Source organism: Dromaius novaehollandiae, chromosome 3, assembly GCF_036370855.1.
Source record: "Dromaius novaehollandiae isolate bDroNov1 chromosome 3, bDroNov1.hap1, whole genome shotgun sequence".
NCBI classification, from domain to species: domain Eukaryota; kingdom Metazoa; phylum Chordata; class Aves; order Casuariiformes; family Dromaiidae; genus Dromaius; species Dromaius novaehollandiae.
Window position 1 is genome coordinate 42,913,902 of NC_088100.1, and position 288,358 is coordinate 43,202,259.

Below are 288,358 nucleotides of genomic sequence, written 5' to 3' on the forward strand. Positions count from 1 at the left end.
TGCTGTGTGTGCACTCAGCCAGTCCTTGAACCAGAACCCTGGGGGTGTATAGAAAGCAGGTTTACCAAGTGAGTCAAAAGGGAGCCTTCTACTAATAGCTGCGCTAAGCTTCTCTCAGTTTGAAGTCAGTTATTTGCAAGTCTTACAGCAGTTCTTTGACAAGAGAGATTTTTTTCCTGCAATGAAACAAGAAACACAGCCGATGCTAATAAGAAGAAAGATGCTACATTTTGCCACACTGAAATCATGTGTCTGTTTTATTGCATTAGGCTCACTGCTGTTAAGGATGTCACTAGTGCTTCAGTATGGAAATGTGACTTGTATCAGGACTTGAGAGGGGGAGAGGTTGAGGGGTTGCTTTTTTTCATGTAATTAAATGGACGCAGTCATTATAGACTTTTAAAACAGGACAAAGAGCATCTGTCTTTGTGACCTGATATAATCCAGTAAAGACTAGAAGCCCAAAGTATTCACTAGAGGAGCACTATACCTGTCAACCTTATTTGCAGCAGTACTATGGCCAATAGGGAATGAACAATCATGAAAGTTAGAACCTACTGCTAATTGCCTAAAACTGTCCTTTGAATTGCGTTTCAGGGCCCCTGCGAAAGCTGCAAAGAAATGTGGTGCCTTTGTCATAGGAAGAGATGACAATTTTTTTGATTTGACACCTTCAGTGACATAAGGTGGTTGGATTCTCCACCCTACTCTCATATTTTGCATCCACTGAAAAGCACCTAAAATATGACTGTGTTAGTTAAATTTTTTCAAAGCAAATAAGTAATCAACTCCAGTCTAAGCCAGATTCCCTTTCTTAATCTTTGGCCTTGCCCACCTGACCAGGAGTATACATATTAGAGAAAAGTAGGAAGCTTAACCTTAGGGATTTGATTTCTTTGTTGCTCTGGCAAGATTACTACGCATTCTCCAAGTAGCTAATGTAAACATAGGAAAGGCATTTCTGAACAATACAGCTGTGACAGCAGAATAGATATGAGTCTAGCTTCTCCTTAAAGGACTTGTTCTGCTTAATGAGCTGCAATTTTCTCAAAAAAACTGAATGAATTAGCCTATGGTTATAAACAGATTTCTGGTACCTACCAGCAAGGACTTTTATGACTATTTTGATGTTTTCCACCTATCCATTTAGGAATGTTCCTTAGTGCCACTGTTATGGGTGTTTGCTATAGGCCATCTGATCAGGAAAAGGAAATAGATGAAGCCTTCTACAGACAACTGGGGGTAGCCTCACGATCACAGGCCCTGGTTCTCATGGGGGACTTTAACCACTCCGATATCTGCTGGAGGAACAACAGAGCAAGGCACAAGCAATCCAGGAGGTTCCCAGAGAACATCAATGATGACTTCCTGACACAGGTGATGGAGGGGCCAACAAGGAGAGATGCAATGCTGGACCTTGTACTAACAAACAAGGAAGGGCTGGTTGGAGATGTGAACATTGGGGGCAGCCTTGGCTGCAATGACCATGAGATAGTGGCGTTCAGGATCCTGCGAGGAGGAAGCAGGACAAGAAGTAGGATCTCAACCCTGGACTTCAGGAGAGCAAACTTTGGCCTCTTCAGGGACCTTCTCGAAAGTATCCCAGGGGTTAGGGTCCTAGAAGGAAGATAGGTCCAAAAGAGCTGTTTAATATTCAAGGATCACCTTCTCCAAGCTCAGGAGCAGTGCATACTAATGCGCAGGAAGTTGAACAAAGAGGGCAGGAGACCTGCATGGATGAACAAGGAGCTCCTGGCAAAACTCAGGCAGGAGAAGGAAGTGTACAGAAGATGGAAGTAGGGACAGGCCACTGGAAGGAATATAGAAACGTTGTCCAAGTATGCAGGGATATGACTAGGAAGGCCAAGGACCATTTCGGAGTTGAATCTGGCAAGAACAAGCAAGAAGGGCTTTCTAATATCAGCCTTACCAATCCTGTATGTGGATATAAAACTCTTAGAGATATGTATTTTATATTTCTCTTCTTTGCTAATTTCAGTCAAGGACAGCAAGAAGGGCTTCTTTAAATATATCAGTAACAAAAGGAAGACTAGAGAGAATGTGAGACTGCTACTGAATGGGCCAGGGACCTTGGTGACAAAGGACACAGAGAAGGCAGACATGCCTCCTTTGTTTCAGCCTTTACTGCTAAGACCAGCCCTCAGGATTCCCTGACCCTGGAGACAAGAGAGAAAGTCTAGAGAAAGGAAGACTTTCCCTTGGTTAAGAAGGATCAGGTTAGAGACCATTTAGGAAAACCTGACATCCACAAGTCCATGGGCCCTGATGGAATGCACCCACGAGTGCTGAGGGCACTGGAGACGTTTTTGCTAGGTCACTCTCAATCATTTTTGAAAGGTTGTGGAGATCAGGAGAGGCACCTGAGAACTGGAAGAAAGCAAATGTCACTCCAGTCTTCAAAAAGGGCGAGAAGGAGGACCCAGGGAGCTAAACGCCAGTCAGCCTCACGTGGAAAGGTGATGGAACAGCTCATCCTAATACCATCTCTAAGCATGTGAAGGATAAGAAGTTGATCAGGAGTAGTCAGCATGGATTCACCAAGGGGAAATCATGCTTAACCAATCTGATAGCCTTCTACGATGGGATGACTAGCTGGATAGATGAGGGGAGAGCAGTGGATGTTGTCTACCCTGACAGGTGGGGAAGGCTTTTGGCACTGTCTCCCATACCATCATCATAGGCAAGGGACAGTGAGAGGGCTAGTAAGGTGATTATGGGACTGGAGCATCTCTCATATGAGGAAAGGCTGAGAGAGCTGGGACTATTCAGCCTGGAGAAGAGAAGGCTAAGGAGGGATGTATCAACGTGCATAAGTATTGAAGTGAGGGTGTAAAGAGGATGAGGCCAGACTCTTTTCAGTGGCGCTCAGTGATAGGATGACAAGCAACAGGCACAAACTGAAACACAGGAAATTCTGTGTGAACATGAGGAAGAACATTTTTACTGTGAGGGTGACAGAGCACTGGAACAGGTTGCCCAGAGAGATTGTGGAGTCCCCTTCTCTGGAGATATTCAAAAGCTGTCTGGATACAATCCTGGGCAATGTGCTCTAGGTGACCCTTCTTGAGCAGGGGGGTTGGACTAGGTGATCTCCAGAGGTCCCTTCCAACCTCAACCATTCTGTGCTTCTGTGATTATGTCAACTAATGCTTAAATACTGATCTGGTGAGTGGAATAATATTTCTGTTTTTTTAATATATATTTATTTATTTACTGAAATTAGAAAAGAAGAAAAATAGAAAATACAGATCTCTAAGAGTTTTATATCTGCATATAGGATTGCTAAGGCTGATATTAGAAAATTGTATGTGCAATTCCAGTATTTACAATTTTAAAAGTATGTTAAGAATTGGAAATGAGGTAGCTAAATCCATAGAAATGATTTACAGTCTAGAGAAAATATCTTACAGGGAGAGATATAACGGCTTTCTTCTGTTCAACTTAAAGTAAAAAGATGTATTTTTAACACACGAATATCATCATAGGTGGAAAATATAGGGTACTGAGGACTTTATAATCTAGTAAAGAAAGGCGTAACAAGATTTATGTCTGCAAGCAGAAGCCAGAAAAATTCAAATTAGGAATGAAGCATTTTTTTAAAACAAGTGAAGGTGATTAATGAATGGAACAATCCACCAAAGGAATGGATTCTCTGTCCCTCAACATCTTCATATCAAGATATGATGCTTTTTTGGAAACTATGCATTTACTGAATACAAGGTGTGTTTTAGTCAAAAAGGGATTGTCAGTTTCAGTACGGGGGTAAAGGGAGAAATTTAATGTCCTATAATAAATGAGTGAGGCTATATGATCCAGTGTTCCCTCTGGCCTACATTTTGTTAATCTGTTTTCTCTCAGATATGTGTTTAGGGAAAACAAAAAAGATATACTTCTATTTTATTAAGAGCATCTTCTTAAACTAGATAAGCATTTTCCCCCCTTTTTTTGATATACATAGGCTGTATTTGAGTAGAAGTAATAAAACAAAACTGAGTTTTGGTTTCCCCAAACCAGAAACCAGTTCAGAAAATTCTTCATCTCTTTGCTCACACAGAATGTCTTTTTATGTGTTATCTATAGAAAATTATTGTCTGTAACAATAGTCATAATACAAGCAAGGTTTTTATTTTGTGAAACACTCTCCTCATTATTGCATAAAATCTTCCAGTTTAGATGTACATTCAATAAGATCACAGTTTGAGCTGCAGCTGACTTCTCACATCATTAGGTTTGCTAAACCTCTGCTGTGTTTGTAAGCATAGCCACTGTGTGGAGGATTCAAAATGATGAAGATAGATCATGATGGCTGGGATGTTCTAAAGTACATTACAGCATTGGCCTAACTCTGATTCATTTGAAATCAATTGAAGTTGTGTTATTGGTATCATTGACAGTACCTTCAGGTCAATGCCAAATGCTTTTAATAATCATAAGCGATAGCTCTGCAACATTTTTCTTCTTTCTGAAACATGGTATTAAATGCCAGTAATGTATTAGAGGGAAACTATGAGTAACTAAGTGGGAGCATTTATTGAATTAAAAGGAACTAGAGAGGTGTGATATGATGGCTAGCACAATCAGTAATACCACACTACCTCTCTGAGATGGAAATGACTATTATTGTAAGCACCAGAAAAATATTTCTTTTTTTTCCTGAATTTTAAGTGGAAAGACATGGAGAAAGTTACCACCGCTAATTTGACCTTGCTTTTTCCTATCATCTCTAATGGTCCGCTATACAACCAGCAGGAGAGATAATAAGACAGAAGCTTGTCACCGTAAGAAACCCAAATTCTTTTAAAGACAGTTGATAGCTCTAATGATACAAGTCAAGAGAGAACCACTGTCCTATTCCTCTCTGCTTTGGGTGTTGGACACTCAGGTGTAAGAGAAGATGCTATCAGATGCTTAAAAATTGTTCTATGTTTGTGAACTTATTTTTTTTTTGCTGCTCCCATCTTCTTGCTAACTGACTGTCTCTTTAAAGTCAGTTCTGGTTCCAAGTCATCCCAGGGAAACGTTTGATATGAAACAGAGAAATTTAGGATCTGAGCTTTCTAACATAAAATAAATACAGAATCCTTATCTACAACAACAGAAATCCATCAACAACAAAAATTGGAGCTACTTCTGTCTATTTTCAAGGTTTAATGAAGGGTGACATTTTTATGCTTTACAGTTCACTTACACAGGTAAAGATGTTCTGATCAGCTGTGACTCGCTAGGCCATAAAAGCATAAAGAGAAATTACTCTGCAGAGAGACAGATAATGTGCAATCTATTTAGGAAGAGCAATCAATTGCATAAGAGCTTGATCATTGATTATAATTCATCTAAAATCTAATTTAAGTATTCCATTTGAGAGGCAAAATTATTCTCTCAAGATTTTTCTGTGAAATTCATTTTTTTGGAAGTGCCCAAGTCACCAACAAACCTAAAAGTCTTGGCTTATGTTCCTAAACAACCTAAATACATCTGAAAGTATTATCCAGGGATATTCAGTGAGTGCCTTTTCCATATTTGTTATATATTTCAGTTCAGCTTTTTTTCTGTAATATGCCCGTACTGGGAGCCAAGTACTGCATACTATAAACCTTTTGTTATTGCCAGGGCAAATATAAGAGGTATTTAATAGTACTCGGAAACCAATTTATATATATGTGGCAGCATAAAAGAATATATCTTTGCAGCAAAGACAGCATGTTTTAAATAAAATACAAATAATAAGAATACATGGTAATAAAATGTCTGGAGGGAATGATGCTTCCTTTTGATCATTTTTTAGCTCAAGCTATCCTCTGAATCACAAACAAAACTGTCTGAATTGCTATTCTGTGGTCTGCTTTCGCTAGCCTCATGGTCAGATTTAAATACTCCAACTTCTTGTCAGCACTTCAGCTGAACACTTCCGTTGCATCCATAAATAGCAGTTGTGATAATCATTTGCTTACATTTTCTATCAAGAGAAAAAAATGTCAGATGTTTCCCTGCATCTGGGGTAAGGGACATGGGGGAGCAATGCATACTGCTTTCTGCTGATGGTGTTGGGCTGGGATTAATGATAAATGATTAATGAACAGATTAGTCAAGCATCCATCGGGAATGGGGAAAATATATTTGGAACAGAAAGATAATGTAGGTGACTCCTCAAGGTTCTTTCCAAATCTATCTTCTATTGTTCTATGATAATATATAAGTCCTTCCCCTTTTGTTGTTAGGCTTTTCTCTAAGGGCACGTCTCTATTCAAGGTCATTTCTCTAGCATGATGTGCCCCATGATTATTCTCCTAAAATAGTACTGAGCTGGCTAAAAGTGGAAGTATATAGGCCAAAATTTCAGCTATAAACTAGGGTGTTTCTGCTGGCTTCCCTGGAGCTCCTGCAGTTCATAGCACCAGAGGATAAGGCCGCCGTACTTCAACTTTCATCTCCAAAATGTAGTGAGCTCGTTCTCAATATTTCAAGTGCCAGTGTGGATGAATTCCAACCCTGGAAACACATTTGAACTGGCAAACAGTAAATGGCTGCCATCAGGCATAAGCACTTGTTATATCAAGGCTTTGGCACATTATTTATGGAAGACTTATTCTAATGAATTCCATCCACACCTACCAGATGTGCAGTCCAGGAGTATGCCAGCTGTTTACCAGAATATTTGATGTCCAACACTACGATGAGTATAACATGACATTCAATTTTAATGTTGCTGAATAAGGAAACTTTGTCTAAATATCCTGTAGAAAATGAAAAAAAAAAAACCCACAATGTTCTCACATATCCAGATTTGAAATATTAGTGAGATGTAAGCTGGTCCGGCCCTTATGAAAACACATGCCCTTCTGTACACATAGCCAACCCCAATCGCATCTGCACAAGGCTCTTTATTACTCATAACAATTAAAGCCTCATACATAAAATCTCTGGCACAATAAAACACCGAAAATGGTAAAGCAGTAGGATTACTTAAGTAGCATTCACCATTATCTGTTTATTTAAAGGTATTTGCAGGAACAGAAACACAATATCTAATAATGACTAACAATTTCAATTCACGTTGAGAAGACTTCCTCTTCACTAGGGATCCTGTTAAAATCAGTGGTACGTCTGACAAATTCAGGATTTTTCAAACATATGGGAAGATAGCAGAATCTAGTTCTGAGTTTTTTTATTATGTTATACTCAGGGAAATAGGATGGGGATTTTTTTTTTTTTTTGATGTAACCACCTCTTTGAATTGGGGGTCCATCTTACAACGTTGCAATAATTTAAAATAATTTAATGTTGTACATTCAGTTTCTTGGGCAGGAGTATTTTACTTTCAGCTTAATCAGTTCTAATGTCTTGGCTTCATGGGCATTGTATTCATAAATACCAATGAGAAGAATGATTCATTCTGTAAAGATCCATTTAAAACTGGGAGTGAAATGAAGACTTCTTAAAAGTATTATGCTTTCTGGGCTGAAAAACATTTGTGATAACCCATTAGGCTTTGTAACTACATAAGATATTGACATATCAGATTAAGAAGAAACACATTGTGCTGGTAACAATCTAAATATTTTCAAACTTCCCGGTTTTTTTCAAAAATATAGTTTCTCCATATGTCCCCATGTACATAATGAAAAATACTACCAATTCGCACAAGAATTACCTTTGCTTAGGGAAAAATCAAAACATGGTATCAGTTCATTGCACTGTTTTGTAAAATAGGTGTCTTTTTTAAATTAGCTACAAAGTAGCCCTTTTAAAAATTCCATTTCCTTCAAACTGCTCATCAGATTAGGACCCACTAGGTCTCGATCTCAGAAAATGAGCATTGGCACACAGTTGATCTTTTTGTGGTTCCAATGTCACTAAATATACTAACATTGCTTGCCCAGAGCTGTGATTTAGTGTATTACTATCTGCTTCTCTGAACACATATTGTTAATGAAAAAGTAATTCTGCTGCTGTTGCTACTTCATTGAAAATTCTAGTTTCTGACTTTCCAGCTTGATAGTCCTAGAAGTATAGCATCATCACACGATGTAACAATATAGCCATATGAGGGGTACATACGTATTGTGGTTATTCAGAGATAGGGCATGAAGAGATTTATAAAATATTTATGTTTTATTCGACTCGTAGAATAGTGATAACGCTTGTAATCTATTCTTAAAATCTTCTTTATTTCCCTTGTGGGCCTGATTCTACACCAGACTCATAAGGTAGCATCTTGCAAAACAGCTTCAGATCAACATTTTTGTGTTAAAGTATACTATTCCTGGGCTTTTATCTGTAAAAGCATTGTTAGAATTCCTGCATTTCAATGGTGTTTGATAGGTGGACAATACTCGGCAATGTGTATCAACGTCTTTTATTCTTCTTCTGGTTGCAAATATGTATGTGGAAAAAAGTGAGGGATCTCAGCAAGAAAAGTGTCTCCCATTGTCAAAAGAGGATTTCCTCACCCCTCGCTGAATGAGCTTTATTCATCAGTTTTTTTTCCCACTGCACTGCAGCACTGGTCCAAAATTTATTGAAGTCAATAGGCTTTGAATTGGTTCCTAATGTTCCAAGGTCATGAACATCTTTTCTGTCTTTGGAGCTCATTAGAAGAACAATATTGTATATTAAAATATTTTAAACTAAAAAAAGTGTGACTGAAGGTAAATTTAAATTCATTCATTCAAAATTTAGTTAAACCATAAATTTTGCTGGTGAAATTATTCTTCATTCTCCAGCATTGCTGACTCAGAATTTAGCTCTACCGCAGATATACCTCCTTTTCAGTCATGATTAAGTATTTCTGTAAGTAGAATTAATGCAAAGTACTTTAGGTTGAAACATGACATTCATGATTTCAGGTGTTTTGGAAAAGATTATGACCTTCCCTACTTTGTTGAGCAAGGAGCACTGTGTATTTCCTCAGGAAACGTGAAAAAAATATGTATGCTTGTAAAATGATGGAAGAAAAACAGTCAATGCATTTTTATTGCTTGTGTTTTAGTTAGCATAATTGGCCTTTTAAGAGCAGGATGAGGCCCATGTTAATAACTCGGGGGGGGGGGGGGGGAGGCATCAGAACAGTGTGAAAAACATCCTTGATGGTATTATTCGAGAGTAGAAGTCTGAGTGAAAGACGATTTCAAAGAAAAGGGGCAAGAGAGAGAATATGAGAACAAGAATACCTGTCAAACGAAAGGTATTTCCTAGCGCTAGTATTAGTGCAGTGATGTAATGAATTCCTGATTGTCTCCATCCATTTCAGCAGGTTGCCTGGAGACAACTTAACCCATCCTAAAGACCTGTAAGGATCTGTATCCAAACACAAAAGCCTCAAGCTCACTTCAAACTCTCCAGGAATATTGGCAGACAATCCTTATTTGCTAATCATGCCATATGCAGGTAAAAAAAGTTGCCAGGAGTCAAGACCAGACAAGAAGCATCTCCCAGTCAATTATGTGTTTGCATACTATTCATTTTCAGAAGCCAAACTTGAATAAATAAATTCTTCTGCTATTTGTCCCCATCGACTTTATTCAGTCTTAAAAATGCCAAAGCTATCCCTTTCCTAAAACTTTTCTCTTTGGACACATCACCAGGCCTCTGACAAGTAATGGCAGCTCATCATTCATTCTCATTTCATTGGCAAGTACATCTGCTGACACTGGCCAGGGAAAACTGAAGCTTCCTGTCCTCATAAACTTTGCAAGCATGTGCTAGAGAGGTAGCATACTCTCCAGTACCGAGATATCGCCAGTCATCACGAAGAATGTAGTATAAAAATAAAGTAATGAGTGTAACAACAAATAAGAGGGAATGTTGTATTTTGTCTGACCTTAAAAAGTTCTTCTGACTTATCCTTAAAGTGATTATGTAAGGTGATACAGTTTAGTAAGCTTGAGTATTTTTTTGCTGCTTCATGGTAGAGACAAAGTTGACTTACTAGGTCTATTGTATCACTGTGCATTTTAACTAGACACAAAATTGTTGTGATCAGTAGGAAAGCACTTAGCCTTTGGGCAGTAAGATATGTAGTGTGGACATAAATTTAGTGCACTTGAAACCTGAAAGCAGGCTCACAGCTTTAAGGCATATCTGTATAGATACAACCAGCACTTCTAGGAATTGTCACCAGGGAACTGTGTATATGTGCTTTTATCTAGTTTTTATCTAGCTATTTAAAACAGCTTTATCTTTGTGTATACATGTATGTATGTGGTATGTGTATATAGAGGAAGAGAGAGAGAGAGGGAATATGCTCTGAGACTGAACAGTCACAGTAGAATTTCATAATCTTTTATTAATATCTCATCATTTGCAACTTTTTCAAATGCAGTTGTATACCAAAAATAATAATAAAAAAAAGGAAGAGGCTCTGTAACTATTTTTATAAGACCTTAGAGGAACCCCTGTATTCCATAAAAATGAAATAATAATTTGATAGAAAATGCAACCCTGTTGATACTTCAAGGGAAGAATTTATTGTATAGTCTCTGTGTAACAAAGACAAAACTCTCATTCACTTGTGTGTTATAAGAGTGAGCCGCAGCTTACTATAGAAACGAAACATTCTCTGGCCATTTATTTAGAATGTAGTATGTCTCTTTTCTTTGTAAGCTAGTCATATAAACATCATGGTTCTACAAGTAAAAGTATTGCCAATGAAATATAAGTTGTGTCAACTCTAGCAAAGACAGTTAATCTTGTTTAGAAGCAGGTATGTATTAAGCCAACTGTAAACCAGCTTTAACACAAAGAGCAAAGTAACGTACCTGAAAGTAACCTCACAAGCAGGGGTATGGATCAGGACTCAGTTGATACAGTCTATAGACTTAACCAGCACCCACTCATGGATGGGATAAGTACATTCATCCACAAGTCAACACAGATTCTTCTTCAATATTCTTCCCTTTTTTGCTCATGTAGAGGGAAAGAGCTTTATAGATTTGCAGATCTTTACAGATTTGCTGATGAGAAAGATAGATAGATACACAATTTTTCATTACCATCTAGCCTCTTGGTACCAATCTCACTTCTTTCATTAAATGTGCAGCTGATTAGAGATGCACCTAATGGATTTAGGAACAGATCAGTAAGGAACTACTTCCTTATTTGTTTATTTATTTTTAGTTGCTGTCTGATACAAAATAAAATTATGTTCTAAGATGATTCAAAATGAAAAATATTTTTCTTATATGGTGAAAGTTAAAGCTTAAAAAATGTCCTATATCATTCAGGTCAACATTCAGACTGCCTAATTCCATTTAATTTGATACTCAGAATTTTAGGCATTTATGTCTAAGACCAATCTAGTCTGTCTAAGCTGGTGACATGAAAATCTGGACACCTTCAGTTTAGACAATAAAATTCCTTATGTGTTTAAACCTAAGCTCTCGCATATGTTTAAAAGCACCTGGTTCCTGCCTAACCCACTTTATTCATAGATAGACTGGGAAGCAACTAGATTCATTTCAAATTTCAAATATGTTAGATTTGATCTTAGCAAGGCAATATGTTCAGAAAGTCTAAAGTTTCAATTAAAAGCTACAGCCAGATGAAAAATCTTACTTCAGTTAACTCTGATGGTTCAAGTGAGTGCTTATCCAGAAAGATACAGATGTGGATTCTAGCACTTCTGGCTTGAGAGGGCTTCTGCCACCAGGAGAGGGACTTATGCACCAAACAGCAGGTGAGGCAGCAACATGCTTTGTCTGCCTCGCTCCTGTTGAACAGGAGCTACTCTGGAGAAAAGCGTGTAAGAATTAGTGGTCCACAGAGCAAGACAAGGAGTACGGTCTGTAGTCTAATCCTTAAAGTACTTGCTTCAGGTTAGGAACACTCCAGCCCATTTCTAAAGAACAGTCACATATTTTAAAGAATGATTTTTTAATATAAGAAAAGAATCATTCCTTAAATAGATGCTAAAATTTAACTCACTACTTTCTGTCCGTACTCCACCAAAGCGAACTCTCTACCATTTTCCCAAAGTCATGTTCAGATATATGCTCTAGGCTACTGTGCAGAAGAAGGGTTTTGTAATAGGATTACCTCCTTGTTTTTAACTCCCACAGCTGAGTTAAAATAAATTGGCAGCCACAACTTAATTCTCCAAAGTGCAAAATTATGTTGACCAGTCTTGAATGTGCTCTGTCAATGGTTTCCTAGCAGAGTTGTGCAGTCAGCTCAAGCAGATTGTTTTCCAACTGTTTTCTAGGTTTTGCCTGGGTTTAAGATGTAAAGCTATACAGATACATAAAAGTAGAAGCTAGACTGGGAATGCAGAGCAGGCAATCATCTAGGTACCTGAGGAATGTTCATTTCAAGCACTAATGTATCTAGATGCTCCAGCTCTGGTGTCAGTTGAATGTGGATTTTTAGGATCATAAATTTGTACCATGCCTACTTTACAGCCTCTTTTGTGCTTTACCTTTTGAAAATATTGGCCAGAGCAGTAAGAAAAAATCTATATTGTTCGCTGACATTTATATCACTATACTATTAGAAATGTTGATTAAAGTGATTTTCTTGCTTGAATCTTGAACCCTTTAATTAATTAAATATTTTTACCCTTTTTATTTCAAATTATATAATGTTATATAATCATAGATTATATAATGTATATAATGTATGTATGTATGTAACATATGTATGATATATAATCATAGATAAATAACATGTTGGCTTATACATTTACTTACAAGAAGATGTTGCTGACCAGCAATTTTGGCTGGAAATTGTCGTTGAACATTATTATGAAGACGAATCTGAACAGAGTTGAATAACTCCAAACAGTTCAATTTGATGTTTAATAGACTAATGTGTAAATGTCTTTGATGAAAAGTGTTTTGCTTTCTCTGCAATCCCAAACCTGCAGTCACTGAAAACTAGTACAACTGCATTTAACACACTTAGTTTCAGAACTGGAAAAAACTAGAGAAAGATTCCTTTATAGAGATTTAGATAGGTTCTATTCTAAGTTAAAAGACTTCTTCTAATTTAGAAAACATGAGCTTTACTTCAGAAGGAAAGGAAGGGCTCAGAGAAAAAGCCCCGACATATCATGGTATAATGCACAATTGTCTTAATATCGTCAAAATAACATGAGAATCCACTTGAGGATTCTCTGCTGAGCTGCAAAGGCTTGTTCACCAGTCACTAGACATTCAAATGGAAGAAAGCAATCCCTTGTAAGATCAGCTAAAAGGCTGTGAATCATTTCTCTTTTCATCTGACAGACTTGTCTTGGACATAGAATGCAGAAATGGATCTGAAAAATAACAGAAAGCTACACCTTTACGTTTGAAAATGTTATACAAAATTGTAGAAGTCAGGTAAGGTATCACACTGAACTGCCCCTCTAATTGCCTCGCCTTAGCCACCACACTAGGTTTTACTGAACTCCAATATTATGATGTGTTCTTCTGCAGAATTTGTTTGTGCAAATAAAATGGAAAGCAAGGATAGATTTATCAAATACATGAATTCAAAGCACACTAAGCCATTGTGCGATATTCTTACCCAGAACAAAACATGGCCTGGGATGATGCTGCAGCCAATATTTCAAGCAGGCTAGTGAGGCAGATCAAGTATGGGCACTGGTTCCCAGCTTCCTAGTCATTCCTCCATTTCTTGAGATATTGCTTCAAATGTCCTCATTAATGGGGAGACAGTGGAGAGAGAAACATCTCCTCACCTTTTTGTTTATGCTAACTGTGGGATTTGGAAACTGTTTACATGATGGGCCCAAATACCTACGCTAATAAGACTACACTTTGCCCTCTTCTGTTATTCAGGGGAATATTCAAAACCACTTAAAAACAGGTGCCTTACTTCTTTGTCTCCATAACCTAGCAAGTCAGACCATCCAGATTAGCTATACAGTCACTGAAGGAAGACAGACGCCTCCATACAGCAAGGCAGACCACCTCTGATAGCAAGCTAATAGAAGTCTAGTGGAAGTATTCTGAATGACTCCCACTGAATCACTCCGAATTTCTATAGTTCACATGAGCAGCAAGATAGCCTAGGTTTATAGCCTGGTTTATAAGAATAATGAGGCCTTTAAAATAGGTAGTGAAAATACCCTGGAAGGTGTCTGTTTCGGAGCTTAATTCTCTTACATAACTATAGGTGCTCAGTGCAATAGGAGATGTCCCAGGGACCTGGCTGGCTTCCAGTTGCTGCTCCAGTGGGACAAGTGTTCCACAACCATACATCATATCTGTCAATCCTCTGCTGATGTCTGCTATACCCTTTGTCTCAAATGGCTCTAGAAACTTATGTTTAGATGGCTGAGCCCTTAATGGTCATCTTGTCTGTTTATGACTTGGCTGCAAAACTACATTACTTTAGGTTTTGCAGTTAGTTTTTATTCCCCTCTCAGTGGTGGCTCATCTTTGCTGGCCAACTCACCAGAGGACTCAAAGCCAATGTGCCATCATTCTGACCTTGGTTTTGTTTGTGTTTTTTTTCTTACAGGCTGTGGGTGAGCGAGGTTCTAGATGCACAGCTTCTGCTTTCTGCCCTGGAAGCGGCCACATGTGGGAAAGCCTGTAGGAAAAGGGGATTGTAGTTTCTTGTTTCACTGTACACCATTATACAGCTATAAGTTTGGACCTTAAATGATTAGAATGTGTGTTACACATGTCTGCAGGCATGCCTTCATAGTTCACTTCAGAAGTTAAAAGCTGCTTGACGTCTATATATGGGATACACTTTTTACATTCTTTGTACCATTGGCCTTAATCCAGTTCCCTGCTGTTAACTTTCTCTCCCCTTCTTGAATGCTGGAAACATTTTCAGATAATGTCTTCTGATGGCTTACTATCCCTTGTATTTCAGTTCAATCTTGAGCTTAAGAATCCTTGACCACATAAGCAGTTGAAAGTGAGAGAAGGTCAAAGAATAGGGGCAGAACATGGGAATGTTCTTTCCTACAATGTTACCTGCTTATTTTGGTATTGTGAGGTATTATTTTGTATATCTTTTCCAAAGCATTCTATGGCGATCCTAAAGTAGAATATTATTCACAGGCTCCTCCAGACTTGGAACTAATTGTCAGTTATGGGTCCTTTTAATTAAACCTAACTTAAGTCTAGAAGTCTATGTTGTTCTTTTTCTTTTTGGATCATATTTTTACAAGAGTAAAGCTTTAGGAGATTTCATGGAAAAAGCCTTTTTTATAGAAGGGGGAAGAAAAGAATAAATTGAATGAATTACTTTTGCAAACAGATCTTTGATTACAGTTGATGCTTTGGGAGTATAAACTCCTCTTAAGACCAATAAACAATTTGCTATTACTAAGCTGAATTCTAACTCTCAAGCTGCTAATTTTAGGTAGAAAAATTGTTTTCATTCTTAATATGCTTTTCTTTTGCTTATGTGCCTTTGCTATCCTTTGCTGAGTGAAAGAGTAAAAATGTGCTCCATTCAAGCCTGAAAAGATAATTTTACTATTTTTTTCATCTTTCAGTCAGTATTTGTTGCCTTATTTTCTCTTTAATTATTTTTTTCATATTTGAATGAGAGATTAGGCAAAATAAATTCTGATATTAACACTAGAGTTATCTTATGTGATCTTAATGGAAAATGCTTGCTTTAAATAGGATTTTTTTTTTCAGATGGTTATATATGTATTATAGGGAAAAATACTGAAAAGAACACAATAACAATGAGTCTTAAAATTTGTGTTCTTCAAATTTTCAGTGTATCTCATGAGATCTAAGTTATTTTTCAGATATGCTGAGCCTCCATTACATCAATAAAAGGATAACCTTTGAAAACCATAAATAAATAAATAAATAAACAAATAGATAAATAAATTTTGGTTGAAAGATGTGATCACAGTAATATAGAAATCAGTTTTATACCCTTTGCTTTTATAAACTTCTCTTTCTTCAGCTATAAATCAGGAACAAATAAATAAAACTAATAAAAATGGAGTACTTAATTACGGTAACTAGGTGTTGCATGTGTTTAGAATAAGAAATATTCTTGTATATAAGATGTCTACTTTTTTATTATATCTGCACAGAGTTGTCATGAAGATTAGTTTGCTGATGTTTGTAAAGATCTTTACAAGTGCTAAATGTTTTCTAGTTATTCCTGGTCGTACAGAGGCTGACAAATTTCTGGTTTAAGAAAAAGAAAAAAAAATAAAAAAAAAACAACATATGTTAGCAAGCTATTTATCCTAAGAGAGAGTCTGGAAGGCTGGAAGGTAGAGCTATAGAAAAATGATTTCCTGACACATTCCTAATGGACTGGAAAGGACCACATACCTCAAAAAGAGAGTACGTAGCCTGGGAAGGCATTGTGATTCAGGCAAAGAAAGAAAGACATAATCATGGAGCTTTTTCTCAGAGTAATGAAGAGCATTGCAACCTCTGCCGTGCACTCCTACTGTCTGTGGTGGCAATGCCACTGTGCGCATATCATCAGCTACAAAACAGGTGAATGGAATCACAGCAGGCTGAAAGAGCCCACAGTACTTGCCCACACACAAGCATCTAGTCCCGTTTGAGAAGCCGTAGTCCTCCACCTCCCTGACCTCCAGCTGCTGCTGCAGCAGGGCATGTGTTTCCCATGGATCCTGTGTCATATCTGCCAGCCCATGTAGATGTCTCAGATATAACAGAGCAATAGCACATCCTACATATCTGAGATGTTTGCACAGGCTGGCTGATACAAGACCTGTGAAATACCTGCTTCCTGGACCAGTGGGAGATCAGGTATCCCAGTGCCCCTAAAAGTGCCTCCGGACACCTGTTTTTTAGCAATATCTAGGTATCTATCTAAGATTAGCTGAATCATTCAGCTCCACTAAGTGTATTAACAAGATTTCTGCTGAGTGTAGCAGGATCTTACTGTCTACAGGTGATGTACAGACCTTAATGTTGTACAAACACCTACATTTAGGTGTCTTAATCTCAAATTGAATCTCACACAAAGAGTTTCTTCACTGACTCCATGATGATATCCAGTACACAGAGTATTTAACACCCTCTTTGTTGTTCTATCATGGTAAAAGAGATAAGTGTTTTTAATAGTGCTCCCCTATGTGGGAGTTTTTCCTGCTGACTGCTGGCAGAACTGTCCTGCACAGCAATTTCTGTTTAGCTGACCCCTTGAAGTTTTTGTGTCATCTCCAAATCTGTTGGGTCATATAGCTTTTGGCTGCCCTGCATGAATCTCTTCCTGATTGAACCCCAGGACATGTATGAAGTCAAAGGATCTCACAATGGGTTCCTGGGCGCTAGCCATGGTGGTATTTTTTTTTTATTTTTTTGTGCAAAATTATCAGCTGTAGCATCTTTGATAAGACTACAGTTGCTTTCAGAAATGCTGCCATATTCCTACACGTATTGAAAACATTTCTAGAGGTTCCATTCTTCTCTTTTTGCCCAGCGTTATCTCATCAGCTCTTCTGAGCTTTGAGTTGACTCTTGAGGCTACTTTCAAAATGACTTTATGCTTTGCTCATTCAGACAATATTTTATAGAGGTCTCTCTTCTAATGATTCTTTCCCAGACACGCCTGAATATGATGGCAATCTTTGGCTAATTATAAGATAATACATCTAAAACTATTTGGGACGATATAGCTGCCAGAATGGATAAGTCCTACATTATGCACTCTTGTCCTGTATTATAAAAGACTCTCCTGGCCATCCTCCAACATTAAAGAGATGTCACCTGAACAGAAAAATTGCTGAGCAATGGAAGCAAATTGTAAGACAAATTGACTACCACAGACGTGAACTGCAAAGGTGGGGAGAGACTGCAGAACTGACAAAAGTTGGGTATTTGCGAATATGTCTGCACATACTGCAGAACAGCCAACATCATTCTGAGGTGAGCACACTCCTGCTTCAGGATATAAATTCATAAAATAATAAAAAAAAAGTTATGTGCAATGGCAAGACAGTAACTAACTTAAGGAAATTTACACATCTCAGTGTAAATGTATCTCCAATCATCTTGTTAGTCTTTATACACATATAAAGTCTACCTTTGTTATTACATGTATGTGTGAATAGAAAGGAAATGATCTCATTTTATTTTTGAAAGATAGACAATGAGCAATCATCTTTGTGCTTGCTGTAGAAGACGTAAGGTTGAGGAAGAGAAATCTTCCAGAAACAGATGTAAGACTAAAGACTGGTGTGTAGAAAGAGTAATGTTAAAAATGCTGAGAAAGCTAAAGAATGGAGGAAAATATTTTTTTCTTCTCTTTTGCTAACTGAAAAAATTCCAGTTAATTAGAAGGGGACACAAAACCTAAAAGCCAAAAACTCCCAAGTTCCAAACCTGCCTCTGAAAGTAACTTTGCTATAGCAGAGGGCAATTCACTTAACCTCTCTCAGTTTTCCCATCTGTAATTTGGAGATAAGTATTTATTTGCCTCATAAGAGTGACATGAGAAAAATTAGTAAATATACGTCTGAAGCTTCCATGTTGAAAAGTGTTTTGATTTTTAAACAGGACTTGTTTATTTTGTCTTATGCGTCTTCAATGTTTTTCCTGTGGTTGGTGTAAACACAGTTGTGGTGTCAGACATTCTCGTCCAAAAGCCTCCCACAGGAAATTTTAAATGAGATTTAAATTAACCAAAGGGGATCAAACATTGTTCCCTGAATGTAATAATATCTGCCTTTTAGAATTACGGAAAAGTAATTAAAAAGTTGAATATAACAACTCCACATCGTGTTTCCTAGTTCATTCTTGCATGTAACATTTCATGCAAATAAGATTATGTTGTTTAACTTAAAAATTACTGGGCCAGATTCTCAGCTGAACTGAAATCAATGGAGTGGATTTGATTTACACAAGCTGTGGGTCTGATCCATGACATTTATTTAGCTTATTCAGAAGTCTAAAAAAAGAGAGAAAAAACGTTCAATGTAATCCTTTCCCCTCAAAGTAAGATTATAGCTATGGGGGGTTTTTTAAAGCAATGTTGAACTGATGAGATCTATGCAAAACCACAAAGAGCTGGAGTTCAACTTAGGCACAGCTCCAACAAAGAGTGTGCCCACTCCCACTGCAGCCACAGAAGCCATTGTAAGTCACAATCCCATTTCTTTTCCTGCTTCCTTTTACATCCTAGGGGTTAATAATTTATAACTGGAGAGGCTCAGCATTGAATACCTATGCTCCCACTGTGAGCTGGTTTAGTTATTCTGGCTAGGGAAAAGCAGAGGTGAAGTAAAGCTCTGTTCGCTCCTGAAGCTGCTGTGACCATTCCTCCATTTCACATAAAAGAACCCGCATCCAAGGTTTATAGTAGGGTCCAGCAGAAGAGAACAATATAGACAACAAAACAATCTATATACTTTGGAACAGCAGCAGCAGATGTAAATGACATCTGAATGAGGTATGGTAATTTCCTTGACTTCATTCATCATATAACACTAGTTGAGAACCAGGCCCAGAAATGATGGATAAAAATTGGTTGAAAAAAGTTAATTTGGTGCTGGCCATTCTCCAACTTGCCCAGCTTGTCTTGTTATCTCCAGATTCTACTGAAATTGAAGGGAACATTATCATAGAGATTATGGAGGGAAATAGAAAGTTAGGGTCAAATTCCCTATGTCTATCTAGAACTATAAATCCATTTCCAAATTTGGTTTAATAATTACTGTGACTTTAATTATCATGATTTATTGGAAGAGACAAGGAGATCCATATTAGTCAGGTGGGTGACAGAGATAGCAAAAAAAATCACATTTTGGTTTCTAGCAAATGAATAGATTCTTCACTGGCCACATGTATTTTTATTTCACTATCCAGTGGGATATCTTAAGTATGAAGAATCATCCTCATTAAAATGTTCATCATCCAAACATTTCCTATTTCTTTTTTCTTTTTTAGGGAGGTCTCTTTTTTTTTCCACTAGTGTGTATTATCATTGCTGACAGCTAGAGACAAGTACAACAGTTGGTGTGTGTAAGTATTATTTTGTGGAACATCTTGAAAGCGTTGTTCTTCTTTTGCTTCTGCATAAAAGTTGCTTGTCCTCCTAGATTAAATTGCAGTGGGGAACATGTATGTTTGTACATTAGTTGATAGTGAAAAGCGGGAGGGATCCCAAATCCATTAATTGAAGAAGTGAAGATGCAGAGTTTGTATTCAGAAGCTCCTCAGTGGTTTTCAGAGTCATTTAAAAGGAATGCCTACAGAAACAGATATCGCTAGCTCAGGAAAGAGTGAGGTCTAATGAAACTAATACGAGATGCGGACACAGGGTTTCCTAAATTCTAATCTATGTTACCTTGACTTAAATTGAAGAAAATTAGACAGGTATCTGGCCAGACCTCATTTGGAATATACATTTTTGAACATTCTGAGGATTTTTGTGTGTTTCACCTACTGTGTCATATTTGGATTAATACAACTAGAATATTTGTTTCTCCAAATTAATCAGTATGTCCACATGATCACTCTTCAAAATCTTAGGATTTCTTCATTTCATAATTGTAGAAAATCTCTGTTGGAAAATACTTCATGTTAGTCTTACCCTATAAATAGGAAATTGCACTGGGCATGGTTTCTACTGACTTGCATGTCAAGGAGTATTTTGAATGTAAGTATACTGAGTGCTGCCTCTGACATTTCATTTCCCTAAAAAAGCATTTATTCTGCTAGACTGTGAATTACAGATGCAAAAGGGATGATATCTGGGCTGTGTTTGAACTGGAAGACTCAGAAATGCTTCTGAGCTTGGAATGCATGCTCTGGCCATGCCCCATACCCACTGCCTCCCTCTGTACCTTTGCTGCCACAAGAAAGAAACTGGATGTACAGGCCTTGGTTCTGACCACGTCTTCATGGAGCTGGCCAGCCTGATCCATCCAGAAAGTTGTCATGGTTGTTTCTGTAATTTGAAGATGAATGAAAATGCCAAATAAACAGAGAGTAAAATTACTTGTTTATCCACACGACAGGGACATAGAATATTTAGCTCTGTTTCTTCAGATTGCTGTAAGGTACCAGTAAAATAATTTAAACTTCTTGGTGTCTCAGAGTTCCATCCATAAATAGGAATAGCAATAGCTTTCTCTTAGCTTTGTCTTTTCTCTGTATTTAAAATGTTACCCTAAGCATCTGTGTCTAGAGGAATGTGTGCTTTCACACATGTGCATGCAAAAAGCTAACACAATAGGGCTGCAACACACATTTTCAGAAATAGAAATAGATAGAAATATGTATTAGCATTAGAAATAAATTATTTTTGTCCTACTATAACAAGTTCTGTTGTAATAACTGAGACAACTCTGACCTCATTAGCTAGGCCCACGTTAGCAAATTAAACATAGCATAGACTTGTGCAATGATGCTCAGTCAAGTATACAGGTTTCTCTAAGGCCTTGTAAATAATCACCCCTACATGTTTGTGGAACCAAACTCTCCTCTAATGGCACTGCATTTGCTTTAGACAAAAATAATAGAAAAAAGTTTTGTGTCTCTAAAGATCGTTTATTATCTTCCTTGTCTCTGAAAGCAGTTTTCCCTATAGCCATCATAGATACAAAAATAGTCAATGACTATATCCATACCACCTACTAGAGGTGTCAAATATAATCATTACAGTTACTTCTATACTCAAAGTCAAAATAGGAATGAGAATTTTGAATCATCTTGACTAAGATTTGCACACCTGGCTGGCTCTACTGTCAATGAAGAGAAAAATTCCAATAAATAAATTAAGCAAACAGCTTCTTTGGGAGCCTAACTTAAATATCACTCATGTTCTCTCCATTGACTCTAGAGACAGTATATAAGACAAGCTGAAAGATTTGTTCCCTTGAAATTTGTCATCATGATGTTTGACTGAAACACCTCTAGAAGACCGAATACTGCCTTTGAGTTTTGTTTGAAATCATTTCTTAATAATTTGGTTATGTATAATATGACTCATTTGAACTGGCACCTGACAAGTGCCCAGTTCCTGAGACTTAATCTGATCAGGCAATTCACTGGTATGCACCGGAAATAACAGTACATTTATTTTCTTATTTGTTGTAAAGCAATAATTTTCTTCAATACAAAATTATTTGTATTTAACTAAAAATATTTTTAAAAGTTTAAAGGCCACTGCCATCTCTCTTCTTAATTTTGCTCTTAATAGCTTCACTTTTTAGAGAATCACATAGCTCCTTTGTGTCTATTTTTGTAGAGTGCACAATATTGTTTGCTACTAAAAAAGAAAAGTTGGATGGTTGATCCAGCTGTTAAATCATGTCTACAGTGTATCATAAACAGGCCAAAGAAATAAAGCAAGAATCTAATTGACCAGTGCTTGGATAGTGTGTGACATTATATGGATGTTTTAGCTGGCTTTGTAACATCACAGAAATCTATAACTTCATACTTCATGAGTCAGAATCAATAAACCTGCCATTACAGTCTCCAAAATCAATCTTGCCTTACATGTTACCCCCTCTGTTAAGTCTTCCTATTTTCCTTCTACTTTCCAGCAAAATAAAATAAGCTGTTTTGAGAATTTAGTCTTTTGTGCTAACTAAAACATGAATTAGAAACAGGGACTCTGTCAGCAGTCTCACTTATTGCCCTTTTTAAGCCTGAGTGCTGAAATGAACATACTCAGTGTTGGCACCTGCATCCAAAAGGGGGTTCCAGTATAGCTGTAGTCCCTCATTCCTCTCGCATATTTTCAGGTCATTGTAGCTTCAGTTTGGCATTATCAGCTTTAGGAAAATGAAGGTTTCAAGTAAAGTTGAGAAGCCATGCCCTAAGTTATTCCATAATAACTGAAATTCCTCTCTTCTTCCTTGTGAGAACTCATCTTAACTCCCCATCACCAATACTGTGATCGCTGTCTTTTGCCATCCCACTGCAGTTTCTACCACTGCAGTTTAGGACTCCAACATTGTAGGCACTATCCCTCACCTACCATTCTCCTAAACCACATATCCAGACTTCTTAAAGACCTCAACTTGCAAATGTCATTGATCTCCGCTGGAAACTTCATAAGCTCAGTCACTGGAAAAGAAATGTAGGACACTGCTGTCATTCTAAAAATGTTCCTATAGCAGTTGTGTCATGAGAATGACTTGTGTGGTAACTCTTTGACCTCATAGCATGTGCTAAGTGATTTGAAATTGTTACTCCTTTACGAAGGAGGAGTAAGCTACTTTCAGTATCCTGTGGAGAAAGAGCATATTCATGTTTTCCCTAGTTATCAAAAAGGAAAAGAAAAAAATGGGAACATTACAAATATTTAAATGACCAAAATGATGATAGAAACTGCCTCTATGTTACTGTCACAGGGAATCCTGCTGGTCACTCAATTTAAATCTAGTTATTTTGCTGCCAATGTCTTGGCTGGATGTCAAAGTATCTGAAGGGGTCATCTCCAAGGAATTATGTGAATGATATATAAGAAAAAAAAAATAGCAGGTAAAAGTGTGGTAAAAAAAATTACCTGTTTGAATAGGACAGGCCAAATACTCAAAAGCAGATGGACAAGGGGATGACAATGATGATCTTTGATTTGGTCTTATTTCCGAAATGTGTCATTTCAGTATTCTTCACCAAGGCAGTTCTGCTAATAGAGCTAAGACTTTAGCTTGCAAAATGAATACACAAACAGTACATTTTATACACTGCATAGCTCCTGGTACTTACCGAACCCCAACAATCTGAATACAAATCTCTTCTGAGCACAGATTTCATGTATTTTCCTCATTATTTATTTATATTTCTAAATAGGTTAGACACCACTTAGGATGTGGTTTAATAACCCTGGCTCATACAGTTGAGCTATTAGTGCTCTTGTAGAGAGTATTTTGTGGCATTTATTTTGCTGCGTCAACCCACTGGAGCACTTAACAGACGTTAGTAAATGAGAAGTCTGAGAAGGGAAGGAGAACAGTTAGCAGGTGTCATTCATTTGCAGAGCTGCACTTGCTACACATATCTAAACATGTAATCTGAGAGAGATATTGGCTTAGAATGGCAGATAACAATGAAATGATGATGATGTATGACACAATTATTTTTTCTTGGCATATTTTCACAGATTCTGGCATCATTTTTGCCCATTTATGGGGAGAGCAGAGCAGTTCCTCCACACAAGATGCCATGTCATCCTTAATTGGCTTCTTTAATCTCTCCAAAAAGGGGATATGGATTCTTTCCAAGATTAATAACTGTACATCTGTTAGGATAACAGTGAGGCAGATTTGTGATCAATAGACCTACACATGTATCTGAAGAGATCTGTGGCACTGTATGAACTGAACCATGTAATTATAAAAAATGGACCATTCTATGAGTCATCTGTATTTTGATGGGTTTGATTCTGCTGTGATATTTTAAATGCTCAAAGTACCACTGTCACCTTGCCTTGCCCTGCCTTGCCTTGCCCTGCCCTGCCCTGCCTTGCCTTCCCTGAATGGGAACTTCCTCAATAGCAGCTTATTAACTAGAAAGAAAGGCTGCTGAAAGATAAGTCATAAACCATGGTTTCATATAGCTGAAGAGACTATAATGACTGAAAAATAATAGCTGAGCATTTCACCAATTTTTGAAGTCATCTCTCCTGTTTGGTAGAAAGATTGCCTTGAGCATGGCCCTGCCTCTTATCATCTCTGCCAGCATAGGCTGTCTTCCCTTCCTCTAATTGTCCATCAGTAGTCCTGGGGTTGCTACAGAAACTTCTAAAAGTGAAAATAATATTGACAAATATTTCTAAAAAGTTTAAAGCTTTCTTTATTGTGACAGCATCTGAAAACAAGGGAAAATATGATCCTCGCTAGTCAAATTTAAAGAATCATCTCTGATGGCGACAGAACTTGAAAGAGAACTTGGACCAGCCAGTCCTTAGCAGACCACCATCAGGTTTTGCTTTAACCAGTTTTTGGAGGCTCTTCAGATTATAGAATATTTTTAGTTCAGATGCTGTTTGTTCTACTTTCAATTGCATTATTACAAACTGTAAATGCAAGCACAGAAAAGGAGGGAACAACATAAAAGTGTACATTTTAACAGTAATATATGAAACAAGATTAACTTAGAAAACTCACCAGAAAGCTTGTTCTCTTAAGTAATGATGTAGTTGTTCTTACGCAGATAAAATTTCCACTGAAGTTTATTTTGCCTGAGAAAGAATCGAGGAGAACTTCACAGGTAACTCATTCGTGCTACCGCTTGGTATGAATCCTTACTTTCTTGCACAAGAGAAGGAAGTGCTGCCAGTAAAACAGATTTTGTCCCTAATTCTGTAGGGATGAACTACTTGTGTACGTTGTGTACGTTGGATTAAAAGTCTCAGTGCAAAGAGAATGAAAGGAGCTTGTAGACCTCAGTATTACCCTTTCCTGCCAAAGCACAAACCACCACTAATTGTTGCCACCAGCCTTCAGTAACTTTAGATTTTTTTTCTCAACAGTCCATTAGGAAAGTGAGAAAAAGCCTCTGAAAGCAAACCTCCAACATTACATGCATGTAGTAAAGACAATATGGACAAGCAGTAGCCATCTGTTTCCTTCAGGAGACCCATAGGTTTGGTGAAAAAATGGTCAGCATCTGTCTTCTTTGTACAGGAGAAAGAGGTAATTACATTTTTTAGTCCAAGGGTGCAAGAGAAACTTCATGTGTTTATGAACTCTGATGTTCCTTGTGGATTATTTTAGCCCTGAAAAGAAGGTAATTTTTAGTCTCGTACAAACATGTTATGTCATTAACAATGACTCATCTGCATGTACAAAGCAATAATACTTCAGGAGGAGGTGAAGAACAGGTCTAACTGAGCATTCTGCCACTGTTATTACTTATTAAATAAAATAGTATTAAGCTAGAGAGGTTTGTCAAATTAGAAAATGGTAAACCTGATGGCATAACAACAATAAGAAAAGGGTCAATGAGATAACCAGCACTAAATAATAATAATTTTGTTGTTGTTGTTATTTTTGGGTTTTTTTGTTTGTTTTTCCAGTAATACACAAGGAGGCTTCTCAGGAAAGGCTAATCTTTATCATCTTGTATCACAGCACGGGGAATCTTTCATTTTTTTGCCAGTTCTACTGATACCTTGTACCAAGGTTTGATAAAGCCTTAACTACTTTCAAGAACAGCAAGTATTTGGTCTCTGCACATTGTTTTTTTGACCCTTTGTGGAGGCCTGCTTTTAACTTATAACCACAGTTCTTCAGAGCTGTATATCAGTTTTCCTGTGATTGAGGGAGAATCTCGATGAGAGCAAAGTTTCATCCCTTCTCCCAGAAGATCTGGCTTTTTTCAAAATGTAAGTTATAATGCTTCGCATGTTGTCCCTGGCAGGAAATTTTCCAAGCAAAATGTCAAGATTTGCAATATGAAAACAGTTTCCCACCTATTGAAATTGCAGTGGTGAAGACATGAAAAACATTTCACTTGCCACAGAAATCGTACGGAGAGATTCTCTTTGCCAGTGGTAGGTTCAGATTTATAAGCGCTTGACCTTGGCTAGCCTGCTCAGGAACTTAAAGGTCAGCATGGGCTTAGATGCTATGTGAAGGAGCTGACACCTACAAAGACTATACTGACTTAATTTTTTTACTTAACAGCTATAATTTGTTCTCTCCTCCTCCACCTTTCCAGAATAGTATCCCTGCATGCCTTTGTGAAAAGATAAGCAGTCTCTCTTCCTGATTCTCATCCGGGAAGAGTTAATGTTTCCATTCTTGCCCCTGCATCATTTTGTCAAATGAGCCATTTAAAATGACATGCAAGAGCTTGAAGTTAGAAGCTCTCTAAATTATGTATTTCCAGTGATACTGCTCTGCACAGCTGTGTGGGAGACATGAGCTTGATTTCACATCCCAATCTCATATTCCTGCTCATTTAAACAGAAAGGCCATGAATAGTAACTTATAATTAATAATCCTCTCTAAGTTGTCATCTCTCTCTCCCCTGAGATAGATATTGCTTTCCCCATCAGCACAATACACACTGTAAAAAAAAAAAAAAAAAAAAAAAAAAGAGAGAGAGAGAGAGAGAGAGAGAAGAAAAAGGAAGTTGTGGATGATATTTTCTTTTCTGTGGTGTCCCTTAATAACAATTTATTGCTTTAAGTCTAAGAAAAACCTGTGGCCATAAAATGAGCTAATATGCCCCCCACACACACCGCCGTCGCAAGGAAGTTGGGTCTGATATTACTCTATATGTTTTGTTACCAAGGAACATATTTCTTGGACCATTTTTAGGAGTGAGAGACGGAGTTTTGATCTGACTTGTGATGTCCATTCTTAAATTCCAGCGTTAGATATTGGTCCTCAGCACCAATGGCTGCGATATCTTACAACTGTGCAACCAGGTTGTGGTGGGAGAAACTGTACTCTGGAATATAGAACAGACCCAGAGTAGACCCAGCACCACCTGGAATGGGAATATCATAAGTGCCAATATGTTACTGTCTATCCTGCTTTACTGGAGGCCATCAAATCCAAAGAAAACTTTGAATCTGTATTTTTAATTCGCTTTCAAATTACTTGTGACATTGAATGATATTTCTTAATAAGCAGATGTCAACACATTTGAACACTGCAATATGACTATTTTTAAAGAAAAAATGCTGTTTAAAATCTATATATAACACATATGTATGCATACATATGTGTATCCATGTCTGTACAGATCATAATGATGTTTTTTATTAGCAGACTCATTCTTACTGCTTTGCCTGCTCCACAGCTGAGTTTCCAGTGAAGATATCTTTGCTGAACTTTTTGAGCCATATAACAGTGAGATTCCATATGTGTAAAACAGTCTGCCAAAGCACAGTGAATTGCAAGTTTGGGAATTTAGTAAAAACATCATGAAATTTCAGGAAACATTTCATGAAAAAGATTCAATTTTTAAGAACCATTGCATGCCCACAATATTGTAAATTTTTGTGAAAATGGTGATTTGAGAAGAAAATACATAACTGTAACATTTTGTACAATTTTGATTGTGAAAAGAATATCAGTTGATCAGATAATTCTAAATTTAATGATAACATACAAATTTCAGGCAAAAATTAGTGCACTTTTAAGAATATTTAGTGCTCTCTTACTTTTGCTGTCTTACTTTTCATTACAAGGTCTCAAAGTGTTTTATAAACATTAATTAATTCACACGTGTTTCTTCATCTACTTCAGATGAATAAACTGAAATTCAGAGAGATTAAAGGGATTCTCTATAATAAAATAGTAAACCAGTGCCAGAGCTGAAAGCAGAATTCAAGAGTTTGGATGAGAAGACTGTATTATGCAAAATTTTCATAATGAAATAAAAAATGGCTTAAATACAAAGGAGATGATTGGTTGCTATAGATTAAATAGTTGGCTCCACACTGGTGAAAACAACCTTTACATGTTAGTGAAAATAAAATTATCTTTGTGATGGAAGTATTCAAATCACATTTGGGACTCTTTTCCAGTAATAACATGCCTGTTTCTGGGTGAAAATAGATCCTTGCACCTTAAAGAACATGTGAGAATTGATGGGTTTATATATTCACATCTATGTATGAGTGCATCTAAGAATATATTTATACTTATATATACACATATCTATATATAATGGATAAAATCATGTTATTGAAACTACAAATATAGTAAGAACAATGGAACTTAAATTTTACAAATCAATGACATTTTTCATGCAAAACTACACAAAATCAAAATGGCAAATTTAACCCAGCTGTAGTTCTGACCATGAACCCAGAAACAGAGATCAATATGCTGCATTATTTCATCTGATGACTTATTTCAGTTTTCAGATAATTGAGCAGTTGTTTTGTAAAAGCTATGATTTCTTTTTAGAAAGAGTATTCGTTCTGAAAGCACAGGACAAAATTAAAACAATGCAGTGTGTTTTAGATATTTATTGTTTTCTATACGGACAATAGCAAACCCCAGTGAAACCTTTGGTGAACTCAAAACAAAAGTAGAACAGCATTTCACAGGCTTTATGATATTTTTGTTTCTGGAGGCTTATTTGGTTGTATTATATCTGGCATTAGTTGGTGAACAGCTAACAACATAGCACAGTGGTGACTGCACGATGCTGTCTCTGTTCTCACTGTGAGCTGGGCAAAGATTCCTATTTTACGTACCCTTAACAATTTGTTCCAGTGGTGGAAAAAAATAAACTAAACTTGTCACACGCTGACAACAGTGAAAATAGTATTCATCAAAAAATGTTTCTGTCTTGTTAGTTTTGGAAAGTTATCTAAGAAGTTAGATGCGTAAAGCAGACGTCGTGGTGATTGTGCGGGGTTATCTCATTGAGGCCTCCCAGCATCAGCTCAGCACCCAAGTGCCAATGGCTTTAGCCAGAGATATTGGGTAAGGATTTCACTATGTTGCATTGTGAGCTCCCTTGCACCTTGTCATTTCAATCTTTCACACATTTTGCTGTTTCATATCTCAGTAAAATTTCATCTTCCCAAGCAACGGCCAGCTGCTGCTGGAATATAGCTGACACCTTGACCTTGATCCCACTGAAGTCAACAAAATGATTTCCACTGATTTCGTCCGGACCTGGATCAAGGCTTTTGCGTGGAACAAAGCTCATTTCATGCTGCCTTCCGTAATACTCCCAGCAAAGTCTTCTGCCGTACTCTTGGCTGGCTAGCAAACTCACTGGCAAATTCCTGCATGCCTGACACAAGCAGCTGAACACAAGTCATTTCTGACCCACCTGCAGAACTCAGCAAAAGCCAGTAATACCACTTTACTAGGGTAGGAGAATGAACAAAACTTTTTTTTTTCTTTGCTCCTGCCTGTAGGTCTCTTTGCCTATCTAATCATCTAGTCATTACAGTAGAATATTTGATAATATCCAGAAAGAAAGTTTGATACCAGTTCCAAGGATCCCAGGTGAGTCTTGTTCTATAGAAGCCAGGAAATATATTTTTGGATATTTCTTTTGTGATGGCCCTTCCAATCCTGCAAAGAGCAGGAATGTAACCTTCTTCATGAGAAAATATTGCTGGTTCTGGAATTTACATGTTTCCTTCATTCATGTGAGTAGAATTCATCTTGCCTAACCTTCATTCATCCAAAAGCTTAGCCACATCACCTGGGATTTCTTTTCAGTCATGAGAGAGAAATGCATGCATATGGTACTAAAACAGGCAACTCAGATAAGTGGAATAAATTGCCCTCTAATGAACCTTGTCTTTTTGCATCAATTATAGTGCCTAGATGATTAATTTAGACTAGACACATAGATTCTCTGTCCCAGTATTTTTTTTCATCAAAAGAGAAATAAGGCCTATTCTAAACACAAATTCCAGTAAATCTGTGAACACATAGTTATGTTCATAACTAAAAGCAAGCTTAGAGATAAAATATATAACATACACATACATACATACATATATATATTTGCATACATATGCATATATACACAAATATTATACCCACAACCACTATGTCTGTGACAAAGTTTTTCAGGTGACTTTCTACAGCCAGTTATTCTGTTTCTCCAAATATTTCTCGTTAACCTATGCACTTTTTGTGGCCTTCTAGGTATTTCAGTGTTAAGAAAATGACATGAACCATTCAGAAAGTAACATGGTAAACCTGAAATTGTTTTCTTTTTCAGTTAGTCTGCCTTCAAAAAAATGGATTTAACTCACCTTTCATCTAGTTGTTGGTTTTCTTCCTTGCTGAATTGTATTGTATTCAAAAATATTAGCTACATTTGATTTTAAAATTATTTAAAATCTCAGGATGTTTGCTTTCAAATTTTCTAATACTCAGAACATTTTAACAAACATAACTTGCTTCTATTTTTACTGTTGTCAACAGAAAAACTATCACTGTATTCATTTCAGTGATGCCTCTGTTCTTAAACAGCCATAATAAGGTCTCAAAGTTCTCCTCTTGTTAAGAAAATTTTCATGACAGTGGAAGAAACAGCTCATTAGTAGGATGATAGAGAGGGCCAGTAAATGCACTGTAAAATAGTCATCATCTTTACTTTCAAATTGGTATTAATTTTGTACCAGGGAAAGTGATCTATTGAAAGTGAATTTATGCAGTAGTTTTTCATTTTCAGTTTTGTATTTGAGTTAGATTTGAATCTGACATGCCAAAGAGCTTCTGAGACAGTGCAGCTTAAAATTTCCTGTAAATGTATTTAAATTCAAAGCATGTTGCATTTTTTTCAGCTTGCCTTTTTCCTCCAGATAAATACTAATCTTCTACGAGATTGTTATCATTACCAGTAATTGTTAACAGTAATATTGTTAATACTAATTAGCAGAAATGCTCCTACACCCAGAGAAAAAATAGGCATAGCTAAAAATACAGGCGAGGTGCTTGTTAGGAACCTGATCAAACAAGCTTAATTATGACCCCCAGATAAAGGGACTGCCATTAAGCCATTAAATTATCACAGATAAGACAGACTCTCAGTCACTGTCTGATGATAAATCACAGCTAACAACAGCAAGGAAATCAGAGCTTGAACTGTTAATCCTTTTGAGGTTTGTGATGAGCACCAGTTCCCCTACTGTTTTACATCTATTTATATTGCACTCCGAACCCCCAAATGGCCTCTGCTTATCTGCAGCTCTAGATAATTTATGCCTATTGATGTGTCACCTCGCAGTGGAGACTGTTATCAGGAAAGAGGAGTTTTAGGAAATCTGATCCCTTGAAATGCTAATCCTTGGGACATTACTGCACATAAACAAGTTTTCTGCCATGATTTATTTTGTTTATTGGTAGCAGAGATTAGCACTTTACGATTGTCATTTCAGACAACTATTTAGCTTGGGAATAAAGTGATTATTTAATCTGCAGGGTTTTCATATTCGAAGCCATCCTGAGTCTAGCAGTCAGATGGCCAGATAGTCATTTTTATTTGTTTGTCATCTCCTAGAAATATTTGTAAATATTTTTTTAATATCATGAAAGGCTGATCTTAAATGTCTTATCCCTTAAATCCCAATCCAGAAAAGCATCTATATTTCTGTGTAATTGTGATCATGTTCTTATGTGATATTGTTCTTATATTATAGGTGTGCTTATGTGCTTTGCTGGAGCAGACTCCAGCAATGCAGTAAGTGCTCTCTGATTTGATTCAACTGTGGTGGATACTTTCTACACTGAAATGCTAACTGCTGAGAAAGGATGTAGGATGTAGAATTTTATTAACAAAGCTTTTCTCCTGTCTTAATACTGTTGAACTTCTGTGAAATCTTATCTTTCAGAATTTGTTGGGGCTATTTGGCTGGTAGTTAAATGTCTTACCTCTTAGTCCAAAAGAGTATCCCTAAATGAATAACTTCCAAACTCTCCAAACCCTTACATGCCTACTAGTGTAACATAATGAAAATTAGAATTGCAGGCATGTAATGTTGCTGAAAATAGGTGGACCAAATACATTGTCTCTATTTCTAGTTTTCTATTTCCTTTTTTGTTGTTGTTGTTCTTAGGTTCAGTAGTCAGGCTGGATGAGATCACACCAAGTGACATGACTGATTACTAGTTAGCCAAGAGTTCTGATGGTAGCTGTTGGTGGCAGCTATTGAGATACAGTACCATGTGTCACAGAGATAAGGAGAGGTAAGAAATTAAGTTGACCTTGAGATTTCATTACATTTGATGTCACCTAATAGCATCAGATATTTTTAATCCTGGTTACATTCTCCTTCCCAAATCCATTCCCATTGGCGATCACGATAAAAAAGAAAAATGTGAGTTTGAACTTCCACGCTGTTTTTTTTTTCTTTGGGAATAGTTCAGTATAAAAATGCACAGGAAGGATTCCTAAAGGGGAGACAGTGGGAAAGGTAGTGCTCCCTGTTTTCAAGGGTGATGGAGGAACAATTTCATTACATGAAAGTGCGTATTTATATATAATCTTCAGTTTTTGCCCCAAGGCTGAAATTTCTGTGTCTCCTGGGGGAATGCAGTTAGTCAGTGATTCTGTTAATCTTCCCTAAAAGTGGAGAGGCATCCGTGTGTGTGAATGCATGTGTGTGTTTGTGTGAAATAAAGATATTCTAAAAATAAAAGCAAAGATGGACGCAGAGACAGTCAAGCAAGGATGCAGGTTACATGTCTGAGTGCTCCTTTTAGTTGGATTTGGAAAATTACATCTTTACCCACACCAAGACTTCTGTGTACTTTCAGTTCTGACATTATGCAAAGGCAAAATTTTCTTAAAAAGCTGTTAAATCCTGAAAATGTCCCCAGTTTCTGGAGATGAGACGTTTTGACTGGCCTGTGGGCACATGTGCACATGAATGCCTGTATCTATTGCCTGTATGTGAATAAAGTTTCTGGTAAACTTTTAGCAGTATCTTTTTATTTTTCCCTATGAATTTGATCCAGATTTACAGAAATACTTATTCACTGTTTTGGTGACAATTAGAATAAGATGTCACGTATTTCTCAGTTCTTCCTTTTCTTTTTTCTATTTAGCCATTTAAATGGATTTACAGTTAGTGAGCAGTGTACAGATAGAATATTATATTGAATAGATTAGTATGTCAATTCCTACATTTTTATTTTGTGGAGAGGGATGATGCTAATATGTTGTCCTAGCAGTAGACTGTCTCATCAACAATAGTCCACTCTTACCTTTTCCTGTGAGCTTTGCCTACCATTTCTGTAACTTATGCTTAAACTGTAAGTTTTCAACAGATTTTAGAAAACACTACAACATGAAGATTTCAGAAAAAAAATGTACTCAATATGTTTTTACATATTACTTGGCAAATTCTTGACAGTATCAAAATTTTGCAATAAGAAAATTGCAGACCCTAAATTTTCTAAAGAAATTTCTGCTGGCTCCAGTTATTGGGATACAATTTTAAAATGATGTTATTCTTCTGGGAATAGTTATTTCAATGGTGGATTAGAACATGGTTTGAAATATTTTTATCCCAATTAGTATTAATTATGTTTGACAATAGTGCATCTTCTTTTAAAGTTTTACACAGCTCAAATTTAATTAGTCATGTAACCAACTCTTAGCATTCACTAGAAAACATGCCTCCAAACTGATCATCCCAATTTGCTTTCCTTAATACGCCAGCTTTGATAAAAATACTTGCCCACTGGCTAAAAGTTTATTTGTTATGTTAAAGTGCAGCAGAGAGACTGCCCGTTCTACACAAGAAGGTGGAGAGTTATAGCAAAAACATATGTATGTATGCATTTATAAGAAAGAGAGCAGTTGAGCCTATATTAAAAAAATCAAAGAAAAATCACTGACTTAGGCTGTTCCTTTAGTCTAAATATTTTTTTTCTATTTCCTCAGTTTGTGGTAAACTGAGAATTCCTGCATTTCAGAGCTTTAGAAATCAATACTTAAAAAAAGTCAGATTCTTGTGAAGTGTTTTGAGTGCCCCAAATTCTGGAAATCTTGGTGCAAAGGTATATTACAGGAAAAGTTTTCTTTCTAAAGAACTAGAGAAGACCTTTTCTTTTTTATTTAAAGAATCCATCATTCCTCACTTCCCAAATTTTGGGGTTATGGATTAGAACCAAAAATTTAACTGAGTCCATCTTTCAATAATGTAAGCGTAACTGACATCCAAATTTCAACTAAAAAGATACAAAATTTTAAATAAAAACTGAAACCAAGAAGCAGTGAAGAGATGCAAAAACAAGTCCATGTGAAGGTAAAAAAAAGGGCTAGAGACTGTACTGAAAAAGAGTGTGGACATCAGGTCTTTGAGTCTACATACCAAGAAAAGAACCAGAAACAGCTGGTGATTTGGCTTGTGAAAAAGCAGTGAGCATTCCTGAAAGGGTGGTGCCATCACAGTAGCAGAACTGGCAAAAATACGCCAACTTTAAGTTATTGCTTTGGAGTGTCTGACTGCGTTTAAAACAGCAGCCTTTCTACCAGGTCTCTCCTTTGTTTCACCGAGTCATGACTTCTTGGTTTTGATGTATTAGATTTGACTTACTGTTACCTGGTAACAGTGCATAAAAATCCACTTTCTTGGCCATTTTGGCATTGTATGTAATAATGGCTGTACCAGCCTAGTACTTTCCAGGAAAGACTGGTTGACCTGAGATTTATTAAGAATTTTCCTCTAATCACAGATTTCTGTTCACTTTCTTTTATTTTATGGCTGCCTGCCTTTGTTACTCAGTTAATATCCATCATATTAGAAAAGCAGAACCCACTAATGTTAATGTCAACTATACAAGGAAAAGAAAATACTGAAGCAGAGGGGAGTCTGGGCCAACATACATGTCTAATAAATTGAGAAGGTAAGAAATTAATTATGAAAGTGTGAACTAGCCCACACTTAATATAGGTACTTAGCAGATCATTCAGAGTTTAGTCATTTCTAAAGTAGTGTATGGCAGTTTAATGACTGGCTGGTCTGTGGACTCTCTTAATTTCTGATTTATTAGTTCCTAAAGCTCTACTGATTTATACAGAGGAAGGTTTGCATGATCTACACTGTAATGAAACAGATAGAAATTCATAACATTATCTCTAGCAACATCAAAAATCTCCTCTGACAGCTAGTTCTTTTTTGTCACTGGCCAATTGAGTATGGCTATAACTTTTGAAATAATTATTTTCATAACTACAAAAATATACCCTGTACTGTATGTTACTGTATTTTTTTAACATAGGCAAGCGAAGAGGTTTATAAAAATAAATAAAATAAACACACTCTTCATTATTCCTTTCAGATAGCCAAGATGCAACTTAGCTTGGGAAACTATACATGTCAATCATCACCCACTTATTTCCCTCACTGTGTAAGATTTCTGATATGTTATGAATACTAATAACTCACAGGGTTTACTCACCTGCCTAGAATTACATGCTGTCAGTATTCATGTACATTAGCATCGGTCCTGGCATAATCCTTGTGTAGACAGAGAATTGGTTTTGGAGATTTACTATGATGGCATTTCAGTGAAGTCAAGACATGGGCTAAACAGAAGTGATTCCATTTTACACAAGCAAATTTAACAGATTTGCAAAATCAAATTATTTTCACTATCTTCACTGGTATTATTGTAACAAAGACCCCAGCTTAGACCTACAGTGGAAATAGGTGGTTGACTACAACTTTGGATGCTCACACTGACAGTATACTTCCTTAAAGTCCACTCAGTTGTCTCCTAATCCTGGAAGTTCAGTATTTCCTGGGCTAGAGAGAAAGAAAGGGATTGACACCTCAGCATGGTAGTTTGAACATACACATTAGACGCTAGAGTTCACTGCAAGGAACAGTGCAATAAACAAGATGCACAGCTACTGTGGGAGAGGTGGCCTCACCTCACAACACCCTATAGTCCCATGCGTAAGGCAATGTTGAGAAAAACACCTGTATCATTACACTCATTCACTTGTTTTGTTTTCCCTATCTGGCTGTTTCTCTAGCTCGCTTAGACTGTTCCCCATTCAGTATCTCAGCGCTAGTAGATGCTACTGTTAAGCACCCAGATGTCCTCTTCCGACATACAGAGAGGCACCTAATCTGGGATTATGGCTTCTATGAGGAGTCAGGACATCTAAGAGGCTAAAGGTTATTCCTAAATGCACTTTCTGGATCTAGCCTTTGGCAATTTTTTATTCTGAGGGTTGTATAACCGGCCTGTCAGGACTGATGGGCAATAAGAAGGTCTAAATTCTACTTTTAAGGATTCCAGTTAATAAAACATAAATGACACTAGCTTGAAGGCCTCCCTCCCCCACCCTGAAAACTGCAAAAGTGAATTACATCAATTGGGCACTTAAGTGTGTGCAATGCTTCCTGGATTCTGAGGCATGAATTAAAACAAGGGATTTAAACAAAAGTAATTTTATTAATAGTAAAGGTAAATATGACAGCTAAGAACTGTCAGATGAGAAAACCTGATACAAAATGATTCTAAAAAGTTAAATCAGAAGCTGACTATGAAGAAATGCAAAATGATTTCACAATTTTGAATGCCGCTGGCAATAAAGTGGTGATGAAATATGATAAGCACAAAGAAATGCACAAGGGAAAAAATAAGCCTAACTACATATACACAGGCAGGGGCTTTGAATTAACTATTGCTTGAGAAGAAAGAAAACTGGAGTTAATTTTAAACAGCTCTTTAAAAACATCAAGTCAAGCACTCAGCATCAAGTAAAAATGCCAAATAGGATATCTGGATGATTAAGAAAGAAACTGTAAACAAAAATAGAAAACATATATATATATATATATATATAATATCACTGTATAAATACACTCTATCGCTATATCACTGTATAAATACATCATACACTCTTATGTTGAATAGTTCATGCAGCCCTGGTCATTCCATTTCAGAAAATAGAAAGGCAAGACAGAGAAAAAAAGAGAGACAGAAGGAGAAAGTAAATTCACAGGATCTAGGACAAGTTCAGACTATTGAACCTAGTGCACCCCTTGATTTAGGAAGTGCTTCAACTGTGCATACAGGATATAGGGCCCTGACAGTTTCTGGAAGTCAACAGTTGAAGCTGTCCCTAATCAGTAGGGGACAGGGGCCCCTAATCAGACCTGTTGTTATTCAACAGGGCAATGCCCCTACAAGGCCAGGACACCTGCCAGGTACATCAGGTAGGTGGACTTTTGGTTTGAGTCAGAGCAGCTATTCTTACTTTATACACAACCAAGTATCATCTTTAAAAAGCTGATAGCCAACAATAGGCAAGGACAGACTCTAAAAGTATAGGCAAAGTTGGGGGGGGGGGGGGAAGATCAACTAAGTATGCTTTCCTTTACTTTACCTTTACTTCACTTTACTTTTTGTTACTCTTTTTTTCAGCCTTTTTCTTGTAACACTGTGTCGCTACTTAGGTTGCTGGTATTAAATGCCTGCCTAAATCATGCTTCCAGTTCACTGTCCAAACTCAGATGGTAGGTCAAACTGCAGTTTTCAGAGATTCTGATACTTTTACCAATCGAAATGCTCAGCTTTGGGTAGCAGAGGGAGAGAAGGTGCCACACGGTGGTATTGTCTCCCAGTGCCAATGGGTGCACACATTTTCCGTATCTGCTATCGTGCCAGAAGCAGACAGAAAATTTAAGTAGAATCCCTGGGCTACTGAAGTCAATAGGAGCTTGGCTAAAATATAATACATAGAAGTGATCATTATGTTTTGATATTGCTTTATGTTGAGTCTATTATTGCAAAACAAGGTGTATGCAACTGATCACTAAAGAAGTCCTATCAAATATGTAAAAAATGATATGTTAAAAATTCTGTATGATAGGGAGACACTATGACACAGCTTTTCTTTTCTTTTTTTTTCTTTTTCTTAATGATACAGGGACTTTTATAAACCTTTTGACTTCAATTAAATTCAAGAAATGAATCTAAACAGAGTAGATTTTATAAACTGACACAATGATTATATGATTTAACTGTAATACCCTCATTCAGTAACAGTGTAGCAAAACTACTGAAGTGGGCCTAATCTTTTGAGCACTGGGCCTTCAAGAACTGGGCATTATGCAAACTGTGTACCTGACACTTCCTACAGTAGCTGAAATCTCTACATTGAAAGAGTAGGTCCTGTAAACCTCGTTGCTAAAATGGTACCCTGAGATGACAAGAACTTAACTAGCTTCAGCCAAGTTCAAACTGCAGGCAATAAAAAGTGTATTTGGCAGCCTCTGCTATCTGAAAATCTAATAAGCCACCATATCTTCAATGATAGACAAACTCAACCAGTTAAGGAATATCGGTACTATTTCAGCTATGACTTTCAATTGTCTCCTCCTCGCCTGGATGAATTATTTGAATCCTATCCAGATTCACCAAGACAGCCTTAAATGAGGACCTTGTCTCCACTAGACAATGCTTAAATCATTCTGCTTCTAGAAGAGACTAAAAGTGGGCATCATATTCATAAGGTGTCACAACAGCCAACCTGGTATCACTCTGGTGTACATTCAAGATGAATGATTCATGCAAAGCTGCGTTAGGCTGAAGGAGAAGAACAATTTATCCAGTGCTGCCCTCTAGAACTTACAAGAAAAAATAGAACCAGTGAGTACCTGTAGTACCCTAAGCATCAACACTTTGCAGTCAGAAATACCAAGCATAAAATAGCTATATATGCCAAAGTAATAAAATACTCTATCACCATAAGCAGACTCTGAACTGTCATACCAATATATTTTCCACACTCTAATTATGTTTAAAAACAGTTTCACTGGGGACAGAAAGATCTGAGGGTTTCCAGAATGCTTTCTCATAAATTTTCCCAGGAAAAATGGAAGAGCTGTGATGAGGATTTAAATGGAGAGATAGTCTGTTGCAAAAAAGTGACTTCCTGTAAGCATATCTAGTTAATAATTCTTAAAGAAGTTGGCAATATGCCTTTTCTCAGGGAGACATTGAAACTAGTTTTTGCTCTTTGCAGCCCAATCAGTAGAGATGTCTGATCATAGAAGCAGAGGAGAAGGAAGTGAGGAAGAGATGAGACTGGCCACTTTGTAGCTTTCTTACTCCTGAAGAATTCTTATCTTAGAATTCAAGGTAGTTTAAAGTGTCTGACAGTCTGAAAAGGTCAATTTTCTACTGAAAAAAAATCCAATTTTCCATTTTCATTCTAGAAAAAAGAATTTTCTAGAAAATGTCAGTTGGGAACAATTAAAGTGATTCCCAATTTTATTATAATTTTTGATGGAAAGTTATAAAATGCATTTTGTCAGTGATCATAAAAGCCCTTATCTTCTTTTGTAATATAGAAATGATTATATTCAGCTTTGAAAGAAACCACCCCAATATTTTGCTTCCATGTTTCCATTTCACTGTAAATGATTTCTGCTTCATTCTGATTTAGAATGAAAGGAAATTTTTAAAAGTCCTGAATTATTTGGAGTATTAAAATTCTATTTCTCAGCAAGGCCTATATGTAAGCAATGGCAGAGACTTCCATTGATATGTCTGCAGGAGAAAGGTTAGCAGGATGCTCTCTGGCCAGTTGCTACCAGTAGCAGCAACAGTAGGAGTAAGTCTATGTTATCCCAGCTTAAACTTCTTCCCCAGCAAACCTTTTAGAAATATTTGTTTTAGCTGCTTCTCCTTCTCCTTTGCTCTTTTATATACATATTTTGTGTATAAGAGAGGAGCTAGAAAGAAGAGGGGGAAGCAGGGTGAGGTTAGAATGAGGAGCTTCCAGGGCAGGCTTCCGGGGCAGCTTTGCTGGTTCTTCTCTCCCTAGCAGCATCACCATGTCCTGCTTTGCCATCATCCTGAAATCATCTTGCTTTTCCGATGTAGTTTTTCATTCTTGTCATTAGTCACAGTCCTCAGTTTGTCAGCTGTGTGTTCTGGCCTCTCCCATACACCTGTGTTTACTCTTCCTCCTGTTGCCAGTCTGTTCCTCCCTTCTTCTCCATTCCTCTCCATGCTGCTTTTCTACATTTCCATCCTCTAATCCCAACTACAGTCCTTATGTGCTTTAAAAAAATGCCTCATAGCGGTCATTGTGCCTCCAAACCAATCTCATGATCTTATGGTTATAACTCTTGTTCTGCTTCCCCTTTCTGCTTCCTTTGCCTCCTGCCATTATGTCATTTCTATTCAGGCTGCCATCTCTTCTGGAAAGGGATTTTTCTTGTTCTCTTTTTTGCAAAGCACTTGGCTTGTTTTTGGTTCTGTCAAACAAATAATAACAACAGATATGAAATTGGCAGTACAGCAGAATCCTGATATCAGGAAGTAATAGAGGCAAATTAGACTATCATTGTCATTGCCATGTATACACTACTACTTGATAAAAATTCTCAGTGACTCACTAGGTAAACAACAATAAAACCAAAGATCCCCAAGCAAACATCTCTAACATGAAGAAAATGTAGTTGTGTTTCACACTGGATCTTAATGAACCACAGGGTTATACTTGATAATTTCAATACTTGGAATAAAGGAAATAAACAAATGAGGTGCAGCAGTTTTTCAGATGGGTGTTTGGGTATTAAATTAAGGATTGGGAGAAGATGCAGATAACGCTTTAAAACAGAGAAGCGGAAAATGGTGGAATGGGTGTGTTAGTTTAATTTAAACTCTACTTAATCAGAAAAAACATACACATCATAGTTAGATTCAAGCACAGTAACTACTATTAAGGTAGAATCTCCTTTAGTTTAAATGATATTATCAGAAGCTCTCAGTATCTCTGAAGAATCTTATAAAATAGTTTAACTGACTTGTCTCAGTCATTACCTGACATTAGGGCACCAAAGACTATGTTTATATTACTTTTGTTGCCAAAAAAAACCCAAAGCTGAAAAAAAAAAACAGAAAAGGAAAGGAAAAAAAAGCTGTGGATTTTACTGTACATTTAGTGACAGGATAGCCATATGAAATCTCTAAAAAAAATATAGCTTTAGGACTAATGGATTTAGGCCAGGATTTAATAAAAAATATTACACATATGGTTAGCAATCGCCTAACTAAATTATTTGAAAATTCTTGAGAGAAAAGCAATTTATTACAGACTTTGAGACAGGCCAATGTAACACTAATACTAAGGAAAAATAAACCAGCAGAGGATTGTCCCCCTACCACACCAACCAATCTTCTTACAGTTGATTCCAAAGTACAGGCTGTCATTCTGGCACACAGATTACATTACTTAACAGTGTGAATCAAAGGGAAGATTCTCATTCAAGAAAAGAGTATTATTAATACATTGTAATAGGCCATACATCTCCATCACCAAACTGGACAAAATGGGAGCAGATGTTTTATGATATGCCAAAAAGAGGATTTGACAATATTAATAGCCATACTGTCTGAGGTTTAGCAAAAACAACTAGAGGAAGCAATCTGATGAATTTTTCTGTCTCTACGTAGTGTCTTATGGACTAATTCTACATGAAGGCAAGGTATTAACTAAGCTAGATCTCACTTCTATTCTTTTTTTTTTTTTTTTTTTTTTTTGGCACCTGCTGTTTGAAACCCTACTAATGCAAAGAATGCATGAGAAAAGAATGTAGCAAAAAGAACTCTGAGAAGAAATCCTTTGCAAAAGGAAGACGTATTTTGACTCTGAGGGTTTAGCTTTTTTTTTTTTTTTAAACCAATTTGAAGGCAAGTAAGTCTTTGAATTAGTAAAGTGATTGACATGTGAATTTATTCCAAGGTGAATGATAGTCACAAATAGCACTTAGATACATACCTACTCACAAAGGTATTTAAAACCTCAGGTTACATTTATATTGGCTATGCCTGTACTTTATCATCAGCTTCAGGATGAAGGTCTACAGCTCTACAGATATTCATGAGATAACACGTGTATACCCTGGACACTGGCATGGCTTTACTCTAGGCTACACCTGGTTCTTATTGCCAAGGACTGGTTTCTCCAGAGCAAAGACCAGGTGCAAGCTAACAAGTATGAAACATCAACAGCTGGGATATTGGAATCCCTGAGAGACACATGGTAAATCAGTTTGATAATTTCCTCACATATGTATGACCTACCTATATTCACTATCACTATGCTTCGTTTCTAGCTGCTTTGCTGTACAGTGTCATTCAAAGTCCTGTATTTGTTACCCTATCTTTCCTGGAAGAATTAGAAACCTAAATCTGAGACTCTAGAAAACAAAGGCCAGTCAGAGACAGTGGCTGACAAGCAGTGCTAAGGTGAGGATAGTTCTTCAGTTCCTGGAAAGGGCAGCTCTATAGCTGGATTTAGTACTCACTTCTCCCGACTCTGATGCATGCCAAAGCTGTATCTGTAGTCAACAATGGGGAAAACCCAGCACCCTAACAAGTTACCACCCACACAGAAAGGAAACCCAGTGAGAATGAGTTCTCAACACAATTAGGAAGCATAGGGTCCTGGGTATGCTATCTTGCATCCTGGCAAAAATATGGATGTGTCCTTAGGGAAATGTTTTCAGGGATTCATAGCCTCAGGCCTTCTCTGAAAGTAAATGCCTAAATCCGCCCTTTCAACAGGAAACACACATAAGAAAAAGTCAAAGAGATCAATAGTTCAACAACTACAAAATGATATGGGAAGCCCAAACTCAGTGAGGTTCCTGCAGACCAAAATATCTGCTTTTCTGGGATGCGACAGGATACTCAACCTCTTCCATGGAAATACTCCATTTTACTTAAAACATAAGGCTCCTAATTCCCAGATGAGTGACTTAAATATCAATTTTAGAGTCAGAAGAGTCATTTTTTGGCAAAGGAATAGTGCTTCAGGAAGGGAAAAGGCTGTACTGGTATAGGGTGCAGGAAGGAGTTTTGGATGCAAAATCCCATGGGGGCATACTGCCCAGCCTAATCAACCTTTCCCAGGCAGTGGCTCCTGCTCAAAGGGTTTGGTAATATGTGCGTAACTTCAGATCCTCTCCCTTTCCCACACAGAGGTTAAAAGTGGCACGTTGGCCTTCTTGTACTACCTTCTCAAAGCCCAAAACTGGTAGGTCAGACTTACTCTCACCACGCCTTTCTCGCCCAAGAAATGAGTCAATTTTCCATCTGTATCCCCAGAAAAGTAGTAGGTCATTCACCAAATCACAAAATGTGAGCCTTCCTAGAAGCAGACTTGGAGGCAAAAGGATGGTGGATAGGTGTTGCATTTATGTTAGCTGCATATCTTGAACTGTGTGTAGCCATGATTCAGCTGTCAATAAGTATGAGGGCAGCCAGACTTTCTGATATTTTGTTCTGGCATTTACACTAGGTGAGGAGAGAAAGGGAGTTCACTAACAGCTGGACATCACCCCTGTGAAATGTCTCCATAGTTTCAGGAAATGGCTTCTGCTCTTTTACATGATATTTGTCTGCTCGCTAATGCTCACCGACCTTGACTAAATTCTTTAGAAAGGAATTCCATCACCAAAAGACCTTATATATGAAAACGACAAAAAGAGCAAAATAGAACTTAGGGACTAGGTGCTACTAAATATAACATTCTGTTTAGCAAAAGTGTGCTGAGATGGCTCAATGACAGACATGCCAATACACAACTGTATGCTAAGATATGCGGTATCTGTTTTCCTGTTATCTAAAGAGAAGCATTATGAATTTAAATCTGGAAATTCAACCGTAAATATCTTGTAACTACTTGTAAAAGGGTTATGAAACATATAATATCCATCCTTCTAGGATTTTTAATTTAAATAACTTGACAACATCTGATGTAAAAAAAAAAAAAGATAAATTCAGCTTCACACAATACTATTTCCTATTTTACAAGTATACGAATAGTATTAACTACTTTGAAGACTTACTTTATAAAGTCTTTTTACTACTTTTGCATAATTATTAAGATACTTTCCTAAACTGAAAGCAGGCAGTATTTCTAGGGAATATCTTCAAGCTAAAAATGTAATTTTAGTATAAACTAAAGCTTTGTTTTCTTTATTTTCAGCAAATAATTCAGAAGTAGATAACACAGGAAAAGCATTAGTTTCCATATGATTTTCATTAATTCAGCTATATTCATCTCATAAAATCTGTAAACCAAAGATTTATAGCAAAAAAATGAGAAAAGACTTTTACCCATTTGATACGAGAAGTATAAAATCATAGAAGATAACTATTTCCTCCCCTGCCTTGGAAAAGTCCCATCACCAGGTGTTTTGCTTTATGTCATTCAGCTCCCAGCACACTTAGATTTTTCTACCCGTAAGGAGGTTTGGTTGTTATTTTAAATATACCCCATTAGTTGGTATCATCAGTGCTGATGGTCAGTTCATTTGTAAGCTTGGCTAATTCAGCTATTTCATAGAAAGGGGAGCTGGAAGGAGCTTAGCAGCAATACTCAGCAAGCAGCAATAAACAGCAAGTGAGTACAAGGGTACAGAGCACTCACACACTTACAGAAATCCCAGTGAATTGCCTAATGGGACTTATTGTCACAGTAGTACTAATTGTTTCTTCCTCATTGTCCTCCTCTACTCTCCAGTAAAGCATGGGTGCAGCTAGGTATTAAGGACTTATGTCTACTGGGGAGAAACGCAAGTAGAGGATATTACAAAATTTGTTTCCCTCCTTACGGTGAGCGAAATATCCCTCAAAAGCCAGGGGCATCCCTGCACAAGGAAACAAATATAGAGACCTGGAGAGGGACTTTGTTGTTGATACTCAAGTAACTACCACAGAAAGTCAGCTACTGTCGTGGGGACTGGAATTAACACCTCCATGTTAAGCAAGAAGTTGGATGGGGAAAGAAGCAATTTAAGCCTGAATTTTGCAACAGGCAGCAAACAAGGTATCTGGGATACTTTTGCCATTAGTTAGGAAGAATCAAAGAGGATTTGTCTTTTGTACAGGTTTAGCTAGTTTTAGGCATTGAGACAAATATTTCTCTTGAAAAGAACACTATAAAGAAGTGCCTGAAAACTCAACTCAACTCAACTCAACTCTCCTCTCCTCTCCTCTCCTCTCCTCTCCTCTCCTCTCCTCTCCTCTCCTCTCCTCTCCTCTCCTCTCCTCTCCTCTCCTCTCCTCTCCTCTCCTCTCCTCTCCTCTTTTCTTTCTCTTCTCTCCTCTCCTCTCCTCTCCTCTCCTCTCCTCTCCTCTTTTCTTTCTCTTCTCTTCTATTTTCTTTCTCTTCTCTTCTATTTTCTTTCTCTTCTATTTTCTTTCTCTTCTCTTCTATTTTCTTTCTCTTCTATTTTCTTTCTCTTCTCTTCTATTTTCTTTCTCTTCTATTTTCTTTCTCTTCTATTTTCTTTCTCTTCTCTCTTCTTTTCTCTTCTCTCTTCTCTCTTTTTCTTTTTCTTTTTCTTTTTCTTTTTCTTTTTCTTTTTCTTTTTCTTTTTCTTTTTCTTTTTCTTTTTCTTTTTCTTTTTCTTTTTCTTTTTCTTTTTCTTTTTCTTTTTCTTTTTCTCTCCTGCTCTTGGGAGTGGATTAGTTGGAGTGCGTAAGGAAATTATTTAGTAAGGTGCAGCCTTCTCTCCACAGGAGCAATCCAAGAACACTTCTCCATTGTACTGAAGACCAGAAATACTAAAAGAAAATCTTCATCAGGCTGGCCCAGTTTCTTTCTGTAGGTATGTGGTCTGGATTTTTTGGCCCTTTTTTTGCTTCCTTTCCAGCAGCCCATGGGAGTGCAAACACTGGCTACCAGGGAAGAAGACAACAGTTATATTTTGTGTGGCATAATGTAAGGGAGGACTTAAGGAGCTAGTTGAATAAAACAGCCAGGAAGATTTGTGAGACCTGGGATGAAGTGGGCTGAAGGTGAGGGCCTTTTTCACCTCAAATGTCCTGAAAAGGAGAAATACAAAGATTGCCCCCAAACCACCTGCTGCTCCCTCAGATCCTCTCTCTTCTCAGCCTCTTCTTTCCCACGCAGCGAGCCCCCTCATCCCAACCAATTCCATTCTCCTCTTTCATCTTCTGGACCCCATCTTAGTCTTCCACTGATCCCACATGGAAATGCCACTACTGCCACCACAAAAAACAAATGCATAAATGTGGAGAAGTCTTGGCCTAATCTGCTACAAAATTAATTTCTCATTTCTTTACCTTATGGACTCATACATTTTGCATTCATGGTCTATTTTCAGTGACAGTTACTGAGGATATCTTCTACCCAGAATGCACAATAGTTTGGTTGAGTGTTTTCTGTGGGTGTGAAAGCTGTAGACAAATCTCTGAGGATGATGATGATAAACCCATCTCTTTCACTTTCTGGACAAAACCCTAACTACCGTTTAAAAATTGACATTTTTGGGTGGCCTTCAAGAGGTATCTGAATGATTTTGCTAAAATCATTCCAAGCAAATCAGATTTCTCATGCAATTTACTATGCACAACCTTGGTGGGAGAATACATTTAATTTAAACTATGATTTAAAAGAACACCTTGCAGAGAACTAATCTGAGATTGCTGCACTTTCTTATTCGCAAAATCAGAAAAAAAATCTTGCATTCTTGGCGTACGCTGGTTAGTTCCTGAGAAAAGGAAATTGAAGTATGTTTTCCAGCAACTGTTTTAAGGATGGACATGTAGCCCTTCAATAAGCCAGTGAAAGCTGACATGGTAAGACAGACTGAATAATAGTCAAGAAGTTGCCTGAGTAACATCTCTACAGACATGAAATGTGAAGAATCAATGTATCTACATTCTTTTGTTTCTTCCTCAACTTGTCCTCTTTCAAGTGAAATGTGAATGCCTTGCTAAAATAAAAGGATAAACAGCCTTTGACTACAGTAGTCTTTTGATTTGCCCTCTCAGTGAGACTGCAATTTGGAATAGGAAATTAGTTTCTTAATGTATGTGATAAACCCATGTATTTCATGGTAATTCTAAGGAAATAACCAGAAAATTTCTATTGAGCTCTAGCAGCCTTCTGAATCTTTCCCTTTTTTTTTTGGCAGAAAAGAGGAAGGCTTTAGTTATGCACTTGGGGCTATACTCTCTCCAGTTTATAACTGACCTGAAATAGCTCAGAGTTTTGGAACTCTTAACATCACTAGCATAGATTAGTCTTTGGGTATAACTATGGATTAACCATTGCACATGTTTTCCAGTTAACTATATTATGATTCATTAGATGAAATCTAAGTTGTAGTTTTTCATTATTAGCATTAATTATTACTAGCAACACTGTTCCACAATTGGTTATTTGGTTTAATTAAATACAGCAGCTTTGACCCACAGATGAACAGATTTTCTGTTCCGGATTTAGCTCTTCTGGCACTGGGAATTACGTCTTGTTTTGTCCAAGATTCATTTGGCTGGCAACATGAACTTCATATGGTTGTATCTCATCTTTTTCACAGTCTATCAAGACATCAACTATTTTTTGACTTGTGATTCTTTCTTGGTCATTCTGATTAGACATTAATTTCACCCAATAAGTATAGTATCAGTGCTAAAATATGGTATCATTACCCTAGATTTAAAGAAAACCATTCTAGAATCCTCTGAGAGTAAATATCATCATAGTTCTTGTTTTATTTTCAGGCTTTTAATGTAAAATTTTCCTTTCATGTTTCTTTCAAGTCTGCTTGAATGAGCTGTGAATTACCAGTTGCTTTCCCATCTGTCTCAATTTAGTCTCTTTGACGAATTCCAATCTGGCCTGAGGAAAAATCGGAGCACTGAAACCACTCCACATTAGATTATTAGGTATATTTTATTAACAATATGTCTTTACATAAAAAAAAATCTTGATGTTCCTTAACTTCACTGCCAGCTTTTTGAATGCCTTGTGGAGCCCTGCAACTTAGTCTCGCACTTTTAGGTGTCTTCACAACCCTCTTTTTCCAATCCCTGTCATTTTCTGACTTTTCATCAGGTGTGAAAGTTTTCCTTTTCAATGTTTAAGCTTTCATAATCTCACTGCACATAATCTACAAGGTCTCTACAGCACCCAAACTCTAGATGATTCTTTTCACTTTCAAACTGCACAGTCTTTACTCATCCACAAGGTGCATTCAGTTTCATGGGTGTCACAGACTCACTAGTTTGTCCCTCAGCCTGTCCCAGCAGGCCTTACACTAAATGTGTGTTTATTATCCGAACTTAAAAATCTTGCAAAACCAAATCCAGACGGAGCAGGGGGGGAACCTCCCAGCAAATGTAGCTTGCATTCTGCCTCTACTCAGTTGTAAGAATATTGCAGATTTTATGCCTATGGTTTAATCTGTTATGTTATATGCTTCAGTAAGCATATATTTTTCAAAGTACTATATGGAATGTATTACTAAAAAGGTGAACTCAGTCATACTTTGGGTTTCACAGCTCATTTGTTGGCTTGGGTTTTTCTTTGCTTTTGTGTTCCCGCCTCCTAAACCTTTTGTATCCTCTCCCTCTCCCCCCAACCTTGCTTCCACAGGAAATATAATTAGAGGACTGCCTATTCCTAAGTAAATGAAAGGCTGCACTATGCAAATTATAAAGATCCTTTTTTAAAAGTAATTGTTGGCTAGATTTGACAGCTCTTAAGGGAATAGTGGAGAAAATATCTGCTGCTGCACAGATTTTCTGTTTTACTAGAAATTAGTTTGAAGATAAGCCTTTTAAGTAGTCTTTTGAATCCAAAAGCTATCATCTATCTGCAAGTGCACTCCAAGTAAGTGGGGAAAAAAATCTCCCATTTCTACATATCAGCTAATTCCTTAGAAGTATGATCCCAACAGGTCCTAAACACACACAAATTCTATTGCACTAGATGCTCAGCAAACCATAGCTTCAGCTGCCTGAAAATCCTTGAACCACCTGCTTCCAGAATTATTGTTAGGTAAGAACTTATATTGTACTTTTCTTCAACTGTGCTCGGCATTCTGTCTGGGAACTGTTCTGTTCTCTTCCAGAGCACCCCAAATGACATTTGTTCAAAATCAAAGAAAAAAGTACTAAACAAGTCATAAGCAGATCAGTTTCTAAGTGCATACCAGGTTTTAAGGGAGTAAGCATTAGTTGTAGAGTGTCACATATATTTTTAAAAGGTGAAATAAACCTTTTTTTGGATCAGCTGGCCTTCACTCCTCACATGCAGCCAGTGGGCTGCCACATTTGGTTATTTGGTAAAAGAATGCCAGCCGAACCTGCCATTGTGGCAGTCTGTCTCTGCATCACTTACAGTTACGGTTGAAGTGACAAAGTCATCTTCTTTCAGTTAGTAAATGAAAGTTGCAGAATTTAGATCTTTCTCAGAATTACTATATATGAATTATTTAGAAAGTTAAGGACTTTTTTATTTTTTTATTTCCACTACTAACCAATAAAGGTAAAAAAAATGTCAACAACAAAACCAAACCAAACCCCTTCATCCCCCACATAAAAGCAATAGTTCTTGTAACATTCAAAACAGTGGAAACTATTTACCGTGTATTACTATTAGTGGAGAAAAGCAAATTTAATTTAAAATAATTTTTTCAAATTCCCTCAGTGGATGCCAGATGACTCTAAACAAATATCAAAACCTAATTTTTAAATGGAGAATAATGCAGACACAGCTCGATGATGGAGAAATTAAGGGCAACATTCAATTTTAGATAAATTTAAGCATCTATGCCTCCTGGAGATTTTTACATGACAAGGCTTTAGATAAACATGGTTTTGTGAACAGCAACTATCATATCTGACCACATAACGTCTGGATTGAAGCAGTATGTCAACAAATATTTCAGATTGTTTAAAATATTAAATAACTGTAATTTACTAGGCAGGTCTTCCTTGGAACAACCACAAAATTTATCAAGAATTAATACCCATATACAAAGAGCATTTAGATGATCTGTTACAAATCTCTGAAGAAAAAAAAAAATCTCTCTGTGATAAAGCCTATGACACTTAGCTTGAGGGGGAAACTCTGTAGCAGCCAAGGAGATATAGAGTAGTAATCATCTCACCTAACTAACTATCTAAACATTAGATGCCTAATTTAAACTAATCATCCAGGATCCCTCTGCAGGCAATGAAGATAAGCATTCCCAGAGGGTGATTCATCCCGCTTGTCTCAGACATCTCTCTTTTAGATGCTTGCAGATGGATAAACTCAAGAAAGATCAACCTCATTCATAGGCTGAAATTCTTCACAATTCCCACGTTCAACAGAATTAAGTCAGAACTGAGCCCACAACCTTGTTTCACCACTCAGCCTGCAATTCCCCCTTCATCTCCACTTTTTCTTCAGCTCCTCTCATGAACACCAGCTTTCTCTGGAACTTTTTCTTACGCTCATCTACCTTTTCCTGGAACTTGGGGAACTGCAACCAACATCAACATGTTGCTGCTCCACCACTCACAAATTCTTTTACATGCATGAGCTCTAAATTGCAGTAATGTTCTGAATAGATAGACATGACAGAAATATTGATATTGATTGTGCTTTCCCAGTCTACTCTACCACTTTCAAATGTGTACATATCTGTAGCAACATTAAGGCAGTCAAGGTATATAGATGAATGATAAAATACATTTACTATTCAAAGAAGATGGCTTAAATCAAATAAGGAAAAATAAGGAAGAAATAACATTAGGGCCCTCACTTGTACATGTGCAAGCCTAAAGATAAGACACCACACATGCTTTGAGGCCTCTGTGCTTCAGAATATTGAATAAATCCTAAAGGTGAAGCAAGACCTCATGTATTTAGGGTTTGTGGGTTCTCAGCAATACCAGCATTGCTGCATTGCACCTTTAATCACCAAGCCCTTAGAAATAATAGCCAAGATTTGTAAGAAAGAAGGTTTCTGAAGTTAGACACCTAAATTCATAGTTAGGTGCCTAAAGAAGTAGCAAAACTGACAAGCACCCTGCGCAGTTGTTGGTCATGGTGACCCCAGTAGCGAGGCACTTAACATATGTTATAACACAAAAAGCATATGTTATAACACAAAATGGATGCTTAGTAGTTAATGATGGTCCAATGGCTACTTTCAGTGCCTTGGATGAGTGCTTGTGCACACTAATTTCAAAACTGGGCGTGCAGTATACTCTGCATTTTGCTTCTACAACATTTTTAGAAAAGTAATCTTAATCATTTAAAAAATCATCTTGAGCTGCATACATGAAAATAATTCCATTTCTACGGAATGACAATCTAATATGAAATAAGAATATTCACCTTTTCTCTTACTCTGCCCGAATCCAGGCAATAAATTAGGCTTCTCAGCATGACTGTAAAGTGCTGTGAATTGTATAAACAATCATATATGGACACTGAAAAATAACCCTTATGCACATTGCATTATAGTTCCAAAAATATATTTACAGTCTATTACAAAGATTACAAATGGAAGTGTCTATGTAACGGGATTATGCTAACTAAAAGCTTTTTACAGATTTTCTTCAACAAAAGCAGGGGGACAAAACTTAGTATAACCAAACTGATTTATCTAATGAAACAAATAAATAAAATGTCAAATATAACACTGTACAATGATCTAAAAAGAGGAGAAAAAAGAAGGGGAAAAATGATGCCTTTAAGTTTTTGATAACTATCTTTGGTCCTAAATGTGGGAAAACACATTATGTAGCACTGAATATACATGTTCGTTTGTGATGCTCTGCAAGTAAAATAGAAAAATATAGTGCATTTTCAATGTATGCAGAGCTCACTACACATAAATGTGTGTACAAAACAAGACAGTATAAATAAAATTTACAAGTTTTACAAAGGAACATTTACAGGGTTTTTTTTCGTTTTTGTTTTTTTTGTGTGGATGCCCACATTATCAAACAAGACCAATTTATGACTGATCCCTGGGATCTTTCTCTATCAAAATCAATAGAAGCAGCCCAATTCTCTTTGGAAGTACAGCATTTCATTGCTGGGGTAGTTCACAATTTTCAGAATTTTTTAAAGCATTTGTCTCTGGTTCATATACATTCCTGCAATATCTGTAAAGACACACTTTGTTATTGCTTATGGTAATTAAATATTTTAGTCAAACAAAATACATATATAAATAAAAATGGTGTAAAAAGGTATTTCATTGAACACGCTTGCTTCTGTGTTCTGATGACTCTGTGTGTATGTGTCTGTGTGAGCATGCACACGCATGATTGTTCAGAGCAGCAAAAGCTAGTAAAAAAACATGAAAATTTTGAACTGCCCCTCGCCTCATGCTCTATAGTTCTATTATAAAATCTACATCCTTAGTCTCACAGCTGGACTGCATTCAACTTAAACTCATATAAAATATCTGCCAGCTATTTCTCTCAGATTTGCTAATGCAGAGTATTGAAAACAATGTGATGTGCTCAGATTAAATGGTTCAGTAACACTGAAGAACTGCACCCATGTTCTGAGACACTTCTACAATCACTTGTCCATTCAATGCAGTGCCTCAGCAGGTTTACAGTTTCTTAGAATATATCTTGCTTTAACTCTAGTCCATTAAAATCATCTTGCAAATGATTTGCTAAAAGTGCCTAGAACTACTTAGGGGTCATTATTGCTTTTCCTTTTTTTTTATTTTTTTCTTTTATTTTCTTTTAAAAGATAGTATATGTGTAACCTTAAAAAATTCTTTATAAAATATCAGAGCTCTTGGCAACTTGCATTTTCCTGACTCCCTGCCAATTAGCTAGCCATGTCAATACGGTACTGATTTAACAAAGGAAAATGGCACAAAAGGATACCAATGTTCGGACAGATATACATTGCTTGGTCATGCTTTTTAAATTTCTAGGAACTCAGAGAATCCTTCAGAGGTACCCAGTGTAGTAATGCGTCATAGAATTAGCACTAAAAAGGTCCAAAGATATAAACATCAGACTAAAAGAAAGTCTTTATGAAGAATAAACACAAATGATTAAAAAAAGGTTCAGAAATCACAGATTTAAGGAAAATATTTTGTTGAATTCAACAATAATATCATGATTTTATCTGACAAATATATTCTTTTTTAAATTTTTATGTACATTTAAAAAGCCTATTGGATAAAAAGGAGGTTAGAGAGCTCAAGGTGTTTGTATGTTTATTCAGGTAGTACTTTGTTTATTGTCACTGCTGTTTTCCTTGCCACCACTGGTGGTTCCTAATTCCCTTTTCATAAATTCTGGTGGCACTTAGGAGTTCAAGTCTGTAGGTGCTTCTTGTAGCTCTTCTATTCACTGCAGGAAGGACCCAGGAAATCAAGTGTCTTCTAGCAGCACTTCATATATACTGAAGGCCAGTGCTGTTCTCTCAGTCTGTCACCTCCCTCATAAGGGAGAAATGTCTATCACACTTGGATGCCAGTGCCGTGTAAATGTAGCATTTGTGCTCTCATAGTCTGAATGCTGCTCATGATTTTCTTTTGATGACCAACCAACGTGATCCCTAAACTCATCACATCCCTGGGGAAGATAAATGCGTACATTGTTAATTTCTCAACTTAGATTGCTTTTGTACGGTATTCAACTGTGACTTAAAGCTACATAGTGGTCTGGGCTACAGGTTTCTAACATTGACACTGGAATCTCAGCTCAGCATTGTGAAGTTCATATAAGCCCTACTGAACTGCTCAGTGAGGAGTGTAAATACAAGGCATGTGCCATGTCATTACACTGCATGTGTCTCCACATTTGAGAATGAGGCCAGTATGTTTTGCACTATGATAATCTTTTACTATAGTTTTTAAGGATACTCAAAGAGAAATCTCTCTTGTAAAATACTTGGGAAGCTTTCAGGATAAAATTATGTATAAATATAAGATTTTGGGGATCATAGTCTGCTTCCTAAAGAGATGCCTAGAGAGACTCTTTGCATATTGACCCATACCCGTCATGCAACCGAAAGAGGGCCAACTGTCTCAATTCCACCACTACTGGTGCTACCAACCTATTAGAAGTTGTGGGGTATGGTGATGTTTCCCCAGCTATAGGCAGAGACCCCCAGTGATATTAGGTGGATAGGAGTGGGGTTGCAAACTTGAGTGTATTGTTTCAGATTTGCTTAGAAAAACACTGCTCTGTAGGAGGAATTACAAGTGTTTGGCAACTATCAGGATAAGAACACAGTGCCAAGAAGACCCATTTAAGATGGCAGTACCAATACAGGCCATGCTTGCTTTCAGGAAATTGTTTTGCCCCTATAGACTTTTATCTTCATGTAAAGTCATTTCCTGCATGACATAGCCCCCAACCAATTAGAAGAATATTCCACATCTTCCTAGTACGTGTCTGGAAAAGGCATCAACTAGGTAGTGGAGGCAAAGTAGTTATTTTCCTATACATACATACTTTCAAATGGGCCACATTCTCCCTCAAATTCTAGCCCCTTGATATCATTTCAGTTGATCAAAAGCAAGGAAAAAAGTAACACCACACATAGGTGGCAGAGTATTTGTCCTTTTATGGGATGCTCTAACATAACATCGTCAGTTGCTAAACCAGCTGGTTTAACCCTAAGTACCATCTTTGTACTCAGGGTAAAGTTTTAGAGTTGAACATTGTGTATTTTTTTATCTAGACGTTCCCTATATGCAAGTTAAACATGCCCAGTACTAACTTACTCAATAGTCATCCTGGCAACTGATTCAAGAGAGTTGTAGCCTGCTGCTGTGAAATTATCCTTATATCTTTCCATCTTAATAGCTTGTAACCATTCGCCTACGGAGCAGAAAGTGGTAAAATCGGGAGTGTTCTGGTCCAGAAGAGGGCTAATTGGTCTATGGAGAAGGAAAAAGGAAAGTAAGTTGTTTCCAAAGAGAGCAAAACATCAGGGAGTATTTAGCAAGGTCAGAGTCAAATAAGTTTGGGGTATTAAAATACTTAAGGAGAAGAAAGTAATAGGCCTTTATACACAGTTTAATGTATTCTGTGAATAGCTCTGACTATTCTGTAGCTCACAATATGCATTTCCTAAGCTTATTCATGTAAAAGATGAAAGGTCACAGTGAGCAGTATCAGCCTACTAGACTATCGTTACTAACAGAAAATCAGTCTTATTACCTGTCATGACAGCAGCTGCAACTATTGTTGTTGAATAAAATAAAGATACTATTCTTTTAAGCATTTTAGAAAATATAATTGCAGCTATTTCCATTATTCAACTGGATTAGACAAAACAAGGACAAGGAAAGAGCAGAGACACAAAGTAAGTTGCTTAAGGTCACATAGCAAATCAGTCAGGAGCAGAACTAGGAGTGGAACACAGGCCACTTGATTTCCTAGTGCAGTGATCTAGCTAGTGGATCAAAAGATTACCATGATTAAATAATTCACCTATATTATATGAAGAAGCCATTAAATGCTACACTATGAAATCCAGTGTGATGCAATCACTAGAAGAAATTAAAGCCAGAATACTAAAGGTAAAAATCTAGAGTTTACAGTGTAGCAGTGTTAAAGTACATTGGCCAGGCACGAGTAATATTAACTATGGTTTCTACTCAGCAAATCCTAGGGCAAGGAATGCATCATACAAAATTAAAATAGATGATGATCCATGCCCTCAAGCCTTTACAATTTTAAGAAGCAGGAAAACAAAGACTGCTGATGGTGAGAGTACAGAGTGACAAGCGGACAGTGGTTTACCGAGAAGCGTGCTAGGTCCATGATATTTACTTCCTTTATTTTGGTTATTTTTAACAAAGTCCTTTTTGGTTTTGTTCAGCGTGATACAAAGAGAGGACGAATGAGGGAAGGGAAGAATAGGAAATAGGAGGAAGGAAGAACTGAGAGACACATGGAAAAGTGTGAACTGGAATCAGCAACCAACCAAAACATCCAGAACCAACCCACGCTCACCATCATATAAACACTTACTAAAGCTTTTCTTACCTGCTACAGGTTCCCAGTGGGGTTTTCAAGCTGTTTGGGTTCCTAATCATTTTGTCCAGAATACCAACTATCTGCTCAAACTTTGGCCTTTCACCACGTTCCTTCTGCCAACAATCTAGCATCAGCTGGTGCAGTCCTGCTGGGCAATCCATGGGTGCTGGCAAACGATAGCCTTCTTCGATTGCTTTTATAACCTAGTAGCCAACATAATTAATCATTTTTCATCAAGGGAGCAATATTTAAGGAATGCATATTGCTAAGCAGTTCAAGAAAAGCAATACACTGGAATTTGCCATCAAACTGTTGCAAAAATATGAGTCTGTTGTTTTGACACTAGCCTTCATGCTTTCAGATAGCACCCCTGATTTTATCTTTGGGCTTGCTAAGCATATTCTGCTATGTGTGCACAACATAGCTAAATTACCTAGTCAAATGAACATCAGGGAGCAACAATTAAATTCAGCAAGGGTGCAACAGATTGATAAATGGAGTTATTTCAGAAAGCATTATTACTCGCCCCAAGGCTTTTATGGGAGAGTGTGTGGTAGAAGCAACTGATTTGTAAATGGATAGGGATCTATGCATGCACATATAAAATCCAAAAAGCCTGAAGATATTATAAAAGGATCCCAGAAAAATGTTTATCAGACAGTAATTGTTAGGGAAGAAAAGTTGTGTTCTATGTCTAGCCACGTTACATTAGCAATAACATAGCACAAACTTGTCATATGAGTGAGGAAGGCCTGGCTGAAAGGTATTTTAATATATCATCCAAACATAAGGTTAGATTTAATAAGAGATGCTGACAAGTGATGATATGATCGAAGGAGAGCATAAACGTCTGAACCAAGAATTACACTCACACATGGACTTCCTTAGCCATATCCATTTGGATTTAGCTGAAAAATAGAAATGGCTAAAGTAAAATCACAGGAAACTGCTGTAAACCTTGAGGGCAGGATAAGAAGGCACATCATGAACCAATTCAGATAAGAAAAGCTTGTGAAAAAGGGCTAAAACACTGTTCATGAGGGATTTCAAGTATACTGACATTGACTGACACAACAGTATTAGAATTGCTAAGGAAGGGTGCTTGCTCCTCAAGGTGCGTAGGATTGTTTTCTCTCTTGGTTTGTACAGAAGGTAAGATCAGAAGCTGTTCTGGGCTTAGCCCTAGGAAATATATCTGGTATGATAAAGAAAGCTGGTGAATATGCAGAGTTTAGTGAAATAATAACTTCAGATATAAAATATTCCATAGGTTGTGTGACAAAAGTGCAAAAGCAGTGAACTGCAAAGTGAAGAGAACGGCAAAGAATACAAAATGACCTTCAAAAAGCTGGCTGAAGAAATCCACGATTGTATCAAAACCTTCTGCAGAAACAAAGTTTTGTGAAAAGACGAAAGAGGAAGCATAGCCCGGTAGCAGGGCAGTTATTCCAGGTTTGTGTCACAGAATATCAGTCAACTTTCTGGGCCCCAGTTTTCTGTACATGTAACTATGTTTATCTATCTGTACATTTAGAATTATAGTACTTTTCTACAACACAAAAATGATGGAGAAATACTCAATTCCTGCACTGATATCAACACCTTGAAGAATGAGTGTGGTGACCTTTCAGAGACAGTTAAGTTGTCTGTTGGATGGAGTGGGGAGAGATGGTGGCTACAGGAGAACAGGGAATTTGGAAGAACAATCCTATGTATGAGAGAAAACATTAAAAGTAAAATGCAAGATCTTTTAGAGTAGTATTAAGAGGGAGAAAAAAAATCACACTTAAAAGTAGCAGTGGATAAAAGTGAAAAATATGCTACAGTTTGTATAGAAAAAATGATGTGCTTTGGAAAATAGATCCAGAAATTTCTGATGGAAGTTAGTCTAAAAAAAGACAGTATTAAACTCACCGTTGCATACTACATATGACCCAATACAAATGAAGCAGTTGTTTAACAAGTCAGTATCCCAAAGACAGCCAATGAAGAATGTAAAAGAAAACTATTTCAGACACCACCAGCAGCAACACATCACCACATTATTCAAGGGACTTAGAACTGATAAACCATCTAGACAAGGCTATATCCAAGATCATAAGAGACAGTGAAAACAGAAATAAGAGGATCATGAACGGGACTTTTCTGTGTTTTCTATGTTCTGGAGAGAAACCTGAAGAAGGGAAGGAATTAAGGAATTAAGGTAATATTTTTAAGGGCGCTGGAGAAACTATAGAATCAGCTTCTGTGATGTATATTCCAAGCAAAACAAATATGAAGAATGAAAATGGGAAATATAAAAGAAGGAGTTTGCTACAGAGTGAATGGCTGGCAATATCCAAAAAACTGAAAAAAAATTACTAAACATCAATAAGTTTCTTTTCTTTTCCTTTTTTTTTTTTTTTTTTAAGTTTCTACAAAACTTTGGCATTGATGGATACTACCAGTGTCTACTATGCTATGGAAGGGGGAGAAAAATTAAAAATTAGGTGCTCAGAGATAATGCATGAGAAAAATTTTCAGAGGGATGCATGAAAATATTTTTTAATAAGCAAAGCTACAAAATGAAACACAGCTGGAGTTCTTACTAATGGAATTGATTTATATTATTTACATATGCCACAATTCTTCAAATTGCCAAAATGACAAAATTCTTCAAATTCTATTTTTGTCACAAAAAGACAAAAAGGAAACACCGTTTACTTGAGAGTCATGTATGCTTCTCCCATAATTAAGGTATCTGAGGGTGTGAAGCAGGTTAGAAGAGGGCCAAGTCTGCTCACTGTATGTATTGGTTGCCAACAAAGAACAAAAAGGTCATAAAAAAAGGGTAAATGGGCAATACAATGTTTTGTTTGCTGTATCACATTGCTTTTGGGTATGTAATAATAACAATTAATAACAATAACAATAAAAATACATCTAAGAGTCCAGCAAAGAAAACCATATGAGCCTAAGCTCTTACTCTTTTCCGAAAACTAATCCACCTCAACTCTAGGGTCAGTAATCAAATGGGAGCTAGAATTAGCAAATATAAGAACTTTAAAAGAGCAATAGGGTTAAGTGCAGCAGTTTGAATGTTCCTGTTATCAGCACGGATTAAGCAATTGGATGCTCGGCGCTCAGAGAAGTTAGGGAGGGGTTTGTATTGGCCCATCTCTGCAGGAGAGCTTGCGGGATGAGTGCTCGTTTGGCACACCCCAGCTCATGCATCTGCTAAAAGGAGGATTTTTGCTTAAAGAGAGATGATTGCGTTGCAATGTAATTTTGTACCCTTTATCTAGAGCAATATAAAGCAAGAACAGCAATAGAAAAGAAGAGAGGAGGGATTAAAGAAATGCCATCCTAAGCTGCAAACAAAGACATTTTTTAGAAGACTTGATCTAGTCCAGGATTATACTCACATCCAAATTTAGCAAAATGATGCACTTACTTAAGATATACAAACTGCCTCAGCGTGTATGCAAAATTAGAAGAGACATATTTAGCACTTTTGCTTCCAGTTAATTACTCCCATTGATCATTGCAGAGGAGAATAAATAACTAATGATAAACTGATTGTAAATTGCTCCCTAATATATTTGTCCATGGGGTTGGTTTCAGGACATGTGTACATTTTCAAAGGTATATTTCAGGACACACTTGCATATCACAGCATATAAGAACATTTTAAATTATTTTACCAAGCAATTGATACATCTTTCATCCATGCAGTATTTAAGATTATAATGTAAAATGCTTTAGCATTTAGATAAAACAGCAAGAAGTTTCAGTTAGTTATTTTATGAAAAAGGTTAATTCATATGCTTGACTTGCTATTTTCAATAGAGAGGAAATGCTTTTCAAAATCTAACATAAATTATGAAGATATTGGAATTTCTCCCCCCATTTAAAAGTGTTTTCCTTATTGTTCCTTGAAAGATAGGTAAGGTTTGCCTTTGAGGCCTCTTATATTCCTGTCAGACTTCTTTTATGTTTGAATCTAGTACAGAAGGAAGATGTCAAAAGAAATGAAACTCTACTGGGTGTCTAGGGAATGTAAATATTTCTCTTTCTCTGCCCCAAGGACTTGTTTGCCCATATTTTGACAGTCCATGAAATCTTTGACACTGAGACCTGTCAAATATTAACAACTTTGCACTGTGCCAGACTGACTCATCATTTACACTTTTATCTTTTTTTTTAACTTTGATGTCGATCATTCAATCAAAAGATAAAATAAAAAAAAACCCTCAAGCCTGTGACCTGAGGAACTTTAAAAGAGAATCTTTCTGACATCTTTCTCACCTGCATAGCTTTTTCCTGTACACTTTCTATATTAATAGATACTCTTGTCAGAAATGAAGATTAACACCCATCTGCTCTATTACTGATGACCTGTTGCTTTAGGTCATATTTTATGCAAACAAGGATATTCTTTAATCAGCATAATTAACTTGAAAAATCCAAAGTAGGTCATTAACTGCCACTCAGCCTTTTAGCAACTTTTTTCAACTGATTAATCATTGCTCTGAGGTCAGGGACCTCAGATTTTTTTTTTTTTTTGAAAAAAATAATTAATTAGCTAATTAAAATAAAATAAAAAGTATAATAAAATAAAAAGCACTTATTACTATTTTTGAAGATACAGTTTTACTTTATGCTCATGACAGAAACCTGCAACATCCACATGGCAGAAGAATGATTTAGAGATTTAGATGAAAAGTGAAATCTGTGTAATTTTTCATTTTGTGAGAACTGTACATTATTTTGATAAATCTTATTCTTGAAATAATACTTTGTATAGTGAAACATAAGTGTATGCACTTATGGATATGTAGTTCTTGGAGTTTTTTTAATACACAAACAGACAAAGTACAACCTACATCTTGATTTGACATGTCCCAGTAAGGCCGTTCTCCGTAAGACATCACTTCCCACATAACTATTCCATAACTCCATACGTCGCTGGCTGATGTAAACTTGCGATATTGGATGGCTTCTGGAGCTGTCCATCTCACTGGAATTTTTCCACCCTGTTAAAAAAAAAAAGTATTCTTTTTTTCCCCACAAAATTTCCATGGCATTTTCCTTAGAGTATATTCATAATTATTTCCATCAGCATCGAAACCAGCACTTGTATCATTTACTATAGTTGACTGATTGTAGAATTTCAAAGGATTTGAAGACAGTTTAGGCTCTTAAACACTTGGACTGTAGAAGCTTAGACACCTGCCTAAGATAAGTTGGATGTATTTCCCCCTGGAAATGTTTCTCTCTCCATAGATTTTGAGGACTGCTTATATGTTTAATTTGGGGTAGACACTTCACTCTTGCCTGGCTGAAATTAGATGAGGGGAAGCTCATCTTCTGCATACAAATCCCATTCAGTCATCTGACAGCTCCTCCACAATCTCACTTTGAGATCTTAAAACTAGGACCCCACTTAGAGCCCCCTGGCAGGAGTGATAGCTGTGAACGCCGGTGCAGTTTCCCGGATCCCTGCGCCTGTTGGGACAGATTCCAGGGCCCCTCCTACCCTCAGCATGAGAAAATAGGTACAGCAGGGCCCCAAGGGTGGGAAAGCAGAGCTGGCTCAACAAAAGAATAGAGAGCACAGTGTGCCCAATGAATGGTTATTTTTAAAAAGGGTCCCACCCAATCAAGGGAAAATACAGCAGCTGAGCTTTGTCATAGCCTAGCCTCCAGCTAGTTAACTTTTTGGTGAGATAAAATCTAGTCTGAAAAATAGTAATACCCTACAAATATTTTAATTGACTCCTATTAGGTGAGATGATTAACATTTTTGTGGGTAAGACTTCCATATTTGTTCAATTAGAAGATCACAATGAAAAGAATAATGAGGATACTGTACAAATAATGAGGATGCTATACTGTACAAACTTTTTAGAACTTTACCAAATAAAAATGTATGCTCTTACAAAAATATCAAACTGAGCAAGTTTTCTGCAGAGACTCTTTTCCTTTTAATCCGTAGCATTTCTCAAGCAATTAATGTGTTTCTCTTATCTGTGTTCTCCAGAAGATATGCTTCTTCTTAATAGTGACATCTCAAAACCATTCTAAAATATCAATTTCTCTTACGGTAGTAGTGTAGACGGCCTCCGGATCATCTTCTATAACTCTGGAAAGGCCAAAGTCTGACACTTTACAAACAAGGTTGCTGTTGACAAGAATATTGCGTGCTGCAAGATCCCTGTGTACATATCCCATATCGGCCAAATATCTCATTCCAGCAGCAATTCCTCTCAACATTCCCACCAGCTGAATGACTGTAAATTGCCCATCATGTTTCTAGGGGGAAGAAAGGAGAAGCAATTCTTGTTAGTATAGATGAGAAGAGAAATAAAAATTAGTTTCACAACTTTAGCTATCTAGTTAGTTATTACCTATGTGGCAATTCATCCTGGGGCAGTGAAATTCACTTCAAACAAGGCTTTGTTTGTTTCAGACATAAAACAGTGCATCCAGTTAAGAAATGTATCAGTAGCTAATGTACTGGAAGAGAATGTGCTAACCACTATATAATTCTGGTTAACTTACACTAAGTCTTTTTCTAAGAGAGTTATGCAGGCTTTATAAGTCATTTTACATTTTTGTTCTTGCACACATAGTAAGGAGATTGCTGGGCAGTTCAGAGCGTGCACTCAACAAATGCTAAGCTGTTGTGAACTTGTGGGGTTTTTCTGCTTTGTCCTTTTCTGCAGCATTCCTCTGTTTTTCTCTGAAAAATCATTTAGGGATTCTTGGGTAGTGATTTCCACCATGCTGAAAAAAAAAATACTACTCCAAAAAGGCAGAAGATAGAGCTTCAGGTATCACTAGTGAAAACTCACCATTTCTATACCACATTAAATCATTTAAATCCCTAGACTGTTTTAGCGTGATCCTGTCAAGTCTTATGATTTCTGATCTAATTTTGTTGAAATAATTTAGAGATTTGCTAGCATTTGTCAAATTTCCTCTCATCCTGAAAAGCACTTTTATTGCATTGTTAATAGCAGGGGTGTGTGTGTATACATGCGCATATATATATAAAAATTTTGTTATACATTTTATTTATTTATTTATAAATACATGTGCATTCACACACACACACATATAAAATCACTTTAAAAAGAATATGTTTATATATATATATATATACACACACACACATATATATGTATATTTGTTTTGGTACTCACCCTAAGGAATGCATCAAGAGCCCCATTCTCCATGTATTCTATTACAATCATGACTGGTTTCCCTACAAGAAAAGAAGGTGCATTTCATTTGAGAAACTATAACATAAATGTAGTGCCTTTTTTGAGAAAACATATGTTATTCCTTTGAAGGGCCGAATCGTTGAGACATGAGCATTTCTGAATCCTCCAGCACTGTTACTGAGCTCTAATAAGTTCTGAAATGTCTGCATGGAACATGGTCATGATTCAGAAAATTAAACCATACAAATCAAAATGTCAGTGTGCTCTCTTGACTACTGCTGTGTGAACAAGACTCTGGAATAATGACACTTCAGATAATATGAAAGGACATAAGAAACCTTATCTCCCTGCATGGTCTTTGAGGCTAAATGAAACTAGAAAAAATAATATATTTCAAAGTACTTCTTCTTTTAATCGTGCATACTTCTTAATTTTTTCCCCAGGTTGTAGCATAAAGTAAGTATTGTTTTAGTTAGTTATGCATCAGGAGAAAATCCATTAAGAGTGTGCAGCCTGTTTCTAATTTGAATCTTTGACCGTGGATAAACTGAAGTAATTTCTGCCATTAGGTTATTATGTGACTGACGGATCAAGCCCCTACTTACCTCTGGTAACAACCCCTTCTAAGTGAACAACATTGGGGTGGTCAAACTGTCCCATGATGCTTGCTTCACACAGGAAATCTCTCCTTTGCTTTTCGGTGTAGCCAACTTTCAGAGTTTTTATGGCTACAGCAACATCTCTCTTGCCAGGAAGCTTTAGACGCCCACTGCACACTTCACCGAACTCTCCTAAAATGAGGTAGAACAACACTGAATTACTCTGACTATAATATCACCACCCTTTCAGGCCTTGATTCGACCAGCTGCCAATATGTGTGTTTAAATTTAACAGATGAATGTTTGTATTTGAAATGGATTACTTACGAACACAAAGACAGACATCTGCTTTACGTGATCTGCTGACTGTGTACCTTACGGAATAAACACTTCATGTAAAACCAATGTAGGGGACTATTATTTGAATCTTTGCAAAAGATCTGTTAGTTGTTTCTTTTTTTTTTCAAAAGTAGAAAATAAAAATGAAGTGGCTTTCATAAGAAAATACTGTTACAGAAAAAACTAACACTATTTCTAAGTGAAAATGTCATTCTGTTCTACATGGTTTCCTTGCTATCTTTAGCTCCATGTTTTCATTTTTTTTTCTTATGAAAGGCACCTCTTTTAAAGCTGCTTTTAATTTAACACTGTTATGGTGTTAAATGAAGCACTACATTACTACCTTCATGCAGGATAATTTATTTTGTAGATTATAAAATGAAAGGCATGACTTATAATAATTTTGTTAAATTAAACAAACATAAGCAAATGATGTGATTTTCTCAAAGGCTTCCAGATTAATAGACAATTGGAAATTGGAGAAGAACTTGAAGAAAAATGGCCAAATAGCCAGCAAGAATACCAAAAAAGCCTCAACAATGCTAACTTGGGAGAGAAGTAAATGGACTCCATCAAACAGAAAAGAGCAAGGAAGAATACGAGATGTGGATCTGAATGGTTATATCTCATGATTATTGAGTTTAAGATGGTAAAAAATTTAAGGATTATCCCTTGCCTCACAGTAGTGTCAGAAGAGAGAAAGACAGACCCCTATTCTGTAGCCAGGAAGAAAAATCTCTTGAGATATATAGAAGAATGAGGTAGTAACATATTTTACACTGATAAAAGGGAACCATATATTCAAAAAGGGAAAGACTCACCACAGAATATTTAATAGTCTGGCACTTGGCAAATTCATTGGAAGTACAAAAAATATAGGGTCACATTTCCTCCAAACAAAATCAAGTGGGAGGCTGAAAATTTATCTCATCTCCTGCATACCTGCAGAGTGCCTCAACACTAAGCTAACAGAGTATACGCAGGTATGCAGACACACCTACATCCAAGACTTGTTTTAGGATGAGTGCTGAAAAAAAATGATTAAGTTGGGAAAGACTGACATAGAGTATTTGATTAGAGAATCCCCTTGGGATACAGCCTGGGAAACCTGGTGGGATCAGGACTTAAGTGAACATACGCACTGGGAAGAGAGTCTAGTTGGCAATAGAGAGAGAATGATGCCTAGCAACAGCTTAAGGGCCCAAACAGGCAGGTAGATGTTAAAGTGTCCTAATGGATGAGTTCTGAGAAATCTTGTTTAAGATACCATCACCGCTCCGAGACTACTGTTTTACTGTTAAAACTCACAGCAGAGCTCAGAGATGGAAGAAAGCATTGCCTGCCCTCAGCTTCTTAGATCACACTTCCTCCAGCCCAGAATAAAAAATTAAATAACTTTCAAGAGTAGAATTTTGGCCAGATCTTAATATTTCCTACTGACTTGTTTGGGCAAATCCTTACTCAGCCTGGTAGGTTTTATGACTCTCGTAGGGGATGAGTGCACACACAGTCGAATTCCTCTCCCTCATTCTAACATAGCTGAGTAAAAGTCAGCTCCAACTGCCTCAATATACTGCTGCTAACACAGTATTTTACCTGAACTAACCAGCTGCACAGAGAAAGCTGTTTCTGTCTGCACAGGGGTGACACTAGGCTACATTATCTTCAGACACTGGAGATACGGTCTGATCATCTAACTGGTGGTTATGAATTGCACAAGGCAGAGACATACATAACATTTTGCTGCTGGTCTGCTTATGCTCTTCTGTGGAGTTAGTCCAGGGTGGACAAGATAACAGCTTGGTAGCTTAACCTCCCTCCTGCACTTCATTAGCAGTTTGGACAACTATTAATGAATTCACTACTTGCATCACTCACAGCCCCTAACCACCAGAACTGACTACAGGATAGCAATTTTCTTTTGCAAAACTTCCAAAATTGCTTTTATTCCACAGTGAAAACAAGACGTGAGTATGTGAATGTATGTGTGTGAGTATGATACTTCTCAGCCAGGTAATTAGGGCTCTTGGCATGGAAGACACTAAGGCTAAACTCCTTTCCAGTTCTCTATAGTTTGATTTTGATTCATTTCCAAAAGCAGATCACTCACACTCAGGCAAAGCAGAAACTTGAATGTGTATGTTATACATTTCAGGCCAGGATGCTAGCCACTGAGCTATAGAATATGTGTCTTTTACTACCTCCAAAATAGTATATTTAGCTGAAATGATGCCCAAAGATGGGAGCATTGCACAGCCACAGAGCCACTAGCTCAGCATGTCAACAAAGAGGAGGCTAAAACCAAGGGTCTGTGGTGTGAGCAAGGACTCAACATAATGGACACCAAATTCTGCATCTGACAGGTGGCATCAGCAGGATGGCAACGAAAATGTTGGCAAGGAAAGCACACATCTATCATGCAAATTGAGCACAAGCATATTTTCACTCTGCTCGTCTGACAGACACATAGTGCTACTCAAAAGTTGATGTGGCCAGCATTGTTGAGGCATATTGAGACTCCGCTAAGTGGCTTTTCTGGTGCTGTCACTAATAAAAATTCTGTATTCTTTGATGTATGTGGTTCAGCTGCTTCTTTCAGTCTTTTACGTTCTGTTGTACCTGGACTACCTTTCATTTCACTCTTCCTGGCTATCTACATCAACAGGTTACAGCCATAGCCAAACCCAATGCACAGTATGCTTTCACCATAGTAGTGATGTACTTCTAATTAACTTTCGTCAGAATGTCTGCTGACACACTTTAATTTTCTGCTAATTTATACTCATGAAAATCCAGAATAAATTCAGCTGCAGTCAACAAAATTAATACGGTGGATTTACTCTGTCATAACAGAGAGAGTAGTTGTGTCTTAAGCTGTATCCTCTTTGCAACTGAAGCGTTTTCAGCATTTTGCTCAATGCATAGGCAAAGTCCAACTGAGTAAATCTTCGTGCTCTGAACTGTTGCAATGCTGATAGTTTTTCAACTCAAAGCAAAGACAAAGTTCAGTAATTTTGCTATGATAATATGGAATTTAAATCTTGTAAAACTGTGTATGTATGAGAGTAAAACTGTGTATCTATTAGAAGAGATGTTGCCATCTTAGCATCACAAACATGACTAGTTAAAAAGAGCTGGATTCTTATACCCTTACTCATCTCAAGTAACAACATACTTAAACAATGTTAATTTCAACTGTGCTGCTCCTCGATTAAGACATGATTCAACATCAGTGAGGTTACTCTAAAGAGGCATTGTGAATTCTAAGTGTAAAGACTTTTTTTACAGCTTAAACTATAATATTGTAGAGATATTCCTCCTTCTCTTTTTAAATAATATTGCAGTATGTAATTTACAATGCATGCCAAACTACAGGGTGATTTTAAAAATATTTTACTAATACTTTTATAAAACAACAGGAAAGCAAGAGAACATTTCCTCCAGGAATCCAAAGTATTTGATATTTTTCTTACCCACAGAAACTTAATTTCACTACGTTGAGTAGTGCAATAAAAATGTCACATATCTTATTAATGCAAACAAATGAAACTGCCTTTTTAGAGCATGAACACCATGCCTTAAGTAGGTGGTAGACAGTTCAAGAGGAAGAAAAGCAATGTAATGCCGGTGCAATTACAATCAGTCATAGGAAGTAAAACAATAACTTTTTGTATTCATAAAATATCAAAAAGAAAAATGGTAGAACAAAAAAACAGCCTTAGGGAAGATTTTGTTATACAGAGACAAGATCTTCTTAGTCTCTATACAAGATTTTGTGCTGCAACCAGTTTACCTTACCCACATGAGGAAAAATTCAGAGGTCAAAAAACTGTCTTAGAAAGGAAAGTGAGTAGAATTTGTACCGACACCTAACCCCTTTACTCTGACAGTAAATAACAGGCAGAAAAACTACTTTTCCAAAAAAACTGTTTTACATTTTTAAAAGCAGATATGGAATTAGAAACCCACAAGCTTTCAGTGCCAAGCAAGCCTCTTCATTTATTTGTTTTTTTCTGTTTGTCTGTTTGCTTTTTGCATTTTAGAAGCGAGCACAGCTTCATTGCTCTTAACCGCCCCAGTAAATGCAAAAAGTTCTTCTATACTTGAGGCATAATTATTCGCCTGTCATTATGATGTATGAGTTTCGATCCTGGCTAAATGGAAAAGATGAATAAGGAAGCCACAGCAGCCTTACCTGCACCAATCACACGCTCAATTTTAATACAAGAGGCATCTAGCTCCTTGGCGAATTGATGGACAGCTCTATTTGGGTCCTCGTAGGTTTCAGGGTCAATGTAGGTTTTGGTGCCTGGAAATTTAACTGTAATGATGTAAGAAAGCATGACTGTGATGAAGCAAAGGTACTTATTGTGCAGCCAGCCCAGGATTTTCATTATGCAGAGTGCTCCCTGGAAGAGTGAGCCTGCTTCCACACTGCCCGGGTCACAACAGCTTTCAGAGCCAACTTTAGTTTAGGCGTCATCTGCGAGTATGCTCACACAAATGCACAATCCCATCTCTAAACACGGCTAACGTTAGCATCTGCATCTCTGCCTTGAAGTGGAAAATGTAATAAATATTAAACAGTGTTCAATGGATAAAATGCAATGGTTGAGTGGGAGTAAAAACAAAGTGGGGGGAGGAAGGTGGTCTAAGAGCAGAAGGGGAGGTGCAACTTTCTTTCCTGTGTAAGAACATATCTTCTTTTCCCCGCTTGAGCAAACAGCATTTCTTTACGTTATCCTTGCCTTTGAGAGGGATTTGAAGAGCTCCTCTACCTTTTTCATTTTGCTTTAACTATTTAATGCAATACTATTTACAGACTATAGGAACAGTCAAGCCGAGCTATTCATAGCTGTTAGAATTTATGCTGCTAGATATGTCTCTCATACTGGAATATGAACATGAGAGACACTTGTGGTCAATTTGTAAAGGCATAGGAAGAGAGAATGGACTTTATGGGTCAATCATTCCCTTGTTCAAGCACCTAAGTGAATAATACAGAGAACCTTGATTTCTGCTCTCTTTCTTTTTCCCATATAATGCTTGGTGTAAGGGAGGAAGCAGCATAGATCTCTGGCCAGCATATGGTTTTCCCCTTAGTTTGCTGCTGATTCAACAAAATTATTAACCCTTCTTGTTCAGAACTTCTGGTGAAAGTAGAGCAACCCTAAAAATCTATAAAAACCAAACAATTTTTATGAAATAAATTTGGCTCACAAGCATTATAGTCCTACGTTTTAATTAATTCAGTGAATTAAATCTCAATATGAAAAAAAAGCAAGATGCCTCTTGATGTACTGAAACACAAGAATTGGATCAAGGCAATACAAAACATAAATAATTTATAGTTGCTTTGTAATCTATTGACCATAAAATATTTTAAATTTGAAAATATATTGAAAAATGGCATAGTAATCATGTATTTATTTTTCAGATGGTATTACTGACAAAAAACATTGTAAGAAGGAAAAAGCTAGGGAAATTGTTTGAGGAATCAAATTACATCCACAAAAAATTATTCATGATTTTGCCCAGATGTTATTGTCCGTTGTGTTATGTATTTACAGATATGTTCTCCTAATTATGCAGATAACGCTTCAAATATTTAAAGTGATAAGTATTTATTTATTTAAATCAAAAAGGATCAGAGAAAAGGGAAGAAAACAGTAGGTTACCCTGCTATTACTGAGCTTTCAGGCAGGGAGACAGAGAATGAGCCATCCTCTTGTGTTTGTGATAAGGGCCCTGGACTGGAGGTAACCTTGTGAATCTCAAATGGGCCTCTGATGGTTCTTTATTCAAGCTGTCATAAAACATTTTGACAGGCCAAACCTATCTTGGCATACCAACGTGAAATAGTGCTCGCACGGAATCGAAGACATTGTTAGAAGAAAACGGGAGGAGGAAACAAAATGTAAATTGGAATTGCTTGACTAAACTCCTCCATTGTATTTATATCTTTAAATGTAGCTCTGGGGGCCACAGAGAGTTGAGGGGGATTGAAAGAAAAGATTTGATATTCTATTAAATTCAGTACTTTAAAGCCTAGTTAAATCGTTACTTGTAAATTTTTTGTGAAAATCTAGTCTGGTGTCTCAGCACATAGGAAATCGGTGTCCATAGCACTGTAACCGAGCTGGTGACCACAGCACCATATTTCATCTCATTCTGTATACAGTTATCAAATAAAATTAATTACTAAGCTTTAAATCAACAGATGGTGAAAAAGTGACTAGGTAAAAAGTGACTTTTTTTGGTATTTGGTGCCATGGTTTTAAAAAGGCTATGTGTATTACCTGTTCTGATTGATTTGCTGCATAAGCAGATTTCTCAAAAGAAATCAAAATAGGAGAAACAAACACTTATAAAGACTCAGCATTTCTGGATCAACTGCTAAACATTAAGTAGCAGCTTTTGTGTTAATACATTTATGCTTTCCCTGAAACAAAAATGTCCACTGATAATGGATGGGGGAAAGTCCAGCAAGTTTTTTTTTCCTTTTGTTGATACACTCCAATACAAGAATACATGGTCAATCTTTTCCTTCAAGGCCATAAGGGGATTTAGAAAGTGAAAGCAATAGCTCTTCTGAAGATGTGAAAAGCTTATAATGCATCTACAAGAGGCAAATTTCAAATCCATCACTCCCAGAATAGCAACATTTAAGTAACACCAGATTTTTGATGAATTCTTTAAAATCAGATGCACTGTACATGACACGATAAATAATTCTTATCCCATTATTATTTTCCACCTTTCTTGTACAGCTTATGTGTTGATTGACTAAAGCTGCAATGATGTCACAACTTAGTTTAATACTCTCTGCATTTAAAAGAAATGATTTAAGTAGCAACACACCCAAATGCAGGGAGCACGAATAAATTCAGGCTGAACTGGTTTTGCCAAGGCAGAAAGGAGAAACAGAAAACTTGATCTGATTTTGACTGGAGCTTTGGCTAGAATTACTAGTTTAGAGAGTTGTGCATTAAGAAGATGCTAAAAGTTCATGTTTAGCGGCTACTTCATTCTCTCTGTGATATTACATCCTGATGATAGCTTATGATTTTAACAAATGTAAAACAAGATAAACAATATTTCTTTCATAAAAAATTCTGATAGGTTTAAAGTACAGCTGCAATTATTGGTAGACAAAGGCTGCTAACAGCATAGCATGACTAAATAGTAAATTCTACTGATTTTAGAGTTATCAGGTATGGGAGAATACGGGGAACCTGTGCATTGTTTTTTTATCAGAGCTCATATTCAATTTAATTCTATTACTTGATTTTGCAATTTTCGATGTCCAAAACCTTTTGTACTGTATTTCCTGAGTAGATCACTGATTCTAAAACAATTTTGAGTATTTTTAATTTTCCATCTCAAAATGATATTACAACTGAAATGAGGAAAGGTTAAAAAAAGAAAGCTTCTGAAACAAAGTTTTTCTGTAACCCTCTAACAATTTGTTCTTTCTTAGTGCAAAAGCCCTCCTCTCCCCTTAAATTCTCAACTGTGATTGGCCCAAGACAGATCTATTTTACTGAATTTTCCCAGGGTTCTGGTATAAGCTCAGATATATGGTTTAAAAAAGAGAGGCTGTGGGTGCTATTCCTCACTACTTGGCAACTGATTCTAGAACTGAGAACAGTAATTAAATAGCTGAGCTTTCTTTTCAAATTAAGTATTCTTTTTTTTTTAAGAACAGTATATTCTGCAGATATCAACACTACAGTGTTCACGGTTGCAGAAAACAGCTTTTGAGCAGAACACCGTCATTGTTGGAGTGACACAGTAACCCTCACTTTCCTAATCCAAAGTTTGTCTGAGGTAGAGATCTTATTTAGCCAAGGACCTCTCAATTACTGCATCTCAGAGGGATCATTAGGAAAGTGTGAAACATGTATTCAAAAGTAACCAAAGGAAAAAAAATGCAAAAATGAGAATAACAGTATATCATACAGATATATAGAAATAAACCTCCAGTGTGAGCAATGTTGATTTTAATCTGCATTATTTTTGTGTAGGTCACATTTTTACGGTTTTAAACTTCTCACTTGCTATCTACACAACGTTTTGAATTTCTTATGGCTTTTTCTTTCACAGAATGTTGTTTTAGTATTGTCTATGTTACTGCCAATACCAGTCTCTTATAATTGAGTTGGGAATTCCTGAAAGGGGAAAAAAAGGCAAAACACTTACAATGAAAGTAAAGTTCTTCATCCCCTTCTTGATCAGCTTTGCTATAGCCACAATGCCTGAAAAGAAAGAGGACAGTTTTACTAGTAAATAATGATTTACTTCCTCACATCTAAAGCTCTGCCAACATCAGTTTTGCAGGCTAGGATTTTCAGGCACTGAGCACCTAACTTCCACAGGCCCTTTAAGAGTTTGAGCTATAATTTTCTCAACAGCAGAGTTCTAAATAAATCATGAACAGTTGTATTCAAAAGGCTTCTGTATCAAATACTAGTTGGGACAGGTCCTGAACAGAAAACCCTACTTCTGAAAAGCTCCTATGGATAAAACAGTGGATTAATGAACTTGAAAGCGGAATGCTATTTTACATGAGAGTTTTCTTAAACTCACTGCCGTGCCTTTTTTTCTTGAATGTAGTGTCATTTAAAGGCTGATCAGATAAAGTGAAACTGAACAGAAACTGGAGCTTTGAGGATCCCAGGTGGAGAATCTGCTAAGGGCTCCTTCTGCTGTACACTTACATACGACAAAAAGAACCTCTTGATTTAAGTGTGCCCTGCTACAGTAAGTGGACTAACTGAATACTTGATAATGGGATCTAAATGTATATTGTCACGATTAAGCATTATTTCCATTTCAGTTTTGCAGATTACCATCCCAGACTAGGCTCTGCCTGAAGAGTCCACAGCAATGGGGTCAGATATGCTTATGCCCACACAAGGTGCAGTACCTTCTCCCGATGATGAATCCAAAGACCATGAAGACCAGAATGATGGTTCCTGCCACAGCAACTACAGCTATGATAATAACAGGATTCTGTTCACTGGAAACAGCCGTGGCTACAAAAAGGGCAAGGAATAGAGATTAGCTCAAAATTATTCTGTATAAAGGAACTGTCAAAGGTAAATTAACCTTCATGAATTGCAGATTGTTGGTTTACCTTTTTTGTTGCCTGAAACTATTAAACAGAGACTAATGAAGTTAAAGAAAGACATATATAAGAAATTCACACAAATGCTGGATGAGCTAATGATCACCTGTAGGGAATAAATAGGAGTTATGCTGGAATTAACTTGGTCAAGGTGGTAGAGCCAGCAGCTGAAAGCCAGCACCAGTAAATTCTACTCCCTCCTACTGTTTCACCAATATATCCCTATAAAGGGGGACAGAAGGAGAATAATCCCTGAAGAGCTCTGCAAGGGCCTCACCCCTAAAACTGGTTGATTTGACTTTGATTGTACCCCTATAAGACAGTATGTTAGCTATAAGAAGAAGTTTAAGATGAAACACTAACTATTTTTAGCACATTAGAGGATCCCTATGTACACACATTTCATAGTTAACATATTTCTATATCTTTTGCTTTTAATCATTGTAAATTGCTAATATTATTTATTATTTGTTTCCATTAGCAATGAAAAGGTACTTCCACATTTATGAGAAATTTTCCCTGTTTCAAGGAATTTACACACTAAAAATCCACACATTATTTGTTTTCTTATGCAATTGTCAATGATATTAATGTATGAAAATGTATGCATGTCAGAATAATGTAAACTGAGTATGTAAATGCTTAGCCTGAGAAACTTCAAAGTTTTTTAAAAATGTTGTTTGCCCATCATCTAATGTGGGCAGCCATATACTCAGTTACATTACATGAACACAGCTCTGCTGAACTCTATGGAGCTATACTGGTCTGTAACAGTGAGGATCTGGCCCAAGAGACTGAGAATCAAGGAGGAGACATCAGGCAGTGATGCTGAAAAAAGGTACTGTCGAAGTGAGTCATTGGGAAGCAGCAGAGTGATAAAAGCAAAGCAGGAAAAAAAAAGATTGATTAACTAAATTTTAGATGGTAGGTTAATACAGTTAACTCCTGGTAATGTTAACTAAACAGGAATGTCTACATGAGAATTTTATGAATTCCACAGAATCAGGTTCCTGTTGCAGATTTCATAGGTTCCCATAGAAACACACAAAACAGTATTTTCTTTGCCCTGTCTGGGGAGAAGCAACCCAATCAACATGATTTATGTTGTCACTGACACTGACCTGTACCAGCTGGTTCCCTGAAAAATGTAACAAACCCCTTGATATGCTACAAAGATACAGAATATTCTGCCTTGAGGGGAAATTTCCTCTTAACCTCACCCCTCCCCCTGTTTTTATTTCCTAAGGAAACATTATAGTTTTTCTGTATTCTACCTAGTGCAGCTGAGGAGTACCTCATTACTCATACCAGTCTTTAATCTGGAGTACACGGAAAAGAAGAATGCTTACCTTTGAGTATCTAAGTTTTTGAGATACTCGGGTCAGCTGGATCCTACTACAGGCCTACATATATCTTGTTTGTGGAACTTGTTGGAAATTAGTGGTCAGTATCTTGTGCAAGAGTGTAGGGGCATGAGTGATACCACTCAGTGCCTGTATCATTCTCAGCCCATCAAAACAGAGAACCCCAAGTATGGGAATATCAGATTCACACACAATACAGCATTTCCTAAAACTGTTCCATTCCTTCTTTGAACCTCAGTGCAAACCTCATTTGGAAACCAAGAAGAGGTAGCATACTATCACAATGGTGAGTGTGTGAAGATGCAGCCATCTAACAGTCTGCAGTAATACCCACATGAGCTTGTCACCTTATCCAGCAGCCAAGTCAAGTGCATAGAGGCTGACATATGTGAGTGGGTTGCTCTGCATAGCTCACAGATTTCGGATACTGGCACATTCTGGAGGCAAGCCGATGATGTCATTTGGGCTCTGGAAAGTGTTGGGAGCATGCTGCACCAGCCAACTGGTAAGATAGGTGGGATGTGATGAATTAGGTATTTTTACATCTTTGTGAGGGAAAGGCCTAATAGTAGGTCTGGTTTGATAGGACCTACAAGACTTCAGTGACAGAAGTCTAAGACATCTGCTTTTGTTCATGTACTCATTCTGTGCTGTTTCTCCCTTCTGTGGATGAACTCAGGCTGTTAGTTGGTTTAAGTGGGATTCAGAAGCCAACTTTTGGCATGTTCACTGTGGTTTGGCAGAAATAAAGATGCTACAGTAGTCTTAGAGGAAAGATTTTCAGATCTTTCAGAAAGAGTTTTCAGTGTCTCCATAGCATAGTTACCTGTCACTAGTGTTGATACAATGGTAGTGGTAGGGGACCAGCAGCAGGATAGGGAAATCTGCCCTTACATTGGCTTAAGCTGCACTACGACTCAGAGGGCAAGAGACGAGGAACTGCTGCTTAGGCAGTCAGCTACAGCTGACACCCAATATGACATAGTGATATCTGTATATGCAAAGAAATGAGGCAATGCTTTCCTTAGAGGAGTCAAGACTACCTTCTATGTACACCGTTGGAGGGATGGGGAATGTATATCCAAACGTGTCTGGAGGATTCAAAAAAGGAGATTAGCTATAAAAGCTGTGCTGATCCTCCAGCAACATTCTTTCATGCAAGCAATCTAAAATGTATGATTTACAGAAGAGAAATCTTGACAAAGTGCACCATGAAAACTTCAACAAAAACATGGATTTATGTAAACTAAACATTTTTTCTTTTATTCTTTATGTCTTCTATAAAGATTTGTAGTAGTGTTGTTTACTTCAGATATTAGAAATAAATTTTGCATTTGCATATTGCTTCAACCTTGCTTATTTAAAGTGATTCAAGGCACCTGACTAAAATCAAAGTCATCTTCACTCCAGATTGTGCTGAATCCTTTTCATTTAAAAGTGAGGCATTTAACAAATGCTTAACTACCCCATCAATTTTTTTAGACTGTTCAAAGGTACTGGTATGTTACAGTATTTTGAGATAAGGTACCACCTGTCTTGCCATGACTGAAAGCATCCAGGAGGGCTTTCTGTCATTCAGCAAAATTGCTGAGAGCACTCCCGAAATCTGTGTGTCCCAAGAGAGCTTGTCATAGAAAGGTTTGTATGTATGAAAGGTGAGGTCTGAGGTTTGTGTCTCTATGCTTTGTATACATCCAGGCTTGGCTGAAAACCAATAAATTTTCACAAACAATTTCACAATTGGTTTGCTATTGAAATTCTGATTAAAATAAGTCATCAGCATTTTTAACTTGAATGCATTCAGTTATTCTTGTTGCTTACTTTGTTTCATATCTAGAACAGAATATGTATCCTCATACTTTATTGGAAGAACCAAAAGCACAGACGCCTCTTTAGATCCACTGGCTACAATTGATTTAACATATTTTTGAAATAATTTGATGAATCAAAAGAGAAAACTACCACTTAAGTGATACTCCTTAGATTTATGTGTTCTCCCTGAAAGACTTCTGTCTCTACTAACCAACAAGTGAATTACAATGATGCATGTACTTTGATCAGTGAAAAACACAGGGAAATATCTTAAATATCTTATAAATATCTTATATTCTTTTTTTACTGTAATAATTTTGAAATATTTACATAAATACATATGTGATGTTCAACGATTCTTGTGTATATATACATGTATTTAATATATATATTTCACATATTAAATAATATTAATATAATGGATGTAGCTCCTTCCACACTGGAAAGTGGCCATACAGTTTCATTCACAATACAGAAGCTTGAGAATAATACAAAACTCTATTCAGTCAACATGACTAACCAAAAGACATTAAACAGTTAAAGTGCTTGGAGAAATTCAGGTAGGTAACATGTCTGCCTGACTGTGAGGGTTGAGCACTCTCACTATATACTTTTAAAATACTTCGACATCTTTAAAAGCTATGGTCAGAATCACTGGAATAATGAGGAGCCAATGCTTCTTCACTACTGTAGTATTACACTGGTTTACTGCTCACCTCTGCAGTACTTCACATGAAGTATATTGCCTAAAAATGATGCACGAAAGGTCTTCCTTTAAAACGTTAACAAAAAACTAATTCGATGGGCTTGCAAGATCTGATAAAACCACAAATAAAATGTACTTACTTGCATAAAACAAATAATTCTAAAATAATTTATTTGAATTTACTTTTTTTTTACTAACATTTTAATTGTTTCTGAAAGACATATATGGGAAATAGAGTATGCTCATCCTCTGTGGGAATTATATGCTATAGTGTCTCTCAAGAAAATGGAAAACATGCCACTTTTAATTTTGTTTCATCAAAGCAGAGAACATGTTACAGGGTATGTCAAAACACAAAGCTAGTCTATGATGAGAGAAAAATTCTGATGTACATACTGGTCTAGTGTTGCGTGACACCTAGTATATCCCTATTTTATATTATGCAGTTTTTCATTACCTGAGTACACAGAAAGGGTACATAAATATGGCCAGTGATGCATTTATTCTAGTTTTCCCAATCTTCCATATACTGATCAAACTCCAGTTGAAACTGTTTACTGTTTGCTAATGTTAGTGGTTACTGGTATGTTTTTATTCTGTGTATAAAGAATTCTCCGGTAATTAGGGACATGTCTGGGAAACATTTTGGTCAGCCAAATGCAAACCACTATGGACAATATATCAGCTAATTGCCAGAAGCATATGACAGATAATGACAGACTTTTCATTTGTTTGCCAGAAAATCTACTCAAAATAAGAAATTACTTCAGTCTGTATCTCAGTTTCCCATCTTCTAAAATGGAGATACTGCTCCTGACTTCCTTTGTAAAGTGAAATTCTATGGGTGAAAAGCATAATATCAGACATAGAGTGAATAATATTATTATTAATATTTTATTGCTGCTATTATCATAATTACTATTTCAATTATCACTATTTGATGTGCTATTATTCACCATTAATAGCTTTTTATATTCTGTGTGGAAGGAAGGTTAAGACCTACTGTGTGTTAAGAACATCCACCAATTGTTCATGCAGCACCTGACTCTAATCAATAAGACATTATGGCATGTATCTGTGCCTTAGATATTCTGCATAAAGCACAGAGACCAGACTTGGCAGTCTATGGCCTTTAAATGTGTAGGCTACGTATTCCCAGCTCCAAACTGGCTGACCTGTTGTCAGAGAGGTCAACCTGAAGTAAATGACCCAAAACAGAGTAACCAAATTTTAGGTCTGTGACAGAGCCCTGAAGCTGCCAGGGACACAGACAGTCTGGGTGAGAGAGCTCACGGCTGTCAGGTCTCGGTGACCCAGGAGTTTCTTAAGACCCAAAATGTGGATTTTTCTGTAACTATGCAAGCATGCAACTGCATGGTCAGTGGGGAAAAAAAGGTACCAACATGATTTTTAGACAAATAAGGACACATTTTAGCATCAAAGAAAGAACGAGCTCTCACAAAATGTTATCCCACTGCTGAAATAACAATGTCACAGCCATAGAAGCTTTCTCTAATGTATCATACTGACCAAATTCATACATTGTTTTTTTCCATTATGAGGGTTTTAAAAGCGTGTTTTTTCTATACTTAGGTTGCAACATGAGCCTTAAAGAAACTTAGTATCTTTGAGAGCTCTGTTTCTTTAGCAAACTGACATGAAACTGGCCAGTGAGATCAAAAGAAACTAAGGATGGACGTGGAGATAAGACACACACCATAAACAAAACTTCACAAAAGGTTTTTTAGGAAACCAAACAAGAAAAAAAAATTGACCTGGAGAAGCCTTTGTGGGCTGAAATCTCCTCTTCTAGCCTCTCCTCAGCTATTGAAGAATCTAGCAGAGCCACTATTTCACCATTACTCACTTCTCTGGTGGGGAGGAAGAGGTGCGTATTCAAGTGAAAAAATCATTTGCTTTGTGTTAGGAGGACATTAGAGAGGAAGAACCTGATATGTCACAAATCTTTTCTGTCTAATTACAAGAATATAATTAGTAGTTCTATGGTAAAGCAACTAATTGAAGCTCATTCTTCAAAATACAATAATAAAAATCCATTTTCACATAGAATTTGGATGGACAGTTCAACCAAATTAAAACCACTTAGCATACTTGCTATTCTTTGTAGTTTTAATAATATTGCTTATGACTCCTCTCTTTTTCATTTTACTTACTGCTTCTACTGAAAATGTTAATTGCCTATAAATCTAAATGTTTACCTGTGGCTTCTTCTAGTGTAGCAACATCCAATCTGGGACTATAATTTCCATAACCAGCAGCAGTAAAAGCACGAATCTGGAAAACATACACTGTTCCTGGTTTTAGATTATTAATAGAAGCTGAAGTGGCCTTGGTTTTCACTGTTGAATAGGTCCTCTCTCTTTGATCCTGGAAACAATAAGGCAAAAGATTAAATAACATTTACAGGTCAGATTTTATCATGATTGCAGATTAGCAACAGACAACTGGTCTGGGTAGTTTATTTCAATTTGTTGAATGCTTTTTTTCCCCAACATAAAAAATACAGCACACTCTGAGGAGTATTACAAAACACTGTCACTGCAATGAGGAGTCCTTAAAGTAACATAAAATTTAAATAGGATGCTCATGCTGTCAGTCTTAAAACAGCCAGGCATAAAATGAGTGGTTTTTGGGCTCTGATTACATTCTGTAAAAATATGATGAAAAAATAGCTTGACCACAGCTTTCCTGGGACAACTGCGGGGTCTAAACAATTCAATGACAGGAAAATTTGTTCTGTCATGGTCAGAATACTTTCCCTTGTTGCCTTCCAGCACCTTCCAAAAGTTATTATGGTGCCAGTGTAAAACTGACTGGATATTGCCTGAATTCTGGTCTTTGACTTAGTGAAAATGCTTAGTCTTTTCTCTGGCTCCTAGTCTTCTCCCAAGTTTTGACTCTATGGCATCAAGTAAAACCCAGGGAAAGAAATTGAGTATGTAACCCCCAGATTTTGAAGCTGTATGATTACAAATCCTGTGGGTAACAACTCACTTTCAAATGTTGCAAAAGCTGTATCACAGACCATTATGGTATTCAAACAGCTCTACTTATTCATCAAATTTACTGGTCCAAATTATCCTTCAGCGTAAATATGTGCAGCCCTGTTGATTTTCAGTGGCGTATGCAACCCTGATTTGAAGGGCAGAAGAGATGAATTAACCAACCATCTGAATGCATCACATGATCTCAATGCAAGCACGAGCCATACGAGGCACTGCTCATGAGACGGATAGAGAAGGAAGGAATAAATCTGTAGCTGATTTCAATAGCACTTTGCCAGCTTAAAATGATGGAAAACCTTCCCCTTTGCATTCAGTGTAGCAGCAAAGCCTTTTGCTGAAATATAGTGCTCCATACAACATACCAAATTTCTTTTCTAAGATGCAGTAATGGCTTCTCCTGAGCCTTGCCTGTTCTGTCATTTGAGCAAGGCTGTCAGCCTGGGTAGCAATATTTTTTTCATGTCTTCTCTAAGAAGATTTAAATCATCTGTAAGTGAAGACCATGGTGGAATGTATGTTGGTATGTGAGAAAGAACAGGAACACTTGAGAGATGTGAAACAAGTGTAAGAAAACAGTAAATAGTAGTATGGGTTCAGGATTGCAAAGCACAGTGGAATTTCAGAGTTTGGGTTTTGATGCATAATTGAGACTTGTCCAAATTGCCAACAATTCTTCGATTCAAAATAAATAAATAACAAAGAAAGAAAAATAACCTAAGCTAGAAACCTCACAAGGGAGGCTTACTTTGGAGATTTCTGGCAGTTTCAGTTCCAGTCCTAGCCAGAAAAGAGAGGCAAAAAAATGCTTATCAGAATATTTTGGAACCACAAAAATGTTTGATTTGATTTTGGCTCTAAAAGAGAGTTCTGGTCTTTTTTTTTTTTTTTTGAACTAACAGAACAAAATGAGAACTGCTTCTCTCATCCTGAGCAAGAAGCTTAAGAAGTATGTTTCAAGCTAAACTACATTATTTTGGAAGGAAGGCAGACATTTAAGTATTTGTGTAAAAATTATTTCACTGAATTAAAGGTATAAAGTTCTGTTTATCTGTGAGTGTTTGTAGAATGCGGACCTTATCCTCTTTTATTAATTTGACTGAAGTATAATATTGGTAGCTTTGTTTCCCTTACAAAAGTCTAATACCAGTTCTTGTGCTTTGCAAACACGGGAAACTGGCAATGAAATTCTGCTGTTTATTTAAAGTAACACAAATTCATAGACAAAAATAATAAAATCTATATTCCAAAAGTTAGTATACATGAAAAGTGTTTTTTTGTCATTTTTATGTTATTTTCCACCAGCTATTTAAATGGTTTATTTTATTTTAACAGACAAGAAAGTACTGTGCTTATAGAAATGAAAAATCTGTGGGTTTTTTTGTTTTTTGCCAAGAGAACAGTTTTGTCTTTGGTAAATATGTAAATTTTCTTATCATGTTTGGAATTCAGTTTTGTGTGTGTGCGTACATACTCAAGGGAGATACATTACCTGCCAAAAATAGAAGGACTCCTTTAAAAAGATTTGTAGATATCTTTACATATCTGGTAAGTTTTGTCATAGTAGTCATTAAACAGAGTAATTTAAAACTGGGACATAGCATCAACATATAAGCATTTTATTCCCTTTCCAAATCATACAAAGATCTTTTGATAAATATATTTTTTTGTAATTCAGCACTGAAAATTAGATGTGACACTTGATATTAGATCCAATCTGGTCTGAATTTGCCTAATTATATGTTGCCTAGTAGGTGACATACCCTTTTCTCTTTTTTGACTCTTTTCTGATATAGAGATATTAGACCTTGTTTTCAGAGATAAAATGTTTTCACAAGAGATCACAGAGGAGTGCCTATGTTCATTTCTTTATATTTTAGTGGTTTTTTTTTCCTTCTTCTTCTCCCAGACTGTTTCATAAAAAATACGAATACTTTACATGCTGCAGCAAATTTCTCAGTGAATCTGGAGGAGCAACACTTCTTCCAGGTCCCAAGACAAACATGTAGCTGCAAAACCTGCCTTTATCCCACTTTCATTCAGCTTATGGTAGCATGTGGCCTTACTTATATGCCTGCCAGATTTTTTTTTGTATTATTCTAGAATACTCAAAGTTATCAAGAATGAAGCCCCAGACACACTGAAATCAATGGCAAAACTCCGACTGACATCAATAAGATTGCAATTTCACTCTACCAAAAATAGAGATCACTTCATCAACTATCGAGAAGCTGCCCTCAATGCATTACTGTGTTGAGAGAAGAAGTGAGAAATAAATCTCTCATTGCTGGGAGTTTTTCAAAGGGCAAACAAGGAATATTTATCAGCTGAAACTGTAGGAAGTGTTGTGGAAGTTTTCAGACATAAGTCTAAGCTGCCCAACTCATAAGGAAATACCAAATGTAATCAAGAGCTCTATTTGATGTCTCATCTCAGGATTCGAGTTATACTGACAAAGAAGGAAATGGAAAAAACTTCAAAAACAGTGTAGAAGAGACAGGAAAATGGTTTCTCATGTTAAAATTTCCACTGTCCAATTTAATAATAGAAAAATCAAGAGGGAAAAAAAAAGGTGACTTCAAGTGGATATTTCACTTTTTGGATAGCAAAATACAATACATGGAACATATGATAACCATAATAAGTGCAAGAAATAGTTAATAGATGATTATTACAAACAAGCAAAATCACTGTGGCTTTGAAAAGATCACAGCAGACAGGATAGATGACAGGACTGTTATGGCTGTAATATGGCTCCACAATTTAGCGAGCAAAGAGCACATTGTTGTACATTACAGATAATCTTAGCACTTACTTTCTCATAATACTTGATTTCATATTCAGTAATGACTCCATTGGGATGTTCTGGTTCCTGCCAGGAAAGCTCCACACTCCGCTGAAGCACTCTCTCTTTCATTACTCCGCTAACTTGCGAGGGAGCTGTTTGGACAAGATGTGTCAATAAATAATAAGCAAACTTGTTGGATCCCTAAAATCAAATGTCATTCCTGATCCACCTCATGCTGAGCCACTTTCATTAAGGTAAAAGAAAGCACCTTTTCAAAGCTCACAATTCAACAGCTAATGAATATTCAAGCAGGACCCTATTGCTGTTCATAAACTATAATAGAAATCAAATTACAGTGCAAACAGCAAAAAGTGGCATTGTTCAAGTTAGTGAAAAACTGGGATTTATGGGATAGGAATGACAATTAAGCAAATGATTTCTAATTAAGCTAGGAAGGTAGATTTTTAGATTAATTTTGTGTTAAATTACAAATCTAAATATTTATTGCATATATTTCTGAAATGCTTGTAAAAATAAATAAGGTGTATGAAACAAAATCACATTTTAGGTGGATTTCATATAGTTGCTTGCAATTCTGCTTAATAATAATCTACTGTGTTATTTTCTTACGACATGACTTGGTAGTGAAAACAACATTGTCAGAGACTAAAAACCTTCTTTTCATTCATTCAAACCTTTCTAGAACACTCCTTCTTTAGAGCTGAAATTTCCATATGTGGCCTTGTTGTTTTTTGAAAGTCTGAGAAAATCTAAGCAGTTCTTATGAAATAAAGAGGTGACTGTCCTACTCCACTCAGTCTACACGGAAGCATGTACATGTACACATGCAAATGTACACACAGAGTTTCCTACTATATGTCACCCACAAACAGGTGCTTTTTGAAATTAAATAAAAAGTACACAAATTATAGAGCCAGTGACTCTCATTTAAATAAGGTTAATAAATAGTGTAATAAAATGTGAGTGATTGAAAAAGTAGCTTTCTTAATCAAGTTATCTTATAGTTAATGAAAGGGAATGATGGAAGATTTTCTGCTGACAGGTTCTTCCAAAGGAGTCCCAACATGACATGTTTCTTCAAAAATATGCACTGTATATATATGTATACAGTGCAGAAGTTCTCTAAAATTTTAGCTGTTTAAAAGAGAGCCATAGGATTGGAACTAAGCAGGACTTAGTCTTGTCCTCCTTCAATTCAGCGGAAATAATTCAGTTAATTTCAAGGCTGCTCATGCAAAAGATACAGAGAGGATCTGATCCTCATCCCTCTGCAGTTAAAGGAAAATTTACATTTATCTGTTTAGAAACATGATCATATTCAGAGAGCAGATTCAGAGACATGAATCAGATAGATCCATATATAATCCATAGACAGGAAAGAAAACAAATATAATATATATATATATTTATATATATATAAATTTCCTTATATCTCTTTCCAGTACAGAATCCACAACTTTGAGAAAACATTCTCAAATATTTAAATCTTTCTCTAGGGAAAAAAAGAGCAGCCTTATTTCAGAACTGTATACACAGCTTTCACTCTGTAAAATGAAGTAAAATCTTCAGATAAAAAAGAATTCTTATCCCATTGATGAACCCAGTTCATTAGAACTACAGGTCCACCAATACAGATTCTTTTGCAGAACGACACTTTGCTGCAGGTGAACTTGACTTTCTCTTTTACCATTCACCTCAAAGTCTAATTAGAGTAATTACTATTCTAATATTCTTATGCACACCCACTTTCTTCTATCTAACTTAAAGAATAAGGAAATAAAACATCTAGAGTGCAGATTATGTAGAATTAAGGATATAAACACGATAAAAAAGCAAAAATTTGTACAGCATGACCAGGATAATAATCCTCTAAGACATTTAAAATTTGATTGTTAACTTTTGGGGTTTTTTAATTGAATTTATTTATACTTCATGAGAAGCTCCAAGAATCCATGGAAATTAAAAATATAAACCATGCATGATAATATTTATTATGAATTATTATGTCATATATTCAACATAATCAAAGTTGAAGACCCCTTAACGTAAGCTGCCTAACTGATAAAATCATAACACTGTATCATGCAAACACCATGACTGGATAAAGCATTCTAAATCCAGGTTCTCTCTCTCTTGCTCTCTCGCATTCTTTCTAAAAGCTTTGAATATTTCTACTCTTTAATTAGTGGAATATATTCTTTTTTGTAGCTAAGAGTCTGGAATGCAGCAAACCAATTTACTCTGTCTAATATTCTTTGCTGTGATTAACTAGTTGTCTTTGTCTAAATATGTAGCACAGCATCCTGGCTGAATTTCAGAGAGGTCATTATGTTTCATGCATCATGTTCTATATCATCCAGATAAATGTTTTCAAACCGTTAATTTTAGATTTTTATATGTCCAAAATCATTAACATTTATACTTACTTGAAAAAAATTTGTATTACTTAGGTCACTGGAAATTGTTCTCAACATTCACTGCCTTTTGTTTTAGCATACCAAATTTTATCATTCTGTTGGTCATAACATTTATTTTTCTTTTAAGCAGTGAAGCGAAATGAACTCACTTCCTTTGGAATTAGTTAACTTTGATTATGTGGGGAAGGAATGGGGATGCAGAGAAAGAGGGACAGAGAAGGGGGAAGATGGTAACAGGGGAAGTGAAATATTCCATACCATTCTCATTGAACATCTGTACTAAGTACACCACAAAAAGGCAAATTCCATTTCTTTAGGAAATTCAAAGAAAAAGAAAATCTCAGTGATTTATTGACATGGCAAGGTAGTGTGCAAAGCTGTCTTGAATAAGTTAATTATATTTCCTATTAGTTAATACTCTTGTTTTCTTTCAGGAAAGATCAGATTAAAAGAAAAGGATTTTTTGTTATTTTGTTTGTTTGTTTTTCCTGTAGTTAAAAAGACTGTGCTATATTTCAGAGGCAGAAGAACCCACACGAGGCAGAAGAGAGCCCAGCCATGCAGACTGTACATGTTGCTAATTCCGACCTTGAGTCTGGATCTTCCTTTAGGGCTCTGAAGAGAATGATGCTGCCTATAAGCCCCATACTGGATGATATTCCTAAAATGCAGTAAGTTACCTTATTTTGTCTCACACTTTGAGCCCTGACATATGTCAGGGGAAGAAGAGAATCATCAAATGGGCTGAAGCCAGAGTGTCCTCCTCTGGCAAGTACATCAGCCTATTGTTACTGTACAGAAATCACCGTAAATGAGAGCAATCATATTGATGTTAAAGGCTAAATATAAAAAAACTATTGTTATCCTGCCTTTTCGGTTGTATTTCTTGATCTATGCTTAGGGAGAGTGTATATGTCAGGAACATTTTGTTCTTTATTCTAGTATAATCATTTTCTCCATATAGTCTCCGCATCTTTTTTTACAGCCTGTTTTGTAATCACATGTTTATTTCCTTTGGCTTTCTGACTCCTCTTTTTAAAACTATAGACCACTTCCCATTGCCTTCCCACGTTAAATAATGAAGAACCAGTATATGTTTTTGTAACAGCTATGTTTGACTGAGTTTGAAAATGAGTTAAAGCACGCAATCCATTCCTAAATAAAAGCTAAAATATGGTACTAAATCAGAATAAAAGATACATCAGTAAAAATAGATCCAAACAAAAAATACCACTTTTTGTGCCATTGCTAGATAAAATAATCATAATAATAAATAAAACCTTTTTCTTTTTTTTTTTTCCTTCAGTAATTTGGTTCTTACCACAGGTTCCATAACAAACCTGCTTGCAAAGAAGGCATTTCTTACAGCATTTCTAGACAACTAAGTACCTGGTCCTGAATGATTCGAGCATGTTTAGTCCCCACAGTATCACTTCAGGTTACAAAGAAGCATCACTTGTCAGAATCATTATTTCCATAATATATTACACTGGGGAATATGGGCTGTTCAAAACACCATTTGCTATGAACTTTCTTTCTGATATACCTCGTCTCTTCTTTTTCTCCTTCCTGCTGACACAACATCCAATGCATCAAACACACGCAGCCTCTCAGGGCTGACTGGCAGATGTACCTACACATGCTGCATAAGAAAGTACTTCGAGAATGACAGGCCCTCAGCACACTCATTCACCTTTTTTAAATGCTTCAAATATACCATTCAGCAAAAGGAAAAATTGATTTTTCACTAGGTTTCAACATCATAGCCACAGAGAAATATAACTCTGCTGGGCTTTACCAATAAAGCCTTCAAGTTATATAGATTTCAAGCTGGTCATGATTTTCAGATCAAGTTATAGAAAATGTTAAAACTGAAGTGTCAAAAAGAGCAGGATATTCCAAGGAAATATTCTGCTCCAGAGAGAATACTGCATCTGGTAGGCTGATGTGTTACATTCATAATGCTAAGCCAACCATACGGTATATTATTAATATGTGCAAATATTTATATACAGAAAACTGCAGTGATTGTTTTGGAAGGCATTGCTTTTAGTCCAAAGTTCTGTGAAAATGTTATTACGCAATATCGATCATGCCTTTTATCTCTGTCCTTAGCTATTCCATGGTTCTCATGCCTGTCATTTTCCTTGATCCAAAGTGTATTTTCCAAAATACAAAGACACACAAAATAAAATATTTTCCAATTTGCATTAAGCTAAAAAAGTATAGAATAATAAAACAAACAATGTAAACTAAAATATCAAAACATGGGAAGCCAGACATTCACATGTGTAAGGAACTAGGCATTATGCACCAATTTCTAGCACAAAATCAATTGTAACACCTTTTTCATAAAGGAAAAAAAAAAAAAAAAAAAAAAAAGCTTAGCAAAAGAAACCTACTCAGCCATTTCTCTCAGATTTCCTAAAGCCCTGCATCATGAAAGTGCCTCAGTTCCATCTAGCAACATCAGTCATGGAGACTTCTCATCTGATACATTTTTTTAAAACTCTCTTTAGAAATAGCATTTCTAGACACTAAATCATTCATGTCTACAAAACTGTTAAAATTTCTAAGGAATAAGGGATTCATTTCTGCTGTCCTGGTTTGTACAAAAAGTTTCCCAAAATAAGGTGAGTAAATTCTCTCAGTACAGGACCAAAACCCATATTAATAAATGTTATGAAGTCTGTTTGCATCTCCGGTTTCATGATTTCTTATAGAAAGACTAATGAATGAATGGGCTGACAGCCTTCCTTAACTATTTTTTATAGTGCTTTATTTTATAATAGCAATAATGTGCTTAGTACAGTTTGAGCTTTGTCCTGTGCTTGCTGAAATCAGCAGTAACTCTCTCACTTACTTTCATAGTACAGGACCCTTACAGCACTTACCAAAGGACAAAATCTCTTGGCTTTTTGCCTCTTTTCTTTTCATATCATGAGGATATGCAGCAATTATTCAAAAAACATTTTTTCACAAAGCAGGGAGAGATCAATTTTTATACCCCTGTAAAACTGAATCTCAGGGCCCAATGTAAGTTTTAAATTACATGAAGTATTAGCAACATTTTTTCTACAACAGCTTTCTACAGCAGTTGGGAGGTGCTGTCAGTATTCAATGCTGAAAGGGAACATTGCTAACAAAAGCAAATAATGGAAAAACGGAGATAACAGAGTCCCAACAGCTATAACATACTCTATTATTTCTATTTAAATGTCATAGCTGTCTCCTTTTTAGGAAGGATTTTTTAGACAACGGAGTTTCTTTGACTGTACATTTATTTTAACTGAGACTGGAATCTGGCTTCTTACAGACAATGAACACAAAATGAACCCAAGCATATGTATATGAAAAGAGTAGCAGGGAATTATACTGTTGATAGCTCCTAAGCGGTTGTTCAGGAAGAGAATACAAAACTCCCTGTACTCTGCTACCAATCCTGCATCAAGATTACCCAAATGGCACCCTTCAGCATTGGCTTTCTTACTAATTTGCTCCCAGGAGAAAAAGTATAAATGAAGTCATAACCTGTTTTTCCATCACACTGGTTAGTTTTTAAAGGAAACTTAGGCATCAGGATTGCCTTGGTAGATCAGAGCTGCAGGCAAACATATTATACCACTTGAAGAACTGCAGCCACAGCAATGAGGAGCCTGGGGTCAGGATGTGGAACCACACTGGTTTTTAAGCTGGTCTGAAGCAACATGCCTCAGGATATCTGCCCACGCTGACTTATAAGGATGTTACTTAAAATAAAACCTTGACAAGGGTTTGCAGGTACTGCATACATTTTAAAACTATACAGTGTAGATGTTTCCCTTATTTGTTTACTGGGTTTTCCGTAAACTTACAAGGCATTTGTGTGAAAGGAGAAATAATACATTTCAGAGTACCATAATATAGCAGTGCTACTCAAGCCATAACAGAGATCTGCATTAGCTTGTCCTTAGACTGCTTGGGAAAATTTGCCTACATTTATCTTCATATTTCCACTACTATGCAAGATAACTTTCATACTATTTTGTATGATAATCCATGCAAAAAAATCAAGCAAGAATATGACAGCTCTTAAACCGAACTTTTTAAAATGGACAGATGGAAATTTATAGCACTTCCTTTTTGGTTAAAATGTATTTCTCTGCCCTCAGTTAAGTCTCCACATGACAAAGCAGCCCATGATAAAAGGTTATTGAGTACCACTGTATTATGCCATTAGTACCTATTGCTTTGGATCAATGACAGACAGATTCCCCACTGTGTTTACAAGCTGCAGCATTCAAAAAGTGACCCAAATAAATCAGATATTTTACACTAACAATATCCTACTGAGAAGCGATTTTAACTTCCTCTCTGACACACTTTACTTTCTGGCTCATAAATATAACACAGCGTGCTTACAATGCTCTGCAAGCCATGAGCAGAGGCACACACAGCTCTCGGGCCACTTGGGGATGTGAGGAGTAGAGGGTAACAGGCAAGGTAGTCAAGTAATACTTCACTGCATTACTCCATTACACTTTTTTGCCCTTGCTTTTGTGGTTGAAACTCTTAAATTACCTGCTGATCTATGGGGAGTAACAGAAACAGAAGTTATCTGAATACAACTGCAAATCAATTAAGAAATACAAGAAGCCAAAAAATGAGGAAAAAGAATCAATACATTGTCGTCTCCCCTAATATTATTATGAAGTTCTAAGAAAGCTTACACTTAAATAGCATTCTTATCAGATTTGTAGTGATTGACTAATTTTCTGTATCTTTTATATTTCTGATACATTTAAAATAGTTAATGGTTTGGTAATTCCTCTGTCAAGCCTGTACTCACTCACTGTGTCAGCTTTCTATGCTGCCAACTATGGCAAAGTTTTGGGAAGGGAAACCAATAAAAACAAAGAAAAAGAACTTACCAGAAACAAATGAAACAGTTTAGAAATATCAGGGCTGACAGTTTGTCCATCATGTCTTTTTTCTGGTCAGAGTCTACGTCTAGACCCATCCTACGAACTCCCCTGCTTCAACTGCCTGACATTTGGTACGAATATTACTGTCATGTCTGTATCCCATTTCTTCCCAAACTGGCACGTTGGGCATCAATCAGTGCTGAACGGATGCTGAGTTGCGTAACAAGTGACAACATCGGCTCCCAAGGTATCCACAACTCTTGCTTTGTGAATAAGTTTTGACACATCAGGCACAAACCTGATTCTTACAAATGTGTTAGAGCAACAAACCAGCCTTACAAATAACAGAGAGGGGCTTTTGTTCTCATGTAGCATTTGTTTCCTCTCAGAGAAGAAATATATCTGTGCTAATTAGATTTTTCCTTTGTCCTGCCTTTTTCGTGATTCATCTTTCATAACTTTTCTTTTTTTTTTTTTTTTTTTAACTGAAACATCTGCCACCAGCCTTGCACTAAATCCTTGGCACACAACTATTACTCTTCATTAAGAAAAACAAAACCCCACAAAACTCCTAAAGCTGCTCCTTTCTCTGGTGAGCTACTTGGTTGCTTTATGTTCTCTTTCTGTCTCTATTCGTCTCTGCTGACAACTGTCAATTACAGACCGAAATTTTAGGGAATCGAAGGATAGCGCACAATTTACAAATACTTTCCTGTGGAAGTAGACAGGTGTAATGACTGAGACTGTTTGCTGTAATTGAATTTCATGCTGTCATCTACTCAGTCACAAAAAATTGTCAGCTTCAAGGATGTTACTCATGGAAAAAAGCCTTAACACATCCTCGTTGCTACTGCCTAGCTAATACTGCTATCCAAGTTTAATTTGTCTAAAAGTTAAAGCTATGCTTTCTGCAATAAAACATGATACCAGGTGATTAGAATTGTGGCTTTGGAGGCCTACAGACTACTATGATTATGTTTATTAGTCTAGGATGTCCAAGAGACAGTTGAATAAATTCCAGCCTCATAATAACAAAGTGTTTTGTTTCAGACACAGCCAACAAAAATCTGGAAAGAAAGTGTCATGCCAAAAACTAAAAACACTTGATCAAATATTAACAGAACAACATATAAATATTCCATAAATATGTCAGCAGAAAACAATAATTATCACCGTGCCAGAGGTTTGATCAAACGGCCTCTTTCAAACACACAGTTGTTCAGTGGAGAAAAAATATTACTTTGTTAACATTCCTAAAATGTGTACAACTTCTGTTTCAGCCTTCCAAATTCATGCGAAACACATTATAATGGTACTGCTAAGGCCAGGCAGATTTCTGAAAGCAGCATGGGTGGTATTTCCAGAGAAAGCAGCAAGAATGCCTTGCAAAAAGGGCTTGCAGCTCTTCATGCTATGAGCCTATACTCTTTTTCCCAAAGAGTGATAAATTTCTGTTATTTAAGGAGATGGATAAATATCTGTCATGGAATCTCGGTTACAGTGAAAAATATCAGGAGTAACTTGCCTGAAATCAGCGAGTATTTATATATATAGGAGCGGCACTCATGTCCATGAGAGGAAGCTCACGCACAACAGTCAGCTTAAGACTCCCTCGCTCAAGGCTTACTGAGGAAGCAGTTTCAGTGACCACAGCGATGTCACTCCTGTGGATAATTGCCACTGAGGTAAATAGAATATACAAAATTTCCCTCAAAGTATTAAAAAAACACATAAATTCTGACAAAAGAGAGAAAATCTGCTGGATACAATGCTGGTCTGAGATGCCACTAATAACAAAATAAATCATTTTGGGGGTGTGCATGACCTTTCAAAAACTAGCATTATGAAAATGCAGAAGGAAAAGACATTACTTTAGGGAAAGGTATCTTGTAAAGTGAAGGTGGTTGATTGGCTTGAATATACAGCATAAATTAACAGCTACCTATTAAAGTGTTAATTATTTTAGAGAAAATACACTGATTTACTTAATAATAACATATACAAAACTTGTTCGAAAATGTCTTAATTTTTTAATATATTTTCTCTTTTTTTGCAATAAATAATAATAAAAAAGTTACAGGAATAACACATTACCAGGACTCATGAAACTATATTAGTATTATAAATTAGCATATTTTTTAAACAAAATGAATCTCTACTATCCATTGAGGAGAATACATTCTAAATTTGATTTTCAAAAGACTTTAAACATTCTTGACTTTGAGTAGACATTAGTTTCTAAATCTCCTTATTTCTCTAGAAATTTTTTGTTTGTTTGTTTGTTATTTGGGGACATGCTTTCATTCAATGCTTCTCCAGCTTCTCCTCAAAGCAAAGCCTTGCACAGAGACTTGTCTTATGCAAAAAATATCAGATTGGAAATACATCAATCATTTAATGAAAAAAAATACCCTATGTGGTTTTACAAGCTGCACAGAATCATCATCTTTTTATGGACTTTCTAGTGGCTTCACTTCCCTGAATGCAATGAGGCTCTATAGGGAACCCAGGTTCTATATCTGAAGGTTAACTTCTTAGTGAGTTAGATTATGAAAATGTCAATTGTACAAATTATAAATCCATTTAGATTTCTGATTAGTTCCACTTTTAGCATAGTACTTAGGGTTTGATTATGACCTCCCACCAATTATATTTTAGTTTAGCTACATTGATTTTAGCTAAGTTATCCTTGCTTTATACCAGTGGAAGTAAGTTCAGAATCAGGTCCTAAGGGTAAAGTAATTAAAAATGTAATTACCACAACTGATCATGCAGCATAGCTACATCATTAATTGATTACATTTTTTTTCAACAAAAAGATTAAAATTTCTCTTTCAACTATGCCAAGAAAGGTTTTTACTTTTTTATTTCATAAATAGTTCTGGATGGGATCCAGGCAATCTAACTTAGGCACCTTGGTGCATCTACCCTTTAAATGATGACAGCTTTCCTAAATTAAGTGCTTAAGTCCCCTGAATAGCTTTGCTCCCTGTAACAGAGAGGTAAGTGCATTTGAGGGATCCAAAAGGAGCTCCTGCCTATTTAAACTGAGACCCCACGGAGACCTCTTCATTTTATGGCCACTGAAAAACTTTCCCCACTGGCTACATAGGGAATTTATGCACTGATTTGAGAAGAAGTACGTTACCTGGAACACCAAATAAACCTGACACTTAACATTTACACACTTTTTAGGTGAGGTGGACCCTTCGTCTTCATATGGTATCTAGAATTTCCTGCTATTCCTAAAGTTTCCTTGTGGATTTAAGGAGGTGATCTTTTAAGCATCTTAAGGCAATTAGTCCCAATTCTGCTCTGACTTACCTCTCATGCAAATCTGGTTGCATCCAAGTTTCTAGGTACAATAGCATAGGTCTAATTCTTGATGAGCTTAAAGGTACTTTAGCAAGCTGTTAGCTAAATGTGTAACTACTTACAAAACTGCAACTTCCCAATTGTAGGGAATCAATTTAATGATGAAAATATCCCTAAGTAGACTTAAAGTGTAAATCAATATATTTAGAAGAAGAAGATGAAGCAGAAGAAGAAGAAGAAGAAGAAAAACCTCTGGATCTGATTCTCTTTTTATTTTCAATGGTATAAATAAGCAGTGACTGCACTGAATCCCTGGAACTTAATCACTAAGAAATCCAGGATGAAGGAGATTAAAACAAGGATCTTAGCAGTAAAAGAAATCCACACATACTTTTAAACAAAAAGGTTAAACTTAAAAAAGAGAAACTTAAAAAAAGAAAGAAGTTGCTTCTGTTTTATTGCAGAATTACTCAGTATTTTGGTAAAATAAGCAAACTGCATAAACATCCTTGAACAGCTTATTGTGGATCTATTCATCTCCAGTAATAAGCTTTAGATCCAACTCTTCATTCCCTCACTCATATTGAGCTCTCCATATGTATTGGGAGAGTGTGGGTTTGGTCTCTTGTTCAGACTGCACACTTCATGGGCTGTCCTGTCAAATAAAGTACGGAAAAATGGTGTTTACACATCTTATGAGTTTTCTCAGGCTGTAAAAGATACAGCAAGAAGAAAGTAAAACTGGAATGTCACAAGAGAAATGAAACTTAAGTCATAACCACAGCACTATGCTGTGTTTTAAAGAAAATAATCATTTTCCTACACAGACTGCGTAGACCATTTTTTACTTACTATTTTTCTGTGAAAGTCTCCACGTCTACAGTAGAAATTATTGCTACATATGTGTAACTAAGCACAAAAGTGGTATTCACCACTGACTTTGAACAAATAAAATTTAGTGATTCTAAGGAACATCATCAAGTGCAACACATTTTACATCAGTGAGCATAGTTTACAATACGGTTCATATTTAGACTAGTCAAATAATATGTGACCATTTAGACCAAGAAAGTATGAAACATCAGAATGTGCAAGAGAGTATCTCAAATTTACACAGTATGCAGACTGAATAGGACTATATCCTCTGAGTATTAGTCCATTGCCTTATTCATATGAACAGGCTCCAGTGCAAATATTTATACTCATGAGTGTATTATAATGCATGCATTAAAATGAATATACTTCAGGATCATGGACATCTATAGCCTGTTTTCTTAATGTAAATGGTTACAGTACTGCTTACTGTATGAAATGAAATATATATATAGGTACTGCAATTTTACATGATAATAAATATTATGAATGCGCATTATTTTCCTGTAGATATGTATGTAAAAAAACCCTACCTTAGAAAGTAGCTACGCTAAAACACTTAGAAACTCCTCTCTTGGTTTCTCAATGATAAAAATGCTCATTCCACTCATTACCCCATCATAAAAGGTTCTCTAGCAAGAACCAGAGCCCCGCTGAAAAAGGTGGAAGAGTGGAGAGGTTATTAAACTAATCAAAGCTGTACTGCACACAATCTTCGGCATAAGAAAAAAGGCAAAAAAAGAAAAAAAAAAAAAAACTTGTTCTCTGAGTGTGCAATACCTACCTGAACTGATCCCGTGTGATTTTTGCACCTGAGGTACTTACATTAGAAGTTAAGATTCCTTAAATTTCTTTTAGCCAGTGGGGAGAGAAAGAGCTCTTTTGGGTGATTTAGATCTTCTAGGTTTTTTGCTTTTTTAAAAAATTCTGTTCTAAATGGTTAATCTAGTATTTGTTGCCTGCGGTAGAAATATCCACATTTTTACTTCTAGTATTTGTGTCAATGTATCAAAGCTAGAAACTAGCCTCCCCATCTTAAACCTTTGCGCCTACACAGTAGGTGCCTAATGAAAAACTCTCCCAAGCTCCACATCTAATCAGGGAAAGGCACTGCCTTTACAGGCCTCCAGAGAGACATCCTATCTGGTACAGTTCAAGCACCTAACTAAAGAGACAGGACTTCCCTTGGAGGGACTTCAGAAGTCATCTGTCACTCTTCAAGAGCTAAACGAGGCATGTCCTTTAAGAGCACTGGTTTAAACAAGCTTAAAACTTGTGATCATACGTGATGCACAGTGAAATTAGGCAGCGGAACTCTACTTCCTACCCACCTTTCTGCTACCATCGTACACTTTTCTCCAGGACCCTTAGAAAGCACCCTCATTCTCTAGGTACAAACGAACCTTTGATTTTCTTTAGATAGTTTCCACAAGACTGCATTCTGCAAAACACACTATCCGTATAAGATCCATACATATACACGATAGATTATAATTGTGACTAACACAGCTTTGCATGGTGTAATAGGCAAACAGCTGGCCTGCTTTTAAAGCACAATAACCATGTATCTGTGGCTGCATGCTTTACTGGCTGACTTTGAACCGAAGATAGAGGATCACCCAAAATTGTGTTTAAACCTTACATTTTATTGTATGGCCAGCCTATCCAGTCGACATACAATATCTTAGTGCTAAGTATGTACTTATCCTCCCCTTCTTAACTCTGTGGTAAGCTGCTGACAAATGATCCTAAAGAATTTTCAAAAATAAAAGAGAATATCAGTATGGTATTTTAAAGTACTTAGAATACATACAAGTTTTTTGTTTTGATTTGTTTAAATTATAAGTTCATTTCAAAAAAATGAGAAGAAAAGGAATCTGCAACATTTTTACATTTACAATCCATATACAATATGGACTCAATTAGTGTGAAATCATCCTCTTTGTTCCTTTAGCTTAGTTTTCATACTAGTCCACAGCTCCAGGAATATGGCACAAGAAGGTAGAAGAAATGAGTACGGAGGGAGGAAAAAGTGTGTTTTTTTTGCAAACAGTGCTCCTGAGAAATCAGATGTCTGCAACTGCCTCATTCACTTTAACATGAAGAAAGCACAATTTAGAAAAACTCCTGCTCAGTCCTGACTGTATAAAAGCATGTGAATTGCCACGACTGGTCTTGTATACTGGCTCAGTACTTCCAGCAGGTCAGGAATTTGAGCAATTGGCTGGAGTTTAAAGCCAGCTAGGGAGCTTAACTGGTGGAAACAAGCCATTTTAATGACTTACCACAGTCTCTGAGCAAGTTAAGCTGTCTGCATAGCTACAACCAATGACAATGAAAATAAGTAAGACTAAAGAAATTCTCCTTACCTATAGAATATCAATGTTTATCAGAGGAACTTTATCTTGTTCTTAACAAGTTGAATTGTGCACAAACAAGATCAATAAGGGAGGATGTCTTTAAAGCTCCACGGCTGCATACTGGAAATTGCTTTGAAGAGTTGGCTGCCTGTGCTCATGGAGAGTTAGCAAACTGTCCCTGCAGGCACTGGTGACATTAGGCAGCTTAAAAATACACTATTTCACTTGAAGCATATCTGACTCATTCTATTGGCATAAACATCACATGTTTAGCATTAACCACTTTTACAACCTGCTTTACAAATATATTGTGTTTCTTTTTCCAACGGCTGTCTTCTCTGTTCTTTTGTTGCTAATATTTTGCTTGCTACTTTTGCCTATGACAGTTTGACGGTTATTACCTTAAGACATTGCAGGTGTTCTTTATTTCTTTTCAACTAAACCATCTAGATACCTAAAGCATTTAAGGAATTAACAGATAACTAATTTTTAATGATAAGCCCTAAGAGAATAAAGCCCAAAGGGACACAATATATGTGTGTCTGGCTGCAGAGACACTTAGTTCTTCTTTAAATCCAATAATATTATTTTTTAAGCTGAAATGAAGAATAATCTAATCACTGGCACTTCCTAACATGGCACTGCAACACTCTGGTTATAACAAATGGGACATGCTACCCTCTTAATTAGGCTATTCATCAGAGTGAAAGGTGGATCAACAGTACTACCATTTGCTCCAAATACAGATTGCCAAATTGTCACTGGTTATCCAGATAATGGCAGACCTGCAGGAATGCTATTTTTGCTTCATCAGCACCCTTTGGTCTATTAATTCCAGCCCAGACAGTAAATATCCCTTTTTCTATTCCTTCTCTCCACAGCAAAGTCCTTTTGCCAGAAATCATGACTTTGGAAGAGAATCATTTCCCATGAGAACAAAATTCTTGAGTTTGAGGCTCAGAAATGTCCACAGGCTTACACCAGTTTTTTTCTGGATAGTCACAGTCTTTTCTGAAAGGAAGTTGGATATGGACAGTCTTCTCTTTCTCTCTCCAAAATGAATCAGACAAAATAGGAAGAAAAGTCAGCCTTCCTCTTAGATATCTATTATCCTATTATCTCCTTTCTATGAATACCTGATAAGATTGGCCTGAATTATTTTCTTCTCTGCAGACCTCTTGTCTTCATTCTACCTTCTGTTATTTTGTTTTGATCGAAAAGTAAAACATAGCATTGACTCAGGTACCATTTATGTTATGTTTCATGTAGCTAAACATAGGTGCTCTGAGCTTTAAAATAAAGTTATGGAATTTGAGTAAGAAGTAGAGCTTAATGAAACTCAAATTCTACAGAAAGAGTCTCTGCTACAGAAGAATTAAGAGAAGGGAAAAGACAAACCTCTTAAATAATGCAAAACTAGAGGATATAGGCCTTTTTCTTCTATCACACCCCTTGAAGGATAGGTATGAAAGGTGACCACAAGTTACATGTAGTTTAGAGCAACCTCAGGAAATTATACTTCTAGGTTTCTTCTAATCTTACTGCAGAGAAAAAGATTTTTCTCTGTGATCTATGCTTTTAGAAGTTGAAGCACAGTATGTAAAGCAATGCAAGTAAAACAGATATATTGGTGTTCAGTGATCCATTAAAGCGAGAACTCTGTTTGAACAGAGATTGTCCAGATTTGGCTCTTGTTGACATACTATCATTATTTTCCATCCTTTTAATTTTAAATTGTTATTTTACTTTAAAATAATAAATAAAACACTGTAGCACTCATAGACCCTCTTGGTCTCTGTCCAGTGACATGAATCTAGCCAGTAGAAAGGACCTAGAGTACTTGTTGGTGTCCCTCAAGGGATGGGAAGGGAGGTGGTATGTACTGCTCAGGAGAGAGAGGCTGTGAGAGCAGGATGTCTGCCAAGGGCTAGAAAATCAAATTATATGTTTTAATCATTGGAATCATCCAGCATAGCATTAAATCACAGATCAAAAAGGCAAAATTACACTACTAGAATAAAACAGTGATCTTAATGAAATACATTTTTGTCCTCATTCTTTTTTCCTCCTGACTCTTTTGTCACAATATTCAAATACCATTTTGTTCTAAATAATACCTATGTCTTCTCTTTAAATTTTTTTTAAGTCTCAAAAAAGTCATTTTTCAAATTAGTTCTTTTGAAATTGCCAGCCTTAACAATGGTTTATTTAATGCATTCAGTAAAATTATTTCTTTCTTAGATATATACTTTTTTATTTAGCGATTTGGTGTTTCCATCTTTCTTCTTACTTTCTAAGTTTATTTTACTATTCTTGTTCTTTCGTAGCCCTGAGGTAAACAACAACTTCACCTAAGTATCAAGATATGGCTTTTTAACTCAAACTCCCTGCATGGTGACAATAATGCGGATAGGTTTTCATTCAAGACATATGGCCTGACACTTTTTTGTTTGGTCAGCTTGTTAATTTTCTGGTCTGATTTATTGGAACATCAGTCATGAATGGAAGCTAATACACCTGTTTTGTTTTAAACTGCTCACAAGTGCAAATAATCAATAGTTCAAATGACTTGTGCATTAATGCTGTTAAAGAAACAAAAAAAGTGTTAAACTGATCACCCTCTAATTATCTCATCTCTATTCAGGCAATGGCAGCATATTTATAAATGCTGTTGGATTTTTGTATTGCCAGGATATTGATTTTTGGCAATTAACAGATTCCTGTATCCTGAAAGAACACTATTCTTCTCTGAACTGGAATGATACAGATCTCTGATTATGAAGTATAGATGTTCTTGGGAAAACACTGTAGTTTTCCATTTCAATGTATTACTATTTGTGAAAAAATATTGAACTAAACCTCCTGGAATAATTATTATTCCCCAAACCACCAACAAAATAAAAAGCTCAGAACAAACAAACAAGCATCTATCGAGGTGGTACTGATAATAAAATAAATGGCTACCTTATGTTTGCCTGACAAAGAAAATGCCAATGTTCCTATGTGAAGGGGTTTGCAACACAGCTTTCATAATAATAAGGCTCTACCATAGGGTGTTAATATGTTATAAACTAATTCTCTCCTTCTGATTTAAACCTTTATAAAAAATTCCACTTAAAATGTATATGTTCTATGGAATACTACTTTTGAAGTGTGTTGCTTAAAAAAAACACAGAAAACAAGAAATTTCAGTACTAACAGAAATACAGACTTCTTAGATGTTAAAGAATTCCATTGAGAAACCATGTTTACAAAAGCTCCTGGTTTTATTTTGTATTTTATCCCTAGAATTAAAGCTGAGCAACTAAAATACCTTGTGTAACGGCATCTGTACTGGTGACTGGAAGGTGTCTGGGGGTCTCATTCTCCAAAGCTGATTCCAGACTAAAAACCCTGGGTTCATCACCATGCGGTATTAGGCACTAAGTGAAACACTAACTGAGAGGCATTAAAAATAGGCCTTCATCTTTATCTAGAAAATGTGTGTGGCTGAACTTGCACAGATATATTGTCCAAGAGGAGTTCAGAAAAACACAGTGTTTTGATCAAAATATTATCTACTGGGCAATTCCAAACTCGGTTGTACAGGGGTGGGCCAAACTTTGTCACAAAGGTCAGTAAACTTAGTGTACATGATAAAACAAAGCAAAATAAAATCCTGAATGAGAGCCTAACAGAAAAGATTATTCAGACTGGAATTAACAGTATTTACTTGTCCAAATTTTGATTTCCTTGCTCCTTCATACTTTGATCTGGAAATGGTGGGAGCCCCTTTTAAAACAAGGGGAGGGGAGAATTCAGGGCACTCAACTCACAGTACTGTTCCTGCTATAAGCTGGATATGTTTAAGTAGAAATATCAGTCTAGTGGTATATACTGAAGAAATGCAGAGAAAACAAGACTCTGAGCTTGCTGCCTGTCTCTTCCAAGCAGGTTTCTCTTCTGTCCATCACCTTGAGCTATAGCTCAAGGAGAAAATGATCCTGCCATTCAAAGGAAAATCTCTAGTAGTCATTTAATTGCTAAAAGTTTTGGTTTTAGCCTCTGAATAGTTAAAAGCAAGAACATAGTTCAATTCTTCGCAATATATTTGTTTGCAGCACAGTTCTCATTGTCATGAGAATTTTTCCCTGGTAATGATTTCTGTCAATTACACCAGAAATATTTCTTCTTTAAAAAAAATGTCAAACAAAAATGATAAAGTTTAACCAATGATTTTTTTAGAAAGAGCATATATATTTCTCTGGGGTATTTTTTTTCCTTACAGGTTTTAACTTGAAGTCTGGGTGAAATGTGCACATCATCAGTCCTCCAGAAAAATGATATTTTAGTTACTGTAGATCCCCAAAATATGCTGGGTTAAACTTTTCCAAGGCCCCCAAATTTCACATAACACATACATCAACTCCACCTCAAATAAAGCAGCACATATCCAAACAGCTTTTGACTGTTTTTCCTAGTCTAAAGTTCAAGAATTGTGTAATGCCTTCTCTGCCGTGTCGAAGGAAAAAGAAAAAAAAAAAAGTCTATGGCAGAAATTTAGGAAAGAAGACATGGGAAATCTTGAAGCAACAGATGAAGATTTTCATGTAAAACGGTGGAAAGGAATCTGAAGAATCTGTACTGTTTCCCAGACAGAGCCATTGTAAATTCCTCTAATAAATGAGCATGTCCTAATTACTCAGGAAGCTCCAGAAGTTATAATCATAAACCTGCCCTTCAGACTAAGGACATTCATCTACTTTACCATGCAATACTTTGGAATGAGCAGTAAACAGGTCATTAGCATTTCACCTTGTTTTTGGCAAGGCTTGCCAGCGCTACTTAGAGTAAAAGCTTTGGGGTTAGAGAACATTGTTTTATATGTGTATCCAATGGCTTATGTAGTCAGACTGAAGCCTGATGGAAGTCTTCCAATGCTGTTCTAAAAAGGAAGGGAAGGGAAGGGACCAGACTCACAGTATTTCAAAAAAATTAACAGTGATATTGTCTTTCACCTAGTTTGGTGTCAAAGTCTCATACGGCCCTGCAGATGAAAGACAAGTATACTTCCAATAATAAGGCAAAAAATTCTCTTTGCAGAACACGATTCCATGGATTTAATAAGGCATATTCATAGTAGAAAAATAATAGAATTATATCTACTTTTCTTTGCTTTATGCATCACTTCTCGCTATTCTCTTCATTTATCAGAATTAGCTGTGCGTAACAGGACCAACTACCTCTATTTCCATCTCGGTTAGCAGGACTCAAGCCTGCAGAAAAGTCATAAAGGTGATTTGTGACATCGCAAATACATTTCAATGTAACAGGTCTTATTATAAATTTTGGATTAAAGATTCCTTGAACAATAAGCCAGAAACAGGTGAGTCACAAGCAGAAAAATCATGAAAATATCTGGAAAAATGTATAAATGGAACAAGAAATGGGATAAAGGGGATAGGTCATTTTGAGTCCCAATAATAGCATGCTTTCCTAAAACATGTACAAGTGCACCGTTGTTTACATGTCTGAGAATTTGTATTTAATTTCTCTAAATATTTAAAAGGGACTAGCAGAATTACCTTTCTTATTCTACCATTAATAACCAGTAATGTCAATGGTATAAACAAGACAGTGACATTACCAATAGTATATGGTAATGCCAATATCAAAGTAATAAATACTTTAATATTACAGTAATGATTGTATTCAGTAGCTCCTACAAGCTCCCATATCTTACACGAACAATGTAAAGGGCATGGTAACATATGTTCAGTATTTAAAATTTTCCATTATCCTCTGCCAAACAGGTCATGAACATCTACACCACACTGAATAAGGCACACCTTCATAAAGGGTGCATGGGTGACATGGACAGTCCAAAGATTTGCCAGACCAAAAATGAATTTCATCAGAATACAAAAAAATGAAAACAAACAAACAAACAAACAAACAAACACTTTTTCCTTGCCAAAATATCAACTCCTTATTCTTGGTCATTTTGCTGCTAGTGTGGTTCAAAGGAATACATCAATATAAGTAAGTCTTAAAAATGCATTTTACCTCTTCACTTTTCACACAACACATGATAAATATTTTACTTCAAATGTCCAGTTTTCTTCTTTCACAAACTAGTAAGCAAAAAACCATAAATCCCATCAGTCTGAAAAAAATTTCTCCAGAAGGCTAAGAGCTGTAATATAAATGCTTAAGCAACTGTTAGTACAACTATTGACCTTGCTCTATCTTGCTTTTGTCTGCACCCACATCCAGTCTAGGCTTGTCATGAAACTAAATATGCTTAAGGCAGCTTTAGCTTTATAAAACCAGTTTTACTTGTAGATTCGTGGTGTCAGTCCTGCGGTAACAAGTGATTTAAGCTTTTGTCATTTGAGAAGTACGTATCTCCATGGTCAAACCAGCAATTTAGTATAGTAAGAAAACCTTTCTTCTTAATACAGAAAGTACAGAAAGAACAAACTTGCCATGAACTAAAAAAAAAGGTCAAAACAAAACAACTCCCCCCCCCCCCCTCAAGTTTTAATAACTGGATCCAGTTATTCCTCACAATGAGTCAATTGTAAAATGAAATAAAATGATGCAAATCAAAAGTAATAATGATGGAATCTGTTAGCTAATGAGCTTTACTTGCTAATCCTGCAGGGCTGCTGAAAGGAAAGGTACTTTAGAACAAACAAAAGCCCACCATATTGTGCAAGGAAAGATATGTTATAATTAACCCTTACCAAGGGAAGCACTACTTGCTATCAATTTATGAATTCTCTTAACATTAGCTAGATTTCAAATACTGGTGTAGTCTCTAAACGAAGAGAAATCTGGAAATGCCCTAAAGTAACCCTAAGGAGTATTACATCTCAGACACCTCCCTGTGGGCCAATGCTTCTCTCTCTCTCCTACCAAGCTTTGAGGCTGGGGTGAAAAATTTGGATTTTTACATCTGCCAAAATTTCTCTACAACTATTTTGTTTTGACTGAGTAGCATAGACGGGGGAGAAAGAGGAGCACGCAGAGGAATGGAGTTGCTTAATCAGGCTTTTGAGCCTGATGCAGCTGAGGGATCTGGTTGTGTGTGTGTGCAAAGAGAGGGCCTGGAACGGGAGCCCTGATCCCAGGCAGCAAAGCGTGGGAAGGCAGGGCAGCACAGCCACTCGGCTGGGCACAGGTTTCCTTTGCGGTCCTCATCCATCATGCTCTATTAGTGCTTCAGTTATCTAATAATACCTCTTAGTATGTCTGGCCTTATAAAAGCTATTTCATTTGGAAGTTTACAGCAAACTTAGTTAAGGAACTATTTTTAGGCTTGACACTGCAGTCCCTATTCCGAACTAATTGTAATAGCCCTGCTGCTGTTTCCTGCCTTCCTCTGGCAATACGCTTATTGAAGGTATGCTCCTAGACAAGAACGCAGTGGTTTTCATGGGAACCTAGAGGGGATTAAACTATCCCTCCTATTCTTTACCTCAGGATGATATCTAGGTTACAGCATAACACAGAAAAGAAAAACAGAGAGTTTCTTACAATACAAATGCAAATACAAATGCATTCTTGTGTCCTCACTTTGCTTAGACACGCCAGCTACAACAAATTTTCATGATTTCTCTGAGCTTCCAATATTACAAGCAAGATCCTAAGGGAAGGAAATCTGTATGTGTCAAGCTATCAATTAAAATATCTACAGCGACAATAAATGTGTAAATTTTATTAAGTTCTTCATGACATGTCTCAACTTCCAGGTTAACACTGCAAATGAAACTACATGCTAGTCAATTTAAGAAAATAGTGTACAACTACTGCTATAAAAAAATACACACCATTTCTTATGAGCCTTCTGGTGTCTACTGTCAGCGGTATCATGCTTTCTGGAAAGCAGATTTATGCACTTTTGAGAGATGGGAAGCGGGATACATTTTTAAAAGAGGATGAAGACTCTGTATTCATGTGAAAATGTTGAAAACCTTTCCATAGCTCTTAAATTTCAACATTTTCCCTTATGAATACGGGCAGGGATTTTTCTTCTTCTGGTTAGGATTTCATGTCAGACAGCATAAAAGAATAAAGTGAGAGAGAAGCTTTCTAATGGTATTGTCTTAAAAAGAGAAACAGGAAAACAGGATTGGAGGCACAAAGAAAGTTGAAGGGGTGGAAGTATACAGTATATTCTCTATCTTTCATGAAATGGTCACTCTCTTGAAGCCTTTGAGGCTTAATCGCTAATGAGTGATGTGCCATATGATAACACAAAGCTTGATCTCAGGATCTACCCACACCAAACCTTTATTGCTCCTGAAAACTACAACCTATTTCTAAATGGCTCTCTGAATGGAGCTCAAATACATTCTTCATCACTGGCTTTGACAAGTGCAAGAGATTTCAGTAAACCCAAAGAAAGGCCTGCCCAAGTACTGCCCTTTATTAGCAGCGAGCTTTAGAAAGAAAAATGTGACTTTCATTCCCCTTCCAAAGCAAATCAAAACTAATCCACTTTTTTTTTTTTTTTTTTTTTTTTTTTTTTTTTAAGGAAAGGGAAAAGGGAAGGAGGAAGGGAGAAAGGGCAAGGGGAAAGAGAGAGCAACAAACCTCGCAGCTGTGGGAATATTGACCTGCAGATTAATCTAGTCTAATCTGCAATAAATTCAGGATATGATTTGCTTCAACCTCATCAATGATATCAGTTTGAATTTTACTTTATAAGTCATTCAGTCATTCTTCAACAAGATGAATGTCTGGCAAGATTCCTTCCCTCCCTTCCTCCTGGAAGAGATTACGTTTTGAAAAGCTTTAATTTCTGAAAGCCTTCAATATGCTAAAATATGGGCTGCTTCGAAAAGCAGCTTTAGCTCTGTATTTCAACAAATAAAGTCAGAGTGAATACACAGAAAGAATGAAGATTTACACTCACTCTCTCTCCAGATTACTGTGAGCAAAAGATAAATAAATAAACTCCAAGCCACCCATTTTATATGTAAAGATTATCCTGTTACTTTGCTGAAATGTTAATTCTAACAGAAAATATCACAGAGATTGTTTGTTAAATCAGAGCTTTGCTACTGATGTTTCCAGGAATGATACTTTATAGCTAAATTCACCCTGATACAACTCTGGGTTATGCTAGATTTGATTTTGGGCCACTGTGAATCAATCATTTACTTGAAATGAGTCACAAAGCCAGAGAAAGGGTTTTATGTTTTCAATTTTTGTTGTTTTTTGTTGTTATTTTCTTCCTGAAGGATAGCACTAGTAGAAAATAAATCATACTTAACAGTTATCCCATTCTAAATAAACAGTTTCAGTTTCTAATTCTGACATAGTTTAATCTGATGCTAGAAATAGGTAGGACAGGTAAACATACTTTTAACTAACCCGTCTGTCCGTGACTACTTTGACAAGCCTCAGCTCTGTAAATTCTGAAAGACGTGCTTAACTTTAAACATACAGCCAATTAAAGTCAACGAGATTTAAGAATATGCTGACTTTTGCTTACCAAGTTTGTTTGTTAAATGATTTTGTGGGATCAAGCCCAAAATAAGTAATCCACCCATGGCCAACTGCCTACTTTAAATCTATTCCAATACCATCCCATACTCTCACTTCATTTAAAAAGAATGAAGACAAAATACATCTTGCAGACAAAAGTTTAAAAACTGGAATGCATACAGGTGTGAATTCAGACTATATATATGGATTTCCCCTACTTTTATTTTAACTATATGTAACCAATGGATGCTAAACAAACTGTGCTCAGGCCAATTCTTGTTGAAGCTAGTCTGTGTTTACAGGTGTATCCCAGAGTACTTGCAAATACTGTATTCAGCATTGCTTTAGGGCTCTGCTGCACTCCTCCTTTTAGTAACTTGGAGCCAAACTCTCACTGAAGGACCACTTTTCTTGTAGTTTGCTTCAAGTCTGCTGCATTAACTTCAAGGTGAATTTTCGTGAGCTTGGTCCTTCTTTACTTTTCTCTTTCAAGACTCCAGATTTAGAAGCAAGAAGAGTGGAGTCTTGGAGGCATCTTACATACAAATTCTTGGGAAGAAGAAATGTTTAGGCCCAGAATCAGAATCCTATGAAGCTGCCTACTAACTTTTCATTAAATAGTTTCACATTTATGAACCCTATCTAAGCAATAAGATTCTGTAGAATTTCCTGTATAACCTGTGCATAGTACTTCTATTTTGGCAAGAGGTAGTTTGTAGACAAAAACAATCAATCTTTTAGTAATCCTATATACTATTATTCATGCATATCATGTGTACATATATCTATTCAAATAAGATCTTAGCATTTGTGTGTATGAAGTCCTAGATGCTTCAAGTTAGATATATGTAATTAGTGGACTGTTTCTTCTCTCACAGTCAGAATTTGGACTGATTTTGAAAACTTCACTTGGGTATTTATCTATGTTCTCAAGGTGGCTCAATATATACTTTAAAAAAAAAGCACACACACACACAAACAAAAACAAACAAACAAAAACAACAAAAAATCCAAGCTATTCTTAAACCACTTAGGTTTATAAAGAGTTGTCTTCATTTAAACCAGACTTATTTTGATTCAGTTCAGCTGAAGTTACACTAGGAAATTTTCTTTTACAATAGTGACAGTGACTACAAAGGGATGTATACATATATATAAATGATGAAGAACATGAGTATTAGCTATATAAACATATATACATACATATAATACATAGTTTACAAAATCCTTGCTGTGAAAATTGTGCAGGTTAGTCCTGTATCATAACAATATCTGTGGGATTCCTGGGTTTACACTCTACAAATGTGTGATCAGATTAATTCTCTTCTCCAGTTCCTTTCCCAAGCAGATTTTTTAAGATGTGAAATTGCATTAAACACAATAATTTAAATGTGTTTTGAAAATATGCTTTAATAATACATGGAATGTATTGTCTAAGTTCTCATGACAAACTTCCAGAGGATATGACCAATAATTTGGGGGGGTTAGCTTTAAAAATGTTCTTCTTTCACTGAGAATGGGGGAAAAAAAACTAGTTTCTGCATTTGTTATTTTAGAGACATAATTATCTACTGTGAAATCTGTTTGTTAGATTTTAGAGCATAATTCAGTTTTGTCCTGAATACCATACTCAGAAATAGTTTTTGTGTACATTTGTTTGTCTTTTAACTGCTACACACTGAAAAAAAAAAAAAAAAAAAAAAACCTAAATACAAATTTTATGAAAAGCTTTTTTAAACTCTGTTCCCAGCTCTAATCAAACCCACACGGGCTGACCTCTATGTCATGGTGTAGCCAATTGATTCTGGCAGCATAACATGCTCCGTCCCTGGCAAGATATGTGATGAAGTCTTAATATCATAATGAGGGCCCTTGGTTGCCAGTGTCAGTAACGTTTCTGGCTTAATTCACTAGTTCAAATATTGTACCTGGCTCATAGTTCTCAGGTAAATCAACACTAGAAGTTTTTATAATGTGAAGTTAGATTTCAGTAGGTGTGGTCTTTTTGCCTTGAGTAACCTGAGGAAACCAAAAGTCATAACTGATATTCAGACCCAGGGGGGGGATAAGGACAGATATGGGAACATTCCTAAAGTAGCAGGCTATAGCTTTATTCATTCAGTATGCAGGATATGGAAGAAGATCCAGTACAGAGATAACAGGGCTCCCACCTCCTTGACTGTGTCTGTCCTAAAGATTCAGATTTTTAAATTGTCCCATCCTTTTACTTGGGGAGAACAGAAGGTATTCAAGAAGAAATTCAATTGTCAAAATCCTTTGGTCTATGCTTCTCTCACAAGAAAAAAAAAAAAAAGAAAGAAAGAAAAAGAAAAAGCTCAGCTACTGAAACACCAGGTCTCCTCCTGCAAGAGGAGCCTTCATTAGACACAGCAAACATGAGTCACAAGCTGAGCTAACTAAACATTTATACCAGTCTGGTTATTTGCTTCTAACTAACAGCTCTTTGCTCCTCCTCCTACATGTCCCCAGGAGAAGAAGGAAGAGGAGGGGAGAGGAGAGGAGATGAAAATACTCTCTTCATTGGGAAGTACTCTCTTTAAATCTCAGGAAGAGGATTGGTCATAGCTGCAGCAAGGTTTCTATGTTACAAGTCATGGGAATGAGACAAAGAGTCATGGAGATACTTAAGAAGAGTCACAGTTCAGAATACTGAAGTGAAAAAAGCACACCCCTCTCTCTCCTCTCTGTGGTCAGCCCATGAAATGCAGAAATCCTTTGCAGCAGGCAAGTTTTCCCTTGAAATGCCAAGTGCATGCTCCTTGCCTTCCTCCAAAAAGCTTTTCCTCAGATGAGTACCAATCAGTCTCCTGTCTCTTAATGTAGGTTCAGATACTATAGCAAAACCAAAATTGTTAAAGTTTCCTGCACTATTAGTTCAAAAAGCTTTACATAATGCAAACATTTGAAGAAGTAAACATGTTGCTATACCCCATAAATTGCTATATTTGTACTAGAGAATAGATAATTGCATATCAGAGCAAACTTCCTTATTATGACTGGAGCCCTCTGATATTTAAGAATAATGTAGTCAGGATATGTTGAGAATAAATTTATTTTGCTGTGATGGCCAATAAAAAATACTTCTGGAGTAAATTGACTTTAAATGAAGAAAAGAAGTACCAGAAAAAACCCAGCTCCCAAACCTGTAAATATATTACTCTGAGGCTGAGGGGAAAACAAAACAAAACAAAACAAACAAACAAAACCCTCCTTTTAATAATACTGGTTATTGGATTTATTTTAGTTTGCTATAGAGGAAATGGAATTCTTTAACAGATGGACTCCTTACATTTAAATTTTCTATTATTCATTTTCACCAAATGAAAATTGTCTGCTACTTTTGAGGAAGAGACTATTTTAGCTAGAGAACAGAGACTGAGGAGCAGCTAAGACCATATCATAGAGTCCCAAAATAGTGGCAACATTCAGGACTATAGACTCAGCTGAATTTTAGCAAGGACGAAGGGAGACAGCTGCAATTGGGGTGACTTAGGGGCCAAAACAGTGCCTCAAAAAAGCAAATGGAAAACTGGACAGCCAAGATGAACTTCTTATGGAGGCTGGAACTTTGAGAAGCTAAAAATTCCTAATCACAAAGATGTTAAACCAGACACTTAGCGCTTCAGGAGAGACACTGCTACATTCTCTTACCTAGTGCTGGTACAAGACTCTAACAGCCCAGGACCCCGAGCCTCTCCAACATCTCTTTTATTTCTTTAGAAACCCTCCTTTAGATCAGGTCTTGCTCAAAAAGAAGCTTCAAAAGCTTCTATCACAGTCAGATATTTTCTATGGAATAAGGATATCATGTTCTGTTTGACTGATGGAATGAAGTTGCCTTTCTTGCTACCATGTACACATAGCCTGATCAACATCTTGCTTATCAGTCTTAGTTCTTCATTACAAACTATTCCCTTTGAGATGCTTCCCAAGTCCCTTTAGATCTTATTTTGAAGATCTGAACTAAAAATAGACTCATTTTACCCTACTTTCTTTTTTATATCTTTTAAAATCCAGGTAATACTGACTTTTCTGTTCACAATGTATACATATTTTAAGAAACACCATTTCCACTGAGTTGCAGCTTGATTTACAGATTCGAATTTGGAAAGTTCTCTATCCTTAATGGAACAGGCAAAGATAATCAGTCAATGTGTCTCCTTTCCTGATCTATTTCCTATATCTTTTCTGTTCTTCCTATGTTTGGTAATATTTTGCTCAATTTTTGGAGTTTCTAGGAGTCAGTAAATAAATCTTACCTTTCAAATCATCACCACATTTATGACTGGAAAGAGATCTCTTATACCTCTTTAAGTTTAATGCTCTGATAATGGTGTCATGGTTAACATTATGTGATCAGCATAAGAAGATGCAAAAATCAGGGAGTTTGCCCCTTTTTCTGATTGGAAGATTTTTCTAGAAATAAATGTATACATCATTATTTTATGACCAAGGATGACAGGAATCTGTCTTTCTCTTGCTAAATAAGCTTTTTTCATTTCCCCTTACTTAGGTAAAGCATAGTAGATATATCCAACATCCCTAAAATATCCAAGGAGGAGTCGCTAAACTATCTTTTAGGTAGGAGATAATTGTTGCCTAGGAAGCCTGACATTAAAACTGCTGTGGTGAAGGGTTAGGAGGGAGAATTGACAATGGGAGGGGAAGGAAGTGAAGGAAGCAGTAAGGAAACAGTAGGAAGCAAGCCCCAAACCCCTGTAGTAGGAGATAAAGTCCAAAGAAGGGTATTTTTATAAAATTGCTTTCTAGAGCAAAAGCCTTCTAGAGCACTGATGGACAGATTTCTGCTGAAGGCAGGTTTGAAACAGCACATCCTAAAGAAGTGCATACAGCCTCACTCATTTTCCCTTCTTACTGTGTTGGGTTATGGCAACACAGGTTTTTCCAATGGTGCAGAGAGGTGGAATATATCCAGCAAGTTACAGTTGCCTTTTTCTGCACCATGTGCCAGCTGCAGAGCTGAAGGGGCCAAGATGCTCCTGAAGTCTGTTCAAGTTCTGAGAGTTTCCCTTGGAGAAGCTGCCCTGTGAGTTGAATAAACACCTGCCAACATCAATGCAGTGACAGAGGGGCTAATGCTGCTTTGGCTGTGCATACAACTTTTTCCGTCCTGATCTTGGCCTGGTCTTGGCTGCCAGATGGCTCTTGATCCACTACTTGGAGGATAAAATGGATGGAGAATGCAGAACAGGTGAGATAAAAGACAGAAAATAAAATTAACACAGGAAAGTAAGAATAGAGATGAAGGGATTTTTTGTTGGGGGGCGGGGGGAAGGTATTTCCAGGTGTCTCCTGAAAATATAAACCATATATCCCGTCAGTCTTCCCTCTTCTAACAGTTTAGCAGAATGTGATGTGTGTGTATACTTTAAATAGACAGCCCCACAAGAAAGAGTAATTACATTATAAATTAGCCACCAAGATCACATTAAATAAGCAGTATGATCCAGCAATTAAGGAACAAAACTTATAATTGAGATGGTTGCATTCTAGTCTACATTATTCCAAAGATTTTCTTTAAGACCTTGGGTAACACTTGACATGTCTTCATCACAAATGCTTACTGCAACATGGGAAAACAATTCTTACCCTTGTGTATGATTTACATTAAGATTAGATAATAATTGCTACATCATATTTTTCACAGTGATTTTCCTATACTTGGCATGTGAACCCTATAAGGCACATCTCTGTGAAAACATGATGTAATTATTGCATTAAACAGAAAGGTCATTCATTGATAAGAACTTTTTTTGAAAAGAGAAGACTATTACTGCTATTTGTATTTATCAACAATGGCCTAGGCTATGAGATTATCCTTGCATCTCTACAGCCGCCAGCAATTTTTCTTCTCTCAGAGATGACAACCATGAAAAAGATTTGCTTTGTAATACAAGACATTCTTATGATTTATTTACTATTATTATTTAGCTTTTGCAAAAACTATATTAGCAGACTATATGTTCCATCATGACTAATTAGTAACAAATCCATAACTCTGAAAACATAAGATTTGTTAATTCATTATAATTTAACAAACTGATTTTCTAATTGCAGCAACAGGAGCAGATAGGAGCAGCTGATTCCAGAACCTGCAAATGAATGAATCCATCATGCCATGATTGGTGGGTTGTGAAAAGGCTGTTTACAATTCTAAAAATCTTTGTTTATTGAAGCAAAGCAAACTATGCTAGCCAGGGTGCAGAAGGGGCTTCCTTCAATTCCGTCCTAACTTACTTAAACAATTATTAACTTTTCATTTTATGTCAAATATATCTTACATTACAACCCCACGTGATAACATTACAGCAACAACACAACAGATATTATATTTGAATTTCAGTCCAATAAGACTCCTGTGGAAAGATCATTCACTAGGCCAAAATGAATGACCATGAATAGAGAAACTAGATGCAGGAATACCAGTTTCAAATATCTTTAAAACAACTTATTCTTTTTGTACAACAAAATGCACACACAACAAAGACTTTCTACTTTTATGCTTAAGAATGTCTATTTCTTTTCTTCATCGCAACGTATAAATTGAGATAAGCAAGTTGCTTCAATCTGGCAAATGGAGAGAAATGAACAAAACCTACAATAAACAAAATGGCTACATGAAAGATCAGATTTTCTAAGGCTGTCTATGATTCTGGCTTCCCAAAACACAAGCAAGCACACTGTAAACCAGCCACCAGCTTACCCTTATAAACCAGTGAACAGTGGTACACATTAATTCCACCCTGCACTTGCCTATATCTTCTGCATTTAAGAGAAGTACACTCAAACTCTGGTAGCTCTGAAGAAAGCATGGGATATGAAGACAGCAGTGTATCAAGGTACAAGCAACAGGAGAAAAATGTGCAGGTTTTGTTTTATCAGCAACAAGTTGAGATATTCATTAGAATTTTAATTAGCATATTGGTTTATCTTATCACTTGCTTTCATTGTTTTATTCCAGGTAGACTCAATTGCCCACTGTTGTAACATTAATGTCTCTATAGCAATGGTAAGTGAAGTATATCAGTATATATTTGTAAAAGTAAAATAAATTGTCATGATTACATTTATGCAAAGCACTTTCTTCCTCAGAACACATTCATATTCATTTCCTTATGCATTGCTATATTAAATTTTAATCTTCAGTTCCTAATCATAACAAACAGATTATGCAACGGCTTTTATTGTTTCTCTCTTTATAATAGCTAAACCTTCCAACACTCCAGTCCATTTTTCTTACTAGCGGTCATATATGTCCACATATTTATAAAAGCCAAGTGAAATATGATCATTTTCCTAATTTAGATAATTCTTATTGCCTCTGTTGTGCACTACTTTGGAATACACTTTTGATTCTGATATCTTCCTGAAAAGCCTAAATCCTGCTGGCATGCAAAAACTCACATTAAGAAAGATATGGTCCTAAATCTCAAATATACATTTCCTTATATATATAGACTTTAATATTCACCACCAGTTGTTAGTGAAAACTGCATCTGGATTTAGCTTAAAGTCCATCTGCTAAATTTCAATCTGATGTACGCCATGATCCATCATGAAAATAAATTAAAAAGATGCAGCTGAGACCGGAAAATTCCTTTTTTTTTCACACCTGCCCTTAACAAATACTGGTTTATTAAATGCTGAATTTCATTAGAAGAGAGAATCAAATGTGTTTTTAATATGGCAAAGTTTTAGTGAAGGTGTATATTGATTTTATTCCAAATGTATGTTATCACATCCCCCCTTGAAAACAAAGTTCCAAAAGATAGGCTTCATATGTCTATACTATGCCTTGGGGATGAAGACCAATTATATTAGCTGATTTTAAAGAAGTTCTGTTAGTATACAGAGCATTTTAGTCCAAGTTCATTACGCAAGGCAACACATCCCTTAAATTTTCATTATATTTAGATGTCACATAATATAATTTTCATAATTTAGTGCTATGATGAATATATATATATATTTAAAATCAACATAAAGGTCAAGCTGAAAAATAAAAAAAGTGGGATAGTCTTTCCAGTTATCAGATTTATCTTACTATACTAAACTGCATAAATGTTAGTCTAAAAGTATTTTTTGACCAAAGCTTGCATACTTGTGGTAATGCTCAGTGTTCTGGAGCCAATATGGTCCAACACAATTAGTAAAGCCCTGAGACAGCATTAAAATGCTAAAGGGCAAGATAAGAATAAGCTTAGTGACTTATATGTCCCCAAAAGAATCTGGATTTCAGCTAGGACATAATCCCATTTCTAAGGGGTTCCACATGTTTCTGCATACAAGAAACTCTATTTCCCATCCTGTGGAATTAGCAAGAGTCAAATATGTGTAACAAACCCATTGCCTTATAAAACTTGATGGTTGTTTATCTCATAAAGTATTATTATCTCACCATCATTAAACTTGTATAATTATAATTTAATTTTATGCTATCATCCTGTCGTCAGATAAGTGAATTGGATGTATGCATTTTAAAAGGGACATCCCCAGTCTGAATGTCTGAGTAGTGGTTGTTTTTTTTTTTTTAAAAAATACTGTTTATATTTGAAATGTCTTTAAATGCTATTACTTAATTTTCGACAAAGCAGAAGCACAGCACTTTGATTCTGTACATGCTTAGTTTTTTTAGAAGCACAGTTCCAAGAAATGTAGGATTAGGATGCCTTTCTGGCATGTTTTCATTTTTCCCAGGCTGGACTATGACAGAAATTGGAAAGAGCCCCAGGAGATGACAGCTGAAGGGCTCTTTCTGTATTATAGCAGGCTCCAAGGATGCCCTAAGGTAAACGGAATTGCTTAGAGTTTGCACAACGCTGCGTGCTGTTATTTTGTTATTGAAGGAACCATCACATTTTAGTACACTGTGCATTCATGACCCACTGGCAAAGAGGTGACAGGCATCACTGGTCATCTCATAAAGTAGCTTGATTCCCTTCAGATTGTCATTTATAATGCAGCCATTTCATATGCCCAGAGAAATACTTTTCTCTGCTACTTATGCATTGACAGCAAATGGAGGAGCCTACTTTGGAACATCAAATGCCAAAAATGAGGCAAAACTGCTTTGCTGTCTACAGGATAGAAATAGAAGTGAATAAATCTCACTTCCTGTATGTTACGCCATCTGTACGGGAGCAGATCTCGGCTGTGTCAGCATTATGGAATACTGTGTATTGCCAAGATGAGAGAAACATGCTCCATTTTTTTCAGAGTCTAAGATGCATCTATGGTATCTGGGAACAAGTTGCGCAGGAAGAATAATTGTACTGGGAAGAAAACATTCATTACTTAACTATTTGTCCTTTTAAAAATGTAATTCCAGCAATATTGTTGAAATCAAGAGTCCAAATTCAGGCCTGATATAAATGTGTGCAATATTCTTAACCTAAATAGAGTCATATCCCACATTTTGCACAAGACTATTGTATGGCCTGGGGCACAGAAATAGTAATCTTCTGTCACTTGCATACATTAAGGCTGTTCTAAGGAGATTTAAGTGGAAATCCACGCTTGAAATGAAGTTTTCAATGTGTGAGTCTGTTTTACTCCTTTAGACTTCCTGGCACAGGGACTCTCCCTTACTGTTTGTACACTAGCCTAGCACAATGGGACATCAAGCCGCATTGTGTGCATTAGACACAACTGTAAAATCGTTATAGTCTACACATAAATGTTCTCTTTCTTCAGTTCCTCACTATTCTTGCACCCTCTCCTCTACAAAACTTCTAGATGAACATTCTCCACGAAACAAGAGACTACGCTGGTAAATATGAACTATGCAGATTCTGAAATCGGCCAGCAAAGCATACATGATAATCAAACATTAGCAGATGCGTGCTATTTGCTAACTAGGCCTTAAACATCAATATATCCTGGATTATGCTCTGCACTCCTCAGGCTATTTATTAAAACATAGTGATAGTAAATGTTTACCTATTTTGACTTTTTTTTTTAATTTTGATTTTAAATGTTTAACTTCCCTGTGGATTAAAATGATTCCTATGAGGCCGAAGTATGGAAAATAAAAGAAATTTGCTCCTTACTGTTCAAATGAAATATCACCTCAGCTTCTAGTCATTGCTGCTTTTTAGCATCTTTGAGCCTGACATCAGTTTTGGATGCAACTAAATGCCAACTATCCCGATAAACATGTACACTACCAGCTGTGGCTCCATCTGCTCAACTAAAAATTTTTACACCAAATCTGCCGGTGAAAAAAATATATTGTTTTTGGAGTTGGTTTGTAACAACTGAAATATTAAAATCTTAACTCCAGGTGGCCCTTCACTTTTCTATTCCTCTGATGAATATATTTAGGAGAAAGCAAAACCAGCTATTTATAGTTTGCCTCAAACTCAAAAAATCCAAAGGAAAGAATTTGGTGGGGGCGGGGGGGAGGGGAAAAAAAAACAGGTAAAGGAAACAGAAATCCAGAGCTGATGAAACTTCAGCCTGCTCTCTTCTAAAGCCCTTGCCAACGCCTACATGCCTGCAAGACCTGACCGACTCACAGAAGCAGATATAAATAGCTCCCTCATCCTCTGTCCCACCCTTGCGATCAATGGTACCACCTCTGAGGCAGGCAAGGCTGATGTCTTCGTCAGACTGTTCCCAAAGTGTTATGGTTTTCAACCCAAAGTTGAAACTGGTACTTTAGTAAACTGGTATGACAGCTGCAGTGGTTTAGAGCCTGCTATGAAAGCAAAAGATACCCCTCTCGTGGGAGTGGGGGTGCCTGCAGAAATAGTAACGCCTAGCTTTAGTACCAGAAGCCAGAGTCCTACCTTTACTAACATGAATAATCTGAATTGACTTCCAAATATACAACACAGTCTGAAACAATAGCGATGTACATACCTTTGTACAGCACAGAGCTCAAACTCACTACTGTTAATATCTCCTTTTTGAATTTGAACATCCAGATTTTACTGAGCAAAGAAATACAAGTTCTGTAGAAAAGGTAAGGCAACACCATGAACTTGGCTCTAGTGTGAGCTGCTAAAATCACATAACAAAGTCTAGTGCAGTAACAAGGGGCCATCAGGACCAGTACCTGCCACTAGGTTAGGGCAATGATCTTAATATACCAAGTCTGAGCAAGGACCAAGTTTTAAATTGTACTAAGCCAGTGCATTTTGCTTTCCACTCCCTTGCTGGTAATCCAACAGGAGGTATGGAGCAGCCCAAATGCTATCAAGGTAAGGCCCTGAGCAGCTACTGTGAAACAGATAGTGCAGTGGCTAAGCAGAAGGAAAAGACTAATCCCAGCCACAAGAATCTCAGACATATATATGTTTTTCCTGTTATACCTGCCAGGGCCTGTACACTGCTCCTTCTGAGACTCCTTGAATGCACATGCCAGAATTCTGAGATAATTGTGCACCTTCACGAACAATAGATTGAAAATAATGGATACCAAATCTATGTGACTTGAAAGACCAGATGATTCAGACTGCCATTTGCTTTGTAGAGTGTCATCTTAAAAGTAAAACCAGAACAACTCCCCATACCCAGTTGGGAATTTCAAACACTTGGAATAATATAAGAAGTAGAAAAACAGCAAGATAATGGATGAACAGAGTGTGTTTTGGGTTAAAATTCAAAGACATCCTAGTGGAAACTTAAGGGGGATGAAAAGGTCTGATGCTTCTGTAATGAAAACCAAGAGTAATTTTATTGAAGTTAATGGAGTTATGCCAAAATTTTCATAGTAAAGAGAGATCAGACCCATTTTGATATGAAACACTCCTTGACAACTGAATAAATTTCTGTTTTAAAAAGTTAAATTTTATTTTGGATATTATACCTTCTTCTGTTCTATTAAATATGTTCCTTCCAAAAATGAATGAAAAAAATTATTTCTACCTTTAATAATTTCTTCTAATTTTTAAAAAAATACACAGAAATTTGATATAAGTAGATGTGGCAAGCTATTAACAGTTTAGACTCTTAATTAAGAGCCTTCTGAACTTTCTTGATACAGTATTCTTGTGATATCAGATTTCCTTCTAAGTTTACTCTTACTACAAAGATATGGTAGATAAGAAATCTAGAAAGTTTTTCTAAATGCTGAAATTAAATAACACAAATGAAAACAGTCAGGAGAAAGGGATCCAAATTCTGCATAAAGATTTAGGTCCATGTATTTTATTGCTTCTGTTTCACTCAACACTACCTTGCCAATCTGCACTAAAACAAATATATCTATCGAAAAAGAGTTTTAGCTAGAAAATTACATTATATTGAATAGTTTTATTGCCTATCAGTTCTTATTAGTTAATATGATTAAATTCTGGAAAATAAAGTCTATCTTTCTTTCCCTTCAAGTTTTTGATTCAAGAAACAATTTCAAGAAATTTCAATAATTTGTGAGAGACCAAAGCTCCAGAAATAAGCTAAATATTATGTAGCTGTGTGCAGAGGCACAAAACATATATAACCCACTTCATCAGCTTCTGCATGTTGAGATTCTCCAAGAGAAGTACTATTATCACAAGTCAGAGAATAACGAACAGTGGAACATGAAATGTACTTTACAAAAACAAAACACTTCTCCCTCAGTTATGAAGAATATAAGTAAGATCAATATCTAGAACTGTGTACAAACAGATGGTGTTTTCTATTGTTCAGTAGGCAGCATCTCTGTAACAGTGATGAATAATATTAAGAACAAATAGTCAGGTCATAACTTTTATTTTATTATTTTGGTATTTAGCTTCAATGTAGATATTGCATTGTTGTCTATGTCTGTAATTTATGACAAAACAAAAAGTAGTCTAGTAGCTTCTCCAGAAGAAAAGCTTATGAGCCATATAATCCAACAAGTTCTTGTAACAATGATTTCCAGTCTCTATTTTCACATGCCATAATTTGACCTAGTTTCACTGGAGTCCTTTGAGCAGTATTCATTTATAAAGCTGAAGCTATTTACAAAGATATCAAATGTACAAATATAAATATTAAGAGTTCACATGCTTTTTCTTTCAAAAAGGTCCATAAACTAGACTGTTCTATCAAGGTATGAATGCCGAATTGCACAGTAGCATACATTCCTACCACTTGTACAAAAACTACCATTACTATACCATCAGTTACAGTTTTCTCATCCTTTCTCAAGAATTTGAAGAAACAGTAACAGAGCATCTAAGCTCTGTAGAAAGTATCTTTTTGTTTTAACTATGTATCTTTCTGTGTAACTGTGTAAAGATAGAGGCAAGTCCAAGAAATTTTTATCACACAGGGAAATATGGCAATATTTTGAAAGCCGTCAGATCCTTTGGGAATTAATTTCAGAGGCTTTGGTGCAACCTGTACTGCTGTTCTCTCTTTCCTACAGATAAGCCTTATATTTACTGTGAGGAAATCTACTGGAGGACTTCCAGCAGTGAAGCTACCACACACAAGGGCTTGAGATAGCCTTTGAGATATCTGGGCCCAGGCCAGAGAGTCTTGAAGATAATGGTGGAGACTGAAGTTAAGCCTAATTCTCTGAAAAGCCAGTGTAAGGCAGTCTGATGTGCTCATGGTAGTCTGAGTTGCTGCAACCTTTTGTACTAGATAAGGTTCCCTAAGCAGCGAGGGCTTTATGCTCAGGTATACTGTGTTGCTGTGATCCAAAGGAGAGGCAATAAATGCATGAATAACTGCAGCCAGTTCAACATCCATCAGGATGAAATAGAGTTTCTTATCCAAACAGGAAAGACAGCTTTATTTACGGATGTTGCTATGTGGGAGCTTTAGTGCCAACACAGAATACAAAACTGCTCCTAAATTATGGACTGTAGTGATCAAAAGAGGCTGTAATATCTTTGACTATAAGATATTGTACTGGGTCTGGAAACTCACTGACATGTCTTCTTCTTCCTATCAGAACCACCTCTCTCTCATTTGGGTTTAGTTTCAACCAACTATTCTTCATTTCTGAGCTGTGTTCTTGCATTAAATTTCCATCACAGTGAATCTAGAATGGTTACAGGTCATGAACTATAAATGGAAATGCATATGATCTGCATATTTCTCAAACATACCATCTGACCTGTTTACACAGTAGGTGGATATAGATGTGAAAGAGGACTATCAATAAAACTGATTCTTGAAGGACATCAGAATGGAAAGCAGGAAGGCACCCTGCGCTGACTACTTGTTGGATGTGTTTGTCTGGGAAGAATGCCAACCATCTGAGTGTATTACTTTGGACCCTGCTACCTCTCTCAAACAAGAAAGTACTATCTCATGATCGACAGTGTTAAATGACTCAGATATGTCCAAAGGGATGAGGATAGATGTCTGTCCTCACTCTACTGACAGGAGATTACCTATTATACATGCCACTAAAGCAATTTCATGCCCTGGTTAAAATTCAGATTGTGCTGGATCCAGAATTTTATCTTAACTTAGTTAATGCAGTTGGCCTTTGGCTAGCTTCTCTATGAGCTTGTGAAGAGTTTTGCAATTATTGTGTGTCTCTATGTGGGGACAAAGAAAGATGATTACAGTTAGCTCTAGGGCGAAATGTGGAAACTGTTACAGAGCACACGGAAATGTTACACAAAGGTTTGGGACAGGAAATGAATAGCTTATCCAACTGAAGCTACAGGGGGAATGACAGCGATGTGAGACATAATTACTCAAACTGCAATTTGTTTGGGACACTGAGGTTAACACCTCTCCTCTTACAAATTGTGCCAAGGCTACAGCTGACAGGACTTCAGTTTTATATCTCATTTGAAAAGCATAAAATCCAATGGCAAAATTCTTTTTTTTCCAGAGAGAACGAGGGTTCAACATAATACAGAAAAAGAGAAATATCTTCTGAATCCTTCTTACTGTTTCTTTCAACAACTGGATTCTCACCACAGGTAGTCCATTCCAGTAGTCACCCAATATAACCCTCCTCAGTCTGAGATGTGACGAGATAACAGCTTAAAGTGGTATAGCTACAGACCAAGTACGAGTCAAACATTTGCATAAGTTAATCAGAAAAGACTCAGTCTTGTCAACTAACGAACTACCTAAATAACAGCACACAGTGAACTAAACACTAGAGAATTCATACTGGAAAAGTTCTAGGTTGTTACTTCAAGCTTAAACAAGAGTGATAAGTAGAAGAATGCAGGTTATCAAAACCCATATAAATACACACACACACAAACACACACAAAAGATTCAATTTTTTAGTGTTCAAAAGCTGTACAAAAACTTATATGCCTTAGTGGGATTTTACTGATCTTTCAAGTATGACAGATCAATCTGTTAAAGGGGGGAAACAAGGATTAAAGAGACCACAATGTTTTAAACAGCACTTCCTTTCAGAGCTCTACTTTTTGAAAAATTAACTATGATCAGCAGCAGAGAAATGCATTTTCTTTTCTAATTAAGTTTGGAAAAATGATATACAATTAAAATAAAGATATACTAATACATAAGCAATTCATATCAATGCCTGAATTTTCAGATGTAGCTTCTACTTTTCAATTCCTTGTTTTCTGCATCTAAAAGTGTGATTTTCAGATATGCTAATGGCCTACAAGGCCAGTGGCACTTAAATTATGCACTCAGACCCAAAAAGTCTGGAAGGTGTCTGCTTTGTTCTGTGCCTGAGACCTGCCTGATCTTTTCAGTGCAAGGGTAACGTGTCTCATAGCCACAGCTTCTTGCCAGAGCCTTTGAAAGGAACAGTTCCCCACAGCAATCATTGCTGAAAATCAGGCCATGGGTATTAGTCAGTGGGCATCCAGCATTTGAAGCATTCAGAGAAATGGATTTTGAAACTTTGGTCATATTTCTACATCATTGGGCAATTATGTCATGACCTAATTAATAATCACTGTAACTTTGCAGACCCTCCTCCAGGGGTTCCATGCAGAAAGCAAGTCCTACACAGAGCAAGTTAATGACCCGTTGCAAAGTACCTCCCTATAATGGGATTCAAAATTTCATTTTAGCACCTTGATTATGAATGATAGGCTTCCTCTTTCATTGCCAGCAAGGTGCAGAGTCATTAGCAGCACAACATATGAAAACAGAAGCTTTTCAGTCATTAGATGGGTAACATTAACAGAGCTAGGATAAACACAGTCTTCCAAAGAGGCCCTTAAACTTGGACACTATTATTAAGACTATACTATTATTAATATCTGTAGCAGAAAACTCTAATATCATTGAGTTCCTGTATAGCACACAGTGAGTAAGGCAAAATTTGTTTAAAATACATCATAAGAATAAGTTACCATTGAGGATCTTAAATTTTGTTTCTGAGAAGGTATAATATAACCGTTATTATTTTCATATTTGAAGTTATCTAACTGTAGTACAGACACATAATCAAATGAAATATCCTCTCACGCATTATAAAAAAAAGTGTTTTGATGAAAAACAGTGAAGTCAGAATACAGTAAAATAAACTTTAGTATCAGTGTTGCAGAACTTACAGATACTAAAAGGTTAACAAATGTAACTTTCATTTAAAAATAAACAAACTGGTGATAAGTTTTTGCTCTCCTTCTAAATTTACACTGTCCAATAAAACAATACACACTCTATGCTGTATCAGTCTTGACATCAACATTAAAACAGCTATATAAACTGCCATAATTGTTTATATATCCTTTCCAGCAGTTTCAATGGGAACAGTGTCCTACTTGTTTCTCTCCCTACATGCAGCTATTTCATCATCTCCAGTTCACATATCATTTACTAAACTTCTCTGGTCTCAACAACGGTTGTCTCTGGACAGGATTTCAGGCTCTCAATCCCACATATACTGCAGCACTTAAGTAAAGGCTGAAGGAAAGCAGCTGTTTTTGGCTAACTGGCTCGCACAGCTTTTCATGAAGCATGTTGCTTCTGAACCCTTCTCCTGTGGCACCTGACTTTCTACATGCTACATGCACAGGGAGTTTATTTCATATTAGGCTTGATCTCTTCTAATTATGGGCTGCTGATGAAACAGTCCTGTTCCCCCCTCTGCTCATACCCATGTTTCCCTGCCATATCCTTTACATTAGATCTAGGAACTATGCAACCACAATTAAGCATAACAGGAAACTGCTCCTTTACCTGCTTAACACTGGAGTCTGCATTATGAACGAGGGACTCACCATTTAGGTCCTTTCAGGCACTTTATATCTCTTCTTTTTCACCTGTATAAGGGAGCTAACTGGCACCGCCTTAGACAGAATTAAGCTCCTTGTTTGGGGTTTCTCCAAGCTCTCCTGGGATACTGGGGCTGAAGCAATACAATGAAGTTTGGTCCTGATGGAGTCCACACTGCACCCATATTGAAGATTGTAAGACTTTTTGTTTTTTTGTTTGTTTGTTTGTTTGTTTTTGAAGAGATCAACTTTGTGCTTTTTTAGAAGCAAATCATTTGGTGGAACTCTAAGATATAAATGGTTGCCTGCCTTATTTAAAAAGCAAATTCATCACTGACATTAATTAAGTAACTGACACTACTAAGCTTCAGTTTCAAAATTCTCTTCATGTTTTTCTCTTCATTCTCTTCATTTTCCACTTGAAGAAAACAAAGCAATCACAATAATATAGCAGCTTATCCCACAAAAGTGAAGAATTTATTTTAAACTCTTATAGGAGTCTGAGCCTCTTGTATTTTACTCTCACAGTTAATCTCTACAGATATTACAGTATATTAAATCTGCACTACAGCAATATCTATTTTGAGCTGTTCTGTTATATATATGTTCATGACAAGAGAAAAACAAAACCAAAAACAACCCAAGAGATGTTTCATATGCTGAGGACATTAGAGTGGTTCCGGTTTAATTTGCAACCTGTTATCCAAGTCCAACTGCTTTTAAATTTTGCAGTAAGAGACTCTGATAGTACTTCAAATTTATACCCTCTAACATAAAATTAAGTATTTTATCCACTGTAACACTTGTAATCACCATATATTACTTATTTTTTTTCCAAGTGGATTTAATAATATAATTAGTGTCTATGGTCACCTAACACGATCATTGAGTGAGAGGTCAAAATACATTTTAAAATGGCAATTTTAGGCGTTTTTATTGTGAAATTACATTTGGGATGATTCAGCTCAGTAATCTATAAATCTGTATAAAGTATTTGTGGCCAGGTTTCCCAACACAGCTTGTATTTCAGTGCGATCACTGGGAAGCAGCAACTATAAGCAGTTTTATGTTTACAGTTTCTAGAGTACAACAAAATAGTTAGTATTCTAACTGGAAACAGATATGTGAAAAATCATGAGCCCCAAAATGAAAACCCTCAGAGAATTCTCTTGAAAAAAGTTAAAACAGGTGAGGAAAAACATTTTCTGGGATTTTTAGTATTTTGCATATGTGCAAATAATAATTACTGATATCTATAAAGTCATTAACAATATTGTTAAACAGAAAATAATACTATTTGCAATTGAACAGATTTAAAAAAAATCAAAAAAGGTATTACCTACGCACTTCAAGGTTAAGAGAGTAATGTATTCATATGGGTCCCTGATGATCAAGGTAGGATTAACATATTTTCACCTTCTCTAATAGAACTGCTTTGGTCCAAAATACATTGTTCTGCACTGTCGTGATGCATGGCTCATATATAGAAATCTGACAGTTTAGGAGTGCATTACGGCATTACATTAAATTGAGTACATTTTTGTACTGCATTGGAAAAGATAAAGAGGCCATAATTTCTGTCTTCTTTTTAAAAATAATGGTTTTGCTCTATTTTCTCACTAAGATGGTAAAAATTTTAGAAAATGTGGTATTTACCAGACTGGTAAGTTCTACTCAGTCTGTTTCAAAACAAAAGTGTGGAAGAAGTAACTCTTTATTTCAAATATAAATCCTAACTGCTTTACAAGGACATGGACTATAATAATTATTAGAGGTGCAGGTTAAAACCCTCATATAAAACCCTTATTCTACAAGTAGAATAAGAGTAATTTGAAAAGCTTTGGAATTTCACCTATAATTGGACCATGATGTGTCAACTTCTGAATGATAACAGTAAAGTTAAGTACTTGTAAGTGTTTTACAGAACACCATCAGTGATGAGGAAGGAGGGAAAGAGAACAGGCAAGGAGAGGGGCTTGAGAAGGGAAAAGAAAGAGGACTAGAAATATATGACTGAAGCTTCATGTTAGGACATACATTTGCAAATGCTCCTTACTCCCATGGTGACAGGATAGCACAAAGTTTGACAGAAGCTCCTGAAATGTGGAAGGGGATTTATTTAAGGATTCTATTTTTAATAAATGTTTGGGATTGTTCTAATACAAACCCAGCTACCTTATACATATTGTTAGCACACTGTCCAAATCCCTGAAATGTCTTTCCCCTCAACAAAAAGCCAAAGGATGTTTCTTAAATACTTTATATCAGTTAAATTTTTTCCCTTTAATCTTGCACCCAAATTTCTCAAAACCAGGAAGAATAAAGAAAACAGCCCTCTCTAGCTCCTGTTTCCCCAGTAAGATGCATTTAAATTGCATGATGGAGAAGAAAAGCAAAATGGTAGTGTTTGGGCAGAACACAGGAACATATATGGGAGTCCTTTTAGCACAGGACCCAGATAGGCTGCACACTGTAAGCTTCAGCTCAGCATTTCAGCTTCTCTCTTCCCTTATGGTCAGATCAACAAAAAGTACCAATAATGTGGGGCACCAGAGTGGACAAGAGACCACAGCATCACACTGGAAATGTCCGAGGTAGGATGCTGGCTACAAAAGCATGTGGAAAGGGAACCAGATTAATAAGGCTTGATAGTGCTGCCTTTGCTCAAAATAATCTGCAGCTGTGAGAAACTGTCCTTAGTGTTTGTACCTCAGATCTGTTCTGTGGTTACCCCTTTATTAAGGGTCTGAATTTGCTGAAGGTCTGTGGGTTTTTTTCTGGATTACAAATGACTTTTTAGCTGCCTTCTAAATCAAAATAAAAATAACAAAATTGGTCCCAAAAGTTTAGTATCTTCTGTTGTTCTTTACACTGACTGTTCTGATCTTATAAGACCATCAGATATAAAATTGTCTGCCCTTGGATCACTACAACAGAAGCTAAAAAACTTATGCCCATATGTCTTGCACTTTAATGATTGTTGTAATGTGGCAGAAAGGTGACACCTAAGTTTTAGAACACTTATAATATAAAACAAACCTACGATCTTTCCACACAAAGGATAAAGAGTAATGGTGCTGGTCTCCATAAAATTATTCCTCTCATTTGGAGTAGTGGGGTGAGAAAAAAACATGAGCCATGACAGAGCACTTTAATGTGACCAGTCTTGTTATTTTAGAGTACTGGATGAACAGCTTATTAACTGCAATAAGAACCAGATCTTCCCAGATGCAATTAGGGAACTCATCATTGCTACGGTTTAAAAAATGCTGTATTAAAGACCTGCTTTTGTCCCATGGGAAACTTACCTAGAACGGTGCGGAAAGATTCACAAGGCTTATGTTGCCAAAAAAATGTCACTGATTAGTGATAAAAAGCAAAGTTCCAGCAAGAAAAAACTATTTCAGGAAGGTCATAATCTCAGGATTTTTTAGTAAGCAAATGCATTATTAAAAGTCCTAAAGGGCTAATACTGCTACCTGCATGCTGTTTGAGTACATGGATATTCCTAGTGAGATTTATTCTCCTCCACATGTGAGACTGGTAGCAACTAGCAGGTACTTGGTGCATCTTCCAGCAGAACTGCTGAAGAGCCAAGCTTCCTTAGATAGCTGGTGGTATGCTGGATAGTCCTGTTTACAACCTCTCTTGCATTATAGGTCCCAGAAAAAATATTATGGGACAGAAAAGTCTGTCAAGGGGCATTTACAGGAATTCCAGTCAAGAAGAATTGGCCATTATTGAACAGGGAAGATCAATAGCTGTAGATTAACATGAAAACAAGTGCTTAATTCTATTATCCATTTTAACAGGAAAAGAAGAAAAAACTGCAAGAAGATAGATAATTTTAAGCTATCTTAGTACTTTTACAGGCACTGGCAAAACAGTCTTTGAACATCTTACAGTCACTAACAGATTTTTCTTCACAATGCTCCTTTGATGCAAGGAAGTCCTATTATCCTCATCCTTCACATGAAGAACAGCAGCACAGAGAGAGTAAGTCATTTATCCTAAGTAATACAAGATGCTTATAGGACTGACTGTGAAATTTATCATGGATCTCCTGAGTCCCAGCCCAGTGCCTTAACCAGTAGACCATTCTTGTCTTCTCAACAGACAGAGCTGCTATACAGTACCTTAAATGCCCTCTCAAAATGGCTATTTCTTATATGCTTTTTGTTTTATCACCATTCTAAAAGAGTTGTTAAAGCAACAGTCTATGAGAAGGCTTCAATTAAGCACTCTGTATGTTGTCTCAGCATAAACCATGAAACTTGGGAACACAAGTACTTTTCAGATCAAACATTATCTTTCTCTTCAAAGTTAGCAGTAAAGCTAAAGCTTAACAGCTTGGCAGCTGGCAGAGAAACTTCAAGTTCTGAAAATGACCATTCTTGAATAAAGTCTTTTCAAGGGTTTTTTTGAAAGCTTTTTAGATTTCTGTGACAGAAAAGAGTTACCATACTAGCAGTACAGAAACACGAATATATGGCAGGAGCCATTCTGTAAATACCAAAATATGTTCTTTCCTGGTAAACTGTGGGAAAAATTGAAGAGATCAGGTTATCATTTGGTAAAGCTGCTTTAAAAAAAAAAAAAAAAAAAAAAAAAAAAAGGCATTCGGGTGATTTTTCCTTGTTACATTCAATGAATGGGTTCAGTTTGAATGGTTCACTAGAAAGTAATTACAATGCATATTAAATATGTTTTTATTTTAACTTGCTGGACATTAGCACATTTCAGTGCTTTTTTCAACCATGTAATTCAAGCTGCAGGAGCATCCATGGGACTGACAGTCATCGTTCTAGCACACTGGGCTAGTGTCTGTCTCTAAAAATTTAAATTAATTAAAATATGATATTTAAAGAATAATCTAGTGAAGGTTATTGCACTATAGAATTCCTGAAGTTCTCTCTTTATCCAGAGGATATGTACAGCACACGTCAAGAACTTAAAACTTTCCAGACACTACCTTCACCTGAAAGGATCATGACCAAAAGTGAAAAGTGTACCAGGTCAGGCTTCTTTGATCTTACCTTCTCTTTTGGGTGACTGCCAAAAGCAGTGCTTACAATGATGTTTATGAAAAGGAAAATGAACTGAGATCATCATTTAAATTCCACACAGTTCACAAACAACTTTCATATGGTACCAATTTTTGGTCCCTGCCTGGGTTGACTGAATTTGAATTGGTGACCTAAAGGTGAAAGATTTTGTGTTTCAGCATCAATCTCCATACTATTCATTGTTTCCTTTTTCTGAATTTCAAAGTGGTAGAAGTGAAAGTTGTATTGTTAAACACAGATAATTCTACTTTTCACCCAGTTAAATATTTTCAGATTTTTTCTCTTAAAACAGTTCTAGACATAAGCCACAATTACACCAAAATTTCTAACATATAGAGAATTCATGCACCTCTTTTAAATAAAAAAGAATATTTTAGCAGATAATCTTTTTATATATATATTAAAGAAGTCTTTCAAACTGCAAAGAAAAAGTGGTGTTGCAAGTGCACTTGTGCCTTTGTAAAACTGTCTGCTTATTTTGAGGGTTTGATGCTAAAGGTATCAAACAGCCTGGTTCAGCTAACTTAAAATGATGATGACAAAAAAAAATTCTATTAAGTTTTGACAATTTCCTTCACAATTTGTCATACTTTTTAAATGCAGTTGGACCTTTTTCTAAGCCTCCAATTCTATTCTTTATTCAAAACATGACACTTGACTCACACACATGTTCTTATCAGCTTCAGCAATAAACCACGTAAATATATTTTTCATACTGTAGAAAACAGACCTGTGAAAAATTCAGGAAATTTTGAACAGAATTTGGATTAAATGGTTTCTTCCAAAATCTGAATTACTGGAGTTCAAATCCCCCCTAACTTTTGAAATACTTTTCCTTGAGGGTAGAGGGAATTGAAAGGAATGAGAAAAGAGAAAAACTTTCAAAAATTACAAAGAAATTTCCAAAATAGACATAATGTGTCTAATGTGTAGAAAACTAAATGAAAGAATCCTACTATGCGTTTATTTACCTTTATGTATTAAGATGGTATTTTTTGTTCCGCTTTCCAAATACCTTAATTCTTCACCATTTTTAGCAAGACAGAAATGAGAAAAAAGAATAACCTCTCCTACAAATGTATTGTCATGTTACTTAGGCTGCTGGTTCAACAGCACATTTTAAAGGAATTCCACAGAGGAATGAAACTCAAACCTGAATGCAATTGCAAATCCCTAATCTCAGACTGGGAGGAGAAATACTAATTTGCCCTCTTTAGTGGATCAGTTTTACAAAGTAACTCTTTGGCATATAGAGTTCATACTACAAAAGCTATACGTTATTCAAGGGCTAAAAGTTACTGTTTTCTTTTCTGTACCTAGTTTCACAACCTTATAACTACTTCTTCAAATACTGATTGACTTTTATGATCTGGGCTATTTTAATTATTTTTGTATCAGACACCATTTGCTATGAGTGCCCTTTTCTGCTTTATATTGTACAAGCCTCACCAACGTCAACCAAAGCAATCTGACCACAACGCTCTACATTCTTCCAGACACACTAAAAAAAAAAGAGAGAGAGAGAGAGAGAGAGAGAGAGGGAGGGAGAGGGAGAGGGAGAGGGAGAGGGAGAGGGAGAGGGAGAGAAAGAACCTGAGGGACCCAAAATTTGTTTCATGGACTATTTGGTTTAACAACAGACCCAATGCCCATTCAAGCACATATAATTCAGAAGGCCTGCCTGCCAGCAATAAAGACTGAAATTGGATACTTTGTGAGATTAATTACCTAGATAGGGCAGGATAATGCTAGTCAAATGGGAAGGTAATTAAAGTGCACCTTCCATGAAAATTATTCATTGCTGATGGATCAGGTGACAGATAAATCAAAAGGCACTTAAAAAAGCCACAGGTTAACTTGCGGAAGGCCTTTCCTCCCTGGAAGTCACAGTAACTGCAGCTCTTGAATGTGGCTCCAAGGAGTTGTTCCCATCATGAGACAAAAGATGGGACTGTAATGCAACCTCCGAGAAAGAGGAACCAGCAGAAAAATTATCAGCATTGTGCCTGCAGACAATGGGGCAGCTAGAGTGGAACCAGTTGGCTGGCAGCTTTCAGATCAGTATATCGCTCTGCTTTTATGCCATCAAGGGGTATCGCAGCCGTAAAAGGCAGCAAGTGATGAATTAAAAAGTTGACTAGTCCCCCGAGTGCAATCCTTATAGATCGAGGATATGCTGTGGTAATCAAACGGGGTTATAAATTGTGTACATTGAATGGCACAAAATGTGTCTCACTTCATCACTGTTAAATCAAGACTTCCTGAATTTGTCATTAACTCTTTAGCTTCAATATATTTACTTAAACACTAAAAGTAAGAGAAAGAGCTTAAAATAACAAAAGGGCAACTGATATTACCCAGTGGGAGATACATTCTAATGAAGATCACTGACTCTTACTTTCTACAACTACAGGGCTCAGACTGCACTCCTCCTACACTAAAGCTCCCTTCGAGATATACTGAAGAAGTCGAAAACATTCAGATATAGATAAATATAGACAGCTTGTGCAAATTCCTCAGTATTTATTCCCTAATTGAAAAAATAAGGCTATTTACATGAGTAAAGATTTCCCAGATCCCAGATTTTTACAGAAAATTTCAAAAATACCTGTATTTTGGATTTAATATCTGATTATTAGAAGAGTGTGAAAAAGGATAATTGAATAATTCTTTTATGTCAACATATATCTCATATGTCTTATATCTTTTTACGTCAACAGTTTTTCTGTGGGGTCTTTACACTCTAGGTTGTGAGATTAAGATAGTTCTGGCTTTTCCATGGAAGTTAAATGGAAAGAATTTTTGGACCAACCTTTTTATCTTTAAAGACAATATACCCACAACAGAATCATTTTCAAGGGCTTGGAAATCCACCGGGGTTAAAGAAAAACTTACCACTGACTTGAATCAGAGCATAAACAGGCAAGAAGGCAAAGGTCTTGAAATGGTCTATTTAATTTCTTCTGCCAAAAACATATTAAAAGTTTTCTCACATTTTGAACAATATTTTTTTTGCATGTTTCATAAATAAACACATTATAAAATATTTTTTGAGTCCTCTGAATGTGTTTCTCTTCCCTACGCTCCACAGTGGGTAGTGAAAACGAAAGTTTAAATGAGCACTGAAAGCTGATGTTCAGAAGTATGAATTCCAAATTGAAACCCTTTTCATGTGCCCTTCCATACAAGCCCTTTGACATTTTAGAGAATTTCTTCTGATGCAGATCATTAGTAGGTGGAAAATAACTGATTTCACTGTAAATGAAAATCTGTCATTTTATTTTCTCCCGATTTATTTGTAAGTTATTACCTTTGATGTACTCATAACTTGCATAATATGTAAGTTACCTCTGGACAACTCAAAAGAGATAGACAAAAGTCAAAACTTTAATATGAAAAAAACCAATGCTAAAAACAGAAATACAGACTTAAAAACATTAATAACATTAATATAAAAAAGAGACTTTAAAATATACTGGATTTTGAACTTCACTTGAACTATCTGAAAAAAAAAATTATATTAAATTTGTTGGTTTGTATCCCTATGGTAAATGTCTCCTGCAATGTGTAATTTTCATCAGTATTTTTCCACATTAAGAAATACAGTGAAAAGATGAGTCCGCTGCATTATTAGAATTTTATTTCATTACAGGCTAGAAAAGTGAATTGTACTCTTTTGTTTTATACACAGCTCTTGTCACTGCCTCCATGCAGAATTTTGCTGAGTATGCTTAAGCACATAAAGTTTCATATACATAACGGTTCTAACTAACTTCATTAAGGATTATTCTGCTTTACCCAAGTACAGAGCTGCAAAATCAAGTTCTCACATTCTCACATTGGTTTTACAAGAGGCTTAAGCACCTTCAGAGACATAGTTACAGAGAAACTCTCAGTTAAAACAGATTTTCCCCAGAATAAATATTCCAACTACCTTCATACTTGTAAGAATTGTATGAAAATGTTCCTTTTCTGTTTTTAATGTTTAAACTGCAGATTTAAAATGTCTGTATGTCTGTACTTTTGTTCATGCATATATATTATTAACAGAGTCAGTGGGCTTCGATACTGCTTTCCAGGAGGTGTTGCTGACCCATTTGCAAAACTCTGGAAATGGATGAGGATGTCATTTAAGTGAGTTCAGTCTTTCCTCTTAAAAAGATGTTATCAGTTAGTAGTCATGCACACTTGTTGCTATTTCTAAAGATCTGCCAGTGCTGGAGCATTAAAGAGCTCCCTCCCGCTTCCCCCTGTTGTCTGTCTCATGCTCAAAGCTCATATGGGACCACTAAGAATCAGCAAGGCTGTGGTGTTTGCAACATGTTGATGACATATCTTGCAAATATCTGGAAATGTAGTTCAGGACCTCAACCATTTCCTAGCTGAGGGTGGATTATAGACAAAAGAACAAATTCAACTAGATAAGATGGTGTCTCAAGAAGCAAGCAATGGATGGAAAGGGTAACCTTATTTCTGACACTGGGCATTACTGTTCCCACTTTGGGAAAATATTCTCTATCCACAAGCATTTATAAGACTATGTCACACAAAGAGGCCGGCTAACCATCTGAACCATAGTTGAACCATTTTCCCCAGGAAAGGAGTTTTGCAGATTTTATACATAGTTTTGTCACTTTGAGATTAGCCTATTGCAATGTTTTCAAGAAGTCACGTTTTATAGGCCTCTTAAGCTATATATATTTTTTTCTAGTAAACTAAACATGCTGTTAATTCGTTAGCACGGCTAACACAGCTCTGGCCCAGCTAGTGCTCCTCCAGGTTGGAATAGGCCGAGAAATGTCTCCAGCAGGCAATCTCGAAGTGGCCACAATGTTTTGCCACATAAACAAGTTTAGCTTTGTGGGTGTGAGCTGTGCCATGCCAGCGACGAAGAGTGAGTCCTGGTCCCTTTCATATAGCTTTTGTAAACTGGGAACATAATATTAGCATCTTTAGGGTCTCACTGTCTTTTATGCTAGTATCCAAGCAGTATTGTTCTTTAGCTATCGATTGCTAAATGGGATGAGACTTGTCTGCATGAGAGATCACCTCCATCCCCATACCACTGCAGCAGTCAGCAGAGGTGTGAGAGGTAGTTTTCTCTTTGGCATCCAGAAATTATTCTCCAAGGTATCATGAATGCAGTAATACTCTGGGAGCCTGGGGTACCTGCTAGGGCAAAGGTGGAGGAACTGCTCCCTGGAGGACGGTCAGAGAGTTCACTTACACTGATTTATCGCTCATGGAAGGTTATCTGTTTGTAATTATCCTGTGCCACTGGATGGCTAGGTTAATTTATTACTTAGACAAAAGTATATAACACTGATGGGTGGTCATTGCTGCATTATTGTAGGTAAGATAAACTGTAGGGCACCTACAGTCATCCTAATGGGAGCTAATAACTGGTTTTAAAATGAAGTATGGAACAAATATTTTGTTTGTAAGGTATTTTAACATTAATGCTATAGACTGTAATCAAGTGAAATATCCTTATCTTAAAACACACCTACATATGAATATGCTTACTAAATATCTCAGTTAATGCAGTCAATAGTAAAAGACTTCACAGCTTTAATAACATGAATTACTAAGAGGACTGGGAAATTGTTTTTAAGGAGTTTTAAAATAGTAAGAACAATACATTATTATTTGCTCATTTGTTTAGGATTTTCTTGAAAACAAAAAGAGTCTTTTAAATATTTAATATTAACACTGTGGCAGAAATCAACATGTGCATATGTGTGGGTGGGAAAGAGGGAATTCATGACATCTAGCTTTTGGATATTAGTTTAGGTGTCTAAATAGGGAGGGTAATCTAAAGCTTCCTCTATAATTAAGGATGAGTCAATGCACAATTCCTAAATTTGGCTCCTGTTCTGAATCAATCCCTAAAGAAACCTATCAATCTCTGCCGACTACAACAATGAAAATATCCACCAAGATTTAAATGCTAAAGTTTAATGCCAACATCACAGAGCAGAATGTTTAGCCTTAAAATGCTTCATATGATTAACTTTACACAATGAGAAGAGTAATGACACTTCTCCCTCTTCCTTACTAATTAAGCTACAACACAAAAAAATTAGAACTCAGGGTGAAATTTTGATCTCAGCTACACAAGGGAATATCTGGAATAATTCCACAGGAGGTCCACAGAGACAGATCATTAGAGTGTTGGCTCTGAAATGTTAACATCCAATTCCTCATTTCACAGGCATGATTAAAGGCTCTATGAACTTAAATAGACTCTTTAGTGAAGTAAATGGCATTTCTCCATAAACACCAGGGTTTACTAGCTCTGAATCTGGCCTGCTGACTCGGCTGCTGCTATCTGAAAAGAGCTTGAATACTACAGAGAAAAATGAGCATTCCATGATGTGTCAGGAAATTGGGCACTAAAAAAAGAGAAATACCTAGACAGAGCCAGAAGAGGTCAAAAGGAGACATGGTAGATAAACTCATCAGCAGATATGAAAGAGAAGACATAGAAACTGAAGGGTCTGCTTCTGTAAATGCATGCATGTGAGTAGTAAGCCTGGATACAATGGACAATTGTGTGCAACGAGCTGCTGAAATGTAGGTAGAAGTTTTGGAGAGTCATCCTCAAAAAGGAAAGCTAAAAATTATAGCGACAGCACCTGACTGCTAAAGTCTTACAGCTGGTTTCAGAGGAAGTGATATGTAGCTTAAAATTCTGAAAATGTACTAAAAGCCTAGAAAAAAAGGGAGACAAAAAAGATTACGCTACATGTATGTATGTGTGCGTGTGTGTGGGCATTTCTCCCTCTTTTTTCCTCTCTCTCTGTGCTAGTATATGGCACAAAAAAGATGGAAGAAAGATAAGAAACATCCCATACTGCACTTCTAAGATTTCTTTCATTAACATTATAAAAATGCCAGATGTTCTATGAATATTTATGATTTTCTGTGCTTCTTCTCATGTGGAATTCCTGTAATGCCTAATACATGATTTAGTTCATTCAGTAAGGCATAGGTCTTCATTGGATGGCTAACTTCATGTAGAAGCCTAAGACTTCTACCTTTCTGTCAAACATAGTTAAAACTGGTAAAAAATGTTGACAGAGGACAAAGGAGCTGAAAGAAAATTAACCAAAGAGATACACTTATAACACACACACATAACCTTGTATCTTTAGAAAACCGAACTAAAAAATAACCCTTTCTTAATTTGCATCTATTTAATACTAAAATGGTCTGACTCATATGACTTACGCTGCTTGCTGTGTGTATTAGCTTGAAAATTAAAGTGAACATATGAAAAATCAGCAAGTTAGGGAGTTTAAGCTACAGTTATTAAAGCCTGCTTTATCTTGTGGGTTGCAATCACAGTCTTAAACTATCTTACAGAAACACAAAATGCAGTTTATAAGATAGAATTTAGGACATTTGCATTGGTCATACAATACAAAGATTTCTGTGTCATTATCATGAGCATGATTTAGCTGACTTATGTCCACCCGCAGACACAGTTATGTAACACTTACCTCATACAAATGGCCCTGTTCTTGATCTTCCCTAATCTTCTGTAGTTAATGACCAAATATTGTTAAAAATTGGGACACTAATTATCTGATGTCGACACGTTACGGATAATTAAGAATTGCTTACTCTGAAGCCAGGCTAACTGTTTTTCACAGGTCTCCTTCTCTTGTCCTTGTGTCCTCAACCAGGCAAGCAGCTACAGCTTTATACGTACATCTCTGTCACGTACTTTGTCACCGAACATACATCATCCTTTCTGGCTCATCCCCAATTAATTTTGCTGGCTTGCAGCAATTATCTCTCCCTTTGTGACTGACCTCCTGGTAAATGGAGTGCATGATGGCTGGGTAATTTTTTCCTGTGTATTTTACCACTTAATTGATCCTTGTTGGTTGCCCATCATAGGATATACTAAACTTAAGCCATAAAATGGTTGAAATTAAAAGAAAGGTGTAACCATGTTTTAGAAGCTGTAGTTGGCAGCTGTAAAAATCAGATCTTGATAATGTTCTCTCATTTACCCTATTACTTGGATCAGTTGGTTAAAGCTGCTAATGATCCTCTTGGATCAATGTCTTTTGCTTGTAGCTATAATTTACTGCATTGGTGGATTAGTACAGATGTTTTCATAGACAGCTCTGCATCATTCCACCAGATTGCTGTCTGCATCAAATTTGCTTCTATTCATCACTAATGAAGCAAAGAAAAAGATAATCAGCATCTACTATCTTAAGTATTGAACTCAGGATAACACTTTTAGTGTTGTCAATTTGCAGCTTTCAATCATGGCTTCCTCAATAAATTGCCCTGAGAATTTCCCGTGGAAATAGATCCAATGACATATTTCCCTACACCAGGGAAAGACTACAGAAATGTCAAACCATATAAAATAGCTCATACACTAAACAGCAGTAAATATCACTGTTAAATTAGGAAGGTATCCTATGCAGTCAAGGCTGTTTCTATCACAAGCAAAGTAGAAACTGCACAGAGCAGCAAACTCTCAGAGATGGAAAAATCTGCCCAGACTTATTAATTTCCTGGACTGTTCTAGAGCCTGGAAAATCAACTGTCATCTATGGAGATGTCACAGTGGAAAAGGTGGCAGTGGTTACTACTGTTAGGGAAGATGTTTCCCCTTCTTATTATCCCAGTAGCATCAGAAGGATCAAGCCCAGCTCTTTACGGAAACTTGTTTTACCCTGATTTTCCAGCCCAGCTCAGCTATCTTCCCCACTCTTGCCAGGGAGAGAGAGGTGAATCATTCATTTCTGGACCATCAATACTTCTTAAATTGCCAAAAGACCATGGGCCAAAGCAAAAGATTTGTACTGTTTAGCCAAAGCTCTATTCTTCCTCCACAGAAAGTAGGATTGTTGGCAGATGCAACAAATAAAAAATAAACAAATGAATAAAAAACAATCTGTCCCTAAAAAGCACTGCCAGAATCTCCGACTCCATTTCTAACAGGAACAAAGCAGACTGGAATTACGTTGCCTTAAAATGCTGCACAAATCTACTTGGCGCCTCCTTCTAGACAGTTAATTAGAAGACTGAACCTCAACACCAAGTGGTGGACTGGACCTTGCTTGAAGAAAGCTCTTGATTCAAGGCATTCTTTGTCTCTTCTTGCAGTGCATTTTTGGCATACAAACTACACTAGCTGTGAGATCCAACACAGAGCTCTTCCAGCTATTAAACAGGCATTAGTGTGAGCAGTCTCTCCCATCTAGAAGTCTCAGATTTAGCTGTTCTATCACTAGTGGAGAAACTTCTTTAGCTCTCCCTATATGAACCATATTTTCTCTTTTAAAGATTTCCACAGGACTCATTACAGTGGGCTGGCTCTGTGCCATGCTATCATCAAATGCTTCACCCTGTAAAGCGTTACAGTTAAAGAATTTTATAATTTACCATATAGAAGCTCAATTAGGATTTAAGCTATGAGAGTATTTATGCATTTGCAATGGTGTCTTTCAGTAGTGATGTTCACTTCTCACCTAAAAGTAACTGTGCATGTAGAAGGTTCTGTTTATGTTTCTGTTTCTTTCTTTCTTTTTCTTTTTCTTTTTCTTTTTTTTTTTTTGAAGTAACAATGGGACACATTCTTCAAAAGGTGTGAAACAAAGCATCAAATATTAGGAAATTCAAAGTCAAAACTTTTAATGTCTTATTTAGCAATAAATAGGATCCTACTCTTTTTCTCTGAATTTGTTCTTTCTAGGCAACCCCCTCTGCCCTCCCCCCACACAAAAGCAAATGAAACATCTTAATAAATTACACTATACTGAAGTAAGATCTTATAATTCACAAAGTGTTTTTTGTTTAGGTTAATTCAGACAAAGTATATATTATTCTGTCATACTAATATGAGTATTTCACAGTTTTGTTCATTGAAGGAGTTCAAATCTATTTTGTAAATATCGAAAAACAAATCCTCACCACTCTTTCATGAGGCAAGATAAATGTTGCTGTTATTAAGCTTAACCAAAGAAATCTTCAAGCAAATCTATGACAGAACCAGAATAGACTTTTCTTTCTTTTCTTTTCTTTTTTTTTTTTTGGCCAGGTTTTTGCCACTGTACTTCTCCTTTACTTTTAGATTTAAATATAACCGTCAAAGTATTTTGCCTAACACAATTTCCCATGGAAATTCTAGTTTCAGAACAGGTATTTATCTGCATTTCAACATACAATCGTTTTAGTCAGAACGCTATACCTTTGGCCAACATAACACAATCAATACATTGATTTCATGAGATCCTGCTGATGGTGTTCAGCACTTATTTAGATCCTGCATCTAGACAACATATGACAGCTCAAAGGAAGGAAAAAGGGAAGGTGTGGAGTCACAGTTCTGCTGCCAAAATCAGAGGTCTACCGAACTGTTCCTTCCTCGCACATGAGATAATTAGCTACACTAAACTGTGTATCAGTGCGTATAAATGTATCAAGTGATTTCTTGTCTTCACACTGCAGGTATCTTTAAAGTCTCTGAGGTAGAGAAGCTCTTCACAGAACTAAATATAATACTATCCCCAAAGAGTATAATAAATCTCAAAGAGTATTATTTTGTTTCCACTCAGTTCACAAGGGTTTACGGGCATGAGAAACAATCCAACTATGGATAAAGTGAAAGAAGACGACCAGCATATTTATAAGGAGCTAAAATAATCCACCCAGCAGGAGCGACAAGTACAGCCCTTTAATTTTACAACTCTTTCTGGAATTGGCATAGAAAATGTGATGTTATCATTCATGGGTTTTTTTTCTTTTCAGGGTCAGGATTATTTTTTCATGATCACTTTTAAGGAGACAATTTGTGTGAGTCATGAACATCCCTGTATTTGTAATATTAAAACCAAAAGTATCCCCAAGCCCCTTCTGTCACATTGGTAAAACACTCTCTTCTTTTTTTGGCTAAGTTTTACTTTACGCCATTCAGTTTTTTCCTTGCATGCACTGTTTTTTGTCATGTAACTGGTGAAAGTCTGATTTAGTGGAGCACATTTGACTGTGGTGACATAACTTGCCATTTCAGTAGCTCAGCACATGGGAAAGTAACTGCCCTACTAGTGGGCTGTCATGCTTCTCCCAGCAGGTTATTACTAAACATTTAACAAACATAGCATCTTGATCTGGCTGTTTCTAATTCAGAGCTTTGGTTGTGCTAAAATGAAGGTTTACACTGTCTTTGTAGCTGGAGGCTCTAATGTAGTTTCCCATTATTTTTATTTTTAAATATTGTAAAATTCACACAGGCTCCACCAGAAAAGCTCACTTTGTTTCTTGGTAAAAAAGATTATCCCTGTTTCTATAAAAACCCTGCTACAGTAAAGTTGGACAGGGAAGAGTTTTGAATCACATTTGAAAAAACACAACAAATTACACTTCTAGTATATTTTTAAAACAAGCAAACAAACAAAAAGGTAATATGAAATGATATTCAGACAGGAATTGATGTACAATAAAACTTTGACCTGTTACAGGCACTAGCAAAATGTGGTATGAAGTTAAAGTTTCCCTTCAGGAGGTGACAAAGTGCCCATTGCTTTGGTTCCTGTGCGTTCTGACAGGGCGTAAGGTTCAAATCCTGCTCCTATTGAAGTCAATGACAAAACTTCCATTGACTTCAGAGGTGCAGGATCAGACCCTAAGCAACACAGCTAACATCTGCTTTCCTGCTTTCTCTCCTATCTTTCAGAGAGAAATATCTACCTAAATGTAAGAACAAATTAATTACCATCAAGGAGATACCCTGCAGTAATTTTTCAAAAAACATATTGTCATTTCAGATTTCTATATGCATACATGTATGTATGTGTGTATGTGTGTGTATATATATATGCACATACAATGTATAAATATATATATAACATTATCATAAATGTCTAAATATCATATGCCATATCACATTTTATCTTGTACAGCTGATTCTTTTGTTGTGAAAATCCCCCAAATTTATAACATTTAGTACGAATCTTATAATGATGCCCTAACTAGCAATTCTACAATATCTCTATAACCTTATGCATTTTACTACTTTAAAATATGACCTGATGCAATCAGTGAATGAACAAACTGCTTTCCCCAAATCTGATGGTATTTGCTATACAGAGAGGAATTCTCAAGTTTTTATCCGTCAGCTTAATTCAGGCATAAATGCAGTTACCACCTCCTGTCAAAATATCTGTAACGTTAGTCTGCGGTAATGTGTCTTTAGATCAATAGGCAGTTTTAGTTCCACAGAAATAACCTAATCCATTTTTTAAATGTACTGAAAAGACATGTTAAAAAAACAGGGGAGTAATAACTACCATATGTAATTCATTTTTAACTCTAGTTTTATCCTTTTTCAGTTGGTGTTCATGGAGTGCAGAATATTTACAAAAGAACTACGCTGTCTCTCTACTGGTCTAGAAAAAAGTAAAAACAAATTAGAATATATCACAAAGATTATTAATAGTAAGAACTAGCAATAATATCTTTGTAATTTCCATTAAATAAGCCAAGCAAAATCATAACCCAAAGTGCAATCATCATAACATACATTTCTGAGAGCCACAGCTTAACGCAGGCGGTTCAGGAATATTGGTTTTGAAAGGTGACTTTTATATAAAAGAATTCTACCAGCTCAACAGGTGGAACAAGTTTGGTCAAAAAGAAAAGAAAATTATGATTTTTGTAATTGGAATTCTTTTTAAATGAAACATTGTTTTGAAATATATATGCAGGTGGTGTAACCATGTAGGAAAGCTGGTCTATAATTGAAGGTTAGAAGATGAAGCATAACTCAAAAAGCACAGTCACTAGCAGGAAATCAAATGAAACGTGAAGCCACAAAGGAAGTCAATGGGAAATGAGAAAACATGAGCATAAAGAGCTGAACACTGAAGCTATTTGCAATGTGCCATTACGTATCACCAGAAGTGAACACTGGATGGAATGAGTAGATGAAAGTGGATGAAAACAACCTGGAGGCAAAATTGGAAGACACCAAAACCGTTGGGGAAAGGAGAAAAGCGAGAATGGATCTAGACCTGTGAAGGGCTGGTCAAAGCACATGGGAAAGCAAGCCTTGTACATCTTCTTGATTGCTGCCTTCACTGTGGGACAGCTTATTGCTAAAGGAAAGTCAGCTTCAAGTGAGACTGACAGGGAACAGGGAATAAACAGATGGTCAATAGCACAGAGGCTATGAAAGAAAAGACTTTCAAAAATGAGTGGAGATAACTGAGAGCAGGGGAAGCTGCGAACGGAAGCAATGAAGAGAGAAACGATCAACAGCAACAAGCAAAGGAGAACCTAGAGGAGGGGAAGACTGTCAAACATCTTCCCACTTCAGAAAGACTTCAAAAATGCCGAAGAAAAGCAGAACCAGAACCAGCTTTACAGAAGAGATTACTGTGTTTCCTTTATGCATTTATTCATTTCTTCTTGTTATGTAAACCAATGGTAGTGCTGCAAATAGAGATGACTTCACAGCATGTGATGCTTTCTCTTCAAGTCACTGGCATTATGGAACATGATTCAGATTCTTCCCTCCCTTCCCCCTCCTTTTTCTTGATATGTGAGTGTCAAGATCTGGTTTCTGCAGGAAAAAGTCTGAAAAATAGGAACTCTAAGAGGTCAAAAAAGAGAAACCAAGTAAACAAATGAAAATAAATTATTATTAAAGACTCAGGATTTTTAACAGCGAGTCTCGATTTTGGAACTGAATCAGGGTTTTTAACCACTTTAAGTTGTCAGCATTGAGTGGATCTGAATGGGCAGCAATGAGCTAATTGTGCCGTAGAGAGCCTTTCCCATACTGTGAAGAGGGACATATTAGGAAGTGCTCCTTGCATAAGAGTGGAGAGTATATCTAGGAGCAGGCATTATATTCGCATTTTCATTTCTCACGTTTGGTTCAGTTAGTAAGATGTCACGAATCTCATATCCACTTGGATATGCCTTTTCTTCTCTGATAGCTATAAAGACAATTTAAACTGGCTCAGGATAGACACTAAAGTTTTCTCAAATGCTGATAAAGAGTGGGATTCATCCAACTTATCTTAAGTTTTCCCAAAGTTAAGTTAGGTTGGATGAATATCGTCCTCTTTCAGAGAGCAGTCCATTCAGATAGGCTGCAGAGGAAAGGATGCAGAAAGATAGTTTTTAAAACATGCAATATTGCACTATCAATAACAGATCTTTACAAAGCATCACGAGAAAAAATATAAGATTATTATTAAACACATACATTTTTGAAGGATTTGAAAGTGCACAAATGCCAAAATCTGATGGATATTCCTGTATTGTGACACATAGCCAAGTTCATTAGTCTTTTGAGTGCTGTAAGGAAAAAATGGAAAATGTGGAAAGGAATATGATGGATCAAAAAGAATTTCCAGTATTGCCTAAAGGTGAATATCCTATTAGGGAAGTCATGAATTTTATCTTCAGTAAATAATCATTCAGTAAACTTGCAAAGGTTGTTTATCAGCTGTTTGCCAGCTGCATCTCTTCGGTACAGTCACCTATTGTAACAAGGGCTGAGTCAGATTTAAACCTGAATTCTACAAGGATGCAGGGGTTCACACAGATCAACTTGCAACACTGGGGTGTCATACTGTACATTTTATACGATGATGGATAGGCAAGATATGAAACAAAATGGTTTACTCCTTCAGGGACCTATTTCAGTAAATCTTTTACCTCTGATTCTGGCTCAGTCTTTTCATGCTTTTGTCAAAAAAACAAAACAAAGCAAAACAAAAAAAAAAATCGTGGTTTTGGGCTGGAGCATACAAATACGTCCCATAATAATTGATAGCCTAGTCACAAAGACTTTTGAACACAAGCAAAGAATAGTGGTGTGTCATATGTATATATGTGAGCAATGTGAGCAATGTGAAATGCTGCCTACCTACTTATAGTCATATTGTTGGATTATTTTCACAAATATAAATAGCTTCATGTCAACCACCTGGTTGCTTTCTGTGACATGCTCTCTTTGGCACATCAGAAGCTTGTTATACGTGGGTGAAGAAACACTGAGTATGTTTCAAACTCCCATTCTTCTATCAATAATTTCCTATTATCATTACACAATGATTTGAATTTTGTGAATATGACCACAAAGGATCAATTCAATTAAGCAAAAACTACAAAAGGAAATTCTCACTGCAAGCTTCTGTGCAACTGGTGAACCTAGTAATTATATATAGCCACCTATTGTGCTAGCATAATAACATGTGAAGAAGGTTTAGTTAGACACATTTACAACATAAAAAGCAATATGAGCATAGAAAAAGCCATTATTGCCAAAAGTATAGAACAGTCACATAGTAACAAATGAGAGCTGCATGAATCCTAGTTTACTTGGCTATAAATAAATCCAACATTTTCCTTCTCTCCATGGTAAAATAAAATAGAAGCACAGAAGCATAACAGTCTCCTTTGAGCAACCAGTCTCCTTCAATTATAGTCATCATCTGTTCCACCTAAAATATTTTCCTCCTTGAGAAACCAAAGAAATCAGTATTAGGATCCAAAACATGCTGTTTCAAAATAATGTAAAAGAGGCCTTTCCTTTTTGTGAATGCATTTGTTCTTAAACACTGTAGTTTCTTTAACATGAATTTTGTAATTCAGGTGAAAAAATGCTGCATGTTTATAGCATTTTTAATCAGAAAATCTTGAAGTGATCAGTAAAGAAAGGTAATGGTTATTTCCATTTTACAGATATAGCAAACTGCAGCAGAGGCAATTTTTTCAAAACCTGTTTCCTACGTATAACCCTTTTAGATGCCCAGCTGAAGCATTTAAGTCCTGATACTCAGAAGTGCTAAACAGGCAAAGTCTCAAATGTATGAGGACGTGTTCTTTCAAAGGTGACCGTTTACACTCTGCAGACACTGGGAAACGTTTGCCTACGCACAATACCACAGCAAACTGGAGAGCATGGAAGAACAAGTCAGGTGTCCTGCTTCCCAGCTGCATGTATAACATGTATCTAGGCAGGTGAAAGTTTTTTCAACCCTTGAAATCATTAAGTCAAGTCTAGTTGTCTTTTCTAATATATATTCAAGTTATAGCTCCACTAACATCTCTGGGCTTGATGCAAGAATCATTTCACAAAACCATTTAGCTCATGTTATTTAGAAGGTAACACAGGAGAACCATATTATGTCATCTGGCCTGAAGGAAACCTTATACATCTATCACTATGAAAACACAAGAGAACTAACTATAAAGAATTATCTTGGAGGTAACACACTAAATTTATGAGTAAGCCTTTTTCATCTTCCTGAGATGTGATACTAGCCACTCAATTACACTGGCTCTTCATTTACCTGGTGTGCCACTAAACTGTCAAAGTACATAAAGTAAAGCCTACTCAATTAGCTAAAAGGGAAAAAAATATATCTTCTCCACATGGTACTTCCATACCACTATCGACAGAGAGCATAACACTGTCCACCTGTGGACATTTGAAGAGTTATAGAGAAGTATTTTAAAGATGAAAAAGCAAGATGCCAAACTGGTACAATCTGTGGAGCAAAAATAGTTTCAGGGTATGTTCTCTGTGCTCATAATCTCAGCAGAAACTCCAAGAACTGAACAAGAATGGAGATCAAACAATCCTTTCAGTCATGAGAATGGTTCCAAAATAATAGGAAATGTGTATATGGTATCCAGGAAAGCACTACAGGGAAGTTAAATAACCCTGCCACAGCCTAACTTCAACAACTATGAGAGTCTCTTTTTTTTTTTTTTAAAGCAAAATTATTGTCCTTTTCTTTTTGAAATGACAGTGCAAAATAACTAGTTTTCCCTACTTGTTCATTGCCTCTCTACAGTGATTTTGATCCCAGTTCAGATCATTAATGTAGAGGATTTCCACATAAAATTATACCTGAATTTAAAAAGAATAGCTTGATCACATTCAATAAAATGTTCTCCCAGATATCCTTTAAAACATTGCTTAGCTGTTCTTATACCAAGCATCAGTCATTCACTTCACATTTTCCTCTAAGACGTTTCTTCGGAAATGAGATCTTGTAATTAACGTATGGTTAAGACTTTTTGTTCAGCCTATAAAAGGTTAGTTTTTACTATCCTCTCTTAAGCTAACAGCCCAAAGTGAACTATTGTGGATTCAGAGGCACACGATTTTTATCAACAAGCACCTTATCATTTCAGAATACCAAATCAGAGAATTCATACAGCGTACAGACAGCTAAAGCTCTTTTTTCCCCCTGAGGTGATATGCTAGGTTGATTTTATTTTCCCTGACATTTCACCTGTCAGATTATGATGAGTATAAGAAACAAAAAATAATTGTCACATTCTCACTGAATCTCATAATCAAATACCTGAAAATATACAATAAATTACAAATATAATCCTGAGGGAAGGCATGAACACTGAGAAGAGTCAGATATCCATATCATCTTCCAGTGACCTAGGACTCTCATGGAGGTTTAAAATATTGAGAAAGGGAGCACTTTCAGAAGATTGTCACAGCATATATTTTTCTTCAACTACTAGGGAATGACCCTACAATTATGTAAGAAAAAGAATTGTTGCATAGACATAAGAAAATTTATTTAATAACAAAGCTATATGTCTTTCCTGAATGTTTTCTGAAAGCAATCCTGAGGCCAAGAAATAGGACAGGTTATCATGAAATAGTATGAATTCAAATTAACTAGTTGGCAAGGTGAAAAGATTAATGAGCTAGACACATCAAACATCCTCCTGCTATACTGCATCTGCAATTTGCATGTTCCCAATTTCTCTTAGTGCCACAGTGTTGAGATTCATAAGTGATGAAAACTTACCTGCTTGACCCGTGGTAATACTGACAGCTGCAAAGAGCCTCTGGGAACGACTCAAGTCAGAAACCCCATTTACAGCTTCAACTTCAAACGTGTAGTTAGCATGAGCCAGCAGGTCCATGACCGTGACATAGTTATCAACTAATCCAGTCTGCTGGGGCATATATCCAATGTTACTCCCACAGGGAACACATTCACCCTGCTCCCAGCTGCACCTCTTGCACAAAATGCGGTAGGTCACATCATTTCTTCCCCCATTGTCTGCAGGAGGACTCCACTCCAAACTCACGGTAGTCTGGTTGATATTGAAAATGAGGTTCTGTGGTGCAGATGGAGGTCCTTTGTAAGACACAGAAAAGCTCAGTGTAAATACACAGAATCCGTGTGGGACATTTAGCTAGCATTTTAATTACTAAGACAGAAAATAGCTGAAGCATTTTTCTTCACATAAACATTTCATTATTTTTACTACAAGCTATATAAAAGCGTTCTTGAACTCACTTGGCAAGAGCTTTATTTATTTTCCATTAAGGCATCAGGATAACAATTGGCTGTGTATTTACTGCAACTGATTTCAGTCATTTCTCTTCTATACTATTAAAAGGATCAGTTAATGTATCTTAAAGGTAGCCTTTTATAATTTTCCTAGTATGGAATTTGTTCCTCTCTTTTAAACATATAGCACCAAATGCCTCTAGTCCTTCTTTATCAGCTCTGATACGATTTACAGAAGTATTTGGTATGGCTTTGGATCTTGGAGACTTCCATTATTTGAACCACCAATCTGTGTAGGTTAGTCTATTTGCAGTTGGAATATTAAGCCAGATCCAATTACAGTTCAATCAAAGCTCATATCCTCACAGGTTACTTTTCATGTTTTGTATTACTAATTTTGGTATTATATTGCATCAAGCACTTTGTCTATGACAATTATAAAGCCACAAGAAACATGTACTGTTTTCTGAGGTTATATCAAGCAAACGTGTATTTCTGTTGATTCTATATTCACTGACAGCTTTTCTCCCACTGCCTTTCAATTTCATTTACTGTTGTAAATACAATTCTCAACTATAGGAAAGGCCAATAGAAACTACTAGTGAGAACTAGCTACAAATGGCTGCACCTGGTTGGTTAAGCAATGTCCTTTATTACTACATTCATGACTGACTCACTTGTGCATGCGACATATGGTGGATCAGAAGGTGCTCTATAATAGCTATCTTCGCAGTCGCATCTTGAAGATCCTTCCTTGTCAGAAAAGCTGTGAGTAGGGCAGCGGGAACACTGCAGATCTTGTGAAGATGATTTGTAGAACCCACGGCCACAAGCTAAGGGAGAACAAAACAAATTAAGGTTTCTATTTGCATGGACTACTACTCTACTTTTTCTTCCATCTCTGCTGTATGCGGTATATATTCCTGTGAACATCTAAACTGCCTATTCTATTATGTTGGCAAAAGCAAGTTGTTGTGCTCACAATTTCTTTTTCTTCAGTTGGTGCTACTAATGATTTTGTGACATTTTTACAAATGCAAGCATATAAATTCCTCAGCAGCTGGCAGCAGAATATTTTAACACAGAAGGCTGCAGAAACATAGCAGGCTTCTGTTTTTTTTCCACCAAAGAAGAGTACAATGTAATGGTGTGCAACTGCTAGATACCTGCAGTAGTTCTAAACAAGGGGAAAACAGGCTGGAGAAGCTCTGCTCTAAGATCACTGACGTGCTGCTGGTATCCAAACTAGCTGATTTGTCATTAATGGTGCATAGGCTGGTTACACTTCCCAGATCTGAGGAATCTAAGAAGATGTAACCTACCAATGAACTCTGGTCCCAGGAAAGGAGGAGGCATTAACAACTGTCAAACAGAAGATGCTGGTAGGAATAAGCAGAAAGAGGCAGAGGGCAGACAATATAAGCTGCACAATTGGTTTCTCCAGTCTCATAGAGCAGGACAACTGGGCTGAAATGAATTTACTAAAACTTTCAAGGAACAATTAAAAAGTAGATAATATGAAATAAGCATATAGGATCATTTCATACTTTAGTTTGTGTGCTGTGAACCTGTGAAAGTAAAAATAATGTTTTCTTCCAAAATGTTTAGAAATACTTTTATCAGATACTGTCACAGTTCCCAAAGGAGAAAGAACCATAAAACACACTTATAACAGTATTTGCAAGCAGAGGGGTGCAACCTAGAAAGGTAGCTTAAGAATGGCTGAACTGTGAGAGTTTTAGGGGATGAGGAAGAAGGAAATGGGGGTCATACACCACTAAAGCTGTAAAAAGATTAAGACTCCATTTCAGCATTGAAATTACAGGAAAACTTAGAAACACTGTCAACATCAAAAAGAGAACATAGAAGTCCTCCAGAAACTTCTAATAAAGCGGAGTTTTTTGTTTTTTGGTTTTTTTTCCATTGGCACTACTTTTCAAGTTCTTTTTTTTCCAACCATCACAGACAACTTAACCTTCCTAAGCCATCACTTGTATGTACAGAAAAAGGACTGCGGGTGAAATTTAATATTGGGTATCAAAATATTAAAGACAGTTAAACAGTCATTCTGAATTCAGAGAGGGGGGATTTACACTGGTTACATTCATATTTGCTTGCACGGTTTCTCAGAATAGAAGTGCAAAGTATCCAAAGACACTGATATTTAGGGTAGTTATTTCAGCTGTCTGGTACTACTGTGGTGGAAACAGCATGAAAACAATGAGCTTTATCCAAATCTCACTAAAGTCAATGAAGAACATGCCTTTGACTTTAATGGCCTTTGAACTGGACCCATGGTATAGCTACAGCCACATGACTCTTGTTAATCTGATGAAATTTATGCAAATGTGAAAAAAAATAATCAGTGGCAATACTTCAGATAATAGTAGATAAAAGTTGTTGAACTGAGTAAATCAGCACTGGATCATACCACCATATGATCAGAAGTTCTGGCCCTGTATGACTCCATATCAATATATTAATTTTATAAAGAAAAATATTCCCAAAGGACTGAAATCACGATAACCTTTAGAGGTTACCACACTGAAAAAGTAGTGGATGGAAGCTAAATTATCTGGCAGAGACAATTTGCATGCAAAACATGTATCCCTTGACTTTGACAAAGGGGCATGAGTTTGCATTAGGAGAAAATCTAGCTCTGCTTGTAAAACATGCTATAGTTTGATTCTACCACAGTAGTTGTTATACACGCTATTAAGAAAGAAAGACAGAAAGAATTTTAGAAAAGCACTCTGGATAAATATGACCCATTGAATTCGCAGTTGCGGCAAATTTAACTCAGAATTAGCCTTTTGAACGTTCATTCAAAATTGTTTCAGAATTTCCTGATCAAAGACAAAAAGCACAAAAGCTGAACTGATTTGTATGCATGTACCTTAAGACATATATTTAAACTTCTGTCTGCTCTTTCAGTACTTCCAATGGAAACGGAGTTAAAATTACCAAATAATAGTTTCCTGCCTTTTCTTAAATAGTCATGTTCCCCTCATGCTGAGCAAAACACTGGACAAACACACTGGATCTTCCAGCATGTAGCCCTCTGCAAAGCAAAGAGCAGCTTAAAAGGCAAAGATCCCTACTGTGTTTCCAGTCTGTCCTTCTCAGCAGGGAACACTACAAAGCAAAGAAGCAAAGAGTAAAATAGAGATTTCAGACAGAAATAACAAAACATAAACAGAAAAACCCCTTTCTTTTTTTTCTTTCTTTTTTTTTTTCTGACGACTTAATCAAGACATTTATATGCTCGGTCACTTATTATTTAAAGTAAACGTGCATTTCTTATTAGAGTTCAAAGGATCTGAATGTCTGCTGCTAGTTTACATGACTGAAAGCTATTTATTCTGCTGCACAGCGCACCAGAGGCAGCAGGTTCAGGCACTCATTGTACCATGCTACAATTCCATTATCTTTTTTCTTCCCATAAGAGGCTTATATTATGACATTTAACAGCTATCCCTTCAGCTTACACACCTCATAAATATAAGAGGCAAGAGTATTCCTGCAACAAAGTTTTTAATGATATAAAAAGGTGCTTTTAAAAAGGACTTAAACAACTTTATAGATCTTTAGGAAGGAAACAGGAGGGGTATGCATCATAATTAAAAGTATGCATTCGAGGAACATAACTAACCTTTTACCCCATTTTTTTCATAAATTTAAATTTAATCACAAAAATTTGGTCTTTCAGCCTAGCCTAGAATATTTCTATTGCTCAAAAGTTAGGGAGAAATTTTGAAAATTTATCATTGGCCTCACCAACTGAAAACTTTATCAAGACAACATGTTGCATGGACCACATATCAAGGTGTAATGACTTGCCAGTGATCTACTACAGACCGCACATTGGAAAGAATTTTTCTAAAATATTTTTGACTCTTTTTTTTCCTTTTATTCTATCTCATCAAATTGTTGTGGTCAATTTTTGGTAATTAGAACCTGGTATTTTGTTCTAATCTACTTTAAATCCACATATTTTGATCCAATGTAATTCTTTATATAATATTTTTAAGATCACAGGGACAGGTGATCTAAAATCCCCACTGCCACTAGCTCTGCGAGCAACATGAAAAAAATGCTAATTGTAAAAAAACATTAGCCAAACATTACTTGGAGCTCTGTGCATGCAAATATAAAGGTGATAAATACAAGTACTGCTTTGCAAAAGTATCTCATGGCAAAGTTTGAGGTAACTCAAATTGCATATGATCACATCCATTTTAATATTGCAATTCACTAGTGCAGGAGAGCACTCAGCAGCAGCATTTTTTCCCTATACAGAAAGCCTGTACTGTAAATCAAGGTATAGAACTTGAGCAATATGGGGAGAGCAGCAGTGCGGTGTAACTGAAGATGCAGCACTCTGAGGTCGTTGCCATAATCCTCACTATTGCTGATCTGAATAAAATGTGAGCCTATCTGATCTTACTTAAGCAAGTTAAGATCCAGGAGTAGTTTTGCTACTAAACGGCTTCTAGGGAAAAGGTGGGGGGAGGGAAAAAAAGCCAGTACAAAATAAATTCATTTTTATCTAGTTTAATGTGCCATTCACAGCTGCGCATGTAATAGAAAAGCTCTTCCCAGATGAAACTTCTTTTTTGTCCAGACAGATGCTCCAAGGTTTGGACCGTCTTATATATTCCACAAAGAGTTTTTGAATGCTGCAGTCACACTTTACCAATAGCATAAACAGGTGGAATAAAAGCTACTGGCCTAACCTAAAGCATCCTACAAATAATGCATAAGTTACTTGCTAATCCTTCCCCCTATATATTACAAAATCAAAAATAAATATAGAAAAGTTATTGTACAGCCAAGTCACAATTCTCTGCTTAATATCTTAGCCTCAGAGCTGCTAGGGCCTGACCACCAGTGACCTCCCAGGGCTGCCGGGCACCGTGGATTTATTTACTTGCAAAGTAAAGAGATTCGTGTTGCTCAGAAGCTGGCGGCTTTCCACGGAACAGCACAGCGGCATGAACAGCCCTCAGGTGAGACGGACTCACACGGCTGATGTCTGAAGCTGAATGGGGTATTGCCACTTTATATTTAAACTTCCTTGCCTGAAATCCTTAGATAAAGAGGTACACTCTTCTGTCTGTATATGATGAAAGACCTCGGCGAAGATGACACTAGCAATCTTTCTCGGCTTGGGCTAAGTTGCTTTCTTCTTCTACAGGCCGTTGCACTCAGCCTTAACAATGATGTAACATGACAGGAGGACCCGGTACATGGCAGGTAGACTTACACTGTCAGTGCACGAGACTCGTTCAAATATACATTTAACATACACCAGTAAAGTCGGTTCAGTCACAAACACTTTGAGCCAATGTGTTTGGTATCATGTAAGGGGCCACACGAATACTGTAAATAATGGAAATATAAATACTGTAAAAGCACCAGTATATACCAAGAAGTCAACACATGGTACTAAGAACTATGCTGCTGCATCTGTGCCATAACAAGGCATAAGCCATTGCAGCTAGAAGTGCCGACTGTATCTTCTGTAGAAAAATAGCAGTTTCTCTTCTGCGAGCTCAGCACATGCCTTCGCAGCCTGGTAGAGATGAAATCATGTATTTATCTGTATTTTCATATTTCTAAAAAGGAGTTTTCCAAGAAACACTGGAAAAGACAATGAAGGCAGATGTCAAGAGCAGCAAACAGCATTCTGGAGTCCCACTTGCGGGATAGGAAAAAGGGAAAAAAGAAAGTGTTAAGTGCTGCTCATTTTTATGTAGCCTTCGCAATATGAACACTATGGACATTCATTTTGCTTCTACTAGAGCTAGGGGGCTTAAATCAGGAGGGAGGATGGGAGTATTGTAAGGACTGTGAGTGACGTGTAACAACTGACGTTTGTATAACCAAAGGAGAAAGGGCAAACTGGTGTACAGTAGTGACATATTAATCATGAAAATTATTTGCTACCACAGTGACATTAAAAAATTAGAGAAAAAATCAAACTTTGTAAAAGAAGTGCAGGGCTTCCAGGTAGCATATCAGCTTGAGACTCAAAGGGCATGCAATTGTTTCAGCGGGTTAGACACTTGATTGAACATAGCTTTTGATTACAATTTTTCAGTTTATATGAAAATAATGAAATGTAAGGAGTAGCATGGAAGTAATTGCACTCATTACTATTTGATACTATTGAAAAAAAGTAGATTGGTGGAAGGGAAAAAAAATAAAGATGATGTACTGTCTTACACAAATAAGAGAGCTTGTCTGTTTATTCATCACTGGCCGCGTTTGCTATCAAGTGTAAATTATAGTGGCATACAGGCCGTAGTTTTATGCACACTGCAGATGAAACTAAAGTTTAAAAAATGATACTTTTTCAAGGTCAGCATCAAAAAATGGCAAAGAAGTAATCACAGAGTTTCAACAGCAGCATATCACTTAAGACCTTCGGCTAATACGCTGGTCCTAGTGAGAGCTGTGGCAGGCTGACTGCCCACCGTGGTAGAGCTCAGGTTTTCCCCTGGGTTCCTTCTTCTTCCACACTTGAATAGAGTTGCCTATATGTTAAAGAGATTCTATACATTGTATTTTTCCTATAGTCAGTGGCTAGAATTTGTTTTATATTTATGTGGACATAAACCTCTGTTCTTGTGATTTGTTTTGCATTATCCTAATCAACTCCCCATCTTTCTACTCTTCCCAAGCCTTGAACATTAAGGACAATTCCGCTAACCTCCTTTTCATAGAAATTGTGTATACACAAGGAGTTCGTGCAGATGTTTCTTGTATGAAGTTATGCAGCTGCAAAGACTTTATTAATTATAAAATGCAAAATGGATTGTTCTGTAATTGAAACTCTCTAGGGCTCTGATACCTTTGAAAATTAACATATATACATGTATACTCAGGACATAGATGGATTCTGTTAGATTATTTACTACAGATGGATATTTTAGCTAATGCAGAAAAAAGGCTGGTTTTCTCCACTGGAGCTTTCAAATATTTGCATCATATTAACGTCTATGGTTCCATAATTCAGGACTGAAAGCACAGCTTGCAGAAACAGTACTCCCACTGCTAGTGTTGCTGACCTCATCTGCAATGGACAGGTCTAGAATCTTTATTTTGATCCTATTGACAGTGCCTCAGTGGGAGTAATTATAACAGTCAGCCACAAATCCAGACCTCCTGTCACTGGTATATTAGGGTTTTTCACAACGAAAGTGAGCAGCAGACAAGGAGGATGAAAACAACATGGGGTAGAGATTATAGGAAGATTTGTCAACCCCCTTCTGCATTAACCTGCTACAAACATATGACAATTTGGCATGGGAGACACCAGAAATATTAATGTATAATCTTGCATGGTATCAAAAATAAAAATTTGAAAAAAGTTTGGGGGTGTTGTTCTCTTATGACACACTTGGCTATTAGATCACAACTTTAGCCACAGGCACATTTTAGCCAACAGATCTGAAAAGTTTAGATAAACTGAAAGCAGGCCATTATACAATAATTCCCAAATGTGGATTTCAGAGTGAAAGAGTAGACATAAGAAATCCAGTAACAAAAGGAGACTTTATAACCTCTGATCCCCTTTTCCAATAATTTGCATATGTCTTAAGTCATGACTATGTTTGAAACTGTAAATTACTTTTATGGTGAAAGATGGCATCTGTTATGCCTTCTCTGGCACCTAATATATATTGTTTTATAAGGATCTCAGACTGTAGTATTTTATTTGTCTAACTACCATGCAATGATAAATGTCTAGCTGAAAAAGATGTTTATTTTAGCTTGATTTTTAAACTGCAACAGCATCTAAAGATTATTCATGTTTCAACCAAGGAATTGTGTTGTATGGTTTAGCCAGAGTAAACTCAAGACTCTTAATGGTGCCTCAGCTATAGTGTGAATGACATATCTAAATAAGGCTGTCCCATGGCTGCATACCATCATCTGAATGAATGTTTGCTGTTGCCCGTCAGGAGTCTCAGACCTCATATTTACTTCCTGAGCCTAATATGCCCTTGTTTTCTAAAATCCTGCTAATGTCTTTTGAGAGACATTCACACACTGCTGTCCACACAAATAAGTATCCAAAAATTGAAGGTTTGTTAAGTAATAGTATCTTACTCATTTTTTTTCCACTGAATGAAATGAAACCTTTAACTCTCTATAGTTCTACTTAAAAAAGAAAAAAATCACTAAGTATGTCAAGATGCTTGACTATTTAGCTTAGCTGATTGCAAAGAAATTTCATAGGCACAAAGCAATACTCTGCAGTGTTTTGCTGGCTAATTTATACACAAGGACAAAGTAATCAGGCTGAAGAACATAGCCCACAAATCAAAGAATACCCAGTTTCACTTATAAAGTAACAGCAAAATTATTTATAACCTAAAGATTATGAATGAGAAGATAAGAAACTACATTTAAATGGGAATTAAAGATACTCTAGTGCAGTCTTGAGCAAAATTAAATAACTGGATAAATTAAGGTTGTGCATTAATGCTGTGATGTAATGTTTCTCTGCGTATTCGGAGTTTGTAAAGATTTCAACACGGTTCTCTCATGGGACACATGAGGAACATAGGCTTCCCGAGAACCACAGATCTAAAGCAACCATGAAACTCTGGAAAATTAACGTCAGGTATACAAACACTCAAAAATGCAGACAGATTGGCATTCTCTTACTAAACACAGAATGCAAAGGTGAAATGTGAGTTAGAAAAACCAAAGGAGAACAGAACCTTTGCTTTCCCATTCTTTTTTTTCCTCTCTCTCTCTTCTGCTTTTCCTTCACCCCAAGACTAAGTCTGCAAGGTGCTAGAGAAGCTTTACTCTTCTGCCCAAAGCTAAGTGACTACTCAACTGATTAGCTAGATTGGGAGCACTATGCAAGACAATGGTGTGGATTCCTCCCATCGCAAAATGGATTCATGCCTGAAATTTTGTCAGCAGTAGAAACTTAATCTGCCTTGCTCAGAAGGTACTATAAACACCTGGAGAATTAATGGAAAATATAAATGTGGAAAAATACTCTGGATATGCTCATAACTTCTGCATTTTTTTTCTTGTTCTTTTTTTTTCACTTTGACTGATTTAGTAATATTTAATTAATGGTAATTAATTGAAACTTATGTAATGGAAGTTATTATGTTCTAATAATAAAACTACATATTTATGTAACTTAGGGGAATGACACATCACTTACATGCATCACCAAACAACAGACACTGCTGCAACAAAAGAAATTGGCTACGCAAACTTCACTACAGGTGCTGATTTTTTTTCTCTAAAAAGATGGAAGAAAAGTTTATACTAAAAATGTCACACACTGGTCTTATTTTTTTCTGCTTTTTGAACTTGAATTTTGGAAAAATTCAGCTCTAACAGCAATAGGAAAAGAAAAAAAGCACTGGTGAGGAAGTCAGTACAAGAGATAGATTGTTTTCATCAGCTTTTTCTTTGCATTAACTTTTTTGCCTCTCTGTCCTCTGGGTGTAGCTCAAACAATAAAGCACCAGAAAAATTCCTGATAATCTACAAACCAGCTTGCATGATATAGTGTTCTTTCCTTGTGCTACAATGTTAGGTCCCAACTCTCTGCAAATCAGACAGTACTGTATAGCCATACCTTGTCTGTCCATACACAGACAAAAGCTTTGAGGTGTTTAACACGCATTTAGGCTTTTTCATTGAAAACATCTTTGGGGAATGTGCTCTCCTGCATTCTACAGAGAACAAAACACATCACCAAAGCTCTAAGCAGTAATGAAAGTAATACAGCTCTGGGGGTTTGTTTTGTTTTTACCTTTTTATTTTTTTTACCCAAAAATACAGTAAAATCTGATATTTAATAAATTCATTTGGAAAATTTAAAAATAATCCATAAAAACATCTTTGAATGCAAAGCCAATGGAACTCTCCTGGTCATCTTGTCTGAACTTCTGCTATAACAAAGGCCTTTGTTTTTCATGAAAAAAGTATTTAAAACATTAAAGGTGGAAATGTACAGCTGAATCTGAAAGTACTGGTTACTATGTAGAACCTGCTATTTTTCCTTTTTTTTTTTAAACAATCTGTTGTTTCAGAAATTTTTAACCTCATTATCTCAACTCGAACAATGTAAAAGACCATCCCACTCTAAATAGCTACATCACAACAGAGCACCACAGTAGCAAAGCTCGGAGCCTATGACCTTTTCTAAGGAGTGGACTTGTCCCCTGACATGACAGCATTAAGCTCCCACACAGGCATTAAGCTCCCAAAGGCTCTCATCTCCCTTACTGAATGAACAGTAAGAGTCTTGCTGGTTTGGCTGTCAGAGTCTTCTGACCAGGAGTCCACAGTGTGTTTCTTCACACCGTTTGCATCCATGGACAACTTCCTTCCAAATATTCACAAAGACCCTGTGCCTCTCTTGTTGCCCCTTTCTCCCTTCCTAGGAGCAAAACTTGGAAACTTCTAGGGAAGGAAACATGAACTGGCGAAGGGAAGATTTGCAAAATTTTTTTGGCAGAGTTTCTTCTAAATTGTCTTCAAAAAGAGAGTTGAAATATGGGGAAGTTTGGGTCCACAGTGAAGCAAGGCCTGCTAGCCAAACTGATCTAGGCATGCAGAGATCCCCTTTCCAGCTTGTCCTCCGACTGCCAATGACTGTGGCCTGGGGCAGAGAGGGAGCTGCTACTGCCCGCAGGGATAATGAATGCCTCTAACAAAGTACTTCTCAGCCTGCCCACAGATTGAACTTGCCACTTTTAGGGCTTTCTAGAAAAGACTGTATGCTGACCTATCTGCCTGATCCCAGCCATGCAGCAAGCATGGGTGGGATTGAGGTAGAATAGGGCCAGGCATAGTGAAAGTAGGTACATTATCAGTGAAGGACATTGGGCCAGGTTTTCCTTCCCAGGATGCCAGGAAGTTCACCTAACATTTGTTGTCACTAAAAGTGTGGATGATCGGAAAGTTTGGATTTGCACAAAGGCTCAGGACTGATGATGTCCAAAATAAAAAGTACAATGTTCCTATGCTGATGCAGGGATTCCCCAGTAGGAATCGACTTCTGCAGGACATAAAGAATAATTTATTACACAGGTGTGATCATTCCCGTGTCAGTACTGCCTTATTTACAAAATCTTCAGACATACTACTGTAAAAGTAACTTTTTGTTCTTTGTTGCTGTTAGCTATACCAGTTCCTCAGTCTATAGCCATCAAAATGTTTGTGAAGGCATAGCATAGAAGCAGGAGGCTGAGAAATGGTGGAATCACTTCTTTCAGCCACAATGCTTAATCAATGTATTACTAAAATATAAAGACAGTAAAAATTACAAACTGCATAACTTCTTACATTGCTGTGGAGAAAACAGTACTAGGCTCACTCATTTTATCTTTAGGCCGTGGATTCCCTCTTCACACAGATGGCTCCCTCCGGATGCCCCTAAATCCTGTCTTACACTTGTCCAGCAACAAATATAATGGGAGAGTTTCCTACGAATGCCTCAGAATATCTGAAATATTTTTGTCACAGACTAAATTACTGCGATCTTTTGGGGGAGTCTTAGAGCATATGGTTCACAGATAAAGTTCTCTGCAAAGGAAGTGGTGCGAGCAGATCTCTTGCTGTGTATTTTCTGAAGCTTTGACACAATCCACTTGATGTAGATGTGTAATTTCATTCAACTGCAATGGTGCTTAATGATTGGCTGGCAAGAAACAAATCTGGAGGGCTTATTCGTAAAGAAGCAGACATCCCTATAAGCTTTCCAATTGAAATGAAATTAAAATAACTTAATAACAGATTTCTGTTTCCTTTGGGTAGTGACCTACCATTACCATTCCAGGCCTCAATCCAGGAGAAACTTTTCACAGGATTCTTTAACACATTCCTCAGGGCCATCATTATACAGCAGGCAAATCCATCCAAACAAAAGACCAGCTTCTAAGAAGCCACAAGGGCAAAAAGCTCTACTTCTGCACACCTGTGCTACAGAATCAAAAAGGAACTCTAGGCCCGGATTCTAGTGTCAGATATTCCCACATTTAATGTTGATTGTCCTACTTACTGAGAAAAAAATGTTCATGCCTATCAATCTGCTATTGTGCCTATGGAGGAATATTTAGGTAAAAAAGGAACTGTTCTCCATGGTTATATTTGGAGTAAAGAAAAAAAGAAATATTTCAGAAAAAGAAACAAAAGTGTATTTTAATTCCTTTATGGAGGGATTCATTTCCAGTTTCACTGAAACCAACAAAACTTTCATCAGTGCGTATAGACTGGAAATTTAAACTGCCTCTGTAAGTTTTAACTCTAATCTTACAAAATAAAAATGGATTTAACCTGTTTATCTAAAGATTAAAGTATCAGTTTATTAAGACATTACAAACACACACCCTCCCTTTAATAAAGAATAAAAAATAAAAAAGGAAAAGCATTACTATGATAATTCACTGATATGAAATTGAATTGGAAGAAAATGTGAAGAAACTTTTTTCTTTGCTTGCTTTGGTTAGTCTGTGGTAAGAAAAACATTGTTAACTCTGACAGATTTATCTGTTGCAAGTTTTTATGAGAAAACTTCCCAGACTCTCACAATGCTTTAATTCCAAATAGTGCAGCACAAGTTGTGATACTGTGAAATGAAGTTGTCTTTACTAATTGCATACCTTAAGCAGAACTGTATCTTAATGCAGAGCGTCTATCAAATCTGCTCAGCTGATCCTTATGATTTGGAAATGTTACTTTCTACTAAACACAGAGAAAACAGGGAGGGGCAATAAAGCAGCTCAAAGATACCAGCCATCCAAAAAGATAAAGAACATGCTGAGGAAAAGCAGACAACAGATTGTGGAGAGAGAACAATCACAGATGGAGGCCAGGTGGGTGGGTCAAACATTTTTTTTTTAAAGAAGGTTTATTTTCATATTTAAACAGTACCCCACTGTGTAAATGTTCAGCAAAGAACTGATAAGAAAATGGATTTGTAAGTGCATCTGAACAAACAACATCTTACAGTCAAGAGGGGCTTAGTCGTATATAATTAAGGGATAATGTGCATGGTTGAAGAGTGTGTGATACAACAAGCATTTTCTGCAAGTGATTAAACACCACTGCAAAACAAAGGAGCTAGATACCTGAACAAGCTTTATAGAGCCAGCATGGCATAATCTGAAACCATGAACTTTCCTTCTGTTACAGAAAACAAGAGGATATTCATCTAACCACACAAAAGTTTTTTTTTTTTTCACTGCAGACACTGGGAACTTCTGTGCTGCTCTTTCAGCAATAATCAAGATCTTTATCTAGGATTATCACACTTTCTATTTGAGTATACAGTACTATCACATTTAATCCTTTAACCGCCCCTTAGAGAACAGCTCTGAACACATACAACGCCCAGTTGAACTGGAACTATTAACAATCATAGTTTTCTGCATGTTTCCAGGAACGTAGTGGCACTACTCATCTGAGTAAATTTAGTCCCAAGAGCTTGATCTAAATTCACTGAAGAAATGGATGCCTTGGACATTGGATGACCTGAATCATGAAATAAAGACAAAGCTAATGAGTAAGATCTAAGGTTCACCTATATTAGCACCTTGTTTCGACCATGACCAATGTCAGATGCTTATGAAAAGGAACAAAAGAATAATGTAAAGGCAGAGAAGACCAGCATCCAAAAACCTGAGCGATGAGTCATCTCCGTTTCATTGCTTAATGCCCCTTGATAAATTTTTCATTTACAAATTTGTCCAAGTACTTTCTCAAACTACCAGAGCTGATCCAGGTGACATCCTGAATGTTAAAGCATGTTTTACTTGTTGTAAGAAAGCACACATAGCACATGTCTTTACTCAGTTCCTTCGGTAGCTGTAGCTTGTGTAGACATAGCCATGCCAACACTGAAGTTGGGTATTGCTGACAGTAGTGTTACCACAGTAAAGAGCTCAGCATGCTTTTCAAAAGCCTGAGAGGCTGAGTAAATATTGAGTTTCAAAAACCTATCTTTACAATGGCTGTGCACTGGTATCGCTGGCTATATGGCTACAGGTATGTCACAGCAGAGACTGCAGTACAGACAGATATTCAATCTCTGTTGCATCTGGCAAGCTGTCAGGTATATTTTCAAGCACACTGATAATGCAAGGCATGTACAAATCTTTCATGGGTTTGGAAACTTAAAATTCTTATTTGTGTTTGGATTTTTTAATATATATTTGGTTTTTGCCTTTCAACTGTTAAAAACTGAACAGGAGTAGGAAGAATGCTAAAATAACACGGGTGCTTCCACATTAGCACTTCTGTTTGGATCTGAAGCAAATTATTGAAGTGATTTCATCCCCACCTATCACCCTTTGGTTGAGATCACAGAGTAATTTCAGAGCACATGAACTGGATTCCTTTTAGAGTAAGTTAACAAGATGTGCTCCATCCAAGAGTGAACCTAAGGCCCTCCAGCTATCATTGGACCAGACTAGAGCTACCTCAAATAAAACTCTCGAAAATTCATTTAGTGTGGACATCAAGTCCTCAGCACTAATTGTCCTGCTCTACAGATTCTCTCCTGTTGTGCCATGTTCCCTGCTAATGACATCATTATGAGGGAAAAACCTGAATTCTTAATTTGGAGAAGCTTTAATTGTTGATTTTGATTGGCAAGTCAGGGCATATGTTATCTAAAAAAGCGCACAGACCTGGCTCAGGGTCCTAACTATGAACAATCTGTATCTCATAAGATTTTCTTTTGTGCACATAATTCTTCAAACAGCTCTGTGTAACTTGTTAGAAAGAAGAATTCATCAATGTTGGTTTCTTGGTGCTCCAGAGTTTGCACAGTTCTTTGAAAAAGAGAAAGATACTGAGAGAGAAACAATGATGGAAACAGGTTGTTCTAGTCACAAACAGATTAAAAAAACAGAAGAAAAGAAGAAAAAAAAGAAAAGTTGGCTCACAGAAAAGGGGGAAAATGGGATTTGAGAAAAAGCAAATGTAAACTAAGTTCAGTAACAGGGGCCCAGTTTGTCCTCACATAACATGTATGCATCTCCCAGAAGAAATACTCTGATGTTAGGGAAGTGCCCTCACAGCCCATGGCAGAATTCAGTTTTCCACTTAGGATGGAATTTGAGGCTTTCAATTATGCAGCTCTGTTCAAAAATCATTCATTCATTCATTCTCAAATGAATGGACTGCCAAGGAAGAAATAGAACATATCTCAAGAAGGCATGAAAGTCATGGTGAGGGCCCAAGGGACAGGACGTGTAGCCACAGATAGAAAGCATCCCCTGATCTCTTCCTGGGCTCTAATACATTTCTCTCTTCATTTCTGCTACATTACCCAAGAGCAGACTGGTCCTCTAGTACCACTGTCTTTATTCTTGTAATTTTCTGGGTTAAATATTAGTAGTTTTTGGAATGATAAAGCCATGAATATAATTAAACTTTAATCAAAGTTAATCTTAGAAGAAAAACAAAGATGGAACAAAATTCACAGAGTAGAGTGAGATCCACTAAGAGTCAAGGAATGGGGCTGAGCAATGGGAAAGAAAACAGACATGAAGTTCTGACTTGGGGCTCAGTTCCTGCCTTTCTTCTCCCAACTTTTTCTGATTCTTCTAACTACATGAATTTCTATTACACACTGTCACTTTCTACTTCTCAACCCAGCTCCTTGTCACCAGTCCAGCAGTTAGTGCACGAATCCAACAGACCTACTGATCTCAGATGGGTCTCCTCTCAGACAGTGACAGGAAAACTACATACAGGAAAAAGCTTGGGAAGAAAGAAGGACTGTTGGGTGGGAAACTTCAACAGGAATTGCACCAATGTAATATAGAGCACAACTGTTTTTAGAGCACAGAAAACCCAAATTAATCCCTTGATCTCCACAGCCTAGCTGACTACCAGCCATGGACTAAGTATTCAGCATGGGATTTCTTCCAAGCTTACAACACCTACATTTTGGTGTCTATGTGTGAGTATCTACTGGTGTAACAAGTACGTAAGTTCTCATCAGAGTCTGTGGAAACTCAGGCGTCAATTCTGAGCTGCCCAACAATTGCCTAGTCCAATTTGAGAAAAAAAAATCTTGATGGGTTCCTAGCTAATGGTCCAAAAGAGTATATAACTTTTGTGTTACATCTGCCAGCCCCATGCAGATGTCTTGTATAGTATATACCACCTCAAACAGCAACAAACAACCACATTTAGGAAACTAACCCCAGCCCCTTGCAGATGATCAGTGGAACGGTTCTCCAGGCAAAAGCTTCAAAATAAATCCTGCTCTCAGTTACTTGTTCTAGCGTATAAACATACACCAACATATAAGGCATCCAGTCACAAGAATCACCAGTAATCTTCAAACGACACCCAAATGCAGGGCCTCATGAAATATCTTATGTTTTCCTATGAAATCAATTTATCTAGCATATTATAATACGTTGGTAAGGATAAGAAATGGGAACAGTAGATTATCCACAGGTCTACCAGATCTGCCTCTATGAACTACCAATTAGATCCATACATATAGGGTTGACCCTTTAATAGCACAAAGCTCAGTGACTGAGCTGGTATACCTACAGGGAATGAGATTCCAAGTTGAGGTTGGTATGTTTGAGCCTAAGAGTGGAGAACTGGTTTACTGTAACTAGTTATCTAAATTCAAAGTGATCTGGTGGTGAAGTTAGGTTGTTTAAGACTGTGTTAGGTTATTATGACATTCATGTGAAAGACGATGAAAATAAATTTTTAATGCAAATGTTAGCCGGTAATTTTCTGTACTGTATTAAAGCAATAGTATAGATAGAACAGACATTTGAAGAATCATAATTCTAAAGAAAAATGTGACTGTGTCTATCTCTGTGCATGTGGGTACACATGCACATGTCTCACATTAATATTTCAATTTTGTGATATAACACTTTCTACTGGCCTGTTATGCCTCCAAAAATGAATAGTAGGAATAGCAAATAGATTGGGTGAAGCCAAGAACAAGTAAACATTCTTTGTTGTAAGTGACCCCAGAAAGTTCAGTCATTAAAGACTATCAAGTACAGATGATTTTTAAAAGAATGGAAAAAAAAAGAAAACACCTCTATTTGCCTTTCCATATGTCATCTTTCTTCAAACTTTGGAACAAACTAACATATGACATTGCTGAAATAGCAGATGCAACAGCCATATATTGGGCTCTCTGCCACTATATTTAGGAAGCCATAATAAGCATTAACTCTGGACACTTCTTTGGGATCTGGGAATCCCTAGTTAACATCCCACTTTCTTCATTGAAAAGGGTGCTAGCCCCTTTTTCCAGCCATTAGTTTCCCTGTTGAATTCATAAGGCACTTTTGTGCCTTTTTGTGCCCTTTTGCTGTCCTTGTCCTTCAAGGTCCACAGGTGGCCCAACTCTGCCTTTGACCTGCAGCTTTTAACATATTTGATAACCGCTGATAATTTTGAGAAAATAAAACAAAACGCTGGCTAGAGCAAGATGGCTTAAGGAAGGGTACAAGGAACGCAAAACTCATGGGAATCTTCCTGAAACATGGAGGGAGGACCTGACTACACAGACCTACACACTTGATATCAGTGTCACACAGCCTGACTTCATCATACCCATCTGCAAGACTGAGCCCAAGTATGTATTGTCACTGCATGCACATTGTTTTTCAAGCAGGCTCCCAGTAAGGAGCTCTGGCTGCAGTTAAACCAATATATCCCCTCTTTCCTCTGTGTATGCGCTTTCACTCTAGTGCGTGAGGTTCCCAGTAGCTCTTACTTAGTGCTAGATTGCCACTCGTCCTACCTTCAGTCCTGAATATAACACATATTGTGACTAGCAATCAAAAAAAAAAAATCGGTTTCATCAAAGTCTGAAAATGAAAGCAAGAGGAAAAAGAAAGAAATTGAATTTAATGTGAAAATAGGTAACGCTGGGGCTGCTGTACTGATTGTTTTTTTAATAATGAATTCACTTATAGCCTCTGCTTTTTATTTGCAGGGAAACTGTGGTAAAATTTTCCTTCAGCCATAGCTAGTTTACAGAATTAAGAACTACTGCTGTACAATTTAGAAATACAGTTTCTTGATCTTTCCCAAGATGATGTTTCTACAACATCTTTTGGCAGTAAAGCCCACAGTCTAATTGATCTTATAGTAATTGTCCTAAAACTTAGTATAAATTGTTCCTGACAGCACTCAAGCTCATAGCATTTTTATTTATGCCCACTGACATATGAAAATAAACTATTCCTTTTCTCTTTGTAACACTATTCAACAGGTTGGCAGACCTAAAGGTTTTACAAAGAGTATGTAAAGTTCTTGTGTTCTGTCCTGCTTAAAATAAACACACTCACAAAAAAAAAAGAAAAAGCATAAGAATGAAGCAATGAATTCCAAGTCATGCTGGTAGATGGGTAGCTCCCACCAACATAAAAAAATGAAGTATCATGTTCAGATGAGAAAACGAAAAGAGAAGAGAATAGGAGACAAAGAAAAATCTTAGTCTCAGAATGGAGGAAGATCAGGTAAGGTTTATTTTGTTTTGCTGATAAATCAAATCCAATAACACAAAACTTGAGGAAGGGATTAACTTTTGGTATTATCTCAATCTATATTGTTCAGCTAAGGACTCGACAGGTATATAGTCCATTTGCATGCAGCTCCTTGCATATGCAGAAAAATTTATGTCTCCTTCTCAAGTTTTATTTCAGTTCTGTTAAACTTACTTAGAAGATTGATTGCACTGCTGTTCTCAGGAAGGTCAAACAGGCCATACAAACTTCTACTGCTTCTAGCTCTCCAATTTCCAGCCAGTTACCTTAATTCTGTGGTTTTTTAGATTTACTTTAGATTTTTAGACTTCTTAAGGATGTACCTATACTCAAATACTTCAGTGGGATGGGAAAAAGCATATTTCCTACATAAAAGAATAACACACCATTAGGCAACTCATAAATCTGCATTATCTCCTTAACTTTCTCTTTATATCAGAAACAGACTAAATCTGCAGTCATTTGCTTTATTCCCCAGTTATCTACAGAAAATTATTTGACATTTTCAAAGAACTACAATCTGAGCAGAATCTGCCCTGAAGTACTTGTTTCTTGAAAGAAGATGACCACAACAACTGATTATCATAATGATAATTCATCCTCTCTCTTCTATCTTCTCATTTTTATGTCAGAGAATCTGTATACTGTTCTTCCCAGAATTGAGAGATAGGAGCCTACAAGCTTTCTAGCATATTACTGCCTTGTCTTCTTCATGCTGACTTCCTGGCACTCAGTCCAGTGAACCTGTCTGATGATTTTAAATGACTGTTCTTTCATTAGGGAAGGCAACATATTTCTTCACTGGGTCTGTTTTCACCACAGGCCCTCACTCTGAAGCAGATGAGTAACCATCAATACATGTACAATGCCCTTAGGTCATACATATCACGACAAGTATCTAAAAAGAGAGGACTGGTCCTCCTCTTCATACTTTGTTGCAGCTAGTTATGACAAAAGGCTCATATATTTAAATGTGAACAAAACTCAAAACACCGACCTTCCTTTCAAATTAATTTCTTCAAGTGTCTGTGAGCCTAAAGTCCATTTTTGTATCTCTTTCTTTACAATGAAAGTCACGAAACTGCAAGTAGATTTCAAAAAGAGCTTTGGAAAGGTGGACACTATTCTATTTTGTTTTGACTTTTTAGCCATGATGACGTACAGTCTCAGCCTGAATAAACTGTTTTTATGATCTATGTTCTTTTCTATGCTGAGGTAGAAAGGGAAGTGGACCAAACCCACACCTGATTTACTTTACTCTATTTTGAGGTTTCATTTTGCTGCAGTGCTAACTACACTAGGTATTTGGCCAGTTTTGTAGGCTAAGCAGTTTGCTTAGTAGAAGAAAATAATTAGAAGTAGCATTGCTCACTAGCTACGGTGCTGGGTTAAAATTTATATTTGGAATCCATTCCTTGCATGGGTGCTTAGCAGCTTTGTAGCCATAGCCAGCTCACTTCATTTCTCTTGTTTTCTCAGTCTTTTCTGTTTAAATAATGAACAATAGGAGCAAATACGGACACATTCCTATTCAGTTATAGACAGTAGCACCTTAGAAGCAGCTGACTCCTCTCCTTGAATCTGGTTGAATCCTGTAGGCATTAATGCAATAAACGGCAACAACAGCCTCCAGTAAAAAACATGCAGCTTTAGAAGAATTTACACTGTTCAAAGGAAAATATCACTAGGATAAAGAATACTTTCTAATCATCTGAAAGAATGAAAGAGCTGACTCTCTTCTCTACAGCTCCACCAAAACAAACCTGAAATGATAAAATAGAAAAAAGCCTCGCTGTCGACCATAGCGTATATGTAACAGACAGGAACATTAAAGATAAACACTTCGCTCCTGCATTTTTTTTCAGTGGATTTCAGGAGAACGGGGTAAGGTGGTTGAAAGACAAGGGGATTTTTTTGGTTTATTGTACTATATTTGTTCTTGTATAGTTATTAAGAGCTGTGGAAATTCCCCGTAGCCTTCTGTTTCCATGTGCTTCTGGCTGCAACACTGCTGCTCCTGCCTTTATTCACGTCTTGGAGAAGCAGTTCCTCCTAGAACCACCATTACAATAGCAGCAGACACCTAAGTCATGTAAATGAAGATAGCATGAGACGTATAAACATTTTGTAATATTCTGAATTCTGCTTGTTTCTACTAATCAACATCACAGTCCTTTAAAGAGCTGAAAACCTTCAACCTCCAGTACCGACAATCAAGACTCTCCAAAACCCCATGATGGCAAGAAAGACTCCATAGGACCAGGTTGTAAAAGACTGCTTTCTTTTATTCTGTTTTTTTTTCTTTTTTCCTTCCAACATGAGTAAGAGTCATTACAACTTTCCTTTAAGAATTTGAGTGGTGTCAACAACAGTGTCAGTAGAGACAGCAGCTTTCCCAGCATCTGTCGTGTCAATGCTAGGGCCATCAGCATAAACAGATTGTGCTAGAGAGAGTTGTCTCATGTGAATCAATAAGATTCAGCCAATTCTGTCCATTCTGCACTGATCACTGATGAAAAGGATTTTCTCTGAATTGATGGGTAAATGCTAGAAGTTCCTTATACCTACTAAAAAAAAAATAATATTTTATGTCTTACTTTCCCTTAATCTCTCCTGATAAATGCACACTGCTATCTGAGAAATTCTCCCTGAGGAGCACCATGCATTCTGCCTGTCCAGCCACACAGCAAAAAAAATCAACCTATGAATGACTAAATATTGATAAATACGGTCTGAATTCTGAGGCAGGTTCTCCCCTCCTCTCTCTTGCACTTTCTAATTTACAGACTCTGCAGTATTTAGAGTCACAATGTCAACCAAAGTCATAAGAAACAGAATTCTAGAAAGCACTACAACCATCATTAGCACTCTCTATCCCAACTACTTATCAGACACATATAAATCTTGATGCCTATGTGACTCACTATGATGAAATTAAATGAGAGCAAACAGACAAAATGCATGTCTACTGCTTTTATCTCTAACCTAGTCAGACAGTCATCAATATATTTGAGCTATAGCAATATATGCTGTAACATTTCAGAATACTGTTATCATTTTATTAAATCAAGTATCTTTAGTATTTACTCTTTGTAGACATCAATAGTTTCCCAACAGATAACCCCCTCCAGCATGGACTGAATGCTTCAGCATTTCATACAACTGCCTCACATTCTCATTTTCTAAAAATAATATAGTTTATTTTCAGTATGAGTTTAATTTATTCCCAGTGTGTTACAAGGAGAACTAAAATCGGCATGGGCAAAAGCAGGCAAGTGAAGCAGTTTGATCTTAGAGTCAGTAAGAACATTAAAGCATGTGGTATCCATGTTCATAACTGCATGTATTGTAAAAGCACAGAAGCTGTACATTCACACCAAATCAATCCTCCATTTACCCTCAGACATTTTAATGTTTCCTTAAAAGGACAGGTGCTGATAAAGATTTAAAACAGAGACCGAATTAAGAAAATGACAGGAAAAAAGAATCCCTGCTGTTACAAAACAGCACTCTCACTGGGGTTGCATTTCTTGAATATTCTCCTTCAAGGACAAGAGCATACCATTTTTTACATTTAGCCAAGGAAGGTGATAGACTGAAATCAGAGCTGCTAAAACCAGACAGGTACTGTGAAATTTAAGGAAGCGCAAAGCTGAGAACTTAAAAAGAGGAAAGGGGTTAAAATTCTTTTTCATCTTTAGAAAATCAGCACATTATTCCAACTGATTAACAGGCTTAACTGTACTGCAGGATTACAAGGAAGCCGAAGACAAAGGTTTCATTCACAAATCCACCCACAACAAGAGATAACCTCCTGCACAGATGTGAAGCCAAGTCACATCTGATTAAGTTCACTTCTCCTGTGACAGTGTACAACACTTTTGGAAGGAAAAAAGAAAAAGAAATTTTCCTTCTATTTTGGTCAGTGTCCTGTAAATTGTTCATATCAAAATTCAGTACAGCAAAGAAGCCTATATAGAGATTAAGTATAACTATGCTAAAAATCATGCAATCAAAGATTGATAATGTTAATTATAGTTTGGCTGCTATCCAATAAAAAAATGAACTCTCTTTTATAGCAAGTTATGAAAAACCTATCCGTTAACCATCACTGATTTTTCACTCTTTATTTTCCTTTATTACAGGACAAGTTTAAAATAAATCATCATCTATGTTGCTTAGAAATCCATCTCCCCTTGACGTCTTACCTAAAATAACTGTGCTTCATGACATCACAATTAGTTGCCATGGAAATGAATATGAGATAATAAGCAGAATACTTTGGGTCGACTCCTAGTCCAATTAAGCTAACTAAGATTCATACCATTCACTTCAGCAAGGCCAAAATTTCACCTTTTAACTTCAGCCAGCAAAAAAACAGCAGGAATAGCTGAACAGAACATGGCATCCAGTTTTTATGCAACGTTTGATAAATAAATTCAGCAGGAGGTTTGGCACTAGTTTTCTTGAAAACATGGATGAACCTATTCCACATAAATAAACTGGGGGGGGGGGGGGGGGAGGTGGCATCAAAACATACATGTGTTGGAATATTTTGTAGAAAGTGATATTTTCCATACAAAGTTTATGATCTTAGGAAGTTATTACTTTTCTCAACAGCCAAATTAAGTGGGATCATTCCACATGTAGGCAGAAAATCATTTGCTTGTCCCTGAATTACAAATAATTTTGTTTTGTTCTGAACTTCTGGCAATGTGTTGGAAGATTATACTAACTCTCTGTGCTTACTGAAGCAGCAAGCAGGAGCATGAGACTTTTGATAATATTAGAGGATTATCTTTTAGTATATCACTTAATTTTGTAAACTTGTCAAACCGTGGTTAATCATTATCTGAAATTGAAAATAATAATGCAAGAGCACTATACCCATATGATACATTAATTAGTAGCTACCTCAGAACTTTAGCAACAGAGGAAGAAGCTGAAATGTAAGAAAGTAAGCTGAACTATAAATATGTTTGATCTGTTTCTGCCCTGATATGTTAATATTGCTCACTTATCACAGAACAGTAACATGTGTGCTGACCAAGCACTGCAAATGCACAATAGCCAGATACTAATGGCCTCGAATGCTATTAGTGCATTGTGGTGAGAATAAATATATCAATGAGTTTTTAACGACTTTAAAAGGGATGCTTCTGTGCAGCAGCAATGACAGCCACAAACAGAATAATGTTTGTTCTTTTATTAATAAAACACAATGTTTTTCCTCTATCCAAATGATCCTCATCAGTTCTGAAGTGTGTTATAGGTAATAACTTTGCAACTAAAATAGAAAGACTATCTCTGTCTTAAACAATGCTGCCTAGAACACATTTCTATCTTCCTCCAAAACAGGCAGATTTCTCTGGATACTTACACAGTGCCAAACAAATAGTCCACATCTGAAAAACACATCTCAACAAAAAATTTTTAACTCCCTGCCTAATGGTCATACAAAAATAGAAGTCGAACTCTTCTAACTTGCACTAGAAATCTTAAAATATGACCACTTCTCTTTTCCTTTTTTGATTGCCCTTTACCACTTATTACCTTCTTCTAGTGCCCTTAACTACATAGCATTTGTCAAACATGAGAAGAGCTTGACAGCTTACAAAAAAACCAAAAAAACAAAAAAACACATAAAGAAAAGAAAATAGAAATATATATCTTCAGGAGTTGGTATTGTACAGGAGCAAATAGACATAAAGTTTGTGGTAAGACTGTAGAAGTTGAGAAGGGATAATTTGCAGAATGAGCTGAATTCAGATTTATTTCATTATCTAGCATAACTTTACTAAGGAAGTCCTACACTTCATTTTTAGCATAGAATTAAAAGCTACTCAGCAGATCCTCCCTATTTCTCCCCAACGTGTCATAGGAATTTATTGAATGATGGAATATCGCCAGTATAGAGCATTTTTGTTAATACAGCAGGGCATAAATTGATAATTCCAAGAAGGTTAGATGTCATAACATAAAACAGCAGCAGCAAAGCTGTAAACTTCTAGGGCTGTATACTGAGTGCACAGTGTGTTATGTAAGTGGAAGTAAAAAATGGCGTGCAAGGTGGAAAATGCAGTGGAACACAGTCCTGAAATAATGAGATTGCTATTGCATATCCAACAATTTATTCCCATTTAGCAGCAGTAAAGAGACCTGACATGGCAACTCATAGCTAAACATCTGATCTGCAAGCTAAGGATCACTGCAATCTCCACATGCAGTTGTTCCTGATTAAATCCATGAAAACAGAAAAAGACTTGTTCCTGTTTAGTTTCAATCACTCTTAAACCTAGATTCCCTTTGACATGCTTGTTCTCCACCAACAATTTCTGTTTTATCTTGCACTCTTGAGCATGAAGAAACAGGTGTGCCCTGAGTAGAAACCTTCTGCTGCTCAGTGTAGAAGGATATTTCCTTGCTCTTAACCTAAATGTTGTCCACAGGGAGATTCCAATTACACAAACACTGGAATGCGAGTCTCGTGCTCCCTGATGTGCTCCATACAAGGAACTGTAACAGAGCCAGGCCTCATGTGCTGAATGTCTTCTTTCACCTGACCATAGAGAGCATTTTACACATACAGGCTGTAGCAGGATTTCACTTCAAAAGGGCCTCTACAAATGGTGATTCGGGAGAGAAACAGCAGTCCATGCTTATGGTCTCCTTGGTGATTTTTGCAGCAAACTCTCAGTTTGCAAGAAAAGGGATATTTTTGCTAGTCATCAGTCAGACAAACTCGGTCTGCACTTTTGGACTATCAAAGCTAGGCTGGTTTCTTTTCTTCTCATCCCTCATCAGTGGTAACAATGTTTCTGCAGTTTAAGTTATGTCCCACATTAAACCTATGCACCACCTTCCCCAGCACCACCTTCCCCAACACTTTGTGGTACATTTGCCTTTGATGGTTTTATACAACTCTATAAAGTTACTAGAAACAATTATTACTAGAATTACTATTACAGTTTGGTAAGCAATTTTGTCACTGGTGTGCAAGCCTGTCTAAAGGTTAAGAAGTTAAAAAAATGCAAATTCCCAGATTCAGAACATTTCTTCTCTTATACTAAACTGATCTTTTAATTTGCAGGTTTGCATGTGCTCAGGAATGGGGAGAGGAAGAGAAAAGAGATATTCCAACTTGCTTAATGGGAAGTATAGAGTTCAATCACAAATCAGGACTAGAGCATAAATATAAGTTGTATACTCCCCACCGTTCCCCCAAACTGATATTATAGAGTTTCTGCTTCTCTTGCTGTATGGAGCAAACCACAGCCAAGCCTTTTCTATGGGTCATACAGGACCTCACCTTCTCCACATTCTGCCATTCGAGAGGAAAGGCAAGCAGCACAGCTCTGATGGTTGTATTCTACCCTGATTTCCCTTAGCAGAGCCAGTTTTCTTATACAGCAGGGAAGAGGAGGAAAGGGCCTTATTCTCATCTTCACTAAATAAGCATATGGCTATACTTACAAATGAGCCTGCTTTTATATATATATATATATATATATATATATATATATAATGAAATGTATTTGCACAACATTTACCATTGAAAATTAATTTAACCAATTAAAAACAAGAATGATTAAATCTATATGTGAATGTACTTTGAAAATTATTATGAATAAATAAATAAATACATAAATAAATAACAGGCAGTAGACTTTAGCTATTATGAAAGATAAAGAAAACCTTGCAGTCACTCCAAGGGGACATGGTCAGGCCTTTCATTCTTATGCATTTGCATTACTGACCATGTGAAACAAAGACAAATCCCTCTGTAAAGAACTTGTTGTGCAAACCAAAGATACCTGTATGATCATGTGCCACTAGTGATGGCAGCAGCTTCCTGACGTGCATTACGCACTGGGAGAGACACTGGCTATTTGAATAGTATTCACATACTACTTCACTGTGTTAAGCAAACCATTAATGATATGTCTACCACAGTGATGAAAACTCTTGTTCTAAACTCATGTTCATCTGTATACATATCCACTGTAAATCTGTAATGTTGAAACATTGATTATTTCCACAGCAAGGTAGAACTTTTATGCCAGAAAACCAAAGCTAAACTCTTGTAACTTGCTGTTTTCAAGCTGATGTTCACCAAGGCGTTCCCCACACCCCACAGGCAGCTGCCGATGCTTCGGGCCCACCTCAGGCCCCACCGACAGAAGGAGGGAGAAGATCCAAATCTGGGAACCAGGGAAGGAAGCCAAGGAGCCACAAGGAGTGAAAAGGGAAAGCAGCAGGGGAAGGGAGAGAGGACAGAGTCCTGTTCAGAAATCTCCATCCCCACCTCCATCCTCAAGCTCAGCCTCTGCCCAAAATGTTGCCCATAGGCTGAATCTCTCTCTCTCTATGCAAGCTACCTCCTTGTGAACATACCCTTTTCTCCTCTCTTCAGGGATATATCCCCAGGATTCAGTTGGAGAGCAGGTGCATTAAGCAGCTCAAGGCTTTGTGTGGTAAATTATATTATCGACTTAAAAAAAAAAAAGAAAGAATCCACATGGAGAGCCTCATCAGTATCCAAAAGAGTAAAGCGGTACATTTAATTGAGATATTTTTCCACACGTGGCAAATTTTGTTTGTTGTAAAATCACACACTTCATTACTGGTAAGTTATTTACAGTATGCCGATCTGGCCAGCAAAGTGGTACATGGTTTAACTGTTCTCTTTGAGGTGATTATTTATTAGTCATACAATCCGCTTTTTAAACTGATTAAGGAAGATGACTCAGTATTAAATATTGTCTCTTCATTCAATTGATTTTTTTTGTGCTTTTTCCCTCCAATATTATTTTTTCAAACATAATTCTACTGGTTATTCTTTATTAGTATAAATCATTTGCAGATGTGCTAAAGATTTCACAGTACAGCTTCAAAAATCTTTTCTGGAAACTCCAGAGAACAAAGCAATTTTTCATACCTAATTCCATTCTTCTCTCCCCCACTGATGTAACTGCAAAAGAAAATCACAGCTATGCTGACAGTGCAATACAGAACGAACTCCGATCCATGCAGACTATTTCCACAGAGGCCCGGAGTCCTGCGGTGAAAATTATCTATTATTCTAAACAACAGAAGTGCCCAAAATCTGCTATTGAAGTCCTTACCCCTTACAAATTAGATTAATCAGGAGTAAAATCAACATAGCTCCAAAACAAACAACCCCCCCCCCCCAAAAAAAAACAGATTCCCAGTCCTTGACAGGTTTCTTCTACGAGAGCAGCTGGACACACAGACAATGTCACCAGCAAACCAGCTGTTGGTACGACCGGGCTTACTCCTCCCTTTTGACAACAACAAAGACAAAACCAGTCATCTCCCCACATACCCACGGTTCACAGCTATCTATGTCACTATTGGCCTAACGAATCTTCCACTGACATTTAGTACAAAGAATCTGGTTTCTTCCTGCCTTTCTTTCTTTCTTTTTCTTTTTCTTTTTTTTTTTTTAAGAAAAATACACAAACAAGAAAGTACATTAAACCAAACACTTTCAATTTACATTATTTTTGGATCACTTCTTCAGCTGAGTGCCCATGGAAAGCTAGCATTTTGCAAACTTTCAACTAAAACAGAAGCAATATTCAATACCGACAGGATGAAATGAATCAATCTGCTCATGGTTTAATTCACAGAGGCAAATTTCCCTTTCACAAACAGTCTTGTCCCAGAAATATGAAATGAACTTCTGTACTTCAGTATCCATTTCTGTTTAAAGAGAGGGTGGAAAGGGGTCAGGGTTATTTTGGTTCCCCCCCCCACACACACATTTTACCCTTTTCAGAGAATAAAGCCTGACAAAAGGATAGGCTATCAAAACTAAGCCAGAAATCAATGGATTTACAGCAGTGTAGTAAAACCAAAATGTGACCCAGAATCTCATTATTACTCATTATAGTTTATAGAAGAAATGGGTCTTTGTAAAGCCTTATATTAATATGCTTGCTTAGCAGTTTTAAGACTTGTTAAAAGCCCGGTAAGATGCTCCATTGCTTTCAGTGCTCTCCGGCTCATTGCTCTTTCTGCACTGTTCAGTGACTGGTTGTATTTCAGAAATTTTCTTACAACTTCACATAATTTCAGAACGATTGTAGAATTGACTGACTAGGATTTGTGAAAAAAACATCCGAGTTCATCTATCTGGACAAATTGGTCCTATCAGATATCCCATTACAGCTGGTTCACAAAATAAAGTAGCCTTTTAATCATCTGAGCTACATGACTGAGCTTTCCCATGTCTCAGCCAGCATACAAATAACCGGAAGTTAATGAAATACAGGCCTGTACTTCAAACAAAATTAATCACTGATTTCTTAAAATTTGATCCAGAAACATGGTGAATTTCATTCTCTTTTCAAATCCCATCTGATGTGAGTTAATATCAAGCAAAAAGCATACAGAGAAATCTCTAGCTGATGAGCTGCTGTCTAAGTAAATCTGTTACTACAGGAAACACGTTCAGATCTTTAACAGGTACAAATAAACACAACTGATGGGGAGAACACAATCAATAAAATATTTTCCAAAAATCCTAGGACTGTTTATCTTAAGATCAGATCTGAGTGATTTCAGTTAAATGCAGATCTGTTCTGGTATTCCTCATCTTTGCCAGCTTGTCAGATAATTGCCTCCCAAGCAACATCGGTGATCAGGCATTCTTAGTTCAGGCATTTAACACATTCTTTGACATATGTGTGTGTACATACACACACACACACACAAAACTTTGAGTTCTTCTTTAAAAGGACAGGTATGGATTACAGCTTAAAAGGTACTAACTATACTATAATCATCATTCAAATTAATTTTTAAAACCCATATCGTGGCATAATACAGAGGTTTCTGTTATTATTTGCTGCTCTCTGCTCACAGTGGGAAAAATGTGGCTGTGCAAAGTTTTTCAGTTGTATCTAGCAATGAATTTGATTACTAATGACTACTCATCCTGCATCTGCACTTTACTACCATAAGCCATTATGCCCATCTCTCATAAGGTAAGCACACTTGAGACAGAAATATAGCTAATTTACAAGAAGACAACAATCAAGCTATTGTTCATCTTTCATGTGCAGTACAAGCTTATGTGCTGCTGTGAAAGAGAACCACTGGCTTCTGAGAAACATCATTGCCCGTAAAAAGAGCCATAGTGTGTCACTCCCGAGTTGCAAAATATGTTTGACGCTGGCTTTTACACAGGGGGAGTGCAGATGCATTCTGTTTGCCAAAGCCTGTGAAAGGTTTGGGAATCCATTTGGATGAAAAGCACAATCTAAATATGCAGCTATGATCAGTACACTTCTGTCTTAGATAAACTTGCAGCCAAGTAGAATCTATGGAAACTGTTTAACTTTCTGTAATTAAACCAATATTAGAATAGTAAGGTTTGACCATGACACATACTATTGGAGACAAAAGAAGACCTTAACCATTGTTTGCAATAGGCCTTTCAAAATAAAAACCATACCCATGAAAGTAAGAATTTTTATATGCGATATATTTTTCTTTCATGAACATACGTTGTAAAATAAATGCTATTTGTCATTGTGTTCTAAAAATATACATGCTTTTGAACTCTTTAAAGTATTTTAATTACTTACTGTTTTATCAGCATAAATAAAATTTGCTCATTGATCCATATATTTCTTATCCAAGTGAATTGAGCTACTTCTCCCAGATCATTTAGTGCAGGTTAGTCAGGCTTTGTGAGCTGTGTATAATGATATGCAAACTAAAACCATAACTATGACAATTTAAGGTCAAAGAGGCCTATTTGTGGTTATTATGGAAATCGGTTTAAATGTGAGGTGGCTAAACAATGTGTCTTTGCGTTCTGGCTCAGCAAAAAACTACAAACAACCTGCCAACATCTGCTTTTTGAAGTGTCAGATAACATTATTTCCAGGATGACATCAAGGGCCTTCATTGGCTATGCATAAGGTCAGTGAATATTAACTTCATTTACACTTGGCTGAGAATTGGCTGGTGCCAACAATAGAAGTTTAGCTCCTCTGCTGAGCGGGGTTAAAAACTGACAGAAAGCTGCCATTGAGGAAGATGGATGATGGTACTAGCTGACCCTATTCCTCCCTAAGTGTCACAGCTTTGGCCTCTTTTCTATCTCTGCAACAAAAGACCCTCTCTGAGCTTCCCAGTGGCCTTCAGTTTTATTGGTGCTAACAGGTCCAGACATTTTCATCGATTGGATTCTATACCTCTTAAACACAAGAGCTTGCCCTCCCTGGCTAGTCAAGCCTTGGCACAGATGTCTTTTTTTGTAATTGCTTCTCTGCTGTCTGTTGGGAAGGATGCAATCGGACAGGCGAACATCATGTCAACACAGAAAATGCTTCACCATTTATCTCAGTTTCCCAATGGCATTTTAAGGAAAGTGATATGCTGTTTGCCTGGAGGGTTTAACCCTTCAACTCCTCAAAGTGCTTATAAATGCAGAGAGAGAAGTTGTGGTAATGTTGCTATAATGAAATCCCAGTCTACTTGTCCTAGGTGTAGTTCACAAATTACACACATTAGTTGTTTTTTCATTAAAAAGCAAAAAAATTCTAAACACACATAAATTAGTTTAGTGTTTCTACTGTGTATACTTCTATGTCAGATCCTCAAGAGGATTTTCAGTCAAGTTCAAAGTATTCATTTTATAAATACTAAGATTTTAATTGTAAATAAAGTAAAAGTCTCTAATCTCTAGCATATTTAAATTTGAGGCCACAAACTTCATAAAAATCACAAAAAAGCATTATGAGCGTAATAGGAGGAGAGTATGTCTATTAATGGAATGAAAAAAAAAATCAGAGATGTTTTAACATTTGAATGACAGAATGACTGGAAAAAAGGGTATAGAAAAAAATAGAACAGAACTGTATAGAATGGCTTGGGGTTGAAGAAAAAGTGGAGTTTTCATGTCTTTTTATTTTTAAAACATCTGCTACTGACCATTACTGGCAAAAAAGCAATAGATTTGACGAGCCACTTGTTCGATCCAATGCAGCAATCCCTGTCTTTCTGCATACACCATGGAAACACTCAGCCTCCTATCATAATTTATATATTTTCCCTGATTCTGGGCTGCATTACATGTGCTCTGTGCCAGAACGATTGTGCAAAGGCACCCTTAAAGGCAGTATAGCCAGCCAGAGGACTGCTTTCCCGCTGAGGTGCAATCAACAGAAATACAACAGCTCTCGCTATGCCCAACACAGATTCATAGCCAGAAGCAAAGGAGCACGGAGTAAACACACGTATTAATACCCATGCCTCATGTTTTCTAGTAGGGACTGGCACAGCTCTGAGAACTAAGGATGGTATGTAAACAACAAAGCAAATAAAAGTTCATCAAGCTGATAAAAAAGAATAATGGGCACTGAAACTGATTTTTAACAGCACAATGGGTTTTGTAGTGCATACCGAGAAATGATCCTCCCAACTATATTTTCATGACAATAGGTGACAAAAGTGGGAAAAATGTAATCCAACCTGGTAGTCCAGTCTCTAAAAGTGACTGGCAGCATCAGTCACAAAAACTGCCTTTCTATCATGAGGTAGCATGGAGGTATAAATTAAATTATTTCAGTTTTCCAATGATAGCTGTGGTCATAATTTTATTTTGCTTGCGTGTATACACGCACGTGTAAAAAGGTAAATATTCTCTATTAGGGGAGAGGGCAAAAAAAGAACCATTTTCAAACTACCTGTGATCAAAATGGATGTTTACCTCAGTCATAAAAGCAGTAGAAAAGGAAACACAATCACTATTCAGTCATAAAACCAAAAGATATACTATGAAAAAGTATGTGTGAAGGTAGCTGAAATGATTTTTGAAAATACGGCAATAGATACATTTCTTGAAATGAGCTGTTTATTGCATAAAGCATAGCACAACATAAAATAATGTGACTGCGATTGTACAAGACTCACGATGATGTCTTTCTTTTATCTCTCTCTTTCCCCCTTCCCTCCTCCTCTTTTTTTACTACTGGTAGGGAATATTGCCACAGAAATGAGGGGGAAAAGAGCTCTTATTTGTAGTTACTCCTTTTAAACAAACTGCTTTTAATAAGGGCTGCAAGATTGGGCTCTTGCTCTTTGTGTTAGTAACAGATGGTTGTGACATGGGGCCAATTCCTGGTTTTTTTACTCGTACAAGTAGTCCCAAGGGACTAATTATTATTATTATTATTATTTTATGAATAAAGCAAGCAAGATTTTACCCAAGGGAAAACACACAGTTTTGCAACAAAAATGTTTGTGGTCCCCTTTTCCACGGAGTAAAAGTAGGGAACCTCATCAGCAGGTCTTACCAGTCCTGAAGGAAGCTTTAAGGAACATTGGTTGCAGGCATGTGGAAGGAACAGGGAGGGAGAGAACGGCCAGGCAAGTGTAGAAGTATGACACTTTTCACCAGATTTCCCCAATATGTTTCAGAAACCACTGTCAGAGATCGAGATCAGCAAGGGAGCCTCTGTAGTACAGCACTTCTATCTAGACTGGGTGGAACTACAGCATCTCCCAACGTAAATAGCTATTGGGGTGTTAAAGAGGACAAAACAGCTCCATGCGTTAACCTACAGAGAAGTGTAATACAGTACAGTACAGGAGGATATTCCTCTTTTCCATCACCTTTATGAATAGCCCTTTGACTTTAGCTAACAAATCTAAGTCAACCAGGCTATATTTGCAAGTGTATTTTTAGTAGCACAATGGCCTCTGTAGTGATTATTGAGAAAAAATCCTCTCAAATATATTTTCATGCTAACAATCAGTTTCAGCGCCCCTGCTTATATTTTATCAGCTTTATCAACTTGATACGCTTCGCTGTTTACAAGTTTACATATATTTACATATATTTTCATGTAGAAATGCCAAATCCAGAAGAAGTGACAAAAACAGGAAAAATGTAATCCAACTTGGTAGTCCAGTCTACAAAAGTGACTAGAAGCATCAGCCACCGAAACTACCTTTCTGCTATAAGGTAACATGGAGGTATGAATTAAATAATTTCAGTTTTCCAGTCACAGCTGTGGTTATGATTTTTATTTTTCATGTGTGCGTGCCTATGTTAAAATGAAGAGAAATAATGAGAAATAAGTGCTCGTGAGCACATCTTCTGCTGAATGTGACACAGCTCTCCAGCTATACAGGAAAGTATCACCCCTCTGTAAGGGCTATATTACCATACATCATGCCGCAAGGCTCCGTTAGCTAATTACCACCAGTCATGTAAAAGTGGGTCTCCACCACAAAAAGGACATATTCCACCCTCCTCAAAAAGAAGAATCATGAAGGAAAAACTGGAAGCCTAAGAAACTGGTCCTGGAGCAGCAACACAAAATATCCCTTACCAAAAGCACATCGGGGGTAGGAACAGAGCAGGAGGGAGACGGCTAGACAGTCTCCTCATTAGCACCACTTTGGTTCGTGCACTCATAGTCTCAGGACAGGAATTGGTCTTTCCTGGGCTCGTCCCCTCCCCATGCTGCACAGATGGGGGGGAGGGATGCCCTGCCTGCTGGGAAAGATGCTGCAAGCTGCATCTCCATTTCACTGAATATAAATACACTACTGACTCAGGGAAACTGAGGCAACTTGTATGACTAGAGATATTTAAAATTCATTTCTGAATTATGTGCAAGACTGAAAGGTGTCTCCCATCTCTGCGTTTCAATATTATATAAGCTAGGCTTCGGAGGGGTTCTTCCTCCTAAAGGAGAAGTTAGATAAAGTATATACACATAGTAAGTATGTAAAGCAACATGCAAAAATGAAACATTTTAATCTGAATGACTAAGCACACTAGCCATTCACGACTGGAAGGAACATAAATACACATTATCCATATTAACCAGAACAAACCAGACACTTTTCCTAACTGATAACATTGAAGTTATAAAACTTAGGTTTACCTCACACATGCAGTGAATCTAGGATACATGGAAGGATACCTTCCCTTTAGAAGGAAGGATAGCTCAAGCGGAGGATCTTTTTGTGTATGTGGAGCTGACCTGTAGTGTTTTGATGTGCTTAGATGACCTGAGTAGCCTGTTTGTGCATAGTCTCAGAACGTGTCCATCAATCAGTGTCAACATTCTCCCAAACTCCACTTTGACTGACAAGTGACAGGCAGTTATCTTCTGAATGCTAATGAGTACCCTTGTCATCTCCTAAATACACAAAATCTCTTTAAAAGGTGGAATCTAAAATATGGGGTTTGTTCTGTGAGAAGTGGGATTGTATTTTCATTTACTCCTTGCATTAACAAGAAGAAAAAATATATATAATTCTCCACTTAAAGACTGCACATCATTGGAGCTACATCCTGTGTTTTAGTTTCTAAGAAGCACTTGTGTCTGCTTGTGTCATGCAAATTTGAATCTCATACTCTTGAATATGCAATTTTTACATCCATAATACAAAATACCACCACTGTGTAGCTCTACATATGGCAGAAAATCTTTAAGATAAAGATCAGAAATAGGCATGTCATTGTCTCCTCCTCTGTCGCACTCATCCAAGAGGGAGCGAGGAAAAAAAAAAAAAAGGATCTTAAAAAGACACTATTTCTCTCCCTCATTTTAGGTCATTATTCACTAGCAGTTCCACTGACAAGACCTTTTTAACAGGAAGCCAAATAGAGATTTATTTCAGTTGACAAACTGAAGCATACACTTTGCAAAGCCAAAAAATTGCACCAGAAAACAGAAATTTAAGTGATATTTCACTAATAAGCAGAAGTAAAGGGAATAGAAAAACAGTCACAGATGGAATATTCTATCCATAACTGAGCACTATGGAACATGATTTTCAACCCTGCTTATGATTTTAAGCACATGATACTTTCACACTTCCCAGCAGCAGGCTGGAGATTAAATCTGGTGGAGAATTCCATAGGTGAGATAATTAGGTGACAACGTTCAGCCTCGGGATTTGCTAACAGTTAAAACAATTCCCATTTACTTTAGCTGTTGGGGGTGGGGAGGATGTCTTTCTATATTTCTTTTTCCTGCTAGTGTCAATAAAATTGCCGATGTTTGTAAAGTTTTCCATTAGTCTGAATAAACATATTACTCTTGCACAGTAAGCATGCAATTTAATGCCACTATTAGAATATATTCGAGAGAGAGTAATCAATAGTAATTTTTACTGAAGAGGTACTGGTATAGAATAAAAATTGTCAACCAATACACAAAAATGAAAATGGCGACTTATCAAATTTATTTATTGTGCAAATAAATTGATTAAGGAAAAATATATATATGTTGGCATTTTGAAACTTGAGAGATCAAATACCTGAGGTCCAACATTTGATTTCAGCTAAGAGACTATATCATGGGCCTAATCCAACACATGCACACTTTGGCAGGGGGGGAACGGTAAAAAAAAAAATCAAAGAATACCCTTTATTCATTACAATTTCAGTCACATTCTAAAATTATATCTAGTCAACAACTCAAAAAAAGATATATATATATATACACACAGACACACACCCCAAAGATGAAAGGACTGCATAAAACAGATTTTTTTTAGATTGTTTCTTACTATTTAATTGTTTCATATTTTGAGACATAAAACTAAAATATATGGCCTAACAGAAAAAGAAAAAAAAAAGTCTGTATTTTCTGTGATGTATATGACCACCTTTATAAGCGCATGAACCATTAGTAGAGTGTTTTCTCCAGTTCTGCCATCTGCCTACAAAAAGGATATAAGAAAGTTTATAATTGAAGAGACTGGAACTCACGTCTCCATATGAATGGTGCTAAGCACTACACTACGCATCAAGCTCACTGCTGCATTCTAGACAATAGTATTTAGTTTTCCTGTGGAAAGAATAATAGTTTCAGCAGAGCCTGCTAATGCCTTATAACACTGACTGGTGGTTAATATGCCTACCCTTTTTGGAAGCAAAAAAATCCACGTTCAAATTCTCTTAAGAAAGAAAAATAATTGACCTCAATTTGAAAAAAAACCCTTAAGCTGAATGCGATCACATAAATATGATCAGTGATCACAGCCACAGGTAGCCCACTCAGGCCATGTTCCACAGACAAGCTGGAGAACATCTAGTTTTTGAACATGTAACCTGCTCAAACACCAACTGGGCTGAGCTGTTTGGTACACAAACTGCCACACTTTCAGGAATACAGCAAACTTGACCCGTAGAATCTCAATTGCCAACATTCTCCAAGTGCAAAGCAAGGATTCTGAGATTTTAAATTTAGAATTTAAGGAGATTATCCACACCAACCATGTCTCTCTACAGACACAGATGGATTGATTCAGTAGGCACGACAGGCAGCTATATAGTGACGCGTAATTTGTTCTCAAGCTCTACCCATACAATAGTTTTGTGTAGAAAAAGATGGTACATCCAGGGACTTCAAAGAATACTATGGTTGCTGCTCATAAATGGCAACAGGCTAATAAGCTGAGAAGTAAAGGGGTTTGGAGGGTTGCAAGGCATAAGCAATACTAATTTTTCAAATGGAGTGGATCAGGTCATTAATCAAGCCTCCAGATAATTTTGAGTTTTTACTTGATGGTTCATCAGAAGTAGGTTGGAAAGGGGCAGGATGGCAGAGTTCCCTATGCAGGGGGTTAGACATCACTTCCTCTATGAAGAAAAATGTACATGTGCTTAGGTCGTAAGGCTGGAAGGAGAATATACACATGGTCATTTGAGAAAAATGCACTTAATGAAGGAGCATAGCTGGAGGATGTGCTGAGTAAGGTGAAGAGAACATGCAGCTGGTCATACGCATATGACGTGACAACATACTAGCCACCTGCTACAAAAAGATCTTGGAGTAATCACTTGCAAGGGCCACCGTAGGCCTGTGTGTTCCAATCTGTGGGAAAATCAGCACCAGACATCTAAACTGGGAGATATTTCACATTCACATAAAACATATTATAGCCATTAATTATGCTAGAGATTGTTTATCTCATGTACCATCAGCGGAACTGAGTCTTGCGTATATTTGATTCTCTGTACACATTCATAGTAACACGACACCCACAAGTCAGAAAAGTGCACATAATCAACAATGCATTTAAACACGTTTCACCAGCTTAAAAGCTTTAGGTTCATACACATGCTTACAGTTGCTTAAAACTGCATCACTTCCCTCAGTAGGAAAATATTAACCCACAATGTTACTCTCACTGAAGTAGCAGGATACTTGCTCTTCAGGCCTAGGGATGAAGTCTCAGCCTACAGTCCTACAGATAGTTTCCATGTTAGGCATTACTTACTTAAAATAGTCATAAACTTGTTTTCAGAAAAAAGAGAAGGCCCATTTTAGGGGTAGTCTTGCTACAGCATGTTTACAGTAAGACACAATATTAGAAATATTTTTGTTCAAGACCAGTAGCCAGACAGCAACTCAGTGATTATTTCACAATTACAGCAGGAAATAAACTCTGCTCTATTCTACAGTTATGTATATTAATACTCCATGAAATAATAGCATCCTTACTTTCTTAATTGAGTACTTTCTTTTCATCAATCCAATGCATTTGAGGTATGTCAGGTGTCAGGAAATACTAATAATTACAGCTAATTAGACTTTAATTAGAAAAATGCTTGATATTGTTATTGCGAGAGCACTGTATCTTGCTGAAAGAGTCACATGAAACTAATGTAAAACATAAAAATTAAGTATCAGTTTACTTAGGATAAAAAAAGCAGATGTTTCTTACAGACATGAGCAACTACCTCTTTAGAGTAGGCAGCAGTGCCACACAGCTAAATAAAGCTATGCAGGTGCATGAACTGACAGGATCAGGACTTTAGGAAGCATACTAGCTGAGCCCAATTCTTATCTCCAACAAGCTTTTACTTGTTTGCCTTTGTTACTATCAATCATAAATTAGGTTTAAAATTAAGCCAAATTGCCTAAAATTTATATAAATCTAAAAGATAATTTCCCACAGAAAAGAAATAGTTTCTACTCTGAACTACAAACTAGGATACTATTCACTTTCACACACGAGTGACACATTTTTCATTAGTATTAAGGACAAAAGAACTCTTGGTGACCGACACCAGCAAATGAAAGGGTACAAAGTGTGCAGAAATAAAAACTTTAAGCAGGGACAAGACAGTTCATATAAATATCTTAAACATATTTGCTATTGCTGCCATTTTCTCAATAACCCAAAGTTACAGAAGAAATTGGATACTGCATTATCTTGTAAACAGAGGTTAGTTTTCATGAAATTGAAGACAAGGAATACTGAATTAAACAGTAAACCAACTCTTCTTTTCTTTTTTTTCTTTTTTTTAACTGCTTGACGCCACAACATTCTGCAAAGGCTCAGAGTAGAAAACATTTACATATTTTTCCTGTCACATAAATCATGTATGGCTTTTAATAAGTTCTCCCTTTTCTTTTAAGGAAACCCATTGCAAGTTGTTTTATGCTTAACTCAGTTTCAGCCTTAAGTTTGAAGCAAACATTTTGTTTCACATCATTTTTATTTATTTCAACCTCAGTAGCAAACACAGATTTCTCTGCGTGTTTGTCCCACTTTTCCAATACGAACCTCCATTTCTCTTTTGCTTAGGGCTCTTTGTTTTCAGAGAACAATTTCTACTTTGAGCTGCGCAAATAGTTTGCGTGAATAACTTTGTCAGTATTTTACCATCCATATAAAAGATTAGTTTTACTGATAGTCTTACTGATAGGTAAAGCAGATTAGTTAAACACGTGAAACATGCTCCCACTTTTCTCTGGTCAGTTCTTCTAAACGATCATTGCTTCAGCTTCTCTGGATCCTACTCAGTCTCTTTTTTCATTCTGGGAACGTTGCTCTTTTTTGGTTAAAAAATTAACACTCATATTTAACTGAACGCATGTACACTTGAGATTCCCCTAACAAGGATTACATGTGTCCTTTAGACTCAGAAATGTAATAATATTTAACTTACTTTTAGTGGCTTAATTCTCAAAAATTAACAGAAACCCTGAACAAAAACAGGGACTTTCCAAACAAGCTAGTTGCTTTTGCATGTAAGAAAATCATTTATACTTAGAACACAATGATAAAAATATTATATGCCTATTGCATCTTTCACAAAGGATTTCTGGGCATAAAAGTGTGCTCCAAAAGGAAGAGGTATTGTTTTGGGTGACAGACTTGAGAGCAAGAGATTCTGTTTCTAAATATAAACTAAAGCTCATTTAGAACAAACAGAAAATCTAGACTTTATGGTTGAGGAGTTAACAACCCAGCTGTTGAGCAACCATAGCTAATTCAGCAGTGGCATCCCAGATCTGTAAAAAAGACAGCTTTAGTGCTTCCGCTGTAACGAAGGGAGGAATTATTAAGATTCTTGTTGATTTCATTGTTGTTTATTTTAGAAATCCATGGGGAAAAAAACTTCAACAAGCTTAGTTTAGGAAACTCATACTCAGCAAAGCTCAAAGCTCTAACAAGATGCAAAAATAGAATTAACTCCTGGAGACAGCAGAATCTGGAAAAGAGGAACAGAGAAGGGGAAAAAAAAGAAAGAACAGAGAAGGAAAAAAGTTCTGCATGCATCTATATTATCCAACAATTCAGTTTCTAGGATCCAGGCTCCTGGTTGCCCACCTGCACGTGCTACTTCCCACCAGCCAACTCTTCTGGAGCAAGCCAACTAGTTCATTGCAAACTAAACCAGTCAGCGGCTCTACAATTAATTCAATTTAGGGATTCTCTGATTGGCACTATGAATGAGAACTACTCAGTTTTGACAGCCTCCAATGTGATCCTTCATTGCTTCAACTCAACACCATCTAACATCTTATGCACCTTCCTGTCACACTTGAGAGAATGCAGGCCATTTCGTCCAACTTATTTGTAGACCACTCTTAAAAGAAGATGTATTTAGCATTAGATGTAGCTGCTCTCCCTTCTCTGTGCTAACTGCCACATCCAAAAGCCTGAAGGATTTGAGAAAAGGAGGTCTAAGAAACCTAACTGACCCATGGAAGCTCACAGATTTCTGGAAATCATCCTCTTTACAGACACTAGACTGTTCTGAAAGAAAGACCAAAAAAAAAAAAAAATCCTTCTTCCACAGTTCCCTGACAAGAAAACAGTTAGAAGATTCCAGGGTGAAAGAAAGCCAAGGCACTTAACTTTCTTGCAACTACAAAGGGGCTGGAAGTAAGCATCGGAATGGACTTAGATCAATTCAATAAACAGTGTCCTCAAGCAATAATACTCATGGAAAATAATTCCTTTCCCAGGAGAGGATGGCCGGAGATCACAACTCTGCATTTCGTAGCACAAACACCTTCAGCACTCTTTACTCTCTCACTGGAAGGTCTTACTTTCACCTAATAATTATCTGGTATATTTTTCTGAATCCTGCTGGGACCCTTTTCAAAGATACTTACATTATGATTTTTCAATTCAATATTTCATATGCAGCTTGATCTGGGACCAGATCATATTGACGCTTGTTTAGAAAGGGACAAGAAAATTACTTAGTAGCTTAGGGGAAAAATAAAGGAATGCTCCTGCGTTGAGCTTCTGCTGGCTTCAGAGGAAACGACAAGACTGTCAGAAATATCCCTGTCCTCTGCTCTGGTTCACTTCACTGAGAATAATTACATTATCCTCCTAGGAGCATCTTAGGAGGCAAATGGGAGAGAGGTAACTTTTCTTCAAAAAACAAGCTTTTTTAGAGCCTTGATTGTACAAATGCTGTTGAGGAAGTTTTCTTCCATTTTGTCCCTTGTCCATGGAGCAAAACATTTTCAAATTGAAAAAGCAAGAATGTCAACATGGGTCACTCAAGCTGCAGGCTACCCACAGCTTTTGCGACACATTACCTGCAGCAAGCTCTATATCAATTCACAATTCATGTAACCTGAACTTTTTAGAAGTACAGTAACATTTTTTTAAAAGTAAAAGTTAGGAGCTTATTCATATTTCCTTCTCAATTCATTGTCTTCTAACAGTAAACTTGCGGCAGATATAATGCAGTTCCTGTTTCTGGATCTGCTATCAAGTAATATTTTACCAAGTCAAGAGACAAAACTTTGTCCCAAAAAGAAAAAAAAGTAGGAACAGATGCAGCTTGCAGTCTGGCACAGCATGCAGCACATGACAAAGTTTGGAAAGAAAAGTCTGTAGCTCCCTTTTCACTTCACCAGGACGAAATGTACAAATAGCTATAATCCCCTCCCCATTTTGGGGGCCAATAAAACAACTGCTAATGCATATGGTATCATAAAACATTTAACAGTAAAATGTACCCATTTGGCTTTCCCTAGAATTCTGAATTTTTGGACTTAATGCCAAATCATCTATGTAATTTCTCAGTTCAGGCATACTGAGAGATGCTTCCTACCTTCTGAAATATCACTCTACTGCTCGGACTGAGCACAGTTCTCTCCATTTCCACCCGCCCCAACTAACATGAAACAGATGGAAAATACTTCACACTAGAAGTTCTCAGAGAATCATTTTCTCCTTCAAATCCCAGTCATTTATCCCCATGTGGTTCTTACAAAGGCAATATATTGACTGGACTCTGCCATGAAAAGTCATCTAAGTTAGGAGTCATCCAAGTTAGGAGGCTGTCAAGAGTTCACTCCAGTAAGTAAGCAAACATTTTTTTTTTTTTTTTTTTTTTTTTTTTTGGTGGGAGGTGGAGGAGAACTGTTTTACTGTTTTGCTTTTGTTTTTGGTTATATGTAGTACATGATGTTGGAAGGGTGGATATTTGCTAAGTACCTTTCAGGACCATCCTTTAAAATATAAAAGTTGCAGTCCTGAGCCAAGCTTGATTTTGTGCATCACGCACTGCCAGACATATGATCAACACAGAGGAAACAATGTCCTGGCACATAAGCAACAGAGTCTGCAATACAAAGTTCAGACGATTATGTAGTTTTCTCATGCTTCTTGCACCCAGCTGTAAAATGCTGCCTTAAATGAAGATCGTGAACTCTTTCAATTTAGGCCCTGCTATCTGTGTGTATGTTATCACAATAGATCACCGGAGTGACACAGATTTCTTGGCACAACTATAGCAAGAAGTAATCAGTGGACATTTGCAGGGAAAAAAATAATTCAACCTGAAAGGTCAGCATTGAAGATGGAACACTGGAAAGCTCAGTTTCCAGATCATGTTTCCCTACTCATGATTGTTTTCTTCCTTACCCTTCCCTGGCATTACCAGTTACTTATATTCATATCATAAAAAAATCTTCTAGCAACATATCCAGTATGGAATTGTGTATAAATCAAAATTCAATTGTTTCAGTATTTGAACTTGATAAACTTCACATACAGGAGAGAAGCTGTATGCAAAATGAATACATTCTTCAATCACAGTAAACCAATCAAGCTAGCTTAATACAAATGAAAATCCCCACTGAGTTACAGGTTGAAAAGCTATTTTGAATTACAATGTGACTATCTACTTAGTCTCCTACCTTTGCTACAACACAGCCAGATAAGGTATTATTCTGTATCTTTAAAAGACTTTCCTATTGTGTTAAGTTAATTCAGCTGAGCTTTAGCAAGTGTGAGAGAGGAATCACAGACTTTTGCCCGTCCTGACAGATCACAATGCTTTCTACCAGGAGTAGTCCCAAAAAGTCACACAGCATGCCAGGTACAAAGTATTTGCAGAAGTGAGCCCTTCGACAGGACTATAAAAGCTCTGGGTTAAGGAAGCACATACCAACTTGCTTCTGCTTGATCTGTTACACAGCTTGACAGTAACAGATAGCCAGTTGCATTAGTGTCAATGTTCTGATAAGTTTCTCTCAGTATCTGTCACAAAAAACAGACGCTGTATCAGTGTGCCAGCTGTATTATCGGTCACTACATAGTTGATCATACTTAATAACATCCCCAAGCGCAGACAAGGCTAACAAGTATCACAAACTGCAACTACTATTGTGAACCACGGAGTCACCCAGATCATGCTGGGTCCAAGCTGCTAACAGCAGGCACTTGGTGAGAGGCTGCCTCCCACCTTTTCTCTTTCAAGTACATTAACTTGCCTCAATATGGGGCCAGAGTTTGTTTTCAAACTCTTAACAAGATCACTGAAAGAAAAGAGGAGAAATACCATAAATGATCCTCTGGACTGCTTCCAGAGTGCGTATTCGCTTAGCGATTGCTTTGGAAGCAAGCCAAAAACGGGAACTTGCAAATGAACACATTACTATTCTCAAGTACAAGTTATCATTTAATTCTTTTGTCAACATCGGTGTGGTTAGAAATTAAGAAGACTGTTTAATAAACAATCTACTTGAATTCCAGTTACCAAACACCGATTTCTTCTCTTCCATCCCACCCCTTCCATCCACCTTTCATCCCCCAACACATTCCGAAGTACACAGCTTCCTTTTTTGGAAAGTTTCTCTCCTCTATTGAAAGTCAAATAAAATTAGTGTTATAATTATAGAAATCATGTCTAGGTTTGTAATCAAGAGCAAGCAAACTAAGAAAAGGGGGGGAAAAAGTCAACTACTCAAGAAACAGTTGAAAATGTTGAAACAGGCTTCAGTGGGACACAATACTTTATATTTTTAACAGAGCCTTAATATAGTCTACCGAACTGCTTTGTGTGGACAGTTTTTTGCATTAGGATTATTCCTAATGAGATCACCCTCCATGGTGTATAAGCCTTCATCCCTTCCCAACATAACAATGAGAGATCTGTGCAAGGCTACATAGTGCTCAAATCAGCTCCACTCAATTCACTTTATACCAAATTTCCTAGCACAAACCCACCAGGAATATGATCAGAGATTTTTATTTTATTTTGGTTTTTTTCCTCTAAGGACATCTTATTCATAATAGGACACAATTTCTTTCTTTCTGAGTGACCCCAATCCTGTACAGATTTTGAGGTCCTCACATGGCCATCTCAAACTCAGTGACTGCTGTCAGGTTTGGTTTTGAGATTCTGTAGGTTTCTCCTCTTCACAGATTTTTGGGGCTTTTTTCCAAGTTTTCTGACTTTCACACAACATTTCTCACCAAAATAAATGTTTCTATCTTATGCCAAAAATACAATGATATATAATTTGCATTAAATGAATATGAAAATATAAATCTCTAAGCAAACTGCCTTTTCTCTTGATTTCACTGTAAGCAAAGTCAATAAAATCTCCTTTCTGATGCTGAGCAATATATTCTTACACACGTAGCCCTAGTGACAGCAGTGCTAAGGGTAAGTATTCTAAGACTATGGGTAACTGAATCAGTTTGAATTCAAAAGTACAGCTCAATAGTCTCTGACTTGCTTGCATTTAAAACAAAGCATTGTGATCCCCTGGCAAGCCAAAGGTTTAGAGTTAATTTTCTATAGATAGATATTGTAGAAAGAGAAGCATATCTTGTTTTGGTAACTTGATATTCTGTTTGAAAGATCTAAAATGAAACTCTTGCGTCTGAATCTGTATATACTTATGACACAAAATTCTAACTCAGTTTTTATTGTATGTATATTCTTACCACTAGAAAGAAACCATACTTCATTTTATGTTTATCTCCTCAATTTTAGTTTCCTTATAATTCTGTCACAGACCATATGAAAGAACAAATTGTTTAAATACTCCAATTGGAAAATATTAATACCGTGTTCCATGAGAGGTGTGACTTGCTCAGCATTACCCAAAGTAGTATGAGGAACATCACCTTAATCTCTTTACAATGTTAGTCCTGAATTGGTTATGCTTCATGTAACTTTTGCTCTATTTCTTTCTTCTCTAGATTTAAAAATACAATAAGTAACTGCTGATTTCCATATCCCGAAAAGCTGTCTGCTTTAGATTAGCCAGTGTGAAGTTTACAGATTGAGGGTCTAAAAGCAGACTAATGGCATATACAGCTGGGGGAGAAAAGTGGGGGGAGGTGGTAAAACATAACCTATAGTTACTACAACAACTTGTATGTTTACTTACGTTCACATGTGTCTCCTTTCTGCTGGTATCCCGCTTTGCAGATACACTTTCCAATAGGCACTAACCATTCTCCCTCTGCACTGCAGTGCATCTTCGGAGAGTTCTCAGCCTCCTCCTCTGCACTGCTGACGCAAGTTCCTCGTACTTCAACTAGAGAGGAAAACTCTGAGCCAGTCACTGTATCAGGAAAAATAGCTAAGTTCTCAATGATGGACCAGCACTTCTTGTAGTAGACTTTGACAGAGACTAAAGCAATGCAGGCCCCTACATCCTGAAATGCAAGATAGAATCCTTTTTTGGACAAAGGTCCAATTTCTCTCACCTCTGTGTTAAGTTTCATTTTTCTCTCCCCAAGGTCACCCTGGGTAAAACTTTCATCTGCTGCAATAGTGTCTATTTTTACATACTGGTTTTCTCGGATATTCCTGCCAGTGTCGTAGTCTGTTTCATAATAATACAAGTTAAAAGTTTCTTTACAAGTCCCCAGAACTCCAGGAAGACTGTTACAATCCCTCAGAGTGAATTTCAGTTCTACAAAAATCCTTTGTGCATTGCTTTTTGCAATCCAGTTAGTCCGAAGCCAGTTGTTTTGGTTAGGTTCCATGACCTGGCATACCTGGTATGTTCGTATAGGAGTGTAGTTTTCATCCAGTCCACTAATTTCTTCCCACTAAAACAACAACAAAAAATTAGTAATACAAAACAAGTATACCACAAAATGTAACTATTGCATATGTGAAAAGACTCCACACAACTCCTTTTTTAAACAGTAAGGCTTTGTAAAAAGAAGACCATTATTAAAATATTCTTATGCACCCAAATGAAGAAAATACATTTTAACGCAGCTGCAAGATCTCTCTGACTCCATGTCTTTTCCACATATATATAACCTTTAAAAACCATTTTCATGTCATGAGCACAATTCTAAAGTGTAAGTTTCAGAAAACGGCTGTTCAAAATACCGAGTTCTGGTTATATACTGGGCTCACCCACATTTCATTAAGGTTGTGGGTAAGCAAAGACCAAAAGGAGGGCAACTTTATTTCCAGAGAAATCTAAAACCAGTGAAGTCTTAGAAACCGAAACTGCCTAGCTTGATAGTCTGTGTACATAAAAGATCCAGTGGAACTTTAGTTCTACCAAAATAAATAAATAAATAAATAAATCTTTAAATTTATGAATCATGACTTTTACTATAAATGATAAAAGCGGCATACAGAATTAAAAATCTGAATGTGAGAAAGTATTTTGATTGTCTCCTTTTTGTTCACTCCAGATCATATTCTGTCCTGCTTACAACCAAAGAACTTAACTGGAGGCTCCTTACCCCACATTTTGTTCAGTGGCTGCATCCATGTTCAAAGGATCAAACTTCATTTAGTTGGCAGTTCAAATTAAGACCATGAGATTACATACTTAATTATGAACAACCCACACGATTGAAAGTTTACTGGTTTAAAGCCCATTTTTTGTTGTTGCTGTTCCTCCTTTAGGATAACAACTATATAGAACTGGTGTGTAACAATCCTGCCGTCTTTAAACATAATTTGGCGACATTGGAATTTGCACCTCAGGCAACGGCAAACCTTCCACTGAAATGAACCGGGCAAATCTGCACAGGTGTAACTAAAACAGTATCTGTCTCATCTTTTTTCATACTTCTTGTAACATTGAATTCATAGCAGAAACTGCAGCTGTAATAAATTAGGGATCTTTCTGAGCTATCCTTACCCGATGATATAGGCAACCATGACTTCTCCTTATGGCACTTAGCCCTCTGGCCCTGAGTCAATAATGCACTTAAGCTCACGCTTAAGATCAATGGCAGTACTTATGAGCTTAATGGTAAGCATGTGCTTAAGTGTTTGGGGGGACTAGCATACTCAGGACCACTGCAGGGCTGAGCACCCAGTGGCATTCCTTGGGCTGGTAACCCAACACGGAAGGTGTTGGTTTCCCAGACCAGGAGACCCACAGCGTACAGTGCGTTGCCAGCTTATTTGACAGCAAATGAGATCATTTTAATGTCGGTCTACTGCTCCAAGAAAAAGCAGATGCGGATAAAATGATGCTGGAAGTTATCACCACAAAATACATCATGGCTGCAAGTGCTGAAATGCACAGAAGTTGTAAACATCAAAGTGCATTTCAAAGACATGGTATATATATGCTATTATACATACATACGGTATTCAGTTATTGAAATGTATGGCAAAATGCTCATGAAGTTGACTGAACTTATTATGTATAGAACTGTATTCATCTCAGAGCAGAAAAAAATATATCTTCAAAATACATTTATTAGAGCTAAACAAGCAAGAGTTTCCTCTCACGCAAGAACTAGTATTAATAAGGAAAGCAAAAAAGGGGCCCTGGACTGGGACTTTTGGCCCTGCCACAGTGGAGAGAAGAAAACAAAATGATAAAAACCAAAAATTTCTACTGATTTTTACATCTCAGTTTCACATCGGGCAGTATATATTTGTCTTCTCTAAGCAATCTTGCCTCATAACACCAAGCCAGATTCTGCAAGGAGATACTCCAATTAGAGGAAGCACGGTGCCACTGAAGTTAAAGCTCCCTAACGCACTGCTCAAGAAAATCTGAACCTTAGCGCTCTGATGTGGACTGAATGGTGTTCTCCCCATCAAAACTTATCCCCTCCCCCCCCCCCAAAAAAAAACAAAAAACCAAAATATTTTAACAAAACCAAACCATTTCTCCTAACACAAAACAAGTGAGCTTTCGTGGAGTTAAGAGCCTGCTATATGAGGCTAACTTGTTTTAGAGATATTCTGATGGTTCAGTCAAGGAAAACAGTACAAGATAATAAATTGAGATAACTCAAGGAAAAGAAAAGAAGCCCTACTTTAGCTTGTTCCTGGTACTAACCCCTGAAGTCTAGCTTCCATGTTTTCTCAGAGCCATCAAAGGTGGGTTTCCTAAAAACATATGGAATTATGACTTACCAGCTAATTAAGTAATCACAGAGCTATTACTCCAAGGAGCCCATCGAAAGTATATCTGCTTCTCTACATAAAAAACTTCTTAGTATTTCAGGATATGTATTTGCCTACTCCATCTGAGGTCATGTCTCATTAAGTCTTATTATAATGACTAATTTAATGATAGATTTACAGCAAGAAAATTCAACTTTTCTTTATCCTGCTGCTATGTATCATGATAGATGTGCAATTCACTTTAATATATCCCATTCTATTGGCTTGTAACATGTGATACATTAACTTCTCAGTTACTTTAACAACGTTTGATATCACTGTTAGATGTAACACTGGCGGTTGAATAATACATTTAACAAGTGTCTGCCTGATATATTCCATACTGTGATGATGCAATAGTTTCTCTCAAGAATCTTTTCTGTGTTTCTTCTCATGAAATCTATTGTATAGCAAGAAAATTTAATAATTAGGATAAGAAAAGAGTGGTTATTTTTCTATATTATTTTATTAAAATGGTATCTTTTGCTAATGTACAGACAACTACTTCTGAACATCCTCACGTATATGAATTCAGTCATTAGTTTTGATTTGCTTTTAATTTCTGTTTGGCACTGGCTTCTACCTTTGAAAGTCAGCTTTTACTATTTGTTGAATTTGACTCTACTTTCATCTTTAAGTATGTTGACATGTGTAACTTGTGTCGACATGTCCTTCATTATCTACAAGTTAGCCTAATATAATTGCCACCAAGCTAATCTTTCAAATACCTCTAGTAAAGGCTTCAATCAATGCAAAATGCTAATGCCAAAGTTATTAGCCGTCATAAGTGTTGAGCTCACATTACATTCTTTCTGAAGTCCTCAGATTCGTTTCCAGTTTATGCTTGTATTGATTTTACGATCTTGCTTTTAAAGAAGGACACTTTCAGATTTTCTTTCTTCTTATTTAAAGGATTTGTTACACTCTTATATCCCCACTCACACTTCACGCTCTTCTGGCTCCAGATTTCTTAATATGCTGAAGATTAAGGGCCTGATCCCACAAGCCCTCATTCATGCAGGGAGTTGCAATGGATTCTGAAAGACTAATTTCATGAATAAGAACTATTCATGTAATTTATGATTTTTCAGACTGGGCTAAGATAGGACAATATACGCACTGCATATCTCTGAAAACGTTCTTCCTCAAGAGCTGAGGAAGATGTATTTTTCTATCACTTTTAATTTGAGGTGAAAGCAGCGATTCTCAACTTTGAAGGCATAAAGAAGACAATAATACAGATTTTTTTTTAACTTTTCTCTTCTAATAATGATATTCCTCACAATGATACATTTCATGGAGTACCATGAGTTTAATTGGTAAGTAAGCTGGAGGTGGCCTGAAACACATAATTGGAGCCTAGTTTCAGATATCAAGCTCCTCAAAATGTGGGGATGTTTCAAGTCTGGAATGTCATTTCAAACACATCTGCAGTATAAATGTTTATATTTTAGAGCACTTCAATCTGTGCTATTCAATTACAAAGAAAACATCATAAACAGATTTATGATCACTCATTTTACAGAAAATGAAAAACATTTTTAGGAACTTTCCACAGAGAAGTAAATCTGATGTTTCTAAAGGAGGAAGGAAAAAGTGATTTAAAATACCGTGTTATAAATAAAGGGAACTTTCTGGTACAGCACAAAGGACTACACTACAAAATAGAATGCTACTGAGAACGTTTAGGTGAGTTTCTGAAAGGACTCTTCCTTTTAATTAGCTCACATTTGTATGCTGTACCCTGAGGTACACTTCATTCTAGAAAAGAAAGAGCCATAAACACTTGCTACGATTACTGAGAAAAATATGAGGAAGAATGAGTTTAAAGCAAGTGTTTCAATTGTGTTTGTGACATACCTAGTCATCTTTATGAACTTAATTTTTGCACAGCGTACTTACCCCATTGGGAGGAGAGGAAATCCATTCCAATTCTGTCTGTTGTGCTTTAGAGTCCAGCAATATTACTAAAAAAGAAGAAAAATAAAAATTTCCTCTATTTGTTAAATATAATAAGTGGGGATATAAAAATCAAATTAAATAGTCTATCTTAGAAAAAGAAACTCTTGGTTATGAAATAGAATACAATTTTTGTATTTTTTGTTCACATTAATTTCTGAAAAAATATTATCTGCAATTATAACTGTTAATATCCTGAAAATAGAGTATTAAATGATAATGTATCATCCATATATATCCAGACACACTTTAATCTTAAGAAGTTCATTGCTTATGTCTAAGTGTTTTGTTTATCTCAGGATCCGAAAGTTTTAATATTCAGTCATTAAGATCCATGATCCTTTCATCTCCTTTGTCTTAAAAAGCACATTTCCGATGTGCCGATGTGCTGGTTATTATAAAGAGCCATTAAATATATATATACATCTCCAAACTGATTTAGACAAGGTTAGTCCTACATCTTACCTGATGTTCCACTATGAAAGCAATGGTCTTTTTGAGTGAGAAAGGAAAGAAAAAAAAAAAAAGTCCTTTAGGTGTTAAACTAGTAGTTCCAGAAATATATGACAAACAGGATGCCAGAAGATATGAGACGCTGCAGTTAGCTCACACACTGTATACTGAAGGTACAACATACACAAAACCAGATTAATTCACTTTATAGCAATGGCTTACTAAAATCTTCATGTCAATATACCTCAGTGAGACTCCTACAGAGTCACCAATTCTAGTAAAAGTGAAGTTGTTTGCAGCAATACATAACCCTACTTCAGAAAAAGTGGCTGATTGTAGCCTAATAAACCATTAAATGTTTTTACATTACATATGGAAAGAAACATTATTGATGTTCCATTACCTCCAAACATATATTTTTATAAATGTTTTGTATTTTAATTATAATCTTCTTTCTTAGCATATTTCTATGAGGTTTTGTAAGGCTTTCAAATGGCACATACATTATTAAGCCTGAGATGTCCAAAAAATTATGTGAAACAAATTGTTGTAATACCTTCTTTCAGACAGGCAAAGCTGGACAGTGATAAGCCACATAACCAAGTTTGGTACACTTGGAAGATACCTTCTTCAAAATCACATTCTTAGCTGCATACTTCTATTTGGTTAAATAAAAAGGCACATTTCAGATTTAAAGATGTCCAATATATTTTATATATAAAGCTATATATAACTTTATACACAGTATTTAATTATAGATATTTCAATGTGAGTTTTAATGCTTCAACTCAAGGTAACTTTATCAGACCATTTGAAATGGCTATAGGTCTGGTTTTGCCCCAGTGGAATCTAACTCAAAATTTCAAAGAACTACCAGAAATGCCCCGTGACTTAAGAAAATATATATTTAAACGTTCATGCAGTGATAGCTGAAATATTAGTTGAACACAAAGCAGTAGCTTCCAGGCCTATATTTCAGTAATAAAGCGGGGCTAGTCATTAAGGAAGTTTGATAGTCTCTCTTTAAAAAAAGATTATCTGCTTATTTCATTAACCTTGGATCCAAGAGGCTCTACTTCGTAACACCTTCTGCAGAAAAGCAGGAGGGGTGCACGGCTTGTTAAACAAGAACGTTTCTAACGATGCTGGAAAAAAAGGTGCCGCTCAGATTTAACCGCTTCAGCACCAGCACTCCGCCGCGGCTGCAGCCCCGTACGGCTTCGCGCTGGCAGCAGCGCTCAGTGCAGAGCAGAGGGAAACCACCCCCAGGGCCCCCGCTCCGCAGGGCCCCCCGCGAGCCGAACCGGCGCCCTTCCCGCAAAGTTAGGGAGCAGCTTCCCAGGCGGGCAGCGCTTCCCGGGCGCAAACGTTGCGCCGGCGCCGATTTTGCAGCGCTGTTTCGCCGTCGAGACGCGGGAGAGGAGCGAGCCCCGCTGCGCAGAGGGGGAGACCCCGCGGGCGCCGTCCCTCCGCGGGGGGCGCAGCCGGCCGCGCCGCTCGCGGAGGGGAGACGCCGCTCGCCCCCCTCCCCCCCCGCCCCCCGCGGAGCGGCGCGGCGGGACCGCGAGCGCAGAAAGGACGCGTGAAAACGGCGGCCGAAACGCGGCCGCGGCTCCGCGGGGCCCCGCGCAGGCGGAGGGCGGCGGCCTCTGGCCTCCGCGCAGCGCTGCCCTGCCCTGGTGCCGGGCCGACCCAGCCCGCCGCGGGGCTCGGCTTTGGGGAGGCGAAGCAGCGGCGGCTGCCCCGTCCCGTCCCGTCCCGTCCCGTCCCGTCCCGGCGGCTCGTGACCAGGTCCCGGGGCGAGAAGCTCCCTCCGCAGGTGCGAGGCGGCCCGCGGGCCCCGCTTCTGCCCCCGCCCCAAAAGCCGCGGCCGGGAGAGGGGCAGCGCCCGAGGAGAGCCCCGCAGGGCGCTGGCGAGGGCGAGCTAACCTGCCCCTCTGCTCCTCAGCATCCCCTCCCGGGCCTTTTGTGCAGCCACGGAGAGCAACGCGGGAAACTTTTCCGCCCTCTCCCCCCTCCATCTCTCTTCCGCACCCCGCGGGGAGCTGCGCGGGGCCGCCTGCCGCGACCGCCACCTCGGCGGGCCGGAGGCTGGGGCGAAGCAGTCCGAGCTGCTTCCTCCCTCCCCCACCGCACGCACTTCTTCACCGGGAGTTTTCCGGGCTTGCAGCAGGTAGTCGCTATCAATCACTGCCTGCCGCTCGGCCGCTCCTGACCCTCCTTTTGCTGGGCTGGTTTCCCGGACGATACGTACGCACACACACTGTTTATACATATTTTATAAATAGCTATATATACTACATATACATATTTATATATGTGTGTATGTATACACACATACACACTCTATACATACACACATATGCAGGGCAAGCTACCGCCCCCGAGCGCAGCCCCCCGTCCCGGGGCTCTGTGCGGGGCAGGCAGCCTGCACCCTTCCCTGCCTCCCTCCCTCCTTCCTCCCCGGCGGTACCCGCTGCCCATCACCGCCCGCCCGCCCGGCCCCACTCACGCTTTCACGCGTTAGTACTCCCCGTGTGTGTGTGTCTGCGTGTCTTCCAGTCCCTTTAAATAAACTTTCGAAATGGTACTGAGGAAAGGCTCTCTCCTCTTTCCCTGTACCCGCACCATCGCTGTCTTCTGTTAAGAGCAGAGGACATTTTAATTGAGGGATTTTTTTTAAGCTCCAGCTACAGGCTCGAAGTGGTATTTTACTGTATGGCAATGGTTTGATGAAAAATATTGACGTATCTGGCTGAGGGGGGGAAAAGCCCCCAGACGCATACATATGCGGAGGCTCCGAAAATGCCCCTTTTCTCCCCCTTCCCGCCCCCGCCACAAAAGATGGAGACGGACCTTAGCCTTTGGCTGTCATACGCGAGCAGGGCGCTCCTTTAAATCATTTCGGGTTTTCTCAGAGTGAGAAAAGAGACTCCCGAATGGACTTTGCGAATGGATTTTTTTTTTTTTTAACAGCCACATCAGTCTCTGATAGAAAACTGCCCGCTCCCTCTCTGTCCGCTGGGGAAACTAATGCTCCGCGCCCGCCTTTCGGGGACGCCAGTGTAGGGTTGCTGGGGTTTGGGCGGCCCCGTCGCGGTGCGAGACCTCGGTCCCTCGGGGAGGCCGAGGGATGGGCAGCGCACACGGCGCGGCCCCGTAACAGCATGCGTCGCTGATGCCCGCGCAGCCTGCACGCCCCGCAGGTCCGCGGCTGCTCCCCGGCCCCCCCGGCCCACAGCTGGGGCAGCAGCGGCCCGGCCGGAGCGCTGCAGGCCTGCGGAGCCTTGCGCGGCCGCCGCCGCCCCAGCGGCGCCGGCCCCGAGCCCCCAAACTCCGCGGCGGCCCGGAGCGCGGCCCCGGCCCCCGGCGGGGAAGGACACCCGCCTCTCCCTCACCCCATCGCGGGGGCTGGCGCTGCCCGGGGGCGGCGAGGGGCAGCTGCAGCCACCGCCGACCTGGGGGCTCCCCCCCACCAGCCTATGCCTTCCCATCACGTGCAAACGCCTCGCAAACCTCCTTCCTCAGAGGAAAGGCAGTTGTCCCGGTCCCTCACGCACCCGCACGCACACCCCCACTGAATGCCTTGCTTTCCTCCCTCCTCAGCTTAAAAAATAAATATATACATATATTTTTTTGGGGGGGTGGGGGTGACAAGCAACTTGCAACCGTACGCAGGCTCTCCGCTAAGCCGCCGCACAGCCTGTGTGTGTACAAAAAGCAGTAAATAAGCCCAAACTTTTGTTTTCCGCATCACCTTACCTTCTTTCGCAGCCTGTGCCTCCCCCGTGTGTGCAAAGCGGAACAGCCAGACGGAGCACAAAATAATCCAAGAAGGGAGCCTACTTTGAAAAACCATGGTGCAGGAGCGGGGCTGTTTTATATTTCTAGCTATGTATTTCTAGACACTGCCGCTGCCGCCGCTTGGTGGGTGCTAGAGGACGGTGGAGAATTTGCGCTGCTAGGCTCTGGCTCGGCACTCCCTCCCTCTCGGCTGCCTTTCTCCTCCTCCCCCTTCCCCTTCTCCTCCTCCTCCGTCTCCTCCTCCTCCTCCTCCTCCTCCTCCTCCTCCTCCTCGCCGCCGCCGCTGCCCGACTCTCGCACCCAGCCGACCGCCTGCGAGCCCCGACTGCAGCCCGGCCGCCCGCGCCGCGCTCCGATAATATCAATCAGGGGAGGGGGCGGGACCCCAGCCGGTAGGGCGGCCCGTCCCTCAAGATGATCGACAGCAGCCTCCAGCCAAACAGCAGCGGCTCTCCGAGCCCGGCAGGCCGAGCCGACGCCCGAGTGGCCGCGGCCGGGGGGGGCGGGGCTGGCAGCGCCTGCCAATGAGCGGGCAGCGGTGTCGAGTTGCCGCCGGTGCCGGGGAGCTCGCGGGCTGCGCGCTGCGCGGCGGCGGCGGCTGAGCTGAGCTGAGCCGGGCCGGGCCGGGCCGGGCCGGGCCGGGCCGGGCCGGGCCGGTAGCGGGGCTTCGGGACCGGGCCGGGCGGGACCGCGCGGCTCCGCGCCTCCTCCCGGGCCAGTCTGCGGCCCCCTGGGGGCCACGCTGCCGCCCCCCACGCCCGGGAGGCGGCGGCGGGTCCGCCGGGCTGGCTGGCCCCGGGCTCCGTGCGCTCGCCCGCGGGCGGCTGGGAGCGGCGGGAGCGCCCGGCGGCGCGGGGGGCCCGGCCGCAGCGAGCCTGGCGGCCGGCGCGGTGCCGGCGCGCTGCCCCGGGCCGGTGCCCGCGGGCCGTGCCGAGACGGGGAGCTGGGTGCGAGCGGCGGGCTGGGCTCCTGGGACAGCGCTCCGCCAGGGAGTCACGTTATTTAAGACTGACATCACTGGGGTTTCCTTCCTTCTTTATTTATTTTCTTATATATATCCCAAAATGCTAACTAGTAAATGACAGTAAAAATCTTGTTACCGGGAGCTTTTTTGGGGGGGAGGGGGGGAATTTCTTTTTACCCCGCCGGGTATAACCTGAAGCGAGGGTAATCCGCCAACAATGAGACAATTAAGAGGAGAAGGAAGAGGAAAAAAGGGGAGGGGGGGGGAAAGCGAGGGAGAGAGAAACTTGCCAGATGTCTTTGTCAGCGCTCACCCCTGCGGGCCGGCAGAGCGCTTTATCCCGGGGACCCCTTGTGCCCACGGCCTCGCCCCCACCCCACCAGTTTCCTTAAAAATAATGGTGACTTGCTCCTTTACAGAGTGAAACAACAAAGCGGCACAAAAACTTAGTGCTCCCTGAACGAAGCCGGGGAAGCGAGGAGCGCGGTGCGGCGCGGCCGCGGGCGCTGCCGGCGGGGAGAGCAGTGTCCTCGGCGAGCGCGGAGCCGCCGCGCCCCTCCGCGCCGCGGGCCCCCGAGGGAGGCGGGCGAGCCTCCCCCCCTCCCTCCTCTCTCCGCAGAAACTCGTGCCTTGCCGTTTTTGTTAACTCACAGATCGTGCGTGTTGCCCCAGTTTGATGCCGGGCTGCCCGAAATGTGTTTTGGGTGGCTCCGCTAAAAGTGCATCGCCGGTGTCTGCGCAGGGCGCGGTGTGAACTGCCCGCGTCTGGGGAGCAGACAGCGGCGGAGAAACGCATGGGATGTCACTGCGATCCAGGGGCAAGACTGTGTGGGAATCTGAAACGATCCGTATATAGATGGAGACACAGATACGGAAAATTACACGTCATAAATGGAAATTTAAATGGGGGGTTGTATGCGATCTTTAGGTAGATACAACAAAATTTGAATTTTTAAAAATAATATACTCAGCATTGGTAAGCAACCACTTTATTCCGGGCTTCCAACACTTCCCTGCGGTCTCATCATTACTTCTGAGAATGGCGTGGAGGTAGTATTAAAAAGTGTGCTGTGTTTGCCTCACTTGCTGACTAACCAATACGCACCGGTTAGAATATGACAGGTTTTTTCCATTAATTTCAGAATATTCTTTAGACACTCTGGATATCATGATGACAGTAGGCACAGTATGCTCTCTTGATTCTCTCGTCCTCTCTCATCTCTCATTCTCGCTCTAACACACATATACCCAGAAAGGGGAACTGTATAGAGCAGTGAGTTTACTTGTTTTTAAAAGACTATTTTGTTTAAAATATTTACATACAGGTATTGTGTAACTTCTTTGCAAATTTTCTTGGGTAAAGCTAGTTTCCCTGTGGCAGAAGTTATGACAGTGACTTAGGCAGATGTAGGAAGACCTTAACCTAGTCAGTCCTCTACAGTTTCTTAGCATAAAGTGGTAACATTTCAATACAAGACTGCTAAGCCAAAAAGACAATTGTCAATGAGCAGGATTTTTTTTTTTTTTTTTAAGGATTCAAAGTAATTGAGATTTGGAATGACTATGTCTATAAAAACACAAAAACTTACTAAATGAACAAAATGATAGGAAAAAGGGCATAAATGGTAGTTAGATGTATCCGTGTCCTGCATATAGTGTTCAACAAGCCACTTATTTTCATTGTCACCTGCATTTACACAAAAATGCTACCCTATTGTACAACCTCATATGTGTATGTGTATTTTTATAAGGATATTTACATAAGGATATTAAAATTACATTAATAAGTTAACCATAAAAAGAATATATATATATGTGGCCGTGTGACTGTGGAAATTAAATAACAGATTTCTGAAAAAATGCATTTTTCTTTTCCCGATCAATTCATTTTAAATGCTCTGTCTTCCTGACAATTGTAAATTGAGCTAAAGATGACAGGTTTGCAATATCACAGTTACAACAAAACATTGTAGATAGATTATGAGGACATATAGCTTTTCTTTTTCTTTTTTCTTTTGCTTCCTACACATGAAATCTTTATTAAATAGACTCAGAAGTCGAAATCCTTTATAGAGAATTTGATTTTTCCTCTTCTTACTCTTCTTTGTAATGTTTTCTAATACTTTATTGTATTTTGTAGGATGATGTAGCCTGTATTGCATCTCATCCTGCTGAATGTTGCTATTTATCTTCTGTGGAAAAAAAAAACAGAAAAGAGAGACTATTATAACTAAACCAAAATACTCAAGGTAAATGGACTATAACCATGCATTTTGGCATCAAAATCTCTGAGGGAAAAAAAGAAAAAAAGCAACTGGGAACTTCATTCAACTCAATGTGTTACAACTCATGTTTTACCATAAATTAAACAGTTAACTGGAACAATGCAATCAAAGATACTGATGTTTTTTGATTTGTTCTGTTTTGTTTTATTTTTGAAAATAATTGATTTTGCTTGCTGCAAATCCGTAGGCCAGATTCAGTCTGTATTTAAATTAGTGTGTATTTAGAAGGACTTTCTTGATACTAGCTTCTCTCTCTAGCTTCACTACCTAATTGAATCTGAATTTTCCAGAAGTATGTGGCAAATTCTAAGGTAGTACTACCATACGTAAGGAACTGGATGCGGTTTAAAAGTAGCTTAAAATTCCTTTTTCCTCCCTTTCTGCAGGATTCAAACATGCTTTATTAACTATTGTGTACAGGGCTAAAGCGAATATAGAATAGTTTCACATAGGTGTTGAAGGTTAGCCTCAGACATAGTTTGTGAAAATGATATTGAATCTTGTACCTGTCCACACAGGAATGACCTTTAAACCCAGTTTTGAATGAAAACTTATTTGAACTGTGTTTCACAATGATGGAAGTAGAAATTACACTCAAGTAATAGAAAAAGATTTTTAAAACCCTGATTTTGGTTAATTGCAGTCTTAATCCAAGTGTTCATGAGACTCTACTTTTAAGTAACGTGTATAATACAACCCTTATATGAATTTTTAAATTTAATGTTCCAGATGTAATGGCGTTTACATACCAGATCTAGTCCAGATGTAAATTTTCCTTACTGTGTCAATTTGAGATCTTTTCTCAGATTTGCAAGTCAAAATAGCTTTAATATAATAAAGAAGAAAATACAGTCAGTAAATATTACTAGTTCACAAAGAGAATTGGGAATAGGTGGCTTGAAAAGCATGCTCGCATAAAAATTAATCCTTTCTTTAGTTGAAATTTGTGTAAATTATTTTTAACTATTTTAGCACAAATCAAAAATTGTGCTATAAAGCTTCACACTTTAAAGTCTTCACATACATCAGAATTGTAGTAACAGTCAAATCTTTCTCACTGACAAATTTTGCCTTGGCGAGTTTAAAGTTAATAGATATCTAGATTCTTTCTTTTTTAAAAAAGAAATTTATAATTTTTCAATACACTGTCTAGAACTGTCCAGAAATAGGAGTAAGAAATTGTGTCATCTTGACATGTCATGAAAATGAAATGCATTCTACAGTACAATACAAATTATATTCAAGTTAAATACATGTGTGAACATGACATGCATTACGCTTTTCCTGAGGAACAGTAGCAAAGAGTTGTACAGGGTCCAAAAAATATCCTACATCTGGGTCCTGCAAGACTGTTTCCCATGACAAATCTGAATTTGAAAACCATTTTACTGAGGAACAAGAGTTTTTAGAGCATATACTGTCTCTGTGTTGGCCAGTCTTCAGTGTCTGTTAGTATACCTCAGCATGCTAGGAAGCCCTAGCAGGAGTGCCAACATCCCAGGACAGCACCTGAAGATATTCTGAAAGCAGACAATTTCTATTGCTCATCCATGAATTAATTTGTGCCTAGATGCTCCAAGAACTACCTATACACATAAGCCTATTATTGACTTCAATACTTTGTAAGATTTGAAGTTTCAAGATTCTAGGATGTTTGTCAAATTAAAAATTGCATGCAGAAGAGTCTCACCAGAAGAGTAGCTAATTCTTGTTTTAGTTAATTAATAGTAAGTAGTAGATAAAATCTGGCAGTGTGCTCCAGCGAGGCCAGCATCTTCCTGTTCTTCATCACAAGTGACATCTGATCACTTCCATCTCTGATGCCCCTAGATTCTTACTTCTTTCAGCCAAGCTGAGGTGAAAAATCGGACCCAGTAGTTTTCCTGTTTCCAGATACTGCCTCCTCTTACAGTCAGTCTGAGTCTCCTCATGGGTCTGTGAAAGAACGTGAATGGAAGGAAAAACTCCTTTCAACTCCTCAACTCTCAACTCCTTTCCATGTTGGGAGGTAGAGAGATAGGAGGGGGAGGGTAAAAGAACAAATGTAATAACCGTTATTTAGTTCTGAAAGATAAACTAGAGGTTTCAGTGGCAGAAGTTCCAGTGCTTTCATCTCCAGATCTGGGAAGTGTACTGATGTGGAGGAAACCACTGCCAGGAAAACTGCTAATGCATATGGGAGAAGTTGTTCCTTTCAGCAGAATAATATAAGAATTTAAGAATTGCATCCCTCAGGAATACAGTCCCCATCTACATCTCCCTCTTTGCCGCCTTTTACACATTCTCATACTCTGTCGAATTTTCATTCACATATACTGCCAGTTCTATCCTCACCTGTAAATTTTTACCTCCCCCAAAAAACTTATTATCCACTGTGGATAAATCATATCGTTGACAATTAATACACATTCAGATTTGTAATAGTTTGTCTTACCTTAAGAGAGTTGAAGTTTAGCAGATATGTTTAATCACAAGACCTTTCTGTATACCTTATGTACATTACTTTATCTCCTGCAAATGTGGAAGCTCATATGACAGTGAGTTTCACTGGTAAGTAATGCTTTATTCAAAACACATTTACTTTTGGGTGAATTTGCCAACTGTAGTTTCCAGGTGTGATTTTTTTTTTAGTATTTACTGTAGTGGGATGAAGATTAATAGAAGTACCTAACGAACAGCCTTTATACATACAGTCAGCTCTGTTTTATCTAGAGTAATAATCTTATAACACAAATGCAGGGATGATGCAAACCCTCTGTAAAATTAAGCTGTGTGACTGTACAATAAAGAAAAAAGGTTTTGCTATATTTGACCCTAAAGGGCAAGCCAACACCTGCTTGAATCAGTAAATGAAGACTGAAAAATAAACCATAAATATTGCAACACTGCCTCTGGACCCTTCCTGTCCCTCAGACAACCAGACCAAATATCTCTGTCCCTATGAGAATGCATACCACCAAATATATAATTTCATCCCAAATAGTCACCACTGAATATTCTTTTTATTATTTTACATAAACTTCCCAAGTCATCTCTAACCTGTCTCCCATCTGAAGCCCCCATTCAGGTCATATTTTCCTCTTGTAAGTGGTTCCATTGATCTAGGCAAGAGGTAGATACTACCCAACCTGAGTAAGAGTGACACTCTTAGGTAAATATCCTTAAACCCCCTTCAGATGGAAATCATTTCATTAAATCTAAATCTAAATCACTAAATTTGTCCTTTTATACATCTTTTTTCTGAGGAGGTGATTTCAACTGTAAGCAATAAGCAGTGTTAAATGATAGGATGTGGGGGAGGTTGTACACGAGATTTTTTTCAAGCTAATAACTTTGTATTTTTTCATGGTTTTTGTTGTTGTTGTTTTTTTTTTTCCCCATGATGGCACAATAAGCAGCTGTCACTGAGCCGTAGTGTTTCTAGCAGTGTCTAGATCTTTCTCTTGAGTGGTTGCAATAAATTTAAAGCCCATCAATCTAACTGAATAGTTCTTTTTCTTCTTCTTTTTCCTTCTAGTGAATAACATGGCAGCTGTCTACAGTAATTCATCTGTCTGTGTTGCCCAGTTGCTTAGAGGTAGGCCTTCTGATCTATTGCATAATCTTTCCTAATCCTGACGAACATGAATAATCTTTTGCTACATCACTGTCCACCACTTCTACAATAGGTAATAAATATATTAAACCATGTTACTCTCAATATATGTCTTGGAGCATCCTATAATTTGCTTGCTTTTATGATGAAATCAACCATTTATCAACAAATGTTAATGCACTGTGTTTTCCATCTCATAGTCACACGATAATTCTTGACATTTGTCTACTTCATACCCTGTAATTAGGTTTTAATAGTCATCTTTGGAAAGGCTCAACAGATTTTTCCGTATCATTTTATTTTTGCCCTTTTTAAATAATATGACCCAAAACATTAAAATAAAAAGAAACTGTAATAAAGGAATTAACAGCATTTCTTATTTCCCTTTCTTTTTAATTTTGTTCTTTATCCCATTTTAAAATGTAATAAAATATTCAAATAACATTAAATGACAGTAAATGTATTAATTTATTCTGTCCATGAGATATTCTGGCTTTGTCATTTCTTAATATATTTTATTAGCAGACACACTACCAGGCATATTTCTAAAATGAGTATGTTACAATAATAAGTCCTACAATAAGACATTAACTTGCCTAATTGAACTTCCAATAAGAAAGAAGGAAAGAAGAAAGGAAAGGAAAGGAAAGGAAAGGAAAGGAAAGGAAAGGAAAGGAAAGGAAAGGAAAGGAAAGGAAAGGAAAGGAAAGGGAAAAGGAAGAGAGAAGAGAAGAGAACAAAGTAGTTCCATGGATCAGCACATCTGCCAAGTATGCTTCAGCAGAAACTGGCTTCCTGAATTCCAGGAGAAAAACTCTTACATTACATCTTCCCTTCTTCAGTGTTAACATATATCTTCCTGATCATCTCATATGGGTAGTGGGAGTTTGTTTTTCCCCAAATGGGCACAGAGTTCTCAATGAATGTTGCTACACAAAAAAGCAGTAGTGAGCTTATAATTTACGGTCAAGGGGCATGGGAGGCTAAGATAGCATTGTCACCTTTGTATCCTTCCGAGTCTGAGAGCTGAAAATGTCCTTCGTGTATTTGAAAGTGCTCTGGGGGCCTGGATAAATTATGGCATGCTCCTAGGGCTGCCCAGTGGGCTGCGGCACCAGTTTCAATCTCTGCCTTCTGTAGCCTGGTCCCAATGCACTCTTCCTTCCCTCAGCCTTGCCCCTAGCTTTGCCCCTTGCTCAGATTTACAGAAGTGTGCTTCGAAGGCTGTTTTGTAGCACGCCTATGCAAAGGATTTCCTCTCTCAGACAGAAACAGGGATTTTAGGGCTTTCAGGCCATTTCAGTGCCTTTGTCCTGCCATGTGTCTTGCATATAACCAGCTATAGTATAATTAAGCTAGATTTTAGGTGCTTAATCAGGCTCAGCAAAATAAGTTTGTCACATTCCTTCCAGCTGAAATCAGTACATAGCTTTAAGTCTGCACTGCCTCTACTGTACCTGTGAGTAACTGCTGTCAGCTGGCAAGAGCTACATCTGAATTCAGATTCACAAGTAGATTAATTTAAGATCCTTTTCTTTCAACACAAGCACTGCACTGTATGTGTTCAGACTGAGATTTTTCAATACATTTATGTGTAAAATATGCATATGTATATGTCTACATAAATAATTTCCTCAGAAATTCAATAGTCTTAGAAAAATGGAATGTAGAGATAATATAATTTCATGCACGCAATACTGTGTACAGAGGGCCAGTTCCTTACCTCCTGTGAATTGACATAATTGCAACAACATTATGCTAGTTGGGGCTTTTTGGCAAGAACTTATGGCAGTTACATAATTAATTTCAGTGTATTCTAACCTACCGAAATCTATGCATATTTTTAGGCATAGCTTGTGCCGTCCCAGTGATTTTTGCTTGCAAATTCCCTTTAGATATGCCCTCAGATTCCCCCTGGATATGCTTCAGTCACTGTGTCACTTTGAGAGCCACTCTTGCAATTCTTCTATGTATGTAACTCTCATAGAAGTCAGTGGGAGATTTAGATGCATATATGCAATAGGTCTGGATGTTGGTCAAAGCGCTGTAGATTTTGAGCTGTGCAAATATTCCTCCACAGATGCTGCCGATGACTGAGCACTGTGGGCCAGAGCCTTACCAGATGTGGACCTCTGGAGTTAGTATGTCTTTATGCAGCTGTTAAGATTTCTACCTAATGATGAGTTATGCTATTTAAATTTTTCAAATTAGCATTATAAGACACATTGCTATCACATCAAGTATCTAGATAATATTTATTTTTTCTGAACAAGAATTCAGCAGGATTTTGTGGCAACGGAGATCTTTCTCTCCCCCTCTTTTCTCATTATTTTCTCACTTTCCAGCCAATCTGAATTTACTAAGAGTCTGGGACTTGTTCCTGAGGGAATCTGCTCTGCAGTTGAGACAGTCACCTAGAGTGGGATTGGAGCTGTTAGAACTGCCTTCTTTTGCCCAGGCTCACTGAGATATGGCCTGTGCCCGTATAGTCCCCTTTCACCTTAAGGATGTGCAGATCTGCATGACTCCACATACTCACCCTCCTCGCTCTGTTGCAACACTGTGCTGGAGACATGAGAAAAGTGAGAGAAGAGGAAGAGCACAGCTTGCCTTCACGGCTGCCTCTCCTCCCCACTGAAGTAAGGAGCATATGCAAGGCAGGAAGCAGCCAGATCAAGGAAGGGGGTTGTTAGGAGTAAAGCCACAAAAGGGACAGGCTGCTATGCTGTGCTGTGCCAGAGTGGTCTGTGCAGAGAGGCATGCAAAGTTATCATTGTGGATGCTGTAATAGTCACCTAACAGTTTTGGAACTGTTTGTTATGATTTATACTGGTACTTTTGGTATTGTATAGTGTCCAGGCCTTACTGACCTTCTTTTCTCACCTTCAGTTTTGCTATTCATAGAGGATTATCCAGTGTTGTTGAAAATTCTCAGAAATGTGTTTTTTAACATTATTTTTCACACGTAACTTTGATTTCAGTAGGTGTCTGTCTGTATCCAAATGATGGAAAGCCAGAGGAGTTCATAAGGAGGCTAAAATAACAAGTATATTTAAAAATGACATTTGCTTATAGTTTTAACTGTTATGTCTCTCTAGCATGCAGATCCACTTGATAACCCCACTTAACTGACAGCTAGGTCCCATTAATCAGGCTATTACTATAACTGCTTCTTTCTACTGGCAACCACATTTTGCTTGCGAGCAGAATTCCACATGGTTATGGCCAGTTTAGAGTCGGAGCTAATTCAGCAGTGCTTTGCTCAGTTGCATTAAGATGTTTTGATACATGGAAAGAATTTAATTAGTCCTCATCAAAGTTACACCACCTTCACTGATAGGTAAAATTGGTGTGTAGTCGTATGAGATGAATCAATGTGTACCGACATAAACTCTGGAAACTCAGCTTTCAATGGACTGCTTAGTGCAGCTCAGAAAGGCAAATCCCAGCACAGTATAACACATGAAGTGAAATAAATGAAGGAAAACTGCATGATTAAATGCTTTCATCTGGAAATTTTGTTGCAATATTCAGAAACTCTAAAAATTCTTGTAATTCATCATACTCTTTGTTTATTGCTAATAAATTAATGTGCTAATGGAAGGAATTCATTACCCTTTCTACACACATGACTAGTTGCAGGTCATTTATTAATCTGTGTTATCTGGTAAGACTAAAACCAGCTGTAATTACATTGTTAAACATTGATTAATAAGCAGGCCACATCACTAATGTATGCAACAAGCAAGATACAAATTCTTTTTAAAGATTTAGTGTAAAATTTCAATGTTCCTTTGGGAATAAGGAAATCTGGATCTTCATCAATATTCATTTTCATAAGATCCCATTTGCTTGTACAGCTGTATCTCTAAACACCTTTTGAAAACAGATTAACAAGCAAATTCAATTACACTACAGTAAACTAACTGCACTCACAAAGTGGTATTAATGTACTAAGTGTAACATTTAGAATGAAACATCTTTTTTCGTCTATAGATAACCAATCTTTTCTGTTTTCTATTCCTGCTTTAGTCATGTAATTAGGCATGCATCTATTTTAAGTCCAGTTGTATTTTACAGATTTAAAAACAATATAGCAATTGGAAGCACATTATTAAAAACACTGTGGGTTTCTGTACCCTGCTTTTGTGGATTTTCAGTAAAATCAGTTTGATTGAAGTGAAACACAGAAAATTATTACTTGTCAGAAGCTTGGATTATCATTAAGGGCAAATAAGCAGAATGCCTCTGACACTTGACAAAATTAGGGAACTTATTTTTATGGTATAACACTACAAGAAATAAAGCAGATGGAAAGAAGATGCTTTTAGAAAAGATGTTTTAAGACTGTCCTCAATTAATCATAAATGACATATATCTTCTTATTATAGTAGCACTATTGCTAAGGGTATGTCAGTATCTGCATTACAAGCCTATATTCCAAAGATTTGTAAATGGGCTGTAAAAATTAAGTCTGGGCTGAAATTTTGCATTCACACTGTTCAGTCTGTGATTGTTTTTTTCTTCACAAAACTTTAAGAAAATCCATTTTGCCTTTTTGAGCTGGAAGGAAGACTGCAAAGGGACCAGAAATGAGAAGTTTAGGATGACTTTTTTGTTTGTATAACTTCAAGAAAGGACACAATTTAAGAGATTAGGAGAACTATGATTCAAGGACATGTGCAACTGGGAGTTAGACTTGAGCTGGTCAGAAGATAATGAGGGGTCTAACTCACACTCTCTCTTTTTTTTTGTCCCTGAAGGATCACACATTTTAGTGTAATTTCAGTTTGTGCAAGGGCTGCTGAAATTCTGTGCTCAGTCTTCCAGCCCCTATGGGCTATTTCTTCCAATTGCATTACTGATCGGTGATTTGACAGCTGTTTTCCAGCTCACCCAAACTTATGCTAGTTTAGAACATGTCGTGCAACGGGGACTGCGCACTTTGAAGTAGAGTCTCTATTATTTCTACAGAATTGATGGTCTGAACTGAAGTCAGCAGTTCTTGGTGGTTTGATTAAACTGACTTTCTCATCTGTGGTCACTGTCCCTTTTGAAAGTTGAAGCTATTATGTGTGGTGCAAAATAAGTATCACTAGAATGCCCAACAAGCATAAAGCTCAGAAGTGCTGTGATTCTTCAGTATTATAAGAAAGTAGATGTCCTGTTAGGTTTTTGAATTCTCTAACAGAGATGGTGAAAAGTTCTTAAATACATTTTAAGGCACGTCAGAACCATGTTTTGAGACTGACAACTAGATACTCATTACCCAAGGATGTTAGAGAGAGTCCAGTAGTTCTTTGCCACTGAGTCGAAACAGGAAGTTCACTAACTGTGAGACAGAAGGTATACCTATAACATATGGAGAACAAATTAAGGAGATTACAGCTCTGCCAGTTTTCTTACCCACTTTAGCCAAGTTTGTGTCAGTAAATTGTGTCTGTGACTGTCCTCTGGAACTGGTCATCTGGTACAGAAGACTCTATATCCCTCTACTCAGCTTGCTTAACCACCAAAACAGGCGGCCACATCCAGATTCCCTATGGGGAATTATACCTGCCCATGCGAACTCCACACCCAGGATTTGTTTGCAAAAGTTGGTTCTGGCCAGATTCTGTTTTAATGATTTAACAGTACAAAAAATCAATGTTTCAGAACATTCCTCAACAGTGTTTTATTTACTAGTATACACATACACTTTGAGGCCATACAAACTAACAAGATGACTACAGGTTTGCTTGGATGTGCAATCAGGGTGAAGTGTGCCAGTACTGAATGGGGGAATACAGTACTAGCGAGTTAGACCTTCAAGCTGATAAAGATCACGTTACCTGTGGAGCTGATAGCCTTGAACTAACACTGCATAGACGTATGCTGATATCTGCACATCATATTTCTGCTATAACAAATTCTTGGTTATTTCAGCAAGCAAAGACAGTTTTAGAAGAGCTACAATATTCCCCTGGCTCTCCTGGGTATGCTATCACAGAAGAAAGATCGTAGAAGATGCCCTTTCAGTCACTACTGCTAAAATGTGTTCTTTTCATAGTACACTTACAATAGACACATGCTAAAGACCACTGCCTACCACCTAGTAAACCGAATGAACCTGCAAATTAGCCAACCAAATATTTCAAGTGAACCAGACAGTCCTTTCAGTGACTGAATGAGAGACTGACTTTTTTATCTTCTCAGACTGATTTATGTGTGCAACAATATGGCACGTGAGTCCACTAAATATACCCATTACTTCCTGTTCTTTGTCAAGCTCAACTGTCTGCTGCTAAATATGATCCCCAAACTCAACCAAGAAAGTAGATTTAAACAGTCAGAAAAAAGAAAAGACTGGTTGTAGAAAGAAGATATTTTGTATTTTAAAAACTTAAGATGAGATGCTTTCACTGACATTATTATTGATGGCATTATTATTATTGTGCAGAAAGTTATAAACTTTCTGTTGTTTTTGTAGAAGATAGAAGAAGTGAATGGCAAAACATATGATCTCAAGTTCTTACTCTCATTACTTCGGATTTGTGAGGTTACTTAGTATTTTTGAAACCTAGGCTAATGATAACAATAAAAAAAACTAGGCTAATAACTTGATTTATTTGAACAATGGATGTTTAAGGTATTGTGGAGAAAAAGAAATGAAAACTTTTTTTTTTGCTCAGGAATAAGTTATTTAATATTTCTTCCAGTTTATAGCTGAAGAGTAACTACGGTGTTTCTTTTTTTTTCTTATTTGCTATTTAATTATCTTTGTACAATATCAGCTATCATGAGGACAGTAGATATGATATCAGCAGAAAATATAAAAGCTAAAATAAAAAGAGGATGAAAGCAAATGTAAATAGAATGAGAGGAACTGTGTCCAGTGAACAAAGCAATGAGTATTTAGCATATTTTTATCTAGCAAATATCCTCTTCTCCACAAGACATTTCAACAGTGATATTTCAACAAGGAAATAAACTTACTGGAAAAACAGATCATCTGAAAAAGTTAAAGCTGGAATTCAGGCCTGACTGCAGTATCCAGTGGATTCATTCCATATTTTGGAGGGTAACCAGAAGCAGAGTGGTCAAACAGCAAATTTCCCTTGTATCAAAAATATTTGCTGGTAAATGTTTTCTAACTTATGAATGCTCGTGATTTATGAGATTAGAAGATATGTTATGTGAAAAACTTCACAAACTAAAGGCTATTTGTGGAAATCCTTACTGATTTCAAAAGTTCCATACATTTTAACACATATAAATATTCCTTAAAATAGGATTATTTCATCTTATTCTGCTGTTTCAGATGTTTCTGTCATGGAGTAGAATCAATACTGTGCGACTTCAGTGACCAGCCACATACCAACAATATTGGCTAACAGAAGTAACTTCATAAGTTGCATGGGGCTCACACATATAACTTCTGGCCTGAAAATTGTTGATCCATCCAAACTTTAACAAAAGTAGTCAGTGGTTCATTAATCAAAACATATCTGAATTACTGCAGAGCACTGTTAACCAATAGTTTAATCAGCGGAAATAAAGAGGAATTACTGAGTAATGTTCCAGCAAAGTATTATAGCGACTTAACGACTCACCTGCAAATGTTATCGGAAAGGTCATTTAGTTCATGTTTTCACTGCATATGCTGCATTTGAATTACTCTTTTTGATTAGCCTAGCTTGACTGAAGCTTTACACTACATAGTAGTGTGTGAGTTGCTGGAATTGGCCCAGTACTGGGTAGTGCTGGGATAGTAAATCTTTGGGGATGGAAACATACTGATGTATTGATGAAGAACTTGTCTCTCATTTCTGGAAATACAGAGAAAATTAGAAGATGACCCTGGAGAGTTTGAAGCATTTGACCATATTTGATTGTGTTGTCCCTAGCCTGGTTGTAGAAGTAGCTCTTGAGCTGTGTTCATTTGAGTCTTAGCCTATATCAATTTTCAGGCTTGCTACCTCAAACTAAAAGCATCAATGAACATATGTTAAAGGATTTCCTGCAAGGATTCAAGTTAGGAGCACAACTGCAATGAAAATAGCCCTATAGTGTAGCTTTGGATGATAGGAGTATGATAACAAATTGTGAGGATGTCTGATTTCATCTAGTTTTGATGCGTAACTAGCAGGCTGTTCCTGATTTGTCACTCCTCTCCTGTATGCACATTTGTATGTATCTGTGCATATACTGCTGCATGATGCAGGCTGAAGGCATTAAGTAAAAGGAGAGAAAGAGAGAGGAGAGAGAGAGAGAGAGAGAGAGAGAGAGAGAAGCTCTCATATGCCTCCGAAGAAAATACAAAAGATTGTGATTGTGATTTTATACTATTATTATAGCCTGTCCTCTGTAATACACCATAGGATGTGAACACAAATATAGGTTTTGTATCTTGTGGTATATTTGTAGGGAACCTGGTAATCTGCAGGATATTTTGTCTTCCATAGTACCTGGCTGATGGTGGTGCATATAAATGAATATTTAGTTTGTGCGGGTCAGCAAATTAATTTTATTTTCAGGAAACATTTCAAAGAAAATTTCACTTTTACAGCTTTTTCAATAATTTCTTTAGGAAAACTCAAAAGAAAAAAAGAATATACTGTGATATTTGGAGTGTTTTTTATGATGATGGGATTTTATTTTCTTTCAAAGACAAATGAAAAAATAAAATCAGAAATTTTGTCTGGAAAGCATCTTAGATAAAATTTATTTAGCTACTTATTTACTAATCATTATAAGGAAATTTTGTTTCAGAAAAAAATGCTTAGCCAGCTCAAATCATATATTAAGCATTATTATGGGGAAAGTACTATAAAAAGAATGCGTAGGTATGTCTAAATGTGACTTAAAAAGTGAGGAAAAATCACTAAGCATATGCTTAACTTTCAGATATCACCAAAAACAACCTACAGCTACATCTGTACTTGTAAATAAAATAGGCCATGATATATTCTTTGCTCCTGAAAGCAAGTGGCACATCACGATTTGTACTTCCATGGCTGAACTCTCCTAGAAACAGTCCTGGCTGTTTTATCACCTAGAGAGACATAGCACGAGATAGCGGTCGTTGGCACTGGGCAGCGCTCAGAGCACGTGCCAGCAATTATGGATGGTATGGAGTATATATAGGTGATTGCAGGTCAGTGCTTAAAGCCATGCCCTGGTCCTGTTCAGTTTCTTAGTACAGATGTAGCAATGAGTCTAGCTTTGTGTTAAAATTTTTGGAATATGCTTAATTTACCTGCTGATCGTGATCCTCCATGATTAGAGAGCTTGTTCTTGTCTTGGGGAGCCTCATTGTTGATGAACAGAGTACAGGAAAAGGCTTCTGGCTTGAAAAAGGAGTGGTCTGTTTTGAATTAGCATTTTTAACAGAGTGTGAACCACCACCGTGTCATCAAGAATATAGTAAAAATGCATAAGAAAATTCTGTCAATAGAATTCTATTTCCATGGACTATTTTGTATCACTACAAATTGCATTTGTTGTAACAAGCTACAACTGTAATTTATTTTGAGTTAATGTCAGGTCTGAGACAAGTCATTAAAAATGTATAACATACAAAGCTTTTTTTTTCATGATAAATGTAAAGTTTGCTAGGCTCAACTCCCCTCATTAGTATATGACAGTGCCGGGAGACACTTTGATCCAAAAGGCTATATTTAAATGCTGTATGCCATAAGTGCATTTTAGTTTTAATAACAATCCAAGAGGATCAGCATATTGCTTGATAAAAGATCAATGCAGTAATATGATTAACCACCCTGCGTTGCTGTCTTTCCGTTTGTGAGAAGATAGTTCAGGAGCTTCATGACAGTGAATAGCAAAATGACTAATTGACAGGAAAAATGAAGGTTTTCCTAAGGCTCCCTTCCCCCCCTCCCCGCCCCCAGAGCTTCCTTTGTTGGTAGGATGCTGTTAACTCTTTTGCTTAGGGTCTCTTACCTTTAAGCAGGCTTGTGGAAGAGCTTTTCATATTTTTAGCAGTAGATTTACTTGCTGAGTAAATACAGCTGATGAAAGAAAAGCTGGTGATCCATAAAAGACCAGGCTGCAGGGATCCTCATTAATCTTCCAATAGTTTTTGCTGTCATTCCTCTTTAAAGTTCCTTGCCTTGTAAAGTATTTGTGGAATAAGTAGGAACACTTTTGCCTTCCACTAAGCAATGATTTCCAGCCAGATCCCAACAAAAGCTCACACTCCCTTTCAACTAGTTTTAACTTCAGCTGTGTGGTTGGGCAGAGTTCTCAGCTATGAAAGGGAAAACACACTTTAAGTGATTTTTATGAGAGCAAGAGAAAGAAAAAGCCAGAGGAAAATACAGTTTTTTTGCTAACTGCTGATGATAATGTGACTATATCATTAAATAGCTAAGCTAAATGGGATACAATGATAGAATAAAAGAGATTGAGTGCATTCACCTTTAAATAAGAGACTCTCCTTTGGAAATATTGACTTCTCTTACAGAAATAGTGAAGCATATGGCATAAAATTGAGAAAGTTAATACATTTACTTGTGATGGATTATGGAAGGATTATGAGAACATTAGGACAGAGACCTACAGTTTAGAAGGTAGTCCAAAATTGGAATTGCCGAGCCAGTGGTCACTGAGCAGGGTTCAGCCCATGAACCATCTCTCCTGAGGCTGGTTAAACTGAGCAGGGTTCAGATTATGCTTTCTATCAGCACTGTGCAACATTTCAGTCCATCTGTCAGAGATGCCACCAGGATGTCTTTTTGCCCAAGGAAGAAGCCACAGGGAACAAGTCAACCTCTTTCATGAATAAGAAACAAGAGAATCAAGAGGTTTTAGAAGATCCTATGGTTCAAATGGTAGGGAAGAGTACAAGACATTAAATGTCACCAGTTTGTATAGGAGTAAAGGGAAATCATTTTGGCTGAAGGGAAGGGATGAGGGATACAATCTTAGATATTATCCCCAATTTTTCACTTGGACAGTGGAATGTCTCAAAGAGAGAACACATCTTTGGTCATCTTTAAGCTATATTTGGCACACATTTTCAGAGCTAGGTGAAAGTATTTTAGAGGATCATTTTTCAACAAAAAAGTAAAACCTTAGGGCATTCAAAAGCATTTGAACTGGGATTAAGTTTAACAAATAGATTTTGCTGAAACAAAAAAAGCAAAAAAAAAGAAAAGCAAAAAAAAAAAAGGAGGTACCAAAATAGTCTATTTCACCATTTTTGAAACAAAAATATTTTGGTGTGAGCACCATTCATAAAACTGAGAGAGTTTCCCTATGGCAGAAGTGGTGATAGAAGCTGGCTTTCCATTATTCTTTTGCTATCCTCCCATGTCATAGTTTTTTTTGTTTTGTGTATGGCACTGAAATGATCATCAAGGCACAAACTGGAATTTAAGAGTGAGATTTACGTTGTCTATTTTTGGACACCTAAACAATAGGTATTTTACTTAAACCATCCTCTAGGATCCGTCTATATTCAATGGCAAAACATTGACCATATGTAGATGGCTAAAGACCTATCCAAGGATGAATCTGAGCAATAAGTCTCTCTCTGCTGATGATAAAGGAAATTTAGATGATTATCTTAGATGATTAATCTAGTCGTTATGCAAGCAGACCAAAGTTAGATGATGAAAATAAATCCAGCTAGGGTGTGAAAATAAATCCAGCTAGACTCATTTTCATCTTCTCTCTCTGGCCCAGTGAATAGCTAATTATTTATACAACGTAGAACTATTCCAAAAGAGACATAGAAAAACACAGCTCTGAGTGACTGGAGAATTTACAGTTTCCTAGGACAATGAAGAAAGAAAGATGAAAAAACTATCAAATACCCTAAAGGAAATACTTGTGCTCCTAGAACAAATCAATTTTTAATTTGTCTCTGAAATTCAATTGTAGTATTCTGCAATTAATTATGCAAACTACCCATCCTCAACACTATAAATTAATATTATATTATAAACATAGTAACATAATCACATGTTCAAGAGATGCTTAAAAGATTTACTCACCTTTGACAATGTATAAAGCAATGATGGTCTTTTCTATTATTGGGCCTAAAACTGATCTGGAAACTAAAGTTTAACTTTTCCTGTGGAAAAGAAGTAATGATGAGTCAGATGCAGCAACATATTTTGGGTCATATAAGCCCTCAAAGGCTACAGGCATGGGTTCTGTGGCAGACTAATTTATTCAGTGTATAGGTCACCCTTAGACAGATGGCTGGAAAATCCCCGAGAAAGCCTTCAACAGTGAGGTATGGGGCGGCCTGGGGGCAAAGTCTCTTCATGGAAATGAGCTCACCTCTTCCTCCATTCCCGAATTCCTAATTTTTGGAAACACCTGTTCCCTAACCTGAGGCTGCTTAGCTCAAGAGACTTATTTCAGCTCTTTCCTTTGTAGCTTTGTCTTTGTGTGTATATCTGTGTCTGTTGGGAAGAGATGGAGGGACCTTTCTGTCAGGGAAGAAGGCACCACGCTCTCTGTGGTGTGGTTTGTGGCTGTTTGTAAAGAACGAAACACACAGCCTCTGATTCTAATTGGAAGTTATTCCTGAATCCTGCAGCAGAATAAACAAGTCCAAAAACTAGCATTAGCTGCTATTTTTTACAGTTATAATCGTGGAGAAGGACCCCCATGGCTAGGCACCACACAATCAGAAGTGAAAGTGTGTCTCAAAAACCTTATAATCTAGAACCAAGGAACAGCAAATAATACCCACTGAAGTCATTGATTTCATTTTAAAGGAATGAATGGGCTCATAGAATCAAGTTTATTAACGTAATCCAATCACTAACAAGCACTTACTGTTTAGGAAAGGCTTAACATAATCTTGGCTTTATGCTATAAAAATCACCAGTGTTATATGGTCTTTACATTATTTAAAGCTCTTTGAACTGAAAAGAAAGAAAAGAAAAACACCCAAAAATGTATATAATGGACTTTTTCATTGTTCATTCTGAGGTAGGCTAAAGAGGACCCACAGGAAAATCAAGCTAAGTGTTATGCTATGTGAACAAGACTAGTCTACTCTAGAGGAAGCTAGCTTTGAGCTGTGTGGATGTGAGCCATTCTGCGTTACTTGGCCTTGAGGCCATGAGTTGCTCACTGGGGTGAATACCTTTAGCAAGTTAGATGTAGCCCCATTCTCTCATGATGGAAAACATATTGTTACCTCTGATAATGAATTTTGAATTAATCAGTGTGATAATTCTTATTTTCCTATTTTAAAATGGCACAAATGAGAATAGAGATGGGACAGTAAAAGGTGGGTATAACAGGTCTCTGAGAGGTCTTCACAACATGTCAATAGGGTCAGCCAGTTATGGACAGGCAGTTCTAGCGTCATGGCTTTTGCTCTGGACTTTTTCTAACTATTCTGAGATGTTGTATGACTGATCTTGCCAAGTTCACCTCCTTTGTTATCCTTGCCATTTCACTTCTGTTGAAGTTATGATCGCTCTCAGAATTGAAACACAGAAAGGAAGAGGATGAGAAAAGGAAGAAGGACAATAAGAAGAATATGAGGGAAACACAGAATTTTGCTGAAAGAATGAAAGAAGAAGAACATTTGAATTTTGTCATGCATAATCTTGGTTACTGTGTGGATCGCCAGTCAGGCGTTCTTAGTGGACATCCTAATGATCATGGGTTCTTAATGGAAGTCTCTTGATGACGACAATAACAATAACAGTAATAGTATTCCCCCCCTCCCTGAACTCACAATTGAATCCGTTAAACAGGAAGAGCTTTTTCTTTTTCAAAGCAATGAAAAGTGATGTCATAGATGAAATATACTATCTCATGCTATTTTATTCAACAGTTCAGCTTTATTTTTGTTATGTTAGTTTGGGTTCATTGATTTTTTTGGCATCATAATATTGTGCTTAATAACCCTCGTTTTCACACAGGTGAACTTCATTAAAATTCCTTGTTATTTGGAGAAAATATTTTCTGTTTTCTTCCTACTTTCACAGTCTTCCAACAGATCAGTATACCATTTTATGAACTTTTAACAACTTTGAACAACTGAACTCACCATTAGGGAAATGTTTAGGCTCAAATTTTTACAGTAGAAAAAGAAGGAAACAATAAGGCCTATTGGCTAGCATTACAGGCTGTTGGCTCAGCACTAGCAGTGAGACAGTTGGGAAGTATTTTGAAGGCATCAGGGAAAAGGAGAGTTTTAAGGAAAGAGTTAAATGAAGATAGTGACTTAGTTTTGCAGAGGTTCACAAGGAGACCCTCCTGAGTGTGAGTCAAAAAAGGGAGAAAACAAGAAGAACCTAACTGAAAAATTAAGCAATTGGACTTTGGAGAATGAAAATGCCTAAGACAAGCCATGAAAGCCCTTTCTTGAGTGTGAAAGCAGGTAGTTAAGCTTTCAGTGCAAGAAAGGGAGAGCCAAGAGAAAGATTCAAAGAGAGGGGCTGAGATGGTCAAAGTGGCAAACTATCAAAGTGATCTTTACAGAACAATTTTGAGTGTATTGAGAGAGAAAGTTTACTTATCTTAGGTCCTTGCAGAAGGACATTGCAATAGCTGAAATGGCAAATGACAGGAAGTAGTCTGAAAGTAAGAGATATGGGAAAGGATAGAAAAGCCCTAGAGATGTTTCAAAATATTCAGATACAGTCAGGACACGAGGATCTAACAAAAAATCTAAATTACCTTAGAAGTATCTATTTGTCTTCATCAACTATTAAGGAAGTCCATATGGTTGCTCATCTTAGTTGCTGATATCAGTTAACATGATGGCTAAGTGACAGCTCTAATTGACAGTATTTCCATTGCTTTCATCAGCAGACAGAAAATCATGGAGAAAGTCTTTAAGGGGACAAGATTCTATCTTAGACATAGAGTCTGAGCTGATCACTAGGTATCTTCAGGAAGGTATCAACGAGACAAAACAGTATTTTGATTTGTGCAGGAGAAGACAGGTCTGGGCAAAGTAGAACTGTGAGTTGTCATAGCAGACATGGAACAAAATCAGTTTGCATTTGAAGATGAAATTACCTGTAGAAAGAGGATGAAGGATAAAAAGAGGGTAGTCTAGAACATAGATCCGCCACCATAAGCTGGCAGAAGGATGAAGTTACTCCTTTGAAGGATGTACCAAAAGTGCAGTTAGAAGCAGGAGAGGATCCAGGAAAGGATTACAGAGGCCAAGTGAGACAAGATTTAAGGAAAGTTCAAAAATACAAAAACCAGCTGACAGATAAAGACAGAACAGGGCTCTGGCAAGAAAGAGTAATTAGAAACTTTAGTAGGAACTGTTTCAATATGTAAAAGAGGAAAAGCTGGACAATAGAGAGTTTAGGTTAGAGAAGAACTTCAGGGAGATTTTATACACAGAATGATCAATTAACTGAACAGGAGAAGAAAGTGAGATTGATTGAGATTGATTCCCCACCCCCCACCACACCCCACAGTGGAAAGATTAAATCATGTTTGTGTTGTTAGGAGAAAAACAAAATGAAATTCAGAACTTCTTGGTAAGAGGAAGGAACAAAAATGAATGATAAGCTTAAGGGATTGCAGGGCACCTATAATTTAAAAGATGAACATAATAAAGGTGCTACTTCTGAGACAGGATAGTGGATGAAAGGGAAAGTGAATTAGGAGAGGTAGAAAGTCACATTTTTCTCAGAAGAAATTATTTATGTTGTATATGGGTACTGGCTCAAAAGTATACATATTATATACATTTATATATTTTCTACAACCACAGATTACTTTAAAATTGTTTTATTATCTTGAGCTATAACAATTCTTTTATATGATACCATGAAGTATTTTGGAGAAATTGTATAAAAAGAAGAAAATAAGTAAATATACTAACCTGTACTGCCCTCTCATTTGTATATAACACACAGCTAATTAATTATAAAACATTTTTATTCACTGCAATTATGCTAAAACATTTCTCAGAATGCTCCGGATGTATTGAGAATCTATGCTGCTGGCACAGAGGTAGCTAGAAATGTTGGAATGTGCAAAATTTCTTGAGATCATCTCTTTAATTTTCTTCCGTAACTCTAATGATAATTAGATTTACATATTAGGAAGTGGTGAAGCGGTGAAGTGGAGGAATGGTTTAGGGGATCCTGCACAAACCAGACTTCCCCCATGAGAAGCAATCTGAATGCCTATATATTTGGGCTGCATTCTTGATCACTTTTGGAGTAAAGAAAGTGTAGTAAAGTGTTCCTTAGCACTGGGAATGAATCCTGCCTCACCATCTGTTACTGATTTTGGAGCTGAAGACTCCATGCATTATTAAATCACTAAGTTAAAAAGTTGTGTTAAGCTGGTGTTAACACTAAAGTCAGTAATGTTAAAAGTTCAGACTAGTTTTGGGACAGAATGTCAGTGGTGAATAAACTGGTTCCTAATCTTATATTCTATAAATAACTGTCTCAAATTGTTGTGACTAATTGTGGAAGTGGTCTTGAACAGTAGTATATTGTATGCAGTATTTGCCATTATACCTTAATACAGTGGAGCAGCTCAAGACTGAATTACCAGTTAAGGGTCTGTCTTTACCTGTGTCTGATATATGCTGCTATCCAAGCTGTTTCCTTGGGATATGTTGGCTTTATAGGCCATCCATTCCTTTACACAGGTCATATATATATATATATATATATATATATATATATATATATGTATATATATATATATATTTTTTTTTTTTTCCTGCACTGCACTCCACATCTTTTCATAGGCATCTCAATGAAACTGCAGGAGTGATACTGCAGGAGATGACAATTTTAACTTTACTTGGTGAGGAGCTCCATAGTATAGCAATAGTCCAGAGCAATGCTTGGGACTGAGTCCCTCATTTTGAAGCTCTCTAACTTAATATAAATTGAGGTATGTCCTCAGCCTGGGTAATCTGTAGGTTTACCTTCCTACTCTACAGGATTTCCCAGAAAACATACATCTATGTGCTTCCAGGAAGCATTGGGCTTTGTGCACCTGAGCTGTACAGATGGTCTGCATGTGCACAGTAAATCAGATACATTGACCTGCCATGTGTAGCCAACATGTCTGTGCTGTTCCTTCAACTGAGCTGCCAGGCATCTGGAATTCTCAGTGATTGTCCAAAATATTCAAACTCCACCTGGACACCATTTCTGGGAGGAAAAAAGAGGACATGTCAGGGAAAACCTGAACATATGGCAGTCCAGTCCAATCAGAATAGTTAACTACGAAAACAGCCCATTAAAATAAATCATATATTTTGTATTCTGTGTCATGTGTTGGAAATGTAGCATACCTGTTAATACGATTTTAGAGTAGTTCTTTATTATTTCATCTGTTTATCATGGAGTATCAAAAGAGACATAGGGAAATTCGCTTAAAATATATTGTGTTTCAGGCTTCTTCAATTTCAACATTTTCTATGACACTGTGCTATATTTTTCATGCTGTTCCCAAGGGTCATTATCACATGTAGTATGGACTCATATGCACAATAATTTAAAATAGCTATAAGGGATCTGCAGCTCCTACTGCAGTTACTGAGCAAGCTCAGTAAACACTTTTCCACATTCAGTATCTTTTGTGTTTTATATATATGGAAAGCAATCACTACTTTTATTACTTTGCAACATTAAGGTAATGGCCCCTTTGAACATGGACATGCTGTGTTGTAATAATGGTACAGATTGCATATTATGAAACTACAATACTCAATGCATAGTAAACATCCCAATGGAAAGTAGCTTCTGAGAATGCGCAGTAGTTGCTTTAAAACCACAACATCTTATCCAATCTAAATTACTTAAACTGATTATTCTACATTACAGGCTAATTGCCTGCAAAATTTCATTATAAAAATCACAGCTGTTTTCTGGTGCATGTGTGCATATGATTTTCTTGTTTGTTTGTTTGTTTCTGTGTTTGAGAAAAGAAGAATATGTGTCTGAAACACAAGAATTTCAGTTTGTTTTTCCCCTTGATTCAGTTTTCAGAGACACATTTATTAGAAAATGTTTAACATAGAATCAGTTTAGGCCTATTAAGCTAACACCTTCTATACCATATTTCTGTATAGACCCTTACCATCATACCACTATGGAATATGTGCCTCTATATCAGTGCCTGAAGACACACATAGCTTCACAGCATACAAACTCAACTGGGGCATAATTTATATCAAAAAAATGGACAATGCCTATTCTTATTTGCATATAAAGATCCAGACTTCTTTAGATATGAATCAGAAAATCCATTTGACATCAGTAAATGTGCATGCACTGAAACTAGCATATGCTTCACAGTTTGTGGAAAACAAGTGTTCTGCCTGCACTTTTCTCATAAGGGACTCACGCACAGGGCCTATGCTTTGTGCTTCCACTAGCTGCAAAATGTAACAAATTTAATTCACAAATGTCTTTCTTTGTGTTTCTTTATTTTAATCTGGATCTCCACCATGCTTCAGAAAGATTTGTGCTTTTACTGAAGATTCAGAGAGAAGATTAATAACTAACATTTTACATAGAATAAACTGCTGACAAATAAATTCACCACAGAAAAGGACTATACAACTGGTGCCTTAAAAGTCAAATTCCATTTCTTGCGTAGACACAGCTAAAAGTTGCTGCTTACATGAATGCCACTAGCTGCAGTGGTAATAATGGTGATCATGGTATGCAAGCAAGGTAAGTTTGGGCATCATGCCTTATATAGTAATTGCATCCAATCAATGAATCACTTATTTCTGTGACATCTCTCCAACTGTAGGCAGTACCAGATCCCGCCATAAAAGGCTAAAAGTATTCAAACTGTAACTACAGTTACTACTAACTCTGTGGTTGGAGGGGGTGTTCTGATAGACACTGTTTACTGACTTTTCAAAAACACCCGTGTGACTCAGAAGTTTGCAAGTGGCTTAGACACTTAGGAAAATCAATAGAAACTATGCACCTCAGGGCCAGATTTTTAAAGGCTACTATTTTCCATTGATTACAGGAATTAGGAACCTAAATACCTTTACAAATCTGGCACAAGAGGCTAAATCACATTTGAAAGTCAATAGGAATTAGACTTCTAAGTGCCTAAATCAAATGAAAAAAAGATGTGTTTTAGGAGTGAGAATCTTTATAATTGTATTCCCACTAGCGTAACTGCAAATTATGGGTTCAATTATTCCACTTAGGCACAGCTCAGAGGAAGAAAGTGGTATGAAGTTGCAGTGTCCCAGAGGAAGGCAACCATTCCTAAACTCTTTCAGGAGATGCAGCATATTGCTTCTTGAATTTTTGGTGTGAGAGACAAAGCATGGTTTTAAGTTCTATTTACATCATCAGGATGAGGACCAATGACTCTCTTGGTCTTTATTTAAATAACTATTTAATGTATTTTAAAAATATACTAATTATTATTTCTTGCAGTGCTGAAAATTTACTTAAAAACTTAACAAAAACAGAGTAAGATATTTTCTTTGAGTCCAAAAAGCTTAATATATATATATTCGTTATTATATATACCAATATTTATTATTATATATATATACCAAATCATATCACTATGTGAACAGTGACGTGCTCCAATGAGGTAAATTAATAGGACTTAGAAGTAGCATTCCAGTCAACATGAGAACCCACTATGAACAAATGTGGCAAAATATTTCCATAAGTAAACTGAGGCAAATAAGATAAGATGTGAAATGAGTCTGAGGAAGGAAAAGGAAGAAGAGAAAACGTCAACGAGAAGGAAGAAAGGATTTTTGGTAAGAATGCCTTGAAAGGAAAATTAGAATAAGTCACAGGCACAGAATTATCTGGTTTATAGTGTGTCCTATTACCATATTTAGATAGGAGAGTTACCCGCCACTAGCAATAGGACTGTGATTATATACAAAGGCCATCTTTCTTCATGTTAATCAAGGAGTTACCAATGATTGAGATGATTCGGGAAAAGGCTTTCAAGAAGAATGGAAAGGGAATCATTTTTTCATAAAGAGGAAGAAAATAAATTAGGAAACATTATGTATTGTAGAAAGCAAATGATGAGACTTGAAAATGAATGCCACATTCATTTCTAGATCTATCTCATCTGAGGAGGAAAAAAAATAGTACAGGAAAGGAAAGCAAGAATAATTTGAGATTACAACACTCCAATGTTCAATAAATTAAATACATTTTAATGCTTCATTTGGGAAACAAATTATGGGAAGTGAGGAAGGTACATAAAGAAGGATCTATAAAATAAAAGAAGTCTATAAAATCATAGACAGTATAAGGAAAGTAAATAGGGAACCATTTTTCACCAGGTCTCACAATGCAGCAGTTAGGGAGAATCCAATGAAATTAGCAGATAGCAAGTATAAAGCAAAGAAAAGTAACATTGCTTGTTTTTAACACAACACATTGTTACATTGCATTATTTTTTGCTATATGTAATTGCAGAGCTGAAAGTCTAGAGTGAGGTTAAGACAATGGAGAAGGCATTGATGGAGAGTTGTAAACCTGTTAGCCTAGATGTAAGATCTGGCTCTGAAAATCCCTAAATCAATGACTGCCAGAATCTGGGTAGCAGGTAGAAGAGGCAATTTAGGAGGAAGAGAGGAAAATGGGGAAAAAAATAACAGGGAAAGATTATGTATAGCTTGTTCTTATGGTCTTCCCCTAGCATAAATTAGGGAAGGGAAACAGCAGAAGACACTGAGAAAAGTCCCCCTAAGAGCACTCATCACTCCTGGAAGGTACCCAAGGAGCTGATGGGCACCAACTGATCTCCCCACCCATTCAGTTTCCTTTTCCTGGTGCCATGACTGGCCAGGGCCAGCAGGAAGATGATGATGAGGTTCCAGGTGTGGTAGACCCCCTTAGCCTCACAGGTGTAAATAGAAGGATAAGGAGAAAAGTGGAGCTATAACATCAATGAGGGGTTCTTGTGGAGTTTGAAGAAGGGCTGTAGCTGGTGTGTATGGTGTATTTTTGCACCAGTCTCCCTCTTGCTGCAGGAAAAACAGGGGACACCAGGGACAGCTCCATGAACATGTCCAAGTGTGGATCATTTTCCAGTTGACGTTCACAGTGAACTGTGGAGCATCCTGGCCAACAAGGGTACTTTGCCATTTGCTGATGGTTAGAGATCCCATGACTTGGTGTCTAGATGGGACAAAAAAGTGAGGAAATTAAATGAAAGAAGTATATGTGTGAGGAGATGTTTTCACAGTGCAGTCTGGAGACAGAATAACTAGATGTCATAAGGTCTGTTCAGTGGTGTGTGGTGTGCTCAAACTGTAAAGGCTTAGAAGGGCAAAACCCCAATAAGGAGCCCCATGCGGAAAAGGACCACTATCTTGCAAGGCTTACTGGAGGTAGGAGGGGATCGAGGGATTTGAAGTGAGGTCGTCATCTAGAGCAAACGATGGGGAGTGTTGTGGGTGAGGCAACAGCCAGCATGGCATACTGTAGTCCAGGAGATTTTTCAATCTTCCTGACACCATTCTTCCATGTGCCAAGAGGCTATCCACCATCTATGCCTGTAGATAAGGGTTGAGCAGCAGAAGTTCAGCAAGACTCCCCTCTTCGGGGGCAATAGGGAATCTAGCTACTCCAAAGAGCTTCTACGTCCTATTGGCATAAGCTGTTGAAGACAATAGTCTCACTTAGATGAAGCCTGACAGTCCTTATATTTTTGCTTCAAGTCCCTCATCTTTTACCTTCAAAAATAAATCTAGGCTCCCTCCATAGCCAGGATGTGGATAGACACCTTCAAAGAGTAATTTATTTTATTCAGGGACATGCACTTAATGGAGTCAGTGTAAATTGCTCTCTGGAAATATCTTCTTTGTCTCTGACACAAAGGTGGATGAATCTAGGCCCCTATCAGAAGATTATGTAGGAGGGAACAATTCTCTGCAAATAGAACTTTGTGTTTCAGAAAGAAACATTGGAGAAATAAAGTTCTTATTGCCTGACTTGGTTCTAATCTGCTGTGAGGGTAGCTTTCATAATGGAGGATCTAGTTGTCAGATTGTAGTCATAAAAATAAACTTGCTTCCAGTTTTAGTATGAAGAAACGTTTAGTAACCTTTCAGGCTTCTCTTCTGCAGTTTATGGAACAACAGACAATTTAAACTCTGTCTGTATTGCTCTATTAATGCAATAAAGCCACCCTCTGAGAATTTCCAGTATTGCAGTACTTCCACAGTGAGTACTACATTTCCCATACAAAATAAATGAGAAGTCATGTAATGCTGCAATGGAGCGCTGTCAATAGTGGTTAAGAATACAAGAGGATTTATGAGGTGCCAGCCTTCTGATTCCGCAACACAAATAACCCTGAGTTTTGATTTAGAAGCAGTGACCCTTGAAGTTTGCTCCCTGAATATTATAAAAACTTGCTGCTAATTGTCAGGGCCATTACTGTCATGTGTTAGAATCACAGGTTAGAAAACTGAACCTAAGATTGTCTTCTATCCTATTCATATATAGAAAATTTATAGTTGCAATTCACATCCTGCCAAATCCTTTAATCTGTAAAATGGCAGGTGTGATTTAACCATGTCACTTAGCTGCTAAGCTCAGTGAAATTCCAAGGCTGAATTCCAACATATTTCTTTTAACGAGAGAAAAACATTTTCAAACAAATTTCTTTTTTTTTTCCCCGTGTAATGAGCTATCCACATTAATTGAGCAAGTATTGCATGTGGGCTCCACAGTTGTAAATAGAAAAGTAATTAGTGTTTGGAAATCATATTCAGTCCTTCAGTCCTCGTAGTTTTAAATACTTAATTGAGTGTTGATCTTGCAAACATTTATGTATGTGAGTGCTGTGATTAAAGTTAACAGTGCATCTACGACCTTGTAGATTGGGTCTTTCTGTGATATATCTAAGCATTTCCTTTTGTAGTTTATGTGATACATACAAAAAAGTTTGTTTATAAAATCAAATGCTTTCAGTAGCTGCTTGTTAAGAGATCTCAAGGTGCAATCAATCATGAAAGAACTTCTTTTCTTACAGAAGCTTGTAAGAGGAAGTTCCTAAGTTTTATTTCTAAATCATATGAGTATTTTTCCCTTATTCAAACTGAAAGTTCAATTAAACATTTGAATTTACCAGTTATTAGACAGAGTTGTATTTCTAATTCATCTTCAATTTCTAACTTTTGTTTTCAATTTCCATAGAAGACATGAGAAATCTCTTTCCTCTGGGAATTTTAACATTTTCCTACAAATAAATGATCACATAACATTAAAGAACTAAATGAGTCCCTATGCATCACTTATGGTGCTTAGAATTGTATTTTTCTTTATATTGTTATTTTGCTTTTCTGTGTAGAGCAAACAAGTTATCAAATGATATTGTATAGCTAATCAATTCATTCTTTTAGTCCACGGTACAGAAGATTCCCATTATACTCTGAATACATCAATGTTCCTGTCAACTTGCTTTTGTCTCCTTCTCCTATATTATGGCCTCTAAATGGCGTAAGCAATAAATTATATTTCTAGTTTCAATAAACAAGACTCAATCATAAAATTATAGGAGGCACAAGGATTTTTCCAGTAAATGTTTATTCACTTAATAAATTAGACTTTTCCATGGATTTTATAATGAATATAAAGAAATCATTAAATATTTGATAAGACATGCAAAGATATAACTTGTTCTTGAGTGAACCCTAGTCCCTTACTCCCTCATAGATTCATGGCTTTATTACAATTTATTGGATTAGAGATGTTACTGTAACTGGGAGGTAAAAATTGTTAACATTAAAGGAAAGCATCCCTTTCTTTTGTCCTTGAAATAATTTTAATAGAGGAGAAGTTTAGTAACCTTCCAGCTTTGCATTAAACAGAGTTCCAAAAGTATGTGGTATTTGTATATGTAATTCCCTTTAGTACTAATTAAAACATATAATTATGTGTGCAGGACTTTCCCATGTGCCACCTAGTGAACTGTCTATGATAGCAAGTTTCCAGTCTAGGAAGAATGTCCTATGCAGAGGACAGCATGGAAAAAGAAAAGGAAAAAGAAAAAAAAAAAAAAAAAAAAAAGAAAGAGTCATGATATTAGGAAAAAAAACAGTGAATGGACTCTCCTGGTTTAATAAGGAGAGAGCATGGTGGGATACGTTGTGTTCTTGGGAAGTATCCAATAAATATTTAAAGAAAAAAATCAATAGCTTTTACATATGTCTGTGGTTTCATAAGACAGTATACCATTAGTTTCTGTTAGATAGCTAATAATGGACCCTTGACAACTCAACACCACTGACAGGAGAAAGGCTCGCACATATCCAATTTTTTTCCCCTCTCACTCAGCAACTGCACCCAGCTATGGTGTTTATCAGATCCCTATGGAGCCAATTCAACTCACAAAGTTAGCAGAAAACTAATCCAAATATGAAAGTGAGAAAGGAAGGAAGGAAGAGAAAAAGAGAGAGAGAAAGGCAGGAAGGAAGGATAAAAAGGAAAAAAGAAAGAAAAGGTCCTCTGAGGGTGTATTTTTTTCTTTGCTGTCTAGAGAGGGATCCAAACAACTGACTTGAGAGAGAGCTCATTGGTAGATGACTGAAGAGTTATGAGATAAATCTCAGCCTTAGTGGAACAGTGTTCAAAATAGATGCAAGACAGAAATGCGCTTACATCCATTACTTTGCATTGCAACAGACCCCCATAATCATTTGTTCTGAAGCTCTTTGTTCTGTAAGGTAAGAAGAATAATTTTAATTGTAATAGGCCATACAGCTGTATAGAAAAATAATACACAGATCCACTAATTGAATCCTTTCCTGTATCACGACTGCAAGTACCTGTGTCAAATAACATTATTCTCATCTTCCTTATGCATAAATCTCTTTTTCATTCACATAGGCACTCCAACCCATCTCGTGCCATGATGCTGTCCCCTTTCACACAGCCCAGGCTTGCTAAGCTCACCTCCATGTGACTTCTATGACCTTCTGTACTTAGCCACCTCTCTGACTGCCTCTTATCCCTGTGCATCATCTGCCCTCTCCTCTGATCTTGCCTGAAGCACTCATCTGCTTCTTTCCCTTTAGACTAAATTTTCAAAAACTCTATTTCTTTTAACTTTCAATCCTCTGGACTACTCTGCCTCTGCTATTGAGTTCCACCTTCCTGGCTGGTGATTCAGAGCTTTTCTCCATAGGTTTTGGCTGGAAATATCTTCCCCAATACCAGTTACGGTACTCCATTCAGGGACATTATCAATAGTGGTGAGATCTCTAGCCCTTCTGCTGGGAATAGTTGTGGCTTTCCCCCAAAAGGCTGATATCTGGCTCTCTGTCCCAGGATTCCAAACCCATATAATAAAGGATTTCTTTTCTTTTTCTTTCCCTACCAACCCCATGCAATGGGCCTGTTTTCTCAAATCCATTGGTGTTTTCGTTGACTCCACTGGCAGTTGTTTTCATTGCCAACTTGAAGTCAAAGCTTTACAAAATATGCTCAAATTTCTGTCTTAATCCTTTAATTTAATCCTATAATATTATGTTTAGTTATAGTTAATATACAAAGATACCTGAGTCATGTACTATTTACAGAATCAATTTATGTAACTTAACATTTATTAAATCTGCATATTTTAATGTTTTCCAAATTCAAGCACTTGAGACTTTCTTCCAAACTTGATTAATTTGCAGCTCAGTAAAACTGCTCCAATCTTTCACCTTTTTTTCTGCACTTTTTTGAGGAGCAACCAGAACTGAGAATACTACTCTAAACTGCACTGATGTACTGCTAAGCTATGCAGCATAATTGCCTAGCTTGTTTAACATGATGCTCCTAATAATACAACCCAGATAGCATTTACAGTATTTGAAATATGTCATGTTGTTGACTCATTTAATTCATCATCCACTAAAATACCTAGATCCTTCTCTCTAGCTGTGAAGTTACTGATTTTTGTATTTTATATATGTGTATCTGGTAGTTTCTTCTTATCAGAAATACTTACATAATCTTATTGGATTCCATATTCTTTCTCTGGTATTATATCCCATTTATAATCATTATGGATTTTTTTAATTATTGATAAGACAGTCATACCAAGAGTTCCTTGTCACGGCTATCACCCTACTGCCATGCCCTATACAGTTGAGGTAGTAACAGACTCTACCATTTACATCTGTCTTGTACCACCTACATATTTTGATTACTTTCAGCATGGTATTTACCTACAAATACAATTAACGTATTCCCAACTTTATCCTCCAAGTCATTAATGAAAATATTGAATGATATCAGAGCCAGAATAGATCCCTGAGAGACCCAGCTTAATATCCTCTGCCAAGCTAATGTTGAGTCACTAATAAGCAGAGTAGAAGAATAATTTGTACTGACTAATTTACTGGATGAGCCTTATTTTTTCATGTTTATCAACTGCTAGCAAGGAGATCTTATTAAATGAAATATTGAAGTTTTCATTAAAAAGCTACTGTGAGAAATTCTTGATTACTATTTTTCTTTTGAAATAAGAAAAACTGCATGGAAGTTTAATATGCTCAAAGTTGTGTACACCAACATCACACTTTTAGGGCCTGCGTACACAGAAAAGTCACAGAATACAAAACAAGAGTGGGCATAACAACTACTCTTCATTAATTCCCAATATGGATATGCACAATGATTTCTCTGTCTGGGACAGACTATTCACTATTCAAGATGGGGTAGCTACTACACACAGCATTATTCTTAGCGCACACCAGTGCTGTGTCTCTAGTAAATTAAATGTGCATGAGAACATTCTTGGGTGCTGAGGCCAGCTGGCACGATGCTGCCCACATCTACACTACTAAACTTTCCTAGCTCCAAAACAGGGTGGTTGCATGTAAACTGTTTATTGGAAATAAGCTAGCCTGTACAAGCTCATGAACTGTTTTTGGGAATGGTTTGAGGCTGTGCTGTTTGGCATGAGACAAAATTGTGCCAAAGAACATTTAACAGTTTACTCGTATAGACAATTGCGTTCCAGCATCTGGAAACACTCCCAGGCATGACTGAATTTAATACTATAGATGTAGTTTAAAGGTCTACACTGAATGTTTGTGTGGCTAGCTGGGGTGTTTTAAATTCACATCCCACTATTCTGTTAATTATTTCTGTTAACTTCCCTAACTGTCCATGTGTAGGTATGGTCTTAGTTCCATTCTCCACCACAGCTTCCAGTATTAGTAGCATAGTCCTTAGAAGCATAGTCCTAAGGAAAACTAAGTCAGTTGGTGGCCCATAACTCACTTCCTGCTTTTCAGCCAATTTCACTGCCTTTTCTATTGAGGCCTTTTGCTGGGACTAGAGACGGAGGACATCAGCCATTGACAGAAACATGTAAAACCCAAGAAATATCCAATATTTTCTGGTGAATCTAGAAAGCGGTTAGGTATCTGTGCCACTGAAGAGGAGCGGATTGCTATTATCAGTCCAAAGAGTGATAAATGGATGTACCCCAAAATTAGATTTGCCTCAAAACACTAAAAAGGCTGGTCCATACTTAATCTCCATGATAAAAATATTCCACGTTTTAACTTGGTTAACTTGGCATTTTCATCAAACAAATCATGATAAATTCAACCGACTGAAAGTGCCTTTTCAATATATCCATGAATTACATCCTGAATCTCATCCTGGTTTGCACCTTTAGTACTATTTCATGCACTATTTCATATCTTAAGATCTTCCCAGAACTCTTAGTAAATTGTAGAAACAAACAAAGAAACAAAAAATACCTGGTGTTGTACATCTTGTTTGATGGTTTTTGTTTACTAGGGTAAATACATACTCCTTCTCTTTACCAAAAATGTGAGAGATGCTGATGGAGGAAAAAAAAAAAGGTCTAATCTTTGAAAGAATAAGTTGTTCAATAGACAGTGAGGTGAAGCCTTAATTCTTGAGAATTTTATTCTGTATATCTCTATATGTTCTTTCTTCTTGCCACAAACAATATTTCTGTTTTCCACCTACATCCTCTGCTGCCTCAGTTATGCAATTTTTATTACCTGCTACATGTGGTTTGGTGTTACGTTGAGATGAATGTTAGGCCAATATACAGATGCTGAACGGCAGATGTCTGATTCCTATGAGAAGAGGGCAAGGCATATTATACATGCTTTTTCCTCAGGGGAGACAATAATCTGGAGCTCTCCTCTCTATCCGGATTCCAATTATTATATGAACTTTGAAAACTAAAATTCTTTATAAAAGGTGTTTGGAGTTGGTGAGTGACTTCAAAAGTTATTGGGAGGAAAGACAGCATGGTGGCGTAAGCCTTACTACTCCAATAAACCAGACTAAAATGATACATCTGGAATAGATATCGAACTTCAGCTTATATATTCATGGTATATTTTTTATAGATTTCAACAACATTCAGTTCATACAGTAAAATAATTTCCAACTAATCAACCTAAAATTTCTCAGTTTTATGTAATCTGACATAAAAATCTTGTTACACAATTCTTTTAATGTTATTCAGGCTGTTTCACATTATTAGGTCTTGACTCAGAAATATTGATATAAAATGGCTCTAAGCCAATAATATGCCTTTTGTTTAATAAAAATGCCCTGTGAACAGTTTAAGAGGTGTCTATGTTTAATGGGGAGTAAAAAACTGACTGTTCCTTTCTACAGCCAAGTTGCTGTCTAGCTTGAGGTGCTAAATAACCAAGAGTAAATTTTGTGGTTTCTGCTAAGCTTGAAAGTGGAAACACCAGAAAAATTCCATGTGGAAGGATTTCAGAGCAAGGCACAGCAAGTGGTTTGGTGTATAAATGAAATAATTAGAGCAATGAGCCTAAAGGATATTCAGAGTGATGGAGGGTTTTGACTTATGAGTATAGGACGATTAAGCTTAGGTGGTTGAAATGGCTTGAAGCTGTCTGCCTTACCCTTTGCCCTGCGAGTTGCTAGGATGGTTGGCTCCACATGATGCTGCTCCTGAATGGCATCGTGTTACAGCCAGCCAGCCAGCCTTACTGAGTTACTGGTAAACTGTTCTGGTGGAGCAACAGCCTTAGCGCTGATCCAGCCTTCCCAGCTGTAGCCACCTCTGCAAGCAGCAAGGTGAACAACAGGAGGAAATAGCTGCTTCAGCCAGTGAGGTTTAATCTATTTGTGCTCATATGTCAACGCCAAGAGGAGTGAGGTGAGACTAAAGACAAAATTTAAGGTGAGCTGTTGAGCAGCTCTTCCTCTAGCTTTAAACTTGCTTGAATTTTGGCATGCAAAGCACTTACCAGTCACTCAGAAAAGTCCCCCCACCTACCTTTTCCAGTTAAAAAACAACAAAGCACTAACTACCCTTAGGGATCAGCCCCTTCACACCTCAGGGCTCAGCTATTATAGAAGTCATTTTTGAAAGCAGTGGGACTTCAGGCAAGTAATGATTACTCACTTGCATAGTCCTTTTTGAAATATGACATTTATGTTTCATTTTTTTTTGCCTGGCAGCATTAGTACTATCCAAGGAGTGCCTTTCTACAACATCCTGAAATGAACTAAGCAAATAAGCAAAATTTCTGCTCTTGTAGCTGATCTAAATGCCACAGAAATTGTTGACAGACTCTGAAATGATTATGACAGGCCTTGGATCAGATTCTTACTAAAGAGCTTCATAAGTTTTGGTGTACCTAGTGTGCTGCCCCCACCTCCCCCAACCAGAAATCTCAGCTATAGATTGGTTTTAGTTGTATTTTTAAATCTGTAAGATTCAAAACAGAAGGAGAAGAAAATTCTTACTTGATTTATGCATATTTACTGTGAATAGATTGGGTATACTTTCTATATTGTGAAGATACTTTTCTTATCGTTAGGCCTTTAAAATAATATTTTCCCCAATTAATATGAAACATTAGTATAGACCCACTTTACTGGTTAAACTTTTTTTCATAATTCACTAAGAAAATAATTTTATTAGATGGTCTTTTTATCTTCTTGTAGATGGACTGACTCTATGCAATCGCCATTTTTCCAAATGCATACGTATGCCATGATACATTTTGAATGCAGCATCCAATCAGATCCACAGGTTAAGGTTACAAAAAGCAGAACTCCACCAGTTTTGGCAAAACACAGAAAAAAACATCACTGCAACAACTGACCTCTGTTTTTTCAGCTGGGAACTGTCTAAGGGCTGCTCAGCCAGCAGGAGAAGGCAGGAGGTAGGAAGAATGCAGCACACTTCATTCCTTGTAGTCTTCAAGCATGCTTCCTCCCCAAAGCTTGCTTCAGCTGTGGACCAGGGAGAAAGGCTGGATGGTAATGGGGGGACTGAGAAAACCATCTCTTCCACAAGAGGAGAAGGGAAAGAAAGTTATTTTGGAGTGAGACAGAAAAATGAGAGATATGCCCCATCTCACACAGGGGAAGGATGGGGGACTATTTTATACGCAGTAGATTTATATTTGAAGAGCTTTCTAAGAATGGAGAAGGCTGGCATGACAGAAAGAAGAAATGAAGAACATCTTTGCTTGCCTATCTTGCTTTTCTCTGCTGCGATACTTTCACATCAGCATTCAAATTTCCTTGGAGTTTTCTGACCTTGCCAGATTTCTTTGTAACTAACTGTATCTAAGGTGTCCTGATGAGACCTTCTTGTTTCTATGAGGCTGGTGGCTCAACCAAGTGTCCCTCATTTTGTTCTAGTAGAGAATTCATGCCCTCAAATCCTCCCAGACCCATTTCCAAAACTGTCTTTGCAGTGTCTGAGGAGTAGCCAGCATGAGATTCAGAGCCCCTAGATACCTTTTTTGATAATATATAAACCTGAAAAGTCATTTTCCATCAAAAACTGGCATAAATTAGATCCTAAAAATCTACATTCCCACCAAATGCGTGCAACCCTCTAGTGTTATCTTTCTGAGCACTTATTTGTCTCAGCAATAGTAGGGAACTCTAGCTCTGTGCAAAATTTTATAGCATTTGAAATGATACTTAATCAGTGGCTCATTTGTAATTTAATTTTATTATACTTTAGGATATTATAAATACAAATTTAGGGACTGAGCCTGCAAGTCTTTATTCATGCAAATAGCTCCATTGCACTCAGAAAGACTATTTCTGTGATTACAGAATGAGCTCTTAGTTTATTGGGAAGCTACACAGCTGTTAATCAGACAATATCATTTTCATAACAATTATTCAGAAAAGGGATCTATAACTGTGTCAAGAAGAAAGAAAAAAAATTCACACAGTAGCTGTATATGAGATAAATTAAAATCATATAATAAAAATGCTTATTTTGTTGCAATATGTAAATAATGATAAACTTTGGTGTACCTTAATTACCCTTTGCATACAAATCTCTCTTAGAATTCATTCTTACTCCCTGAGTCCCTATCCAATACAAACAGCCTACTTTTACTTTATCATCTATAAGAGGAATTTCTTTAATTTTCTCCTGGATATAGAACTTAATTTTATTTCTGGCCTGTCACTAAAGCCAGGTCTACATTAAAGAGAGATTCTGGCACAGGTTTTTTATCTCAAAGAGTGAAAAGAAAGTGCCAGAAGTTAAGATGGGTGTGCTGGCAAAATCTTCATCTCTGGTGTAACCGTATCAACAGAACACAGTTTTTGTTTGCTTTATGTCATCTGGGAAGCAAGCAGAGGTAGGCCACAGAAAATATGACCTGTCTGCACATACTTAATCTCCAGTGCCAATCTTGGCATCTGGCATGATTACAGTGGCTCTTCTGATGTAGACAATACCTGGATATTTAGCTTTTGGCTAAATGCTCCATTAGAAAAGTCTTTAGCACAGTAAAAGTGTTGTTTAGTGATTTTCCTAGTATTCTTTTTTTTGCATATCAAACCATTCCCTTTACCATAACTTACTTATTTAATACACTAAGACAACTGAGACACAATACAGAAAATACTAAAAGGGGTGTTATTTGATCCACTTTTAGCTCCCTAAGGGTTAGCTATTTACATGTACTTAGGTTACATCTATATGGGTAAATTAAAGATGACGAGGATGTGGGCCTTTACTGCTGGCATGCAGTCATACTGTTAAGCTGTCAGTGCAGTTTCTGCCAGTTTTGTCTCTAGGCCGACTGTTGTTCTCCCAGGCAATAACCAAGCACTTTTAGGGGGACAGTTTAGGTGAGGTACTGTTCCAGTAGCAGTTTAGGTGCAGCCACCCTGTTCTGGCAGGCAAGAGATTGAGTGTAATTGAATGGAAGACTCAAACCGTGCCATACCATTTGGACTCAGTCCAGAAAACAGTCTGTGTCCTTTTTTTTTTTTTTTCTTTTTTATTAACTAATATACATGTAACTTTAACCTCCTCATCCGATCTCTCTCTCATGTCAGTACAGAGGGACAGACATTGCCAGCAGGTAATTCAAGCTGACATTAATATCACTGTCTTAATTAGAAAGTTTATATCAACCATTGATCTTAGAAGGAGCCTTGTTGACTAAGTTAGAGTAGATGCTTATTTTAGTCAAAGTTCATTCAGTAAACTAAATCCTAGGCTGAGTCAGGCAGGCTGGGAGCTGCAGAGTAAAGGTGAGGAAAATTCAGAGGTGGCATTCATGCTGAAATTCATTATAGAGGGACTGGAAGGTGTTGTAGGAAGCTGTGAGGGAAGCTGAGGGATTTGAAAGCTGAGAGGTAATTAAAGGGCTTGGGCAGAAGCAAAATAAGCAACTATATATAGCTAGATAATTGTATATTATCAAGGCTCCCATTTATACAGTAAGAGAGCACATTTAAAACACTTTTTGGACATATTTTGATGAGATTTTAACTGAAACTCACTTGTGCTGTCCTTAGACATAAATGAGATTATGTGCTGGGTGAGGTATGGCTTTTGAAAATGTAAAATGTAACATGCCATTTCAGTCTTATTATTTTGCAGTGCCAGAAGTGAATTACTGTATGTCTATAAAAGCCAAAGATTCTTATCTTCCCAATGGGATCTTGAACTTGTTCCTTACCTTTAAAAGCCCAAAATGTCAGACTTCATAGTCACTGAATCTGACACATTACATTTCACCTGCACTACATTAGCTTGGTCATAATCATGCATGGATCCACATCATGACTCCTAGTAAACAGGGCATGTGACAGTCATGTTATTTGTACACTCTCTCTAGGGCTATTCCTTTCTGTAGTCCTGTTTCACATGTCAGACTTAAGGACAGACTTCTCAAATCACCTGACAACAGTGAATGACTGGTAAGTAAGCATACAGCTTGTAATTCATGCAAAAGTGTTTTTATGGTGACAGCAAATCTTTATGTGTCCTTTCTGAATGAGCATTGTTGACATGGAAGCATCAAGATTTGTGGATGACTCTCTGTGCAATGATTGACAAAGTGCTTGTGCTGCTGTGGGTAAATGTAGCTCCTCAATGGCTGCATAGGTATTATCAGAAGTACATTAATATTATGACATACTGACGTCCACTCTTAAAGCTATGATGTGTCTGACAATTGCAGGATAGCAACTGAGTTGTTTCCTCTATAAGTAATGCAGTTAAGAGTTGTTTCTCATAAAAGTCACTCAAGCCCAGGCTAGGATTGGTAATATGACATCTTGTACAATATGAAAAGTGGTCATAGTGCCTTGAATTCACTTTAGGCTTAACACATTTGGTTTGAAGAACAAAGATATGTAATGCTTTCTGGGGATAAATTTAACTTAGAAATAGAGCCTCCAACCCACTGTGAACAGAGCAGGCTATGAATCCAGATGGTAACCTCTTCTGTAACAGGGTTTTCCAAAGCAGCTTGCAGCAGTCACATCTCTGTACGTTTATGGAGTTGGAAAGAACACAGAGTCTGCTAAAGTGCTTTATAGTAAGATAAGTTAATGAAATAAATTTAAGAGTTCTACACAAACTAGCTATGTACTCAGCAAAAATGAAGATGCGATATATTCAGCTGGAGCACCTGAATTAATTCCTTTGAGATATAAGAATATGTTCACAGCTGATTGCTACATTTAACATAATTAGAAAGCACTAGGACTTTTTGCTTATGGCGAGAAGTTTAAACTACATGCATTTACACTAGAAACAAGACAAAATATTCTTAACAGTGATATAGTAACCAACGGAGTAACTACAGAGCAGAGTAACATTCTCAGCTTTATGCTGGATTCTACATCATGCTGCAAGCATTCAGTGATGCAAGCCTGCTTTTAAACTGTAGTTCAGCAGTTACTCAGTTTTTCTCACCAAGCATCAGGTTTCCAAATTTGTTGTCCTATCATAGTATGTTCTTATTATATATATACATCTATTTAATTGATAACACTATATATGGCATGAGAATAATCTTTAAATAGCCTAATTTTGCCTTGTTGACCATTACTAATTCTCAGACTACAATTACTAGCTGCTGTCCTAGTCCAAAAATTAATTAATTCATGGAAGACCCCTAACTTAAGGCCAGACTGGATAATCACGAGGATTCTTTAAGATATTATAATCTGTGAATATCAGTGTTAGAGACAGGCAGATCAAGATAAACTTCAAGGAGTAATTAGGAGGCGGTAGTCAAACGTCCTTCTTTCCAAGCAAACTCTGTCCTAAACAATGATCCCTCTGTATAAACATTAAGAAAATTTCCTACCCCTGTGCTAATGGATTCAATCCACTTGAAAGATAGATAAACAGCCAGCAGAAGGATGGCTGAACATATAGAATGTGCAAGCTTTTCTAAAGACATGGAAAATGGATCAGCTAGACAGCAAATGAATTTGGACAAGAGAGTAAAGAGTACTGATAGTTACCATACTCTGAAGAGCGGATGGGCACTCTTTAGGGTGCAGCAGCTGCTTCTATTCTTGATGGCTCCCCAAGCAGAATTAGTGAAAAAGTAGGTAACATGCTGTAAAAAGGAATAAAAATTATCAGCTTTCCTTCAGTCTATAACTCCAAAGAATACACTTTTTGCAGTTTACTTCTTAGGGAATACTTTAAATATAATCTCTTTTTCCTTTTCTCAGTAGTCTTGGTTTTCTTAAGATTACTATTGCACAAATAATTTCACGTAAACATTCCTGAAAAAATTGGCCAATAAATCGTAAGGAGAAATAATGAAATAAAAAAAAATGTTGTTAGTTTCATATTATTCTTGGCTTTAAGTCAGGGGCATAAGCAAAGGTGTGAATTATATTGTTGACAGGTGAGAAGTTAAAGACAAATGTGGGTGGCTAAAAGACCAAGCTCATGCATAGTAAAAATAGTTTCATGACTAGTATCTTGAGTGCCTGTACAATAGTGGGTGGACAGACACATACCATTTAAGATCCACCATTGCAGCATGTAGATCAGTTAACTGTGTTTTCCATTTGTTTGGGTTTCACATCTAAGTAATTTTTCTGAAATATAAAGCCTCCTTCTAAAAATCTGTACATATGTTCATCAGCTTCAAGCTGCTGGGTCTAAATTCTGACATCATTTGACGTTCTGAACTCCCACTACAGTTTATATATTTAAAAGTTTATTTGATCTATTTTTTCAATTTTTTTCCATGGACTGTAGGACAATATTAATGTATATAACATTCAGTAAAATTCACTGAGATAAAAACACATCAGTGAAGTATCTATGAGTCTTTGTTTAAAACTTACTATCTCAAAGCACTTTGAAAACACCAACTGAGCCTCAAATAATAAAAACATAAAACATAAAAACATAAAAGTTTTATCATCTCATTTTACAGAGGTGGAAATGGAAAGTTTTGACTCATTAATTCTAGAGCACTTAGCTGCAATAGTTCAGGATATTCACCAATGGTTTGTGTTTATACAGAAATGAATACACACAGTGAATTCCCATGGCTCTTGCATGTGTCTGCTTCTGCCACCTGCCTGGGTGACATGGCAAAAATGGTATATGGGTAATGAGAGAAGCTACAGTAAGCTTCAATAAGTCCTCCTTGTACAGATAATTGAAAGGCCAGGGCTGTACACTGTGGGAGATGCCCATCCCACAAATAAAAAATGGTACCCAAGAGCGACAACATAAAGTTTCTATTCTTCCCTCCTAACTGAGGGAGTCCATGTGATTGTATCAAGACCATTTTTTTTTTCCTTAGTGTCTGAAACTTCCTGAAGACAATACAAATTTCAGTGAATTTGCTCTGGATTTGGACTGAACTGAGTCTCCCTTAACAATGCTTCAAGCCCCTCTCCCTCTCTCTCTCTCTCTCTCTTTTTTTTTTTTAAAGACATCCTTGGCCAGCACTGTGCTCTCAGCAATATCACATGCTTATCCTATCTTTCCTCCAGCTCTCCCAAGACTCAAGTCACCAGGGAAGAAGGGATTTGAATGCATCTTGAATAGAATATCCAGAACCCTTTTCTGTGAAATATTTTAAATGTGTTCTCTTACTGATTACAGAATATATATGACATACATGTATTTATATTGTAAATATCCAATTCTTAAACATGAACCCTTCAAAAATGTCATTAATCAGCAGAACAGACAAAAGCAGGATATTTTAATAAAAAAATCTTAGCTTAGATAAGATACCTGAACAACAATTAGGTCCTCGTATCAGGAGTCTCATGATAATTCTCAGTAGCAAACACAACATCCTATAGTTGGGAAGCATTGATTTTGAAGTATGTATCACTTCACAGTTTACGTGTTTAGGGAATTATGTGGCACAGGCAATGTGGCAAGTGGGGCATTACTGATGAACATTCAGAATCAGGGAGAACAAACATAATATGTTGCTTCTTCATTTCTTGTTTCTGAAAACAAAATACAGTGTCTGAAGTGTCCATAGAAGTCATCCAGGCATGGTAAAAATTTATATTGGTGGCATAGTACATACATCTTCCCATATCTGCATGAAACTAAAAGCCAGCTTCACTGAAATAGTTGACTGCTAACTACTTCATTAGTAACATGGAATAAATAATTGTGAAAATACAGGCTTTAGAACAGAAATGCCTTTTAAAAAAGACACTATGTGCTGTACTAGAGCTGCCTAATTGAAGAAGTAACAGAAAAACAAAATCCTGGATGTAGTTTTGCATTAGAAGCCACAAATTATGTTTTTCAGATTAGGGTAGCTAAGGTCTGAATCATAAACACACTCTATTTCCGGCCTTCCCTGTTTTATTTCAGGTAATTTTCTATCTCTTGTAATTGTATATTTTGTCTAAGTTTTGAGTTATGTACAAAATATTTCTTGTCCTGAGGTGCTGAGTAGCATTGTTTTGTGATAGAGAACAGAGGGGTATTTCAGTCTTTATTTCATTGTTTCACATAGATATTGCAAACTAAGCTAACTAATATGTGTAAGACAGTTCAAAGTAATTCAATGAAAGTTGCACAGCTAGCACAGAACTAAAACACTGGATCTGGCTGGATCCTTCACATTTGCTGAAGTTCAGAACCATATCTTGGGGGTGATGAGCCCAGACTGTGACCAGCAACTGAGATGAGCACCTCCAAAGGACAATTTATCCTCCCTACCTCAGATGCCAAATTTAGGATGAGATGGGTCATAAGATTATCTCCCCACATCATTCTATTTCTCATCATTGATTGTAGGAAAGACATATGGAACTATCATGGACTTGTTTTACTTTCTTAATAGCTAACGTTAGGTGAGACGAATCCCATGTTCTCACGTAAATTTGCATTCCTTCATTGATTTTAATGGAGCAACACAGAACTGTGGAATATGAAGTTTTGATCCAGAAAGAGGAAATACTTGAATGGAAAATAAAAATGTGCCTGGAAATTGTAAGCTATGACTTGCAAGCATACTAAAAGAAAATAAAAAAGGTTTGAGTCATTATCAGTAAGGGGAAGACTAAGAAATCATTGGTCAATTATTCAGGCAGTGGCAAAGCTAATAAGAAAAACCTTCGAAAACTCAAAAATGCTATTGTCTTTGGTACTTTTTCTCTCTCTTGCAGTGTTTAACTGTGGCATATGACTAACACAATTGGCAACAATTATATAATAGTGGAAATTCAATTTATAATAGAAAAATATATAGGTTAAAGACTTAGATAAGCTAGAAGCATTCAGATCAATTTTACCTTTAGAGGAATTGGTTAAGATAATCTTATACCAGTTGGTAGTCCTCTTTGGGAAATGAGGAAGGACACCTGAAACACCAAAAGACTGGAAAAGGATGTGGTGCCTAACTTCAGGTGGTAAGATGGAATGTATATACTGTATTTCAGGTCTTGGAATAAAAAAAAAAAAAAAAAAAAAAAAAATCAAACAATCTATTTGTAAGCATTTAGAAGATAATAAGTCTGTAAGTAACAGCCAAAATAGATTTGTTAAGAACAATCATGTTAAATCAACACAATTTCTAACTATTCCTTGTGGAAGAGGTGGAATATGTTGTGGAAGAGAGGTGGAATATGTTGTTTTTCTTGGTTGAACTATTGTAAAGTGGGTGGACAGAGCATCAGAAAAGAAGGAACAGTTACACATTGTTCACAGTCAAGGGCCTTATAATGCTGGGTTGTGCAGATGTCTGTTTTCAGTCTGATACCATTTCCTTTTTAACAATAATTAAGAGTACATTTTTCTAAGGATAACAAGCTGGAAAAGTTACAAGTGCTTTGGAGGGCAGGAATAGAATTCGAAATGATCATGACAAGCTGGAGAAACGCTTGAAAATTAGGAAACAGTTTAGTTAGGCAAAGTGCTACAGTTACTAAGAATAATCTGCAAGATGCAGAATGATTGTCTAGATAGTTCTGCAGAAAGTCACCGAGGGGATATTTTAGTTCTAAAACTGATTATCAGTCAACAATGTCACATGGCTGTGAAAAACTCACATTTTTCTGTGTTACAGAAATAGGAATTATATATAAGACACAAAATAATCCTTCCACTGCCCACAAATGAGCTCAGTTGGAAACAATCCAGAGGACAGCAAGAAGAATAATCAGACATCTAGGAAAAAAACACACAAACAAAAAATACCCCAAGATATAGGAAGTAGGATTGAAAGGAGCGAATCATAAAGTCTTGATATAAGCTGAGAAATGATGGTAGACAAATACATAATTGAACCGCTCTGAGTAGGAAAACAATAGCATGTTCTCTGTGTCCACAGGGATTAAAAGGTGAATGAGTTGACTTGGATAACAGCAAGGGGAATTTAGGTTATACCTGAGCAAAACCTGTTAATCCGTAAAGGTAGCTGGTTTCTGGAATAGAGTATCTAGGACAGCTGGAGCGTATCACAGTAAAAAAGTATTTTCCTATGTTCAGATGGAATTTCCTGTATTTCAATTTGTGCCCATTGCCTCTTGTCCCTTCAATAGATGTTTAAGTCTGTATTTTACTCCATAAATTATAACTTGTTTGGAGGACATGCAAAATCTCTTACTTCTGGGACATCCCATGAAAGCAACCAAGGACAGAAGACAGATGGAAATTTATAACTTAATATTAGTGATATAATATCTATCAGAAATCCCATTGTATAAAGTCAAAAAGTATTACGTGATATTTCAGTCCCATCTTTCCATTTAAAGTCAGTGAGAATTCAATACTTAATACAATTTTCAGTGTCTGGCAAATTTAAACTTTAATGTTCCTTTGATTTGTGAGTGTGAAAACTTCATAATACCTCAAACAAAGTTTAATAAAAGAGAGAATTCTTTTGTACATGATGAAATAATCTTTATCATATTGTCATGCAAGTTATGAAACTATAAAGACTCTTGAAATGTGCATTATTTTTCCCCTGATAATGAAGATCTTATTTTCTTTTTTAAAAACAATGTTCAATCAAGAAGTCCAAAGAGAAGAAAAAGTTGCTTTTTAGACTGAAATAAAATGTGAGTATATGCCCAAATTGAATTTATTATTCTTATTTATGTTATCATTCCTCTGTAAAATGAAGCAAAACTTTAAAACTGTAAAACTGAAAATGCACAATATTTTTATCTGACACCTTCCACCCCCCTGAATATTGGAATTGTTTGTAATGAACTAATCTTTTGTAGAATTTAGAAGTGGAGTTTAGATTATTTCTATTGCCTTAACCTTTTTAAATACTGCAATGTTTATGATGTAGTTTTTCTATAGAGGGAAGTAGTCTAAAAAAAATATTCCATTTATACATTTTCATTGCCACAGAGCATCTGATCTGAACTGAAACAGGAATATTAAATATTTGAATTCATAAGATGTTCCCAAGCTAACAGAAAAATTAATGTAACTAAACTTTAAGCCAAGACTATATGAGTTCTTATCTTCATTGTACATTGAAAACAATTCAAAGGTCCTATTCGCATCCCTTTTATTAGCTGTTCCTCAACATACAACATTTAAGATGACCTCTTTTCAATTAAGTTCTAGAGTTTCTCTTTTCTCTTTAAAACAGATTGTTTGATAAGCAAAAGTGTTTGATTCTTAGGGGGCATACAGCTTGTTAGATTACTTAGTGTCCTTGGCTGACACCTCGAACAAACTATAAACATAATTTTAACAGAACACAACTCAGAACACAAATCACTTCCATTTCCACATTCATTCTCCTTGCTTTATACCTCTGCCTCCTTCAGAAAATACTTTGATTCATTTTTTTTCTGTGTGTTTGTCTTCCTTTTACAATAATTAGGCTGAATGATGGTTTATCTCCCGGTCACAACTGCGTGTAATACCTTGACTACTTGGAGTCAATTTACTTCAGTTCATGAAGAGGGAGCAATTAGGTGGCATTTAGTGTCTCAGCCCTTTGCTGGATCTAGTCCCATATTGATACTGATTAATAAAGTAATATACTGTCTTGCATACAGAAGGCCTCCATAACACTTATGCAGTCAAAGATTTAGACAAGTTTTAAAGTGTTTCATCCACTGCTTTTTATGAGAGTCCTTTTCCTCACTTGGATAAATACCCATGTACTTTTAATTGTAATGTTTAAGGTGTTAGTCATGGACTTACTCTTATCTTTCACATGTGGAGTCAGTAGACTGTGCATTTCTCAGAAAAGAGAAAAGAATAATTTATAGAACGCTTGTACCTGAAACTAGATCTGTTCATCTAATGCATTTTTGAATAATTTATTTTGCAAAAAATGGTCAAATTCTTCAGATAATCTTATCTGCAATGAATAACTCAACGGTCTCGTCGTCATGACATACATGACATAGTATTGCCTGCAGTTCCTGTTGCTATAGTAGGGCTAAAGAGAAAAAAAAGTACAGAACCACCCACCTGCCAGTTCTGCAGGAAGGGAATGAATTTTGAAGTTTGCCTTCAGGAAAGGTGGTTACATGTCTGGAATAATTGCTCTCTGAATCAGAATAAAAAGTTTTCAGATGACTTCATCCCATCTGACTTTTGCATACGACTGTGGTAAGGAAAACTCTGATGAGAAACCTGACACCTTTTAGCACTAGTGGGCGTCAATCTAAGCACTGTTGCATATACAGTCGAAACAGATGGAAGCAGGGAAATTGCAGCATCTGTCACATAGGCGGCTATGAAATGCATAAACATTTTTATGAAGGTGAAAATGTGCAGATTAGACTTCTGGTTGTAATATAGGATCATGAGGTCTGGGCTATAAAACTAGCTCCTGTATGAATCATTCTCACAGGTAAGAATCACCAGTTCCCCCCCCCCCCCCAACGCATATGTTCATCCTCTTCTAGATCTGGAGTAAGTACAAGATAGTCAGTTAGCGGTGGCTAGAATAGATGGCTGTTGGGGAGGTGGGTGGATAACGCTGATGATAAGTTTAAAGACTAGCTGCATGAGGCAGCCTGATGCACTGGAGGATGAAGGCTGTCCATAAGGTGCTTTAGACTATCTTGCTTTTAGATATTGCCAATACGGTTGTCTTCTGATTGTGCTATTGTTAATTTAATCTCTAGGCTTTTCCAGAGGCAAGAGCTGTTGGGTAGGAAACGGAAAATGTGAATTTAGCATCACAGTGGCCACATGGCTAGGAAAAATGATACCTGCACCTACCTCGGAGTGCATGAAAGTTCTGCCGAACATGTGAACATCAAACAAGACATGGAAGCTTGTCTGCAACATAATTTCTCTATGAAATTCTGCTACCATTATCCACTATTTTGGGAGTTGACTCAATGGATGATTTTTCACTGCTATGATACACTAGGATTCTTTTTTCTTTTTTAATGGAAATGAACAGGTAACAGTGGAAAAATAATTCAAGGAAGACAGAAGGAATGTAACTGTCCAAATTAAGTGAGATAGATTTAAACAAAACTCTGAGGCAGAGGGGAAAAATACAACAAGAAAATGAAATAGATTAGAAGTATTTTTGAAATCAGAACAACTTGTCTGCAAATAAGCCAGCTATGTAGAGAAAGAAGTCATTCAATTTAGCTGAGGTGAATGAATTAACTGCCAGAAGTCAATGCTGGTAAGCCAAATACATAATGTAGAGACCAACTCTCTAGTCGGTTCAGCTGATAATAAGTCATCTTACATAGTAAAGAGTAACCTATTTGACTTAGAAGTCACACAAAGCTGGAAATTAGATGATTAACAAAATGTTAATTGTCAAATATGATATGTAATTGAAAACATAAAAAATTTCTTTATAATTTCAGAGATTAGCACATCATTCACTGCCACTGAAAAATAATGTCTTTCACATAGCTACCTGACTGAAGCCAATATGTTTTTCTACACTGACAGAGCGCACAATGTCCATTTCTACAGCCAACTGTCATGTTATGAGGTGATCAGTGTGGTACCATAAAAAACATAATGAGTTAATTGTCCTTCATCACTCCATTCCACAATTCAAAAATGGCTTTTAGCTGCGTGTATAGTAGCATAAAGCTAGGGCTCAGTCAGTCTTCTAGCTATTTGGTGCACTGCAATGAAAGGTGAAAACAAGGTGCTTCAAAATGAAAAATCATGAAGAGCTTGGTGCGTTTCCTGTTCCCTCCCTCAAGCCTTTGGAATGATCAAGATGGTAATGTTTTATGGAAATATGGTATAACAAAGTAAAGAAACTAAATATCTGGCAGACAACTACCACCAAATACACCAATTATTCTTTGCAAAATCATTTGAGGCATTAGCTCCATGTAACAAAGAAATTTTTAAGTACTGAACTTCTAAGACTTACAAAAGGTCAAATCTATGGGAGGACTGAGATTATACCTTATGGCTTGTTGGCATCCAATTTTACACTCTATCAGTTGCTATCCTGTCTCGTACCTCAGTTGATATTTCTTATATTGTTATTTCTGTAAATTGACGCTGACGATAGGAATACACCAGTGAAGTAACCCAAAACAGGGAATCTCAAGACAAAAGTCTTGAGATAAACACCTCAGGCCAACAGTGTGCAAATAAAGAGAAGTTTTAGGAAGAGATTACCTTGCCTCAGGATTAAATTTGCTTGGACTGGAAATGAAGTAAGGTTTCTTGGTTTAAGGTAGATTTACTTCAGCTCAGCAGTCTGCATTATGTAGCCTTAACTGCTTCTTTGAATTAAAAGTGGGATTTTTTCCATACTATTCTATTCATATGCCTTGCCCTTACCTTGCAAATAATATTGCTTCCTTTCCAAATATATCTTGTTATTTAATTAATGATTTTGTATCCATTTCTATACTGTCAGTCCGAAGTTATATAAAAGCTAGTTCTCTGTACTTAGCATTTGTTTTTATATGTTTCTCTAAAAAATGTATTATCAATATTCATTATGATGATTATTTCTGCATTAATGGCAGTGTAAATACTGTGCCTTTTGCTTTCAGTAAATTAGCCTCTCATTCAAAATACTTATTTTCTGCTAGCTCATTTGTCAGTCTCAAATGTAATGGGCTACAAAAGTGAAATCTACACTACAGAAAATCAAGACTAGGTTTTTTTTGGATGATGTTTCAAAAATTAAATTCATTAAATTTAAGTAGTGTTTGTTGTCCTTTATTGTACTTTGATAATTAACAGTTGACTAGAAATTGGTGCAATATCTCAACCTTCTGAAAAATATTGACTACTGAAAGAGATAGTACAGTTTTCTTGGTATAAGTAACCTCTGCTTGTAAGAATGCCAGAACATGAAATAAGTAAATAGAACTTTGCCAGTGACTTCACTAAGATATGAGCTATAATTGAATAAAGATCAATTAGTAAGTAAATGCTGAAAATATTGATGCAGCTTTACATTTAAACTTAACAATTCTTTCCCTCAGATCTGCCAATTGTGAAATGTGCATAAGACCCCTAATAAACTCACTATAATCAAGAACACTTCTGGAGCATTGTGGTAGTCTTTCAGTAACCTTTGCCCACCGGAATTTACTTTTTGCTTGTGTGAATCAATTAGTGTACCTTGCACCATGGCAGGTTAATCCAGGAAAAAAGTAGTTCAGCATCTCCTGTTTCTGATACTGAACTATACAACCTTTTTTCTGGTGCTGCCTCCCAGTTTGATCTGAAATTTCTAAGGCATCTGTTTCTTTGAACAGACTGGGTGCTTCCTCCGTGGTCACAGTAGATGTGTACTTATCATTGCCTATGCCTTACTCGAATCCAGAGGCTAAAAAAGATGGTGAAGACATCCAGTCAGAGCGTATCTGAAAGGACCAGTCTCTATGGAATAATACATTTTTAAGGGAAATATTTGACATCTTATACATAACAGCCTGGAAACATTATTGGGACATTCGGGATATATACTCTTTTGTTCACTCCCACATGATACTAATCTATAGTAGTTAAAATTTTAAATAACCAGAAACAGGTATAAATTATTGGCAATGATTTAATTTTTTAATCTGGTTTTCAAAGTTTTTTAATTATGTTATAAATATCACTTCTTATTTCCCTGATCTATCCCAATTTGAGATTTTCTCCAATTTAAAAGCCCTACCTGGGCTGCGTCCATTCTCCTAGTTAATGACAGGAAGCAGAGCACAGTGAGTAACAGGCTGTCTTCCATTTCATTGTCAGTTTCTATGTTTTTGTCAGAATGACTTGAAAATGCAATAGAATTTCAAAATAAGCACAAGCAAAGACCAAAATTTCCACCTCTATTGTGGGAGAAAATGTAGAACTACTCTAATTTGTTAATTCTGTGCACAGAAAACATGCATCATTAAAAAAAAAAAGATTTTTTTCTTATTCTTGTGTTTCTTTTTAATTAAGATATCAAATTTTGCCGTTAAATAAGCAAACAAAAAAGACAAAAATTTGGGCTAGATGGAAGCTAAAATAGTATACCAGGAAAGGGCCACTCAGCCTGGCTAATTCTTATACTCTTTCCCAGAACCTCAATTACTTGCACTACTTGAAACAGGTTTTTGAGTTATATACTCCTTGATTCTGACTACATTAGCAATTTTTACCTTCCTATTCATTTTAGTGTGAGAGTATCTCACTTTGCACATACTCAGAATGCAATACAGCCTTCAGACAATTTGTTGAAGGAAATTATACTTATTGCAAATGTATTTTAAGCTGATTTTAAGTGTATTTTAAGCCAGTGATACTTTGCACACATGGCTCTTGCTAATAGGCCAGAAATTAACAGAGACAAGTCAGCTTGTAAACCTCATCCTTATGTAAGTGAGCCATTACTCACATGAGTGATCATACTGAGTTTTCACTCTTGTTACACCTAAGAATTGCTCATGAAAAACCATTATTCTGTAATCAGAAGACAGGGACACAAGTTAAATTTATGATAAAAAGCATTCCTTCAGTGTGAGTTTTGTCACATACAACCCACCTCAAGCCAATATATGGAAATAGTCTACTCATATAGTCTTGTAGTTCAGATTTATTTTCATATGGCATTTAGCTCCAATGGACGTAGTTTGTTTGACACACTTGAAGTAATAAGAATCATATTCTAATTCCAGCTGAGTATTTCTGTGGATTTCTAAACATATGGCTTTGTCATTGTGTTAGAAATTTTTTGGAAATGTGGAGGTGTGTGTTTGAAGTTGGAAGCTGACCCATAGCACTGCATAGTGCAGTACACTTTTTTTTTTCCATAAGGGTGCATGCAGAAGAACAGAGTTTTGTCTATTTGCACTGGTTAACTGAACACAAAATGTATTTCTGAATAATGATCTCAGCTAGATAGATCTATTAAACCCTTTTTACTTTAGATTCTCACTTAATGTCTTTACAAGGCTATCTGCAGAGCACAACATAGTACACAGTTTTCTGTGGAGAAAAAAAAATTCAACAAATATATTTTTTCTCCTCTAAATACTCCTCAGGCAGTGTGGTTTTTAACTGTTTTGAAAGAAGCATTTTGCAGTGGAGTGGAGGTCAAGAGATGAATGGAGTTGAGCAGGGAGAGGTAGAGAGGGAGAAGATATTTATGGCTAAGTCTAGAGAGCAGTGCCTGCAAAGCACGAAAGATCCATGGGAAATCAGGTTCTGATCATAGGGTATCTGTGCAAGGATTACTTCCCATCCTTCCTTTACCCCTGGCAGCACAAACTCAAGAGCTTTTTTGCTAATGGCTTCTCCGGCTTTTCACTTAAGTGACTGTCCCTGGGCTCACTCCTTTAAGCTGACAGCCTCTCAACCTGCCTAATACCAGCCATGCTGTGTTCATGAGGAGACACTCTTGGGGCCTTGTAACCTGCTATGTAAGCTCTGTTCCTGTTCCTGCTGTTCTCAGGGCCTCAGTACTTCCCTCTGCGTTTCTACATTTCCCTCCAAGCAATGCAGCAGAAAGAACTTTTGACTAATTCCATTAAGCTATTGAAATAACATACAGAAATGCAAATAAATGTAGACTAATTCACAGTAAAAGTGCTTTCGTTCCCTTAAACACAGTATGCTATTTTTTTCTTGTAGACTTACCATACTGCTTCTGGTGGGGGGGAATTGGAGGGAAATGATTCTAATCAATTAGAAATAATTTTACCTATGAGTACAGAAAAGAAACCCCAAGTATTTAATAATAAGCACCCAATAGGTGCTTACTATATTAGCTACACAGTCCAGTCCCAGAGGAGTTCTTCTTACAGTCACACAACAGGTATGCTACGGTGTTTGCTTTGTCCTGAAAACAATACAGTACCCCTCATGATACAGTATTATGCTGGCTCTTGTTTTCTCCCTATATACCAAATAGGGATTTTTTTTTTTTACTTCATGAATAATTCATATAACAGAGTAATAATTCATGTAAGTCAATTCATAATCTTCCACACTTACACTAATGCAAAAAATTATATTTATTTTTTTTCTGAGACCTCTTCAGTTCTGATCTTGCCGAGTTCAGTCTACCTCCAGCACTTTCTGATCATTTGGACCTTCTTGATATTTCTTGTCCTTTAAAATATGAAACAGTTTTCCCCTAAGCTTTCCCCTTGTAGGTTTATTCCTGCACCTTAGGAATGCCCTGCCTTTCAGTTCTAAGTTCACTTAGCATACTAATTATAGTTGTTGTCTCAAATTTCTTTTCACCAAGTTCATCTGGACTGATTCCAAACCAGCTCCAGTCTTCACACACTGAAACTGTTGGTTGTAATGCCTCTAACACTGTCTTCCAAACCATGGTTCTTCTTCTTCTTGTCCTTTCTGCTGGTTTTCAACATTCATGCTCAGTCTCTCCTTAAGATGGATTCCCCCCCCCCCCTTTTTTTTTTTTTTCATATTTTGACTCATTTGACTTTTGGCTGTTCCCTGTCTCTGAACATTTCCTTATTAATTGTTTCTATGGATTACTTTCTTCTTTCACACTACATTCTGTAAGCATCCTACACATAGCCACCTTATTTCCTTATCTCCCTTTTTGGGGAGGGGGTGATCTCCAGTAGTTAAGCTATTTAGAAAAAAAAAACCCTGTTTTCATGACAACAACCTATAGTTGAGATTTTGGTCTTCTTATCTCTCATCTGTAGTCCCAGGCTGCATGGATTTAATCCCACGGATTTAATTTTAACTCTATATATGTATTATTCTGTTTTAGCAGTTTCTTGTCCTTATCGACACCAAAGCTATCACTCTGCAGCTACCTACAACCAAAGGACCATTTGAACTCCTCTCTCTCTCAGTCACAGTCCACACCCATAAATTTTGCAAGATGATCTATCTTAATTGAAAAACGTGGAAAAAAAAAGGAACACCTCACAAAACTGTACAGTCTCAGCCTTCATAAAAATACAAATATACTAACTAAAAGTCATTTTACTAGAAAAATATATTTTATTCAGGAAGTGACTCCGATTTCTTTTTGAAGAAAATGTTCTGTTGTGTCCTGCCCTGGAGTGCTTGCCAAAATAGTTTTACTGTTATACGCTTACTAGCAAAATCAATACAATCATGCATTTTGAGTTAATATTTCTAAATCTAGCTTTTTGCTATACAGCCCAAAAAATCTTATTCAGGCTACCAGCTCCCATGCAGCTCCCCTATTGGCTGCTGCAAAATTATAACGTTCAGTGGTGGCTTTTTTTTTTTCTCCCAACTCTTTTTGTTAAATACTGCTTCTGTTGAACAAAATTCTGCACTGTCAAAGAAACTATTTTTTTCATGGTCCTGTGTCACTGAGAGCTGTGACTGCTAGCATACTCAGTGTAACTCCAGCTGGTAATCCAGCTCAACATTTCCGCCCTTCCATTCCCTCCATGCTTTGTGTGTCTGTCCTCTGTGTCTCTCAAGTCTTGTTTTCCTTGCCAAAAGCTATGTAAAAATAATTACTCTGAGATAAAATACAAACTCTGCATCAAACCAAGACAAACTGAAAGCATAAAAACACAGAAAAATCACAAACAGAAGATTAATGGGACAAACACTATGGAGGGGATTACACTAGCTTGCTAGCTTCATCAACCAACTCAAGTTTAAATGGTAGCGCTCCTGTGACCATGGTCACTGGGGTATTGGTCATCAAAGAAACACAAAGAATAAGACCAGCATAGTATAAATGTCAGTGGGCAGTTTGAGGAAAAACGGTCACTCCGTTCAATAAGTATCACATTCTTCTTTCAATGAGAAATCTGTTCAGAGCTGAAGAGTTTGAAAAGATGCTAGAAGATCTGCTTCACTATCTGATCTTTGAGATTTCTTTTTTGCACATTTTCCTCTGCTTTTCAACTAACACTGAAATGAAATAAAAATCAAGCTTGATAGTTATTATTGTGCACCACATCTACTACATGCTCAAAACTTACAGACAAGTGGTCTGAGTTGTGTTTTTGTTTAATTAGCTTCTTTCAGAAGGAGCAATACCAACAACACATTTCCTCTGAAGAGAAAAAAAAAGTGTTACTGTTTTTATTTGTGAGAACAGAACATGTGTCATGTAAGAAATTTTCAGTGAAAAGCTCACAATGAAAATACAATTTCCAGCTACTACATTACGCATTTCCAATGTAAAAGCCAGGTTCAGACGACTGCTCTAAAGCTGAGGAAACACCCAACTCCAGATAGTACTTTTTGCACCTGTAAATTCTAGGTACAGACCAGGAGTCGAAGGGGCTACTCTGCAAGAACTCTGCTCTGTGAACTATGTATTTATATTACCCTATAGGATTATTTTTGAGGTAAGGGAACCCAATACATAATGTCTTGCACCGGGACCCAAAGGCTATGACCATACCAACAAATTAAGAGGCTCAGGCACAGACTTTAGCACTCTCCTGTGATCATCCATTCTGTTTAACAGCATGCCATGCTTCCCAGCTCAGTTTCCACTACAAGCCAACAGGCACTCCTGGCAATGCTTGAGCACAGTCCAGGGAATAGCTTAGTCCCTGGATTTTTCCCAAGAGGTCACATATAGCTAAGCTGTCCTATTAGCTAGTCTAAAGACGTGCTCTGTTCCATGCCACTTGACCTTTGATAATGGACTTTGGACATTTTATTAACTAATACAGTGGTAACCAAAAGTTCTTTCTTTGATATTTCAGTTTAGCCTCTCAGGTGATTTTGCACAAAGCAATTCACTTATCTGATCCTCTGTTTCCTTACCTGTAAAACAGGGACAAATGGTATCAAAGTGGTTTCCTAGGACTCGTCAGTAATACTGGCATACATTGAGAACTGCTGATTTTAATCATAGGAGCGGTAGGATTCATTTTAACTCATAACTTAATGGAGTAAGAAAATTTTAACTTCATAGCACCAAAGGAAAATTTCTCTTCTCTACTTACTTTAATCTTAAAATTGTATTAGAGCTTCTTCCCTAATTTATATCTTATTTATTTTAATGGGAGAGAGATGACAATTCTAAGCTTTGGTTTGAAATGGAGGAGAGGTCTATTTGATAAATAATGGTGAAGGGAGGAGATCATCTTCTGGTTTCCATTATCCATTTTTGTACTTTTGGAGATTTCATTATAGTATTTCCATGACTAAAGAAAAACAAGAGAAACATTTCATAATTGTGAAAAAAAATGTTAAAATGCTTCCACTGTGATTTACATGTTAAAAGTTTTACAGCTTCATCTGCTGGTGGTATTTGTAAGAAGAACCTCTCACAGATAAATTGCAAAACACTCTGCTTTTGGAGTGAGATCATCTCCTTAGGAACTACACAGCCATTGAGAATTTAAAGGAGTCACAGATGCAGCATTTAGGTGAGGTAAAAGTTCCCTAATTGGAGAAACAAAGTTAGATGCATGCATATAGCAGCCTTCCCTTTGCTGCTTTCTGGAGAAGACATACAAAAGAAAATGCCCAACTTCTACTAATCCATGTGAATCCATCCATGCAAAAAATGCAAACCCATGCTAAGCCTCATCAGATGACCGAGATACCAGACTACAGAGAGAAGACTAATATCTTCTTAACCAGTGCAAAGAATTGCATGAAAAACAAGGTATGTACAAATATCCTTCCCTGAAAAGGTTCATTAAATTTAATATACACAAGAGCTGATGTATTCTATACTTATCCTTTAAATAAATATAAGTAATTACAATCTAATTTTATGACTGTCTGAATTTCATACTGTTTAAGTATTTGTGTCACCAGAATAATGTAGGTGGGATATGAGAATTCATTCAAACTGAAAATTTGAGAATTCAGGAATGTTTTTAACCAGCTTTACCAATGAAAGGAGGCTTTGGGAACATGCTCAGCTGTGTATCCATTTGTGTCTATCTCTAACAACTTTTTATGAAAAGTCTGACTGTCGATTGATTATTATAATATCAAGTATAATATCAACTGAATTTGACAGAGGAGTAGAGATCTCAAAAACATTAAGTCTGCAATTAAAGGTAAGAAAGAAAATGGAGAAGAGCTATGTTTTCAATCTCAAAAGAAGCAGATGAGTGAAAGTTAAGAGACAAGTTATTTAGGTGGATCATGGAATGAGTAGGGGAAGAATTCAGGTTTTCAAGGAAAAAAAAATCACGGTGATTTTAGTTGGAATACTGGAGTGGCAGACTGACAACTGGAATTATGCAACTTTGTAATTCTTGGTAGCTACATAGTCATAGTTGTAGAATTATAATATACTACTACCTTGATTTCACTCCCTCTTATGTAGTGTACAGAATTTATTAATAAATTGTTAATTTACTAAAAATCATCATTTGTATGGGTATGTATTTTCTGTGTCAAAGCTTAGCAGATCATAACTTTTGATTGTATAAATTTCCTTTTCTTTTCCCAGAGGTCTTCATTTGTTTCTGAACATTATTAATTTTTCTACTCTAAATAAATGTGATATTCCTTAATGGAAGAACATAAATACATTCTAACTACATATATATATATATAAAATTAGCTCTCAGAAAACCACTCAGTTTCCATACCTGCAAAAGTTTAATTTGTAAGTAATTAGGACTGCTAAATACAAATGTAAGGGTAAGGCAGGGGCAATGCCTGGACTGCTGGCAGAGACAGACACACAAACACAAGGCACGTGGTGGTCGATATTGAGCATTTATCATCTCTGTGCCTGAGCGGGGGTTCCCCGGTGATTTCCCAGTTGAGTCAATAATGGAGCAGAGAGTCCCTGGCACTGCTGAGCGTCGGTCCATGGCGAGGAATGCCGGGGAGGAGGGGCACTACATGAGGTTCTTATGTACTATATACACATGCAGTAAGCACGGTGAGCTCATCGCTAATCTCGATTCAAAGTCCAGGTGCAGCACCACCCTGGCACGGGCTCAGCCACGTGACTCTGGGTCAACATGCCCTCTTGATGCTCCTTTTCCCATGGAACGGTCTGGCTAGCTTCCATTGCCTATCTCCTTGACATACTTCTGCATTTTTCCATATGCAAAAGTTCACTAGGAACAACCATACATATGGTAGCAATAGAAAAATAGAGGGCACATCTATCTCCAGTCCTAAGGAGTTTTTCCAAACCAGATTTGAGTGGGAGCCTCAAGAACCTCTATTTCATTTCCTTCTTCAAATGATAAAGCCCTTGTCAATTCTGACTGAAGATTGTCCTACCTGTTTTTAAATATGGCTAGTAATGGAAATTCCATAATCTAACCACACACTCTATTCTAAATATTTTATTATTAATGACATTAGAAAATTTTTCCTAATATATAACTTGATTTTTTTCCTGCTACATTACTTTTGGTTCTTTTGATTTGTGCTTTGACTCTCCTTTCTGGAGGCATAAAACTGGCTATTCCTGTTCTCTTTGCAGCAGCCTATGTGTACACATAGGCATACACATATATGCTCATACATAAAAACATAATTGTATATAAATACAAACATATATGTTTCCCTCCTCCATTCTTCCTCCACTTCCCAAGCTTTCCTCTTGGCTTAAAGTAGGCCAATTCATTCAATATATCTTTTCTAAGTCATGATTTTTAGATTTATGATTGGTTTTGTTGGTCTTCTCTGGCCCACATTTTTTTTCAAATAAAAACCCAGTACTGCACTCAGTATTCCAACTGGAGTCTTTCCAGTGCTGAACAGGGAGGAAGGACTGTTTCATACTTTTATTTTCTCATCATGTTCACATATGATATCTGCATTTCTTGCAATAGCCTGATATTCTTGGCACATGTTCAGGCTATGATCCCCCATAGCCTCCAGTCTTTTTACTGATTAACTGTTACCTAATGTTATCTCCTCATTTTTTTTTTTTGTTTGTTTTTTTTTCCTCCTTTTCTCCTGGATTTGTCCAGCTGATTACTGCTGCCTTATTTGCTGCCTATTGCATATGTGCCTACAGCTCTATGCTAACTGCTCCTCTTAATTGTTTCTCAATTTGTCAGGAACATTTTGAATTCTAATCTCGCCCTCCAAAATACTCTGAGGCTTGTGTCACCTGAAAATATAATCAACCAATTATTAAGGAAATCATTGATCAGAATTTGGCCCAGGACGAATCCTTGCACAGTCTCACTCCATATATTCTTCCATTCCAAAGTGAACTGATAACTGTTCTTTGAGTATGGTAACCCACAAATTTTGGTACTCAATTTAGTTTCATACAGTACATGTGCCTCTAGTTTGCTTACGAGAGCATCTTATGGACAGTATAAAATCAAAATATCTGCTTTTTCTGTTATGGAGGAAAAGCAGGCTTCTTTGTCATCTTTTGCCATTAACAGACCCATATTTACCTCTTATCTTACCATTCTCAATGGTAAGATAAGTGCCTACAATTTGTAAATTTAATCACAACATGTGGTGCTTAAGTAATAACAACAGTAAGAAACTTCAATTACCCCATTTTTAAGAATTTATTTGTACTCTCAGCCTTTTAGCAGCTCACCTGACTCTACAGGTCCTTGAAGAAGTCCTGACAGCTCTTCAATTTCTTCCAGTTTCCTGTGATGACAATAGCCTCACATGCTTGCAGGCATCTCACTTCTCTCAGCAGTCTTTAACCTCTCCTTCCTCTGTCCTGGGACGTCAGCCTATGTCACTGACCATTTATTAACTGACCAAGCTAACTATTGATTTCTTCTCCTTAGGCACCTCAGCCTTTTGAGCGTCACCCATTGACCACTGTCAGTACATGAGGGGCTGGGAGGAGTAATCTCCTGTTGAAGGTCATGGGACAGTAGTGAGTAAGTGGCAAGGCTGAAGATGCTTAATTCCCCCTTCTCTACCTCAAAGAAAGATTGAAGAAACCAGTATGGAAAAATATATGAATCACAAACCAGGTAACTAACATGCTTACGTGGCCTGAATGGCTTAACCAAATTCCCTAGGATATGAGGATTCATTTAAAAACAAAAGCTAAACATATGTCCTTTAACTTCAGTGATAAATAGCAATGGGAGCAGTAATATGTGCCTGAGTGTGCATGCATCCTGAAACAATTAATCAGAGAAGGGAACTCTTCTGTTTCTAATTAGCTGTTTGGAATATCAACTTTGAAGCTCAGCAAAGGCATCTTGCTGTTGACATTAACTAATTATTCACAATTTGTAGAGTGAGGGCAAAAGATAGGATTTAAATATTTTGGGTGGGAAAAGAAGGATTGTGTAAAATTTGAGATAGGGAAAAGAGTAGAGGAAATGATAAAAAAAGGGTAAAGAAATAAAAAAAGAAACAAAGAATAGAAAGACTAGTGGTCAGGGGAGGGGCAGATTTTACTTGATTACTAACAAATGTGACAAAAAACATTTAGATAATTAAATAAATGTCCGTTTTTTATTTATATGCCAGCTTTCTAATGAGATCTGTGGGTACTGTGTTCTCTGCATTGCAGAGTACATAGTCCTGAATTTATACATCCTGCTACAAATAACCATAATTTAATATTGCCCAAAACTAATAAACATGTAAAACTCATGCATGAAGCAGGTAGGTAACCGAACATATGGAACTGACTTTTAAATTAAGATGTTTGAAAACGAATGGTCTTTCTCTTTGCTTGCTGCCTTTTGAGCCTGTGGGATCAACCTGGGTCATGCTCTTGGGCTGTCCTTTGCAGCCGTGAGTTTTTTGGCTAACACTGAAATTCTTGCGAATGCACATGACTCCAGAAGGGGGAGCTTTAGCAGGCACAATCACAGTAAAATCATCTAATTTGCAATGAAATGTTAAAACAATTGCTCTCTTTCACATAAATTCAATACCTTTGGTCATGTAGAAACAGAATTTGATCTGGTCAGAACACAGGCCATGCTCTAACTCTTTCCTGTCACCAAGAACTATCTCTAGTAATTGTTATTTTTTTAAATAGAAAACATAACAAGAAATTAATACAGTCTTAAATCTTCTTGACGACAAACATATTTAAGCTTAGACACAAGTTTAAGTACATTTGACCTAAGATTGTACCTTGCATTCTTCTAATAGCTCTCAGTGTGAGTGTCTTCACAAATAAATAACAAACTGGCTGCTTACATTCAGGATAGGTAAGGATAAAAATACATGCTGCTTTGTTTATTGATAGCTTAAAAAATAAATAGGGACTACAAATTTAGATAACCCCTAGGTTAATTTGAGTTTCTTGGGAAGCCAGTATAAATACACAGTTGTTGGGAACAGAGTAGCCTGCAGGTGTATTAATGTGTGTTTATGTGCAAATGTGCATTAAACATGAAGGAAAACAGAAAAGAGCTTGAAGACAGAAGAGACCAAAGATACACTTATAATTAAGCCCCCTTGGTGAAAGCCAGTAAGAGGGCTTTTTTGGGCAAAGCACTGATTAGGAATACAGGAGTCAGAAAAAGATAGTGAATCAACTGTGCCAAGACCAAAACTTTTTTAGTTCCTGACTCTCTCCCTTAAGGGATAGATTGTCCTATAGTTTTCAGAGTAACAAGACTTTTTAAGATCATTAGGATGAATACATTATCTCACATCATCATTATTTTTCCTTAATATCCCCCCCCAAAAAAAATATACACAGATAAGACTACTCTGTAAAGAAAAGAGTAATATTTTCTTTTATTTCTAGTTTTCTTGTAAGAAAACAAATTTGTTGTCTCCCAACATGTCATCCAAATAAACACTAAGCAATCCTGTATATTAATGTATCTATTTGTTAGGCTAAGTCACTAAAGTCAGTAGAATTCAAAGCATTTGACTTTAGCAGTTTTGAAATTGCTCTGCAGACTCGAAAATGCAAATAGGGGGCTTTAGGAAAATAGAGTAAACACAGAGGGAGCTGCTCTTCCATTTAGTGTGCAGATTCTTTGACTTCTGTGGAGAGCCTGAAAAGCCAACGATTCGTACTTGCAGAATTATCTCATTCCCTAGCAATGATAGCGATGCAGTGTATTCTGGATGTGTCCCTCTTAGTCTGGATGCTGGAATCATTAAAATATTTACTACCTAAGTTGAGAGAATTTTACAAATTCTATCCTGGACTCGTTTAAAAGACAAAAAGTCCAGACTTGTGAATTTATCTCAAATCGTATTCTCCCTGGCTGCCAGTCCATTATAGTTTAATAGACAGTGTTTTAGTTATCAAATAGAGCTGACCATTTTTAAGGATTGAATGGCAAGGCTTCCAGCTCATTTCTTGCAATTAAAGACAGGTGAAAAAATATAAAAGTTGCCTACAAAGTACATTTAGAAGACCATCATAGTATCAGACACACTGTGACCTGGTTCAAGGATTTCAGTCTTTTAAAATTGTGATGGACCATAATACCCCAGAAAGTATTCACTTGTAAATTCAGGCAATGATACAACTTATGATATATGCAATGGTTTAATTTACAACTCTTTGAAGCACTTCCATTTTTATAGGTATTGAAAATTGGCAATAAGTCAGAGATAACACATTCCAAAGTATTATTTCAAGTCACAGCAGATCAGTTTCGTATATATTGTGAAAAGTTAGGAAATTATTATTTAAGTAAAGTACAATTAAACAAAAAAATCGTCAATTAAGGGACTTAAAAAGTCTTTTTAAAAGCTAGACATGCCACAGTCACTCTCTCTGGAACAGAAAAGTCTAGTCAAAGGGAAAAAAATAATTTTGTTCTATTTTTAGATCACTTTTTATCCTCATTATATTTACTCATTATGAGTCCAATGCAAAGCCCATTACTTTCAGTATTATCCTTTCTGTTGGTTTGAAGGGGTATTAAAATATGCTCTCCCTGAATATACACCACTTTCAAGGTATAACTCCATTTTCTTTGCTGATATGACATGAAAAGTATCCATAGCTTTATGCCTTAGTTTCCAGACTCTTGATATTTTTGCAAAAATAAATTTAAGCCTCTTGACAATAAAATTATTTCTCTTAGTTATTTTTTATGGACAGCTTGGATATAGTCATTATCCCTTAGGGCTCACAGATCACTCATCTTCTATTCACCTGCATATTAAAAGGCCACTAATATTATCTATCTGCTGCAACTGAATCCAGTATCTTATGTTTGGCTACCAAAAGACATCCAATTTTAAATCAAAGACGTCAGAAGATGGAAGAGTTGTGATTTCCCCTATTAGTTTGTTCTCTTCGCACCACATAGGCACTGTTAAAATGCACCTGACTTCTATGTCTTATATTATAAATCTGTAAGTTACTAAACAGGTACTCTATAGCTTTCAGAAAGAATTCTTAATTTAAAGAATAAGGGACAAGAACTGCAATGAATAATCCAAAGATCAGCCTAAGAAGCACAGCCCAGGTGTGTGTCACAATTTTACAGAAGTTCTTCACATTGAATGTAGCATGTGCCTGGGTTTCATTCGCTAACCACCCAATGCTTAAAGCAATGTACCCATGCAAGAACGATTCCAGCAATGAGATCAAGTATAACATTCATAAATTATTATAAATTAGTGCCACTTTTTAAATGCATGACAATTCTGAAAAATCCAAATTAAGGATTTGGTTTGCCTGTGCCGGTTCCTGAATAAAATAGATTCAAAGGGGGCGGGAGCAGGGTGAGGGGGAAGCACTGGTTGTGTGGCTCATATTTCACCCTAGAACCCAAACTTGTAGATATGAGTGCATTTTGTTTTCCTAACAGACATATTAACAACATAAACAATTAAGTTCGTTGGCAGTATGAAGAAAATCTGCATATTTTTAAGATTTTTTTTATTGGTTAATTTAGAGAACCATTTATATAGATCCTGAAGCAAATAAATATCCACTTCCAACATCACTATGTTTTTACCTCAGTCCCTGAGGTAAGCCATCAATCATCATTTTCAGTCACCAAACCAAAAATAAAATTAGAAAAGAAGGATGACATTTGGATGGAGGAAGGGCAGAAGTGTTCGTTAGACGTAAAACTTGGATTTGACTGCCTATTATGTCAAAGAGTATAAAATCATTCTATAATTCACATATCAGGAACATGTGACAGTCACAGTATACATTAAAAACACACCAAAAATTCTTTGGGTATCAAATATTCTTCCAAATTCCTCTTCCAAAATCAAAATGTGTAATGTTGCTATTTTGACAACACACACACACTTCAAATTGCTTTACTGGTGTTTTTATTAGATAACAGGTTTCAAAAAACTTCTGCAGTAACTTTTGACAGAAAAAAAAAAAAAACAGAAGGAAATAAAGAAAAGATCTGTCTGGCTCCAAGAAAAACAACTTGGAAAAGCTATTTTTTTCAAATTATTTTTGATCTATTCTATTTTTGGCACAGCAGTGAAGTTAGATTAGGTATTTCAGAAATATGCATTGAGGATGAAATCTATGTCTACACCTTTTACCAGTATCCAGATTCCAGATTTGCAAGTTCACTAATGAACAGCTTCCCAAAAGTATTTCGTGTTTTGTCCTTTGCATTAGGCCTACTCAAGATAATTTAGGTAAAGCTCTTTCAAAGCTTGTTGGACAATCTGTCTTAGAGCAAACATGTTGAAATAAAGGCAACAGAAATTTTTCAAAATGTGGCAACATTTTCCCTCCCTCTGTATCCTGTATCTCAAAACCTTGCATCAATTGCCTTAAATTGAACAAAATCTCTCTGTTGCCTGAAACATGCTCATGAAGTCTTTGAAATGCAAATTATGTTTTCTGGAAGGACAATTTAAGTGAAAAGGCACAAAAGTGGGTAATAAGTAACGGGAAGCAGAAAGCTGGGGAATGGTGGAATGCCAAGGGTCTTGGACTTGAGTGAAGACAGTACAAAGTAGACATGGAGGCCTACAACATGGAAAATGTCAGTATTATACAGTCACTTTACAGTCTCTCTGCACTGGTGCAAGTAACTGATGTAGTACAGGACCATAGGGAGTTGAACTTATATAACCCTATGGAAAATAAAAGCTAGCCCTGAAAATTGGTTGGGCTTGATTCACCACGTCTTAATTCTAATTGTTTGACATTTGTCTTAGTTGACTACTTGTTGTACTTATTCTGATTTCACAGGAAATGTGCCATCATAAAGCTAAAGAACTAAAGTGATGAATCAGTTATTCTAAAAGCATATTAATAACACAAGTGAGTCACATATTTTTGATAGTTTTTTTATTGTTGGGGAAAAATCTAAATAGGTAAAAGTGCTTTAGAGAAGGAATTCAGTAATTTGGAAGCATTTCAACAAAGATAGCATACTATTTAATATTTCTGGAGCAGAACTGTTTTGATAATTATTTGGAGAAAACTTTTTTTTAAGCTTATATGATATAAAAGATAAACCCTGAAACTAAGGAATGAAACTGGTAATGGACCTGAAATTAATTTAAATAATATTATAAAAGCATGTTAAATGATAACTGGTAATGCAGATTTACAAGCAGAACAAAATACAGCAATTTACATATTTATTTATTTTACACTATAAAAAATGGCCCAGTCACATACTTCACATGTACATACACACATACACATGTACACGCACAGTTGGATGTATTATTTATATGATTCACATTTTTTAAAGTTGGTCAATACTGTATATGATACATGGCTGGTTAGTGTTCAGTAATTCTCTCAACAGGGTTATATCAATAATGATAAATGGAGAGAGAAAGTGTGCTGTTTAACTCTTGGAGAAAGAAAGAAGGAAAGGAAAGAAGGAAAGGGAAAGCAGGAGGAAGAAAGGAAGGTGGGAGGGAGAGAAGGAAGGAAGGGAGGAGGGGTAAGAAGGAAGGAACGAAGGAAGGAAGGTGGGAGGGAGAAAGAAGAAAGGAAAGAAGAAAGAAAGGAAAAAGAAAAGAAATAAAAAAACAGAGAAAGCAAGAGAGAGAAAACAGAAGAAAAAAGAAAGAAGAAAAAAGACAAAGCAAGCAAAAGAAAGGAAGAGAGAAAGAGCATCTTACTTCTGGTGGATGACAGGAAATTCCCTTAAACTGCCCTTGCCTTGTTATTTCTGAGCCTCCACTGATGACTAGAGGTGCAACAGTTACGTTACTCAATCCCACAAAAGCCAAGAGGATCATTTTACTGTTTCCACAGCTGCAGGGTATTAAATGCTGACTGCACCCAGTTCTGTGATCATTGCTCTGTGTCTAACCACACACCAAGTCGAGTGTTAGATCTGCTGCTGGCAAAGGCGCTCTCTTTCCTCTGGGCTGTTGGACTCCGATGAGCGCGTGTCCTCTTGCTTTCCTATCTGCCCATCAGCCATGAGTGCCTCTTATTGACTAACCTCTTTTAGACTTCTCTCTTTCTCATGCACACCCAAACACACTCACAAATGCCTAACAAAGAACTGCCTGTTTGGAAGCCTTGATAAACTCCCTTTTTGTTCTTTTCCTGCTTTTTTTTCCCCTGAAACCTTCCAAATTTGATCAGCAGTGAAGGTAAGGGAAAATGTTTAGGCAAAATAATAGAACAGAGGAATAAAATGACTGATATGCACCTGTTCTTAACCATCCTGTCTGATTAAGCATCACTTTAGAGTTTGCAGAGTTTGAGGTGTCTTTTTCCTTTATTATGAACTACTAGAAGAACCAAAAGCCATCCTTTTAGTTACAACCAACAGTTCGTGTTGTTCATTTGATACCCAATTAATTTGTCACTCAGCAAACCCTATCCATTTTGGTCAGGTCAGTGTGAAAAGCTTACAAGGAATGTAAAGAAAAGTTGGGATAGTTGTTATCCAGCTGTGTTTCAGGCTTTATAACACCATATGGAAATAACAGTAGCTATTGGGGTCAGGGATCAATATCCTCAGCTTTCTCTCTATGTTCCTGAAGATATTAATAATGGAGCATACAGTCAGTTGTATCCAGGTCATTTCTTGGTATTAAATGTATGCCTTACATGATTTCACAAATTCCCTGGATCCTCCCTTTGAAGAATTTCTGGGAAATAGCATAGAGGATTCTAGGACACTTTTGTGGTTTGCTGCTAGTACATCACCATACTTGTGGAACTGCAGAATAATTCACCCATACTGAAATCACTGGACAAAACTCACTTGATACAGGATTTGATTCACTCTTTTAAAAAGTTGATTTTTTTCTTATATCACATTTGTTTTCCAGTTAAATTGCTGTTTCATTATCAGCCATATATTTTAATCTGTAAAAAAAGAGAGAGGAGCTTTGAAACAGAAATTGAGCAAGAATTGCCCACAAAAGGAATTCTTGTGACTCTTTTTATTTAAATGTTCTCCTTTCATGGTCCTTATGGAAGCGATTTGTCTAAATGAAGAAATATGTAATAGAATCAGAAAGGACTTGGAATGAGGGACATCTGTATATGACAACTTGGGAAATCTATCTGCGTAAAGTTCATAAATTCTCATGAGGGAAAAATCTGTATTACAAAATCATCACTGCTGTAACTGTCAGTATTGTGACACACTTTTTTTTCCAGATCAAGGATGATAAGAAACAGTTAACCATAGCCCCATGCTCTGACTGCCTTAACAATATTTGTACTATGAAGGGTGACCATTTTGAACAAATTTGTTGGCAGAGGAGAAAATGGGGAAAGGAAAATCCTGATTTTCTTGGGGAAAGATGGTCATGGGGGAACATAGGTAAGTGAAAGTCACAGAGCATGATGACATGGTTTTTGGCAGAGGAGAAGATGATAGGTCATGCTATACTATCAGAAAGTACTGTCTGACTGCCAGATAAACCAAGATAAACACACCTGTTCTGTAAAAGTGCATAACAGCTTAACTGTTATCAGAAGAGTCAATTGCTGCAGGAGAAGCAGAAATAATATGTTGTGGCTACTGGCATCCTTAGACTCCTCTGAACTAGAATGAGCAGCCCAGAGTTTTGAGGAAAGACAGTCAAAGAGATTCATATGGAATTTAGTATTTTGCATTTGCTTTTTTTTTGTGTGTTAAGTAAAAATACATTGTTTTAGACTCTCTTGTGTTACGTGTAGATTAGGAATTTCAACTGTCATATGCCCTTGGGCATTCAAAGGGAAGACTCACAGCAGTGGAATTCTCGGAAAGACTTTTTAAAATTATTTGGGGGCCTAAGGAAAGCAGAATCAGCCGTAATTGACAGCAGTGTCTTTGGCAGTAAGACCACAGCTCCATTTCTACAGAAGACCCATAGGCAAGCTGTTCAAAGCAAGAGTATCAGAGAGGAGAGGAGAAGATTGAGTACTGTCACCTACACAGGCCAAGGGAAACATAAGAGCGCATGAGATGCAATAAAGCAGGAGCTATCCATGCAATCTGCTGAACAGATTTTGCTCTGAGTGTGTGTGGCAGAATGTGTCTTGCTACTAGCTTTCCAGAAAAAAACAAACACTAAACCAGAAATATATAGAAATAGGATTGGGAGAAATACACAAGGAAAGATTTTGGTGGCACTTGAGTGGGCTGGTGTGATAAAATATGTAGTCAGATATATATGTTTCAGAGGCCTAGAAGTTTTATAAAAATTCCTTTTTTAGCTCACACAATGTCTATTGGGGGCTTTTTTTTTTTTTTTTTGGTGCTCTCCTCTTTATACAGCATAATGGACTCAAAGGACTGATGTCAGACATAAATTTTATGTTTCGTCATGCCAGTTTCATCAGTCAGGACTTCATAAATCAGTTGACAGTCCAGGTCAAAAAGACTTCCTAAGGTAGTACTTAAGAAATAATATCTCATAGTGCCCTCCATATAACTGAAAATGATGGCCTCCATTTCTGAATGCGGGAGACCTCTTGGGGAGCCCTTTGCAACCTTATGGGAATCTCTTCTCAGTGAGCTCCCACAGACAGCTACTCTTCAGCTACCTGTGGGAGTGGGTTTCCACTCACTCAAAACCCACCGCAAGGTCAGAGCCAATTCTCCAACAAAATGGAGTCAGATTTTCCTAGAAAAAGAAGAATGGAAGGGGTAGGAGACTATAACAATATCGACACAGGGCATTTCATGCCAGCTGACATCAGTGCCCATGTTTAACTTACATGCATAAAACTGGCAACCAAGTACCTTTCTCTGTCATAAAAAATCACACGCCAGATAATTTCTTCTATAAATGAAATTCTATAAATTTCCTCCATCTTAAAATCAACTGGTTGTTTCACTTTTCTATTTCTGGAAAGAGTGTTCTGGTATCCAACTGATTTCCAGTAAACTGAACTTTTCTCTCACTTCCAGGCCATTGTGTGCTATTGGTTACTTTATACTTTTTTTTTCCCAAAAAAATTATCTAATTATCTTCCAGGTAATTGGTTCTTTTCCCTGCATTGTCTTCAACTCTTTGCACATTTGGCATACATATGGACAGCAGGAATATCTGCCCTGTGAAATTTGGCCCTCTGTAACTGCCAGTACTGATTGATACAGAAAGAAATACTACTTTAATGGTTTGGAAAAATAAACTTGCCTCTTCTCTTACAGAATTGGATCATCCTCACATTCCTATTCTGTGCTTGTATATGCATTTTTTTTCCAAGTAGAATCTTGATTTTTGTATTTTTTTGAAACTTCTCAGAGTTCATGATTGATATCCATCTGCTGTGTGCAATGCATAGGAGAAGCAAACTCCCTGGACATTATTATCAGTGCCATTTTATTTATTCTTTTTCAGAGAAAAAGAAATAGGGCATAGGCAATAGCTCTGCCTTTGTGAAAATAAATAAATAAAGGAATTCACTCTTCTAGTTCACTAATAAACTCTGGAAAAGCCTAGTTCTGCAACTTTTTTTTTCCATTTAAATGATGTTTTAAAACTTCTAGAGATCAATGTACTGGGGTTCTAGAGACATTATTCTGCAAATCAAAAAAATTGTTGTGAATTAAGTCCTTTATTTAGATTACTTTAACATATTGCATAGAATTTTCATACACGTACACATTGACTATACATATATCTCTTAAGAATTTAATAGCAAATACAATTTTGGTATGGAATTCTATTAAACAGCTACAGTACAGAAAGTTTCATAATCCTTTTTCAGTTCTGTAGGAATATTTCATAGGCATTAATTGTGTGAACACTGCATATGTACAAATGAATTTAAACTATTTACGAACAGAAGCTGCAGCTATAATATATTTCTAGGTTTGATAGCAGTGTAACCAAGAGCAGAATTTATTCCATTAATAACTAGAAATGGATAAAAGCATTACACCATTTCATTTTAAAATCTGAGTTCAGTGTACTTCTCCCACCTTGTAATTATCACAGAAGATTAGAAATACTATGGTCACTGCCAGAACAGCATTTGCATATTGTATTGTACATAATCTTTATCCTGTTACAAACTCACTCAGAATTCTCATATTTTAAATAGCAAAAGCCCTCAAAGAAACATCAACAAAACAAAGCCTGATTGCCTGTTGCGTAATTTTTCAAATTAGCATCGTCTAGTAACTTTTGCTTCAGATGTCTTTTCACAGCCCTCCTGAGAGGGAAAGAAAATAAGAGTGGCCTTTGCTACACTTGCGAAATTGTTATTCTGTAAGGAGGGAAGATCAGAACAGAGCTGATCAAACCAGCCCTTCTGGTTTCTTTCATAGTGTGACTGCAGTAATACTTATTTTAAAAATGGGCACTGCAGTTATTTCCTTTTTACAAGATTTAGGGTACCTGAGCCCTGTAATGAAATGCATTTTACATTGGACACACCATCTAAAAAATTACTGGAGCGGAGAGAGTTCTCAGCACTTCCAGCCCTAATTAACCTGTGGGTTTCCTCTAGTGGTATGACGCTGGTCTATTACATCTCGCATTTCTTGTTACAAAGTGGCATAAGTTCAGTGGGAGGCATGGAAAGTGCCTTTCCCTTCCAGAATACTGTATCCCAGCAGCCAGGGCAAGCTCTTGAGAGGTGGAAGCTGTAGATTTGAATTCCCTTCAGCTGAAGCAAGAACTCAATCCTGTTGATTTTCCACGTCCTTAAAGTATAGTGTCAATAGCACAACCACCTCTGGCTATCTTTTAAAAGAATGGACCTTTTTAGGAGGCTCTAACTTGCAAATGTCCGTAAAGGTAACTCTCATAGAGAACTCCCTCTTTTCTGGATTCCAGTGGGATGGAGGTAGAAGAAAGGGGCCTACAGCAAGGAATTTTAGACACTTAACAACTTTGAAGTCAAGCATTGAGGGCATGGGAGATATGACAAGTTTAGACCCTACCAGTTAGAGGAGTGTTTAGGAAGTGGTGAAAACCAGGAAAACATTTGTGATCTGAGTCTGCAGTTAGATTATGTGAATTCCAGTTCCATTAAGTGCCTATAAGCCTTTAATTTATGCTAGTAAATTAAACTACAACAGAGCACAGGAACAGACACTGAAAAAATGATCATCTGTATTGTTAAATTGCTAATACACTCTCTGGCACAATCTTGGCCTGTTCCCACTAGTGTGCTGCAGAATAATTCTCAGGCATGCTTTGGAAATTAGCAGAGAGTTGGGACTATTCCCAATAGACGGTTTGAATGTTGCTAGCCTGTTTTTTATGGCAAGAAAGCTTAATAGCAAGGATGTGCCAGTTGGCTTCAGTGTCAAAGAATGCCCCAGGCTCTGTTTAGTTTGCTGGTGTAGCTGTAGTCCTATTGGTTCTAACATAATCTAAATCTTACTGTATTTTGCAGAGGAAGTGGAAGTGGTTTTGGGAGGCTGCCCCTTGTGATTTGGAACTGATTTTGCAAACTCATGTAAAATTCATGTAAATTATAACTAAAACCGTTTCACTGATGATAACAGGCTGCTTATGAAGCGAAGACAAACATTTGTGAGTGAGGTTTTGCAGAGTCAGCACATGATGGGACAGGTGCGAAATGGAGACTCAGAATCTGATTCCTGTGCAGTAGCGCATCACACTTAAAATCCTAAACACCAAAACAATCTGTCTTAGATTTTTTTTTCCATGCATCAGTTGATGCTGTGGTCCTTCCCCAAATCAGTAGTCGCATGGACTTCGCTTTATCCTCATCCCCTTATAGAAGTAGATGATGAAAAGCTAAGTCCCTAAAATTACTGACTTCGTAATAACAAGGGCATTATTCCTCACTGTTTAGTAGTTATATGACCTACATGATTTCTTCTTCTCACCCTCAGAGACTTTCTTGTACTGTTTTGTTTTTCCCTCTCCATGACTTTCTAAATCTGATGTTGTGTACTCCCTGCACTTGTCTTAAATATTGAAAGCTAACAAACAAAGTGAAATTAATGATTTAGAAAAGGAAATTACTGGCTATTGTTATTATGCTAAAGTCCAGTTATTGTTACTATGTTAATGCCCAGAAGCCCCAGTGAGGAAAGAGAGGATCAGTCCCCCATGTGATCTGAGCTACACAAATATAAAGCAAAAAGACCCTGAACCTCAATTTGGAAAGAAACAATGAGGGGCAAAGCTTAAGAAAGTTTAAGAAGCAAGGAACCAAGTAATAAAATCAATTCTGTTCTTTTTCTTATGCTTCATATAGCTGGTGAGATCTGGCAGAACTCTGCATTCATCCCACACTTTCCTTGTGCTCCACCACTTTTGCCCCTTACATGCCAGTATGGTTTATTTCACATCTCTCTCCTTTTCACTGTCCCTTTTTTATTATGTCTTGAACAATCCTTCTAAGAAAGATTGTAATCATCTTCATGTTTCATTTTCTTCAACTAGTTCCCACAGACTCCTGATAAAATCTCTGTCATCCACCTCTTGCATTCCCTGCCCAGCATGTAGAGTACAAGGGACTTCATTTCTTCTACTCACAGAAACACTGAATGACATAAATCTTGGCTGGAAGGAAGCTCTGGAGGTTATCCAGCCCGGACCTCCCACTTGAAGAGAGGCTATGCCAACACTAGGCCATGTCAACAACGGTTTTGTTTTGCCGAGTTTTGAAAACTTCCAAGGGTGAAAATTACTCCATGCACTGGGTAACTTGTGCCAGTGCTGCACTGCCTTACTGCTGAAGTTTTCTTCCTGTCAATTTTGAACATCCCTGGCCACATCTGATGGCCTTGTTATATCTTCTTCCATTACGGAGAAGAGTTTGGCTCTGTCTTCTTTGTACTTGCCTTTAGATTGTCTCATGCTTCCTCTTCATCAGACTGATGAAGCATAGCTCCCTCAGCATATCCTCATAGGTCATGTTTGAACATCTTGGCAGCACTGGCTAGACTTCAACATCCCTCATGGACTGGAAGGCTGAAAACTGGACACTCTTTTGATGTTTTGAACCCTTCTGTCCTCTCCCCTTGCTCTCTTTCTCCTCTTTTTCATCTACCCCTCTTTTAGACTTTGTTACTTCTTTTTACAGTTGAACTGAACAGATTTTCTCACTTCTTTGTCTCCTTTCCTTTCCACACTATTCCTATCATTCTTTCCTTCACGATCCTCATTAATAATAACAGTTTTCCTCAGTGTATTCAGTTTTCTTGTGTTGACAGTTTTAATTTTAAGCTTCTCCTTTCTCATCTCTACTCTGCTTGCAAGTCTCTTTTCACTCTTTTCATGCTTGTATACAGGAAAGGCTATCAGTATGGTGTTCATTTGGGACATCTATAATCTCTCTTTTTTCTGATATGCTCATATATGACCATTATCTCATCTTTCCTGCCAGGATCCATCACCCCTGTGCTCTGTAACTGCACTTTTTTCTGACTTTCAGTTGATCAGGAGTGACTTGTTTTTTTTGTTCTGAATGCTGATGAATTCTTCTCCTTTTTTTTTTTTTTTTTATCATATCTCTGTCCTCAGTCCTTTTTTCTTCCTCTTCTAAACATAGGCAACCTTATTCATGCTAGTTCACCCAAAAATCACAGATCTAGGCTCTCTTGTTATCTTGGCAGAGTTATTCCATTTATCACTTTCTTCCCTACCAGCTCTTTGCCATTCTTCCCACTCTTCACTGGAATAACTGTTTCATTTGTTTTCTCGCAGTATGTATATATTGTTTGTTATTAAAAGCTTGTGACTGAGCAAAAAAAGAAGGCCTAGTGTTTTTCTTGCCTTAGCTGCTAGACTCTAGGTCAGATGAAATTCTGAATCAGGTAGGAAGGGAAGGATTTCCTGCCCCAAGAACAGGCCCATGCTCAGCAAGAGCAGGTTCTAGAGTTAAAGTGAAACAAAGAAAGGGTATGAAAAACAGAGAGACGGAAGTGTGAGAAAGGGTTGCCTAACTTCTAAGATGACCAAAAAAAACCCCCCCAAAACCAAAAAACATAACCAAACCTCAGATATGGTTGAGATAGTATTCCTAGTAATCCAGAGCGTACAATTCAGAGGTTCCGTAATTCTGGAAACTGCTGGGGGACCAACAACAAGCTTTACGAAGACAAAGCAAAGAGGGAGACTTTAAAAAATATATATGTTTGACTTATTTTTCCTTTTAGATATGAGTTTTCATTTTAAGAAGTGATCTGTTTTAGTTTATATTCTAATAAAACATTCTTTTGGATACTCAAAGTCCTTTTGAGCTATATTCACTTGTAGCAAGTATGGAGACAGATGAACGTCAAAGTTTTGGATGACCCAGGGTCCTGCCCAAATGCCTTACCAAACTCTTAACACTGCAAGATTGTCAGCATTCATTTCCTCCATTGATACTCTGAGAAGAAAAGTTATTGAATGAAATTCTTGGCTGAGGCTCACTTTCTTACATATTTGTTTCACTCTTCAGTCAGTGCTATTTTTTTTTCTAAAATAAATCTAATTCTCCAAATTAATTGATTTATCTAAAACCATAGCCTTTATTTTCTTTGACTTACTTTTCGCAACCTCATTCTGTCCCCATTTTTATCTTCTCAGAAGACTTTTTTTTTTGAAAGTTAAAGGAGACAAAATATGTGTCTGTTCTCCTTTTTGATTTGATTTTTTTTTCCTTCTAACTCTCTCATGCTTCTCTCATGTTGAGGATGAGGAAGTTCTTCATTTCTGTTCTCCTCTAGCTCAACAATAACTTGTTCTATAAAATCTTGTCTCGTGTCCTTATCTCATTGTCATACTTATGACCTCTTTGACCTCTGGCTTTTTCTCACATCACAAACATGCTTTCGTTTTTTTGAATCTTGGAAAACAAAACAGAAGCAAGAATGCCCAAACACACCCTTGCACTTGCTTCATCATCTTCTTTTCCATTTCCCTTGTTCTTTTTAGTGCAAAGAAAATTTAACTTTCCAGTTCTATCAAAAAACTGTTCAGATATGGCCGCTGTGCACTGAACTGCATAAAAGCACTATTACCTTTGCCAGTTCCAATGGCAAATATCAGAACCAATGTTCTGATATTCTCGCTCTCTGCTTTGCCATTGCTGGCAGTCATCCATCTTCAAAATTGTCATCCATTCTTTTCTTGAAACAATGTTGTCTTTTGCTATGGTGAATCTGTCCTCTTCCAACTGTCTGTTGCATTTCCTATAGTGACTCCTCTTCCTCCCTTCTTTAGGTTTCTGTGGATGTTCTATATATGTCTACCCTCAGAACTTTTCTCTTCCTCTTCTAAATATAGTCAATCTTATCTATACTAGTTTACCCACAATTCACAAATCTACCACTTCACTATAAACAATCTCTTTCTGTTCAAAATAAAATTTTGAACTGTTTCTCCATTATTTCCTCATGACTATCTAGTCACCTCATCAAGCACAACACAGCTAGACAAATTCTTCAAGAAAAACCTTAAGAAAAGAGCCTATGTTCTTCCTTCCTAATCCTCCCTGTAGGAAGAAAACACCTATACCTGTCTTTCAGTACCCTTGACTCAGAGCACCACTCTAGGTCCTAAAATATAGGTTACATTTAAATATTTTATCTTCCTTTTGTACAATAGCTTTATGACACAGCTTTTCCATTTCATCCCTCTTACCCATAATATAATTCTCTTCAATGTTATTTGTCTGATTTCAAGTACTGATATATAATATAGATGTCTGCATCTGTGTTAGTCATTAGATTTCCTTCTTAATCAGTGTAGAAAAATAGTTACTTGCTGAGTGACATTCTTACTAAAATAGACATAGAAATCAGTCAAACAAATCTTTCTTAGAAGTTCCTATATCTGTTCAATGACTACAAAGGGTGCTTCGGGTGACTAGCTCATATGTAGGTATTTATGCTACAGATGTCTAAAATAATTTGAAATCAATATTCTCTTCTTTTTCCCTTCCCTCTTTAGCATTGTAATTTCTTTCCTACCAACGGCAAACTCTCCCTACTCATAGTCCACTTTGAAATATTGGTGCAGGGTAATTTTCCCAGACTGTAACTTTGACTATATTATTCATATTCATACATCCCTTCACTAGCTGTACCTTTCCTCTGAAATCAAATATATGCTAATTATCTTGCTTACATCCCTTCATTTCTAATTTACTGTTCAGACACTGACTCCCACATCCAGTTACCCACTGGTGCAAGTCCGTATTGTTCACTTAGGATATTTTTGAACAAGCACATTTATATTTTCTCCCAGGCTACCTTGCATATTTAAGAGAATATCCACGTAAACATCTGCAGTGCTGTTGAAATTACCTTTCTACAAAACTCCATCAAATATCTTCCTTCCTGTGTTGCTTAGAAGAAGCTTGTCCAGTACTCAGGTTCTGGTACGCTGAGACCCCTGCTCTGTATGTTCAACCGTAATTCTCTTTTTCCTTTTATTTCTCAGTTGTGTCTCCCTCTGTCACAAAGAAATAATACTTATCAAGAACTGCTTTCAATCTGTATTTACACAGGAAATGAATAAAATCTTTTGTACTTTGAAAATACATGAACAATATCTTTTATATGATGCTTATGGCCATGTATGTTACTCAATTCTTGTAGGGTAAGAAGGAAAAGCCTGCATTTTAGACCAAATTTTGCACCTGTCTCTACTGGGAATGGCAAGCTATTTACAGAAATCCAGGAGCATTCCTACTAGATAACTGAGGAGTGACAAGACTGGATTATGTGTCATATTTAGGTCACAAGGAGACAAAATGACCCACGAAAAAAAATTATTTTCCCCAGTCAGCTCTAGTGTTCCCACTTCATATACTTTGACTCTCATATATTTTCTTAGTTTATGTGTTCTTTTAATTTTTATAAAGATAGATAGCAGTATTTCTTTGGGTTTATTTCATATTTACATAAGTTATGTATTGAGATAATTAAGTAAATTTAAAGCTGATTTAAAAAAAACAGTCATATTGGTACTGACATGTAAAATCAGATTAACTGAGGAAAATAAAACAGTTGTTGATATTTTTGGAGCACATGATATTTTAAGGATCTGTTCTGTTTTGTTCTTTAAGCTGTATCATGATCCATTCCATATAGTTTGAATAAAAGAATACACATTATTGAATATACTAGAATATACTATTGAATAAAAGAGTACACATGTTGTGTTATTGCCTTTATCATCAGTAGTCAGAAAGATATTTATCTTAACCCAGTTTTTTTTCCCTTTTCCTTTATTTATATAATCTGGAGACATACACACAAAGAAACTTTCCTGTCAAGTTTATATAACCTAGGATGCAAAAAGCTGTCACTTTATTTCATTAAGTTCAGATCCACCTTGCATGGCTGAGACATGAATTTGCAGTGACTGATATCGGCAGAAAGAACATCACACATTAGCCTAGAGAGCCACTGCACTTTTTAAAAATGTATTTATTTCCATAAATGTAAGTGCTTAGAAACTTATTTCATTAAAAATTATGGCATATTACATTTGGAATCTCTATTTGCATATTTTCTCAGAGCTTAAGTACTAGTTTTTGAAGTACCATTTTAGGCAATTTTTGCAGAGTGACAGATACAGATTTTCATTAGAATCATGGCAAGCTGTTGCCTAAGATTTGAACTCTAGAGAACAAGCCTCTCTTGAATTACTTTAAAATATGTTAAATTACTATCAGGATTGTGCAGGTATGGACTCCACAAGAGAAAACATGTATATATTCAAGGTTATGACCCCCTGAGGTTTCATTCTTTGAGACAATAAGAAAAGGATAAAGCTTCCAAAAATTTCCAAAGTCAACAAATAATAAGGTTACATGGAAAAAAAAATCAGGAAACATTTTGTTTTGCTTTGATATGATTGCACTTGTATAGAAAAAAACCCAACTTTTATTCTTCTTCTTAGCAGGAAGAAAGAGCAGAGAATCAACTGAAATGCTAGTGAGATTACGCTATGCTCTACTTTCTAAACTTGTAAACCCATGTATTTTCCTCACCTTTTTTATTTCAGGCCACATTCATACATTCTCATTAGTCTCATGATCCAGGTTCACAGTCCCATCTCAAGGGAGACCTCCACTCCTGTTTTGACTCTGCCCTCTGTTTTCAGATGGGGAAATAAGCATAATTGATAGCTGTGCTTAGCTCCCTTTGAAGCTCTGGAGTAGAGAACCTAGTGAAAAAAAAAAAAAAGTGGTTTGTATGCTTATGGGGGAAAGGAGACTGCAGAAGGACAAAGGAGGAAGGAGAGCCGGTAGATAAAGGAAAAATGGAAGAAAATCATGAGGGAACTGTAGCTGAAGATAAAATGCAATATAGTATCGGATTTCAAAAAGAGACAGACAGAAGTATAAGGAGAGAATTCCAAAAAGCAGTTCCTCCAGAGATTATGTGTCACAGATGCTGCTGCCACTGAAGAAGAATAGGATTTAAAAATCCATCAGAAGCCCACTGTTTCCTGGTGGAAAAATAAATAGTTCAACAAATTCCTCATCTATACCAAAGTTACCCTGTAAAGGCTTAGGAAGTTGGGAAACATGGGGCCAACAAAGACTTTTTCTCCATGCTCTTGCTCACCCATTTCTCTGCTTCTCTCCTTCTTTCTCTCTCTCTTTCTCTCTCTCTCTTCATGTATATAACTATATAAAATATGTATAATTATATATAATGAATATACAAGCATTATATATATAATGCATGTATATGTGTTAAAGTCTCTATGCAGCCTGACTGAAGTCAAGAAAAAATCTTATTTAGAAGCTGGCTGAAGTGCAAAGGGAGCTTGCAAACAATAACTTCATGCACATGTGCCCGCATGCACACATTGCAAATTCACAGTTTTAACGTTCGAGTATAAGATTATAGATTAAGGGTTACAATTAATTGAAGACATATCAGAATTGGAAATATTTCCAGAAGGAAAAAAAAAAAAATCTAGTAACCTGGAAAAGTCTGGAATTCAAATTGGATTCATATCCAGTGCAATTAAACAGTATAGCTATTCAGCATCACTTTTTAAATAGGTTCGGATGTGGAATCATTTTTTTCCCCTTTTCTTTTTTTAGTGGGAAACAAAAAGATTAGACAGGCTTTGGACAGAATTGCTTGAAAACACTACAGATCTAATATTCTTTCATCTTCATCCCAGGAAATCTCTAGCCTGGACAGGACTGAGAAGTGTGAGGCTCTTCCTGCTTGTAAAATAGTCCTAGTAAATTAATCAACTGAGCAAGGCACAAAAAGACAGCCGTCAAAGCCCAGTTTTCACTTTAACTTTACTGCTGTTAGATTTTGTTGAAATGAATTAAGATGATCAGACTTAAGGCCAAGCCTTCATGTTTTTGTTGACTAGCACTTGGAAAAGCTGATTATAAACTGGGTACAGCTAATACAGCAAATATTTTCTTTCCGATAGTGTGTAGTTGTGTAATTAAAGTCATGTATCTTCCTAACTTTGTTTCTGAATTTGCATAGCTGCTAAAACAGTAGATAGTCCCCCCCCCACAGTTTTCTTCTCTTCTTCTTTTTTTTTTTAATAACACTGTAAAATTATTATATGATTTATTTATTAGGATCTAGACTTTTGAACTTTGATCTTTGGCAGAGGATATATTTAGCAGAGTGGAGTTTTGGTAAGCAATGGGAGCCTGTTGAACTGTAAAAATCTGTATTAGTAAAGAGTAATAAAAAGTACTACTGTCTATAACTGTTCTTAAAATGAGTTAAAGAATTGTTTGTGCTGGCCTGACAAAAGCTGATCATTGGTAGAGCTGCTCTCATTGCTCAGTCTTATTCATTCAAGGTTCTGCAACATAACATAGAAAGTCATGGAAGGGAGATTGCTTCCCTCTTCCTACAAAAGTTGTGAAGTGTATTTAGCCCAGACCCACAGTTTTCCCAGATCCATAAAATAAATTCCAGCAGGATCCTCATGAAGTTCAACACAGGGAAACGCAAAGTCCTGCCCCTGGGGAGGAATGACCCCAGGCACCAGGACAGGCTGGGAGGGGTGACTGGCTGGAGAGCAGCTTTTCAGAAAAAGATATGGTGGACACAAAGTTGAGCATTAACCAGCAATGTGCCCTTGTGGCAAAGACAGCCAGGAACCTCCTGGGCTGCATTAGGAAGGGCATTGCCAGAAGGTGGAGGGAGGCAAGCCTTCCTCTTCCCTCAGTACTAGTGAGACCGCTCCTGGAGTGCTGAGTGTAAGTCTGAGCTCCCAAAACAAGGGAAACGTAGACACACTGGAGTGAGTCCAGCAAAAGGCCATGAAGATGATTAAGGGACTGGAGCATCTGACATCTGAGAATAGATGATCTCCAGAGATCCCTTCCTACCTCAGCGATTCCGTGATTCTATGAAATAGATGATTACCTACCCAGGAAGTCCTGCCAGTGCATCTCCCTGCCTTCTTCCTACAGCATGACAGTGGTGTTACTATAGATGCTGAAGCCTTCTCTTGCTTCACGTCCCCTCCCAACTGTGGACAGGGCACTGCAGAAAGCAGTACGGCTAGTGGTGATTTCCAGAGACTGATCAAAAGCATAGCAGCATAGGAAGAGGGTCCGTATCTTAACCTTTTATTTATGCCTCAGTAGTAGCAGAGGCCAGATGGCTGAAGGGGGAAGACAGCCATGCTCAGAATACAGTCATTCCTGCTAGGGGCGATCCTTCCTCCAGGCAGATGCTGTGAGCTGCATCAGCCTTGAGACAATACACCACTCATATATTTGCATCTTGATAGATGGATAGATCTGTGTGTCTATAGACTTCTTCAGTCACAGGTATAGATATACAGCTCTATTCCTCGGCATACTTACAGAAATGAAGATGACATTGTCAGTAATTTATATACTTATAATTTTAAACCCTTTTGCCTCTTGATTAAAGCACAGGAATTTTAACAAACTGTCATGGCAGTTCAAGCTGAGGTGCCTTCTAACACTCCTCTAGTATAGTTTTGTGAAGATCCAGGACTTTGGAGGGGGGGTACCTAAAAGTGACTTTTCTCTTGTCCTTATTGAGGTAGCTGGAAGGAGATTACAGTATATAGTGTAAATTTAATGTCACCCTGATAGGAGGTGGCAGGTTAGGAATCCTGTCAGTCACTGATTTACTGCTTAACAGTAGGAAAAGGCTTTAGAACAAACCCCGCAGGAGCATTATAAGCACTTCTTTATTGTCAAGATGTCAGAACACAACACTGGATAGCCACTAAGCTTAAAAGTGATTTATGAAAAAAAGACCACCTGGAGATTACCTTATTTTTATCATTTTAAAGGGACATAAAAAGATCATTTTTGTCACATCTTTTTCCTGGTCAGTACACAAAGCCACAAAGGAGCAATTTACTCATAAAAAAGCCATTGATGTTACAAAATTGTTCTAATTTCTAATGTTGCATGTAATTTATTGCTGTTACTTAGAATGACCTGTTCTACATTTTACTAAACTATTCTCCCTTTCCCTCACCAAATTTTAAATTTCCACATTCAAAAAGCTGAATTTTCCCCAAGCTGTAAGAAGTGTTCAGAATTTGCTAAATACTTTAATGTTAAGAGAAATGGAGACCTGAGAGTGTTGTTAAAGGCTGTGGCATTTTGTACTAATTTTCCATTGGTGGACAAAGTTCCAGAAAACTACAATGTAAGACATTCTAAAATCCTAATACCGATCACATGCAATATTAGCATTTGCTACAGAGAAACAACAATAAAAATAACCTTTGTAAAGAATAAAAGCTGGTAATAGAAGTTATAAATTGAAAACTTCAGTGTGACTGGATTAATATAAAACAAAAAAAAAAACCAGAAAAACACCTTCCTCAGAATCCCAGCAAGCTACATTTAATGTCAAGGTCAGAACTCAAGCATAAAAGCAACATAAAACAAAACAGAGTATTATTTTAAACAATAATAGTACCATGTCCAAAGTATGCACTAAGAGCAGGTGTAAATCCAGTGCAGACTGTTTTTCTACTTTTGTTTTTTATTATTATTATTATTGACTGGAAAGTGCAGCTTCGTTTTACAGTTACACTGTGTAGCACTTCTCTTCTGAGATGGAGCTAGTTCAAACTGAATGAGAACACTTTCTGTGAATCTATGCCACAGACAGCCCAACAGAAACTATTCTCAGAATTGAAAATAGGCAATCTTAATGAAAGGCTATTTAAATTTATGATTTCCATGGAAAAAATTCCCTGGCTTGAATTTGCAGTAAAACAAGGCCTGGCTGAAGCTTCTCAGCAGTATAGACAAAACAGAACTTTCCAAAGCTAGGAAGGGAGAGGTGGGAGAGAGGGCCCTGCTCATCGTCTGTTCATGGCTGGGAAACTGAAGTCAGGATGGGAGCTGGGAAGGGGTCCTGGGTGGGAAGGACTCTGCAGAGCAAGGTTTGCTTTCATTTGGCTTCCCAGAGGCTGGAAGTGATGAAGACCCATCTGTTGCTTCTAACAAGGAGTAGCATTCCTCCTGTTCCCCAAATGGTGCTGACTCTACCTTGGCAGTAACAAAAGTTGAGTTTTCTAGGGGTAAGGCACAGAAAGAGTGAGTAACACTCCTGACAGTCAGCCACTGCCCTTTGAATAAAGAAAAGAAGCAATTTCCTACTAATTAAGGAAATCTCCCCCCCCCCCTTTTTTTAAAGTAGTATGCAGAATATTTACTATCCTAGCTTTTGCATTCCCAGAAGCAAAGATTTCTTCTTCTGATGTTAGATGCAGGGCCTGAACCATTCCTCTCCAATTCATCAGTTATTTGTGATTAACATCTCTCCAAAATACCAGAAATCAGAGGATAGTTTGTTCTTGGGGCATTTTCTTCTCAGAAACATAGATGCAGAAGAGTAGGATATTACAGAGTCTTAGTAGACTTTAATATCCATATCTGAGTTGAAGTCTAACTACAGAAGTTTTCGGGTTTGTCTACCCCAAGGCCAATTTACACCTTAGCAAAGCTGCACTGCTCTGTGGAGAAGTCATGGGGAGATTATTCAGGGAAGGACTGCAGGGGCTGCTGCCTGCCCTGCTCCATCCAGGGGATGCTACAATGAGAGACCAGTAGTGCAAAGAGAGGCAAATTCCTGCACTCCCTGGAGCGAAGCCACTGCAGATGGAGCTGGGCTTCAGCATGGCCATGAAAAGATGTGGAACTCATTTTAGACCGTCTGCCAAGGAACCTTGTAAGGGCCTGTTATGCCCTGGTCTTGGCTATTCCTTTTAATGCCAAGCTACTGTGACAGGAATTAAAATTTTTTCATTGGCTTTTATTACTTTTTGTCACTCTATCTTTTATATATATATATATATATATATATATAAATTATATATATAAATTATATATATATACAAAATTATAATTTTATATAAATTTTTATATATATATAAAATTATATATAAATAATATATATAATATAAATTTATATATATATATATATATAAATATGTATATATATATACACACATATATATAAAACCCTCTCTCTCTTTTTCTTTCTTGCCATAATTAATACGCAGGCTTTTAGAAGTTTCTGAAAGCAAGAGATTGTGAGTATTTTCTAGTTCAAGAAGCAGTAAGTAGAAGTGACTCCACCTCATCTGCAGTTCTATTGCTGATGCAGGCTATGATACACTAGGCAGAGAATATCACTTTTGTAGCAAGGATGTCTCATTTTCCCAGTTTAGTCTCCAGATGCAAATGATCTTTTAGGAATCAAGTGCACTTATTCTCAGGAACAAGGTTTGAGACAGAATGGAGAAATACCATGTCCATCTTTTGAGATTTGGTTTTCAAATTGAAACTGTGTTTGTTGAGAAACCTATCTTTTCTCAATTTTTCAACTGAGTAGATAATAGGGCCTCTTTTTAGTCTACTCTTTCTTTTCAGAAAGGTCCCAATAGTTTTCTCAGATGGAGAGTTCTTTGTTCTGTTTTTTTTTTCTTTTTCTTTTGTTTTCTTTTTTTTTCATTTCCCAGTCAAATATGATTATACAGACAGTACAGGAGTGAAGAAATGTTTTGAGCTGAAAAATTACTAACATAGAAGTAATACTTAGTGCTATATCTGTCCTCATTCAATACAAATTCTTAAAGTCTTGTTACTTTTCCATTACTTGCATGGGTCAAATTTGTAAGGAATTTTGGGGGGTTCAGCTAGGTATAAAGGTAAAGCCTAAAAGAAAGGGAGCCACAAAACTCTAGGACCATTGAGAAGAAGAGATTGTCTACTGGTTAATGTCTAAAGTGATATACAGCGTATCTTCCCTTATGTCATTTGTACCCTCAATGACAGTGACTTACCGTTTCTACTGCTACGCAGGACCATGGCTAGAGGGTATAGGAGCATTCCTCTCTGCAGGAGTGTGCAGTACCCACTGCTGTCACTATCAGCAAAATTACTTCAGCACAGGTACACATCAATATGTTTAGAATCATCTTCCAAATATTGAGCCAATGTGACTATTTAACATCTCAGTTCCAACCTTTAGCGTATCTTGGTGTTTGTTTTAATTCTGGTTTTAGGTGAAATCCCTAAAGTTCTGAAAGGTCTGGACCTGGCAATGTAAAATGAGGGCATGTATCCTATTTCAGAGAGTATTAGAAGCTAATTTCTCACATGAACATTTTATGGTTTGTAATAACTTATTCTCAGTTGGAGGTGCTTTTTAAACATTTTTTCCTAGTTATTATGTAAGAGTTTCTGATCTCCTTATTGCTTACATGATAACCAACATATAGATTTTGTTATTTTTAACTAGCCGGTACTGACTTCTAAATCACCTGATTTGTTCATTGTTTCGAAGTGGTGAGTTAAGTATTCTATGAAGAAGCCCTTTAGAAATACTGTAGATGCACAAACAAATGCTCACAGTCTTAATGAAATTCTAGGGTAGTTTCACACCATGGAAAAATATTAAAGTGAAAAAGTATAATTTTCCTTAATTTTAAAACACTTCTGCAAAATGTAGATAGAAATGATTTGGTATTTTGAGTGATTTCTGCTTGGAATTCCATGAGTGAAAATCAACTGCATTTTTAAACCTTCTGAAATGGAAGTCCTATTTACAAGCTTTGACATGTTATGAAAACAGACTCGAATAGTTATAATTTTGTAGTGTGTTAGATCACTCAGATTCACCTCTTCATTGACTTTCTACATTCAATTTTGTCTAGTTATCTGGTGTTCTATCATTAGTTCAATAATATGAGTTTGTGTAAAGATAGTTTTTCACTGAAGCATCCAGATTTGATCTATATACCTTTTTGGTAGATAGTGTTTTCTCCACATCCAGCTACTTAATCATTTTGATCAAATTATCTCCTCACCATTTTATTTATTTATTTATTTGTGAGAAAAAGAGATTGAATTCTTTGAGTTTCTCATGGTAGACCATTTTACAGTCCTCAAATCATTTTTATTGATTTTATATACAGTGTTTGTTGTTGTTGTTTCAATAAGAAAGCTGTGTAGAACTAAGTCAAATATCT

General features: G+C 37.1%; 1 protein-coding gene across 6 annotated transcripts; it reads right to left on the bottom strand.

Annotated features, from left to right (window-relative positions):
- Positions 1-36,782: 36,782 nt before the first annotated feature.
- On the bottom strand, positions 36,783-201,962 carry EPHA7 (EPH receptor A7). 6 transcript variants are annotated; one of them, XM_026122111.2, is made up of 17 exons: positions 201,691-201,962; positions 197,419-197,483; positions 192,518-193,187; positions 147,699-147,854; positions 146,530-146,865; positions 83,152-83,276; positions 79,533-79,701; positions 73,231-73,339; positions 72,504-72,559; positions 68,497-68,610; positions 63,969-64,154; positions 63,343-63,404; positions 62,240-62,449; positions 61,021-61,170; positions 56,165-56,358; positions 54,895-55,050; positions 36,783-40,620 (listed from the first exon to the last, which is right to left on the bottom strand). In XM_026122111.2, exons 1-17 carry the CDS (start codon positions 201,785-201,787, stop codon positions 40,425-40,427), a joined length of 3,051 nt encoding a protein of 1,016 aa, XP_025977896.1. In that variant the 5' UTR covers positions 201,788-201,962; the 3' UTR covers positions 36,783-40,424. The 6 variants fall into 6 exon arrangements, with proteins under 6 accessions (XP_025977896.1, XP_025977895.1, XP_025977900.1 ...); XM_026122110.2 differs by having other exon boundaries at positions 68,497-68,622; positions 201,691-201,961; XM_026122115.2 differs by lacking the exon at positions 201,691-201,962 and adding an exon at positions 198,485-198,556 and having other exon boundaries at positions 68,497-68,622.
- Positions 201,963-288,358: the final 86,396 nt, after the last annotated feature.

Coding starts and splice junctions, on each gene's coding strand:
- EPHA7 (XM_026122110.2), bottom strand. CDS start 201,787: ATGGTTTTTCAAAGTAGGCTCCCTTCTTGGATTATTTTGTGCTCCGTC. Junction 73,340..79,532: donor TACACTAGAAGAAGCCACAG/GTAAACATTTAG, acceptor CCCTTTTTGTAG/CCACGGCTGTTTCCAGTGAA. Junction 40,621..54,894: donor GTTGCCAGGATGACTATTGA/GTAAGTTAGTAC, acceptor TTTGTTTGACAG/AACCAAAAACAAGCCAAGTG.